Source organism: Cervus elaphus, chromosome 30 (genome assembly GCF_910594005.1).
Source record: "Cervus elaphus chromosome 30, mCerEla1.1, whole genome shotgun sequence".
NCBI classification, from domain to species: domain Eukaryota; kingdom Metazoa; phylum Chordata; class Mammalia; order Artiodactyla; family Cervidae; genus Cervus; species Cervus elaphus.
In genome coordinates this window covers 73,775,312-74,044,291 of record NC_057844.1, presented here as the reverse complement: position 1 = coordinate 74,044,291, position 268,980 = coordinate 73,775,312, and the positions used below count along the sequence as shown (strand labels likewise).

General features: G+C 42.2%; 1 protein-coding gene across 7 annotated transcripts; it reads right to left on the bottom strand.

Moving 5' to 3' along the window:
• Positions 1–49,061: 49,061 nt before the first annotated feature.
• Positions 49,062–213,915, bottom strand: MBNL2 (muscleblind like splicing regulator 2). Of its 7 annotated transcripts, XM_043891933.1 has the most exons (9): positions 213,686–213,915; positions 163,345–164,121; positions 104,331–104,495; positions 95,552–95,752; positions 92,560–92,823; positions 86,890–86,943; positions 86,091–86,244; positions 77,090–77,184; positions 49,062–51,872 (listed from the first exon to the last, which is right to left on the bottom strand). In XM_043891933.1, exons 2-9 carry the CDS (start codon positions 163,516–163,518, stop codon positions 51,858–51,860), a joined length of 1,122 nt encoding a protein of 373 aa, XP_043747868.1. In that variant the 5' UTR covers positions 163,519–164,121; positions 213,686–213,915; the 3' UTR covers positions 49,062–51,857. The 7 variants fall into 7 exon arrangements, with proteins under 7 accessions (XP_043747868.1, XP_043747866.1, XP_043747871.1 ...); XM_043891931.1 differs by lacking the exon at positions 77,090–77,184 and having other exon boundaries at positions 49,182–51,872; positions 213,686–213,914; XM_043891936.1 differs by lacking the exon at positions 86,890–86,943 and having other exon boundaries at positions 49,182–51,872; positions 213,686–213,913.
• Positions 213,916–268,980: the final 55,065 nt, after the last annotated feature.

Sequence of the window (268,980 nt, the reverse complement as noted above, 5' to 3'; positions counted from 1 at the left end):
TGCGAAAGCCCCGCCCCTGCGCCCACGTCGCCTAGGCGACCGGCCGCGCGCGCGCTCCCGGGAGGCTTAGATAAACAACCACCTGGGCCACCCGACAACAGCCCACCCCGTCGAACCCAGCGGGTAGGGGGCATACTGAGCATGCGCAGTTCTCCACCCAGCGATGGGAGGTTTCTACCTGAACAGGCCACGTTCAAGACTTTAGCGGAGACAGGCTAGTTGGAGGGGCCAGAGCAGGCTCCGAGATTTAACCTTAGGCGGGAGTGAGAAGAGAGACACCGGCAGGGCCCAAACGGCGACCCTGGCACGAGGGCCTGGCTGGACACCACCCGGTCCGTCAGCATTCCTGAGGGACTTGTTTTTATAAAGAGAAGGAGAAGGCTCTTTGTTTTAGGGAGGAGCAGGCACACCACGAAAGGAAGCTTTTATTTTACGCCTTAGGACACTCGGGGAGACGCGAGAGGCCCCTGGGAGCTTACTGCCCGAGGCAGTAGCCGGGGCCCACGCCCGGTGACGTCGCCGGGGGTCCCGCCCACCTTCCCCAGCCCCGCCCTTTTCTTGGCCTGAGAGAGAGTCGAGCTCTTCCCACGCCCTGTCCCCACGGGCGCTTGGAAAATCGGGAGAGCGGAGCCCTCAGCCACAGCCCCAAAGCCCGGGGACACCTCATAGCAACAGCCAGCCGGGACAAGCTAGGGATCCATCTCAGCCAACCAGCCCACCTCTGTGGACCCCGTGGTGCCACCCTCGGCCAATGGAGAGCCGCCTTATACCACGTTGCCATCCATCAGCCAGTGGGGGGAAAAGTCCAGTTGCAGGCTCCGCCCTCCCATCGCAAACTGCGTGGCCAGGATGGGCCTTTGCGCCTGAGCGTGCTCTGCCAGCCAATGGTAGGTGAGCTCACGCATGACGGAGACTTGCTCTGAGCCAATCAGAAATCGCGATTCTCTTGCCGGCCCAGACTGGTAATATGGAGACGGGCGAATTGGTGGGGCTTGGGTGGGGTCATTGATTGAGGTGGCGGTCGCAGCACCCTAGTCTGGCGAAGAAACGAGATGAACTGTAGGCGAGAGTGATGAATTTCGCTTTAATGTCGTCTCTGTGGCATTCTGCCTAAATGATGCACACAGAAATAGTGCTGAGGGATGTGGGCTAAATCGTGGGGTGAATCGAGATAACAGTATCTTGTATTTAGGATGAGAAAATTTCTGGTCGTTAGGGAGACACACTGCAGCAGTTGCATGGGATCTCCAGGCGTGCCTCCTAAAATGTTTTTAGCAACTCACTTTTGCAACTTACCCTTCTCTTAATTACACATTTTCTCCCATCCATAAAGTCAAATTTAGGAGAACTTACGTCACTGAATATTCCTGGATTGTATTTTGCAATAACTGCTTATTGGGTTTACCGTTCTTAAACTATGTCGTTCTCTAACCAGTCTACACCCATCCATTACTAGTACACGTTTCTTGGGAATTACAAATTTGTATATTTCTAGGGTTTGATCTGGGGCTTCCAGTGGTAAAGAATCCCCTAGCAATACAGGCGACACGACTCACACAGGAGACTGAGTTCAATCCCTGGGTCGGGAAGATCCCCTGGAGAAGGAAATGGCAACCACTCCAGTATTCTTGCTTGAAAAGTCCCATGGACAAAGGAGCCTGGTGAGCTATAGGCCATGGGATTGCAAAAGGAGACAGGCACAACTTAGCGACTAAACAACAACCACAGCATGGTTTGATCATTGCATGCTTCTTCACCCTTTCTGGTCCCCACAATGTCATCTTGTAGAGAGGGTTTTGGTCTGTGTTAATCAATAAAACAGATGTTCTTTTAAAATCTTTTTTTCATCAATTATTGAACTACTATAAAGATGTACTCAAACTTAGCAGTGTCCTAACAGCTGTATCGCTCTGTCATTTTAAAATGGATAGCCTACTTTTGCATTACCTTGGTATAGTATAACACCTCAAGTTTATGCTTACAAGAATTGCAGGGAAGTGTCCTGTCAAAATATGTAGTAATATATAAATGAGTCATTATTTCTTGATTACATATCAAAATATGAGAGTTACATTTGAGCCACCAGAATCAACAGTGAGGGTAGATTGCAAAAGAACTAATCAAGAAGAATCAAGAGGAAAGTTTTAAGAGAATTGAAACCAAAGAGGATCTGTTATCCCATCTTAAACTAGTAATATGACTAGGTGAATTAAAATTAAGAACTCACATGGGTTTGAAGTAAAGCTTCACATCTAAGCTTTTTTGGCAGGCATGTTTCAAGATGATTTAGTAGGTGCATACAGTGTACAACTAGCTTTTTAGACTTTTAATATATTGTGTAAAACTTACATGCTTTTTGTAGTTTGTTTGTAAGATCTATACTTCTTTCACAGAAAAGACATACTGTCCTTTTAATATCCAACTTGAGAATTGTGTTAATAAGTTCCTAGATATGTTGGGGTTTAAAATAGAGCCAAGAAACATCAAACTTTCTCTCTTTGTATAGTTCTTTACTTCCTGTGTAGTACCGTCTATTACAGTGGAACTGAAAAACCATTCATTTTGCAAGGAGTAAAAGTCCAGCAACTTTTTTTGTTGTTGTTGAGAAATTTTCATTGAGGGACTTGTTTGGTGGTCCTGTGGCTAAGACTCTGCACTCACAGTGCAAGAGGCCTGGCTTTAACCCTGGTGGTATGTGCTTCAGTCATGTCCAACTCTCTGCAACCCCATGGACAATGGCCCTGCCAGGCTCCTCTGTGCATGGGATTCTCCAGGCAAGAATACAGGAGTAGGTTGCCATTTCTTTCTCCATTAATCCTTGGTCAGGGAAGTAGATTTCCCATGCTGCCACTAGGAGTTCACATACCTCAGCTAAGAGTCCACATGTCACAGCTTAAAGATCCTGCATGTCGAAATAAAGATCCTTCCTGCTGCAACTAAGACCTGGTGCAGTGAAAATAAATGAATAAATAAGCACATAAATAAGTTTGCATTGGGATTGTGTTCCAGAATGTACCCTTAAGATACTGTTTTCATTTCTTAGGTCCCCAGGAGTTGAGAAGCTATGACCTGGAATGCATCTGTTAGAAGTTGTCACACACAAAAAAATAGTGAATGGAGTGCCCGTTTACTCCTCTTAGCCTTAGAGAGGGAGGAGAAGTTTTGGGGGACATTTCTTAGGTTATTTTCCCTGGTCTTTCATCAGTGTGGACTTTATTGATGAGGAGAAGCTGTAGAGAGACTGCGGCTGTTGGAGTAGTCGTACCTCATTTATATTTCTCACAATGACAGGCCTCAGTTTTCATTCTCAGTGTTGCCATAAAGATAGATTTTTAATCACGCAGACAAACATGTTAAGTAGGAGCATATTTTCTTACTTATTCTGTCTTGGTCATGACTTGATTTGAGGCTCAGTGTGAAATGCTGGTTGAAGAATTAGCTGCTGTATGTTGAAATGTGGAGAAAATTTTGAAGATTTGGGTGGGAATTGGGTGTGTATCTTCTGATCCCTTAATCGTGTTGATTGCTATGCTAGCATGAACTATCTATTCTGAGAGTGATTTTAGAAATAAAATATCTCCATTCATTTGTTCATGGAAAACAAAATAAAAATGAGATAAAATGAAATTGAATTTTCCCCGAGAGTGGTAAATCTGTATGCTAGTGAAAACTTAATAGTGTACACTGACATTTTAGGATCTCTTTAGCTTCAGAAGTGCACTGCTGGAAGAAAGAGAGAGAGAGAGAGAAACTTCATTTCTCCTCTCCTCACTGAATCTGAGAGTTATCTCACCTATGCCCATATACCCTCAACTGTCACACTTGTGTTACCATGGAAACCCAGCTCCTTTCTTTGCTTCTGTGAAAGATGTTGGAAAAGGTGGAATGAAGTGGGGAATACTCTGTGTTCTGGGACTTTCTGGCAATAGCAAGAAAGCGAATATGCAATGAATTTAATGTAAACAAGTGAGAGGGCATTTTTAAATGACCAGAGCTTCTTGGCTATAAGACCCTGATTTCTATTGTTTTCTATAAAAGCCAATGTATCTCTGACTAGCCATAAAGAGGAAGGACAAATCAAATACATCTAGAACCTATGAAATGCACCCGGCAGTTATAAAGAGAGCTGAAGACATTTCTTGGCCTTCCAGGCTCCCGTATAGGTTAGAATAAAAAATATTCATTAAGAGTGAAAAGGAAGGGGCAAAATAAATGTGTGTCTCTTTTGAAAATATGTCTCAGTACTTTAGCAAAGAACTAGAATGCAGAAATGCAGAAATTGAGTATGTAAACAAATCAGTGAAAAAAACCTTTTTGTTGAGAAATTTTTCAATAGGCAATTTTAAACAGAAAAAAAAAAAAAAACAAACAACCCTGAAGGAAAGGCTTAATGATTAAAATATAAGGGAAAGGAAAAAAAGAAAGAAAAACCTTAAAGAATCTTAAGAGCTTGAAGGTCCAGAGGAACATATGTGCCTGTGTGGTCAGTCATGTCTGACTCATTGCAGCCATGGGAACTGTAGTCCATCAGACCCTTCTGTCCATGGGATTATCCAGACAAGACTCCTGGGATGGATTGCCATTTCCTCCTCCAGGGGATCTTCCCAACCCAGGGATGAAACCCTTGTCTCATGAGTCTCCTGCATTGACAAGTGAATTCTTTACCACTGAGCCAGCAGGGAAGCCCTGAGGAACATAACTCTAGTGTAATTTATTGAGCATAGAAAACCAGGCACAATGTTGCTTGCATACCCTGCAGTTTTCCTTTACTTTTGAAAAAACAACAAAAAAAAAGGTGAGGGGGATGAATCAGGATTGATCATTGAAGGTAGCACCTTCCCCCCTGTATACAGTTACTAATAGTTCAGAAGTAAGCACTGCTGTTGGTCTGGGGAGAAGGATGCTGGACTGGGGGATTTCTGGGATTCTGACAAGACTAAGTCAACATTCCCCATTTTTGACATCACTTGTTTTCTGCTTTGCACATTGAAATGTGAGTATATGGCCACCATCTTTGGGCTGTGATGCTTTGGATGGCTAAGAAGAAAGATGGGAAGAGCCTAATCCTGATGACAACATCAAAATGTCAAACCTATACTGCAAATGCCCTCTTTTGGACCATAGCTAAGTAAACAGTTCTTTCATTTATGCTTTTTAGTTTGTTAGGTTTTCTGTATCTTGCAGTCAGATACGTCTCAACTGTAACACAAAGTGTTAGGGATTTGAGACAAAAATATGTTTAAAAAGATTAACAAATACTCATGAGCACTTTCTTTCTACTAATGTCCTGGATGGTATTTCAAAGACATTATAATATTTATTGAGCACTTATTATGCATATTATTCTAGGCTCTGAGGATATAACAATAGACAGCTGAAAGAGCTTGCATTCTAGAAGGAGGTATAGATACTATAAACAGAAGAGGCATGCATTAGGCAGCTGATTACACATTTAACTTATTACGTTAATGGTTATAATTAATACTAATAAGGAGGGGAAAATCTGGAATTACAATGGGTATAATAAATAATAAGATTAGAAAATACATAACTAAATAATTGAATAAAACTACAAAAACACTTTTTCAAGTACATGGTACTATTATGTATCATTTATACATGAATTGCCAGAGGTCAAGAGAAATGTAATAACCTGGAGGGGATTTAGTCAAGGAAAGCTGTCTGAGAAAATTAATATGAAGCCATATTTTGGAGGAAGTGACAACCTAAAGAACAAAAGAAGGAAGCAGGAATGAGGTGGAGGGAAATAAAGGGTAATACAGGATTACTTGATCCCTTACTTCTCTATAGCAACACCATTCTAGTGACAGCTCTCAAGGAAAAAAATCAGAAGTCTCCAAGCAAGATTATAACACATTCAAAAATACTATATAAAAAAAAAAGAATCCAGAAGAAAAAGTAGAAGAGTACAAAGGTACCTACCCCTTCATGGACCACAGCCTTGTTGTGACGAAGGAGCTTGCCTTCAATGAAGCTATGAGCCATGCTGGGCAGGGTCAGCCAACACAGATGGTTCACAGTGAAGAGTTCTGACAAAACATGGTCCACTGGAAAAGGGAATGGCAAACCACACCAGTATTCTTGCCACGAGAACCCCATAACAGTATGAAAAAGCAAAAAGATATATGACACCGGAAAATGAGCCCACAGATCAGAAGGTGTCCAATATGCTACTGGGGAAGAGCAGAGGGCAATTACAATAGCTCCAGAAAGAATGAATTGGCTGGGCCAATGTGGAAACGATGCTCAGTTGTGGATGTGTCTGGTGGTGAAAGTAAAGTCCAATGCTGTAAAGAACAGTATTTCATAGGAACCTAGAAGATTAGGTGCAGAATCAAGGTAAATTGGACATGGTCAAGCAGGAGCTGACAAGAGTGAACATCGACATCTTAGAAATCAGTGAATTATCAATAAAATGGACAGGAATGGGTGAATTAAGGCATTATTCAAAATAATGAATAATTTATAATGTGGGTGCCATGAAGAAATTGTCATAGGAGGTAATAATGGACTTGAGGACATCATGAAGAAGGGATTCACACTTTCACAGATAGAAGCAAGAAAAAATGAAGTGAAGCAAAAGATGAAGATGGAAGATAGGTTGGAAAACAATTTTTACTTAGAGTTATTTTTTCATAGTAGCTGTTATGTAAAAATGAATGGAAGTTGATTGAAAAAAATTTCAACAGACCAGTAATATATAAAGGTAAGTCTTTTTAGTAAATAATGTAATTTAAAATGTTTTCTGTACAGTACCTTTTTGCCATAGGGAGAAAAAAAACTTCAATAAAAAAGCTGTTCAGTTCAGTTCAGTTGCTCAGTCGTGTCTGACTCTTTTCGACCCCATGAACCGCAGCACACTAGGCCTCCCTGTCCATCATCAACTCCCGGAGTTCACCCAAACCCATATCCATTGAGTTGGTGATGCTATCCAAGCATCTCATCCTCTGTCGTACCCTTCTCCTCCTGCCCTCAATCTTTCCCAGAATCAGGGTCTTTTCAAATGAGTCAACTCTTCATATCAGGTGGCCAAAGTATTGGAGTTTCAGCTTCAGCATCAGTCCTTTCAATGAATATTCAGGACTGATTTCCTTTAGGATGGCCTGGTTGGATCTGTTAAGGAGTAATAAATTACAGCTTAGTGATCCATTTTGGAAATTAAAAAAAAAAAAAGAAGATTTGCCAAATTTAATAGTATAGCCACAGTAATAAATACCTGTATTAAAAATCAGAAATTTATCAGCTATTATTTGGTTTTTGGTCAAATACAGTTCTAGTAATTTTTCTCATATCTTCTATACAAATCTAAGAATATTTAAAAAATTAAGCTATAGTAGACATATGAGTATCTTGATGTTACTCATAATAATGTAACTAATATTTGTTGAGTTTTGCATTTTCAAAGGCCTGTCCCATAAATCCAAGATATATTTTGTTTTTAATAAAAATTTTAAAACTAATTAGGAGCAATTGTGCTCATATGTAAAATGAAGATGCTAAACCATGTAAAGTGAAGATGCTCTTTCCTCCTAGATCGCTAGAGTATTGTGGAGGGTGAAACACCATCCAGTGAAAAGACTATGGGAAAAGCCAGTCATGAGGATTTTTGCTTATTTTTCTGATTGTTTGGGACTAGAAGAGGGTAGTGGTGGTGTAGGCCTGGGGCAGTCAGCAGCCAGCCACCTTGTGGGAGAGTAAAATAGGAAAAGAACTGTTGTAAATCTGCCAGAGCTTCTCTGTCAGCATTGCCTTGGGGAAATCAGCGCCCGCCCTCACCTGTATTGTGACTCTAAGCTCTGGTCCAGAAGGACTCAAGAAGACGAGGCTGTGTAGAAGTCCTGTGCTTATTCTTTATTTATTTAATTTTGGCTGTACTGGATCTTCGTTGCTGCTCACGGGCTTTCTCTAGTTTCGGAGAGCGGGGGCTTCTCTCCAGTTGTGTGCGGGCTTCTCATTGCCGTGGCTTCTCTGGTTGTGGAGCATGGACCCTGGAGTGAACCGGCTTCAGTAGTTGTGGCACATAGACCTACTTGCTCCGTGGCTGTGTGATCTCCCCAGACCTGGGATGGAAGCCCTGTCCTCTGCAATGGCAGGCGGGTTCTTAACCTCTGGACCACCAGGGAAGTCCTGCCCCGTGCTTCTGAGGAGTCAAGAAACTCCTTAGGTCCTAACCAACTTAGGGCAATTGCCCACTAACACCTCCTTCTCTAACTCCCCTGGGCTGGTGAATTACAACCTAATGACTGCTTCTCCTGAGGTTGTTTCTCTCTGGGAAAGTAGAAGGTGAATTCTTGATCTAAGAAGCGATTGATTGGGGTCTGGGATTCTTCACCATGGAGCCCATTTACTCTCACCCCCTGAACAACATGGCGTGACTCAGACTGGAGTCTAGTGAACTGATCCTTGTTTACCTTTCTGTCCTGGTTTTAATCTGGCATCCCAGAAAACCCCTTCAGGCCAGTGGGTCATCCTAGGCCTGTTCTCGCACACATTTCCAGAGGAAAATGACTGCATGTGCAAAGAAGATATTTTGATAAGTATGGTTGTTTCAAAAGACAAAGAAAATAGTAGTCATAGTTTCCAGCAAAAGCATAAACATTAGAGTGGACCAAAAATTTAAAGTAAGCCTAAAAAACATAAGGGATAATGTTAGCTGTAGGAAAACAAAGAAACAGACAAAAAGGAACCAGTTTGGACATATTGCAAATAATATATGTAGTAGTTGAAATAAAGAACAAGAGAGATGGGATGAGATAGCAGAACAGATACAATTATATGAATGCACTGGAAGATCAGATTGAGGTCATCTCCACAAAGAAAGAAGGGAGTATGAAGAAATAGAAAAGGGGAAAGCCAACAGATAGTGAGGAGCAGATGTGGAAGTGGCAGCATGCAGATAATCCTCAAAAGAAAGAGAAGGAAAAATAAAGAGATGACTTCTTAGGTAAAGTGTTTAATTTTCAATAAATGAATGAATGGATGGATGAACAAATAAAAGACTTCAGCTAGAAGGATCCATAAAGTATCAAAGGAGAATGTTATAGAAAACCCATACCTACACAGGTTATAGGGAAATTTGAGATATCCAAGACAAAGAGAAAATTCTAAAAATTTACAGTATGAAAAATTAACATCAGATGTTTCAATAGCACAAGAAGCAAGAAGAACAATAGAAAAAGATTTTCAATATATTCAAGGGAAAGAATTTAGAAACTGAAGTTTATATTCAGCCAAGGTGCATTCAGGGCTTCCCTGGTGATTCAGTCCCTGGGTTGGGAAGATCCCCTGGAGAAGGGAATGGCTACCCACTCCAGTATTCTTGCCTGGAGAATTCCATGGCCCAATGAGCCTGGAGGGCTACAGTCCATGGAGTGACTAATACTTTCATTTCAAGGTGACATTCAGATATGAGAATAGGCTACAAATAATCTCAGGTGTAGAAGACCTCAGGAATATTGCAGCTCTGAGACCCACATTGGAAACAGTGTAAGAATACTTGAGGAAAAGGTGGTGATACTGCATGAAATGTTGAAGAAAAGATGATCAAATATTTTAGTAAAATCAGTTGTCTTTAAAAATACCTAAGATGAAAGAAATATCCAAGAGAAAATACATCCATAAATTTTCGGAATTAAAAGTCTAGATAATATCAGCATGATGAGCCTATACCAAGAAGTCTGAGAATGTGCCAGAGGTGTTCTTGTTTTATTAAGGGGGATATTATATATAAAGTAATAGCAAGTATTCACACACACAAAAAAAGAATAAAGTTGGAAGTATTAAAAATAAAAGACTTTTAAAAAATACTGAAAAAAAGGAGAAAAGGAAAGATATACCCATTTGAATGCAGAGTTCCAAAGAATAGCAAGGAGAGATAAGAAAGCCTTCCTCAGTGATCAGTGCAAAGAAATAGAGGAAAACAATAGAATGGGAAAGACTAGAGATCTCTTCAAGAAAATTAGAGATACCAAGGGAACATTTCATGCAAAGATGGGCTCAATAAAGGACAGAAATGGCGTGGACCTAACAGAAGGAGAAGATATTAAGAAGATGTGGCAAGAATACACAGAAGAACTATACAAAAAAGATCTTCATGACCCAGATAATCACAATGGTGTGATCACTCACCTAGAGCCAGACATCCTGGAATGTGAAGTCAAGTGGGCCTTAGGAAGCATCACTACAAACAAAGATAATGGAGGTGATGGAATTCCAGTTGAGCTATTTCAAATCCTGAAAGATGATGCTGTGAAAGCGCTGCACTCAATATGCCAGCAAATTTGGAAAACTCAGCAGTGGTCACAGGACTGGAAAAGGTCAGTTTTCATTCCAATCCCAAAGAAAGGCAATGCCAAAGAATGTTCAAACTACCGCACAATTGCACTCATCTCACATGCTAGTAAAGTAATGCTCAAAATTCTCCAAGCCAGGCTTCAACAATATGTGAACCATGAACTTCCAGATGTTCAAGCTGGTTTTAGAAAAGGCAGGGGAACCAGAGATCAAATTGCCAATATCCACTGGCTCATTGAAAAAGCAAGAGAGTTCCAGGAAAACATCTGTTTCTGCTTTATTGACTATGTAAAAGTCTTCGACTGTGTGGATCACCACAAACTGTGGAAAATTCTGAAAGAGATGGGAATATTGGACCACCGGAGAAATGCCTCTTGAGAAATATGTATACAGGTCAGGAAGCAACAGTTAGAACAGGACATGGAACAACAGACTGGTTCCAAATAGGAAAAGGAGTATGTCAGGCTGTATATTGTCACCCTGTTTATTTAACTTAATGCAGAGTACATCATGAGAAATGCTGGACTGGATGAAGCACAAGCTGGAATCAAGATTGCTGGGAGAGATTATCAATAACCTCAGATATGCAGATAACACCACCGTGATGGCAGATAGTGAAGAAAAACTAAAGTGCCTCTTGATGAAAGTGAAAGAGGAGAGTGAAAAAGTTGGCTTAAAGCTCAGCATTCAGAAAACTAAGACCATGGCATCTGGTCCCATCACTTCATGGCAAATAGATGGGGAAACAATGGAAACAGTGTCAGACTTTATTTTTTTGGACTCCAAAATCACTGCAGATGGTGACTGCAGCCATGAAATTAAAAGACACTTGCTCATTGGAAGGAAAGTTATGGCCAACCTAGACAGCATAGTAAAAAGCAGAGACATTACTTTGCCAACAAAGGTCCATCTAGTCAAGGCTATAGTTTTTGTAGTAGTCATTTATGGATGTGAGAGTTGGACTATAAAGACAACTGAGTGCTGAAGAACTGATGCTTTTGAACTGTGGTGTTGGGGAAAACTCTTGAGAGTCCCTTGTTCTGTAAGGAGATCCAACTAGTCCATCCTGAAGGAGATCAGTCCTGAATATTCATTGGAAGGACTAATGCTGAAACTGAAGCTCCAATACTTTGGCCACCTGATGTGAAGAGCTGACTCATTGGAAAAGACCCTGATGCTGGGAAAGATGGAAGGCAGGAGGAGAAGGGGACAACAGAGGATGAGATGGTAGGATGGTATCACCAACTCAATGGAGATGAATTTAGGTAAACTCCGGGAGTTGGTGATGGACAGGGAAGCCTGGCGTGCTGCAGTCCATGAGGTCACAAAGAATCAAACACTACTGAGCGACTGAAATGAACTGAACTGAACTAAAGATATTCAGAATACAATCTAAGGTATCAGTAATTATTAAAAAAACTAAACTCACCAGTTAAAAGGAAAAAAAAAAGATCCATTTTTATGCAGTTTACAAAAGATGCACCTAAAGGAGAAGAACATATAAAAATTGAAGGAAGAGACTTTCCTTAACCTCAAATTTAAGAGGAACAATACACAAGGCCCTAAAAACGGGCTTTAGAACTGATGTCTTCAGCACCCACACTCAAGCGCCAGGATGAAGTAGTTCCATAAGACAGTATTCATTCAACAGATCTCTATTTAGTGTGAACTAGAATACAGGCACTGTTTTAGATGCTAGAGATACAGCAGTGAATAAAGTTGATTCAGTGTCTTTCTCCCATGGAGTGCAATAGTCTGATGGGGGAAGACAATGAAGCAGATTAGTCAAAAAAAACAGGTAAAATTAATATTTATAGCATACTTTATTTAACCAAATCTGTTAAAAATATTATCATTTCAGTGTATAATCAAGATGTGTGTTTGCATGCTCAGCTGCTTCAGTTGTGTCTGACTCTGTGAGGCCCTATGAACTGCAGCCTGCCGGGCTCCTCTGTTCACGGGATTCTCCAAGCTAGAATACTGGAGTGGGTTGCCATGCCCTCCTCTATCCAGGGATTGAACCCGAATCTCTTATCTCCTGCATAGGCTGGTGGGTTCTTTACCACTAGCACTACCTACATGGCTCCTGTCCATTGTACATTGCTTTTTTTTTTCTTCTTTTTAAAAAAAATTTATTTCTTTTTAAATTGAAGGATGATTGCTTTACAGAATTTTGTTGTTTTCTGTCAAACCTCAACATGAATCAGCCACAGGTATACATATGGCCCCTCCCTCTTGAACCTCCCTCCCATCTCCCTCCCCATCCCACCCCTCTAGGTTGATACAGAGTCCCTGTTTGAGTTTCCTGAGACAGAATGCAAATTCCCGTTGGTATGTTGGTATCTATTTTACGTATGGTAATGGAAGTTTCCATGTTACTCTTTCCATACAGCTCACCCTCTCCTCCCCTCTCCCCCCATGTCCATAATTCTGTTCTCTATGTCTGTTTCTCCATTGTTGCCCTGCAAATAAATTCATCAGTACCATCTTTCTACATTCCATATATATGTGTTAGTATACGATATTTATCTTTCTCTTTCTGACTTACTTCACTCTGTATAATAGGCTCTAGGTTCGTCCACCTCATTAGAACTGACTCAAATAAGTTACTTCTTATGGCTAATATTCCATTGTGTATATGTACCACAGCTTCCTTATCCATTCATCTGTTGATGGACATCTAGGTTGCTTCCATGTTCTAACTATTGTAAATAGTGCTGCAATGAACATTGGGATACATGTGTCTTTTTCAATTTTGGTTTCCTCATGGTGTGTGCCTAGGACTGGGATTGCTGGGTCATATGGTGGTTTTATTCCTAGTTTTTTAAGGAATCTCCATACCGTCTTCCATAGTGGCTGGATCAGTTTACATTCTCACCAACAATGCAAGAGGGTTTCCTTTTCTCCACACCCTTTCCAGCATTTATTGTTTGTAGACTTTTTGATGATGGCTGTTCTGATTGGTGTGTGGTGATATCTCATTGTCGTTTCGATGTGCATTTCCCTAGTAATGAGTGATGTTAAGCATCTTTTCATATGTTTGTTAGCCATCTGTATGTCTTCTTTGGAGAAATGTCTGCTTAGGTCTTTTTCCCACTTTTTGATTGGGATTGATTGGGATTTGATTGTTTGTTTTCCCAGTATTGAGTTGTATGAGCTGCATGTATACTTTGGAAATTAATCCTTTGTTAGTTGTTTCATTTGCTGTTATTTTGTCCCATTCTGAGGGTTGTTCTTTCACCTTGTTTATAGTTTCCTTTGCTGTGCAAAAGCTTTTTAGCTTAATTAGTCCCACTTGTTTACTTTTGTAGAACATACTTTTAGATTACTGTTTTATTTTTTATAACTCATCATCACTACCTGACTGTTATTTTGATTATTTGCTGGTTGTTTGTTTACTCTGCTAGACTCTAAGCTCTTGTTCTCTCTCAGTCATCGTAATCCTGGGTACCTAGATCAGTGCCTAGGACAAAGCAAATGCTTCCCAGGTGGCGCTAGGAGTAAAGAACCTGCCTGTCAATGTAGAAGACATAAGAGATCCAAGTTCGATCCCTGCATTGGGAAGATCCACTGGAGAAGGGCATGGCAACCCACTCCAGTACTCTTGCCTGGAGAATCCCACGGACAGAGGACCCTGGTGGGCTATAGTCCATAGGGTCTCAAAGTGTCAGACTTGACTGAAGCGACTTAGCATGCATACACGCTTGAATAACTGAAAGGAATTCAGATAAACAAATTACAACTTTTAAAGTTATAACTTTATAAGTTATAAATTAAATTTAGATCAAAATAGAATTTTAAAAATTCCAAAAGTCAAGAGAGTAAAGAAAATATCTGTTACAGAAAAAAACAAATTCTTATGACTTATATGATGCTGTTTGGTCTTTTTAAGATTAGCATTGAATACCATCTACTGTGTGCAACGTGATATGCTGGGAATAAAAGGGGACTTCTTCTTTATCATATGTGTGTATCAGTTCAGTTCAGTTCAGTCGCTCAGTTGTGTCCAACTCTTTGCAACCCCATGGACCTCCCTGTCCATCACCAACTCCCAGAGTTTACCCAAACTCATGTCTATTGAGTCAGTGATGCCATCCAACCATCTCATCCTCTGTCGTCCCCTTCTCTTACTGCCTTCAGTCTTTCCAAGCATCAGGGTCTTTTCCAATGAGTTGGTTCTTTGCATCAGGTGGCCTAAGTATTGAAGTTTCAACTTCACCATCAGTCCTTCCAATGAATATTCAGGACTGATCTCCTTTAGGATGGACTGGTTGGATCTCCTTGCAGTCCAAGGAACTCTCAATAGTCTTCTCCAACACCACAGTTCAAAAGCATCAATTCTTCAGCGCTCAGCTTTCTTTATAGTCCAACTTTCACATCCATACATGACTACTGGAAAAATCATAGCCTTGACTAGATGGACCTTTGTTGGCAAAGTAATGTCTCTGCTTTTTACTATGCTGTCTAGGTTGGCCATAACTTTCCTTCCAAGGAGCAAGCATCTTTAAATTTCATGGCTGCAGTCACCACCACAGTGATTTTGGAGCCCAGAAAAATGAAGTCAGCCCCTGTTTCCACTGTTTCCCCATCTATTTGCCATGAAGTGATGGGACCAGATGCCGTGATCTTAGTTTTCTGAATGTTGAGTTTGAACCCAATTTTTCACTCTCCTCTCTCACTTTCATCAAGAAGCTCTTTAGTTCTTCTTCACTTTCTGCCATAAGGGTGGTGTCATCTGCGTATCTGAGGTTATTGATATTTCTCCTGGCACTCTTGATTCCATCTTGTGCTTCCTCCAGCCCAGCGTTTCTCATGATATACTCTGCATGTAAGTTAAATAAGCAGGGTGACAATATACAGCCTTGACATACTCCTTTCCCAATTTGGAACCAGTCTGTTGTTCCATGTCCAGTTCTAACTGTTGCATCCTGACTTGCACACAGGTTTCTCAAGAGGCAGGTCAGGTGTTTTGGTATTCCCATCTCTTTGAGAATTTTCCACAGTTTATTGTGATCCACACAAACAAAGGCTTTGGCCTTCAATAAAGCAGAAGTAGATGTTTTTGTATATAAACTAGCTATAAGGTTAAAGACTAGGCTTTGCTTTGAAAAAGTGGCTCCCAGAAGTGTAGGTATAGGATTATTTAGGATACATTTCCGTGTGTAGTCTATTTTATGACATCTTTTTTTTTTTTTTTTTTTGGTTTATGTTGAGTTTGTGAGTTTCGCAATTCTTGTCACACTTGTGACAAATGTGTGGTTAACCTGATGACTTTTGAGTTAGAACATAATTTCCCAAAATCACTTTTTCCATTTGAAGTTAAGGACAACTGCTAGTTTCTTGCTGGGGGTTACGGTATTCTATCTTTTTATACAGTAGGTGGAATATTTGTTTGTCAGAGGTTAGTCGGTTCATGTAGAAAAGGATGCTGGAGATAGAATTTACCACTCATGGCTCGTGACCCCCAGTGTAACCCTGAGCAGACTTGTGTCTTAGCATCCATAACATATTACTGCAGTGTTCCCTCTGCTGGGACTGGGACAGTGTTTTTGTTCATTTGAATGTCAGCACACCATGGCTCCCCAGGTGGCCAGTGGTAAAGAATCTGCCTGCCAATGCAGGAGATGCGGGTTTGACTCCTGGGTTGGGAAGATACCCTGGAGGAGGAAATGGCAACCAACTCCAGTAATCTTGCTTGCAAAAATCCCGTGAACAGAATAGACTGGCAGTTTATAGTCCATGGGATTGCAAAGAGTCAGATACGACTGAGTGACTGAACACACACACACACATTCAGTACATTGCATGACATTTGCAAATTGTAATGAACAACTGAACTCTAACTATGCTTCTGAAAATCCTGTATTTAACATACAGAGAGGATGAAAACAGAGGAAAGGAATGAAGATTTTCTCAATATCAAGGAGAGGGAAATACAAATATTTCTCTAAAGCTGGTTTTGTCCCACAAAGAAACTTCCAGCTCAAAAAGAGGAAGTCTACGACACGCAAGGTAGGCATCAGTCTATGAGTGTGAAGGTAGAAATGCCAGGAAAGATTTGAAAAATCACCTCTTATATCAGCTGATTGTGCCCGAAATTCTCCTCTTAGGGTTTTGGTCTTTTGATGTAAAGCCTTTTTTTTTTTTCCTGTCATAATGTAAGTGGCAGATATATAGTTAAATTGCAGTATCATCCTATAAACTTTAGGACTTTCAGCTATGCTTACTTGGCAGGAAAAGAAAACAAGGAGAATAAAATAGAAAGAAATAAGTTAAGTCAGTGCATAAATCATGGCATGTGTGCCCAGAATGATTGTAAGCAGTTCATGGGATTTCACAGTATTTTGCATCATATGTTATTTTTTGTAAATGAGAAGATTAATCTCTTCACGTGGTTTGACATGAACAATGCCAGCTTTAACAATGACTAGATTCTCAAATTTGATTCCAATACTGTCTTATTTTCAAGCGAGTATGAGAATTTTCTGTATAGGAGTTTGCATCCTTCACCTGATTCCATCAATTTTTCTGCTGCTTCTCACTCTGTTGTGTTCAACAGTGATTTGGGGCACCTTGGGGAAAGCGGATGAGAGTCACAGTGGAAGGTCCATCCAATTCTTCTCAGCAGCCAGTCAGTTCTCATGTCAAGGAGAGTTATTCATCCCACTCTTCAGGGCTGTTGCCTCAAAATTTAGCTTCGTTTTGCAGACCAGTATAGCCTCTTTTTATTATTATCCTAATTAATGCTTCTCACACAGCTCCTCAAAATATTAGCACTCAGTGAACCACATTCAAATGGCTGCACTAGTTGAAAAAGTAATCTTGTTTACTTAGTGAAAAGCCTACCTCTGTGCAATAGCACCGCCTGCAAAATAGATTCCAGTCTACTTTTGAGTGAGAAAGGCTCAGAAAGACACTTCAGAGGGTGTTAAGCCATTTCATTTTCCTTGGTGTACTGGGTAGGTGAACGAGGTTAAACCATCCTATGATGCAAGTTGCCCTGATTCCATCCTGTTGGAGACTGGTCTCTGCCATTTATAGTTTTTTTTTCTTTTTTTCTAATAAAGATTTTGGCTGTGTCTCGTGCAAACTCATGTTTCTGATGAAAAGGTTTATATATGTAAATTATTTGAGAAACATTAATCTGTGGACATTCTTAGGTCGTATGAACAACAATTAGCTCCAGGAATGAAACTGAATAAGTCAGTTCTGCACTACACCCTGACAAGCTAAAATGAGCAGTTTATGGTGTTGTCAGGTTCTGATGATGGAATGCGAAAGAAAGAAATCCACTTAAGATTATTGAGAAAGGAAACTGATCAATAGCGTACATTACTAAGATTTTTATACTGAAATTGCAAAATTTCAAAGAGCACAATGCCACCTGGATATTATGGCTGTAGACTGTTTTAAGCCTGGGGATTTTCTGTCTGGATACCCGAGACTGATGGGGTTGGGGTGGGGCTGAAGTTTAGTAAGATATTTAACCATGGTTTGGTGAATCACGTGTGTATGGGAGTCAGTCTTAAGTAGTGAGTACTCCTCAGTTACCTTGGCTTTCCAAAAGTGGAAATAGAGAATACTCAGGTCATTCAGGTCATCTTCCTATTTTGTTTTTCCACTTCACTCAGTTTCAGAAAAGGACTGAAGTACATTTCATATCTATACAGAAAACCTTAAATAAAAATGAACTATAGTGATAAATCTTCTAAATCCAGGAGTCAAATGAGATCTGTCCAAGAAACCTTAACATTATCTGTCCAAAAAAAGTATTTATAGAAGCTGTGTTTCACACTGGAATACGTCTCTATAAAAGCTTTCATCATGGCATTCACACTTTGTCTGCTTCCTGCGTGTGTGTACGTATCTGTGCGAGTGTGTGTTGGGAAGGAGGTGTGCACAGATCCTACTCAAATCTCACCAACTAAGAATCTAGGGGACAGAAGGGTAGGTGTGCGTGTGTCTATTGGAAATACTATATATGTTGAACAAAATTCTGTCATGCCTTCATGATGAAAATTAATGTAACAATATTAATTTTGCATTTTCTAAAGTAAAAGTCAGGACTCCCTTAGTGGTCCAGTGGTTAGGACTCTGAGCTTCCACTGCAGGGGGCCCATGTTTGATGCCTGGTAGGGGAATTAAGATCCTGCATGTCATCTGGCATGGCCAAAAAATAAAAAGCAAAAAATAAGAATTTGGTAATGAAATAAAGCCTAACCTCTTTTAAAAAAAATTAAGTAAAAATCATACTTTACATGGTGATCCTGAAAATTGCTTCTGAGGGTATTGAATAAGTAGATTACATACCCCAAATCCAGAACCTAGTCTAAATTCCTCCTCCCCAGGTGCTCCCCAAATGAGAATTAATCTCTCTTTCTAGATTTGCCAAACACTCCATGCTTTTCTTTTGATATATACTGCCAACTCTCTTGTATTGTATTTGCTTTATCTCCATCTGCCTTCTTAGCTAGTATGTGGACTCATGCATGTTTGGAGCAGGGGAGAGAAAGGCAGAGAAGCTATAATTTTTTTCTCCGTCTTTCTGATCCTTATATTGCTTTGGCTGGTCAATAGTATATATTTAATAAATGCTGATTGGATTGGATTAAATATGAAATATTCAGTTCAGTTCAGTCGCTCAGTCATGTCTGACTCTTTGCAACCCCGTGAATTGCAGCACGCCAGGCCTCCCTGTCCATCACCAACTCCCGGAGTTTACTCAAACTCATGTCCATCGAGTTGGTGATGCCATCCAGCCATCTCATCCTCTGTTGTCCCATTCTCCTCCTGCCCCCAATAATTAAAATATGATCAAGCTCCAAATTATTGAATTTTTATATTATTCTCTCTATGAAAAGATGGTGTTTTAAAATTTTGAACTTAAACCCTAACCAGATAAAATCATAACAGTCAAAATTTTTAAACAATGTAATTCTTCAAAAAGCAGTAACATAGGCTTAATTCACAAGACTCACAACTGAGCCATATCTTTTAGGTAATCATTTGCTAATTTTCTAACTAAATCTCTGTACTAAAACACATACAATCTCTGGATCTGATAAAATAGTGGAAATTACAGAAAAGCTCCCGTTTTCTGTCTCACTGTATGTAAATTCATTCTTAAAGGAATCACAGCAAATTCTGTTTCAATAAAAAGTAGCCAGTAATGTTACTGCAAGGTAGGGGGCAGGCTGCTCGCCAGTCAAAAGCCAATAAACAGGCCAGTTAGGTGGAAAGGAAAGTTTGCTTTACTTCAGATGCTGGTAACTGGGGGGTAGGATGGACATCTGTCCAAAGGCTGACTTCGCCCCTGACAAGCAGGGGGTGAGAGCTTTTATAGATAGAGGGAGGGGGCTACATGCAGAAACAGCACAGCCAGCTCTGACAATGATCTTCAGATTGGTCGTTGGTGGTCTGACTGGCATCATCTTGATTGTTTTAGATACAGTTAATCTTCAGTTCCAGGGTTGGTTTGTTGCCATTTCTTTGAGGCCAGGTCTCTGAATTGCGGCAGCTTATGTTGTACTGTCTGGTCATCACGTAGTTAACTTCTTCCACCTGATTTTAGTGTCTGTAAGACACCGCATGGGATATGGCTCAGAATATTGTCTATAGCCCTTGAGAAAGAACTAAAGGTCCTCGACTACTTGTAATGACTACATTATTATTATTTGGTCTCCTTTGACTGTTTTCCTTTGTTTCTACATGTTCTCATTTCTCTGTGTTAAACTTATTCTGTGACTCAAGTTTTCCACAGACAAAAGGCAGGCAGAGAACATGATGGGGGGGGGGGTGGAATGGGGCAAGGGCCATAGGGTCCTGTTCCATTTCAATAACACAATTCTAATTGGGTAAGAAGAAAAATAAACAACAATTATAAAACAAATCACCAAGGCAAATGTGTTTTCAAAGATAATCATCAAGTTTAAAAAATATTAGGACCATTTATAAAAACTTAAACAGCCTTTAATATAGTCTTGTCTGCGTTCCTTAAAATTTCAGGATCTTTTCTCGTTGCTTAGAAACCAAGGACGTCTGAATAGTAGGACTTGGACAAGCTGCCTAAGGAAATATTTATTATGATTTTAATCCCCGTATTCAAGACCCCCTCTTTCTTTCCAGCCCAAAGTCTGGTGTAAACAGGATAGGAGAGCTCAGAGGTGGTGGTGGGCACAGAAACTCTGTAGAGGCTCAGACTAGAAAAGCCAGATGGGGAGTGCCCTGGCAGTACAATGGTTAGGATTCTGGCTCTTTCACTGCCGAGGGCGCTGGTTCAATCCCTGGTTGGGGAACTAAGATCCCACAACCTTGAGGTGTATTAAAATAAAAAATTAATAGAATAGCCATATGACAGCAGACAGGATAGAGAATAATTAACATCAGCCTCCTCATTGTGAGTCCACAGTGAGTGCCTTGGTTTGGGCCCTTGGGATAACGCTCATGAACACACAATTACACAACCTGATCCTCTGTACAGAAGTTTTCAGAGGCACTGCTGAGTGTGCTAAAAAGGCATTACTACCTATGCAGAGCATCATGTTTCTGCATGCCCATAAGCCCAACTTATTTCTGAATGTATTTGGGAAAAATCGAAAACAAGTTTCCTTGGTATTAAAGAGAGACAGTAAAAATGCAGATGACCATTTTGTATCCATTAATATGCTCCTTTGGGAATATTCATTCAAGCCAGGTTCCCAAGGACCCATGTTTATAGCACAGGAGTTCTGTGCTCGAAGCTGGTGGGCACACCACGTCTAGCTTAGTGGCAGTCGGATTTGTTTTCTCCTGGGACTTTAGAATTAGAGTCCATAGCTGGGCACTTGAACTAAGAAGGGATGGAAAACTACACTGAGGAGGCCTTTTTTGGGCTCTATACACAAATAGCAGAGAATGCTAATCTTTGGTGAAAAGCCAAAGAATGAAGCAGATTTATAAAAAGAGAGAAAAAGTAGCTATGGCCCCCTAGGTTCCAGAGGTGACAGCTCATTCAGGTTCCTGCTTACAAGGGGACCAGTCACATTTCCTGCCATTGTCTTGTCAGATACTTCTCCCACTCCAAGCTTCTACTAAATTTTCCTTTCCTTTAAGTCAATATCATGAGTGCGTGCATGCATGCTCAGTCGTGTCTGACTCTTGGCGACCCCATGGACTGTAGCCTGCCAGGTTCCTCTGTTCATGGGATACTCCAGGCAAGAATACTGGAGTGAGTTGACATTTCCTCCTTCAGGGGATCTTCCCCACCCAGGGATCGAACCCGCGTCTCCTGCATTGGCAAGGGGTTTCTATTATTTATAACCCGAAGACTGCTGACAAAGACAAGATTATTCCATTAGGATATGTTCCCTTAAGCCTCAATTAGGTTGACATTGGAAATGAACAGCATTCTGCTGTCAATTTGTCAGCATTAATTACACGTTGTGGCCCAAGCACTCCTCAGAGCCTAATTGCATACAGCTTGTGACAACGACTCTTGGAGCTGCGACATGTTGGTTAGTTGGAAGGTCCGAGTATATTCCCTGGAGAAAATAGTGTGTTCCTTCTGTAATGGAAATAGTGTCTCTCGTGCATGTTATTTTTGCATTAATAATAAAACTCAGCACAAAGGCTCCAGGCAATAACCAGGTCATGCAAGTTGAAGCCTGGTTGCAGTTTATTTCCCAGACCCAGTCAGAGAGCTGGGTGCCAGCTCTCTACATGTGGATAAACCAGGAGGAGCTGAGTATTTCCTGCAACTATTCATACAGAGGAGGTGTTCTGCTTCGACTTACCATTTGTTTGTGTAGGTAATGTAACTTGTCCTTTGGAAAAACTAAAAAGTGATATGGAATTATCTAGTTCTGCTGTCACACAACACCTGGCTCACCCAGAACACAGTTGCGGCATCTCTTGTAGATACAGGGAATTCCTTATTTTCCAGCCATCAGTGAAGGGCATATACGGCTTCTGGATTGTAGCCTAGGTCACATTTGTCAACCTCCATCGTCTCTAAAATAGCTTCATATTTAGCTTTTAAATCAGTTTGGACATGCTACTCTTAGACCATACCATTCGTCATCTAAATATAAACCCTTTCGAGGGTAAGATAGTAGTGTTAGTCGCTCAGTCGTGTCCAACTCTTTGCGACCCCATGGAGTGTAGCCTGCCAGGCTTCTCTGTCCATGGAATTCTCCAGGCAAGAATACTGGAGTGGGTTGCCATTCCCTTCTTCTTTGGATCTTCCTGACCCAGGGATTGAACCCAGGTCTCCCACATTGCAGGAAGATTCTTTACCATCTTAGCCAATTGTAAAAAGGAGTGCTGTTAATAATAAAGCTAGACCACCAAACATAAACTGAGACTGTCATAGGCAAACTGGATGATATAATCACCCTACACTTGGCTTTTGTATTCACAGTTTCTGAGTGACTTAATTTAAACATAGTGATGATGGTAGCAATGATAATCACCTAGCTAACATTATTACATGTTAGTGTCATTACTGAATATATATATATATATATATATAGTTAATGTGGACTACTAATGGACCTTTCTATTCTCAATATTGGCATTTACTGTTAGAGGCAGTATTTACAGTAGATAAAAGCACATCTATAATTATATGCATTATCAGAGTCAAACATGCCTGGGCCAAAATATCTTTTCTCACCTTCTCAATATATGACCTTGGGAAGGCTGCTTAGGCTAACACAGTCTCTATATTCTCTATGCAAACAGTGAGTGAGTAATGTATATAAATCACATGGCACAAGGCCTAGTTTATAGTCAATAATATGAACTATTGTTACTATGTTGTAGTTAAGATAATATTGGAGAATAGAAGTCAAGGTCTCCATTTAAAGTGGAGAAGAGAAAGGTTTCCATAAAAGAAATTTAATACAGTGCATGTAGACTACAGAAGTGTTTACAAGGGAAGAATGGTGTTTGAGACAAGCCCGCAGTCCCTTCATCAGCACTGCGTTGTTCCCACTCAGCAGATCTCATTCATGGTCATTGTTGAGCCATCTATCATGGACCGGCCGCAATGCCATGATTCACAGATTTTTGGTAGGGTTGCAGATAAGTTTTCCCACACAGGGCTTCTGGCAGTGAAATCAAAGGCTTGGATCAATAAACCCTGAAACAGTGTTGAATTGCTCTTAATCATTTTATTGATGAGGCAGAACAGTTTGATGAGTAATAAACTAGTTTCGTGTGAACCCTCCCTGCTCCTCTTGTAAACTCTGTTTTCGCAGGAGCCCACTCCTATAATTTATTGATAAGAAATCTAGTGTGGAGTGTTGATGATCTGCATTTAGAGAATTTTAACAGTGATATTAATGAGGACAGACAACATGGATGTTGATGGTAATTCACCTAATATGCATCAGAAACAGAACTTGACAACTTGATTTTACCCTCATTGTCTCAATTAATTCTAGTTAAACAAATACGTGACTTAGACAAGGGTCAAAAGTATCATTGCTTGGTAAAGATTCTGAATTTCCTGGCGCCAAGAAATATTTTCCTCAGATCTTTTTCAGTTGAACCTAAAGCTTGGAATACAATTATTTTGGAAAAGGATCTAGATTTAGATTTTTGGCCAACTTCTAGTTCTTAAGGTAGTTCCTTAAGGTCCTCGGCTTTATCTCAGCTCTCTTCCTGACTGAGATGGAAGCTACGGGAAACACGTGAGTGATAAAACCCCAATCTGCCTTCATTCTCAGGACCTGAACTTCTATCAGGAGCTGATGGCCCTGTGGATAGCCTAAGCCTCATTTCCTACTTTCTATTCTGGGTTTCAATTCCTTTACTGTTTCTGCAGCCAATGATTTCCAATTCCATCTTCCCATTTTGACTTTGGTGTAATTATATCATATAATTTATCCAATATTTATAAGTTTTTGGAATAAGACCAAGGATCCATCAGCTTAGTTTCCAGATTTTGGTATAAAGAGGATCTGACATCTCCTGATTTTCAGATCTCCCAGCATGCCATGTCTAATGTGTAGCATCAGCAGAATTGGCAATGGAAACTAGAGCCAGGATCTAAAATCTCAGAGTCCATCACAATAGGCCAGGCTATTTGGGAAAACAAAGCAAAATGGTCTCCTACTATTAAATATCTACTATCTGGAATAAAAGGCACAGACCTTAAACTCTGATGCCAGTGAGACTGAAAATTTTAAACTTTGGAGAATAGTTGAGATTATTTGTTTTACCAGGAATAGCACAGTAGGGCAGGTAGGATTTGTGGGAAATTCAAGGTGGTGCCTGTGGAGTGTTCACTTTTGAGTAGGACTGTGGTGGTCACCCCCAAGAAGTCACAGCAACACCAGCGCCACCCTCCTGGGCCTGGAGCATGGTCAGGACGGAGATACAGGCTCCCCCTTGCCGAGTCAGGGTTCCTACCAGTGAGTCACACTCTTCTCAGTTTCTTAGGTTGTACAGAGTTTAAACAACTTTTCTACTTGGTTACCTTAATTATTGTACTTAGCACCTTAATTGTGTCTTCCCACAAAACGTAAACTGGTGTAAAAGCATTTTGTTTCCTTAAGCACACACGCTCTGCTTTGTGCAGGGTTTTCCCATCCCCCATTTCCTGCAGGTTCCATTGGCTGGTTCTCTGGGGCTGGGTGACAGCGCTGGGCAGTCCAACTAGGACTGTGCTCTGACGGGGACTGATGAGGCCCAGAGCAGTGGGATGTGCAGATTAACAATATTCTTTTCTTTTTTGGCGTTCAAAAAGCATCAGCTTGCATTGTGAATGAATACATATTGGAAGGTTACCAAAGGAACTGAGCAGAGCTTTGCCCACCACGTAAGTTCATAGGCTTCCTAGAGGAAGGCAGGCTGAAGACTGTTTCGGGATGCTGGGACTTGCATCTTAAGAGTCAGGCCTTTCCCTTTCCTGCTGCCTCTGATAAAACCGAGAGGAGGAACTAGGGCAAACCAAGGTGAGATTTTCACACACTTCCCCTGCCCTCTTCTGCCTTGTCCTCAGCACTACCTTGTCAAAAAAGGCAAGTTAGGAGACATCCCAAGTGTTGATTGGCAGATAAATGAATAAATAGAACACAGTGGAATATTACTGAACCATGAAAAGGAATAGAATTGTGATACACATTAAAAAATGGATGGACCTTTTTTTTTCAATACCAAAAAAAAAAAAAAGGATGAATCTTAAAACATTAAGCTAAATGAAATAAACCAGACACAAAAGGACAAACATGATATGGTTCCATTTACATGAAATAACCTAGAATAGGCAAATACATAGACATGGAAAGTAGGCTAGAGGTGACCAGAGTTTAGGGGAAGGAGAGAATAAAGAATTATTATTTAATGGATACAGAGGTTCTCTTTGGAGTATGAAAAAATTTTGGAGATGGGCGGTGGTGATGGTTGCACAATTTTGTGAAAGTAATTAATATCCCTGAACCATGCACATAAAAATGGTTAACACAGCAAATGTTATGTTATATGTATTTGAACATATATACACACAAAGGCAAGTTAAGGAGACTGTCATTTCTGGAAAGATGTAGTAGGTATATTTTTCTCTGTTTCTCCAAATATAGCTTATATGTGGTTATATAAGCTATAAGGACAGGATATATAAAACATAAACCTATGAAAGATAGAAAAAGGCAATTCACCAGGAGCCTTGAGGTCCAAGGACTGACACAAGTGTGAGTTCCACGGGTTTCCTTTTTGTCTCGTGTGTCCCAGACTGAGTGTGGGAGAAGTCAGCAGCCTGGGAACACCAACAGTTGCGGGCAAAAAAAAAAAAAAAAAAAAAATCCCTAAGAAAAGTCAGCTTGTCCTTGAAAATGCTAGTGCCAAATTTCATGTGGAAGGGGGTAGGGCTGGAGCTGACAAAAGGGCGACTCTGTCCCTGGGCCGAGAGAAGAGCCCCTGGTGTTATTGTGGCTACAAAACCTGATGAAAATTTGTCAAAGACAGAATCAACTCCCCTAAACTCCTCCCTCATTGAGACAATACGAAGCCTCTGCTTTAATCTGAATGTATTCAAAATGTTACCTCCTCACTCATTTCTAACTTTCCCAGAAAATTTTCAAAGACTCGTTTGTTATTATATGTAGTGAGGGACTCCTTGATTATGGTAGCTCAATGCAATGCCTGGAGAGACCTGGCAACCCAAGTATTATATCCAAAGTAAAAGGGGTTACTGCAGAGAATTTATACCCAGAACTGATAGTATGCCAGTACTTTTAGTTGCTCAATTGTGTCTGACTCTTTGCAACCCTATAAACTGTAGCCCACCAGGCTCCTCTCTCCATGGGATTCTCCAGGCATGAATACTGGAGTGGGTCGCCATTTCCATCTGCAAGGGATCTTCCTGACCCAGGGATCAAGCCCGTGTCTCCTGCATTGCAGGCAGATTCTTTACCACTGAGCCCTAGGGAAACCCTAGTATGCCTGTACTTTTATACAAAGCCTCAGGAATTCCTAAAATTCAAACTATCATCCTTGATGAAGATTTGCCAACTTTGGATCCTATGAGAAGAACAAAGTCAACACAAAAGAAGATTCCAGACTCCGTCTCTTTGCTTCTTAAATAGTAGGGCACAGAGTGAGCTCAAGCTGAGCCTCGTTTGTGTCCCCCCCATCTTTGTTGTCCTGGACGGACCTCTGAACTCTCCTCTGTGCTTTTCTCATCTGTAAAATGGGAATGGTAGTAACAGTAATGATTCTTCTAAAGAGTGAAAGTCAAGTTAGTTGCTTATAGCTCCCATTACAAAAAAACACTTGGAAAGCAGAATCCTCTTCATCTTTAGAATATTCCAGAAAAACCTGTTCTGCTGTCTGTAGACACTTTGGAAGGACTTCACTGACGAAAGCAGTGTCCAGTATGAGCACCAGCAGTAAGTACTCTCTGAGCTACAGAGTGCCCAGATGTGCTTATTCTCATCCCTGAAGGCTAGGGATCTACACTGCCTCGTCTCACATGCTATTTTTGACAGTTTACAAATGTAGCCACTCTCTCATCCCAGGCTGGAATATCCCAGTGGCAGAGCCTCTTCACTAAAGGCTCTGAACATCACATCATCCCTTATTCATATATCTCTCTGGGAGGATATGAGGATTATCTTGGCTTCCTCAAATCTAATTAAGCCATGAAACCACCTTATAGAGTGGACTATTTATCCTTATCTTGCAAGTTATGAAACCTTAGGGGTTAAGTGATTATGTTCAGCTTACCAATTTAACATGGGCAAGTATAAACAAAATTCAACACTCATTTCACATTTTATCCACCTGGTTCTACTCTCCTGGCACCAACGAAGAAGAATTTAGCACTCATATCCTTTTTTATACTTGCTTTTTTTTTTCCTTTTGCCCTCCAATCGTTATCTGAGGGACGTAATTACCTAAATCACAAGGTGGTAGAATTCAGAGTGGGCTCAGAGGTAAAGAATCCACCTGCCATGCAGGAGATGCAGGTTTGATCCCTGGGTCAGAAAGATCCCCTGGAGGAGGGAATGGCAACCCACTCCGGTATTTTTGCCTGGGAAATCGCAGGGGCAGAGGAGACTGGTGGGCTATAGTCCATATATATTGTGCATATAGTCCATGCAAAAGAGTCAGACATGACTTAGCAGCTAAACAACAGCAAGAAACGTGTAGGCTAAGAGATTATTTTTGGAGGGGTCTAGACATTCAATTAAGAAAGCCTCTAAATAAGGACAGATCACAGAATTTCCTTAATCTATACATGGTTTCAAGTAGGTGGTGGTTAGTTAAAATACACTTATAGGAGAACCTAAGTCAAAAGTTAATGAACTTTGTCATTAAATTTGTCATTTATTTCGCCTGCCGTGAAAGGAGAACCATACAACTTCATTCTTGGTTATCCTCTCTTGGTTATTTACATGAATTATTTATCTTATGTCTGGAAATTTAATACATGTCATAGAGCTGCAAATTACACAATCCATCTTGGGTTTTGTAGTTTGCCATCTAAATGGGTAATCAATCTCAGCTATTAGTTTTATTTATTGAACGCAGCTCAGGAAGTAGCAGCTTGACCCCATTTTACACTGTGTTAAAAACACAGATACGGTCAGTCCGAGGTGTTGGATGTGGTGAAGGTAAAAAGAAAACCAATTTAAGTGAAAGGTCAATTAATAAATGCTGTGCCAATCCTATATGTCAGGATTGTGGGAGGAGATTAATGTATTGCCCCTAACAAGGCAGAAATCAGAACATGCTGGCCAGTAGGTAAAAACACTGAATTAACATATGGCTTCAAGAGTCGTTCTGAATCAGTGAAACAAATTTTGGAAATTTTAAGAAATGAGCTCTTAGATGTACAAAACCAATCAGCTTCCTCTTATCTGATAATTAAAAAAAATAATAAAAATGTTGGTTTCTCTCCCAGGAGCTTTAAACAAAGTGCAATGGAGTTGTGCAGTTAGCTTAGTTAGTAAGTCCAGTGACTGCCCAGGAAAGGATAATGAAATCCTTTCTGAGTTGGTTTTTGTAGGACTGTCCTTCATTTGAAGGGGAAAATGCAGAATAACGGAAGGGAAAACTTGGACCCTGTGACGGTCATCTGAGCTCAGAGAGGAAGTGGAAGGAGGATGGGTCACAAAAATTAAAAAGAAACAATTCAGAAGTCTCTGGACACACTCAGGTATTCACATCTCTCCCCTCCCCGATATGATGACACGTTTTTCATTCAACTTTTTAAAACAGCCTGCAATTTTAAGCTTCCAAACTGCTACACAGTTAACTTTTATTAAACAGAACCTTTCTGTAGAATCCCATGAACTTGGGCAGTAGGTAGTATGGCAGACAGAAAGAATGATGTGATGTAGTTACCACGTTAGCTTTAGAGCTATTTTTTAAAAAATAATTTTATTTATTTGTTTATTTTTCTAACTTTTGGCGGCGCTGGGTCCTTGCTGCTGCATGCAGGCTTTCTCTAGTTGCGGAGCACAGCGCAGGCTTCCCATTGCAGTGGTTTCTCTTGCAGAGTGCGGGCTTCAGTAGCTGTGGTGTACGGGCTTAGTGACCTCGTGGCTTGTGAGACCATCTCAGATCAGGGATTGAACCTGTGTCTCCTGCATTGGCAGGCAGATTCTTTACCACTGAGCCACCAGGGAAGCTCCCTTTAAAGTTATTTTTATCTCACAAATGTCTTTTCTCAGGCAGCAAGGCCTTTGTATGCCCTGCTTCACTCTGCCAAGAACATTCTCTTTTCTTCTCCTCCCTGCACTCTTCCTATTAAACTCCTATTCAACCTTCAAACTTCAGTGTAAAATCCCTTTCTAGAGAAACTGTAGTTCTCCAGAGTAACTCAGATTCCTTTGTCTAATAAACGTATCACAAGGCCTTCTTTCACAGCAGTCATTTCATGGGATTATTTTATTGATATCTGTCTCCGCTAAGGGAAAGTAAGTTCCATGAGGCCATGGGTCATGCTTGCTATTTTTCATTGTTTTGCCACTAGTTTTTAGCACGGTGCTTAGGACATAGCAAGAACTTGATTAATGTTTTGAATAAATGATTGAAAAGCAAGAGCAAGTGTGCTTTTGGATTTGGTGAGAAGAGGAACCCAAAGCACAGCTTCTATGCCTTTCAAAACCATTATGGGTTTTGAAGTTCTTGCGGCCAATACAAAGCGGCAAGTTCTCCATAGCCCTCTAGCTCCAGGATGACTGCAAACTTCACAGTTAAAGTGTCTGGCTAATTTGGACGTAACGATGAAAGCTGTTTGGGTGGTTGATTCATTATTGTGTGAGAAATACCTAACTGGCTTTAAAATTAGCAATGACTATATATTTGCCATTTGTTTGGAAGAAGGGAAGACGAGAAATTGATATGGATCTACTGAACATCTCGGCTGCTCCTTGTCACAGCACTCCTGCTTTTCCCACTATTGTAGCATCTTCAGGTCTTCCATGACATATTTTATTCTCTAGTGAGACAGGAGAGATCAGCAAACCCACCATCTTATGGAGATTAGAAAATAGGACTTCCTTTTGTTCCATGACCCCAAAACCCCCCTTGTGGCCTTTAGTTCCGCTTTCCTCTGTCAGGGAAGGTATCACCTTTGGGTTTCCTCTTTAACACTGTAAAGGAAATTCAAGATTTAGTTCCTTTTCAGCTTGCTGCTTGGCTTTGTGACAAATCTCAGCTATTGTTTTAAAGATCAATATAAAGTTGAGTAGCAAAAATTGAGACCTGAGTGAGAAGCTCTTTGTGAAAGTTCATTTTCATCTCATCTTCAGTTAATTCAATACATGTTTGCTGCAAAGCTATGATACGGAAGACACTATGATATATGTTAGCTGATTAAGAAAGATTCACAGTCCAATGGGAGAAGCAAAACTGAGCTAGCTGCATAAGGCAGACAGCGATAAGTATTATAATAAAGAGTACAAGGTAAGTTCTATGGGAACACAGGAAAGGGAGAGATTAATTCCAATTTAGGGATTTGGGGAAGGCTTTGTGAAGAAATTTGCACCTTGAAGATGGATTTTTAATAATGAGACAATTTCAGTGAGCTTAAAGAGAGAAGAGAGGGTCTTTTAGGCAGAAGGAAAAAGGGGAACCTAGACAAGAAGGTAGGAGAGCACTGGAAATGTTTTAGAAATCTTTGATAAGACTATGGATCTGGAGTTCTCAATGTTTAGAAAGTAACATAAGAATTAAGATGATAAATGTAGATTGAATCTATAGAGTAGGCTTTAAATGTTATGCAAGCCAGTTAGAACTTTATGGATAGTGTCTGTTCAGGAAAGGTTACCTTTATCAGAGTTTCTATAAGTTTTAGTTTAGAATGATTTCAGAGAGCTGGAATTCTATTCTGATGAGACAGTGAGAGATAAGCCAGGGGTGGGGAGATCAGCCCAATTTTTTAGGTCTTACATTTGGTCTCTAGGGGTTTCTGACTCTAATCTAACTGAGATGGGTACATGGGCTTTGTTGGTTGGAAGGGGGTGTGTGTAAACAATACTCAGGTTGCTTCAAAATGTATTATCTACAAAAGAGGCTGGTTGCCTGGTGTCCTGGTTGAGAGTGACTTTGGATCCTCCAGCCTCAAGAGAGCCAATGGAGGAGGAACAATGCCTTTTTCCTCTGCCTTGCAGGTCTGCATGACCTTTTTTTCAGGACTCAAAGCATGACTCAGGGTCACCCATGGATTTTGAAGTTCATTTCAGCTTTGCAGATTTCCTCCAATGTTGTTGGCATTTCCTCCCATAGTCTTGTCAATAGGATATGTGACAGTCTTTGTTCCCTCCTGCCCCGAGTCCTTTATATATTTACTATTACTGTAAAGTTGAGAAAGGCTGACTCTTAGGCTGCAATTCAGTTGTCATCTCAGACCGGAAATGAGCACACAATATTTTGAAGATCTTTTTGGTGATTTCATGGTTCAACAATAATAAGGGAAATAAAAGAAAATCTTGATATAGTTCTTGTCTGGGATCATTTAAAAAATCTGACAGGACCAAAGTAGAGTTGGAAGATCACCTGGACCACTATTGTAGCATCCCAGAGGGAGTGATCAGGAAATGAACTCAGGTCATCATAGTAGAAATGAAGAGAGGATGGACATGAGATTTGTCAAAGGGGTAGAATATGCAGAGGTTATCATTGATTTGGCTTTAAGTGGTTCAGTGGGTAAAGAATTTGCCCACAATGCAGGAGACCCAGGAGACGAGGGTTTGATCCCTGGGTCGGGAAGATACTCTGAGAAGGAAATGGCAAACCACTCCAGTATTCTTGCCTGGGAAATCCCGTGGACAGAGGAGCCTGGCAGGCTATGATCCACGGAGTTGCAGAGTCAGACATGACTAAGCGACTAAACATTCCATGTATTGTTGATTGGATTGTAAGAGCGGAGAAAACGGGCAGATTTGCAATATTACCCAGGTTTCTGGCTTCAGTGCCTGAACAGAAAGAGGAAAGTGCCACTCAAAAGAATGAAGACTGTGACAACCTAGAGGGGCGGGATGGGGTGGGAGGGAGATTCAAGAGGGCGAGGACGTATGTATACCTATAACTGATTCATGTTGATGTATGGCAGAAACCAACGCAATATTGTAAAGCAATTATCCTTTGGTTAAAAGTAAATAAATTAAAATGTTAAAAAACAAAAAGAATGGGGAATGTGAAAGAAAACACAGAGGTTTATGAGGACAGTCATGAGCTCATTTGGATAGGCTGAGGTTGAAGTATCTGTGAAATTTTTAGGGGCATATACAAGCACTGGGAAGAAAGCACATGAGATTTGAGCTCAGAAGATATATCTGGCCTAGATGTGATGGTCATTAGTATATTACAGCTTATAACAAGGAACTGAATGGATTTACCAAAGGTCAGCATGTAGAATATGAAAATAAGAAAGCCAAGGGCAGAAGCTTCAAGACCATGGAACAATAGACTGTGGGCGCCCCCACTTAGGAATGTTTAAAATGTTCGAAGGGATACAAGAAGGAATAGAGCTCTCACCTCAAGAACTGGACATTTTGGGGGGGAGAAAGAGCATCCAGATTTGAAAAAAAGGAGCATGCAGACATTTTAAGCAATGAAAGACAATGTTGTTAAAATAAAAGTCAACAGATTAAACAACTGAGTAGATGCAGATGAAGATAAAATTAATGAATTGTTAAATATTCCTGATGAAACCACACAGAATGCAGAACAGAGAAATAGATAGGAAACATGGAAGATGAAATGAAGAGACATGGAAGATGAAATGAGAAGCTTTGATTTAAAGCTAGTAGAAATTCCAGAAGGAGGAATTTAAGAGCATGGTGGAAAAGCAATATTAAAAAGAATTTTTAAAGACATTTTAAAGTTCAAAAAGAACCCAAAGTTTGAAAAGACATGCAGAAGTTCAACTAAGACAAATGCAACAAACCTGCATCTAGAAGCATTATATTAAGAGGACAGGACATCAAAGGTAAAGAGGAAAATATATAAAGCTGCAAGAGGTAAGACAGATTATGCGTAAAGAAGCAATTCATATGGACAGTTGTAGGATCTTTGTTATCATAGAGAACAGAAGACAATGGGATATTTTCAAAATGTTTGGGGCAATTACACAGTATATTTACTTAAATGTCATTCAGGAAAAGGCAAATAGTTTTATGCATTTCTAAGGAAGATAACCACCTACCAGCTCTTCCAACAGAAACTTCTAAGGGATTCATTTTAACTGAAAAGACCTGAACACAGAAGGAAGAAGTAGGGAACACACACATGTAGAAAATTAATCTAGGTCTGAGTTGGCACTGCACACCAATGGGGAAAGTGTACTTGACTCAATAAACGGGGCTGGGGTCTTCCGTTCTCCTCAAGGGAAAAACATACGAAAATTGGGTCTCTGTATACAAAAATCAGTTCTCACCAGAGGAATTTGAAAGGCAAAATTATTATACAAGAAAATATGCAAAAATATCTTTATGGCCTCAGGGTAAGGACAAATGATTAAACCACTAAGAAAAGGCCTTAATAAATTTGGCTGTGTTAAAAATTTAAAAAACCTCCCGCTCAATAAGATAGGTATGTAGAACAATTTTCAGAAAATTAAAGTGGCGAGAAACTTACAGGAAAGAGACTTAACTGTACTAGCAGTACAAATCGGAGAAATGCAAGTTAAGTCACAAAGGATAGCAGACTGGCAGAAAAATGTAAATTGACATTACCAAAAGTTACAGAGGATTTGACACATAGAAATGGAGACAACTAATGTCCATTTGCAGTAGTAAATGAATATAGCCAGTATTCACTAAATCTGGGGGCTTCCCAGGTGGTGCTAGTGGTAAAGAACGTGCCTGCCATTGCAGGAGATGTAAGAGACTCGAGTTTGATCCCTGGATTGGGAAGAGCCCCTGGAGTAGGAAATGGCAACCCACTCCAGTATTCTTGCCTGGAGAATCCATGGACACAGGAACCTGCCAGGCTACAGTTCCATGAGGCCACAGACTTGACACGACTGAGTGTGCACATACACGCACTAAATCAGGACTTAAACTGTGGTGTATTTATACAGTGGAACATCATATAGCAGTGAAAATGAGTGAATGTAAGCTAAGTATGTGCATAGATAATTCTCACACATAAGGGTGAATGAGTAAAGCCAGATGCATAAGAATACATACTCTATGACACTATTTACACAAAGTTAAAAAACTCAAAAAATACTCCATATGGTTTAAGGATACATACATGATAAAATTGTGGAGATGCGTGGGAATAGTATAGTTCAAGTTCAGGAGGGAGACTTATGTGATGGAGCAGTGTTCATCTGTGTTGTCAATAAGGTTATTTATCAGGCTTCAAGGTAGGTATCGGGTTGGCCAAATAGTTTGTTTGGATTTTGCCTTAGCTTCTTGCAGAAAATCCGAATAAACTTTTTGGCCAACCCAATACCTGGCCACTGGTTGTTTTGCTCCGTGTGCCTTTTTATGGCCTAAATTTTGCATAATGCTTTTCTAAAATGAAAAAAGCAAATCAGAGGTGAGGAACTGGAGATGACAAGTGAAGGCTATTCTTTCCACTTTTTTTTTTTTTTAACTGGAAGGGAAGAACGTTTTCTTCTCTTTTTTTGGAATAATTTTAAAATTGTTTATTAAATTTTTGGTTGTGCTGGGTCTTTGTTGCTGTGTGGGCTTTTCTCTAGTTGCAGAGAGCAGGCGCTACTATAGTTGTGGTGTGCAGGCTTGTCATTGCGGTGGCTTCTCTTGTTGTGGAGCTCAGACTCTAGGCGTTCCGTAGTCACGGCCTGTGAGCTCGGTAGTTGCGGCTTCCAGGCTTCAGGGCCCAGGCTCAGTAGTTGTTGCACTTGGGCTTAGTTGCTCCTCAGCCCATGGAATCTTCCCGAATCAGGGATCAAATCTGTGTCTCCTGCATTAGCAGGCAGATTCTTTACGACTGAGCCACCAGGGAACCCCCCTGTTTCCTACTTATACCAAGTGATTTGGAGGCATTCAAAAATATATGTAGTTTTCTAGATAAACTGACATGGGGAACTGCAGAATTCTGAGCTCAAACTCAAAATATTCAACTCTGTGAAGTACTTTCTAGTATTTGGACAGCACCAGGTACATGGTCTGGATCCTACACAATTTGGAATTGTATTAACTTCAATCATTAAGAAGCAAAAAGCTCAAAATGATTTTTTCTTTATATTCTTCCTTATTCTCTAACTAATACAGCTTTTTGAGAAGAACCGATAGTATACATATAGGAAAATGCTCAAAACTGAACATACTGAATCCCTGAAAATATTTCTAAAGATCATTCTTCCAAAATAGCTGAAATTTGATATGAAGGCGTCTTAAAACTTGTGTTCCGAGTGTAGCTTGTTTGTGGTCAAATTTCTTTGCTTACTGTTAGAATTCCAGACACTAAACTAGGCATCTCTGTATGTTTTATTCATTTATTTATCATAAAATTTTCAAAAATGAAAGAACTCACCAACAGCATTCATATCTCTTTAGTGAGATGGGATAGATATTTTTAAATGTGTAAATGTTTGTAATGAAAAATTATATGCTTTCATGGTCTCCCCTTCAGAACTAAATCAGACATTTTCTGAGTAGGGTACAGCATGTTCTGTACCAAAGGAAAACCCCTGCTTGGAACAAAAGTGTTACTGAATAGCTCTGCCTGCCAGAGACCTTTATTTCACAGGAAATGTGAATATGGAAGTATTTTACCAGTAATTAGCTTTTAAAATAGCAGCGACTTCATTTTCTTCATTTATGCCTGGAAACTAGACATGGAATTTGTGGGGCTTTTTGTGGTTTGCATGAAATTGTTAGAAACATGCTGCATTCTAGCTGAGAAATATGAGGATTTACCAAACTTGGTCTTCACCTGAGACCGCACCTAAAGAACAGTCTTGAGGAGACAGTAAACCCCAAAGATGGATAACCAGTGTTTTCAGCAGGAACTGCCCCAGTCTGGACCACCAGCCCCATCCTCTTACACATTCATCCTTGTATCCAGGGGAACATCTAAAGGAATTAGTAATTACAATAGCGTTCACTGACTCCTCAAGCTTATTGTCCCCATTTAGAGATGGTAAAACTGAGGCACAGAGAGGTTAAGGGTCTTAACAAAGGTCACAGTTAATAAGTGGCCAGAGTCAAGCTTTAAACCCAGGCAATCTGATTTCAAAGCTACTCATTTAATCGTCATGCGACATCTCATACCATATTTGAAGACATTAAACTTTGACACTATTGGGATTAATTCATATCTCATACCAGGCAAATTCTGTCAGTTTCTATCATCATCCCTGGTAGCTATTATCACTGGTAAGTTGGGGCTTAGACCTTTATGCTCAGGCCTTTACCAACTACTAGGAATACCAAAACGTTTTCTAAAATGATGACGATACCAGTTTAAATTCTCAACACTGTATGAGAATCTGTCTTGTTCTATTTAAAATTTTTTCATGACGTGACAGGTGTGAAATGGTATCTTGTGTTTTTAGATTGCATTTCTCCAAATTATTGATGCAGTGGAAATTTTTTCACATGTATTTGGGCCATTTATATTTCTTCTGTGAAATGTCTGTTCATGTCTTTTGCTCATTTTTGTAGTGAGTTGTTGTCTTTGTTTCATATTGAATTATAGGAATCCTTTACTGCTATTAATATTACTGCTATTAATTTTTTGTCTATTATAATATGTATATTGGATAACTTACTTGTATCTTTCTTATTGATGCACTTGATAAATAAAAGTTCTTAATTTTAAAGAGTTAAATTTATTGATCTTTTTCCTCTATGATTTTGAGCTTTAAAATATTTAATATACCTAGTAAATATATTCTTATGCATCATCTTCTTAAAGATTTGTAGATTTTCCCTTTATATTAAGTCTTGAATTGGAATTAGTAACCTTTATGTATGGTGGGAGGTAGAGATCCAATTAAAAATTTTTTTCATCCATTGGATAACCAGATATTCAAGTACCATCTATTGCATAGTTTCCCTTCTCACACTGATTTTCCAAGTCCTCTGTCATTGTCATGAGTCAAAGCTTCTTATATGTGTGGACTGTTCCTGGCCTTTCTGTTTTGTTCCGTTGGTCTACCTTGTTTGACATTTCATCAGTTCCTGTCTTAGTTGCTGCAGTTTTATAACTAGTTCTGATGTGGATTCTAAAAGTCCTTTCCCTTATTTCCTTATTCTCCTTTGTGAATGTTCTGCCATTTTTAGCCCTTTGTTTTTCAGTATACATTTTAGAATCAGTTTGTCAGTTACCATAAACAATGTTAGTATTTTGATCGGATGGTTTTACAGTTGTAGATTACTATAGGAAGAAGTGACAACTTATTTGTGTACATGAAATATCCCTGTTTATTAAAGTCTTTCAAAAAAAGTTGAAAAATTTTCTCAAAAAGTCTTTATCCACCTTTTATAACTGGCATCTTGCTTAAAAATGTATTTTTGAATTGCTGTTCTGCCCAGTTATACAATTTTTATTTGTTGTGCAGCAGAGACCACTTTGGTTATCATTAAAGGTGTTTCCCTTTCTCCCTAGACACACATCTTCTTGGCCTCCCTTCTATGTAGGTGCAGCCATGTGACTGATCTCTGAAAGATGGAATGGGGGTAACCATGCTGTATCCCACATTGAGGTCTGGCCCATAAAAACTTCCTCTGTGGCCCCCTATCCCTTCCTTCTAAGGTGCTGGATGTGGATGCCAGAAAGCCTTGGGAAACCACATGTTGAATAGGGTGGTATCTCTATCAGCTGGGTCTCCAGGTGACTAGGTATCATGGAGCCCCTTCTCTCACCTGCTCCAATTAAATTAGCTTCACATGATGAGACACAGTTTTTATTTTTTTAAGCCACTGAGTTGTATCCCAGTTGTATTACAATGAATATGATTATCTTAATGAATGCATGGTAATTCTAATTCTAGCAAGTCGGTAAGCACATCTATTAATCTAAATATTTATCTGTTGATTCTTTAGTGTTTTCCACATAAAAATTGGGGCTTCCCTGGTGGCTCAGTGGTAAAAAAAAAATCCACCTGCCAATGCAGGAGACACAGGTTCAATCCCTGGGTAGGGAAGATCCTCTGGAGAAGAGAATGGCAACCCAGTCCAGCATTCTTGCCTGGAGAATTCCATGGACAGAGGAGCCTGGTGGGGTTCAGTCCATGGGGTCTCAAAGAGTCAGTCAGACATGACTTAGCAACTGAGAATGCACACACGCATGCTTGCTAAAATTAACATCATTTGTTAATTAAAATTATATAATGAATAATGAGCTTTGTTTCTTTCCTATTTTTTATAGGTTTTCTTCTTTTTTGTATTACAGTACTAAGACCTGTACAATTCTGAATCAAAGTAGCAAAGGTTTGCAAGCTGCCTTGCTACTGATACTCAAGGGTGTTCTTTTAATATTTTGCCATTAATTGCATGCCTGGCATAATTTTGTATGTATATCCTTTTTCAGGATATGGAAATTCCCTATTATTACTAATGTGTCAAGAGAGTTTTTAAAAATCATAAATGGAAGTTATTTTATTTAATGATATATTTACATCTTTGGGGAAATGTGTTTCTTCATTAACCTGATAATGTGCCAATGCATCTGTTTTGTGATTGATATTCACCATAATTTTAGCTGAGGCTCAAAATTAATAAATCCACTTTAAGAAGTAGACTCTCAATATTATCTATTTAGTTTCTATTTTGAGGAAAATTTCTCTTACATTTATTATTCTTTTCTTTATACTTTCTTGGGACTTACACTACTTTTTTTAAACTAACTTCTTATTGAAGATGTTAATTTATTAGTTTTGAGCCTTTCTTTCCTAATATAAATATTTAAGTTGTACATTTTCATTCATCATTTTATTTGCATCTTTAAAGTTTGTATATATTTCATTATTGTTCAGTTCAATATTTTAAATTTCCATTGTTCTTTCATTCAGAGCACTGTTTTAAAATTACTAAACAAGTAGAGTTTCCAGTTACTTTATATTAATTTCTAACAATTGCATTTTTTAAACCAGGAAAGTGTGATTGGATATGCATTATTTGTGATTTATTATTGAGGTTTGCATTAATGGCCTGGCACAGAGTGAATTTTAAAAAATGTTTCCTATGTGCAAGAAAGTAATGCATATTCATTTTTTTTGAGTTCTATGCTTATTAGGCCAAGCATGTTGATATGATCTTTAAATATTTCAATTGTCTCCTCATGTACTTGATTTTGCTTGGTCAGTCAATTACTAAGCAGATGTATAAATTTTCTATGATGAGGATCTCAGAGTTCTATTAATTTTTGCTTATATTCAATTTTTGTTTGATGTTTTGCATTTATGTTTTATGTGTATACCCATATAGAATTGATTTTCTTTATGATCTGATCATTTGACGTAGCCTTTTAGATTCTCTAGTATTGGCTCTTGGCTTCAAAATTTACTTTGTCTGGTATTAATGTGGTTATACCTGGTTTCTCTTGGTTAGTTTTTTCTAGTTTCTCCTCTTTCATACTCTGACTTTCCAACTTTCTGGGTACTTATATTTTAGAAATGCTTATTGTAAACATCACATACCTAGGGTTCTTTAAAAAAAAATCCAGCCTGGCAAAGATACAGCAGAGAGTTCAGTCTATTTATATTTATTGTCAATAATGATATTTGCATTTATTTTACTGTCTGGTTTTGTGATTTCTATTTATTTTCTTTTTTTTTCAGTTTCTTTTTATTTCCCTTTCCCCACCTTCTTTTGGATTGGTGATTTTTTTTTCTCCCCATCTGATAGTTGTACTCATTGTGGTTACCCTTAGTGGTTAACTTGGAACAGTGTCTTTCAAACTGTGAGTTGTGAAAATAATTTTGTGATTATTGACCACGACTTTAAAAAAAGTATATAGAACAGAATGGTAAATGGAGTAGTAAATATATAATTAGGGAAAATATTGTTTTCATGACCATGTTTTTACAGATATATGTGTATTTCAGGTATATCTGAAATATACATACATATATATATGTATATATATACACACATACATATATAGCTTGGAACATGGCTTGTTATTATTGTTGCCTCCGTTAGCCCCACTGGTCCGCTGGTTTTATTTTCAATCATTCTAACATAGCCAAATAGCAATACCCTGTAGAGCCATTTTGGAGGCTGAAGCAAAACGAAAAATGTGTACTTTTCAGAATTTGTTCTCATACATAAAATATATGCACTTTTCAAAGTATTTTCTTCTGTTGTGGACCAAGTGAAAAAAGCTAATGAAAGATCAACAGCTGAAACACCAGAATACATAGAAAGCCCCGCGTGGCCTAGTCTGACGTCAGGCTGGTGTCTAACCCAGAGGCCGATGGGAAAGGTCAGCTCGCTCTGCACAGAGTAGCAGGTCAAGCCAACAAGGACACGCAGCCTTGTTCACAATTTTGATATGTTGTTATTGTGGACTTTTCCCCCATTAGTTTTTATTTTTAAAATATTGCACTAACAATATTCTTTATATGGATTACCGGATATTTTTTATCAGTCACCCTAGGTGAGCAAGCAAACCGGAATCAGCCCTGCTGACCATGTAGGTCTTGGGGTCCCTGCTGCAGGCCCATACTTCCTGGGATGGGTCCAGTCTAGCTTTTGATCTCCCGTGCCACTTAGAGCTGGGCATGTGCCACCAGGCAAAGAATGGATTTGGTGCTTGCTCACATTAAAATATTCCCATTAAAAAAAAAATCTCTGAGCATTTTTTACTTTCTTGATATCTCCTCAGTGCATATGAAGAGAAGTTTTAAATATTTTATCCAGCTGTCTGTTTTTCCCCAGAGGCTCATTCATTGTATTTATTCTATTTATTGCCCCCAGAAATGGAAATCTGGGAGGTTCATTACCACAAGATGTAAAAAATATGACTTATCTGCTGAGTTCAGCCAGTGTCTGATGACTAGCCACTGCTTTACCCAATTCCACTGAGAGGCAACCAGTTCAGTTCAGTTCAGTCGCTCAGTCGTGTCTGACTCTTCGCGACCCCATGGACTGCAGCACGCCTGGCTTCCCTGTCCATCACCACCTCCCAGAGCTTGCTCAAACTCATGTACATCAAGTCAGTGATGCCATCCAACTATCTCATCCTCTGTCATCCCCTTCTCCTGCGTTCAATCTTTCCCAGCATCAGGGTCTTTTCCAATGAGTCAGTTCTTCACATCAGGTATTAGAGTTTCAGCTTCAGCATCAGTTCTTCCAATGAATATTCAGGACTGATTTCCTTTAGGATGGACTGGTTGGATCTCCTTGCAGTCCAAGGGACTCTCAAGAGTCTTCTCCAACACCACAGTTCAAAAGCATCAATTCTTCATCTCTCAGCAACCCCAATTAACCTTTCCAGGAGCAGGGCTGACAGATGGTCCTCCTGGAAAAATGATTCATACAGAGTAATTCCTTTTAAATGGCAAACTTTTCAAAATTTGATTTATGTTTTCAAAGATAGTTAATGCTTTTATGTTCTAGGAATAGTTCTAAGAGTTTGGGGTATGTTAACCCAATTCTTACAACTACCTTATGTGGTAAACACTATTATTAATCAGCTCTTTTTCACAGAGAAGGAAGATGGAACTAGAGGTTCACTCACCTGCCTGTGATCACACAGAGAGCGGTGAGTCAGGATTTGAACTGGGCTTCCCAGATGGCGCAGTGGTAAAGAATCCACCTGCCAATGCAGGAGATACAAGAGATGAGGTTTGATCCCTGCATCAGGAAGATCCCCTGGAGTAGGCAAGGTAACCCACTCCAGTATTCTTGCCTGGGAAACTCCATGGACAGAGGAGCCTGGCGGGCTACAGTCCACAGGGTCACAAAGAGGGGGATACTACTGAGCACACACATGCAATGCAATGTCAGCTTGGCTACTAGTGTTGCACTCTTAACTGCCATGCTGTAGGCCCTTCACACATCACAGGGCTTGATGCGGTTAGCCCAGACCAAGGAGCACAGGGCTCCCAGACTGACTCATTTTCCTAGCTCCTGCAGTGGTGCATGTGGGTAGAAAATATGAAAATGAGTCCCAGTGTCCACAGCTAGTCACCAACTCATGCACTAACTATGTCAATTGATTTCTGTAAAGATTTCTATCAGAGCAAAGCCACCAAATATGTGGCTTTTATTCAAAACATATTGATGACTCTTGGAGGAGTTGAGATCATCTCAACATTGATTATGTGTGTGTGTTTCTTAATTACTCCCTGCTGTCTTAATGGGCACCTTGGTCAATAGTGCAGATCAATTGTATTAATTCCTGAGTGTGACCCCCTTCAACTTGTAAATGTCATGATTGATGGAGAGGAATCGCTTTGGTTATCTTGAAATGACTCTGATGGGTGGTGCGGGTCACTTTCTGGAGTTTTATACTCTTGTGTTTTACAGCCAAATCTGGCTCCAGAATCGTATTTACTGAACGCGCACTGAATATGCTTTGTTTCAACCTAATATGAAGGTCTTTGGTTTCCATAAGAACCACTTTGATCTTTTTTTCTTTTTTCCCTGGCTTCTTTTCAAGGAAATACTGACAAAGAGCTCAGGAATACAAAAGAGCAAGAGTGAAAATTTAGTTAGATCAAGTGAAACATGACGTTCTATGGTGCCTTAAAAAATAAAAGCTATGTTTCCTCTGAAAGTGTGTGAAAATTTGCCATTTTGGGAATCCACAATAAAAAATACTTCACTGTTGACTTTTTTCTTCTTCTTTTTCTCAGATGATTAACTCAGTACTCTCTCAGGAGAGACACTTTCATGGGCAAATAATGGTCTTCATTTAAAAGGATCAAATTATGACGTTGAATATAGTTCTTGCTTAAAAGGAACCCCAATGCCTGAATAATGGCCTTAGCATTTGATAGAGGCGCCATTCTATCAGAGCCTGGATTTTCTGAGAAGCAGACCCGGAGGCAGGGATTCCTATCCACGTGGAAGGGAAGGAGGCACAAATGGACGAAGGGAGAGGTTGGGCTGTGACACGGTCTCAACGAGGCCTCAGCCCACACTCCTGGGGGCCTTGGGTCCGCTTGCAGTATTTGCCCTGAGTTGGGCAAAGCTGGGGGCCTTTACACTCCTGTGTCAATCCACTGGTCAAGGGCCCTGCTTGGGGAGGGGGCGAGACTTCAGACAAGGCAGTTCTCTTTAGTCAGTGCAATTCCAGAAGAAGGCTGACAGCTGCAGCCTGAAACTAGGGTCTTTGCCAGTGGCATCAAGTCAAGATGAGGTCACTGGGGTGGTGCCCTAGTCCAAGATGATTGGTGACTTTATAAGAAGATAATGTGAAGATAGACACCCAAGGGAAAGGCCCTGGGATGATGGGGACAGCAACTGGAGTTATATAACTGTGAGCCAAGGAACACCAAGCAGAGGCCACCACCAGAAGCTGGGGGCCTCCCCTCTGGCTCAGCGGTAAAGAATCCACCTGCAATGCAGGAGATGCTGATTCGATCCCTGGGTTGGAAAGATCCCATGGAGGAGGGCATGGCAACCCACTCCAGTATTCTTGCCTGGAGAATCCCATGGACAGAGGAGCCTGACGGGCTACAGTCCATAGGGTCGCAAAGAGTTGGACACGACTGAGCTCTCCTGTATGTTGCGCCGAAAGCTGGGAGAGGCAGGGATCGAATCTCTCCAGAGCCGCCAAGGGATCTCAGCCCTGCCAGCTCCGTGATTTCAGACTTCAGCCTGGAGAACTGGAGAGAATTCATCTCTGCTATTGTAAGTCACTTTCTGTGGAGGGCTTTCTTAAAGCAGACTTAGGAAAACTATAGCACTCTCTAGCCTTTCTCCATTGTTTACAGGTTGATTTTTCCTCTTTTGTTCCACAGAAAGCTTCTTGAGGGTAGAAACTGGCCTTCCTCCTGTTTGTGTTCCTTGAACAGCTTAGCAGGACTTAGTCAGGGCACAGTGAGCACTCACTGAACTGAAATAAGTGTAGGCTTCCCCAGAGACAGTGCGGCTCATTATTAGTTATTATAAAGCCCCTATAATTTGCCTGTCAGCTTTTGACATATTGTCATCGAGGACACAGAAGAGGTGCCTCTTAGTGGCCGAGAGGAGTTCGGATAAAATGAGGACATAAATGCTGATAGGGAAACCCAGGAGCTTACTTTAGTATTGTTCTAAGAATGGTTACTAACATTCACTGAGAATTTGCTCTGTGTCAGACTCTGTTCTCCATGGTCAGAGCACATCTTTTCATTGAATCGTCATAATGCCTGGTTGAGGGAGATCCTGTCAGACCCAGCTTACTGATGAAAAACATTAATGCTTAGAAGCTGTAAAAAGCAGAGTTGAGAGTCAAACTTGGACAGTGACGCCGTAAAGTTTGCTCTCAACCACTAGACTACTGGGAAATGCAGACACGGACCACTCCTTTCTGCAGAACTGGAAAATCTTCAACCTTGTGTTTACAGATGTGAAAGTGTTAGTCGCTCAGTCCTGTCTGACTCTGAGAAACCCATGGACTGTGCCCAAGCTCCTCCGTCCATGGGATTCTCCAGGAAAGAATACTGGAGTGGGTTTTCATTCCTTTCTCCAGAGGATCTTCTTGACCCAGGCATTGAACCCAGGTGTCCTGCCCTGCAAGCAGATTCTTTATTGTCTGAGCCACCAGGAAAGTGTTATGGATAATAATGTGTTTAGGTTGCTCCCCATAGAAATGTGTTGTGAGACTGGTGAGTATCTTTTTCTTCTGTGGTATGTTTGTTACCTCCATATATATAGCCCATCAATTTACTCAATGTATTTAGCTCAGTCGGTAAAGAATCCGCCTGCAATACAGGAGACCCTGGTTCGATTCCTGGGACAGGAAGATCTGCTGGAGAAGGGATAGGCTACCCACTCCAGTATTCTTGGGCTTCCCTTGTGGCTCAGCTGGTAAAGAATCTGCCAACAACATGGGAGACCTGGGTTGGATCCCTGGGTTGGGAAGATCCCCTGGAGAAGGGAAATGCTACCTACTCCAGTGTTCTGGCCTAGAGAATTCCATGGACCATATAGTCTATGGGGTCACAAAGAGTCTACACGACTGGCCAATTTTCACTACACCACCATTTAGAGAATATGACCCAGGTTCCTGACGGTGCCGTGCTACTTGGAGTATGCTTTTCTTCCTTCCTCTGTAAGCCACAGGTTTTATATTTAAGTGAGTTTCCACCTGTGTCTGCACTGCAGCGCTCCTTGGAGGGAGAGTCCAGCAATGAGGACACTTCGTTGCTGTTTTGTTTTTTCTTTCCTTTGAAAGAAAGTTGCTCCCAGTGGCTCAGATGCTCAAGAATCTGCCTGCAATGTAGGAGACCCAGGTTTGGATCCCTGGTTCGGGAAGATCCCCTGGAGAAAGGGAATAGATAGCCACTTCAGTATTCTTGCTTGGAGAATTCTACGGACAGAGTCCATGGAGTTGCACAGAGTCGGACATGACTGAGCGACTAACATTTTCACTTCTTTCTTTAGTAAAAGAAAAATTAGATTCCCCTAATTCAGATCGTTTACATTTTCCCATGAGGGTTGATAAGCAAACATCTCCCTTTGTTTGTTAATCCAAACTCCTGAAAAAAATCCATCAGAGTAAAGACATCAGAGAAAGGAGCGACTCTGTGGACACAGTTGGATTTTAGGGACATGTGATCCATACGTGGTTTTTATCCAGAGAGTCATGCTACATCTTTTTTGGGGACCACTTCATCAGGAATTAATGGGACATTAATGGGACATACCCTTCTTGGGAAAAATCGGGGAAAATTCAATGGCTTTCAATATTTTTATTTCAATTTCATATTGAAGTTAATTTAAAAAACTGAATAACACTGGAGAGATGGGGCAATGTCACATCCCTTTCAGTGGCTTCTGGTCCTAATAAAGAATTAAGTTCTGTCCTAAACTTAGAATAGCACTGTGCAGCTCAGAGTGACAGAATATTTCATAAATAGTATTCTCATGATAGGGAAGAAAACCTGTTTATAAATCCTATTAAAGGATTCTGATGATGGCTTCACCTTGAACTGGATGAAAGCTTTACTCAGTTCTTTTTTGAATTTTGGGCCTGAACATTTGCAACAAATAAAGCTCATGTCAACATGACTGTAGAGTTAGGGCAAGTCAGGGATTGAGAATTCTGCTGCTCTGTGTGATCTCAAAAGAGCCACTTAGTTTTTATGTCTTGATTTCTCATGTATGTTACAGATGTAATAGTTCCTTCTTAATGCTAAGGATTATGTCAAGTATATTTGAACACAACAAAGTTACTTTCTGATTATACCTGATTTCATGTGAATAACTACATGGTTTTCACCAAATTTGGAGGGGAGGTCTGAAATGGCTTTATTACAATATGTGCCAAGTAACACCTAAGACATAAGGGCTTCCCAGGTGGCACTAGTGGTAAAGAATCCGCGTGCAATGCAGAAGCCGCAAGAGACACGGGTTTGATCCCTGGTTTGGGAAGATCCCCTGGAGGAGGAAATGGCAACCCACTCCAGTATTCTTGCCTGGGAAATCCCTTGGACAGAGGAGCCTGGTGGGCTACAGTCCATGAGGTCACAAAGAGTCAGATATGACTGTCCGAGCACACATCATGGGCCAACTAGCGTACACGACACTTACACTGAGCACCTAAACGACCCCTCAGATGGCTGAGCCATCATTTTTTTTTTTTTTCCCAAAATTGCTGAAGCAGTGGGAGGAAGTGAGGTCACATGACTGTTGGTTATGCAATTGAAATCACCTGGACAGAGGTTTTCAACTAAGCTGTGGATCTAGTCATCCTGAGGGCAGACATGGAAAGGCAGTGTTGCCTAGAATCAGGTTACTTGTCACAGCAGAACCTCTATGGATCTTGATTAAGAATCTCTGCAGTCATTAGAACTTAGATTAGTAATTCTCAATGATCAGGGTGGGTCTCTATACATTTAATAGAAATCTATGTGGACTATTTTCCATAGCGCTTGACACATAAGCTAGTCCCTGGGGAATATTCTCAGTTCCACCCCCTTCCTTATCCTGCTAACCCATCTCCCACCAAAAGCATGGAGGGAAGTTATTACTTCATCCATCTAGTATGAATCATTCTGATTCACAATAACTCAGTCATTTCAACTGTGATAACCCAGTCCAACAGCAATGGTAATCTAATATTTCCAAGACTCTATTTGGGTGTGGGGGGGGCAGGGAGCGGAGAACTCATTCTTTATGCCAGAATTTCCTTCTCATGGATTTCAGAATGTTGAACTGTATCTTGGTTTGCTTGACTGCCCCCAAAAGCTTTAAAGTGTTGCAAAAGATCTGTGACTAATAATAAACAGAATATATTTATGAGTGTGAAAGTTTTTAGTTGGGGGCTGCCCCAAATTAAGATACCTTCCAGATAATTATAGAATTAGTTTATATTTTAACATTTTCTGTGCTGAAGATAGAAATTAGTTTCATCCTCTCAGGTTGAAATTTCTCTTTTGATTTTGATGTAGTACCAGAAAAAGTCAGCCTACTCGTGAAAATTATACTTCATCAACCAGGTGTGAACAATTTTGGGTACAGTTCGTCTTAGATTTTTCACTTAAAATAACTTGTTCTTGAAGCTTGGCACCTTGAACTTACTATTAACAGAGAATGTTTTCTTGTCAAGTGATTGATATGATAGCAGCTTTTTAAAGTTTTTTTTTGATGTGGACCATTTTTAAAGTCTTCATTGAATTTGCTACAATATTGCTTCTGTTTTATGTTTTGGTTTTTTGGCCATGAGGCATGTGAAATCTTACCTCCCTGACCGGGGATCGAACCTGCACCCCCTGCATTGGAAGGCGAAGTCTCAGCCACTGGACCAACGGGGAAGTCCCCATCTTTTAAGTCATTGCTCATCCAAACATAAAGCCAGTTTTTCAAACATCTGCAAAAGTATGCAAATATCTTCCCCCTTGGAATTCCTGATGACACTGTTTAAAAATACAAGTGCCTTTATTTGTAATATGCCTGGTCTGCTGAATGTTTGTGTTTTCTACTCATGAGGGGTCTCATAAGCACTCAGAAGGCCTGAAGCTTTAAATCTGCCCTGAAGAAAATCTTGTCTCCCCATTCCTGCCTTGGCTCATTGAGGGGTGACTTCTGCCAACCCCTGCATGACAAGGACCCTTCCCACCTTCCTGAAGAAATGCCATGGGCCTCAAAGGACAGAGAAAGGAGAAGGCTGAGAAGGTGCCCAGCACCTCTCGGGAGGCGTGGCTTTGCTGAACACCTGTCCACAGGTGTGCTGCTCAGCTCCAGCGCGCACCTTGGTCTACCTGGGGCCAGGATGGCCCCGAGGAACAGGACTCATCATTCGGCCTCTCTGCAGCCTGGGGTCTAAGACATGGCGCTCAACTGGGCTCTCACCTGAAGCCTGTCTCATGGATTAATGGGCACTTTCTTGTCTGTTAATTAACTGATGTTTTGTTCCCCGTTTGGTTACTGATGTTCACATCTCTTCATATTCAGGCAGAATTCTACAGTAGGGGGCAGAGTGGTGGGATTTATTTTTATTTCTAATTTCAAAGAATACTAGAACTAGTTCTCAAATGATCCTTGTAAATTGTGTTTCCTACTATTAAAAAGCCAGGAAAAAAAAAAAACCCAACAAAAAAAACCCCAAAACCAAATCAAAAGCCTGCTCTTCTTTGAAGTTACCAAACATTATCTGTGTGAATGTGAAAACCATTTTGTTTGGCTAATTATCAATCTGTCTCAACAATAAAAAAAATGGAGGAAGACCAGAAATCCTTTTAAATGCTTCTTTTATTTCATTGGTTGTATATTGGGTGAGTGAACTGAATATTACAACCAAAACATAGAATTGATACAAATTAGACTCCTGTTCACACTGTAAGGTAATGAATGAGGTTTAGGAGAGGTTTAGTAGGAATGTTACCAGTGATATGGCTCAAAGAATATTTAGGTGAAGTGCTGTTACATCCTGAAAACAAAGAGTGAAATGTGGTTCCCATACAAGTGACGAGTTCAGCTCTTAACTACAGTATTTGTTGAGTTGCTATCTTCATGTCTTGGTATTGGTGATTTTGTTTTTGTAATTAAACAAAGCATTTAAGATTTATTCATCATAGTCAGACTTCTGAATATAAACAAACTTTTGGCAAATAATATTTATACAGAAAAATAGTTTTAGATCCTCTCAAATCCCAGAATTATTCTATAAAATTACATTATAAATAAATAAAAAGCAAAATCTGTTGTACATATATTTGTACATCTATGCATTTGCCTTGCCTCCTCCTTATTGTAAATGGCATATTTATGACTCTTTGCATATTATAATCACAATTCTGGAAAAGTGGATATCATAGTAAAAATACAGTCTTCTATATTTGCTTAGGGATATAGGTGATATTTTTGATGTTCCATTGTTAAAGGGTTGGAAATTGTTGTGTGCTAATAATTTTAAAAATCAAAACCATGAAACAAAAGAAAAAAAAAGAAAGACAATGTAACAACAATTAGTCTACTACAAAAATATTTCGGTGATTCCCATAATTTATGTTTAGTAATGTATACTACGTTTTCAATGAGTTTAAGTGAATTACAAAGAAAAAAAGAAAAAAGAAAATAAGTTTGAATGTTTTAGGCAAGTTGTAGCATAACTACATTGTTATAGTTGAGAAAATTACAAATATCAATAATACATAAAGATGAAACTACCAAAGAAATACAAGTTAGATACAATACTTTTCCACAAATTAAAACAAATGCAACAATACAAGCACTATGTAAGATTACACTTAGAATGTGATTTTTTTTGATAGGGTTATCAAATCTACGATATAAGATAAATAGTCATTAGACTCTGATCAATATTAATTAAAATGGCAGATTTCTTTTTTTTCTCAAACAAAAATGATATGGTTGGTGCATCTAGTTTTCAGAACAGGCGGTGATGCCAAAATTTAAAATATTTTACATTCAATCTCAAAAGTCAAAATACTTCAATCACTAATATGTTCACAAAGAAAATGGATGTTTTAAACAGTTACACATAATAGTCATTTATAACAGCTGTTTTGTTTTTTAAACAATAATTTAAAAACTATGTAGGTACTGTATAGGCTATGTGCAACATATAAAATGTGAAATATGAAATATTTGGTACGATAGTGCTTAAAATAAACTTTAAAACAAACTTTCTGAACAAAAGTTAATTGTATCGCTATTACCTTGAAGATCAACCAAGTATTTAAAAAAGTAAACAACATTAAAATATGTTTCATCCATATATAGTATATATATGTATGTGTATATATAATATGTATGTACTTGTATTAAAGTTTTTTATACTTTTGAGACATAAAATATGCTTTAAGGTGAAAGAATTAAAAGAACTTATTTTTTTTTCCATGCTGTAGTCAGTTACAACCCTTTAATCCAACTTTTGAAATGCAAAACAGTAATGGAGTTTTTAAAAAGTGAAACTATCTACTTGCTGTTTACGTAGTAATTTAGATTAAAGTCACAGTCAAATTTTCAGTGACTAAACTCAAACTTACTTAAATTAGAATATTATACAGATCTCCCCACCTACAGCTTCCTTGTTTGTCTAGGTTTTTAGTTTAGAAGAGTTATTCGGTAACAGGCAACCGGATGGTGAGTTGGAAAGACTGATCCCTTCGGTTAGACTTGGCATGGGCCTCTCATGCTTGTCAAGCTGGATGAAGTCTGGCAAAATCTAGGCACTTCTACAAAGTCTCTCTTATAAAACAACTTTAAAAATATACTTGTAAAATAATACCTTCAAGACTTTGTTTGGTTAGGTATGAAACTCACACCGTACAAAGTTTCTTTTTCAATCTATTAATGTTATTCTAGAATCACATGATTCAATGCGGCGTCTCCAGGCAAACCAAATACCACACTTCGATGTGTCCCCAGTACTTGTGCTTGAATTTCCATTCAGATTTTAGACCTGCAGGACAGGTAACGGTTTTACTTCACTTCTCATCTTTGCTGCAGCATTCGTGTTGTCAAGAAGTGAAACACAGCTCTGATCCAGTGGTCAAAATGAAATGACAGTAATTGAGTAATTGAAGTTAGAATTGAACCTGCCCCTGGAATAGGTTTTTTTTTTTTTTTTTTTCTTTCTCTTTTTTTAAACTAATGCTAACTGCTTATTGCTAACTTTGAAATATTCTGAGTCGAAATGAATAAATTGGTTGGACTTTCTGCATCAGCTATAGTTATGGAGATAAGACAATATTCCTAGGACAGAAACTATGTTTAGAAACCCTTTAAAAGTAAACTTTATCCTTTATGTCCTTTAACATCACAGCTGGTCTCAGGTAGTTAACTATCTTAGGTTGGAATATACTAAGCATACCATATTTAATACTCATATATGATATAGCAGCACTAGCTTCTTAGAGTTGTGGTCTGTCCAGAAGAACTAAATCTTTATTTAGCATGCAGTTTGTGGCAATTCTATTGAGGAGGGAACAGGATAGTATGTACAGTAACAATGTTTAGTTATTCTCAATGCAGATTCTTGGCATTCCATTCCGTTTCTGCTGATTATTTCAGAATTATCTGTTAAAGAAAAAGACAAGTGTGATTTAGACCTCCTTCTTGAGAGAAGAGAGCTAGTTTCAGTCTTACTCTTTGAAAACAGACATTTAAAAATAGGAATTTTCTGCCATTTCTCATAATTCTGATGCAATTATAATTTTGCATAATCCCCACCCTTCATGCTGAAAATATTTAGACACTGATGCTATGCAGCCACTGTCAAGAAAGGCGATTCAAATGCACAGCATTTTCTGTAAAACTGTGACTGCGTACACGTTGGCATGCAGTGTGTTTAGATCTTAATTTCCTTTTTTAGTTTTGTCTTTGTATCTCCTAATTATATATTCAATTATCATTCAATTAATATTCGTTAATATGATCAGGAAGGCTAATCAATGAATTAGTTTGTACACAAAATGTTATCTGCAAAGATTAAGTATACATATTTAAAAATGTGTAATAAATTAAGTAACATTTATCTATTAACTTGCATTTATCACTCAAACATATATTCCCATTGAAAGTAATTTTGTTCCCAAGATATAATCACAACAAGTTTCAAGTTCAGGAGCTGTTTAAATGTCCCGTATTAAAGAAACAAGAGATAACATTCTAATAAAGCAATTACAACAGTCAATAATCCCTAGAGCACAGATTAAACTAAACTAAATGCAAACCATGGTTCTTGGAGTTTGATCTGAGTTCATTTCCAACTCTAAAACTCCGCAAAGGACAGGGAGCTTGTCCTGTGGGACCCACTCAACTAAGTGTCAAGCTTAAAAGCCAGGCTTCTGACACATTTTAACAAAAATATTTATTTTTTGTGCAATGCTTTGACCCAACTTTGTGCAATTAATAAACAAAAATTTATTAAAAAGCCAAGAGTCTCTGTTTATGAACTAACCAGTAAAAATTCTTCATGGTCAAGGTCAGTCACTGTTCCTACACACTGGGATCCAATTCCCAACAAAAGCCTCATTTCTACAATTTCTTACCCCATTATGTTGGAATTTATAACATGGATTTTTTTCACTTTAAGTGGGTATTTCTTCAGTTAATATAAAACAGTTTTAGTACATACACTTAAATAATTTCTCCCATGAAATAAGTAAGAGATTTATTTTATGAGAATATACTACTGCTGCTGAGAATATAAGATATGTATAAACTGATAAAAATAGAGGAAGAATTTGTGTATGTTAAATACTTATACTAAATGAAAACTCAAAACTTTGGATAAGACCATTTTTTTGTTTTTCAGAAAGTTCTAGGAATTTAAAATTAATTGAGAAAAAAATATCTCATGTACTCATATATGAATAAAAATAATGATATGATTTATATGTAAATATTATCATAGTATCTTTGAATAGTCGTTGCCTATAGCCAATATTCAAATTCTTCAGATGGTTATAACTTCATTTTTAGATTTAGATATTTGAGTATTAAATAGGAATTAGTCTATTTTATCCCTTAGCTTCCATCCTGTCTGTAAAGTTTCCAAATAAGAATGTGCCCCAGGACATGAGATCATGTCCTGTTTTTTTCTCTTTCATTTTACTTTAGCAAAGTCTCTCTAAAATATTTATGAAAAACAAATATTCAGTTTCTTACATTAAAATAGAATAATATATGCTTTAGAATGTATTCACATTCTTGCTTACTAACTGAAATGAAAATGCCATATAGAACGAAAATTCCTAACCACCTAGAAAGAAAAAGTATCTAACAGAGAGCCCAGGAATGGGCAAATCTATAATTATAGAAGGTAGTTACAATGATGCTTTGGACTTGAACTTGACGGATGTGTCAAGCCACCCAGGCCTAACTGAACTAGAAGTCAACCTTGAAACTGGGCTTACCCGGACTGCTTTCCCCCTCTGCCCCAGCCTACACACAATCCATTATGTGGATAAAGACACATAAATTAAATGTCTTTATCAGGCACTACTGACCTCTAAGTGGTGCCTCCTGGCATCTTCGCCAGAAAACTCTGACGATAGCCTGGTCTAAGTCTTGGGCTAGCTTGAGGACCAGATGTGTGGAATTAAAAAATGAATAATGCCCCTAGCAGTTGTGAGTTTCAAGAAGCTTAAGAGATTTGATCTTAGAAGGAAGGAAAGCTTTGGGTGTTTCATTTCTTTGGTGGTAGCCTTTTTCTAAAAAAAATACCATTGGATTATTAAATTTCTTTTCTGAGAAATAGAGCTTGGTACAGTCTGAGTGAAGTGTACTCTGGGGTGAAATACATTCAGGAATCCAGATGGGGACCAGTTACCAGCTGAGAGCCTCTTATGGACTCCTGAATGTTTGATTGCTGCTTGTGATATTAGAAGGCACAGACATTACAGGTCTCAGGACCCACAGGGAGGGGAAGACAGTCTCCACCAGAAGAGACCTCTGGTGGGAAGCAGAGGGCCAAGTGGGCGTGTGTCAAGTAGGAAGGGTGTGGAAGAGCTGTTTTGAGGGCAAGAGAGCTCTTCTATTTAGGTTTTCATACGGCTTTTCCTTAGACTGTACTTTAAATTCACACCAAAAAACCGTAATTTAAAAATAGGATGAATAGGGAATTTTGTGTGTTTTCTGCTGTCTCTCCTTGGAGAGTCTTCACACCAATTCTATACAAACATATAAACTATGTTCTATGCATGAAAACGTCAGCCTCCATTGTAATTTCAATAGCCAAGGGGACCAAAAGCTTCAGGAGGTGCCTGAATATTTCAATATATCTAGGCACAAGGCATATATTCCTGAAAGAGCAGGCTATTATATGTGGTCCTGGGAACATCAAATCCGATACTGACAAGCCCTAATCCTGAGCTGCTCCATTTAAAAAAAAGAAAGTTTAATTAAACCACAGTTCTCGAAAGTGACCTCCACAGATCGGCTCTCAGCGGCATCCTTCCTGCCCTGCACTCGTCAAACCCGAGGCTGACACCCAAAGTTCCCTCCTCAACCTCCAGACACCAAGGCTCAGGTTTTTTTTGGAAAAGGCAGTCGGAAACTCCCCTGGGGTCTACCAGCATTTGTGTAAGTCAGAGAAACAGCTACCATGCTGGGTCTCCTAAAAGTCCCCTCCCTGAAGCATCCTTATTGTCTTGGTTTTCATTTTAACAGATACTCCCCTGATTTTCCAGGAGGTCCTGAGAAATTTCTGTCAGAGTCTGAAGAGTTAGGTCACTATTTGGCAGACACGGGAAAGGCAGCATGAGCAGTGTTAGCTGGCTTGTCTGATGTACCAAGTACTTGCACAAACCCGCATGAGCTTAGAGATGTTAGCTCATCCTGCTCCCTGGCATGGGAGTCCCCTCCAGGGTATAGTGATAGTCTGCAGTGGGACCAGGAGAAGCAGTGATTCCAAGGAGCAGGTCTGCACCCCTGATGGTGCCAGGGGAGATGCTCAGAACCCCCGGGAGTTTGGGAACCGGGGAGAGGTGAGGCCATGGGGTGGGGCCTGGAGTGGATGGAGCCTGGAAGGCTGGGTGGGAGGCAGCAGTGACTAGTCTGCAGGAACCAGATGCGTAGAAGTTGCTGATGGACTTGAGAGCTGCTGGACGCCCCCAACCCCACCAGGTCTTCCTTGCCTGGGTGGTCAACCATATCCTACCCTAGGCCTCCTCTGGACAGATGCTACAAACATGTCTGCTTATGTAATTGGAGCCCCTACCCAATCAGAGTTCTACTGCTCCAGCTTCCAAGGAGCCCTGGCAAGCTACATGATAGGAAAAAGGAATCGAATCAGACGTTAAAAGCATCTGCCTACAATGCGGGAGACCTGGGTTCGATCCGTGGGTCAGGAAGATCCCTGGAGAAGGAAACGGCAACCCACTCCAGTACTTTTGCCTGGAGAATCCCATGGATGGAGGAGCCTGATAGGCTACAGTTCATGGAGTCACAAAGAATCAGACATGATGAACGACTTCACTTCACTTCATATTGAACCAATCTGATAGACTAGACCCTCAAGTAAGTATTATTTTCTATAACTGAATCATGGTGAAGAAGGGGATTACACTATTAAAATAAGATTTTAGCTAATTTTTCATGGTCAAAGTCTTGAACTGAAAGCATTATTTTCAGTTTTTTTTCCACTAAAAGGAGGACACACAAAAATGAGAATAGCTGATGTCCACAAAATTGGTGATTCTATTTTTTAAAACAAAGACACATGATCTCAAATCATGACTGCATTCATAAATCTTCAGTGGACCCCCTAGTTGTAACAAGACTGTCTGCAAAGCAAAACTATGAGTTGGCTGCAGCAAAAAGCATCTCCTCCAGGTGGTCAGATTTAAGAACAGAATGATTCAGCTTAATCCACATCCTTAAATTATTCCCATATGAGCCCAGTACACAATTAGTCTCAGTTCTACTTATTGAAGACAAAATATGAATGGACCCAAAGAACATAAGATGGGTTGTTTTCCCACCAAATGTGTTATGAGGAGCCATTTGATAATAACACTGCATCCCCAGTGAAGCGCCTACCATTGACTTGTAGTGTAATGGCTCCTCCGTCCATGGGATTCTCCAGGCAAGAACACTGGAGTGGGCTGCCCTTCCCTTCTCCAGGAGATTCTCCCAGCCCAGGGATTGAACCCGGGTCTCCTGCACTGCAGGTGGATTCTTTACCATCTGAGCCGTCTGGGATGGCCCAGTGTAATGGCAGTCAAGCTCACTGCAAAGAGGACTGAGTTGGACATTGCCTGAAGACTCAGCCTACGCGGGCCGGGCAGGAAGTGTGCATAAGTGGGTAGGTCAGCTGGGAAGTGTGGCAGATGGAAGGGCGCCTGCCTAGAAGGAATGGAGCGGCAGCTACTCAGCTCCAGCCAACTGTCACCTGCAGAAACCTGAACTCTAGATGGCCTGGCCTTTCCGTTTGCCAGAAGCAGCTAGAAATTCAGCCGCCGATCCACCCTGTGGAAACAACTCTGTGTGGGTTAGCTGTATCTTTGGGCTGAATTCAGCTATGAGCTACCAGTTTGTGTTTTACTTGAGCCTTCCTTACTTTCTTTTAATTAATTAAATTTTGGCCCCACTGGGTCTTCGTTGCTGCAATGTGGGCTTTCTTTAGTTTGGGTGAGTGGGGGCTACTTTCTAGTTGCGGTGCTTGGGTTTCTTATCGCAGCGGCTTCTCTTGTTGAGGAGCACAGGCTCTAGGGCAAGAGGGCTTAGTTGCCCTGAGGCATGTGGGATCCTCCCAGACCAGGGATCGAACCTGCGTCCCTTGCATCGGCAGGCAGATTCCCAACCACTGGACCACCAGGGAAGCCTGAGCCTTACTGTTTCAGAGGAGATATCTGCTAAGCCTGGATTGCTAGCTTCCTGGGCTGGACAGCAGCCAAGGCCGCAGGCATCATGCAGGGAGGCGGCAGTGGTGATGGTGGGCAGGATCGAGACTGCAGGTCTGACAGGGAGTTAATCTTGCAACTTTCAGACAGTTTTCTTTCACCCAAAGGAGCTGGGTAACTGACCAACTGGCACCCTCTACCTAAGAAGAAATGACTGCCTCTCCCTTGACTGATTCACCAGACATGAAGTACACATGTTGCTTTGTCTTTTCTCAGATGATGATGGATTCAGACTGAGTCACTCATGGGCCCCTAACTTTGGTGTGCACTTGAAAAAGAGCTGACCAGATTGAGAAATGCACTCAGTGGAAAGCAAAACAGTCTGTGCAGAGGCTGAAACACTGAATCTGAATGCAGGGCCAGCACGATCTCAACAGCTGAACTAACTAGCACTTATGCAAGAGGGTTCCAAGAAGACAAACCACCACATAATCTCAGTGCTTCAGAGGCATCAAGTATTAATACATTCTGAGTTTTCTACCTTGTGGTTGATCTCCAGGAAATGTACATATAAATAATTTTGGAAATGTACATATAAATAATTTTGGAAATTGTAGGCTTCCAGAAGACTTCTAGACGTGTTCACACTTCTTATGTAAATGGGTTCATGGCAGACGTTCAGAGATGTCAGATGAGTTATCCTTTAAAATGTTAGCTCAATATTAAGTTCAGTAAGAACTCTTACTGCTTGGCTTAAATGATGGGAATAAACATTTCAGTGAAAAGACCAACTGTTTCAAGGGACCCAAACCATGAAAAACAATTAGAAAAGAAGACTAATGAATGTTTTAATTAAACATTCAATACGGTCTTTGTAATGTTGAGTCTGGAGAGGCAGATAACACATACCTTATCAAATATTTGTGTGGCCTTGCTGAAATCTAAAGGAATCCTAATGAATCTGGATACCACTAGCATAAGAGCTCAAGTGGACACTCCCAACCAGGGGTGGTTGCATAAACTAGGTCCACGATCAAGTTTCACAAGGTCAGGGTGAGCGTCTCATTCCTCTTCAGATTCCTAGTGGGGCTGGCCACATAGCATGTACTTCTTAACTCTCGGTTGCATGGATGGCTGAATAAATATGAATTTACTGAGGACATAATGCCACAATGTTGGCGCTGACAGAAGACCAACAGACCCCTCACAAGTGAGAGGTAACAATGGATGTAGGAAAAGAACCCCTTGGACAATCTATACCTCTTACTCTTTCAGAGAAGCTAAGAATTTAAGAATATCCAAGAAAAAGAAACATCCATCCCCATCCACTCAACCCGTGTTCTCTCTAGATAAAAGGACAGATATTCCAGGCTGGGGGAAGAATCACTCAGAGGATGGAAACATGGCAGGTTAACAAAAATGCCACCCTGAGGAAAAATTCTAGACCTGGCAGAGTTCTTAGAAGTCTTTTCCCAGGCATGGCATTGTTTAGTGGCTAAGTTGTGTCTGACTCTTTTGCGACCCCGTGGGCTGTAGCCCACCAGGCTCCTCTGTTTATGCGATTTCCTGGCAAGAATACTGGAGTGGGTTGCCATGTCCTTCTCCAGGGCATCTTCCTGACCCAAGGACTGAACCCACATCTCCGGCATTAGCAGCCAGATTCTTTACCATTGAGCCACCAGGGAAGCCCTTTCCCATGGTTACAAGGCCCTATTTCCTCAGAAAGTAATTAAAGAAAGGGATGTTTCACTGTCTCCTTAAACAAAACTTATTATTAAGCTAAAGACAGAAAACTGAATGGAATTTCCTAAAAATCTTGCCAAGCTAAGGAAGCCTGCTTGTTATTCACCATCCCAGTATCTTTGCCTTTATTCACAGTTTTGCTGTTTGGTCACTCATGTTCCTCCTCGCTGCTCTCCACTGGCCTCCCCCTTCTTCCAGGCCCTGAACTGTTTAATATGCTCTCCATCTTCTCCCTAGCCCTCCACATGTCTTCTCCACAGCATCCTCTACTGCCTGAAATTTCCCTGGTTTTGTCTGAGAGGTGAAACTTTTGTATTTTGGTTGAAGCAAACCATATAAAAGCAGACAGACATCTGTACATTTCTGGCTGCCAAAGAACTCTGAATCTAATCGTAGAGTGAATTACGATGGATGGCCAAACTATGAATTACTGAAGTCAAAAGCAAATGCCTCTGGTCTCTCGGTGGACCTATGTCATCAGAGTAATTCTCATGATACATGTTCATGAATGAACACTTTCAAGAACGCCGACCTATTTCATGACTATCTGTAAACTTTAAGTGTATACAGTGTTCAAAGAGAATGAACGGTATATGAGAAGACACTTTGAAAACCTGTCAAGTTCATTATTTGAGGGGAATATTGTCCTGGGTTGGTGGATGGACAATGTTTTCTGCCATATTTGACTTATTTTCCAAATGGATTTTTATTTATACAGAAAAGGCACAGACTGGACTTGTGGGAGAAAACTCTCAAATATGACAACCAGTTTCACTCTTGAGACGAGCAACCTGAGGTTAGTTGGAAGGCCCACAATATTTTGCAGAACTTAAAGAACAGTTTAGTCAGGATTTTTGCTTTGTCCTCTGTCATTAATATAAAGTTTACACCCCAAACTCTAATTCCTCTCTTTTCAGAGACATATTGTTTTGTTGATGACTCATGACTGTCTAGTATTTTCTACTCTATGATATTTGAACAAAAAGTTTTTTCATTTATACTTTCTAAAAAATCATTTAAAATATTACTATTTGAGTTTCTCCATAAAAGGCAGTAACACTGGCCTTATGAAGACGACTGACCAGGGTCCACACTGACAACTGGTATTGTCCGGATACAGTACAAATATGGAAATTCTTGAATTGAGTAAGATTCTACTCCTTGCACAAGTCCATGCTGCCTGGAAAAACCCAGGCTCTTGTTGCCTGAAATACACGATCCCCTCCTCCACCCCAGAACCAGCTGAGGGAGTTCTGAGGACCACTTCTGCTTTCATGGGGAGATGGGAATCTACACCTCAGATCATCTGAAAAATCCATACGCCATGCAAAGGTGACTTTTTCTCCAGAGTGATATATAGGAGTAAGAAGGGGAAGGCACCTGAGAGGAGGCTTTTTACTCTGTGTGCGTCCCCTGATGCAACAGAAGTGCTGAAAAGAAGATCACATTCAAGAGTGTCCTGTGCTCGTTCATGAAGAGAGGGGCTGTGAGACCGTGTCTGCCAGAGAAGGTCAAAATAAAACAAAATGCTAGACTGGAAGGGCCACATGAACGTCAGGAAAAAAGTAGTCATCAAACCAAATATAGCACCCAAGTCAAATAAAGAGGGTGCTCTGAATGCTTCCGGGCCCAGCCAGGACCAGGTCCCAGCTTGTATCTTCCTCTTGGTCTCCTGGAAATCTTGGCTCCACGTGGTATATCCGATTCCTACTCCAGATGCCTTCCCCAGTGAACATTCCAATCACCCAACCGTTGAACCACAGATTACGGTTCTCCTATCCTCAGCTGGTGGAGAAGGTGAAGGACTTTACTATCACACACCGTCTGGAAGTTTTGGCTAAGCATATGCTTTTGGCATCTTTCCTGAATCCTAAAGACGTGGAAACATCCATAATATGGTATTTGGCCTCTTCCATGCTGTTAGCACAGTATTATCCTTGAGAAATGTCATGAGTGAAATAAAACTACTGTCAGCCAGCCTGGAGACTTAACCATCAAGTCCGTCACTGTCTCTACAGGAAAATTACTCGAGTTCCAAACCAGGTGGCAAAAGAAATTTTGAACAAACATTTTTAAAATTAGGGGCTGTCTGCCTATTAAGGAAGGCTAAATTCTTCTACTATATCAAGAAATAATATAGAGTAGTTATGTCACACTATATAAAAATATTCTAAAATATTATAGAAAAATATTGTAAGAGATAAATTTACTGTAAAATATTTATGATATAAAATATTTTTCTAAGAATATTATATTTAGAATATGTGCTTTGAGATGTGGAGCAAACAAGGCTATCTGAGACTAGTCAGGCTGCCCACATCTGAGGCTATTTCAGTGAAAGTGACCTCTGGACATGAAGGCAGAATCCAAGAAAACTTTTTTTATATCTTTAAAAACCAGTTTATGCAGCAACTGAAAAGGAATTTCAGAAGCATTCATTTAAACCTGTTCTTTTCAATATGGGGTTTTGCTCCCAGTAATACGCCAAAGAACCAGGCCAAGAAAAATCACAGAAACAAGATCCCATTGGATTCAACATCGAATCCCCAGTCCTGCTCAATGCCCTGCTTTTGTATCCACTACCATTATGTTGGACTTAGAATCCTGGGCACATTTTGGCCGAAGTATTCATCTTAACAGTGTAGCAGAATGTATAATTCAGCCTGCTAAGAACTGGCTTTTAAGACATGAAAGGCAGAAAAAGAAACCAAATGCTGGGATTCAGTTAAAAAGAAGGCTAAGATGAATGTTACGTCCAGGACACAAAATCTGTCTTTGTGTACTTAATCATCTTACACATTTCTTGAACTGGTAGGATGACACCGCCATCCAACAAAATTTCCAGAAAAATCAGTCTCGTTTTGCTTTCTTCCTTTTTAGTTCTTGGCCCGTGTGTTTGAGGATGTGTGTCAGAGAGAGAGAGAAAGATGAACAAAACCACCCAGTGAGTATAAAATAATGATGCAAAGGAAAAGTCAAAGAGGGCCCAGGAGTGGAAATTTAGGAGGCTTGTTTGTGCCATCAGCCAGCTCTGTGACCCTTCTGGGCCTGAGTTTCTCACTCTCCTTGTACCACATTGGCACCTCTGCAGTGTGGTGGGTAGTTAACCAGGTTGCCATCTGTCCTCTCTAATAACTCCTCAGATAGTGTCCCAAATATCCTCGTATAAAAGATGGCAAAATGGAAGCCAAAGAAAGAAAAGGTAGAAAGCAAGCAAGTTGCATTCTCTCTCATTTCTTTATTACTAACCATCTTCCCTCAAAGCTCAGTGGTTAGGCCCATCCTTTCAGCATCTCTACTTTTTGGGATGATTCTTATGATATGATAATTACTTTGATTGTCATTGCGTACATGTTGGTTTATTGCCTGTCTGCTTGACAGTGCTAAAAGCCATGAGAACGGAGACTTGTTTATTGCTATGTTCCCAGAGTCCTGAATTTCACACGACACATAGTGGGCTCTTTATAAACATCTGTTGAGGAAAAACATGAAGATGCATGGCATTGAGTTAACAGTGGGCTCCGTTAGAGCCTCAGAGTAGACCCAGTTTCTAACATGCACGGTTCACTGAGGAAGAACTGAGCGCATTTGCATGCAGTTACCTGTTTCATGGAAACAGAACTCTTACAGGAAAGTGCAGAACAAGAAGGAATTTTTAATATGAAAAGAGTATGGATTTAATAAAACAAAAACCTAAGTATAATTAGGTATCTCTCTTTCCAACCCTAATTCTTTCTTCTTTGGAGAAATGTCTATTCGGATCCTTTGCCCAATTTAAAATATTATGGTAAAACAGGCAGAGTGTAAAATGTGCCACTTTAACCATTTTTAAGAGTATAGTTCAGTGGCATTAAGTTCACTCACACTATTGTGCATCTCACCACCATCTATCTCCAGAATTTACCATCATTCCAAACCGAAACTCGGTACCCATCAAACACTAACACCCCATTCCCCTTTCTTGCCAATACTTAACCCGCTCTTCCTTCTTTCCCTCCCACCTTTCTTTTTATCCTCCCCATTTTGGGTTTCAAAAATGGAATCTGAATCATCATAAATTCCTTGGTTCACTTTGAAATTTAGCTCTATGACTTTACCTACAACTAAACTAACCTCTGGGCTTCCTTGGTGGCTCAGTGGTAAAGAATCTGCCTGCCAATGCAGGTTCGACCCCTAAGTCAGGAAGATTCCCTGGAGGAAATGACAACCCACCCCAGTATTCCTGCGTGGGAAATCCCATGAACAGAGGAGCCTGGTGGGCTATAGTCCACAGGGTTGGAAAGAGTTGGACATGACTTAGTGACTAAACAAGAAACAACAACAAATTAACCTCAAGTCACTCCTTTCATAGTTGCCCCTCCAGGCTGCCCAAAACATTCATTCTTAGGTAGTGATGTTTGTTTAATCTGAGATTTATGTGAAGGTAAGGCTTCGTGGAAACAGTGGAGAAAAGCAGTATCTCTTTTAAAATTATTGTTGTTTTAAAAAAAGAGAGAGAGAGAGAAAGTCTTAGATGAAAGGACTCCTCCTGGCTGACTCTTTACAGAAGTTTCTTGCCAGTTCACCACATGGAGAACAGTGAGTTGTCTTCATTCATCTGCTTTCTAAGCTGTGTTTACTAGACTGAAATGTGAATTTCCTTGTTGATCTCATCAGCTAACAATATTTTCAAACCATATCTTGAACTGAGATTTAAAAGGCTTGCTTCCACTGGAACTTTCTTCTTAAATGGTTAAAACTTTGTAAACCAGTAGTTAAACTAAGTACAGACAGTGCGTGCTCAGTTGTGTCCGGCTGTTGGCGACACCATGGACTGTAGCCCGCCAGGCTTGTCTGTCCACGGGATTTCCCAGGCAATCATACTGGAGTGGGTTGCCATTTCCTTGTCCAGAGGATCTTCCCAACTCAGGGATTGAACCCGCGTCTCCTGCATTGGCAGGTGGATTCTTTAGTTACCAGTTTTTAAGGGAACCATATAAAGAACTTCATCCCAGTTCTACATTGACCATAAGCTCCCATCTAATTCAAATATAGTGCAGACACAAGAGAACAGGATTTGGAGGCTGGTGAGCCTGAGTTCTCAAATTGTCCAGCCACTGCCAACCTGCTTGAATCTTAAGCAAATTATTATTTAAGGTTTTCTCCCCTCTGAGAAATGGATAAGACACTTCACAGAGTTCTACTGAATATTAAATGAAATAATGTATATAAAGTGTCTGATATGTAATAGTGGTTGTTGATACACCCTGGCTTCCTTCCGTTGGTCTATTTAAGATTCATAATCCGAAACAAAATTTGGTTTCAGCTTCTATTTAAATAGGCCTTCAAATAATAATTTTGTGCATTTAAACATTACATGGTCTGTATGACACTCCATACGTGTTGATAATAAACTTGATTTTCATGAGATTAGGGTTTTCTAAATGTCAAATACACATCCCTTATTGTGTATGTATATCTTGACTTGTCACTGACAACTGAATATAGGCTGAATTTCTTTATTGTTCATGAAAGTCTCGACTATCATTCATATTAATCATTTGTCAAACTAAAATCTATTATTATAAAAGCATCAATATCCAGTGCATACAATGATCAATGTCTACTGCAACAGAAAGTTACATCCCATGACAGGCACTCTTTAAACTCTCTAAATTTAAATCCAGTTCAAACCCAGTTTCTAGACCTGATATGTGTATTACCACGGGTAAGTGATTCCACATCTTTTATTCTTAGCACTCCTCATCTCTGTAATGGGAATCAAATGCTGTCCCTAACAGAAATTGCTGTGAGCCTCATATAATTAACAAGTGCTTGGTGGTAGTAAGCACATAATGCTCTGTTATCATTTGGTAATATTTCACCTATTTTAGTTTCTTAATAATAAATAATGCAGTCACTCAGTCATGTCTGACTCTTTGTGACCCCATGGACTATTATAGCCCACCAGGCTCCCCTGTCCATGAGGATTCTCCAGGCAAGAATACTGGAGTAGGTTGCCATTTTCTTCTCCAGGGGATCTTCCTGACCCAGGGATTGGACCCAGGGATTGAGCCCAGGTTTCCCGCATTGCAGGCAGACCCTTTACCCTCTGAGCCACCAGGTAGTTTCTTAGGCTAAGCCAAAAAACACGGATATGACTCTTTAGACAAGGTATGGCACTTAATAATATTTCTTAGATCACTGTGTTTAGAGCAGACCACTATTTATGGATACTTCTGCACACCCAGTCTTGTCTAATAAACATCATTCTTCAATTTTTAAACCTTCACCTGTTCTGATACAGGTCCACATACATGGCAGTAAAAATAAGAGAACTCAGGTTATGAGCTTATGTGAAATAAAAAAAGAAAGCAATTCTTTACACAGTTTTCCAAGGCAAAGGAGTACAATGGAGTATTCTTCTCATTCTTCACAAACTACTTAGATTACCCTATTTTAACTTCTTTCCTTGTTCAAGAACAACCTTAATATTACAGGGGTCAGAGAAGAGCAAAGAAAAGAAAAAGATGAACAATTGGAACTGACTCAAGCAATTCCTTTTCTCTTGAATCTTCATAACTAAAGTGGTTCTCTGGTCCTTTCCAATATTTTGGGATAACAATGACAAATACTGAAAAGGACGACTAATGGAAAAGTTATGAAATTATTACTGGAGACGACATTTGGAGAAAAAGAAGGAATCGAGTTTAATCTTTTTGATTCGTCCAAAACCTTTCTAAATTTTAAGGAGGAAGCAAATCTATTGATTGTTCAAAAAAAGGTCCAGGTGGCACATTCATGCTGGATTGTGGTTTGAGGGACAGAGAGAGGACCAAGTCTGGGCTTCTGAGCTTCTAATCCCTTATGTGACCTTGAATAAGTTGTCTAACCATTCCAGGTCCTTTTCCTCATTTTAAAATGGAAGGTTAGGAGCTTATGGAAGGTTGCATATCTGGTTTTGCCACTTAAGAGATGATCTTGAACGTGCTTCTCAGCTTCTCAAAACTGCAGTTTTTTTTGTTTTTTTTTTTTTTAATCTATACACTGGGTATAAGAATATTCCCTTGCAGGGCCATGTGGGGGTTTTAATGAGACTACTTCATACAAAAGCTTAGCACAGTGTCTGGCACTCGGTAGGCACTTACTACCTGGGTCAGCTCTGGGCTGTGTGCATGCTCCAGAGTACTCTGGGGCCCCTTTGTGCGTGCTCCGTCCCTCAGCTGCGTCCAATCCTTTGTGACCCCATGGACTGTAGCCTGCTAGGCCCCTCTGTCTGTGGAATTTTTCAGGCGCGAATACTGGAGTGAGTTGCCATTTCCTTCTCCAGGGATCTTCCTGACCCAGGTATCGAACCCTCATCTCCTGTGTCTACTGCACTGCAGGCAGATTCTTTTTACCCACTGAGCCATCAGGGAAACCCATTGGGGCCCCTTTAATGATCATTTAAAGCACTTTCTCAGGAAGACAGTGTGGCAAATGGGAAAAAATACTACCCTAAGCAGGACAGGGACAATCGAGTCCCAGTCATGCTTCTCTTATTATTTATGGGACTTGGATAAGCCACTTGCTGATCTGGGGACTTGCTCCGAATTACAGTGTAACTTGCATCATCATTCCCTTTTTCTATTACTGTAGAAGGATGGCCTGGTTGTGGTCAGGTTGCTCATAGGACTTAACGCCTTTCATTGCTTTGATATAGTTGATGTGGATCTTAGGTCAGACCTGCAATGCCTGAGGTGACAGTGACTTTGGGAAAACGGGTGACATTTTACAACGTTCAGCTTAATGATGCTGCTTCCAGAAATGTACTGCAGTAAACAGTGAAGAGCCTCTGTGCTTGATTACAGGAAGCTCATTGACACAAACTCTGAGCAAGGGAAGGGTGATGATAATATCATTTCACCACCTGGTGTTAAAACAGACCCAAAGTTCCAGCATATTATACATGATGTTGAGGCATGATGGAGTCTAAATGTTAGATGAGCTATAGTTTCTCATAAACCAATGGCAGAAAATACCAGTCAGCACATTTGTGCTGCTTTATAGCACAAATCAACCCTGGAGAAGGGAATGGCAACCCACTCCAGCATTCTTGCTTGCAGAACCCCATGGACAGAGGAGCCTGGCAGGCTACAGTCCATGTGGTCGCAAAGAGTTGGACACAACTGAGCGACCAACACTACTACACTAGCACAAATAAAAGTGAGCAAGTGTCAACAGGAACCACTCTTTATGTGAATCTTGGGGAGAGATGCCTTTTAGAAGGTTGATGTGGCAGGGACCAGAAAGTTGGTGAATCCACAGATACTCGGAAGCTGGAAAGAGCCACTGGGAGAAGAAAGGATCAAAATGCCTCCCTGAATGTTCCTGACTTTCTTAGTTACAGTCTGTCCTCCTCCATGGGCTTCCCAGGTGGCACAGTGGTAAAGAATTCACCTGCAATGTAGGAGACTTGGGTTTGATCCCTAGGTGGGGAAGATCCCCTGGAGGAGGGCATGGCAACCCACTCCAGTATTCTTGCCTGGAGAATCCCATGGAGAGAGGAGCCTGGTGGGCTCCAGTCCATGGGGTCACAAAGAGCAGGGCATGACTGGGCACTGAGCACGTGTACTCCTTCATATCCATGGACTCTGCACTCACAGATTCAACCAACCATGGATAGAAAATATTTGAAAAAAAAAAAAAAGAAATCATAAAGTTCCAAAAGGCAAAACTTGAATTTGTTGTGCAGTGGCATCTACTTACATAGCATTTACGTTGCATTAGGTAATGCAGAGATGATTTAAAGTCTAACAGAGGATGATAGGTTATATGCAAATGCACCATTTTATACAAGACTTGGGCACCTGTGGATTTTGGTATCATTTGGGGTACTGGAACCAACGCCCCACAAATACGAAGGGATGACTGTATTCATCCTTCCCCACACATGAGAAAAGGATCTTTCTCTCCATCCCAGTTCATCACTTCATCAATGGAGTAGCTTTCTCACCAGTTAACCTGCAGTCTACCCCAGCTCACACCTCCCCACTCACGTCCAGTAGATGGGGGTTTGCAAAGCCCCCCTTTAGCGTTTTGCTGCCCTGCTCTCAGCCTGCCATTCAATGCCCTCAGTGCCCTACCCCTCCTCATTGCTCCATGGGATTTGCCAGTCCTGCCCGTGTGTGCTACCTCTCCACCCCCTCACTCACTGCATGCAGGGCCTCCGCCACACCATCCCCTGCTTTAGACCTGACACAGTAAGAGCTGCTCTGTCTGCGTCTACTGTGGGGAAAGACTGAGACTGCTTCTGAAACTCCAGGCTTGGGGAAGAAGACAGGATGAGGGAAAGCGCTGACCTCAGAGAGACCAGTGCTCTCTAAGCACTGACCTTAGAGAGTCTTGAGGTCAAAGGGAGGCCCTTCTACTGTATAGAGTCACAGCAAAACTGAGCCTTGATGTCTTCCCACGTTAAAGAGGAAGAACAGAACCCATCTGGTAGGGCTAAATATGAAGACACACGTAAAGCACGAAGCTGGTACGTTTATAATGCTAGCCCTCCTTGCCCCTTAGCTCACCCCTAGCTCTACCCCTTACATTTCACTCTGGCAGGGACAGTTCATCTGCTCCTTATCTAATTCCTACACATCCTTCAAGACCCACCTCCCTACTTTAGGAGTAAAGTTCTGCCATGCAGTTTATTTTTTTTTTTTTATTCGAGGACTTGACACTTTCCCTTTATGACACTGTCTGATTGCTTCACATCTGACTAGGCAGTAAATTCCTAGGTACCATTAGCACTTCACCACACTGGTGTCTCTAGCGTGTTCAGCAGACTCAGACAGGTCTGACCTTGGGAAACACTGCCTCCAGCAATGTGGCCCAGAGGGAACGCTAGAAGGGTCTAAGAGGCCGCACCTAATGCCAGTTTGTCCCTGACTCGTGGAGGCGTGACATCCAGGAAGTGGAGGGACACTCAGGCTAGCTCTGTATCGGGAGACTGGAAGGATCTCTCCTCTCCATCCACCCACACAGCAAGGCTGACAACTTCCCCAGACATGCAGGTAGAAGTGTGGGCAGGCAGGCAGCAGTGGCAGAACTTGGGAAGAGAAATACCTATAAATCAAAAAACTGACTCTGTCCACAGCAACTTGTATTAAGGACGAGACCCCATTCATCTTTCAACCCTTGGCAATGGATCCAAATTCCTGCACTGCACCTCGCCTCTCTTCCCTTACACAGCTATAGCTGGGAGGAAACACACCTCTGGGATGAACTGTGTATTTATCTCAAAAGAGAAAACCTACAGTTAGAAAAATGAGCATACTTTTAGGACCGTCAACAAAAGCCGAAGTACTACTGAGAATATGACTTTTCAATCTGAAAAGATTGCCCCCCAAATTCCATCAAAATGCAAAAGAGGATGGGATTTGAGGTAGAATAAAAGTAGGATGATCCACCATGCAGTCAAGTTCCACATAAGAACCCTTGACATTTTTCTCTTCAGCTGCACGAAATTGGAACTGATATGATGTCTTTAGGTGCTATATACAAAAGAATCCTGCCCAAGTTTCTCACCATGAGGTGTAAATTATTCATGAAAAATGAAAATGTACTAGATCACAACACTTATATAACTTAGCCTTTCCTTGGAGAATCTGCAAATACATATATTAATTAAATCTCATGGTAGTTCTGCAAAGTGGCTGCAGAAAAAAAAAGGTCTTTTTTTTCCCCTTATTTTCTGATTTCTTAAACAAAATCTGCCTCTATATGGCTCTCATAGACCCAGCTCCCCCTAAGACATACGGAGCAGCCTTCCCACCCCTCCTTCCCTGCACCTCAAGCTTTTTTTTTTGTTTTTTTTGGACCAGACTAGCAAGTTTGGAGGGCTTTCCAGGTGGTGTTAGTGTAAAGAATCTGCCTGCCAATGCAGGAGATGTGGGTTCGATCCCTGGGTCAGGAAGTTCCCTGGAGAAGGGAATGGCAACCCACTCCAGAATTCTTGCCTGGAGAATCCCACGGAAAGAGGAGCCTGATGGGCTACAGACCATGGGGTCGCAAAGAGTCAGACACAACTGGGCGACTTAGCACGCACACACGGCAAGTCTGGATTCCAGTGCCCCAGGCACACTGCGGCACGGAATTCAGACTCTATCAAGCAGTTTTAACTAGTGGCGTTAAATGAACGCAAAATGCCGCCATTTTTATTGTTTTGCTCTTTGACTTGAAGAGATATACAGCAATCAGTCTCCCTCTCTCTCCTCCTCTCTCCCCCTACCCTGTTGTCTTCACACACACACACACACACACACACACACACACAATCACTCCCTCTCCCTGCAAATTATCTAATACGGCAATTCTTCTTCATTTGAGGCATCCCAATCCATTACTGAAACTGAGCCCTCCTCCATAGTTAGAACATCAGCAAAAAGTTAGAGAAGGTGCAACACACACCTTCAGCAGCATCGCGATGCTGAGACGGGTGTTTCGGCCCCAGCATTATTTCACAAGGGCTGGGTCTAGACAGTTGCTGTCCAGGCCTTTTGGGGGCACAACATACTTGGGGCCCAGGGGCTTTCTGTCATCTGGTTCTCGGGACCCAGCAAATGGCGAGAAAGGAGTGAATCACAGTTGGATCATCTGGACAGGGAGGCTGGTGACTCTGCTTTGTGGTTCAGGGGAGGGAGCTGATGGGGGTCTACTTCACCCACACTGGGGCCTTGCAGAACCCAGATTTTTCTTGTGAAAAAAAACACAGGCTCCAAATGGGTCAAGTGGGGAACAGTGGGGAATGTTTGATGCCTCCTACATTTGTCTGAATATAGTCCTAACAGATGGCTTTGAATAATAGATGTTTTATAAAACTTTCTGAAACGAGAGATTAACTAAAACATGACCTGACCTTTCTAGATTTCTTAGTTAGGATAGGGTGATTTATTATAACTCTGTATATCGATATTCAAGACTCTGTACTCAAATAGCTTAGAAGTTGTGTTCACATTTATATGTGAGAAGTAAGTAAACTCTGATGCTCTTAAACTTTTCTCATCTCTCTTTAGTACTTTGTAGCATGCCTGATAAAGCATAATATATGTATCTAGTTGCATGTAATTATTTTGTCTGGTAAGATATGGTTGAAATTGATTATTATATATACTAAACATTATCAGGCATGTTTGCACAATGGGGATTTTCTGACATACAAAATATCCTAACAAATGAAGGGATAGGAATGTATGTATCATTTTATTATTATTATTTTTAAATTGGAGTATAATTTCTTTACAATGTTCTGTTAGTTTCTGCTGTAGGAATGCATAATATGTTATTAACTAATTTTCAACAAACTCTTCCTAAGGCCAGCTTCCAGCTGAATGGCTTTAATCTTTGGAGGAGAATTCAGAAGATGCGATGAGACCTCAAGGTCCTAATTTTAAACACCAACCAGCACTTTTTGGAGATTTGATTAGTGTTATTAACATCTTGCCAGAAATATAATTTGATTTCACCAGCTTTAAAAGCAGTGCATGGGGTGCTCCATTAAAATATTCCTATTATCCAATATGTAAGAATTCATCTTCCTAGCATGGACCCATGACTAGAATGAATTAGATGAATCATTTCCCTACATGTCTGTACAACTCTAACTGTGGACACACAGACAAAACATATTCACTCCAGATCTGAAGGGACTCCTTCTTTTGAATAAGGCCTGGGAGGTCTCATGCAGGTTAGGGGTGGGGAACCACAGGTTAGGAGCCAGCACCCTAGAGGCATTTGACCAGGGAATCCACCCAACTGCTGTCCTTGAATTCAGGTCCTACAGAAAAGCCACATCCTGCAGGTAACCTTTCATGTCAGCCCCAATCTCTTTTTCTGCCGTGTGACATTTATTTGACCAGGTTTTGCCATAGCTTGAGATTGTTCTTCCATTTCTCTGTGGCTGACTCTTTGTGACCCCGTGGACTGTAGCCCACCAGGCTCCCCTGTCCATGGGATTCTCCAAGCAAGAATACTGGAGTGGGTTGCCATTTCCCTTTCCAGGGGATCTTCCCAACCCAAGGATCGAACCCACATCTCCTGCAAGTCTCCTGCATTGCAGGCAGATTCTTTACTACTGAGCCACTGGGTTTCCACGTAACAGGCAGAGGCAGGACAAAGTCGGCCCCTTGCTAGCTGCCACTGTCCCAGTTTAGGTCTTGTGGAAGCCTCTCCCTGGGCTCCACAGACTCTCCTGCCTCGAATCCATCTACTTGCTCTTCTTAGAGTTGCATCCTCTCACTTTTCTGCTTAAAAACTTTCAGTGGCCAAGTAAAGGCCGGGCCCTTGGCCTCGGAATCGGCATTTAAAGTCTTGCACACTCCACGTCAAACCTATGCTGTTACCGCTCCCAGACACCGCTGCTCTAACCAACTGGATTGTTAGTTTTTCTCCACGAAGCTTCACACTTCCCCATCTTTGCACATTTGTGCTGTCATTCCATCTACCTAATGATGACGCTTTAAGGGACATGCCGATCAAGTCCTTGTGGAATTCAGAGGGTAGGAAAAGAAATTCTAGCTGCAGGGGTTCAGGGAAAGACTCAGAATATAATTGGGCCTTCAAGGATGTCATTAGGTAAGCTGAATAATCTCCATATATAAATGAAGAAACTAAGATTTAAAATATATTTACTTGGAAATTATTTTCTCCCCTTTTGAAACAGAAAAATATTAATAATAAAGCAATGACAGGATGATGTTGTTGTCATTCAGCCACTCAGTCGGGTCTGACTCTTTGCAACCCCGTGGACTGCAGCATGCCAGGCTCCTCTGTCCTCCACTCTCTCCCAGGCTCCTCTGTCCTCCACTCTCTCCCAGAGTTTGCTCAAACTCACGTCCATTGAGTAGGTGATGCTATCTAACCATCTCATCCTCTGCCGCCCCCTTCTACTTTTGCCTTCAGTCTTTGGCAGCATCAGGGTCTTTTGTAATGACACAGTAGAATACCACAATAATTCCAGGGAGGGATATCAATCTCTACTCTCATTTTATTAATAAAATTTCTTATAATATGAAAAAAATGAGATAATCCATCTACTACACTATGGACCTCGCTTCTTTTACTGGACACTCTGAGATTAAATTGGCGTCAATATAGGCGTCTATAGATTTATACATTCTGACCTTCTGTTAGTGGACTGAAACTGAATGGCTTATATAGTACCTTCATTTTCATTTCTGATTTCCCTTGTCACCGTGCTACTTATGAGATGAGCGGCAGAGGCTGGGGTTAAAGACCAGGGCCGTGATTCACACAAAAGCAGCCCTGATCTGCTTCACCAGGACTAATGACTAATTCCTTTCCACTTCTCATCTTAGTTCTCATCTTACTTGCACAGAAATTATTCATAATTTTCAGTCTACTCACTGGGTATAATATTACATAGTCTATTAATAAATAGTTCTATATCATAATTAATATACATCAACTTGTATATAGTTTCTAAATGTGACCTGGCTATTACATAATTAGCTTGAAGCTCTGCTCAGATTCAGCCCGTCTCCCCAACTTGGAATTCACCTCGGTTTGAGCTGCATTAGCAGAACTCCTTCATTTTTCCCTAAAGCAACAGGGCTTGTTGTTATTGAGTTTCACTTTAGAGATAGTTTTATCTGTGGAATAAGTGACTTTCATTCATTTGTAATTATAGAGAGAGGCAGTATAGCAAGGTGGTTAAGAGCACATTCTAGCAAGACAATTTATTAGATGTTTAACTTTGACTAAGGTAGTTAACCTTGGTTTCAGGTCTACCATCTATAAAATGAGGACAACGATAATCATAACACTATAGTCAGACTGAGCAACTGAACTGAACTGATCTGATAGTAAGGCTGTGTGTATCCCATACATATGTATTCTTTCTCATATGATATAAAATATATGATATATTAAATGTATTATATGAGAAATCATTTAGAATAGTATCTTGGACATCTACATAATTTGTAAATAATATTATTATTAGGTATAACTTGTATATTAAGGCCCAAAGAACTTAACTGAAACAGGAGATAGCTATTGGTAAATTTGCTTATTGTACTTTTGTTCTTATATCTACTCCCAGAGCTAAATAACCAAAACAATATTCTTTATTTCCCCAAAGTATTTGGGTTTTGTTGTCATTTAATTTGAAACTCCAAGTCTAAGTTCAGTTAAAACTTTCACTGCTGGCATCCTGATTAAGCCCTGAGGGTAGAATTTATAAATGTGTTGGTTCATCTTGACTAGCCATGGGGTGACATATAAAGGAACTCTGGGCTGGAGGAGCCGTCATGGGGTGTTCTGGTCTCTCTTCTTCTATGAATGACTTGTATCTAATTACACATACCTATGAGAGTTGAACTATTTGAACTGACAGTTGGTCCAATGAACTAGAATACTGTGAAAACCCTACCACATGTTTACATTGCTCAGTTGTGTCTGAGTCTTTGCAACCCCCTGGACTGTAGCCCACCAGGGTTCTCTGTCCATGGGATTCTCCAGGCAAGAATACTGGAGTGGGTTGCCATTTCCTTTTCTAGGGGATCTTCCCAACCCAAGGACAGAACCTGGGTCTCCTGCATTGCAAGCAGATTCTTTACCATCTGAGCCACCAATGTAAGCCCACATTTTTTGTGTTAAGAACAGATGACTCAGTGAAGAAAAGGAAGAATCTTCCCTGACACAGAGATTCCCCTGGAGAATGGAATGGTTACCTCTATCATCTCATGCTTTGGGCCTAGCATGGCAGCTAAGGAACCACAGATGTGCCGAAGCTCAAGAGCTGGAAGGGACCTCAGCGGCCATCCAGTTCTCATCTTCCTTTCACAAGTGAGGAAACAAGGTTCATTTTGTTTAAATGACACATAATTCACATCCATATGATTCAATGTAAGGTTAAAGGGTGAAATCTTAATAAGATGAAAACTTGCCATTTCATAGTCATTAGAAATCTCTCTGAATTCTGAATTCCTAGGCACTAAAAGAATTTTCAAGTTCTTTTGTAGTGGCTCCGCTCCTTGAAACTTGTTGAAATACTTTAAGAGTATCATATCTGAGAATTTATGTTTACTACTAGTTCTTTTTCTGTTATGTTCTTATGAAAGAAGAACTTCATCGAGAGCCACTAAAGGATTTCTCTTCGTCATCACTGAAGTGAAGTCCAACAATGATTATACCTGATAAATTGCAAAGCACAGAATCTAGGATTCTTGAAGCTACTGTAAAGTACTCCTGTAATTTTAGTTTTTTGGACTTAATTGAAGTTAACTTATTAGTTCCTTTACCAGTCACACTGTGCTGAAAAGTGATATATTTTAGTTTTTGAACAGCTTACGCCTCCTCCCTACACAAATACATAAGCTTTATAGGCACGTGATCTCTCAGTACTTTTCTACCAAATGGGGCCAAAAAAATCACTAGGTTGCAAAAATATTTATGATACAGGATCAAGAATTTATCATAATAAAGGGACGTAACCTAAAACTCCAAAGTATTTCTTTATCTTGATTTCCTTTCCATTCCCAAGAAAGAGCTCTCTGTATGAAAAGCGCTTAACTTGCCATAAAAATATAATGTTAAATTCCACTGTAACCAAAACTATATTCCACTTGAAACTTGTTTTCTTATGAACGGATCTTACAGCAACACTTCTGTCAAAAATCACAAAAACATAGCTCAAGAAGGCTAGACTTAGACATAAAAGAAACATTTCCAGTTCCCCTACTAAGAAGGACCAAGTGAAAAGGGAGCTTTGAACCTAATAATGGAAGGACGCACACTGTCTCTCCCTTCTCCTAGCCTATCATTTGAAAAAAAATCCTCCAGCTAAGAAACTGATGTGATGTTCTTTGTTACATCTGTTTGGAAGCCGAGCTGGCTCTCCTGAGAGGGAAGCTGGCCTGTCGAGGCGGTGAGTGATGAGCTGAAGTGCTGTCACTAGCTGGCATTGCCTGAGTGCCCACCTGGCCTCTCTCCCCTCCCGCCCTTGTTCTTTTCTGCTCTATCACCGTTCAAAGGACACGGGGGGAGCTCACAGATTTTGCCTTCGTTTCTTCATTCAAGGGCACTCACACCTATCTTTCCAGTGATGAGACCTACAGCTCAGGCAACACTTTTTAACTTGAACAAGGAAGGAAGTGTGAATCAGCCCTTCCTGCCTGCAGAATAGAGTTTGGAATCTGCCATTTATACCCAGACATGATTTTTCCCAATTTCTTCCATTCCCCGGGACCTTCCCTCCCCTTCCTCCTATAATTCTTGTCGTCTTTTATCAGTACAGTCGATTTTGTTAAAAACAAAACAAAACAAAAAACCAAAACACTATACTAAGAACAAAATCAAAACAGCTCGTCTGTGAAGGGAGCGCATGCGCAATCAAGTGTGTGTGTGTGTGTGTGTGTGTGTGTGTGTTTTCCGGGCAAGCGAGAGTTGACGCTCATACTCCTCTCCTGGGACCCTGAGCGCACACGTTTGCAAGTTGGTTGGCTGGGGTTAGGGTTACAGTCAGCCCGTGACGACAGGGAACAGCCAACTGGCCCTCACTGAGAAATAGTCCATCCATGGTCTCATTGGCACATGCATTAGACCAAAAGAATTAAATGCCCCTTTATCGGTTATATCCAGCCTTTGTGAACTCGGTGGGTAGGTACTCTGCTTCCAGTACCATCTGGCTCTCACTTGGGAACCAAGTGAGTGTGAGGAGCACATAAGACCAAGGTGAAATGTTAACCAGAATCATTCAGACCTCAAATTTGACACTAAGGGAAAAAGGGAGGCTTTCCTGAGAGGAGAATGTTTCTTTTCCTCTACAACAAATAACAGGGTCTGAATGAACTGAATCCAAATACAGCCAGTTTTGAAGCACCCCCAGGCATGCTTTTCTCTCTCTTTTTTTTTTTTTTTCCTGCAACAATTCACAAACCACTGGATACATGATGCTGTACTAAAAGGAACGTAAGCCTGTCAGGTTAATTACACAATATTAGGTACGAAAACAAACAGTGCAACACAAAACATAGCTACATCATTATTTGCAGTAAATGTTAACTCTAAATAAGTGCAACCTGTCCATAAATGCTGGCTATAAACTAATCAAAAAAATAAAATTTGATGGATAAACATGAAAAAAAAATTCTCACCGAGAATTTTTTTTTTAAATATCAGCACTCATTTAGAGTTCGGGATTTGTGAAAGAAAGCTTTAAAAGGAGCAAACCTGATTGGCTGTGGCTGTTGCTGCGAAGGGGACACTTGTTGCAGGAGTTGTTGCTGCAGAGACAGTGGCTGACGTAGCGCTGTGCATCATGGGTACTTTCAGGAGGGGAACCATGGGAGCAATGAACAGGAGGGTGTAGCATTATGGTAATAGAAGTGGTATTTTGGCATGGTGAATATCAGAGCAGCAAGCCATCATGGGTTAAACCAGCAGATGGCATGCAATCACAATGCAAAGCAAGGAAGCATGGGAGAGAAATAAAAAAGGGAAAATAGCTTATTACAAGTACAATTAAAGGAAGTTTTAAAACATAATCAGTGATTCCCAGAAAGGCCAAAGCAGATTACTTTGGTTGATGTATTTACAAACATTTTTACTTCTAGCAATAGATCATTCCCAATTCACAGCCTATGGTGCCTATAATGAAGGGTGCTTCTAAAAATGCAAAACGTAACGTCAAAATGAAGTAAGAGTATATGATATTCATTTTTTAATCGTCATTCTAAAACATCGAAACCTCAATATGCAGGCCTAATTTGGCAAGTCAGAATTTTCTTGGAATGAATTGCAGTTAAATTGAAATTTGGGGGTCAATTTGGGGCCGCCTGTTTGAACTGGAATTACTGGGGATTGTGGTTTATTTGGGTCCATAAACAGTGAAGCAAAAATTATGGCCTTGATGTAAATTCTAACACAGTCACTGTGAAATAGACAGGCAAATTTTACCAATGTTTATTTTTCTTTACTGTAAATGGAACTAATCCATGTGTCCTTAAGACAGATTTTTGAACCAAGGCTTTGGGAAGTGTGGGGACAACTTATGTATGTATTATTAAAAGTTAACATCTACGGGAATAGTAAGGCACAAATACTCATTACAAATAAATCAACACAAAATCAAAAAGTATAGTAAAGCAAGGCAGTTGTGACATTTGTTTTCAAAATACATCCATTTATAATCTTTTAAAATAAGTACTTCTGGGAAACTCTGATAACTCTAACACACAGCAAAGAGGAGATAAAGGCACACCACATGAAACTTTAAAACATTGATGAAATTAGCCTGCCTCTCTGATAAAGTAAGCTTTTTCTCCCCCTTACGCTAAAACCGTATAAACTCTAAATAGAAACAAAATACAGATCATTAAAAAGCAGACTCATACTTGTGGTTTCATGTCTTGTAGTGGTTGCTCTAGTCACATTAAAACGGTCATTTTCTTAAGTCTATGAGTACATTTTAAAACCTACACGTTAACTCTAAAGCCAAATAAGCCTTCGGATCTACCAGGTCCTACAGCATCTCTACCATCTCTGAACTCAATCTCGGTCACGTGCAGGTATTGAACAAACTACAAAAGACAAATAAAAAAGGTTGGAACCTACCAATACTGGGAGCGGGAGTCATGCACAAAACTGACCCTGCGTGTCATGCAATGGTAGGTGGGGAAAAAGTGAATAAAGGGAAAGAAACAGGTTAGCGGTTTAGAGTTAACATTCAAAGTGAGATCGAAGCACAACCAGAAATAAGTAGGGTTAGTTAACACAGTCCTGCAGAGTCATTCACATTTTCAGTGCGGACACAGATATATCTGACTTATTTTAAGCCGACAGTCTTCACTGCTTTTCACACTATGGATTCATCTCCATCGACATGATTCTATATAAGAATGACATGTGATCATGCGGCGGTCTCCTTTCTCTAAGACCTCACGGTATCTTAACAGACATTCTCCAGTTCCTCCTCCGAGGCAGGAAGTGGGTATTTTACAGATGAAAAATCTGAGGCATAGTAACTACTCCAAGGTCATGCATCGTGGGAGTCAAGGGTAAGGCTAGAAATAGAAATCTATTCCTAAAATCCAGGTCAGGTTGGGTATTCACGAGATCACGCTGACCTTATTGCATCAAGAGTTTGCTTGTGTGATTGTAAAACGTTTTGTGTCAATGACAATATGAAAATAAAAACAGTAATTAAGATTCTGTACCCTCCAAATCAAAGGGTTGTGGGTCGGGTGAATTTTAGATTGCTGCTTGAAAACCCTTAATGTAAGAAGAGGATCCCCTGACAGGCTGACCAGGATATGTGTGACCTATTTTCTGTTATGAGATTCATTATGATAAAGGAGCAGTGGCTTCCAATAAAACTAAGCACTGCTTAGGCAGACGCAAGTTTTGCCTTCTGCAGAGGCAAAACTGCAGAACTGGGGCTGAGACAGGACTGGGGTTAGGGGGGTTGTTATGGTTGCTACTACGTGATCCCTGAGGGGTACCTTTGACGAAACTCCTAGGAAACCTCTAGGTGGGTAGAAAGGAGGGAGGAGGGGGTAGATTTCAATCCTTCCCTGGGAATAGCTGTCTTAACCTGTGGATGGTCTTATTAATACACTTGAATCAGAAAACTGACCATGAATATAATGCATGTTGTGGAATACCAATAAAAGAACGGTATTGAAAAGAATCATCTACTTCTGGTTCAGCTCCTTGAAAATCAAGGTAATGTAAGGATTTAGATAACTGAAGATTGGGTGTCAGGTGGCCAGAGAAGTAGTTTTTAATCAAAGTAGGTATACCCACCTAGGATTTTACAACTGCCTTCTGAGACACTAGATGAAGAGACTCTGAGATGTGTAGGTCTTTATTCTCTCTGCTGAACTGATCACACCTGAGGGAGACTTTTGGCCTGATCTGTATTTTGATCAGGCCAATATTAATAACTAGTCAGAAGAAGAGGCTATTTAACTGGGCTCCTCCTGGATTCCTCAGCAAACATGTGCTAATATATCCAAATGGAAACATACATACAAGCATCTCCAAATCCTGTTCATGACACCCTAGCTTTCTCCAGCCCTACCTTTCTAACCTTTTTCACAATCAAACTTCTGGAAAGTTACCTACACATCCACTTTCACTTCCTTGACCCCATCTATTCTTCAGTCCTCTCCAGTTTGACTTTCATTTTCACCTCTCCACTCAAACTGCTAAGTCATCAAAGAACTCCGTATTTCTGCAGTCAGTTGGAGCACTTCCATCTTCATCTAACCTCCTGAGTCACGGTAACATTTAGCACTTGGCTGCTCTGTAATAAACCACTCTTTTCTCTTTCTCTTGGATTTTCTGAAGACACAAACACACACACAAACACACACACATACAGACACACACTCTATATCTATACACTAGAGTTTTTAGGGCTCAGACTGATTCCTTTTCATCTACTCTACACTTTTCTTCTAGTATATCATTCATTCCATGGTATCATTCAATGTAGGATTTAAATATAATCTACAAGTTCAAGGTTTCCAAATGTATGTATCCCTCCCAGATTGTTCCTCTGAGTTCCAGGTCATTCCATCTAACTGCTTATCCAGCCTTTTTACTTGGGAGATCTCACAAGCATCTCAAATTTAATACACTCAAGCACTTCCCACAGCAACCGTTTCTGCACCTCCAGACGTGCTAGATGGGACATATCACCGTCCACGTAGCAGCTGTAGCCTAAACTGAAAGCTCTTTTGGATATCACTTTCCCTTGTGAAATTCCCTGGTCCAACTCACCAATCAGACAGAGCAATTCTGCTTCTAAAATGCACCTTCTGTTTGTCTGTTGATCCATCTCCACTGCCACTTCTCAGCCTGATCACCATGACATCTGGGCTCGGATATGCAGTAACATCCTAGCTGGTCCTCCTGCGTCCATTCTCACCCCCATTTAGTCCAGGCTCCATTCTGCTGGTGGAGCAAACCTTCCCCAGTAGAGGTCTGTTCACGTCTCTGCTGCACATGACTCACTGCCTTCTCATTGCTTTTAGGATAACGGTTCCCATGGTCTAGTCTTTGTCTGTCTGCTCAGCTCATCTTATACGCCTCTCCCCCCAGCACCAAGCTCCAGACAGATTAGCCTCTCATTTCTCTGAACCAAATTCATCACATGCTTGGCCTGCCTTTGGGCTTCTCCCAAGCCCTCTGCCTAAAATAATCTTTACCCCATTTTCAAGTCTTAAGGTATATGTTGCCTCTTCCAAAAACTGTTTACTTGTTCTTTTACCTATCTTCACATGCCACTGAAATCAGTTTCCATTTTAAACCTTATTCAACTCTTTACTTTTTCATTCATTATACTCATAAAATTTCTGATTATACATTTATATGGCTACTCATTGAAATCCACCTCTCCTCTTCCACTGTAAACTCTGGAGGGCAGGGTTTGTGTCTGTCTGCATCTATGGGGTACAAAGTAGGTAGTCAGTTAATTGAGTAAATGTTCTCATCTACCAGTGAGTGTGTTGGGAGCAACTTGTTCCTAAAATTCAGTTTGTGAATGATTTCAAAGTCAACTATGGCTGGATTCAAAGTTACTCCTTTAGAAATTTCACGTTATTCTTTCGCATTCCAACATGGATGGGCTTCCCTGGAACACACACAAATGTCACGGGGTTGCAAACCATCAACGGCAGCTCCTGCAGCCACACTGGGCTGGGCTGGGGAGGGGGCGGGGGTGGCAGCTATCTTTTGGTCTCAGTTCAGGATGTGGCTGAAACGCTCAACCAAATTAATGTGATGAGCATCTCTATGGGGCCAAAAGTGATGCAAACACTGTGAAAGTTGCTCAATCGTATCCGACTCTTTGTGACCCCATGGACTGTACAGTCCATGGAATTCTCCATGCCAGAATACTTGAGAGGGTAGCCGTTCCCTTCTCCAGGGGATCTTCCCAACCCAGGGATCAAACCCAGGTCTCCCACAATGCAGGTGGATCCTTTATCAGCTGAGCCACCAGGGAAGCCTGATATGAAACTTTGAAACACATAATTTTTGCAGTGTGTGGCTATCTTACTCAATGTCAGATTCTTCTCCTGATGTTCTTTCTAAGGCCCATCTCTGCCTTTTCACCCCACTGTCACCCTCCCCCCACCAACACAGCCTCTCCAGTACGTCACCCTAGAGATACAATGGACAATTTGTTATTCCTCAAAAGCACTCTTCCCAATCCATGCTCTTCCCCCTGCCTGGGATGCTCTTCCCCAACTGCTAGAATTTTCCTCTCAAAGTCCTAAGGAAATTTCTCCTCCTTCGAAAGTCTTTCTTTCCAAAGTGAGTCTTTCTTGCTCCACGTCGTTCGTCACCACCACCTACTGCAGATCTGATAGCCAAATATATTGTCTCTTTCTTCTTCACTCTCAAATCCCCTAAGGTGCTTTGCATGATATTTGACTTTTGGCTTGTTTTGAACTCCTCTGTATGCTCCTATTCCTTTGGAACCCAGAACAGACCATGTGTTCAAGAACAGCTTGCTGAATTAAATAGGATAAATACATTCTGCTGTGGTTATATACATAGCGCTTCCACTAAACACTGACCGATCTTTCATCAAGATGTGTGATAAGCTTATGTAAGAGGATGGTTTCTGATCATTAGGGAATATCTGCGCTAGCACCTCCCTGTTCTACTTACTCTGTATTTCCAACTTAACGAAATAAGTCAATGAGGGAGTCAGTGGGCCACCTCTGTTCCGACTGGTAGAAGCATTTCCCTAAGGCATTAATTCTATCAACAAAGACTTCTCAAACATCTTCTGCTTCAGTTGCACAAGTATTTCAAGTCTAGAATCTCTGAGTAGGATTATCGGGACACTTCCATGAATCATATATCCCACTTGGCAGCATACGCACAGCCTCAGTTTTCCCATCTGCAAAATGCAAATAATTAATGCCTGCCACTGGCAGAACTATCCTGAAGAGTCATGTGATAAGAACACTTACAGGAACTCAGAATAAACCTGTCAGAGAAATGCCAAGAATTATCATGCTGCTATTTTTGTAAGTGTGTGTGGTTTTTGTCACTTTCCTAACAGCAAAGAAAAAAGTATAACCACTAGATTAAAATAATTCCTATCAAAAAGGAAAAATCCCACCCACTGCAAATGTGCTAGGGCATCAACCAGGGTGATAATTATATTAGCATGGGTTTGGGGAAGAATCCCATACTTTGCATAATATTTTATATTAGTATCTCCCCAGCCTGAAGGCAGAGTTCCTAAAATTCAAAGTCGTATTGTATCAATGGGAGAATTTTAGCAGTATATTAAAAACTTCATTGCGAATGACCTTTCAATAAAGCCTAACTTCCAGGAGAACATAAACAGTTTTTGTTTCATCTTTATGATAATTGTTAATGTATTTATAGAAAAATCAGTTAGTTAAAAAGTAATGAGCCCTTCATTTCCCAAGTTTAAAAAAAAATTTTGAGCATCATCAAAAAAAAGTTTTGAGCATCATCATTTAATTTGCAGGATTTAAAACAACAATGATTAACAAAGACTGATTATCATCATTATCATCATGAATTAGGCTACAAACGTGGCCTATGAGAAAGAAAGCTGAAATAAAAACTAGAGGAAAATAAACACTAATTTTCTGTTATGGAATTAACTGGGGGACGGACTATGCTTGTGTGTGTGTGTGTGTGTGTGTGTGTGTGTTTGCACGTGCACTCAGTCGTATCTGACTCTTTGAGACCCCATGGACTATAAACCGCCAGGCTTCTCTGTCCATGAAATTTTCCAGGCTAGAATAATGGAGTGGGTTGCCATTTCCTCCTCCAGAGGATCTTCCCAACCCAGAGCTCGAACCCGAGTTTCCTGCCTCTCTTGCACCGGGAGGCGGATTCTTTACCACTGAGCCACCTGGGAAGCCCAGGACTATGCTAAAATCCTTTTAATAAAATTATTCTTTCATCATTTAAAAGGAACATGTGAAAACTTCACAGAAGTTGAAATACACTTCAGAGCATGAGATCCACATGTCTGTTCACTATATTTATATCATGTTACAGTTGTAAATACTTCTAAAGCACAGAATCAAGTGGGCTAGGACCCACTGTTCGGCTCCCAAAGCTCTCTCAATGGAGGGCTGCTGGACATGCTTGAACAGTTCTTAAAGAGTCCAGCAGAGGGCAGAAGGGCACAACCACACAGCCAGCGCAGCCTCTGTGCCCTCTCCGCAAGGGTCTCACCAACTCTAATCAGGCCACGGCAAAAAGGGGATGTTCTTTGTTCTTGCTTTGGCGGTCTTTACGTGGTTTCCAGGTGAAATATTTTTAAGTGAGAATTCTTCCAGTGATTTGACAAAAAGAGGAAGAGTTAAGTATGGGTTCGAGGCCTTCAGTCTTTTGCACGGCTTAGCTCCAGGGTTTCAGAGGCATTCCCAGAAAATGGTGGTGGTATCACTAACCAGTCTTCAGAAACAGACTTGCCTTTTTCTGTTTTCCCCCTCAGTATATTCTTCCACATTTTTTTTCTCCCTTAAAACATCTAGTGATGAGGTCTATAACATAAGACCCTTGGAGAAACCACACAGAACCTCAAGAAAAGTTTACCTTCTAGTAATTATTTTATAAACATGTTACATCAAGTGGATTACAAGTACTATCACTGCAGTGCTACAACTGTACTGAAATGTCACCAATTAAGGCTGTAATCAGACAAGAGTGAAGCCCTGATAATAACTGATTTAGAGACTCACTCTATAGGTCTGTGAGTCTATTTATGTTAAGAGAACCAAACTAAGAAAACTGTACGCTAAGAACTACTTTACTCACACCATTGATATTTTTACTACAATCTAAATATTCTTAAAAATAATTCATTTCAAAGTATAGATTTTATATGCAGAATAGGATAGAAATATTTATTCAACTCCCTCCTATGTTAATTCCAGATATGCTACAGTATTTGAGAAAATGGGTAAGAAACCTGAAAAGTCCACCCAAGTGGATTGGGATCAGTATGCTTCCTTATGATAAAATTGTTATTCATCTGTATTGACCTTTAAGTCACTATCATGGGATGAAAATTTTGACTTCAAATTAAGAATTCAATGGACAGTCTACTCACTAAAGCTTAAGTGACACCTGGTTCTTTTTAAAAAAAATTTTTTTTTGATCCTCTAGCAAAGTTTATTTTGCAAATATTATCCCTGCGTTTAGCTCAGATTAAAAGGTCAAAACCCCAGCCATTTATGGTGACTGTGTTTGTATATGTATATAGGTCTGTGGTCGGGGAGGTGGGTAAAAATATGGAGGAGGGTTGGCATGTATTGTATTTTTGCTTCTTCACTTTTATCTGATGTTTTACTCCAGACTCCAAAAGAGGACTCTGGCCTCCACATATGGAAGCTGGCTGGTGTCATGTCATGTAAGTCAAACTGGTCTCAGGGTAACTGGGTTCTAGGTCTTTTTCTTATTAGTCTTGCCACCTTGGGAAGTCACTTCACATTTAGGGGGCCTCAGCTTTCTCATCTGTAAAACAATCAATTGGATGCGGAGATCACTAAGAATCCTTTAACCTTCAAGAGTCTATGATTAATGGAATTCATTTCTTAGTAGAATGACAGTTAAAGCACCTTAGCACCTACTATTATCAGGCATTGGCTTAGAAACTGAGGATAAGAGGTCTCTCTATTTGTGAACTTGGTGGAAGTTGAGAAGGATGGCAAAAGAGATAGAATGGATGTAAAAATATGAGTAGAGGGTTGCTTTAATTTGAATAGCCTCATTTTGTTTTTTTGGTTTTTGATTTTTTAGTGCTCTGAATAGGAATAGAAAAAAAAAAGGTTAGTATTTACTGGAATTTCTATTTTTAGGTCATTCAGGGTTAATGACAAATTTCAATTGTCACACATAAGAGGTCTTCTTTACATAAACAGTTTTACACAGTTTGTGTAAATACGAGAAACCCAAAGCCCTACGTGCTATTTGCTTCTCATGGGTTCAGTCGGTCACTTAACTCTACAGAATATTTGGCTTTAGAATCCTAACCGTCTTTAGCTATCGTCCCAAGCAAGGTAAGTTATCTAGATAGCTAGGACAAGGACAAGTCTCAGGCTGTATTGATCGTACCTCTGAAAAAGCAAACTAGATGCCACCAAACAGCTTAAAGGAATGAGAGAGAAAGCACATGACCGAGGGCACACGGACACAGGACTCGGGCGGTCAGGGCACGTACCTGTGGGGATGAAGGCGGCGTGCGGCTGCAGCTGGGCGCTGCCGAGGGCCTGCTGGTAATGCAAGACGCTGGGGCTGAACACGCTGCTGGAGCCGCTGCTCTTCTCAAGCGCTTGTCTCTTTGGTAAAGGGTGGAGAGCACCGGGAGGGAAGGCCTGCGAGTGAAGGACCGGACAAGACATGTATGACTCGACGCAAACACACCTTCCGTGTCCACAGAGACCATCAACCGCCACACACGTTTAAAAAAGGACAGCTAAGGAGATGCCTCTGCCATGCACCTTAATGTAAACAGCGGCAATGTCGGATGAGTGAGAACTTGTTATTGAGAGCGAAAGCATGACTTCGGTAACCCCAAAACGGTAGCATCTTAACTAAGGAAAAGAAAAACTATCAAGCAACAACAGCGAAAAATGACTTCAGCTTTTAAAATGAGTTCAACTATTCTAAGGGGGGGAGGGGAAGGAAGCGTTTGTGTTATTAATATTAATACCTATTCTTTTCTTTAACTAAAAATGGCAATTTCTTGAATTTCAAGGTTAATTAGGATTATCGTGAGCATTTTTTTACGAGCCAAGTGATTTAAATTTGCTTCACTCTTTTGGAAAAGGTATTAAAATTTGTTAGGATTAATTTATTCCACATATTACATATGAAAATGAGATGGCTAAACACCTTATTGAATTTTTCTCATTAATTAAACATAATGATTCTTTGCAACCGATATTTTACAAGTAATACAAATCTCGATGGTTCTCTGAAAAGCTACATGCAAAGCGAAAGGTGAAAGGTCAAAGTACCAGGTCTACAGATGCTTCGAGAGGTCGCTTCATTGCTTTGGCAGTCGACTGAGTCTTTTAATAACAGGCAGCGAGCACATGATGGCAGTGGGCCAATGGGATTCAAGCGAATTAACATACAGGTAAACAGCAAGCAGAGGTGCATCATGGGAACGGCATTGCATTGTGGATAGGTGAGAAGGAAAAAAATATTCTGAATGCAATATACAACGTACAAAACACTAGGCATGCACAACAACAAAAATGTTCTCTAAAGAAATGAATATTACACCTTAAATTAGTATTGAAGCAAAAATGCATCTACTATACCTTAGTTAAAAGCATATAAGAGAGTAAAATATAGATGTTTGAAATTCAGGAAAGTTAATTAAAACAGCAGCTTGCATACACACCATAAGCATTTTTATATTGCTTCAGAAAAAAATGCAAAACTTTCAAGGGCCACAGGATTGAAGAACTTCTGATAAGTTAGTTTTCAAATATAAAATAATGAATGTACTATGTACAAGATCCAAGTTGAAAAAAAAATATGTCTTTAACTTTTATAAAAGTAAGTTGTAATGATGATCTAGCCTAACAAAATGAAGTGGCAAACTGAGACAAACAATTCAGGCAAAAAAATATTCAAACACAAGATTATTTAGGCAAAACAGTTTGGGTTTGGATCTTAATTTTTTGTCTGAATTATGCGGATAATTGTCTCAATTTTTCTCTTCACTCTGCTAGTGTGGATCTGGCAATATGCAATAAACTTCCAAACTTAACAAGTTTTGAATTTGAAGAGTAGGTTTCTCAAATTTCCATTTCATTCCACCGTATGGTTTCTAATGACTAACTTATCTTCCATTCTGTTTTCTACCACATTTGAAATTTTTTCAATTTATAGTAAACAACTTACCGGGATTACACTAAGAAAATACCCTTTGAAGGGTATTTGGTGTCCTCGGATATCAAGATAATTTTATCAAATAATTCTATTCGTACTTTTAACTATAATCAGTGACCAACCCACTTAATGAGAGGTGGAACTCTTGGCTAGAACAGGTACAATAGCTAAAAATAGCAAAAACAGCTAAAAAATAGCAATGAACTGCTTGGAGTATAAGTAAGATAATATCTTTATAACTTATAACCATCCTTTGGGCAGATAGTTTCATTTAAACAGCTGAAATAATAATAAATAGTGATTGATTTAGACCATGATGAGAAAATCTTCCTGCTCCTTGATAATTGTTGTAAGAAATCTAAAAATTTTATGATGGAATTCTATGAAAATAAAGTCAAAGGGATAGCTCCAATGCAAAAAAAAAAAAAAAAAGAAATGAAATACCCCTTTTCTATGTTTAGCACAATAGGTAAATCCCCAAGGTTTGTATAACAAATAAAAAATGTTTTATTCTAAAGCTCTGAGTTGCAACTATGGCATTTGGAAGAAAATGGGATAGTATTTAACCCTTAAAATGGGAACAATGAATGACATTTTCCCTGGCCAATAAAGAGCTGTTCTTCATCATTTGATGTTTCAGGATTAAAAGTATGAAAGTGACAGGAGATAAAGGGCTAAGGGTGAGTTGGGGGAAAAACTAGAAATAAAGTGGAAAGGACTGTAGGGAGAACACAGGTTTAGAATGGCCAGTGGAAAAGATGTTTTGGAAGGCAGTCTGGATAGAGGCCATCACAGAGAAAATCACCGTTCTACAGGCAGAACTGTGAACATTTGAAAAAACCAACAAGATTCAGAACAAGAAAGCTTTGAGTATTCTTTCCTCCAATGTCAGTTTGCCATGATGTAACTTTCATGACACCACTTGTATTTAAAATCTTTTATTCCAATATATTTTTACATTGCTAGATAATGAAATTTTTTTTTTTGCTTACATTAGCCTATATTAACTACATAAGGCTACATAGCCTGTTCTCATAGAGTGCGCTAACAACATGAACTGGATGAAACAAAGTGAAAGTGTCAATCATTCAGTTGTGTTGGGACTCTGCGGCCCCATGGGCCGAGGCCACCAGGTTCCTCTGTCCATGGGGTTCTCTGGGCAAGAATATTGGAGTGGGTTGCCGTTCCCTTCTCCAGGGGGTCTTCCCAATGCAGGGATCGAACCTGGGTCTCCCACAATGCAGGCAGATTCTTTACTGTCTGAGCCACAGGGAAGCCTATTAACTGGATGGTTAAACTCAAAATCATTTTGGCCTGGACTTTCTGGATTTCATTCTTGATTCACTTTTTCAATCCTTGGGAGGTGAAGAACACACCTACTCCTGGGTTGATCTTTTCTGATATGCTAATGGGAGAGTGATTATGTCTCCAAAGGCTGGTGCTTATGAACAAAATTTTGAACAAAAGATCATTTAACGAAGTCTCCAGGTAGAAAAAAGAGATATTAAGTATTTCTCCCTAGGATAATCACCTGAAAGGTTAATATTCTCTTTTTTCCAATCCTCATTTGATGAAATGTAATTTCCACAGAAATTATAATAAACTAGGAATTCAAAGAAGCTGAGAGCTCTGAAGTGAGCTGGACACTGACAGCATCTCTTTCTACCACTCGCTTGAGTTTATCTTTACTAGATCTTTCCTTGTCTTTTCAAGGAAACACGCAGCTCCTGGAGTGGACATATAAATATCTTGCACATCTCATGCTTTGAGGGACACGTGTGGAATGTATTTTAAAAACTGTATGGGTGAATAATCATGTTATAATGTGCCTTTGTAGTACACAGATGTTCTGTTTTAGAGGATAACATGTGACTGCAGCCATATGTTTACCTATATTGAAAGATCTTCAGGCTTAGAGCAGACCTTAGAGATCCCCAAGGCCAGTGCACCCTGGGAGCTTCCTTAGACACCTATGCAGAGAACCAGATTCTCTTTAATTGAGCCCCTACTATGGGCCAGTTACTGAATATCCATTCTAGCTGGCCTCACCAGCATTTCTGATCCTCTGTCCCCTCTCCAAGCCTTCTCTATAGCGTGTGTGCATGCAGCGAGGTGTTTGATTTTCCGGATCAAGGAGCAAGCCAACTTCAAGGCAAGGCAAGCAAACCCAGTGCCAGGCCTTCAAGGTAAAGACCAAACCTGAGGAGTCAAGAAACGTGGACGACAGTAACCAGAGCTGCCACTTCAATGCAGAAGAAAGGGATATGGACAAGTAGGATGGAATGCAAAGTTCCTGAACATGTTTTCCTGACTAGCTGATGGCAGCTGGTCTTGTTTCCTTTTACAAAATAAATATCTCCTGGTGCAGCCCCATTTTGGTGTGTGTGTGTGTGTGTGTGTGTGTGTGTGTGTGTGTATAGAAAGACTGTTGTCTTGAAGACCAGATACCCTTTGTGTTAAAATTACCAAAGAGAAGCTCTGACTTATTTTCACATTTGAAAAATTCTGGTGAGGATGATGCCCATGTTTTAAGAGGTATTGTACAAGTATAAGGCTCTAAAGGAAAGAGATGCCTCTTTTTCTGGACTCAAAGCTTTGAATTCATTTTCAGGGTCCAATTAATCAAAAGAAGCAGAAATTCCTGGACAACAATAAAAACTACACTACAGAAATTCTTGGAGCTCAGACATGGAACCCAGGTGAATGGAATACTAATTTCTGGCTGCAATCATCACTCCCATTCATTCTCTTAAAGAAATAAAATAATTGTTTTTCCTTCATAGTGCTGAGTAATCTTGTTACTAGAGTAAGAAGACTTTGACTTCATCCAACTGCAACTGGTTTCAAATGAGCCTCTGACTTTCAAAAGACACTGCAGATTCAGTAATTTTCACGTCATTGTCAGAAAGAACCTGATGCTTTTGTTCTGAATCTACATTCCTTTGGGTTGTCTTTGACGATGCTGCAAGACCACCTGAAATATCAGAACTCCAAATCTGGCACAGTGTAACAATCGAGGAAACTGTGGCAACTAAACATACTGACATCCACTCTAACAACCTTTGTGCATCTTGATGAGAAGGATGGGAAACTGCACCAAAGAAGGGCACACAGCGTCGTAATTTAAAGAAATCGGGCTGTGTGCATAAACGTAACGGCCATTTCTTCTCTCATCTCCACCAACCCAGGTCATCTACCACTGACTTATTCTAGGTACACTGCTCCTTCCATGATTCAAGAACGTACTGACTGTAGATGTTAGGACTGCTACTTCCAGGTAGTGTGTGTTGTGTTAGTTGCTCACTCTTATCTGACTCTTTGCAACCCCACAGACTGTAGCCCGCCAGGCTCCTCTGTCTATGGAATTCTCCAGGCAAGAATACTGGAATGGGTTACCACTCCCTTCTCCAGGGGATCTTCCCCACCCAGGGATCAACCCAGGCCTCCTGCATTGCAGGCAGATTCTTTACCCTCTGAGCCACCAGGGAAACCCACTTCGAGGTAACAGGCAGATAAATCAAGGCTCAGACAACTCAGATAAATTCAGGGCTCCGCGCTAAAGGTCACTATTAGTACCAAGGAATAAGGACTGATTTTTTCGTAGTTCCAGAAACAGGACCCCATGATGCATTTCTATCACATCATGGAGGACCGTTATCCCTGTCACTAACTGAAAGTCAAGCTCCCTGAGGGCAAGGAAAACTGCCTAATTTATTTACTCCATCCAGCAAGTGCCCGATGAACGCCCGGTCTCGTGGGTGATCCAGTGTCTATCATACATTAAAACACAGACGTCAAGCCAGAGAGCTCACACCACAACAGATGAATTCTAGAAGCCAGTGTGGTGGCGCTCAAAAGGCCCTTGCCTAGGCCACACCCAAACCAATAAAATAAGAAATCTGGGGGGAAGTGATTACCCTTGGAAACTTTCACGTGCCCTCAGGTAATCCCAGACTACAGAAGCCCGGCTAGTGCAGTCCACGGGGTTGGAAAGAGTCGGATATGACTTAGCTACCGAGCAACAACAACGTGTTCTAGGCAGGTGCTTCTCAAACGTTACTATGTATACAATCCACCTGGGGATGTTTGAAAATTCAAATCCTGATCCCAAAGGTCTGGGGCGGGGCCTGAGTCGAGCTGTGACAAGCTCCCAGGGGTGCTGGGGAGGCCTGTGTCTAAGAGACAGGACAGTGACTCAGGAACTTGGGGCTAGCTTCCAGGCCTTTTATTATTCTTATTTTTCAAAGCACCATCCATTCAGCTCCATCTTCATGTTTCATGACTTGATGTTGTGCATAAATTTTCTTTTAGGGAGAGAGTGAGTTTGCAGCATGGCCTTTGTAATAAGTAACAAGAAGTGGGGAGCAAAAAGATGGGGGCAGGGGCTCCCGGCCCGGGTCCATCCTCCGCCCGGTTCTCCTCTCTCCCCGGCTCCGGGCCGCCTCGCTGGTCCTTCCAGCCGGGTCCCGCCCGCGTCCGCGCTCAGAGAGGCGCGCTGGGTTTGGGGAAGGGGCCCTCGCACCCGCCCCCGGCTTCCCTGCGCCCGCCTGAGGGATTTACTTATTGTGCTGCGAAGGGAAGGAGGGAGGAACGGAACAGAACGAAAACGAAACGGGCGGGGCGGGGCACCACGACAGGACGGAGGCAGCGGAGCAGCGGGGGCGCCAGCCGGCCCCGCTCCCGGCGGCGAGGCGCGCGTGCGCGTGCCCGCGCGGAAGGCGCGGCTCCGGGCGCGCGGGCGCGCGGGCTTCGGGGAAGGTGCGCGGCGCGCGCGCCCCACTTACCATGACTGTGGCCGCGGCCGCGGCTGCCTGGGCGGCCACCGCGGCCTGGTTGGCTTGGTGCTGCGCAGCTTTGATTTTGGCCTGCAAGTGTGCAGGAGGGTGAAAATATTTGCATTTCTCCCTCATGCAACGCCCCTTTATGTAATCCATACAAACGGTTACGGTGTTGTCGTTTGTGTCGACCATGGTGCTGTCGGCGGGGTGTGCAAAGCGGCAGTCGGTCTCTCCCCGGGCACAGTTCCCTCGCTGGAACTCCCTGCAGACCTAGGGCACGGGGAGAGCACACGATGGGGTAACACAAAAAGACGAGGAGCAGATGCGTTCCCTTTCTTTGAATGCTGGCTTTTGTGCCATTTCCAACCAACATTCGATTATCCAGAACCCAAGTCACTGGAATCCCGGGCAAACTGTGATCACTCGAGTTTTGCTTCGCCCTGTTTTCTGGGGTGAGAATCTGTACTGACCAAGTAAGTCAAAATCTACACTTTAGCTAAGTTAACAGAGAAAAATCAACAAGGCACCCACTGTTCTTGGGTTTTATTTATTTATGTTTATTTTATAGAGAAGGGAAGGAAGGAAAGAAAATATATATATATACTAATTCGGAGATTACATATATATATACACATACATATTTACACACACACATATATATGTGTAAAATGTGGTCTTCTGTATATAACTACATCTCATTCTACCATGACAACTCTGGGAAGTTGCGGGGTTTTTTGCATGGAGGGATTATTTCACCAAAGATCATGCCTCAAGGTCATGGCTGCACAATTCCAAAAAGAATTAAGGAGATCTGACAAACTTGCTTCTCCTCCCTGAGGATGGGAAGTGAGAGCAGGGTGAATGTGAATACTCCCATTTTCCCCTAAATCTCTCCCGCTCTACAAAGATAAGGTGGGCTTCTAATCATAGATTACAAGAACTACGATACCCAAGACACCCAAACTTTCATTTAAGTCACAATATTATTTTTGACAATAAAGAAAAGATGAAAAGGAGAGAAATATGGGAAGAGATAAAGCGGCGGGGCGGGGCGGGGGCGGGGGGGAGTAAGTAGAATAGATTTTGAAGTGTTGATGTATTGTTTCTTTTTCTTATTCTTCAGTCCTTGATTATCCTGAAATCTCTAGTAACTAAAATGCTCCATCCTTTGAGGATTCCCATGGATCAAGAGTTAACTGTATGAAGAAAATTTTCCTTGGGATTTAAAGAGTATTCTTAATCTTGCCCTAAATATCAATAACATGAAATAACACAAGAAACATATAACAGTTATATTTATAAATATCTGTATCAGAGAAAAATTATTTGTGAAATGGTAACTTCTTTTCTTCTCAGGCTCTACATCTAGTGTTGATGTGCTTATGTGGTGGTTCTCATCTTGATCACTAGTGACTTATCGGAAGGGTCACTGACATGACACCGGAAGCCTTGTGAGAGTCAAAGGTACTTGGGAAATACAGTTTCACTGACCAGTGGCCAGGCAAGTTTGAAGGCCAAGCAGATAAATCACAAAATTATTAATTGTTTCCTTCTACTTTGGATATTATCCAACATTCCATCTTTAGCTCATAAAATGTACAAAGGAAAAATTACTAAGCTGTTCCCACAGATTGTGAGTAAGCATCCCCATGTAACTGGAATAACTCGAGGCCGAGACTGCATTGGGTGTCGAGCATTTATTTACCTAGGGGCTCTGTGTGCAGCCGACCTCATTCCTGCTTTGAAATGAATTGCAAGCTGTTTTGCTAAAGTCCTCGTGAATCATTTTTACATATGTCTTTGTCTGCCAATCCTGTTGGGAAGGACAACTTGTTCCCAGCTCGACTGATTTGTTTTCTAAACCACAGTCACGTACTGAACAGGAAAGCTTCACAGGTCCACCAGGTGGCGCCCTGAACACTTTTCCAGTCCTGGGAGAGGACTGTTCAATATTCACAGGGGTAGGCTGGATCAAAACAGTAGCACGGGAGTTTATAGTCTTTTCATTTGGGGATCCATATACTTCAGATGGAAGCTGATATTAGGCAACATTTTTTATCACTTTCAAGATTTATTGAGTAAATATTTAAACAAATGCACATTGAAAGAACATTCTCAAATGATCCCAAGATAAAGCACACTATATATCCTAATTTTACATATGTATCACCTAACTATAATGGGTGATTGAATTAAAGGAGCCCTTTGAAAAATCTATCGGATTCTTTATACTCCATATAAAATGCTCTATTAAATATCAGAGCATACAGTAGTTAAGATAAATGGATGCTCTGATTAAAAAGAAATTTAACCCAGTAAAGTTAAACCCAGGTGAGCTGGTTTGACTCCTGACTTAAGAATTACGTTTTATAAATATGTTTTCTTGACTTTTCTAGAAGACTTGAATATCAGTGAAAGAAAATAACTCAAATCAATAATTAGACTCTCCCAGGCTCTAGTTCCCCTTGCTTACCTACATACAACCGGCTGGAACATGCTGGAGCAGCCACAGTAGTTCTTAAAGTACTGAAATATGATCCTACCAGTTGGTCTGTAGTCATTTTCCTACTACCTCCCACCTCTGTCCTGAGTGTCCCCTTTGTCCTGGCTGCTGGCTTCCTAACCTGCTCATCCCCAGACCTCTCCAGGATCCAGCAACGGTTTATGCCTGACACAGCTGGAACCCTTGGGAGCCATTTCCATGACCTACATAGTGATTGATTCAGCCTTCCATTGGTTGTTGCATATTTTGCCTCTGAATATACATCCCACACAATCGATTTTTATTTGTATTGAACTTATTCTTTTCCCACAGACTAATTTCCTTTATACTCGGCCTTCAATTCAAACAGTAGAATTATGAAATGCGTGACTTTTAGGTGAATCTGTGTGTGTGGCTGTTTTGCAAGACTGAATTGGTACCTTACAAGCATTCACTTCCATAGAAGTACACTGCTACCCCCAAAGGCATCTCAAAACACAAATATAATTGAAGTACCTCCAGTTTGTCAGTCCTGAGAAGTTTCTGAGTTGCAGTTGAGCCCGGGACAGTGACGGGTGGACTTCCGGGAACAATAACAGGTGTGGTGGGTAGAATTTCCGTTGGGACTAACCCAACTCCAGGGGTTACAGGTGCTAAGTAAGGAGCAAAGCTAATCGCCGTATTTGTCCCTATTGCGGGACCTACAGGAAAAGTGGGCTGTTAAAGGAAGATAACACAGGACAAAGACGTCTTTAGAATAAAACTTTAAAAAATCACCAGCAACATCTACTCACTGCATATAAGACTCTTTGTGTTAGTTGCAAAAATCAGTGCTGAACTGTGAAAATTCATTAAGCCTCTCTGTTTCGTGCTTAATAAAAACGGAACCATATAGACCCTCTCTTTCCCAAACCATATAAACACAAAGGAGAATGTCATAGAAACCTAACTACAGGAACCGGGTTAAACTTTTATTCCCATGAAAGTGTTCTCAAGAAAAGAAAATGGTTATTCCATTCCAGTGGCTCATCATTCCACACTAGTGAGTGTTACAACATGAGGGCAGTAAAATTTACGGAATGCTAACTCATGATCTTTGATGTGTTCTACATGTCTCTCACAGGGAGAAGAAAAAACAAACACCATGAATATAGACTGATTTTCAGACTGATCAAGTTTGTACACTCTCAAGAACTGGGGATTATTTGGTATTTTATTTTGCTCAGACTTACCAGTATGCCTCCATATTCTATCACTAGCATGTAAAATCCCCAAATTCATAGCCAGTTTTCACATAGACCTGCTATTTCTTGCTCTAGCTCAACTATGTCTAGATCTGGTCTTCTTTTCCCAAGAGGATGCATGGAAAAGCTTGAACTTTTCTGTTGGCCATTAAAAGTTGCTTTGGTTTCCTAGGTCACAAAGTCAACTCGGCAGTGATAAAGGCATAGAGTACCCTATTAAAACCTCTTTATCACTGTCCTCTTTGTCCAGGGATAAGACGAAATATACTAGAGGGTGGATGGGATGATGGTTTTCAAAATCTTCACCTGAAAGTACGCCTTTCAGAAAGGAGATAACGCACGTTTAAGAGAATGACAAACTTGGCTTCACTTTAAAGGAGCTGATGTTAAAAATTCAAGATGCTAGATAAAGATTTTTCTCAGAATAAATTTTGCACTGATTTGGGACCGTATCGTTTTGTTGGTTTGTTTTTGTTATCAGATGACTTTTAACCTATTCATTTTTGGGACCAGTTTTCAGACATTTGCAATTACACGTTAACGCAGTTTTCTAATACTGAACAACGCCGTTGGCCATGTCATGCTCCTTCTCTATTTGTACATTGTGGGTAACATTCTTGTTGTCTATTTATAGCTCTGAGTTGTGGAACATATGGGGAAAATAATAATCTGTGCGTATTAAACAGGTTTTTTGTTGACAGCAGTAACAGAAAAATATCTCTTACAAATGATCATGTTAGAAAACAGTGAATTATTGATAGTTTGCGCGGGGAGCTCTTAGAGAGGCTGAAAGTCTTTACTGAAGTGGCTGGGGGTGGGGAGGGATGGAAGAGGTGATTCTAATGGCCTGTGAGAGCTGCTGCTAGCATTCCCGGGAGGGGCTCTTAGATCTTTATGGCTCCGACATAAAATTCACTTTGGGAGAAAGTTGCAACATGAGGTCTCAACATGGGAAATTGACGGCAGCTAGGGTTTTTTTCCTCCTTGACTTTCTACAAAATTTTATATGTGTATGTTTTCCATTTTCAACCCATTTGAGTCATAATTATAGAACGCTGTGGTTTTCAGTAACTGTAGCTTTTATAATTCAGTACCGTTGAAAAGAAGCCAAGTGATTTAAATGGTATAAGGACGAAATAATGTTAAGATTTAAGAGAATCAATTCTGAAAGGTCATAAATCACAAAAAAGACCAGTGATTCAAAGAACCAGCTAGATCAGAAATGCCTGGGGGGAATTTCATAGATAGAGATATCACAAATTCTGACTTAACAGATCTGGGTTGAGGGGGGGTCTTGAAATTTGCATTAAAAATTTTATTACATGATTTGATGTGCAGCCCAGTTTGAGGACCAGTGTCATAAATGAGTGAAAATAAATATTAAGAAAACCTAGTACTAGTTGTGTAATTAACTCAAAGACTAATGATCAAAATAAACATTAAGAAAAAAGCCCTCCCCCACATCTCCATTTTTGACTTTCTATTGAATAAAATTCCCAATATCCCTCCCTTGTAGATCATTTGAAGCCCAGATGAGCATGGTGACAGAAATTCATGTTGTATCTTGACTGTCCATGGGCTGTCAGAACCTCAAAACTCATTTCCCCAAACTTTTTTGGATATCAACAAATCTCTTGCAATTAGCTAAATTTTGCTTCCTCAAATATGTTACTTTTTCATCTAATTTAATGATCAAAAAGGAATGTTGCAGTTTGTTCTACTGATGCACAGCTGTAATAGAGTTCACGGAGAGTATTATTTAAAAGTAAAAACACAAATATGAGACAAAGGGAGACATTAATTCAAAATCCTGAGGTTGGCCAGTTATTCCTTTTTACCCTAGGCAGGAAAGTTTTACCCTGAGCTTTTCTGCAGAAGGGAAGTAAAACTACTTAGCTTAAAGAGTTGGGCTGAGCAAGATGTTATTTCTCTCTTACTTCCCATAGTTGGACTTCAAAAATAGCACCTATCATTAGTAGTGTAAAAATTAGGATTAATAAAGTCCCCCCCCCAAATTATCCATTGATTCTATAATAGGAATGTAATTAGTATAGCAATATAACAATAGAGGTATAAAATCTTATTAAGTGAAGGCACACATTGTCTCTATTTTGAATGTAGACTGGGAAAGTATATGTTTTCTTTCATGTGAGAGTTAAAAGTTCATAGACTTTATGAAGATAAGAGTCAATGAAATATTTTCTCATCAAGAGTGTTTTTCATTGAAGTTGAAAAGTAAAAAAAAAATAGTTATAGTGCTTTTCAGAGATGGGCACTATATTATTATTGTTGTTGTTATTATTAGTGACAGTAATACCTTACATCTGTTAAGGTTGGGCTGTTCTCAAAAGCGTCTGCACACACCGTGTCTGCTTTAATCTCCTCAACACCTGCGAGAAGCGAGCCTGGCAGGGAGAACTGCACAGTCTTACAGGTGAAAGCAATTTAGACCAGAGGCTGCATGGATTACCCAAGGTCAGTGCTGCCAAGGTGGAGTCGAGGCAAAGCGCCCCGGACTGCTGGCTCCCAGTCTGGGGCTGTTCTGACTCCTCTGCCCTTACTAGATTTTGTTGGTAATTTCATCAAACAGAAGAAGGGGAAAAAAAGAAAAAAAACAAACCACCACGAGCTGTCCTTAAGACATAAGCATACAGAGTGAGCCTTGGTGGGGAGCCATGTCCCACGGTCAGCCCAGGGCCTCCTGCAGACAGGAGGTTGGAGCTGCTCTGAACAGCCGCCTGCCTGGGAAAGTGGGTCTCAGATCTTAGATTCGAGCGAAAGTCTCGAGGTAGAGTGGAGGGTGATGTCTGGATTCGGGTCTGAGCTGGTAGCTAGTAAGGCAGCATCTTCAGGGGACTCTTGGGAGCCCACCCGCCAGGGCCGGGAGAGCTGGCCCTGTGGTTCCTGTAGGGGGGCTGTTGCCAGGTGGTCTGAGATCCATTTGGTCCTTGTCACCTCCCAGCACCAACTGCAGCGAGGCCAGAGGACAAGAGATGCAGGAAGTCTTCTAGAAGAAAATCACGTCCGAAATGCAGGTCTTGCCATCTTCCCTCTGGACTTCACCCCGAGAGCCTGTGTTTCTCTCCCTGGCTTCTCACTCTCCACTCTTCTTCACACACACACACACACACACACATACACACATGCACTTGGATATTTTGTAGTGGCTTGAAAGGATCAGGGCTGGGGAGGACTGACTAAGAGGCCTGACGTAGCTCATGGCTCTAAAATGTGGTCGATCGCCTTTTTAAAACAAGAACATGAGAGCTCATGCATTTAGAAAACTCTGACTTCAAAGGATAGGTATTTGGTACTTAAACGGAAAGGCCTAAAACATGGCATCTCTTAAGCTTCTCCCTTTACTCCCATAAGCATCTCTGGAGGGCAGGATGCTCAGTGTGAGATCTTGCCACTAAGGACTGGATTGCACTGGCTCTTAATCTCTATCCTACTAAAGGCCACCCACTTGCCACTTTATTGTGAGTGTACATGTGATGTTTGTGTGGGAGTCGAGGGGTGGGGCCGTACGGTTGGAAGGAAAGGAAAGGAAGAACTGCTGTCATACCCCATTAGGAACTGCTCGGAGAAGGAAAAACTGCCCGGAGAAAGGTGAATGAGACTTTGCAGACATAATGAATTTGAGACAGAAGAGTTATAAGAGGAAAGAACCGTTTGCATTGTCATTCATTCAATAAATATTCATTGCTGGTACAGACATGGTGCCAGAACACGGTGTCTCCATTTATTGAACTTAAACCCTAATGGGGAAGAACAAAGAAAGAAAATTTTATGGAGAAGCAGAAATGAAGAGGCCTCATTTCTGAGATGGACAGAAGATAGAGGCTAGAGATAGAGATTGGCGGTGGGTTGCAGCCGATAGAGTTGGAGTCCTTATGAATATGATGACGTTAAAATGTGAAGATCAGTAGGAAGCTTCCAGCAAAAGTAAGGGCCTTTAAGCAAACAGGAACTCCGTGTGTTCACAGAGCTGAAAGTGTGGTTTGGTCTCAGTGGACACAGCAAGAGTGGCCTCTGATGAGGTGAGCTGGGTAGGGACTTGACCGCAGATGACACTGTCCATAAAATCAAGGCTACACGTTTAGACTTTGTCTCCAGTGAAACGGGAAAGCATCAAAGGGTTTTAAGTAAGGGAGTGACGTTATACCATTTATGTGTTTAAAAGATTCCCCTGGTTGCTGTGCACACTGGAATAAAGCAAGAGTAGTGGCTCAGCGGCAAAGAATCCACCTGCAATGCAGGAGACATGGGTTCGATCCCTGGGTCGGGAAGATCCCCTGGAGAAGGAAATGGCAACCCACTCCAGTATTCTGGCCTGGGAAATTCCATGGACAGAGGAGCCAGGTGGGCTATAGTCCATGGGATCGCAAAGAGCTGGACACGACTGAGCGACTGAACAAACACCACAAGGAGGGTAAAGCCTACAAAGTACTTTGAAAGAAAGGTTGATGGCAGCTAAGATGAGGGTGCTGGCAGAAGGAGAAGTAGGTGGGCTTGAGGGCATATGATAGGACTTGCTGGTGAACCGGATGTGAGAGAACCTGTTTGGTTTCGGTTTGAAACTGCTAGCTACACTTACTGAGGTGAGAAGGTAGTAGAATGAAAAACTGGTCTTAAGCATGTCAAGTTCCTGTGAAAAATCTGAAGGGGAGTCCAGTAGGAGGTTGGGTAGCTAAACCTGGAGCTCAGAGGAGACGTCTGGATTGGGAACATGCTTTTGGTAGTTCTCAGCCTGGAGATGACCCACAGCCACAGGAATTGATGAGACCATGAAGGAGCAGGTAAGTGATAGAGGCGGCCAGCACTGGGAACATCAGTGATAGCAGCCTCAATATAGAATAGAGGAAAATGAAAGTCACTCAGTCGTATCCTACTCTTTACGACCCCAAGGGGATAGTCCATGGAATTCTCCAGGCCAGAATACTGGAGTGGGTAGCCTTTCCCTTCTCCAGGGGATCTTCCCAACCCAGGGAAAGAACCCAGGTCTCCCGCATTGCGGGCAGATTCTTTACCAGCTGAGCCACAAGAGAAGCCCAAGAATACTGGAGTGGGTAGCCTATCCCTTCTCCAGCGGATCTTCCTGACCCCGGAAATCAAACCGGGGTCTCCTGCGTTGCAGGCAGATTCTTTACCAACTTAGCTATCAGGGAAGCCCAAATAGAACAGAGGAAAAGAATGGGCAAAGGAGACAGTGAAGGAAGGCGTGATCAGAGAGGAAGGGGTGCGTCCCAGAGAGGAATGGGTGCTCTGCAAAGGAGATGGGTCACATGCTACTAAGGAGAGACTGATTGCCTGTTACCAAGAGGTTGAAAGAACAATGAAAGCGTCAGTGACTACCTGTTTAGCAATATGGAGGTCACTGGTGAGAGATTTTAGCAGATGAGAGATTTCAGGGCAGATGGAAGATAAAGGGTGTGAAAAAACCATCCAGAGCTCTTTGGAGAAGCTTACCCTAGAAGGAAACCTAAAAATAGAGTGGCACTTGTGACTCTGTTTAGCAATTTCTTTGTCTTGAGCAATTTCTGCATGTATTAGTTTCCCGAGCCTGGTCTAACAGATTCCCACCAACCTGGTGGCTTACACAACACGCAATTCTTACACAATTCTTTCAGAGTTCTGGAGGCCATAAGTCTGAAACCAGTTGTACTGGGACAAAATCAAGGTTCTGGCAAGACTCTGTTCCCTCTGGAGGCTCCAGGGAAGAGGAATCAGCCCCTTGACTCTTCCGGCTTCTGGTGGCTGCGGGCGTTCCTTGGTTTGTGGCTCCATCACTCCAGTCTTGGCCTCCATGAGCACATTGCTTTTCTCCTCTTCTGTGTGTGAGTTAACTCCCCCTCTGCCTCTCTTATAAGGATGCCTGTGATTGCATTTAATCCTGGAGAATGTCCCCATCTCAAGACGCCCAACTCAACCATCAGCAAAGACACTATTTCCTTGGAAGTTTCCAGGACCTATTCTACTGTCACTAATTCATTCCTGTGACTCTGAAATTACTTGTTTGTAGAGTCAATGACTTTTAAGCTTATTACATTTTTGCGTCCTAATTTTTCTTGTGATTTAAAAACCTCTCTTAAAATATTTAAACGCAATGCTTCTTTCTCAGAGAGTAATCGTGATTATTGTCCTCTAATTAATATATGAGACTGTATGGAAACATAACTTTCAAAGAAAATTCAATTAACAGTTTAGAACAGGGATGGAATTTCTTATTAACAGGCCATTATTGAGTACCAGGGTCAATCCTTACAGATTCTAAATAAATAAGAAGTGAATGATTAAAATGAGTGAGATATAATGCACTGTTACTGTGTTGACCTAGGTGGTTCTCAATTTATTCCCATAGACATTATTTAATATGTATAACTAAATTATTTTAGCATTTAGGTAATTTAATAAAATAATTTATATGTGTGTATCAACAAAGAAACCATAAAATATACTTGTGAGTGGTTTTAAATAGATCCACTTAAATGCCTATGTGTATGCTCAGTTGCTTAGTCGTGTCTGACTCTTTGCAACCCCCTGGGCTGTAGCCCGCCAGGTTCCTCTGTCCATGGGCTTTCTCCAGGCAAGAATATAGGAGTAGGTTCCCATTTTCTTCTCCACGGGATCTTCCCAACCCAGGGATGAAACCTGCATCTCCTGCATCAGCAGAGAGATTCTTTACTGCTGGGCCACCAGGGAAGCCCTAAGATGTTCTTATTCGGGATTTCCTCCAACCAGCCTTTCCTGACTCATCTGAAATCTAGTTCCCCAGGCCTGAACCTTGCTTTGCCTTTTCCGAGTCTGCCTACCCCTCCAGGACTGTAGCTTATTTATCTGAGGGTCCTTCACACCTGCACCTGCACTTTTCTCACTCTGGGCAGAGCTGGTTCCTGGCCACTTGCTGCCACTCACTACTCTTGGGTAGAAGCCTGGAGACAAGCAGGATTGCCAACCACCTACCCAGCTCCTCTCCCCTCTTCCTGGACCGCCCCCATCTTCCTGTCTCATCTCACAGACACACAATAAGAAAATACAACTCCCTGGTAGCTATCCTTTTTGCATTTAGCAGCTTTCAGTAACAATAGAATTTTCATACAATAAAGACTGATTTTTAAACAATCGTCTTTTGTGTATGTACTTTTTTTTAAAAAAAAAAAAAGAGCAAATTTCACTCACTTCACTGGCTTTGGTTTTTTTTTTTTTTTTAATATTAGCTTGTTTTTGACAAATAATTTACAAATGTGAACGAACTTCACTAAAGGCAAAAAAAATGCACTCCTTTCCCTCAGGGCCTCATTCCTAAAGCAATTTCCAGACTTTAAGGAAATACTTTCAAACACTGTGAAATCAGGGAGAAAATATTACACAATACATATTTATAGACTGAACTCCCTTGGCATTTAATCTTGCAGTCCTCACCACGGCTGCCACACCCTCTGCAGGCCTCTGAGACAGGAGGTGTGGGTGGCTGAGGCATCCTGGTTCAGGCTTCTCTCAGGCCCGGGGTGGAGGGGGAAGCAGACAGCAGAAAGCACCCTGGTCAAGATGTCTGAGGTCTAGGCCCAGCTCCACAACTGATTAACTGCAGGACATTGGGTAAATCCATTAACTTCTCTGGTTTCATTTTTCCCCTTCCTTCAAATGACACCATTGAAACGAAATAATCTGTTGCCTTGCTAAACATGTTTTAGGCATCAAAATCTCCTCTTTGCATAGATCATCGATTCATACTCTCAATGGAGAACTATTTTCCTTCTAAGATAGCTCAAATATGGAGGTGACTGGTGAGAAAGAGCTGGAGTGACACAGATTTTTCCGGGTATCGATTAGAAATTGCCTTTGCCTACGGTTTCCTCATGCATTTTTTTTCCCATTTGGATAATCTAAAAAACCCTCTTTTTAGCATCTATTTAGCTTCAAAGCTATTTGCTTTAATTGTAGCCAAAGAGACAAAGTAGACAGAGGCCGTTTTAGGTCAATGGTTGGTACATTGCCCGTACTGACGCTTGCATCAGCAAGCCCGTCCTCGTTAGCCTCAGTGTACTCACCACGGGATGGAGTGGGGTTCCTGGAAACATAAATTGCATCTGTTGGGCAAGCATGGCTGCTGCAGTTTTTTGCTGGATCAAATTGTTCCTCCCATTAATTTCTAGTTGAGTTTTTAAGTGTGTGGGAGGGTGAAGATACTTGCAGTTCTCTCTTGAACAACGGCCCTGGGGGAGAAAAAAAGAGTCTTAGTTTTAGCACGGTTAGAAGTAGATTTCAACTCGTTGTCAACCATTTCACAATCACTTAATCTATGCGAAGGTGTGTATCTATGTGTGTAAGAGCGCAGATATGTTGGAACACACATCAGAGTTGGAACACACAGAAGTGGATCGGGCATTAGCCGATCGTCAACCTTGCTCAAACCTGTTGAACAGAGAAGCTTCCCAAGATGTTACTGTTGTTTTGAATGGATGCTAACTCTCACAAAAGACCCTAAGGAAACGTGACTGGAGAGAGTCAAGTCAGGCCCTTCTAAGCAGTGTGGAGGGTGATCAGAGGAGCACATTTATTGTGACTTATCAAAAGGAAGCTTTGAACTTGCTAAATATGCGTGCTGGCATGATGACAATATGTGAATAATTATGGACCACATTTATGCTGTGGGGACAGTAATCAGCACATCTGATTACTTGAAATGTGTGCTCCAGGTTGGCTGAAGACATACCTGATTTGAGTGATGGAAGGAGTATTAGTCTAGGAGTGGACATTTCTTAACTGATGCACAGGTGAACTCAGATGATCACCTGCAACAGATCAGCTTGCTACATGAATGCTGCTGCCCATGTCCCTGCCCAGCTCCTGTGACAGTTACATAACATTTAATGTCATGTTTTAACGTAGCGAAGTGTGTACAATGAAAGTAACGTTGGGACGTTATAGTTGGCAAAGTGAAAAATAAAATTAATTAGGTGACAGGTGGGCCTAAAGCCGGTCTTTGAAGAGTGACTGCAAATGGTAATTAATGTTTATACTGAATTCCCACCTTTTCCAAACTACCGATCAAATCATGTTGATGCGTGAATGATGCAATTTCTGGAGAAAGAATCATGAACTGTGTTAACCAGTATGAGAATTGTCATTCCTTGAAGAATTAGTCTATTTGCAACCAAGAAAAGAGAATATGAGTTTGTTTACCAGATATAAAAGTAATTTTAAAAAGCGAGCTGGGTGGATCTGGAGAAACAAATTTGTTTATAGTCATCCTAATTCTAAACATCTGGAGTTCTCACTCTGCCTCCCGCTTGTTTTAGCTGTGCGTTTGGCAGCGCGGGTTCCTTCCCAAGTGTGAACCTCCCAGCGCTGCCGTGGAGAAGGGCAGACGAGATCCTGGTCTAGTCCTGGTGGTCTGAGCTCATCAGTCCGTGCTGTCCTGAGGCCCTAGTGTTCGCAGCATGAGAACCTGTGCCTCCCTCTGCAGAGAGGACACTGAGGCAGATCCTGGGACACCAGAAGGAATAGGTCACATTTCTGCTAAAGGAATTCTATACCCATGGGCAAGGTTGGCGTGTCTCCTTAGGCTCAAGTTCATATTGTGGATGCTTCAAGGGCTTCCTAATGTATGCAATAGACACACTTTTTTGTTTGTTTGTTTTGGCTGTGCTGGGTTGCAGCTCATAGGCTTAGTTACCCCCGAGGCACGGGGGAATCTTAGTTACCAGACTAGGGATTGAACCCATGTCCCGTGAATTGGAAGGTAGATTCTTATCTACTGGACCAACAGGGAAGTTTCCGAAATAGACAACTTGGGTCCAGTATTGGAAGGTTTAATGTAAAAATACAGGCAAACTGGACCCACAACTTAAAATAATCCAAATCAAAGCAGTCTTGGCATCTCTCCATCTACTTCTCTCCCCAGAATTTTAAGATGAAGATTTAATCATAACTCTGCTCTGCTCATTGTTTTGTGATGTCCTGGGGTCCCTCCAGCCCTGCCAATTTGCCTCAGGCATCTCTTATTTTACTTCTCTTTCTGTCCTCCCTTGACAATGGCCTTAGTCTCAGGGTTTGCTACAATCAAATCTCCAAGAACACATTCAGATTAGGCCAGCTCCGTCAACAGAGGTGTGTGACCAGCCTTTGGATTGGCTGCCTCGTGTCAGGTATCCAAATACATTCACACCATCTATGGTGGGAGGTGGTCATGGGATATAGGATGTAGCCACTGCCCATTAGTAGGGGTTGGGGAGAACTAGAGTGACGTTTCTTGTATAGAGGGTAAGTTGCCCCCAGACAACCTCAATTCAAACTCTCTTTAAACACAGTCAGTTCACTAGAGAGATGACACCCAGAAAGGTTCAGGTATACAAGATGTACGTATGGGTTTGCATGCACAAACATACAATGGGCTTCATGAGGGGATTTGGGAAAGCAGAGTTCCATAGAACAGAGTTAGAATTTGTGAAACATTCTGACGTCTACCAGTCTGGCTATTTTATTTTCCTAGTTCATATAATGGTCGATTTGATCACTAGTCTTCTAATGTAAGGGGCTTCCCCGATGGTTTAGCGGTAAAGAATCCACCTTCAATGCAGGAGACGTGTAGGAGATGTGGGTTTGATTTCTGGATTGGAAAGATCCCCTGGAGAAGGAAATGGCAACCCACTCCAGTATTCTTGCCTGGGAAATTCCACGGAGAGAGGAGCCTGGAGGGCTACAGTCCATGGGGTTGCAAAGAGCTGGCCATGATTTAGCGACTAAAACACCACATCACTTCTAATGTAATGCTTTGCAGTTGCAGGCAAAAATTTTGATTAGCCTGGAAAAGCACTATTTTCTTGTAAATGCTCTTATCTCTTGATACAACTGGGACGCTTAAGGAACTGTATAAACTATTTCCAGGGAATGGAACATGATTTACAACACTGAATTAGTAATTTATTGATGGAACCTTCTTTTCCATGATAATTAATACAATTTCCTACTGTTCTTACTTATACGCTTGGAGTGAGGAATATTACTGATTACCCACGTGCCAGACAGTTTATACAGGGTTATCTCATTTTCTCCTTATAATAGCGGTAATGATCGCTATGTTATAAAATAGCTAATGGGCTCAGAAAGATCAGGAAACTTTCCAAGGGTAGTATAATTAGTGGGTGGTAGGGCCGGATTCTAAATCGACATTTACCTGACTCAGTTACGTCACAAAGTCAACCTATCCAGGGAGGGTAAAAATCTAGCATTATCCTTTGCAGAATGAGAGGCTACTTAACACGATTTAAAATATAATAGCATATATAAGAAGATTTGGGAGTGGAAAAAGCTGATGTGCCTGGCTCTGTCCATTGGAAGGGGGCGAGAGGAGTGGTTAAGCCCCCAGGCTCTGAAGGCAGAAGCCTGGGCACATAAGTTGGCTCTGCTTTTTGCTACCTTTGCAACTTTGAGCAAGTTACTTGAACTTCTTCTGTATCATGTTTTCATCTGTACAATGAAAATAATTACCGTATTTTCCTCTAAGGGCTGTTGTAGGATTAGATGTGTTATTAATAGTACAGCTATAAGGTGCTGAGAAATGCTTGTCAGGTAGTAAGCACTGAGGAAGTGTTGTCAGTATTGCCAAAGAAAGAAAAAATACTTGTCTATCATTTTCTTTACAGTCCCTGGTGGCTCAGACGGTAAAGAATCTGCCTGCAATGCTAGAGACTTGGGTTTGATCCCTGGGTCGGGAAGATCCCCTGGAGAAGGGAATGGCAACCCACTCCAGTATTCTTGCCTGGAAAATTCCATGGACAGAGAAGCCTGGCAGGCTACAGTCCCTAGCATCGCAAAGAGTCAGACACAACTGAGTGACTAAAACTTTTTCACGTCTTTACATTAAGTGCGAAACTACTTTAGTTATATTTTGATTGGCTTTTTGGTTCTTCTATAGACTAACTTTTCATTTGAAAACATGATAAAGGTTACTTAATTATACTTATTTAAGTACCTTATATTTAAAATATCCATTCTATAGGATATTTCTGCAAGAACCCATATTTGAAGAGAGGGCCCTGAATAAGAGTTTGATCTAATATTAACATCAATATTTTGAAGGGTATCATAGCATGGATGTCTGAGGCATACAAATTCAAGATTAGGAAAACTCCAGGCAGCAAAATTTTAGTAAGGGATCCTACAGGACTCTGTAAGTCCTAAAGGAAAAGCTACTGTCAAAATATAACAAGCTATTTGACACAGTAAACAACTTGTAAGGAAGTTTTTGTTAAGGAGTAAGATTTGTCAGGATACGCATCATTGCACAAAAACTGCTGATTATCAAAGCAAGTTGTCATACCCGAGTGCGAGAGGGGGCAGTGAGCAGAAATGTAAAGCATCTTTGTATATCACCGTGAAACAAAACAAAACTGTCAAAAATAGTGTCTCTCAATGTTGGTCCAAGAAATGAAGATGAAAAATGTCTTGAAAAAGTCTCCCTGTGACTGCCAGGATTGTTTCTTGTTTTATTTTAACTCTTCCTCTCCTGGTTAAACACCGTTTGCAGAGAGATAAGAGAGGTAAGACCCAGTCCCTGCAGACGAGGATGGGTGCAGCTTCTGTGGGATGGAGTAGGAGAGTGCCATCCCGCATTCCTTGTGAAGAACCTTCTAGAACTGGAAAACAGGAGCCCTGGAGGAGTCCAGGCCTATGGCCCCACGTCAGGGTCTAATGTGGAGATGGTATCCCCAGAGGACTCCACTCGCTCCAGGTGGGACCCACCAACTATAGAAACCACAGGTGGTCTGGAATCACATTCACGTTTGTTCGTGGTATATTTCCAGGCTAGTGTCTCATTCCTTCCTTCATTCCACAAATATTTATTGCTCTGTGTCAGGCACTGAGCAAAGGGCTAGTTAATTCAAAGATGAGAAAAACATAGGATCTGCTGCCTCCCTTCCGGAAGCCTTGCAATCCAGTGGTGAAGACAGATACTAGCTAAACAGCGACACAGACAAATGTTTAATTACAAATTATGGACCAGGTTCTGGAGTAGGCTGAGAGAAGATGGAGGGAGAGCATCAGAATGAAGACAGTGGCAAGCGAGGGCTCTGAAGAAGTGATGTATTTAAACTGAGACCTGAAGGATGAGAAGGAGCTTGGCAAGGGAGTGAATGGGGGCTGGAGTGTGTGTGTGTGTGTGTGTGTGTGTGTGTGTGTGTGTGTGTGTGTGGAAGGGGAGGATACAAAATGAGAGAAAGAGGAAGAGGACGTGCTAGGGGGATGAACCATCTGGGACCTTCATGAAGTTTCTCAAGGCTGTATCACAGAACGGGGTGTGGGCTGCAGTGGAGAGGATGTTAAGAGAGAAAACAGGAAGAAGTCGACTAGAACCAGATAACAACGAACTCTGGGAGTCAAGTTAAGGGCTATGAACTTGATTGCCACTGAAATTTTGAAACAGGAGAAGAGCGAGATCAGATTTATGTTTTATGCTGTGTATAAAATCTTGGGCTTCCCTGGTGGTTCAGCAGTAAGGAATCTGCCTGCCAATCAAGGCAGGAGATGCAGGTTTGATCCCTGGGTCGGGAAGATCCCCTAGAGAAGGAAATGATTACCCATTTCAGTATTCTTGCCTGGTAAATCCCATGGACAGAGGAGCCTGGAGGGATATGGAGTCACAAAAGAGTCAGATACGACTTAGCAACTGAACAACAGCAACAATAAAATCTTATCCTGATTATTAGATTTCTATATCTAATATAATGGTTTACATTGTTTGGAATCCACTTATTTAAAAACAATAACAGAATTTGGACATAGTTTACATAGGATTTTTGTACACTTCATTCTACCTCCAAAAATACTCTCTACTCCAGGAAAATTTAGTTTAGGGAGAATGGCTAGAAGCAAGTAAGAATTTCAAGCTGAATTAAGTTTATTAAAATAAGCGACCATGAAAGATTCTAATACAGAATACCCATGTTGATTCTCAACAGGACGAGGAAAAATGTTAAATAACTATAACATGTACTTGGCAGAACAACAGATCTGAGCTCTCAGAATTACACGGTCATTATATGACACGACGTGGGAGAGAATAAATGCAGCTTTGGCTGAGAAAAGATTTCAGAATCAGGTTGGTGCGAGAAAGAAAAAGCATAATTGGAAAAGGAGGTTTTCTAATTGCTTATTTAAAAACAAGTTTCAGAATCTTTTCCTTGTATGCTCTTAATTGAAAAAGTCAGTTAAAATATGGAAGCAAAAAAGAAAACAGATTAATTAGGAGATTGTTACAGGGATTAACAGTAGGAGTTTTGCCCATAGGGATTGCTAACAGAAAACTATATCCCATTAGTTTTCCATGGGAAAAGCAATGGATTTTATATGATCTACAATTCACACTGACAATAGGCCCCTGCTGTATCACTCAGGATAATTTGAAATTGTTTCTTAGTGTAAGCCATGCTGCTGATCAGCAGACTCTAAAAGGGCCCCTTTGGGAGATAATGCCAGTTGAGGGCCAGGGTCACAGCCTGATCCACTGAATTTCACCTTTTCCAGTTGAGTTTTGGCTGCTCACTGCTTTCAGCACGTGATGGTGTTTTCAAGGGACCCGGCCAGGCTGTGGAAGAAAATCTGACGCTCAGATTGGGGGCTTCCCTGGTGGCTCAGGCAGTAAAGCGTCTGCCTGCAGTGCGGGAGACCCAGGTTCGATCCCTGGGTTGGGAAGAAGCCCTAGAGAAGCAAATGGCAACCCCCTCCAGTACTCTTGCCTGAAAAACTCCATGGATGGAGGAGCCTGGTAGGCTACAGTCCATGGGGTTACAAAGAGTCAGACACAACTGAGCCACTTCACTTCACGTCACTTCAAGATTGGGGGCAGACGGCGCGCGCTCCCAAAGTGGCCTGCGGGGACATTCGGAGTCCAGGGGCCTGCTTGGGATCCCGTGGAAGCCAGGGAAGAACCTCTCAGATTCCCTCACCTTCCACACGAGGGAAACCAATTTAGCGAAATCCTGAGGCGGCGGCAGATCCTCTTGTCCTGGAGCCACGTTCCTGAAGCCGGCTCTGTCTTGGGCTCGTTCCTGGAGAAGCAGTTTGCACCAGGGGTAAAGGGAGCAGTCCCTGGGCCTGAAGTTTTTGTGTGCTCAGTCACTCAGTTGTGTCCGACTCTTTGCGACCCCATGGTCTGTAGCCCGCCAGGCTCCTCTGTCCATGGGATTCTCCGGGCAAGAATACTGGAGTGGGTTGCCTTGCCCTCCTCCAGGGGATCTTCCCAACCCAGGGATTGAACCTGGATCTCCTGCAGTGGCGGGCAAATTCTTTACCACTAAGCCACCTGCAAAATATTGGACCTGGGCTATGTGAGCTCAAAATCCAGCTCTGCTGTTCTTTCCATGGGACCCGTGGTCTCCATTTACATCTGTAAAATGGGGATAACAATAGCTCCCACTTCCTAGACTTGGGTAAAGATTAACATTTAATGCATATACAGTGTCTGAACAGTTCCTGGCACATAGTAAGACCTGTGTTAAGTTTTTATTATCATCCTCCACCTCATTATTACTAACACCTTCTCTGCAGAGCAGATGAAATACCTGATATTAAAAAACAACCTTTCTGATACTAGTTCAGTCTCTCTATCATGGTGCTTCCCTCTGGCCTGTCTACCAAGCTATTTAACACTTTTATTATTCTTATTCTCACAATTAGTGCCAATTCTTCTTCTCTCTCTCTTTAGAAGAACCTCAGATCTGATTTTCTTTAATATCTTTCCTGCTGAAACTTGTCAGGGCTGATTAACATGGCATGACTAATCTAGTTTAAAGTGGCTATGCATCATAGTGGGAATATCCGCAGTTCTGGTTGTGGCTTCATCCCAAGATGGTTAAACTGAATTTTACATACAATATATAATAGTCTGTGCCTCAGTTTTCTCATCTGTCTAATGGGGGTGTGACCATGTTCCCACATCTGAACCCTTTCCGACCTTTGTGAGAGCCTGAGAGACAGCCACAGTTGCTCTGCAAAAAACCATAATTTGCTACATGTTGTCAACTCTGTATCTATTTCCCTGTGGAATGTTCCTAATCTGGTAAAAGGAGAAAGCCACATAAAGAACAGTTACAGTAAAAAGGGATACCAGAGACTTCTGTTGGCAACAGTCCCAATAAGTTCTGAGAATTGCGAGAAGTCTGTATGACAGATCAGGCATGAAATACATCAGCAGAAGTGGTAAACTGAGTCAAAATCAATTGGAGGACTGATTAAGTACCTACAGTGTACACAGCCTGGAAGTGGAAAATTCAATCCAAGAGACCACTGCTTAGGTCCCTGTGATGTAAGCTGCTTAGCTGTGCTCAGTCATGTCTGACTCTTTGTGACCCCCGTGGGCTGGAGCCCACCAGGCTCCTCTGTTCATGGGATTCCCAGGCAAGAATACTGGAGTGGGTTGCCATTTCCTTCTCCAGGGGATCTTTTTGACCTAGGGATTGAACCCACGTCTCCTGTATTGGCAAGCAGATTTTTTTACTGGTGAATCACCTGGGAAACCCAAGTTACTTAGCAGATATTTTCTCAGTGACTAAACTGGCTGGGTGTATCAGATGCTCACAGACTCAGTTTCCCTGGTTTCAAGATCTCTCAAAGTTTTTGAAAGTGAAAAAATACAAAGGCTTTGGTTCGAGAAGATTTCTATAGGTTCATCGTTTTTCTGGGTCTAAGTCAGGAGCAAAGGTTGAGTTTAACATTTGGCCTGAACCTTCTCTTCCTTCTCCAGCACATTTCCAGAAAGATATGGGCAAGACAAAGCATAGGGGAATAAAATGGTTATTTACTACGGGGCTTAATTCCTAACATTAACTACGAGACTGAAATTGCTCTGCTCTAAGGCAAGTGACAGATTACGCTTTCAGGCTTCTTCTGAATTTAAATAAACTAATTGAACTACATGAGCTCCTTGTATCATTAGCTCCAACTACATAATACAGCAAATAAAATACAAGCCACATAAGGTCATCAGAATCAGAGGAAATTATAGATTCAGGGAATGACTACAAGCAAATGATAACCAGAAGTCTCATCAAAATGAACAATTGCCCATCTCATCAATATTATGGGTGAATTTATAATAAGAACTTTCTGCTTATTAGGAATTTAGTCCAATTTATATTATAATTCATCTTTTATAGTCTATGTATGCTATACTCTTTTGGCAAATAGCATAAAATATTATACTGATTGAAAGTGAAAGTCACTCCATTGTGTCTGACTCTTTGCAACCCCACGGACTTAGTCCATGGAATTCTCCAGGCCAGAATACTGGAGTGGGTAACTTTTCTCTTCTCCAGGGGATCTTCCCAACCCAGGAATCGAACCCAGGTCTCTCACATTGCAGGCGGATTCTTTACCAGCTGAGCTATCAGGGAGGCCCTATTATTAAAGACAGATATAAAGGGGATCTTTACAAATTTTTCTAGGGTGTGTTCCTTTTTCTCTTTTGCTTCCAAGGGATGGAGAAAACGTAGGATGTTATAAAAGAAGACTGGAGAGGCAGTCGGATGCGCAAACTAAGGAAAATCAGGGATGCTGACGGGCAGTTAGCAATGCCTTAGATTTCACCCACCACCAATCGCTACACAACTGTGAGTTTGTGTGCTGTTTTCTTGAATGCTAAGTCACTTCAGTCATGTCCACCTTTTTGTGATCCTATGGACAGGAGCCCACCAGGCTCCTCTGTCCATGGGATTCTCCAGGCAAGAATACTGGAGCGGGTTGCCATTTCCTTCTCCAGGGGATCTTCCTTACCCAGGGATTGAACCTGCATCTCCTGCATTGGCTGGCGGATTCTTTACCACTGAGCCACCAGGGAAGCTGGTGACTTTAGGAGAGGATAAGGAAAAGCATGAATCAGGTTGTGTAGATGGATGGCACAGCTCACATGGGAACTGTGGTTTCGTTTGCATTTCTCCCCAGAAGACAGTATGAGAGGGCACAGCGTATCATTCCCCTGTCTCCCCCGGACTATGGAGCGGAGGCCGAGGGCTCTTCCCCAAGGCTGGTGCCTTCTCTTCCTTACAGGGAGCTGCAAATGCTTGGAGGTGGCCTTCTCTCGATCTGCATTTAGGGCAGCCAGTACTCCGGGAGCAGACCTGTGATTCCTTAGTCACGCCAAGGTGACTGCCCTGTTCCTTTAAGCACTGCTGTGTGGTTAAGACCAAATCTGTAGGGACTTCCTGTGGTCCAGGGGCTAAGACTCCACGCTCTGCATGCAGGGGGCTGGGTTCTATGCCTGGTCAGGGAACTAGATCCCATATGCCGCAACTAAGATCCAGCGCAGCCAAATAAATTAAGTAAATAAATAATTAAAAAAAAAAAGACCTAATTTGTGACCATTTAAAATAGATGAAACATAAAAATTCATTAAGTGGGGAGGAGAGGCAAAGAGGGTGAATTGTTTGTAGTTTTCCATTTCAAAGCATGCTTCAATCTTTTTCTAAAAATGAATCTGGCTGCCTGAGAAATTTAATTAATTAATCAATTAATTTATTAATGTTAAGCCTCAAGATAATTTTTTTATATATGCTTTAAAATGTACTGAGCGTGTCTCCTTCCCTTGATTCTCCAATAATGTGAAGAAGCCTTTTTCACTGTTTTTCTTCTAGATTTCTATCCTTTTCTCTGCCCTTGAGCCTGGGCAGTTTAAATTTTCATACTCTTGTGTCTTAGAATTGGAAAGAGCTGTTTGTCAGTTTGATGCTGGGGCCAAGCTCGGTCTTAACTGGAAAGGATTCTCTGTTTTGTTAACTTTAAACGTTAACTGAAAATGTGCCAGGTAAGAGAAATCAGTGAGATCAAAAACAGTCCCTCCATTTTCCCAGTTATGTAAGGAAACTAATTTCCAGGCATCAGATGCTTCATTCGAAAACTATTTTATTTAGCTAGAAGATCGATGTCTTCTGAGTCACAGAGGAACATTAGTCAGCGTGGATGGTGATGATGTATGAACATAATACAGAACTAGTCTAGTTACTGTTTGACTTCATAGCGTCTAGTCTTCTGACATCACATTCATCCATGCGTGCATGGCCACGGCTGTGGGAGAAACGGAAGCTCTGTGAAATTGTTAATATCACAACATTAGGATGTTTCCTGCGGGAGAGGACAGGCCTTCCTCATCTATGTCTTTTTTATTTTTGTGGACCATTTTTAAAGTCTTCATTGAATTTGTTACAATATTGCTTCTCTTTCATGTTTTGTTTTTTTGGCCACAGGCATATGGAGTCTTAAGCTCCCAAACCAGGGCTTGAACTGCACCCCCTGCATTGGAAGGCCAAGTCTTAACCACTGGCCTCCAGGGACCCTCCAGGGAAGTCCCCTGGTCTATGTGTTATACCTCTCAATACAGGGACCCCCACATGGTAGGCACTCGATGCATCTTATCAGATGACTTCTCTTGTCTTTCAGCCAGCAAATCTTATTCAGCCCCATCACCTGCCGAGCCCTGTAAATATTAAATGGGCAGTCGGAACACAGAGTGAGCAATGCCATGATGGGGGGCGGGGGGTGGGATTCAAGGTGCTGTAAACAGATTGTGGGAAACTCTGCCTACTTCAGGGGCCGGGATGACCCTAGAGGAATAGACAGATCATGTTTAGACTAAGATCTTTATCAAATTATCTAGTTGATATATGTGGAGGGAGGTGGGGGAGAGGAGTAAGGGTTGGCAATTTGGATAATTAAAACAAGCCAGACTAACTCACAGGGACTTCCCTGTAGCTCAGTTGGGAAAGAATCTGCCTGCAATGCAGGAGACCCAGGTTCGATCCCTGGGTGGGGAAGATCCCCTGGAGAAGGAAATGGCAACCCACTCCAGTAGTTTTGCCTGGAGAATCCCATGTACAGAGGAGCCTGGAAGGCTACAAGCATGGGGTCACAAGAGTTAGACATGACTTAGGGACTAAACCACCACCACCAGACTAACTCACAACTGCTCTGCGGAGGTCAAATTCCCAAAGGCTGATAAAGGCTTTCACATAGCACCCAAAGCAAAGAAAATGCTTAGGAAACACAGGCTATGATTTTTATTATTGTCAGTTGAAAAGTATGATCAGAAACGGGTCATTTTCCAAATAAGTGAAATCTAGCCAAAGATGCAAACTTCATTATACCCCTTCTGTTACTGCAGATTCTCTCTGTCTGACTGAAAACCATGTGGGGAATCTCCTGGAATTTGGACACAGGTAGACAATCAGCCTTAAAGGTTGGCATTTGGTGGATATACTTTTGTCTCTCTGCAAAAAGAGCCACGGTCCCAAGCCTGTTGAGTGTCAGGTGTTTTCCCCACTTCTCTGGTCATTCTAGTCCCTTCCTGCAGATCCTACCAGCTCCCCTCCTGAATCTCAGGAATCAAAGAGTTAAATCTGACACAGCAGGGTCACACAGCAGGGAGGGGGCCTCCCTGACCCAGCTCTGGGGCATTCTGATGGGTCACTGTCCTGGGAGGTGTTTATGTTAAAATACTTTGCATATCACGCCTGATCATAAATATATTTGTGACAAGCCAGAGTAATGGACTGTTGGTATCAAGCTGGGAAGGCTTCCAGGAGGAGGCAGGAGAAGGGAGGGTTAAGGTATGGATGGAGCATTGGGAAGGAGTGGGCAGGAAAGGGAGGACGATGGGGCAAGCGACCAGGAAAAGAGGGCCAATCAGCTGAAGAAGCACTGGAAGGAGAGGGAAGGGCAGAGTGTCCTTTTCAGGGTGCATTCATTTTTAGTAACACAGAGAAGCACATTCCTCTTCAGGCTGGTGTGGATTACCTGCTGCCTGGGGACTGACCTGCAAACTGAGCGGCCGCAGGAGGAAACCCAGGATGGGGGTGGAGGGTGGGCCTGGCCACTTGGGGGAGGGTCAGCTGAGACACATGACAGGGCGGAGGTGAGGGTCTCCTGAAGGCAGGAGCCGAGGGTCTCCATTCCCTCATTCATTCAGCAAACGCTGCGGCGCCTCTGCTCACGGCCAGAAACGGGGATGGAACCGCACACAGGGTACTGAGATGTGATCCTCCCCTCCATAAAAATAGCTAAGCCTTATATAATAGTACACGTATCATGTACCGGCAGTTTCTGAGTGCTTTTGGTAAATCACACTCGAACCTCCAATACAAGCGCTTAGCAGAGGGACTGTTAATAGGCTCACTTTATGGGAGAAAAGGGAGGCCCAGAGAGGTGGAAACCTCATCCCAGAGTCTTGCAAGGAGTCAGTGGCAGAGTGGGCACCTGACCCAGGCCACCCTGCAATCTGTGCTGTGGCCCCTCTGAAGAGCCGTTTTTAAGAAACTTGAAACCCGGCACAACATTCCTATTACACCTTAAAAAGCATTCTTCACACACAATGGCTTATTACAGCTTCACAACTTTCTCGTAATATATTATTCCAATTTAAAGGGAAGGAAAATGAGGCTCCCAGAGGTTTGAAGACATTTTCCAAGGCCATGTTGTTAAAGTCAACCAGGCTAAATTCTAGGCCCTCATTACTGAAACACGTGCCCTCTCCTGCCCCTTGCTGTCCGTGGGGGAAGCTATGGGGTAACAAGGAAAAGATTCATTCAGAACAGTGTGGGCACCTGGTATGATAAAGGACATTAGGGAGACGACATTGGATGGCTGTTACAGGTTGAATTGGGTCTTCCTGGACAGAGAGGTTGATGTCTTAAGCTTCAGTGCCTTGGAATGTGACCTTACTTGGAGACAGTCTTTACAGAAGTGATTAGATAAAGATGAGGTCATCGAGGTGGGCTTTAACCCAACATGACTGGTGTCCTTATAAAAAGGGGAAATTCAGACACAGGGACAGACACTGTAAACAGACACAGGGAAAAGATGGCCATCTCTAACCCAAGGAACTTCAGAGGCTGCCAGAAGCTGGAAGTGAGGTCTGCAACAGCTCCTTCCCTTGACCTTTAAAGGAAGCATGGCCCTGCTGACACCTCATTTTAGACTTCCAGCTTCCCGAACTGTGAGAGAATGAATTCCTATTATTCTAAGTCACCTGGCTTGTGGCGATTGTTGCCGCAGCCCTTGAAGCAAATACAGTCACCCATAAGAAATGCCAGATGATGGTTTTTTCCTGATGAGATTGGAGACTATACAAGGGAAAACACTGTGCTATCTTCTGACACAAGGATTTGGTCTGTGAACAGGCATTCTGATTTTTTTCATGAACTGTGGTAACCAGATCCCTTTGTCTGACCAAAAACAAAGTACAACAACTCCCAAATCCTGAACAAGTACAATGATTTTCTGCAAATGAAACTCGTCGGCTTAAATGCTGTCAGATTTTTCACATGGAAGATTTAAGAGGAGAGATTTATTTTAGTAAAAGACAAAATGTTTCACTGAAGAACTTATTAGTCATGCATAAAGGCCTACTGAGTCTCTGAAGATCCATTTTCAAAGAGAAATGTTGGGATCATTTTTATATCCTGATTACAGAGAAAGACTTGATAAAAATTGTCCTTGATATTAAAATTGCACGAAGGTGGCAGATGGAGGAGGGGAGGATTGCACAGTCAAGCAGGAGGGAAGTCAAAGAAAATGTGTAAAATTGGCCAGCATTTTGAAGTTGCTTTTGAAAAGGTTGATATGTGTTCCTGCGAAGCAGGGCCACCTCCACAGGCACTTTGACGCACCAGGCGATTTTGGAAGAGGACGGGGTGCAGGGACAAGGTCTGCCCAGCTCTGCCCCACTGGGGGACAGCTGCTGCCCACCTACAGACCCACCAAGAGTCAACAACCTGGACTTGTCCTCTCTGTCACCCACCCTCATTGAACAGTCTGCCCATTTTTCTCAGATGTCCTGCTGCTAAATATTTCCCCAGGATGTACCGAGGAGGGCAGACTGCGCCCTGGGGCTCACAGTCAGCATCTCTTTGGTCCAGGGGGCAGAACTAACCCCAGACTCTGGAGGCCCTCTGATCAGATCATCCAGCCAAACGCTGAAATATGACATTGCTCCCTCTCCTCCTTAAGACTGTGAGTGTTGTCCCTCAGCAAACCCCAGCGCTCCCTGTTTGTGGGTTCTTGAGCTGGTTGGACACTTTGCTGTTGTTCAGTCGCTCAGTTGTGTCCAGCACTTTGCCACCCCGTGGACTGCAGCACGCCAGGCTTCCTTCTGCTTCACTATCTCCAGAGTTTGCTCAAACTCACGTCCATTGAGTCAGTGATGCCATCCAACCATCTCATCCTCTGTCACCCCCTTCTCCTCCTGCCCTCAATCACTCCCGGCATCGGAGTCTTTTCTAATGAGTCAGCTCTCTGCATCAGGTGGCCAAAGCTTCAGCATCAGCTCTTCGAATGAATATTCAGGGATGATTTCCTTTAGGATTGACTGGATTGATCCCTTACTGTCCAATGGACTCTTAAGAATCTTCTCCAGCACCACATTCAAAAGCCTCAATTCTTCAGCACTCAGTCTTCTTAATGAATGGTCCAACTCTCACATTCATACACGACTATTGGTTAGACACTTAAGCTCGTCACAGTGCAGCAATTGCTGGTCAGGTTTATTTGTAAACTGAATCCATCCATTATTAGAGTCCAGTATTTTTTTTTTTTTTAAGACAACTATATATAGGGTAGCAGTACTTGGTAGCATTTATTGAGTACAAGTAAATACTGATATTATTGTTATTATTGACTACTTATTATTAAATTCATGCAAGTACTGTGCTAAGGGTTACACCAGCACTGTCTCAGGCAAACCTATCAGAAAGGGAGGTACTATTAATATCTCCATCTGATGCATGAGAGAACTGAGACCTGGTAAGGTTAACCGTCTTGTCCCAGGTCATAAAAGGAGCCAGAGGAAGAAACAGGATTTAAACAATATGATTCCTGAGCCACTGTGCTTAATCACTGTGCTTCTTTCACATGTTCACATGTTCGTCTACTTACACAAGTGACATCTACTGAATGTTCACAATGCACCAGGCATGGTGCTAAGTGCTTCACAGGAACATCCTGTTAGTGTTTATTATAAGCCGCTGGGGGCAAATCTTATTTTTAATTCCCATTTTTCAGATGTGGAAACCAAGGCTCAGAGAAGTTAAGTAACCTTTCCAAGGCCACACAGCGAGTAAGGGGAAGATCCAAAGTTTGAACCAATCCAAACCTGGCTCTGCCAAAACTCCCTATGCTCTGAGAAGATAAACGATTAATTCCTATGCTATGCGCGGTACTGTATTAGGCCCAAGTGGATACAAAAGATGAAAAATAAATTGCTTCTAACTTTAAGAAACTCTAGACACATGAAGAGAAGAAAGAGAAGAAACTGTAGTAATGAATAATATTTGATTGTAATAGTAGCTGAAAGGATCCATGTAGTGTTTCATAAATCATGCATTCTTACAAATCCAATTAAAGTGATTGAATACATTTAAAAAAATATAGTTGAATTTTTATACATTAATAATTGAGGGGAGCAACTCAAGTCGGCTGCTGCCAGCACATCTCCGGGTCTTAGGGCAGAAGGAGGCAGTGCTAACAGCCTCAGGGACCCCCATGTTTGGGGAACGCACAAGCCTGCAAAATCTGCAGGTGAGGCACCTGGATGTCCAGGAGATACATGGGTTATGCATACATCAATCTATGTACGCGTGGTGCTGAGTTACTTCAGCTGTGTCCCACTCTTTGCAACCCCTCTGTCTATGCGACTGTCTAGACAAGAACACTGGAGTCGTTGCCATGCCCTCTTCCATGGGATCTTTGTGACCCAGGAATCAAACTCGCATCTCTTAGGTCTCCTGCATTGGCAGGCGGGATTCTTTACCACTAGCGCCACAGAGGAAGCCCATATCAATCTATAGTTTCAGACTAATGTGTGTGTCACGTTCCTAGACAGAATTCACTACCATTTCCAGACATTCATTCACTCACTGTGTATTTCATGAGCATCTCCTCTGTTCTCGGGCTTCCCTTGTGGCTCAGCTGGCAAAGAATCCGCCTGCAGTGTGGGAGACCTGGGTTCAATCCCTGGGTTGGGAAGATCCCCTGGAGAAGGGAATGGCTGCCCACTCCAGTATTCTGGCCTGGAGAATTCCATGGACTGCATAGTCCATGGGGTCGCAAAGAGTTGGACAGGACTGAGCAACTTTTACTTTCCTCTGTTCTCAGCACTGGATAGAGAATAAGGAAAAAAAAAAACAGGCAAAAGTTCCTACCCTCATGGAGCTTACGTTTAATGGGGGGGAAGACAGGCACTAAAGAAGACAGAGGAGTAAAACATTGGGCAGGCCAAAAACTTAAAACGCAAAAGAACTTTTTGGCCAATACCATATACAGTGAGTGTGATGGGGTTAAGTGCCATGGAGAAAAATCAGTCTAAGGAAGACAGGAAGTGCGTGGCTGCGGAACTCGGCAGTTTTTATTAAGAGGGACGGAAGGAAGTCTCAGCAAGCAGAGGCCAGCTGAGGCCTGACAGAGGCAGGGGAAGAAGCCTGGCGGACTCTGGGAAGAGGAGACAGGAAGTGCAGCGGCCCACAGGCGGAAGTGCGCCAGAGTATTCTAGAACGGCAACCGAGGCAGTGTGGCTGGAGCAGAGAGCGCCGCCGGAAGAGCCGTCCCTGAGACGGGACAGGTGGGGAGGGCGAGGTGACCAGAGCCGGGGGACCAGGCGCCTCAGCGGGGCTTTGGCTCTTACTGACTGAGGTGCAGAATCAATGGAGGGTTAATGCACTGGACGATATTACCCAGAGGTTTTCCATGTTCTTCACAGATTTTTCAAATGTATTAGCAACTTTAATAAATTATGAGAAAGTGCATTATGTCAGACTTCCAATCGCTAAATACTGCTGATCTCATACAGAGCTCCATTTAGCACTGCCCTTGTGACCAGGGAGCAGGCCAGAGGCTGGGAGAAGGAGGAAGGCGAAAGTACCATAGGGCTGAGGGGGTGTGTGTGTTGGGTCGGGGGGTGGAGACCCTCTTTGCGGCATGCCAGCCCCTGAACCTTTCCGACTCTGTTCCTCGAAAGGAGATGGGTGGCAATCTCTGCACCCTCCCTCTCAGTCTTAAAATCCAGACAGCTGGGAGTGGATCAGGCGGTCTCCTGTCTCCTGGAGCTGTGCTGAGGGGATAAAACCATCCACCAGCAACTTCAGATGCACCTCAAAGAAGAACAGCAAAGGGAGAAGGGTCTTCAGGACAGAGCCTGGCAAAGTCCTGGTCAGACTTACACCTGACAATATAAAGGAATCCTTGTCTTATTTCCCCAGTTTCACCCTACTGGTCAATTGTTGTTGTCCAGACTCTCAGTCATGTCCGACCCTTTGCAACCCCATGGACTGCAACACGCCAGGTTTCCCTGCCCTTCACCATCTCCCGGTGTTTGTTCAAACTCGTATCCATTGAGTTTGATGATGCCATCCAACCATCTCATCCTCTGTCTCCCCCCTCTCCTCCTGCCCTCAATCCTTCCGAGCGTCAGGGTCTTTTCTAATGAGTCGGCTCTTTGCATCAGGTGGCCAAAGTATTGCAGCCACTGCTCAATCAGATTTAAAAAATTTTTACTTTGAGGAGTATCTCACAAAGAGGACGCTGGCCGAGATTCTCCTGCTTTGCTTTCTGTGAGGGCGCCGGACCTAATAACCTGTGGTGAGAGGGCAGGAGTGCACCTAGATGAATGGAAAAGAAGGAAAGCAGGGAAAATCGGCCTCAGAATAATCAAATTGACAGCTAAGTTTCTATTTTGGGGATTTAAAGTGAACACATTGGACCTTCCTTTACCCTAGCAAATGTCAGGATGCTAAGAGTCGTTGGAGCTTTAGAACTTCGAATGCACCACTGGGAGCCTGAGGTATGGGAGAATTTACTTCTTTTTGGCATATATACATGCAATTCCTTCTAAGAATTTTCTGAAACAAACTTTACTCTGAAATTACCTGTGCCTCTCTCTGGAGAGCATTGGTGCTCCCCTGGGGAGTGGGAGGAGTTTGGGCCGGGGGACATGGATGCATGTGTTACCAAACACTGCCTGTAGAACACGTGAACAGTGGCTTGTAAATATGGTATTACAGTCTCCAAGGTCATACAGTGCTGTTGTCAGCAATAAAATACAGATTGAAACATACAATAGTTCATTGAGTTCATAGTAACTTTTGTAAGGTGTGTTCTCCCTCATTAGATAATAGAAACATTTTGAGCCCAGAGGCTCAGATAAAATTTTTCAGTGTTAACAAAGGAATTTTAATTCTTCAAAAACGTAGAAGTAGTAAATGATAAGTAATAAATGAATGTAAATTGCAGGCTACTGACATTTTGGTTCTTAACTCAGTAGTGTTAAGAGTGAACAAGACCAATGCAAACAAGCCTCCGTGGGCCTTCTGAATCTCTAAGCCTTGTTACTACAGACTCATTTCTTGGAGGTATTTCCTGTTCTTTCTGGCCCAGGCCTTTTACAATGAGAATAACCTTAAAATCATTTAAACTTCAGTGTGAAATGATCTGCTCGAGTGAAAGAAAACTGCAGACAGAAACTAGTGAGAAAAACATAAATTAGGAAAAGAACCTAGAAAAGAGACTTAAAGTGTGGGAGGAGTGTTGCAAGGAGAAGAAAAACTTACTTATCATGAGAGGGTGTTGGACTTTATCAAATGCTTTTTTGCATCAGCTGAAGTAATGCATTTTTTCCCTCTTCATTCTATTAATGCGATTTACTACATTTGATTGCTTTTTTTTTTTTCCTTCTATGTTTGGAAGTGCTTCAACAAAGGCTGGACTGTTGGGTGACATACACCTATATTTTCTTCTGTGAATCAATTTTTCAGGTTATCGCCGGCAATGACTCATTTCTAGATTGTTTTCACATACCATAGGGTTTTGAAAATTTAAAACTTCTCAGGGTTTCAATTCAACACTAAGAACTAGTTTTTGATCATAGTTAGTTGTTTTCATTCGAATCGGTACCAGGTAGAAGCTCCTTTCCTTATTTTGAGGAAATAACAACAAGATCAAGACTAGCACAGAGAAGAATGATTTGTAATGAATAATGGGGCAGGCTATGCAAAATACGTAATATTGGTGCCTGGGAACTCACTGGAAGGGACTTCACCAAGGTGTGGGGGCCTAGAAGGTGCTACAGGTGGAGGATTGTTAGATTTTAATCCATCACTCGCTCCCTACCAGCATCTCAGCACGTGCTTAATTCTACCAGCTTTCCAGTAACCTCAGAAACCAACAAGGAGAGCTTCTGTGTGACCTTTAACAGCCACACCTGTTAAAAAAAATCATTTCTAAAAAAACAAAAGATATTTCAAGAAATCGATTAGCAGCTTTTTGCAAGCAAGACAATTTCAGTTGGCTATTTTTGCATTTCTGAAAACTTTTCCTTTCTTTTGAACTAAAAAACTAAAATCCCTTATAGAACATCTAGAAAGCAAAGCTTAAGTTAGTGAGTTGGCTTGTTCTTCTAAATTTAGTTGTAAACATTATTAAAAATTTGGGAAATGGTGGTGGGGGGGGATAACTATTAAGAGCACCATTCTATCACAATTGTTGCCATTTGAGGACTACTTTTTGATGTTTTCCATATTGTAATACAGTTATAAGCTTGGTGAACAAATAATTTCATCTCCTGATTGTTCTCACTGAGCCTGTCATCAGCATGCTTGTTCCTTTCTGCTGCTGGGGAGTCTTGTTTTCGGTGCCTGCATTATAATACCCTGAAAGGAGGTACGATTAAATTAACTATTTCTTTCATTTTGATTCCTTACAGTCTTGCACTTTCATAAGTAATGTTGTGACAAGCATTTTCACACAGTCATCCTCTTTGCCCGGTTTTTATTTCTTCAGGTTAAGTGAAATTATTGGATTAAAGAGTATGGATTTTTGCAAGGCTTAATGTATCTTGAATCAGCAGTATTTAAAAGTGTAATCATAACTGAGCACTCAGCATCATCTAGATCTTTTCCTCAAGAACTAATCACATTACACTGATTTTTATCAGACGACGAGCAGATGTTTTTTCTTGTTGCCTCAACTGCCAGGAAACTTGGAGCTTAAGTCCAAATCCAGTAATGAGTTCATCTCAGGTGACCTGTGATCGTTTCCTCTGAATCGATATTCTATTTTGTTGCCCCTTTTAAAAACAATGACGCTGAATTCTGAAAGATTCCTCCAGTTCCTTGTAGAAACAGGTTGGTTATAAAGCTCACTCACATATACACACAAATGTGTCTTTATTGTATCTGAACATAAAACTTTGTGTAATTAGCATCACAAAATACAAATTCTTGGGATCTGGAATCTGTGAGATGATCTAGTGTGATCCCCTCCTTTTACAGTAGAGACCCTGGGCTAGAGAGAGAACATAACTGGTCTGGGGTCACAGAGGTCACTGGTGCTGAAGCCAGAACTAATTGGAACCCAAGCCTTCTCCTGCTCAATGTGAACCCTTGAAAAAGCGCGAGGAGCCGCCTATTGGCCGTAGCTTACACCGTGACATTCCTGCCAGGGGCTCAGTCAAGAGCATCTCTCTCCATGACATTTTCCATTGCTCTCTCTTCCTTCTGCCACCAGTTCCCATGCCACCAGGCCCTATGAGGCACATGTATTTCATTCCGAGAGCCCAGATTCTGCCCGCTCCAGCCCATCGCACCCACTGTCGCCATGCTAGTTTGCTGAAAGTGAAAGTCGCTCAGTCATGTCTGACTCTTTGCCCATGGAATTCTCCAGGCCAGAATACTGGAGTGGGTAGCCTTTCCCTTCTCCAGGGGATCTTCCCAACCCAGGGATTGAACCCAGGTCTCCCCAGTTGCAGGCAGATTCTTTACCAGCTGAGCCACAGGGAAGCCCAAGAAGATTGGAGTGGGTAACCTTTCCCTTCTCCAGCAGATCTTCCCGACCCAGGAATCGAACTGGGGTCTCCTGCATCACAGGTGGATTCTTTACCAACTGAGCTACGAGGGAAGCCCAGTTTGCTAGGCGCTGCGTTAACAAAGTGCTGTTGGGGAAGCTCACACCACAGACATTGATTGTCTCAGTTCCAGAGGCCAGAAGTCCGAAGCCAAGGTATCAGCAGGGCCATGCTCCTCCAAAAGGTTCAAGGGGAGGATCTGTTTCAGGCCTCCCTCCTTGGTTTGTAGATGGCATCTTCTCCCTGTGTCTCTTGCACTGACTTCCCTGTAGGTACATTTCTGTGTCCAAATTTCCCCTTTCAATAAGAACACTAGTTGTATTGGATTAGAGCCCCACCCTAATGACCTAATGAAGAAGACGGTGACAAAGAATAAGATAGTTTGATGGTTTCACTGATTCAATGGACATGAATGTGGGCAAACTCTGGGAGACGGTAAGGGACAGGGAGGCCTGGCGTGCTGAAGTCCAAAGAATCAGACATGACTTGGCAACTGAACAACAATGACCTTGCTTTCGCCAGATCACAGCTATAACGACCCTCTCTCTAAACAAGGCCACATTCAGAGACAAGGGGGGGTTGGACATCAACACAGGACTTGGGCAGAGGTGGGAGGTGGGACGGGGTAGAGGCAGTAGAGCGAGGATGCAATTCAACCTGGAACATTCGCAAAGGTCATCTTTCTAAGTTTTCGTCTCTGTGCTCAAAATCCTTCATGGTCCTGATGTGCCAAATTAATTCTGAATTCCTCACTGTGGTGTTCCACCTCTCCTTGGACCCCATTTGGACATATCATTGTTATTTCATCTCCTGACATGGCCCATATTCCTCTACGAAGCAGTCCAACTAGCAGGACCCTCAGATTCCAAATACTCCACTCTCTCCTCCCTCTAAACTCGCTCCTGCAGTTATTTCTGCCTCAAAAGCCCTCTTCCCCCCACCTCCCGGGCCCATCTCAGGTGCCCTCTTCTCCACTGAGCCTACTTATTGTTGTTGTTCAGTCGCTAAGTCGTGTCCAACTCTACAGCCTCATGGACTGCAGCATACCAGGCTCCTCTGTCCTCCACTATCTCCCAGAGTTTGCTCAAATTCATGTCCACTGAGTCAGTGATGCTATCTAACCATCTCATCCGCTGCTGCCCCCTTCTCCTTTTGCCTTCAATCCTTCCCAGCGTCAGGATCTTTTCCAATGAGCCCCCCCTCAGACATGTCTTCTACTCCTGCAGGGATTCATTTCATGTATCTTTCTGGCAGTTAAGGATTAGGACCCTTGTTATTACAGTCACTTGTGTGTTCCCTCCTGCTAACCCGTATCTCTCTTAATGGCAGGACTTTATCTATCCTTGCATTCCTCCCAGTGTCTTTTCTTTCTCAACTTTCCCCAAAGTGGTTGCTGGTACACGTGGATGGTAAAAGAGATATGTACTATGCTACAGAGACCAATAGTAACATGTCAAGGTCATCAAAGACAGCTCTTCCGTAGCAGCGTGCAGACTAAAGCATGGTGCATGCTAATAGCGGGATAAGTAAGGGTCGGATGTAAAATCTAAGATTGCCAGTATGTGGGCATGGCCAGTGTTGAATGCGAGATTATTTTTACTAGGAAATTCCCATTCGTCCTCATCATTTTGCCCTCCCAAGAGAAAATTCCATGAAGTTCATTTCTAAAGAAAAGTAAATATCCAGATGGCCAGAGCAATGACCTTTCTCTAACAGAGGGGATGGATTTGTTATGTGGCCAAATGTTTGAAATTCTTCTACCAGCATGCATAATTGTAGAGGGATGTGTTAATTACCCTGCGTGACAGCTGCCGGGGCTTCCTAGACAACTCTGAGAGGAGTACTGGTGTGGAGTCATTGTCAGTGTCAGCGCCGCGGTGATCCAAAGGTAAGACCCGAGCAACAGTTTCTGAATGGACAGGTCCATGGGCTAGGTTCTCTGTGAAGTGCGGGCCTGCAGGCTGTTAGGGCCCACCAGGTCATGGCCCACCAGGCAACAAAAGCACCAGGCTAGCTCTTCGAATGACATCTGAATGAGTGGCACAGGCAAAAATCCCAGAGACGTGATCCCTATTATTATAATAGCTCTGTGGCTCAAAATGGGCCGTTGTCAAAGAGAAAGACGAATCCAGAAAGCAAAGATGAGACTGTTCTCTTCACCCCCCACAGCTGTGATTCAGCAGTACCCACATCATCGCCTGTTATTTAAGGGAACGGAGCGCACAGCTCTTGACTCAGCACTGTGGACATTTTTGAAGAGGAAGCAGAAAACGTGATCCTTGCCCTCAAGGAGTCACTGCCTTGGCACTGTGTGGAAAATAATTTAATTCCCCAAAGTCCTTTACAGATCCAAGATGTGGTGAGTCTGTGATCGAGAAAGAGAGCTGTTTTATCTTTAAACAGCAAAACTCCATGAATATTCTTTTGTCTAAAGGCAATTCATATGCCCTAATATAATTTGCCGTATTTCTTTTGAATCAAATTTTTTCAGTTTCTGCACCACAAATCTGCACAAAAGAGCTTTAGGATTTATTTTCCCCTTTCCTGCTGCCAGCTAAGTTTTTTTTTTTTTCTTTTACCTGGAGTCATGTGAAATATGGAATTACTTGAGTTCTCCTGAAATCCTATATAACGGCATGTCTGCTTCCAAAGTAACCACTTTGTTGTTCATTCATACGTTCCTGGAAAAACTATCTGATTTTGGTTTAGTCTAGGGAAAACACACTCAAATGTTTTTTTCCTTAAAACGTGTAGAAGAAAAATATACATCTTTTTTGAGCAACTGGAATCAATTTAAGGTTTTGGCACACTCCATGGAAAAATCAATGGAAGTTAAAAGTTGACAGGCAAAGCTCGCCTCTACAAGTGTCAGTAAACTTGTGTCCACTAAGAAAAATGAAAGAAGGATCTTTGACAACCAACTAGGATGGTAGGTTGAATAATCACCCAATATAGTTTTATAGAAGATAGTTCACACTAGATGCCGGAAGGTGAGACCATAGGATTTAGGCTTCCTTTCTATCCCTCAAAAGAGTTTTTCAATTTAACTAGGGAGATAAAAGGAGCATGCATAGCAAAATAAATGAGTAAGATGTTATGTTGAGAACAAGAATCAAGCATATGAAGGACTAGGCATGCTGGAGGACCTCATGAACGCTGAGGAGCTAACCAAGGCTGAGCCTCCCTACAAATTCCAGACATCCTGTTGAGAATCCATCCAAATATGTTTCCCACCTTGCCGAGAACTCAAAGTCCTTGATCCTTGTTCTTGTTGCTTGGCAACCGACATCAGACTCCACTGAGCCCCAGGAGACCAATGTCCAAAGGCTCTCTACTTCCCATGTATGTGTTTTTTTTTTTTTTCCTTTTCAATGTGGAAAATGAGCTACTAAGTAGGACATTTATTTTTCCCCCTTCCTTTCTGGTGCTGGGAATCCCTTCAGGTTTTTCTAGAAGCATTTGCTGTTTTGTTCCTTGTTCAGAGGGAACAAGTTAAATAAGGATCATCAAGGACGTGTTTCCAATTTATGTGCCAAGGCAGTCACACTGGTGGCCTAGGGCCAGCCTCTCAATAGTGTCAACAAATCATCACAGTGTAATATAATATGTGTCACTGAAGTTACAGAGCTGACAGGAAGAGACCATCATCAGTATGGTCTCCGATGGGAATCAAAGAGTCCACAAATATGGGCCTTCGGGAAATGGAAGAAGGGAGTGGTACTGGGAGAGAAAGTAGAGTGCATGGCAATGTCACGTACTAAGGAGAGGCCAGGTAAAATCAAAAGTTGAAAAGTGGGACTTCCTTGCTGGTCCAGTGGGCTAAGACTCCGAGTTCCCAATGCAGGGGGCCCGGGTTGAATCCCTGGTCAGGGAACTAGATTCCCACATTGCCACAACTAAGAGTTTGCATGCCACAAAGAAGCTTGAAGATCCTGTGTGCCACAACTCAGACCCGGCACAGTTAAAATGAATAAATAAATAAAAATATTTAATAAAAAAATTCTTTTTAAAAGAGTTGCAAAAGTGATCACTGAATATGGCAATTCTATAGTTATTGGTGATCAATAACCAACTTTGGTGGAGCTTTGGGAACACAAATCAGATTGCAATGCAGTGAACAAGGGTTGGGAAGTGGTGAGAAGTCAAGTTGGACGATTCTTTCATCTGAAACATCCTAGCAGATTAGTAGGTCAGAAATGCTGGGGGAAAGAGGAGATAAACGATGTTTAATGTCATGGAAAAATCTCTCTTTTCCCACCTTCTTCTGTATACAGTGACAAAAGGGACCACGTGCAGACTAGCAGTGGAAGCTGCCCACGTAGGGTACGGGCAATGCCCTCCACGCTCGGGGCAGAGAAAGTCCCACTGGAATCCTGTTTTGGTTTTGGTTTGTTTTCCCTTAACCAGTGTATGTATGTGTGTGAATGCATTTGTTCTATTCCTTTTCTGTCCCTTCTCCTCATTCTGGCTTGTTCGGTTCCTCTTAGAAAGGTTAATTACTTTGGAGTAACTTCCTGTCAAATGTCTTGAACTTTTCCTGAGACATCCACCATAAGAATCTGATAAAAATATATAGAAAGCCTGAAAATACATGATTTGGGATTTCTGAGGTACTGATTTAGGCTTCTAAGAGGTTATGATTCATGAGTCACTAACATATCTGACTCTTAGCAAAACCACGGACTGCAGCCCGCCAGGCTCCTCTGTCCATGGGATTCTCCAGACAAGAATACTGGAGTGGGGTGCCATCTCCTCCTCAGGGTGGTCTCCTGCACTGGCAGAATTCTTTACCGCTGAATTCTCGGGTTAACCTAAAATTATATCCACCAAATATCAACTGAGCCCTGGGGACTGATCAGTTTTCTGATTTGCTCACGTTGCCTCATACCTGGTTAAGCCTCCGAATTCACTCTTATTTCCAAGTAGTAGACTGTAATTAGTTAAGAAGGAGTTCTCCTATTATAGTAATTTTGTAATTATGCACAGGGACGGTAGAAACAAAATTTGGGAATAATAGTAATTCATCTAAAAACCCGAATTTAACCATTCAACTCAATTCAAGAATTTAAACAAAACTACTGAGAAGAAGTCAAGGAAGAAACCTAACTGGAATTTTACCTTTCAAAAATGTCTGTGAAGGTGATAATAATCAGTTACTTGCTTAAGGGTAGGCTCACAATTAAAGAAGGAAGAATATGGGCAGAAAGCCCAACAGACCACAGAACAGTGACTTTCAACCCCTCCTTTTTAAGCAGCAGATTTCCAATGAAGTCTTCTGTAGAAAACCAATATATAAATCAGACAGAAAAATCAAACAGAGCTTCTCTAAACTATCACAGCTGAAATCCCTCTCACTTTTCCTCTCCTTGGGGACTGTCCTGGAGGTAACAATAGAGGAGTTGTTATTTTAATTCTATATGGTAACATGTCATATTTGTAACCATTTAATAGTTTAAAAGGCACTGCCACTTTTATCACACCAGTTGATTTTTATGAAAATTCCATGAGCTGCGTAGACTAGACGCTGCCATTATCATTGCTATTTTGCAAATAATTTGCTTAAGGTCATCTAGCTTCTCAGTGGAGCTCTGGGATCCAAAACCATGTCTTCAGAGCTCTTCTACTTTGTTGGTTTGTTTTGGCTGTGCTGGGTCTTTGCTGTGGCTCATGGGCTTAGTTGTCCCACAGTATGTAGGATCCTAGTTCCTGGGCCAGGGATTGAACCGACATGTCCTGCATTGACAGGTGGATCCTTAACCAGTGGACCACCAGGGAAGTCCCAGAGGTCTACTCTGATACAAAATCCATCACTTGTCAGCTTATGACACTCCTGCTCCACGTCAGAGTATATTTGAGAATTTGGATAACATAAAGGACAATAGCAAATATTATTAAATTCAAAATTAAACAGCATGGTGCTTTCCTTGTGGTGCAGTGGTTAAGACTCCCTGCTTCCTCTGCAGGGGTCTCAGGTTCGATCCCTGGTCTGGGAAGTTCTGCATGCCACAAGGTGTGGCCAAAAGAAAAAAAAAAAAAAGTTTAAGATCAATCAAAGAGTGTTAAATGCAGAAATTGGAAGCCACAGAACAAGAAAAAAAACTTAAAAGTACACCTGTTTTTATATGTTTGTTAGTCGCTCAGTTGTGTCTGACTCTTTGGAAACTCATGTACTGTAGCCTGATAGCCTCCTCTGTCATGGGATTTTCCAATACTGGAGTAGGTTGCCTTTTCCTTCTCTAGGGGATCTTCCCAATCCAGGGATCGAACCTGGGTTTCCTACATTGCAAGCAGAATCTTTACCATCTGAGCCACCAGGGAAGCCCATATGTTATATACGTTTATATGTTTGGACCTATATAAAATGGTATGTACAGTTTTTTAATATAAATTTAAAATCACAGTTGGTACAGGCAATGAGCAAATAAACACCTCTCTACTTAGCATCCTAGGTCAACCGCTACATAGATTAGGCAAATAAAATATGTGACAAACCTTTCCTCTCTGAGTAACAGAGCAGCGTTTTCTAAATATGACTTTCCAACAGAACTAATCAGAGAACTTTTTCACTTAAAAAAAAATTATTATTTTATTTTGGCCTCACAGTGCAGCATGTGGGATCTTAGTTCCCCGAGTAGGGATCGAACTTGTGACCCCGGCAGTGGAAGCACAAAGTCTTAACCACTGGACTGCCTAAGAAGTCCCAGAGAACTTTTCAGAAATGCAAACTCCTGCCTCCTCAATTGAAAACATGGGTTTCCCAGGTGGCACTAGTTGTAAAGAACCAGCCTGCCAATGCGAGAAGTGCATTCAATCCCTGAGTCGAGAGGATCCCGGGAGGAGGGCATGGCAACCCATTCCAGTATTCTTGCTTGGAGAATCCCATGGACAGAGGAGCCTGACAGGCTACAGTCCATAGGGTTGCACAGAGTCTGAAGCGACAGCACGGCAGTTGAAAATGTAATAGTTGTCTGAATTGAAGCCATTCTTCAGATGTGGGGCTAGGTTTTTAAAACACAGATAAAGTCACACAGTGGATCCAGCTTCCTCAGCTGATTCCAGAGAGTGGGCTAGAAGTTTTGGGAGAGGGCTTTTCAGGTCACAACAGTATCATTTATTCAATTATAGCATTAAATTCTATCCCAGTGACCTGAAAGAATCGGTGCATATCCAATTATGTCTAATTTATACCCTGGGACGTGCTGGTTCTGGCTCGATGTAAAATCCTGGTAGAATCGCAATTTCACAAGCTTGACAGGACATCGAAATTGCTATGTCGTTTCCAAACCTCATTAAGTGGGAGCCTAGCCGTTCCTATAACGTTCCGAGGGAGTATACACTACTATTATTTTTCTACCTGTTTATGTAAGGCAAGTGTTCAGCAAATACTTTATCAGAAAACAAGAACCGGTTAGATGGAGCCACTGTACAAACAGGGCGCTTTGCCACCCAAAGCAGTGGTGCCTGAGAGAGTAAATACCTCATCGTCCTTTGCGGTTACGGGATCTAATGGCATTTAATATATTCTTAATAAATCTGACGTGATTCAAAATATCCTGGCAGCAGCCTGGGCAGGTTAGGGTGGGCTGGCTGGCTGTGGTGCCCTTGGACTGGAACTTTCTCTGCACGTCCTCCATGCTGAGTCCCTGACCACAGCACTCTTTTATTTTCCTTCCCCTGCCAACTGTCCCTTTTCCACCTCTTTTGGTGATGCCTAGGATCTCTTCTGGGCTTCCTTAGTGGTTCAGGCGGTAAAGAATCTGCCTGCGATGCTGGAGACTTGGGTTCGATCCCAGGTTCGGGAAGATCCTCTGGAGAAGGAAATGGCAACCCACTCCAGTATTCTTGCCTGGAGAATCCCATGCACAGGGGAGCCTGGCGGGCTACCGTCCATGGGGTTGGACACAACTGAGGGACTAACACTCACTCTCAGGGTCTCTCCTGGCCCCTCCTCTTCTCACTCGGCTTCCAGCTTGAGGAGCTGGCATCAGCCACGTGACTTCTGCCACCTAATTGGCTTCACCAGCTTCAGTCTCCAGATGCTCAAGACAATGCTAACCCAGCAGACTCCTGCCACCTCACCCGCAGCAAACCTGGTCACCCTGCGCCCTCTCGCATGTTCTTTTTCCCAACAATTCCCTGTTTCTGGGAGTCGTCTGGCCCTTTGCCCCCAAGCCCAGGCCTCCAGCTTGAAAGCACATTTGAGACAGTGCAATGAGTTGCAGGACTGTGATCCCAAAGGTCCTGGTTCAAATCCCTCCTCTGCCACTCAGGGGGCTGTTATCGCAAACCTCTGAACCCGTCTCCTCAGCCACAAGAGGGATGAAATAAGATCTCCTTCATAGAGCGATTGTGGAGCTGGCTGACATAACCTCCTGCATGTGCTAGGCACTCAGGGTGCTCACTCAGGGTCCCCTCTCCCCAGACCTCATTCCGAGTTTACTCTCAGCCTGCCAGCCTGTTCTGTGATGCCCTCCAGCTTCCTTTCCAGTCTATCCCTCAAGCCAACAGAGTCCCAGCCGTGAGAAATTAAGGACTCACGCCAGCCTCCTGGGGGCACCCCATCTTCGCTCTGGTGACATTTCTGCACCTGTTGTATTTGGACTAAAGTTCTAAGCATCAGACTCGGCTCTGCCACATACCGGCCACGGGAAAAACCAAACTCTCGAAGCTTTGGTTGCTACACCCACGAAATGGGCAAAAATCAACTGGGTTGGTAGTGAGGATTAAGTGAAATAGCGGTTTTAAAGAGCTCGGGACGGTGCTGGACATATAGAAATCCTCTGTACTCACAGGAAGCTCAGCTCGGTGCTCTGTGATGACCTAGGGGTTGGGATGGGGAGAGTGGGATGGGGAGGGTGGGAGGGAGGCTCAAGAGGGAGGGGATCTATGTCTACTTACACCTGATTCACTCTGTTCTACAGCAGAAACTGTACACAAGATTGGAAAGCAATTATTGTCCAATTTATAAAAATACAGTCTCTTTTCCACTTGAAATTAGTCTTACATGCTATCACCTGATCACACATCACAAACTTTAACTTTATCCTATTCTCTCATCTCCAGCTTAAGGAACTCCACAGCTGTCCCCACCTGATCTCAACCCACAACCAAAATGCTCTGTTTAACATTTAGAAAAAAGTATGCACTGCTCCTAAAATGTTGACGTTCATTCTTGCCATCATTACTTTGCCAACAGAGGTCCGTCTCGTCAAAGCTGTGGTTTTTCCAGTGGTCATGTATGGATGTGACAGTTGGACTATAAAGAAAGCTGAGCACTAAAGAATTGATGCTTTTGAACTGTGGTGTTGGAGAAGAGTCTTGAGAGTCCCTTGGATTGCAAGGAGATCCAACCAGTTCATCCTAAAGGAAATCAGTCCTGAATATTCATTGGAAGGACTCATGTTGAAGCTGAAGCTCGAATACTTTGGCCATCTGATGCCAAAGAACTGACTCATTTGAAAAGACCCTGATGCTGGGAAAGATTGAAGGCAGGAGGAGAAGGGGATGACAGAGGATGAGATGGCTGGATGGCATCACCGACTCAATGGACATGAGTTTGAGTAAATTCCGGGAGTTGGTGATGGACAGGGAGGCTTGGCATGCTGCAGTCCATGGGGTTGCAAAGAGTCGGACACGACTGAGCAACTGAACTGACCTGAACTAATGCACTGCTCTGTTGGGCATTCAGACTCTCTGAAGTACAGGACCCCTGGCCTTATCCAATTCATAGAGATTCTTTTCCTCCCATTTGACTGACAAGAATAAAGAGGTATGCCTGGAGGCAAGCTCTTTAAACAACCTTTAGGAGTTGTCCATGGCTACCCACTCCAGTATTCTGGCCTGGAGAATTCCAGGGACAGGGGGGCCTGGCAGGCTGCAGAGTTGGACACGACTGAGTGACTCACACACACACACACGACTTGGGTGAGAGGATGAAAGACGGGGGAATGGCCCAGAGAGGGGACTTTTGCTTAGGCTTTCCAGCTGAGAGGGGTGTCGGGAGGAAGGAGCCAGTGGAGATGGGTGTGGTACCTGGGAGAGACAGGTCGAGGCTGGGCTGAGGAACCACGGCAGAGATCTGGCAGCATCTCAAGGGCATGGCCTCTGAGAAAACACAGCACTGTAGTCACCTCCTGAAGAGTTGGGGAAGGTCCAACAGAAGAAATCGGAGAGGAGCGGGTGCAGCTTAGCACCCTTGAGTCCTTGAAGAGGCGGGAAGACCCCTCCCAGCCTCACTTCTAGGGACAAGTGACCTGGAGCAACACAGAGCTCATCACCGTTTGCTGTTGACGAACTCACACAGGCTGGGGGTGTTTTCTGCCAATGGAGTCCCCTTTCTAACCTGGTGAAGTTGTTGAATTGGCCAGTGATGCTGGGCCAACTTTTAGAGCTTCCTTCCCCGGGCTGGGGGAGAACTCGATGCCAAGTGAAGCGAGATCCAGTGCTTCCCACAAGTAACTTGATCCTCCCCCACTGGGCAGAGGGCTCAGACCCCAGGGTGACTTCAGCCCCCAGAGCATCTGAGCTGACATCACGCCCCTCAGCCTGCGCCCCTCCGGTACCTCCACAGACCACACTCGGCCCCATTCCAGGCCATCGCCTCTGCTTTTCCTCCTGAGGGCCTCCCTGGTGGATCAGAAGGTAAAGAATCTGCCTGCAAATGCAGGAGACAGGGTTCAATCCCTGGATCAGGGAGATCTCCTGGAGAAGGAAACGGCAACTCACTCCAGTATTCTTGCCTGAGAAATCCCATGGACAGAGGAGCCTGGCGGGCTACAGTCCAAGAGGTGGTGAAGAGTCTGACACATTTGAGTGACTAACACACTGTCCTCCTGAAATGCCTGAAATGCTCACACAGTGAGGTAATTAGAAACCATAGAAATACCTAGATCTACCCAGAAAATAGAGGTGTCTAGACCCAAATCCCACCTCCTGCACTTACTAGCTCCAGGATCCTGAATCATTAATATAAGATCTCTTTGGAGAAGGGCGTGGCAACCCACTCCAGTATCCTTGCCTGGAGAATCCCATGGACAGAGGAGCCTGGTGGGCTATGGTCCACAGGGTCACAAAGAGTCAGACAGGACTTAGCCACCAAACAACAACAACTCTTTGCTTCAGTTTTCTTATCTGTAAAATTAGAGTGTCTATGGAATGCAAGGAGATCCAACCAGTCCATCCTAAAGGAGATCAGTCCTGGGTGTTCACTGGAAGGACAGATGATGAAGCTGAAACTCCATGTTTCAGCTCATGTGAAGAGCTGACTCATTTGGAAAAGACCCTGATGCTGGCAGGGATTGGGGGCAGGAGGAGAAGGGGACGACAGAGGATGAGATGGCTGGATGGCATCACCGACTCAATGGGCATGAGTTTGAGTAAACTCCGGGAGTTGGTGATGGACACGGAGGCCTGGAGTGCTGCGATTCATGGGGTCGCAAAGAGTCAGACACGACTGAGCGACTGAACTGAACTGAACCTTAATGATATAACGTTAAGGTAGGATAAATGCAACAATGAATGCAAAATGCCTGCACTGTACACAGCATGTTGTAGGTGTCAATAAACTTTCACTCTATTCGCCCAATACATGTGAATGGTTTTATGTCTAGACAAACATCACATGTGCCTGGGGCCTGATTCCAGTCTCATCTCATTGAGGAATAGTCACTTAAACTTCCTTCCCAGTCATCATTCTGAAGTCCTTCTTAATTTAATGGCTGCACCACTAACTCAGGCACATCAACTGCCACTGGTACTCATCTGCCCAGACACTGATGTCTTGTTTAGTCAGCTAGACAGACTTTCCAGAAGGGGAGGGCCAGTGTCAGTGAAAATTCTGTCTCATCACTCCAACTTTCTACTGTATTGTTAAAAATGCTCAATATATCTGTGAGAGTTACAGAGCAAAGGAGAAAACCCCAGTGCAAGGATGAAGGTCAGTGGTGACCTGTCTTTTTAATAAATGATAATCCAGTAGGTGTTGAACATCCATATTTTGGAAGCATTTCAGTGGTGGTTAACATGGAGGGACAGTGGGGTCAAGTTACCGTAAGATGGAGAGAAAGGCAAGTTGGCCAGAGTTATGAAAGTGGCAGGTGGCGCTAGTGGTAAAGAACCCACCTGAAATGAAAGAGACATAAGAGACCTGGGTTCCACCCCTGGGTTGGGAAGATCCCCTGGAGAAGAAAATGGCAACCCACTCCAGTATTCTTGCCTGGAAAACCCCAAGGACAGAGGAGCCTGGTGGGCTACACTCCATAGGGTCACACAGAGTTGGACAGGACTGAAATGACTTAGCACACGAGAGGTCAGGCAAGAGGTCAAGGGAGCTGCGTGGAGCCATAACCCACTCAGGGTTAGACAGGAAATTAGCCAACTGACCTTGTTCCCAGCTCCCAGGCAGTCATAATCTCTTCTACTCACATTAAACAATTCAAAGAATGTCAACAAAGCAGACATTTCCCTTGAAACGCTGCCCCATGCTCACTTGAGAGCGAAACTCCACATTCCTCTTTGTTTTCTATCTGTATTATGCTCTCTACATGGTAGAGGCGACAGCTAGCTGGTGGCCAAAATCTATTTCCTCCTACTTCCACTGTAATAATCTGTGGTTGTGTGTGGTCTTCTAGCCAGGGCTGCACATCCAACCTCCTTTGCTGTAAGAGGTAGATGTCTGGCCAAGTTTTCACCAGTAGATGGTGAGTGGAAGCAATGGGTGTTACCTCCAAGTTGGGATCCTTGAGACAGTATGTAGGCTTCTTTCATATTTCCTCCCTTCCCTTAAGACTGGTTGAAACTTGGATGTTGTAGTGATCCATTCCTGCTTATGCAGATGCTAAGACTCTAAGGCTTGAAAATGGCAGAGCCATGACGTGGAAGGACTCCTAGCTCTGATGACTGTGGAACACTCATTACATTCTGTATGAGAGAGAAATGTTTCTTGTCCATTGGTCTATGCCATGTGGTTAAAAGCCACATGATTGTTGGGTCTCTTATTATAGCTTAACTGAAGCAACCCAGCTGTAGCATGTGTATATATATATATGTCTATAAAACACTATAACATATTGTGTATAGATATTACATATTATAACATGAATATCACATATAAATATAACATGTGATATAATACATAATATTATATATATAATAGGTGCCTTATATATGCACTTTTAGAAATATATCTCTTGGAATGCAGTTTAAGTACAACTAGATAATAGCATATAAAATATTGCAGTTATAGCCTTTTTTCCTACTAAATAATATGTTTTGGAGATTTTTCCAATTCAGATATGTATGTGTTTGATACTGATGACAGACAAAGTAATTTCACCTTATTTTTGAAATGTCAGATGTAGGAGAAAGAAATGGCAACCCACTCCAGTATTCTTGCCTGGAGAATCCTGTAAATGGAGGAGCCTAGTGGGCTGCTATCCATAGGGTCGCACAGAGTCAGACACGACTGAGGCGACTTAGCATGCATGCATGCACTGGAGAAGGAAATGGCAACCCACTCCAGTATTCTTGCCTGGAGAATCCCAGGGACGGAGGAGCCTGGTGGGCTGCCATCTATGGGGTCACACAGAGTCAGACACGACTGAAATGACTTAGCAGCAGCAGCAGCAGAGATCCATAGTCTGTTTAACCAGCTTCCTTCCTAGATTACCCTATTGGCTAGTTTTGTGGTTGTTTTTACTTTTCACTATTATTAATACTACTAACATGAATACTCTTAAACATGCTTCTCTGTTCACATACATAAATATTTCTCTAGTATAAATCTAGAAATGGGATTCTTGAGTTGAATGCTATGAACATTTAAGAATACAATTTATATTTCCAAGTTGTACTCTTAAAAGTCTAAGCTAATTTATACTTCCATAGCATATGAAATTTATACTTCCATATGAAATTCCATAATTCCATATAAATTTATACTTCCAAATGAAATTTATACTTCCATAGCATATGAGAGTGCATAATTCTCTATAACATTGTCAGTACTGGCAATCTTCAATTTTGCCCAGCTAATGGGGAAAAAATTGGGAGAAAGATTATTACAGAAAGAATAAAAAGATGTCTAGAACAAACAAAGATGAAAGTAGCTGGAATCTCGTATGATAAGCTATCAAGAAAACCCATCAGTGACCACACTTGGTGAAATTCTGAGCCACTTGTACTGTTCCCACCATCACAGTGGTTGTCAGTCCTAATCCCATAATTTTTAACATTTTATTGCTTTCCTGCTGTGTGTGTGCTAAGTCCCTTCAGTCATGTTGGGGATTCTTTGCGACCCCACGCACCATAGTCCACCAGGCTCCTCTGTCCATGGGATTTTCCAGGCAAGAATACTGGAGTGGGTTGTCATTTCCTCCTCCAGGGGATCCTCCTGACCTGGGAATCTTCCTGACCCAGGGATCCAGCCCGTGTCTGAACATCCCATTGCTTTCCTGCTGCCTTTGTCCCACACCAGTCGGGTTCACCACGACAAGTTACACACACACTTCACTCTGCTCTCATGCTATATGCTAGGTTACCACAATGACTGTAGGGAATTATGAGGATGAACTTCAGTGCATCTGTCTTTGCATTTTAATAACGTAAAGAAGTGCTGATGAGGACCTTAAGCTGCACGATCACAATAGCTGAAGCCCAGCTGCGAGCTGTTCTCCTCTAGGGCTTTTGCAGCACAAGCAGAAGGAATAAAACTTTATTTCTCTTCCCTCAAAACTTATTTTAAGGAAAATTGATTATTGCCACTATAATAGGCAGTGTGGTGCTGTGCTGCGCTTAGTCACTCAGTCATGTCCTACTGCTTGCGACCCCATGGACTGTAGCCCACCAGGCTCCTCTGCCCACGGGGCTTCTCCAGGCAAGAATACTGGAGTGGGTTGCCATGTCCTCCTCCAGGGGATCTTCCCAACCCAGGGGCTGAACCCAGGTCTCCCGCATTGTAGGCAGATTCTTCACTGACTGAAGCACCAGGGAAGCCCATAACAGGTATAATGCTAAATATTCACCCATATATGCTATTGTGCTCAGTCCTTTCAACAAGGCCTTCCTGGTGAATTATAGACAGAAAACTACCTCTGGGATATAAGCAGACTTGAGAGAATTAGAGAGTTAACTGTGTAGGAGGAAAGGCCAGATTGGCGTGACATGGAGGGAAGAAAAGCATGGGTTGACTTGCAAGCAAGTCCCAAATTGTCCCATTTTGGTGTGTGATTTTGCATAAAATACAGAATCGTGCTAAATCTGAGTTTCCTCGTGCTTTAAAAGAGGCATATTTATTGAGTAACTACCAAATGCCAGCCTCCATTCTAGGAGCTTAGGGTAAAGAAGAAGGCAAAAGGAGGTTCCTGCTCTCAAGGAGCTTACCTTCTGGAGGTGGGGGAGGGGAGAGAGACAGACACCAAGCAAAGAGAAATACTGATCTATTCATTTATTTAATGGTTACTAAGCTCATACTTTGGCAAAAGACTATTCTAGGACTTGCTTTAAGAATCTGCCTTCTAGCAAGGGTGGGATGATTTGAGAGAATAGCACTGAAACGTGCATATTACCATATGTGAAACAGATCGCCAGTCCAGGTTGGATGCATGAGACAAGTGCTCAGGGCTGGTGCACTGGGACGACCCTGATGGATGGGATGGGGAGGGAGGAGCGAGGGGGATCAGGATGGGGGACACGTGTACACCCATGGCTGATTCATGTCAATGTATGGCAAAAACCACTACAATATTGTAAAGTAATTAGCCTCCAATTAAAATAAATAAATTAATTGAAAAAAAGAATCTGCCTTCTAGATTTACATATAGTAAATTTAAGAATTACATATATCGAAAGTGGCTAGTACAGTCAACGATGTATAGCGTACGCTCAGCAAATGACAGCTATGATTGTTACTTTTTTCTTTCATGAGTCTGCCTTTTCCCTTTCAAGAAACATTCGGTTTATTTTTCTATCCATTTATTTACTTTGAGTGCCCGTATGTATTTATTGCTGCTCTTTCTCTAGTCTAGTATTTTGTCTTTACGTCTTGTTTTTTGGCAGTTATCTCTTCTTGGGAATGGCAAGCCCAGCCAGTTATAACTTCATTTGCACCAGACCTTTTGTAGTTGGGAGGCAAGGCATTGAAGGAGAATTCTCAGCCTGCAGCCTTCTCCGTGCAGCAGGGCCTTCGGGTAGTGGTTTTACTCTCTGTTGTTGCATTATGGCTTGATGGATGGTTCTCATAGGGTCTACTCTTTAAGCAGACAAGGATCCAATAGGGAGACATGGAAGATGGAGACATGAAACCAGGCAGATGGGGGCAGGAGTGAGGAAACATTGAGTTAGAGAAGGAAGATTCAGAGTTGGTGTGTTCTGCCTTCTCACCCACCACCACCAGCTCCATGCTCCTGGTCAGGTCTGATCTCTCCCAACCTCCAGTCTCAGTTGGCTAGCCCAGTGTGCTTCCAGAGCACACACCCTGGCACGTATTATGAGCATCTTTGCTGCTGGATCCTCCATGCCAAAGAGTAGACTTTCACAAATACATCTGATGAATGCATTAAGGCAGAGACAGAGAGTGTAGAAAAGTCAACAGGAAAAAAGTCAACAAGAGGTAAGGCACAGGTACAAAACGAATCTGCAGAAGAAGTGAAAAGCAACTTTGACCTTCAAATAGCAGCAGTCACTGAACAGTGCTAGATAGACAGGAAGGCCAGACAGAAGCTCCAAGAAAGCAGGTCTACAGAAAAAATGATCTCTCCCATCATATTAGATGAAATGGGACTCTTGACTTCGAGGTCCACTTACTTGTCTCTTCATCTAGTTTATGTTTATTTCAATAGACCTACTGTTTAAACGACAATGAGATAAGTTCAGACCACGTCTTATCTAAAAGCCTAATTTGGCTTCATGAAGTCAGGCTTGATGTTTGGGGCAAAAGACCTGGGGAAATCTTCTGTAGGTCTGGTCTTCCTCATTCTTCAGTATATATATATATATATATGGAAATATTCAAATAGACCATTTCAACTAATAATAGTATTTTTCCACTTTCCAGCACCTTTTGCAACCACCTCCAAATTTAAATGATAAAGAAAAACTGATGGCATCGTTTTTACTGTCTTATTAAACCACGCGTCTATTAATGATGATTCACTGAAGTGTCACGAATAGATACACTGAAAACTTCTCTAGCATATTAATGTATTTTTAAGCGTCATACCACACTTAGCTCCTGATATAATTTTGAGTTTCCTCTGGGGGAAAAAACACTTCTTTTGAATTCTTTTTATAAAAAGCACCTTGAAAAAAAGCTTTCAGATACTCAAAGACATGAATCTTGCTCTTCTCCCTTGTGTATATCTGATTTAAAGGTTAATAAGTAATTAGGAAGCACAGTCATCCAAAAATTGCCAATTAATATGCCATCATTTTCATTAAAAATGCTATTAATTATATTGTTGTAAAAATGTCCTGGACTGGCTAATAAAAAGTTACCTAAAGCAATTCTGAATCTTTCAGGGAGAAAGTGAAATTAATCCATATCAATCACTTTTTAAAATTATGATTTGGGCTTGAGAGATCAAACAAAGGAGGGAAAATGAGCATCTCAGTTATTTAGTATGGATAGAATCTGACAAGCTTCCATGGTTTATTTTGTACCGAGACATTATTGCTCAGAAAACCTAATAAGATATCTTGGCAGATGTTTAATGTGCAAGTTTGACAAATAACAGTTCTTGGGTTCTTATAATGTAAAGCAGCCCTTTATAAACGAGATCAAACTTTTAAACTATCCAGATATATTTTGTTGGTTTCCTAGGAGACTGGATGGATGGAAAGCTATGATTAAATAATTAAATCATGTTATGTATCAATATTTAAAATGTATTCTATACCTTAAACGGTGGCATTAGTCAGTTATTAAAAATCCACAGAGTTCCAACGATGAAGAGTTCATGATTAAACTTCTACCATCACACTAGAGACACTACTAGCTTTGACTTCATGTAACAGTTTTACAGATCCCTAAATTATTCTGTTCTCACCACTCCTGTCAACTCCTACCTGAATGCAACATCTATTTCTATTGTGTACATTATGGTTAAGTTGGGGAGTTGGCTCATGTTTGATAAAAATTAGAACAGAGCAGGTTGCAGTTCTATGCCATTTTGATACATAGCAAATTGTAATGGGAGTACTTATCATCAATGAGATGAACCAAGTGTGGTGTTAGGAACTATACAATCAATTCAGACACACAAACTATTGATTTTCCACTGCATCATAGATATTTACTGGTTGTTAGGCAACCAAATAATCTAACACTGACACTGGGGAAAATTTCTCTTGCTAAGCGTGGCCATTTTAATAATTAGTTCAGCATGGGACTCTCTCAGAGTAACTCGGGCATAGAAAGAACTTTTTAAAGGACACAGTACAAAATCCATGTGCTTCCCTGTGGCTCAGTGGTAAAGAATCCACCTGCCAATGCAGGAGACGCGAGTTCGATCCATGGGTTGGGAAGATCCCCTGCAAAAGGAAACGGCAACCCACTCAAGTGTTCTTGTCTGGGAAATCCCATGGACAGAGGAGCCTGGTGGGTTACAGTCCTTGTGGTTGCAAAGAGTTGTGTGGACATGGCAGAGTGATTAAATACGAACAACAATACAAATCCCAGGCTTGCATTACTTGAGAAGTTCTGGAGCTGGGAACTTTTATCCTACCAGGTGTGTTTATTAATTTTTTCCTCATATTGAACAAAGACCTTTTTTCCACAGACCTCACACATTGGTTCTACGCCTTACATCCTCACACATTGGTTCCACTCTTTACATCCTCACACATTGGTTCCACTCCTTACATACATAGAGCAAGTATACTTCCTCTTCAACATGCTAACTCTGCTATTTGAAGAAGGCTAGCATGTCTTTGCGGAGAAGGCAATGGCACCCCACTCCAGTACTCTTGCCTGGAAAATCCCACGGACGGAGGAGCCTGGTAGGCTGCAGTCCATGGGGTTGCTAAGAGTCGGACGCAACTGAGTGACTTCACTTTCACTTTTCACTTTCATGCATTGGAGAAGGAAATGGCAACCCACTCCAGTGTTCTTGCCTGGAGAATCCCAGGGACGGTGGAGCCTGATGGGCAGCCATCTATGGGGGTCGCACAGAGTTGGACACGACTGAAGAGACTTAGCAGCAGCAGCATGTCTTTGAATCTTTCTTCTGCACAGTTAATGTATCCAAATTCATTCCCTTATTCATCCCCATTATTTCTCATCCTGGCTGCTCTCACCTCTCAATAGCACCATAATGTGTTAAACTGGGACTAACTAGGATTGGCTGCAGTTGTTTTATAGTTTACAGTTATGACTAATGATTTACAGGCCATTGTGTTGCTGAACACAGCAATTAAAATTGGCACAAGAATAAGAGTATTCATCAAGGGTATGAAAAAGTGCCTGATTTTTTTTTTTTAATCCTGACTTGGAAAATGCTACCGCTGAGAAATCATGGCATTTGTACCTTATCAGAACCTTGCAACACTAATGGGAACTTTAAGACCTTCAGGGATGCTTAACAGATTCAAGCAGCAGCAGAACAAACAGTTTCAGAGTGTAGGATGAGCTCATTTAAAGTAATATTTTCTAAATTTGGCCATGCATATGAATCACTGGAGAGCTTCCAAAAATAGATTCTTGGGATCCATACCCAGACCTACTGAACAGGTGCCTCTGAAAGTTCCCAGGGGAAAAGCAGTTGGGAGCCACAGTGTGGGGTACACACATGAGGATCAGTCATCCCTTTGAGCTAATTCTGCCTAGCCTATAAAGAGCTCTTCCTTATTTCATATCCTGGCTGCTCTCCCCTCTCAATGGTACCATCATGTTTTAAACAGGGACTAACTAGGATTGGCTGTTGACACATTTTGGCCACCTGAAATGAAAGTGTTAGTCACTCAGTTGTGTCCGACCCTTTGCGACCCCACAGACTGTAGCATGCCAGGCTCCTCTGTCCATGGAAATCTTCAGAATACTGGAGTGGGTAGCCATTCTCCCCTCTAGGGGATCTTCCTGACCCAGGGATCAAACACAGGTCAATTCTTTTCCATCTGAGCCACCAGGGCAGCCTATTACTGCCAATGACTCTCTCTCTTTTTCAAAGAAGCCTCTTCCTCTAATAATCAGTACTAAATAGTTTGACACTTAATTGTTATTTCTACATGCCTTTTTGTCTCAGGTATTTTATAAAATCTCTCAGGGCAAGAACTCCCAAGGAATATGGCACAATATTAAACAGGGTCATGGATTGATTGATGAGGGGTTTTGGAGGTAACTGAAGCAGATAAAGAGTAGACAGACATTGTACGAGTCTAGGTGGGAAAGTTTAAGATTAGGGAGATTAAAGTCTTCTTCTTTTGAAAGAAGCTTCCTCCATACTGTGCTATGGCTGCTACCAGGTGCAAGTGATAGAGTTCACGGCCCATGCTGGGCTTCTCCACCTTCATCAAACTTGATCCTTGGAGATGTTAAATGGTAATCCACAAGATGACATTACAGAAATACGGCCAGGAGGTCTATCATTTCCTGTGTTTCCAGCCCATCTGAAACACCAGACATAAATGAGTTCTATCTCTCTTGGTACAACTATATGATCTGACAAAGTCCAAAGTGAGGACACTATAGGTCCCGATAAGGATTTCAGAATAAGAATGAAGGGGTTCCTTAGATAGCTACATAGGCTTTCAAAGTTTTATTTTTAAATGATTTTTAAATACATTTTTTGGCCATATGTCACAGTATGTGGCTTAGTTCCCTGACCTGGGATTGAACCCATGTCCCCTGTAATGGAACTGCAGAGTCTTAACCACTGGATCACCAAGAAAGTTCCTAGGCTTCTTTTTTAATATTAAAGACAGGTACGATTTCAAAATTTATTCAAATTAAAATCAAATTAAAGAAATGATGCTTACATGAGATAAGATATAATAAAAATAAAAGTGACAAGTTATACTTGGAAAGTATGAAAGAAAAAAGCAAGATTTGAACACAAAATAAATTTGACAACTGCATATTGATACAAGTAGAAACATAAAAAAGCCATGAGTCACAAAACACTAGGCACAAAATAACACAGTGTCAGTCCATGAAAAGCAAAAGTTCTTAGAAATATAAGGAATCACATGAGTCATATTAAAATTTCAAAACTGCATAACTCTCTGGTAGGTCCCAGGGACAAAAATAAGCAATTAAGGACACAAGGAATTATTTAATGTTTCTATAATTATCTATGACTTTATATAACTTTGCACCTAAGAACAGGAAATGCATCTTATAAAACACTGATCATGATCTGGACAATAAGATATTTCAGCACGTTTTTAAAGTAAAACTTGCACAACTCCATTATTTTAATAATAAAATATTATAAGAAATTCATATTGGAACTTTAAAGGAAAAAAAAAACCCAAACTACTTGGACATTTTGGAAATAGTCACATAAAAAATACTTGAGTTAATAAGCAAACTAGAAAATAACAAATGTGAGAACATCATTGACCAAAAACCTATAAGATTCAGCCAAAGCTATTTTATGTAGTAGATACACAGCTCTAAATGCTTTTTAAAGAAAAGAACTGAGAGACAAGAACAAAACATTCAACATGGGAATTCAGAGAAAAAAAATTAAGGAAAGCTAATGAGAAGGAAAGGTCTTCCCAGGTGGAGCTAGTGGTAAAGAACCTGCCTGCCAATGCAGGAGAATTAAGAGATGTGGGTTCGATCCCTGGGTTGGAAAGATCCCCTGGAGAAGGGCAAGGCAACCCACTCCAGTATTCTTGCCTGGAGAATCCCATAGACAGAGGAGCCTGGTAGGCTACAGTCCATAGGGTCACAAAGAGTCGGACACAACTGAACTGAGTTGGCATGCATGCGTGAGAAGGAAAACAATGAAGTAGAAAGAAAAAAAATAAAGCATATCTTTTGTAGAATTGATAGCTTAAACCAAGAGCATGATACAGATAAATTTCTGGAAAATCTGGCAAATTTAATTAAAGAAAAAACTAGAAGGAAAAAATATAACATTTATAAATAAACTTAAATTATTTAATAATAAAACATTAAGATTTATAACAGTAACATGAATTAATGATTAAGTTGAAAATGAGTAAAATTAATAATTATCTGAGAAAAATATAAAGTAATTAATGAGAAGAAAACCTATAAGTAAATAAAGATGAAAATGAGCCATTTATCAAAAACTTACATTTACTTCAATTAGAGATTTCAGAAATTTGAGAGACATAAGGCACTCTGAAAAAGGAAATTTGGATCTTGGGAACACTTTCTGCAATGTAGTTGAAGAACTGGGCTTAAACCCCACAGTCCTGAATATTCACTGGAAGGACTGATGCTGAAGCTGAAGCTCCAATACTTTGGCCATCAGTTCTTCCACTGATGCAAAGAACTGACTCATTGGAAAAGACCCTGATGCTGGGAAAGACTGAAGGCAGGAGGAGTAGGGGATGACAGAGGATGAGATGCTTGGATGGCATCACCGACTCTATGGACATGAGTTTAAATAAGCTCCAGGAGTTGGTGATGGACAGGGAGGCCTGGTGTGCTGCAGTCCATGGGGTCGCAAAGAGTACGACATGACTGAGCAACTGAACTGAACTGAAAGAAAAACCTAGGTTTTTAAAATTAGGATTGAAATGGGAAATAAAAACTAACGCTGAAAAAAAAAAAATGATCCAATAGAACTTTCTGTGTAAAACAGCTAAGGAAAAGTTCAAGAGATTCAAGCCAATCTCAAGACATGACCCTAAGAAAACCAAAAGTAATAGGAACTTCAATTATACAAGACACATTTAGAAGGGTTTTTGAGATAAGCAGTCTGATTCTGCAAAGCAGTGCATTTGCTCAGATAAGAAACCAACTTCTCCCTGGAGGTCTGGATCCCACCCAGCTTCCGAGTGGCCACACAGAGAGAAAACATTAAGAATGAAACGGCCAACAGGGCGAACAGGACCAGGAGAAATGCACTCTCAAGAGAAAAGGCTAACATCCCACTCCAAACCACCAGGCCCAGGAACCATAAAGGCAGGAACAAATGAAGCAAGGATGCATATTAATTGACCCTTTCAATAAGCTGTCCTGGGGCTTCCCTGGGTTTCCCTTGTAGCTCAGTCTGTAAAGAATCTGCCTGCAATGCAGGAGACCTGGGTTTGATTCCTGGGTCAGGAAGAGGCCTTAGAGAAAGAAATGGCAACCCACTCCAGCATTCTCCCTGGTGGCTCAGTGGTAAAGAATCTGCCTCCCAGTGTGGGAGACACAGGTTCGATCCCTGGCCTGGGAAGATCCCACATGCCTTGGAGCAACTTAGCTCGTGTGCCACTTCTACTGAACATGTGCCCTGCAACAAGAGAAGCCACTGCTAGGAGAAGCCCGCACACAACTAGAGAGAAGCCCCAGATAGCCACAACTAGAAAAAAGTCCATGCAACCATGAAGACCCGGCACAGCCCCCAATAAATAAACAATTGTTAAAGAATAAACTGTCAAGATGCAACTTTCCCAGTAGTACCTACCTCTAAAACACACTTTAAATCTATACACTCTTCTCCACTGCTCCCATCCACCCCGGGCGGCACTGGCGGCGATCTCTGGACAGTATTAAGATGCAAAACTTCGCTCTCGGGCTCCTAGCCCAGCCCCTTCCAGCAACTCCTCCTCCAGGCAGCGGGCCTTCCCGTGAGGCAAGACGTCCTCTTGCTCAAGTCTTAGCACCGAGCATCAAATCCAGTCCCACACAGTGGCTCTCCTACTCCTTGTCTCAGTCACCCTGGCCTCTGGTTTCCAGGAGCCGGCCAAGTGCTTTTCTCTCCAGGCTTTAGGACTACTCTTTTTCTCTGCGCTGGGGAAGCTCTTCTCACGGCTGCCTCCTTCTCACCTTTCAGGTCTCTGCTCAGAAAGCCCCTCCTGGGGAAAATATCCCAGGCCATCTTTTCTGTTTAAATTCTTCTTCCGACACAGGACTTCCCTGGTGGCTCAGATGGTAAAGCGTCTGCCTACAGTGTGGGAGACCTGGATTGGGAAGATCTCCTGGAGAAAGAAATGGCAAACCACTCCAGTGTTCTTGCCCGGAAAAATCCCATGGACGGAGGGAGGAACCTAGTAGGCTACAGTCCATGGGGTCGCAAAGAGTCGGACACAACTGAGCAACTTCACTTTCTTTCAGACACATTGCTTTCTATCCTCATTCCTTGTATTTCCTTTTTAGGACTTTACACAACTTGAAAATAGCTATTTTTTTTGGGGGGGGGTGTTTCTACTCCCATCTGGTCACTTGCTTAGACTGAAAACCCCACGGGGTCAAGACAGCTGTCTGCTTTTATGAAGTGCTGTATGCCAACGCCTGGCCCAATGGCTGCATTCTCTGGGCATTCAGCTTTTCATGAATGAATAACAGTCCTGATAAACTGTGAAGATGTGATGAGTTTGTTTACTTTCCACTGGCTACCGTTTCCTCCACTTGACTGTAAGTTCCACTGGAACAAGGTTCTTGTGTCTTTTTTTGGTACCAAACATAGTGTCTGGTGCTTAGGAGTGGCTCAGTGACTATTCGTAGAAGAAATAAATGAATAAAGATATTGAAGTTCTTTAGGACGTGAAATTTCCTTCGCCTCACCTCTCTATACCACTCAGAATGTCTGGGTCTACTGGAATCCTTCATTAAGAATTTGGCTATCCAAAATTTTCCAGTATCACTGTTTCCATTAACAACCCAGCGCCCAATGGGAATGGAAGAGAAGCAATGTGAATTAAATTACTCAAATGAAGCTGCTACTGATTAATTTTAGATCCTGAGCATCTGGGTCAGTGCTTAGTTTCATAGCAGGTGTGGAAATGATATCTTCAGTGTCATTATTAACGATTTCACTAAGGGCTGAGAGCGCTTGAAAATTCTTCCAAATGAGATTTGAGATGTGGACCAGATGGGCATTTTTAAGAAGCCTATATCAACTGTTTTCTACTTTTCAGCAAATAAGTTTTCATACTAAGACTGATTACTGATGGACCTTAGTGTCCATATCACGTTCAATCAAAAATGATAAGCAATGACTTTCAAAAGAATATGAAATGCTCCAGTACGATAATAGCAATCTAAATGAAATACATAAACATGCCTGAAGCAGATTGACTCTAGTCGTTTTGTTTTGCTTTAACCAGGTTAAAGCCCTGAGTCATTTTCTCTTCCTCTTTCTCCTGGCAGTATCTCATCTTCTTACAGGGCTTAATATTCATTATGGGTATATGACCTCAGTCTCAAGAAGACGGTCTCATCAGTCAAATCCCCGGGATGCTGGCTGGTCAGGCAGGATGGCTGGGCAAGGTTGATCACAAATTAACATGTCAGCATCCACTTACTCCCTGAATCCCAAGGGCGGGTGCTTAGGGAGAATCTGTCCTCTATCAGTTTTATCCTCGTTGGTCATAGCAGTGCCGCGAAAGAGTAATACATGCTAGACTGTAATCTTTGAGCCAGAGGAAATTGAACCAAACCAAGTGGAAAGAATACGCTATTTAGTATTAGCAGATAAGTTCATGGGGAAATTGTAAAACAGGTGAAGTTCATTATTGGTGAAGCTCCCCCGGAGTAACCCTGGTCTCCCCAGCCCCCTGGGGTGAGCCCCCCCCCCCCCCCGCTGTGGATTAGACCTTTATGCTGAATGCTAGCTGTTTTTGACTTCCTGGGGACTTGCTCTTGTACAATGAAGCAAATATGTCTTAGGTCTCAAAGTCTCTGGGTCAGGCTCTTTTCCTCCCCCAGAATGAAAATGAGCTTACTTGATAGATCAAGCTGGCTTCATTTGCTAACACAAAAGTTCCAGGAAGTTCCAGGGTCCTCTCAGGGAACGTGGACTCAATGGAAACTTTCTAATGACAAAGCCTTTCCTGTGTGTGACTCAAAGGAGTGAGTCTAATGGTGGGAATTTCAGACCAAATAATATAGATTTTTATGAATTTTGTTGGGCAGTAATATGTCATGAGAGGGAAACTGACATCGGGCTGCCCAGTTTTTTTTTTTTTTTTTTTTGCTGAGTAAGGCCATTAAGGTAAAAAGGAAAACAACACACATCTATTGACAATCGTTTTAGAAAAGAAAAGGATACTATGATAATCAGAAAAAAAAAAGAAGCAAACAATCAGAATAAAAAGCAACCTTTAAATTTAAAGAATTTATCTTCATGAAAAAAATGTATTTATACAGTTTCAGTATGTTAGATTAATAAATTCTAGAGATCTGCATTACAACATTGTACCTGTAGACAGCAATACCGCATTATGCATTTTAAAATGTGGTAATGGATTTCCCTGGCGGACCAGTGGTTAAGACACCATGCTTCTAATGCAGGGGTTGAAGGTTCAATCCCTAGTCAGGGAAGTAAAATCCCACAAGTCATATGGCACAGTCCCCCCCAAAATGTGTTAAGAGGGTAGATCTCCTGTCATAGTCTCATCACAATAAAAACAAAACAAAACAATACACAAATGTATTTCAATGTCCTGACTTTATAGCAGACTAGGGAAAATGTTGTCCAGTACCAGCATCATTCTACAGCCAGGCTTTGGGGAACTGATGACTTAGCTGCTCACAGGGGCCAAACAGGCCACTCCGGGAATTTAAATAGCTCTTAACGGACACTTGTGGGCACGTCTCCATGTGACCTGCCTATCAAGGCAGTCAAAACTATGCACAGGGTCCAGAAACACCTTTTGGGTTGTAAATCAAAGAACTTGTTTGTACAAAACCTTTAACCATGAAGGGTTTTCTGTCTGTAGATTAATGGGAAAAAATGAGCAATAGGTAGCCAAAAGAGTTAGCGGAATTTTGTGGGAAAAACAGTGGTATTTCAAAGTGTTTTTTTAAAAACACTTCAAAGTGTTTTTAAGTATTTTTAAGTGGTATTTTAAAGATTTAAGGATATATTTGTTGTTTAGCCACTAAATCATGTTCGACTCTTTTGTGACCCCATGGACTGTAGACCACCAGGCTCCTCTGTCCATGGGATTTCCCAGGCAAGAATACTGGAGTGGGTTGCCATGTCCTTCTCCAGGGAATCTTTCTGACCCAGGGATCAAAACTACGCCTCCTGCATTGGCAAGTGGGTTCTTTATCACTGAGCCACCAGGGAAGCCCAAAGATTACTTAATTCTTTTGTAAATATGAATGAGCACCCAGACGCTGCCAGGTACAATGATAGAGCAATGAAGACCCCAGTCTTACAGCATTACCTTCCAGCAGTGGAGACGGTTAAGAAAGAGATACATAGGCAGATGACATCCCTTAAGGACAAGTTCTGAGGTTGCTTTTGTGGAGGGATGTGTGCTATTTAAGCAAAGTCTAAACCAAAGTGAAGAACTGAGGCTTGTAGTTACCTGGGGGGAGAGCATTCCAGATAGAGGGAACAGCCAGTGGAAAGCGGGGTAAAGTGGGGCCAGGAATGCAGCTGGGGGCCAGACCACATGGGGCTTTAGGGAAAGCCCTTTGGGTTTCATCAATGAAATGGACAGCTACTGAAAAGTTTTAAGCAAGAGAGTGACATGACTGTTGAGTCACGAGAGTAAGGAATGGCAAAAGTGAAGGCTACGGATGACTATTATAACAATCCATTTGAAACATAATGGTAGTTTGGGCCAAGGCAGTCACCACAGAAGTGCTGAAAAGTGCTCAGATCTAGGATGTCTTTTGAAGGCAGAGAGACTAGGACTTGCCAATAGAACAGAGAGAAAGATTGGACATGGTGGTAATGGTAACAGAAGATTCCAGCCGAGTTTTAAGATGTTTACTTTGATCAACTGAATAAATGGTACCATCTACTGAGAACAGGTATCGTGGGAACAGTAGACTGAAGGGGGACTCAAGACTTATTAGTGGATATATTAAACTTGAGAAGTCACTTGAATATCCAGGTAGAGATGGCAGGTTGGCAATCGGATGAGTGAGCCTAGACAGAGGAGAAATCAAGGCTAGAGACAGAAATTTTAAAATTTCAGCATATAGGAAATGTTTAAAGCCTTTGGGTAGGATGAGGTCATTGAGGGAAGTCCAGTTTTGGGGTAGATGGGCAGAAAGCCCAAAATCCCCGAGGCAAGAATGTGTTAGGTAAGTCATCAGAAGATTAAGGTGCCCACCGTGGATGTGAGCAAACATCGAGAAGACACCTGAGGAGGAAGCCTGGAGAGACGCCAGCACTTCAAGGTCTGGAGGAGGAGGAGGGTGATTTAGGAAGAGAGACAGAGGAGTGGCCAGTGAGGTAAGGGGAAAACCAGAGAGTGAATCACCAAAGCGGTGTGAAAACAGTCTTTCAAGGATGATGAAGAGCAGTTTATAAATTCACTCCACCCTCAATTAGCTCTATCAATGGAAGAATCTGCATATGCTGTTCTACTCCCAGTGTTTAGAGGCGCCTGTCACAGGATCAATACTTGTTTATTTCAGAGGCTAAATGTGGCAGACTTTAGGCTGAATCTATCCGGTAGGTGTGTTCTATTTGAACTTCAGGGTTTAAAGATATTTTCATTGGTTGCCAAGATTTAGAAACTGGGAAACTTCACATCAAAACTTGTATCCCTGCTTCTTTTGTTTGTTTTTTTAAATCCCCAGGATTCTCAAAAGGCAGGCAACAGCTGTCTGTGGCTGGGTGGCTGCTGGCATCTTTAGAGGGGTGATGCGCTCTTCGGCTAATTTCCTGCTGTCTCCAGTGAGCCCTAGGTCTCCCCAACAGTGAGGGCTGAATCACTCATTCATATTACTTGCTGATTCCTACAGATCTTGACTTTGTACCTTTTGTTTAGTTAGAGGGAATGAATGAACAAATGAATGAATTAGTGAATATTCACTGATGAATCACCTGAAACCCAGGGAGGTGAAATGATGTAAGCTTGCATGCAGCAATGTTGTAATTCAGAACCAATACAGGTTCTCAGGCCAGGACTTTTACCTAAGCTCTTTGCTTCCTAGTTTGTCATTGTATTAAAACATCGGAAAATAAAAGCAGGAGCTTGCACGGAAGAAGGGTACTGACAAAATGCGATTTCCATCTTCAGAAAAACAGAATATGAAACAAATTATTTATTATCATAAATGTAGAGAAATGGTTTCCCAAGAACTGCCTGCCACACGGACTAACAGAAGTTACCATCACTGCCCAAGGCAAAGTGAGTAAATAAACAAATGTAATTATTAAGCAATATAATTAAGGTTACAATTGGTATTTTATTTCATTAGCTTTATTTTTAGAGAAGTAAGTTTTGCCATTTTTCTCTGTGAATTATTTTTATCTATTCTTTCACGCTTAAACACAGAACGTTATAATCACAGAATGACAGTTTATCATCAGGCCTCCTCTTACTCAATATCAAAAACTGGAGTTTTTTTTAAGCCTCCTCTTGCTGGCTCCGATGCTGGCTAGTGGCCATCCAGGGCAGTGAGTGGAGATGGACTCCGAAATCCAGTTTGGACTCATTGAATTAGACCGCGGTGCTTGATTTCTGATGTTTAGATGTTATTGTTATGGATTGCCCCATGTTGTCCCCCTCCACCCCTCGCCAAAAGATATATTGAAATCTTAAATCCCTGTCCCTCAGACTGTGACTCGATTTGAAAACAGAGTCACTGCAGAAGTAATTAGATAAGATGAGGTCATACTGGAGGAGGGGAGTGGCCCTACCTTAATATAACTCATGCCCTTGTAAGAAGGGGAAATTTGGACACAGACTCAGAGGGAAGATGATACAAAGAGAGACACACAGGAAGACAAACATCTGCAGGCAAGGGCAGAGATCAGAGTTACACAGTCATAAGGCAAGGGAGGCACACACTATAAGAAACCAGAAGAGGCAAGGAAGGCTGCTTTTGTAGGAGTTTCAGAAGGAACATGGTCCAACAAACACCTTGATCAAACTTCCAGCCCCTAGAACTAGGAGATGATGGATGCATTTCTGTGGTTTTAAGCCACCCAGTTGGTGGTATTTCATAATCACAACCCTAGGAAACTAACACAGAGGTGATCTTATCTGATTCATCACTGTAAACTGTGTTAGGTAGCAGCTGTGTCCCAGGAAAGTGGCATCATCCATAAAATAAATGCCGCAGGTGTGCAGGCCCTAAGTAAGACATTTAGGCAGATGCTGCAGAGCTTGAGAATCCTCATTCCCTTGCTCACTGAAGGCACCAAACCTCATTCCATCTTCTCTTAGACAGGAAGTAATGGTCCTCCTCTTGTCCTGGAAAGCTGAAAGTATATCCATCCTGAGCAGAGAACATCTTGCGCATTAGGAAGAATTTGTTGCTAATCTTGGCTCTAGGAAAATTTGGGAAACAATTAAAAAGTATCTTTAATGGTCCTCTGGTCTTCTTGTGCCCACTTTAATGTGTCAGACTTCTCTGTGAATGAGAGACTTCCTTAACTCACAGTCCACAGAAAGTTTTTAGAGGTAAACATGAAACCTTTGCGATCCTGAGATTGTGTGCCAATAGTCTCAGGGTATGACCACTTTTCTGGGTAAAGATTCCATAGTCTTGATTACTTATGAAAGATGCACACTTCCACTATCAGGACAAGGAGGGAAAAAAAGCCAACACTAAGGGTGCTTAGCATGATGGTGAGGATCAAACTAAGATTTTGCATCTGGGGAACAAGGCATGGGGATGGAGTGGGTGATGGCTCAGGGTGGGGACAGGATGAAGAATGTGGATTTAAATATCCTGAACTGCAGGAGACAATGAACCATTCATGTGAAGTGTTCAGTAGGAATTGGGAGTCTCAAAGTTGGCAAGGAAAGAGCACACACCCAGAATTGGGACTGATCAGCACAGAGGTGGGAACTAAATATTTGAGAGCAGGTCCCCTTTCAGAGGGTTTCCCTAGTAGCTCAGATGATAAAGAATCTGCCTGCAATGCAGGAGACCTGGGTTCGATCCCTGGGTGGGGAAGGTCCCCTGGAGGAAGGCATGGCGTCCCATACCAGTATCCTTGCCTGGAGAATTCCATGGACAGAAGAGCCTGGCGGACTACAGTCAATAGGGTTGCAAAGAGTCGGACACATCTGAGCAACTAACACTTTCATTTGCACCTCCCCTTTCAGAACTGATCACTGGACTTGACCTAGGAAGGACCAACACTGGGTCTTGGAGAGCATCTACCTTAGGGAGCAAGAGGAGGACGAGGTGGAATTAAAGGCAGAATAGACAGGCAGGTTAGAGTGGCGAAAGAACTAGGAGTATACCGTGGGGGAAAGAGCAGGAGAGAATTCCAAGGAGAGGCTGATCAGGCTCGCAAAATGAAATATTTAAAGAAAAGGGTGAACGCTCATGCAGAGAGCAGTGCTGGATCCGAAATGCACTGATGATCATCGATAAATCCCTTTTGAAAAGCTGTGAGGACTCTTTGTTGGTTTATGCATTCTTTGAGTGGTCATGATTGGATTTCTGCTGTGATGCCACGTTAGGTGCTGGGGCACAGAAATGAGACAGTCTTGCCTTTAGGAAGCTTACCACGTGTACTGGGATATGTACTCAGAGGGGTAAACTATGTATGGAGGTCTGAATGGTGTCGAGAGAGGACACAAACGGGAAGCGGTTGATTTACAGGGACAGTGGAAGTCATGGTCGGGAAACCGATCTCTCAAAAGAGAGAAGTCTAATCAGCGGATCCAAGAATTCTTAAAGTGCAAAGCTGTCCTGTACCTTCTCACATCATATATCTGAAACCATGTATTTCAGAATCACGGGGGCACACACACACTCCAACACCTTGAATCCAAACCATTTTTGTTACTGAGACCTCGTAAGTGATGATATAATATTTGTGTGCAGATGCAAAAACAAATACAACATGTGCCTTGCATTCTCTCGCAGTTTCTCACTTTTAAAATATATTTAATATTCAAGAACCTAAATAGGTTCATTCCTGGGGGCTTCTATTTTGGAATGCTTTTTTTACACTTCAATATGCTAGACTTGTTAAACATAAATATTACTAAGCTATGGAGCTTTAGAATTAATTACATCGATGATTATTCTTACAGAATAATAATTCTGTCCTTACAGTGGAATTAGGAAGAAGGAAGAGATGACACTAGTTCTGGAGTCACACCTGGAATCAGATCCCTGCTCCACCATTTATAAGGTATAGGAGAGCAACTTATATTTTTGAATCTGTATCCACATTTGTAATGGTTACCTGAGTAATATTTACCTTACAGAGTTGTTGGAAAGAATAGATAATTGCATGAAAAATGCCTGGCTGACAGGCTCTATAGGACTACAGTGATTTCCATTGATAATGAAATAATTACCTGAGATTATATTTCTAAATCAGGCCAAAATGAGGCATATAATTTAGAAAATACTCAAGCAATTTCTTCAAAGAATTAGCCTCTGTTAAGAGCCCAGTTGTAAAGGAAATCGTACTGAATCATAGAGGAAATCAGTCCTGAATAATCATTGGAAGGACTGATGCTGAAGCTGAAGCTCTAATACTGTGGCCACCTGATATGAAAAACTGACTCACTGGAAAAGACCCTGATGCTGGGAAAGATTAAAGGCAGGAGGAGAAGGGGACGACAGAGGATTAGATGGTTGGATGTCCATCCACCTACTCGATGGACATGAGTTTGAGCAAGCTCCGGGTGTTGGTGATGGACAGGGAGGCCTGGCATGCTGTAGTCTGTGCGGTTGCAAAGAGTTGGACACGACTGAGTAACTGAACTGAAGAGCCCAGTGGTAATTCAAAAATGTGAGGTTAAGGTTGAGGCCAGTGACATATTTTGATACCTTTGGGGGGATATTTTTAAAAAATTGTCCAAGATTGTCCCATATCTACCACTTCTAATTTTTTAATTTTTCATCCATAACTCTAGAGACTAAAATTTTACTTGTCATCAGCCAACTTATAGCCAACATCCCATAGAATGGGAGAGTAAAAACAAGTAGTTTTTGTATCACATGCAGTTTCAGAGAAAGTGAAATAACTGTCCTGTCAATTTTCCAGTGTTGTGTTGTACTTCCAGAGTCAGTCTGTGTCTTCAATCCTTGCACAGAGCCCGCTGAGTTTGAAATCTATTGGGATGTGAAGAAGAGAGCCACAGTGCATGGCTGCACAGGTTGTGCACTGCACAACTCCCGAGGGTGCCCATCTCACTATGATGAGAAATGGACCCTAACTGTATAGTGTGCCATATGCAACCACATGCAGCCGCCCTATCTGAGAGGCTAGAGAAGTTTCCTGATGAACGTACTCTACCATTAGTGAGCATTTACAGTGCATGAGGGGGCTTCCCTTGTGGCTCAGCTGGTAAAGAATCCACCGGCAATGTGGGAGACCTGGGTTCGATCCCTGGGTTGGCAAGATTCCCTGGAGAAGGGAAAGGATACCCGTTCCAGTACTCTGGTCTGGAGAATTCCATGGACTTTATAGTCCATGGGGTTGCAAAGAGTCAGACATGACTGAGAGACTTTCACTTCACTTTCACAGGGTATGAGATGCCGTTCTAGGCTCCAGGGATACAAGGGTCTTCTGGAATGTTCTGGCCTTCTGTAAAATATTTAAGCAGTTCCACTGTTCACAATAACACTGTAACTTTAAAAAATCATAAATGCTTGCATGTCCAATGGTTTCACATAAAACACAGTGTGGTAACAGTCGTGAATAAATTACAAATGTCACTGTGAGAACTCTGTACGTTTTACAAAATCTCTGTTATAATAGCATCTATATACGTACACCTCTCTTGACAAAGACCTCAGCAAATCTCTTTTCCAAACACCCACAAATTTGTTTCATATGTATTTATGGAAGTTTGGTCACATATACAAATTTAACTCACAACAAAACCAAAAAAGGAGTATCTAAGGCTCACAAATTAACTTGTACCTATATAAGCCAACACAGATTCTTTTTTTCCCTACTTTTATGAATAAAAGTACCCTACAGTGTTTACAGAAGATATCTTGCAATAAATAACAACAACAAAAATGATGTCTGCCTCAAACTTGATTTCTTTTAACCTCATGACTAATTTGCAACACTGAGGTATTATTACAATAGATTAAGAGTTTGGACACATTAAGAACTGGATGCTTTAAGAGTTGGCCACGTTTTGCTTGTAAAGCCAGGCATTAAACTCAAGGTCCATACTATGTGATACTTTATTAGGAAGGGAAAGACACTAATATCACTAGTCCTTAACCACATCCGGCTTGTGCTGGGCAACAGGTATATTTTAGGCCAGTTGGTCTTTGCAGTAGCCTTATGAAGTAGGAATTATCATAGCAATTTAAAATAGGATGACACTGAAGTCAAGGAGGTAAAATAACTTGTCTCAAATGATATAGTTAGCCCGTGTCCCTTCCAGGGTTTCTTCAAGTCCTGGCATGTTTTGACTTCAAAACTCTGCCCTTCTTTCTACCCTAGGCTGGTTCTACTGCTTCAGAGTTCCCTTTTTTAATACATGAAATAAAATTAAATTAGCTTCATTATGATCACCATCATCATCTGTCATTTTAGCCTGTATTTTTGAGTGTCTCTTTTATTTACCAGTTCCTGTTGTAAGGACTTGTACTCCTTACAGCCGCCTTTCAAGGTGAACAGGCCAGCGTGGTGCTGGGCACTGTAAATTCTTCAGCCAATGTCCCTGGTGAATTTTCTCATTTTACTGATGAGACAACAAAGCTAAGAAGTGATAAATGACCCACCGAAGGCTGGGAAGTGGTTGAGCAGGTAGACTCGGGTACGTCTTACTCCTGGACCTGTGGGTCTTTCCATATTGTTTACAGTTTGACAATGTCACAAATCTATAACACTGCACTCAAATTAAATAAACTAAAAATTTACAATTCTGAAAGGAAACTAATAACTTGAGGCAATATACAACTCTGCTTCCACACTTGGAAACGGTTTTACTAGACACTTCTGAAAATGATCTTCAAAGTTTCTTTCTGAATAGTATTCAACATTCTCACAGCTTGGTCTACATTTTTATCCTAACATAACTGTTCTCGATTTTTCTCATGGGTGGGAATTCTCAAACAATTGTGATCTTGGGGGATCTCCAGTAAGATATTGATGTATAAGAATCTGGGAGTTGTGCTGTTGATAGTCAAAAAAATACTGAGCCTTAATAGGTCGGGCATACTTCCCTAGCTAGTTAAAAGAATTAAAAGTTTTAAGAAATTACTAAAACCTCAGTTTAATAGTAAATATCCAACCAAAAAAGGGTTGGCTCAATAAAACAAAGGACTTGGGGATGACCTGGAAAATGAATTTCTCATTTCTGACCTGATTCCATATCTTAAAGTTCTTACATTCTAGTTTTTAATCTACACTGCTTTTTACAGAGAATGCTGTCATTTGTGGTAGTCACAGAAGTGAATACATACTTTACTTACTTTTTTGACTACAAGCAAAATACATACTAATATAAAAATGTGCTCATGCTGTTGCAGTCTATATGAATTGAGATTTATCGCCCATCTATTCAATTCTATATAGACAAAATGAGTTATAATTTTAAATTCTAAACTAATAAGCTTTGAGAGATAGAAAGGAAGAAAAGAGGGGTAGTTATTGAGGTAAACTGCATATCTAATTTTTTCAAATTTTAATTTTATTCTATTGAGCTATAAATTCTGCTTTTAGTATAGACAAATTTTCCCATTAAAATATGATTTGAAGTCTTATATTTCAATTTTTATCTGTAAGTCAAACAAGACATAGTTTCTTTTTTTACTTTAAGAAGAAATTTTCGCAAGAAACATACCCAGTCCCTTCAATATCCCAAATTAAGCTAAGGTCACTATTTCGTAAACTCATAGCACTATGATTTCCCAAATTATGTATCAAGAGCGTGGATCAACTTTTTTTTTTTTATTGTTTGGAAAGCTTATTTATATGAAGTTCTTCAGAGATGTAAAATTTAAGTTTTATTTTTTTTTAGCTATGTATCTTACCTATATCATTGAAAACAATATCACGATTATGTTAGAACTATCCTAGACAGTCAGGGATTGATAGGATCCATAATTTTAGGGAAAAAATCCACCTCAAAGAATTACGGGTTAAGTCATCCCCATTTTCTTCAATGAGATCTTTCACTATAATTCTCCCATTTCTTCAAGTCTAATCTCTACCCAACTTGGTATACAACTCAGGTGCCACAGACTCCAGAAATATTTCTCAGACAATCAGGTGGAAGCCAGCTGTCCCTTCTAGGAATCTGCTTTCTATCACAGAAGTCTGCTTTCTATCCTTCTCTTGGGGCACATGGCCCTTTCTATCTTGGGCTTCCCTAGTGGCTCAGATGTTAAAGAATCCGCCTACAATGTGGGAGACCTGAGTTTGATCCCTGGGTTGGGGAGATGCCCTGGAAGAGGGCATGGCAACCCACTCCAGTATTCTTGCCTGGAGAATCCCTTGGACAAAGGAGCCTGGCAGGCTACAGTCCACGGGGTCGCAAAGAGTTGGACACGACTGAGCGACCAAGCACATACCCTTTCTGTCTTGCATTATAGCCATTTGTTGTATTTTCCCCACCAGACAGAGGGCTCAAGGACACCAACCTGAAGCACATTCATTTCTTCTCTGATGAGCTATGTGTTAACCTACACATGGTAGGTTCTCAAGGAGTACTGAGTATGTATTTAATAATTCCTGTTAGCCATGGCAAATTTCCAAAGAGAGTGAAAAACCTCTTAAGAAGTATTTTAGGAAGCCCTTGGTCAAGAAAGAAAGCCACAAGAGTAGAAATTCTTCAAGAGGTGAATCAGAGTAACTGGCACATAAAAGTGACACATTCAATTTCTTCACCTTTATATAACCTCCAGAAGATCAAACGTTAATAAAATATTTATCTTCAGTTGTCACAAGCCAGACTTTGATTTAAAACTCTTGAGTACATGAATGTCATGCCAGACCAAAAATACACCATCATGTATTTTTAATTTAAACATGGACCTGTAAAAAATTTATATATGCCTGACATGAAAAAAATCTGAGTGCAAATCTCCCAATAATCACCACAAATAAGAAAAACAGGATTGAAAATCAATTGTTAGACTTTGGTAGAAGTACAATGAAAAGCGTTCCTTTTGACAGTCCAATGTGGCTACCTAAAACGTATTCTCTTACCTTTAGGGAATCAAAGCAGGCAATTACTCTTCCATTTTCAACCTGGCAGCTTTTGGGGGGGTGGGCGAATTTGCATTCCTCATCAGAGCGGGAGCAGGTTCCTCTCTGGAACTGTCTGCAGACCTCTAACGTCAGCCATTTTGTATCTCTGACAGGGGCAACATTCAAAGCCATGATGAGGAAATAACTGGGATCCTGTTCCTCCCTGTTAAATGACGAAATCAATCCAAGTTCCAATGATTCCAAAACTATTGTTGTGAAAAATTCCACATGTAAGTCTGAAGGTAAGTGATAAATTGCTTAATGAAGTCCAATCCAGGAAACAGAGTGCAGAGAGAATTTATCGGCAGGCAGTCACTCATCAATCAATATGCCCCACTCGAAGACTGCGGGCCGCAATAAAAGCGTGCTCACTGTCATCTCTGACTGCAAACGTCCGAGTCTCCTGATCGTTTCGCAGACAAAACTGTTTTTAATAAAGTGACCTCAATATCATGGCACTCCTTGGGAGAATATTTAGTCCTGACACTCACAGCTATTGATGATGCTGGAAAATAAGCCACTGAGATGTTCAGATCTTAGCAGGATTTCTTTTTCCTTCCACCGTTTAAAATTCTGAAATCAAGCAATTGGCAAAGTCAGACAGTTGAGGTATCTTCATCCACTCGTAAGGTCAGGGTAATGTATATTTGACAGAAAAACAAGATTTGAACAAAAAGCTCCCGGACTTGGTTTCCAGCAAAAGTGACTTCACACAGGCACTTTTAAATCTTGAAGCTGCAAAACATAAATAAGTGGTGAATCAACTATCCTATACTATAAAACATTTCTCAATTAAAAAATAAAATCAACTTACACCCCAACTCAGTGGACTCAACACTTCAACAAACTATTTAGCTCTTATCTCGAATTTGCAAAAGTGCAGTTTAGAGCTTTGAGCTTTGAATATAGCAAGAGAAGTTATGCATTAAAAGAGAGAGAGAGAAGAATACGAAACTGCAACCGTATTGCAGAAATGATCCAGGCAGCAGTCCAAAAGTTAGGGATGACTCAAACAGATGAGTGTGGCAGACACAATAATTAGACATTCTGAGACAATTCAATCTAATGTGCTTAATCGCCAAAACAGTGTATTAGAACCGTGGCTTCCAATTAATTTCACATTTAGGCCATTGATTTTATTGTTGAAAATGCTATAAACAATTATTTGGGATGTGTCTCTTCTATATAATAAGGATATTGTCATTCTGGGTGATGTGTGCACTCCTCACCCTATATGTCCTTTCTAGTTTACAGAGGTTTGAGCTTAGAGAGGGATAGGTAGACCACTCCTGATATTATTCTCAGATCTCTCATACTTTCCCTCTACTTTTAATACTTGGTTGATGTTGCTTTCTTCCCTGTTCGTGTTTTTCATTTCCGTTTCCCTAGTGCCTTAGATCAGGGCTATTAGGTCCTCAAAAAATATTTATCGAGCAATTTAGCTGACTAAGTGAATGAATGCAAGTTCATTTTACTTTAGTGCAGTTTAGTTTTTAGCAGAGTCACAACTTAAAAATGTTTGGTTCTGCAGAATGCTGGAGTTGAATCACAGACCTACAACAAAAATATGACTGGTCAATTCAGATTTCTAAAATCAACCCATTTAGTTTCTTTTAATATCTCTAAGGATTATGAAATTATAAAAACATTAAAAAATTTAATATTCAGTGCAGCATGAATGAAAGACTAAATAACAGAAGTTGGTCATTTTCATATATTGAATATGCCACAGGCTACCTTACTTATTCCCTTAGTCTTGATGTCCTTTTAAAAAATTTATAACTAAAAACTTAATGGAGGCTGGAAGTAGGTTATTTAAAATCATCATACACCAAATAAGTTCAGAGAGCAATAATCCTTGAGTGGTTCACAAGTGTTCCCTGAAAGAGTAGGTCTGACCGTCAATTAGGTTTAGTTAACTCCAGGTAAACCAAGCTGAACAAGGCTTACCTGCAATAGGGCTTTTTTCAGCCTTGAATGAGTCTCTGATGGGGGGAGGGCCTGCAATGGCATCTGCCAAGCTTATCTGATTGTGGATCATTTATTAATATTTAGTGGGACATCTCCTGGGACAGGGGGGGAATGCTTCTTCATCACAATCCTTCTCTTACTTGTCAGCAGAAGTGTTTGAATGAGATATAACTGTATGTGCATTGAAGGACATCGGCAACCTGGGAAGCTGTGACACATTCCTAACTTCCAATTGTGAAATATTTGAGGGGCCTGACAGGCTCCTGCTTGTCTGTTTGGCAGCACTGCGTTCCCAGAAGCTAACATTCAACCATCTTAACTTCAAGAGTTTAAGAAGATGAGTTTAATAACCAAGCTGACTCTAGGTCAGGTTTCACCGACCAGCCTGGACCTGCACTCTTAACTCAACCCCCACCTCTAACCCCCATGAGAACAAAGGACGAGTGAAGTGAGGGACAAGGAAACATTTCTGCCAGTGTGTTCAGTGGAGCTGAGGCACCAATAATGTTGGAGACACAGTGAGGGGCTGGATAGCTGGAGTTTATACTTGCAAAATATTTTACAGCATCCCTGAGTCCTAAGGACCTGGGTTTACTGGGGTCACAGAACAACAAAGATGCAGGAGATAGATTCTCTTCCTCAAAGCCATACAGTCTTGGCCAACCCTTCACATGTAGGAAAAGAAACAGGCAAATATGTATTCAAGTACCAATGAATAATTACTCAAGTATTCCTGAAAACCACACTGGAACAACGCTCTTAATCCAGTCCAGTGAATGGGGTACACTTTCGCTACTTTTAGGTAAGAAGACAGTTCCCTGCTCCCACCCCCAACCCTGGGAGAAGCAGAGTGCCATTTCTTCTACTGTGAAAATCCAATCAGAATTTAGACCATCAGACTCTATCAAGATGAACTTGCTTTTAAAAACAGAGGAGCCAAGTTTCTGATGGCCAGTCCAGTGTAAGTCAAAGATGTACCAGAAAGTGCGTCAGATTGCAAGTAAATATACTGCTATCCTAACTGTTGGTGAATCCACTCTTTCTCCCAGCTTGTTCTGTTTCAATCCTTAAAGTTCCACAACGACTATTATCAAAGATACCACCTCCCTCGGGGCATCACAACCTCCCTCTTCAGGAATGGGTACAGCTAGCAGCTCTGGGAAATGAGGAACTGAGAGCAGATTTAAATCAGGTCAGGGGAGCCCACCGAAGGAGATGGGCAATGATGGGCGAGGATGATACATGGTGGCCAAGGGGCAAGACTAAACTATACGAACACACAGAACAAATTACATCCCGAGTGTACCAGACTGGAGGCTCCAGCGAGGCAGGGTTACTTGTTAGGGCTTCGCTCTTCAATACAGAAGCCACTAGCTACAGATGGTTATGGAACACTTGAGATGTGGCTAGTGCCACTGAGGAACTAAATTTAAATTTTTTATTTCTTCCTAATGTAAGTTTAACTTAAAAACTGATCCTCAGTAATAGTTATTAGAAAACTTTTCAGTATGCTCGGACCAACTATGAATCTACTTTTCAGTTGTAAATTTCACAGAATCTAAATACAGATCAAGTATTAATCTTTCCAATAAAAATCCAGCATCCTAATTGAGATGTGCTCTAAGTATAAAATTGCCCATGGGATTTCTCAGGCAAGAATATTGGAGAGGGCTGCCATTTCTTCCTCCAGGGGATTTTCCCCACCCAGGGATTGAATCTGGAGCTCCTGCATTGCAGGCAGATTCTTTACCGCTGAGCCACCTGGAAACCTCAGGTATAAAATACACACCAATTTCAAGCACTTTTAGTATAAAAAAAAAGAACATGAAAAATCTCAATATTGTTTCATATTTACTACATGGTAAATTGATATTATTAACAAATTAGGTTAAATATTATTATTAAAATTAAACTCACTTGCTTCCTTTCAACTCCTCTCCAAAAAAATTCAGAATTACATATGTAGTTTGCATTATAGTTCTACTCATGTTGTAAGGGTTTTTTCATTTCTTCTATTAGCCAGAGAACTTTCTGGAATGGTGAAAATACCCTGCCCTAAGAGCCAGCTTCTAGTCCTTATATTGCCAAGGCTCCTTCATCTGACCTTGGGTAAGTCAATTTTCTCTGTGATCCAGTTTTTTCCGATGTAAAATGTTGGTAGTTCCTACTTAACTTCACATGGTTGCTGTCATGAAGGACTGATTACAAAAGAAACATAGAGACACTTTGTGAACAGTAAAGTGCTGACCCAGCGCAAGGTGATGAAAGGAGAAGCTGCTCTATCAATATTTATTGAAGAAATCCACTCCCCCAAGCTTCCTCTCTGCAGTGGTTCTCTTATCAATGACCTGGGTCCTGCCTGGGGTGGATCTGCTCCAGGTGTAGCTTCTGAGAGCAAGGCGGTGCCGTGGAGATCACAGAACTGCCTGCAGGGGGCGCTCGCCCGGGGCCGCGTACCCAGAGCGTCCCTCGTTTCTCAGGTGGCCTTCAGTCTGCAGCAGAAGGGAACCCCCAGAGATGGTTCCCCCAAGCACAGATCCCACGGTGTCACTACAAAGGCCTGGGCCTGCTGTCTTCCTCCAGCTGCTGCTAACCCAGAACTGAAGGAGACACTTTTAGGGCCCAGCAGTCACCCTGGGTGTGACGAGGGCCCCCCACCCCACCCCCGGGGTCGCAGTGACGGGGAAGCTAGGTGGCCTGAGGGCTTGGTGAGAACACAGCTTCGGACTGAGCTCCCAGCGCCCCGGGTGAGGGGAAAGGGCGGGGGGCGGCTGGCATCTTCCAGTTCATCTGCCCAGAGGGGCCCCTGTTAAAATGTGTCTGTGGAGAAGCTGCGCATGTGTGCTGGGTCACTTCAGTTCTGTCTCTTTGTGACCCCATGGACTGTATAGCCCGCCTGGCTCCTCTGTCCATGGGATTCTCCAGGCAAGAACATGGAGTGGGTTGCCATGCCCTTCTCCAGGGGATCTTCCTGACCCAGGGATCAGACCCAGGGCTCCTGCATTACCATCTGAGACAACAGACTACTATTTTCAAATCCCCAGAGTTCAGTTCCGTGCCTGATATATAGAGCACACTCAACAATCGTTGTCAGATAAACTCCTGGTCCTCCTCCTGTTCATTTGCACTTTAATATGGACCAAAGTTGGGCTCCCCGGGTGCCCAGTAAGTAAACTCCAGTAAGGAGTCTGCCCTCAATGCAGGAGACCTGGGTCTGATCCCTGGGTCTGGAAGACTGCTTGGAGAAGGGCATAGCAACCCACTCCAGTATTCTTGCCTGGAGAATTCCATGGACTGAGGAGCCTGGAGGGCTACAGTCCACGGGGTCACAAAGAATCAGACACGACTGAGTGAGTAACACATGGACCAAATTCTAACCTAAAGGAATAAGGCTCTGAATAGAGAGTGCCAGTATTATCCTGTAGGAAAATTCCACCAAGTGCCACGGGCTTACCCTGCTGCTGCCAAGTAAGTTGAGGGTGAAGGTGAGAAGATGCCCCAGGGATAAATTATTTGAGCTTCAAAACCCTGAATCCTTAGCCCAAAGGTTTTCAAAGTGTAGTACATGGGCCAGCAGTCCCAGCAGCCTCTGGGAACTTGCTAGAAATGTAGATCCTTGGGTCTCAGCCCAGAGGCCCTGAATCAGAAGTCCTGGGTGTGGGGCCCACCAATCTGTGTTTTAAGCAGCCTTCCAGGACTAACTCTGAAGCGCTCTCAAGTTGGAGAACCACCGGGGCAAGCATTTCTTGCCATCCTCCTGGGTGCCTGGCATCCTCTGGGTTCTGAGGGAACCCAGATGTCTGCTCTGAGTTAATGGCCAGGTCCTGGGGTCACTGATTCCCACACAAACAATTTCAGGAGGGCTGGCTGAGGGCTTCTCCCAGTGGCTGTGTTTCTGATCAGTCAAAACAAAATAAAACTAGATGACACAGCAAACACTTGGGAGATCTGCCCCAGATACGATGTGATTCTATGAGAATTTGAAAAATAGACTATCTCATAGCTTGCGGGTTTTGTTCAGGATGAAGCAGGCCTTTGGTGGGGATAAACAGAGCGTTGTTTCCAGGACCCTTGTCTGAGAGAGGGCCGTCTTAGGGCGCTGGCGGTCCTTGGTGACCAACAGCTGGGTCCCAAGTCCCATAAGGCCAGAACTCTTTACAGAGGGGCCAGCTTCTCTAGACAGCACCAGACATGATGAACATGGACCATCACTGCTGGACCCATCTTCAAAGAAAAGGCAAGACTGAAGTTCAAAAATACCACAAGAAGGTTCTGTAGTATTTCCTGAAATGCCAGTGGACTTGCTGTTCAATGGCACCGAAGAATCCCAAGCTCTTTTTAGGGTCTTCACTTACACGACACTTCATTTTTCAAAACATATTGAAAACTCTTGTAGGTGTTAGATTTTTCAGAAAGCTGTGACTTTTGACTGTAGGCAAGAATTCGCTGCTCACGTTGGCTTGTTATAGCTGCTCTGTGATGTCATGATGTCACCGGGAGAGTTTAGGTCCTTTCCTCCCCGACCCTGGCGAACTCCCCCCAGGCCACATCCCTCAGACAAGCCCAGGCTGAGGACCCCAGGTGTCCTCGCCTCACCAACACTTTATAGCCAGTTTGTACGTTTCTGAAGGGAAACACATTCATCATGTCCGATCTTGAGCCTTAGATTGATCAAAACGTAAGACCGCCTCAAGGAAAATAGTTGTGTGGCATACAACCCCTCCAGCCGGCTCTTGGTCATCTAAGGTATTTCAGCTGTCTGCCAGACAACGGCCTCCTAGGGAGCTGATTAAAGGATCCTTGCAAAACAAACCGATTTCTGAGTCAGACAGTCAAGGACTCATTATCCATTAAGTAATTTATGGGATGCCTTTAATTTCATTTTGCATAAATCTAATTACAATAAAGAAACCATGTCTCCCAGAGTTTCCTAAATTTTAATGTGGAGAAAATCTTGAGGATTTCCTATTTTTAATCTTTAAATTCTTAAAATACATCATTTAAAAGAATGATTTTTTTTTTTCCTTCCTGTGAGTGGCTTGAAATCTGAACATCCCCACCTCTATTTCTGGAGCTTAATTTAAAATAGCTCTCCACGTGTGCACTCCCTTGGTCCTTGACTCAGCGCATCCTGAGTGGGAGATGAAGACGCCCGGGCTGGAGAGGGACCCAGGGCAGCGCCATCTGAAGCAATGGGCTAAGAGCCACTTGACCTCCAGGAGTGGTGTAATCCCACCCTAATCACAGGCCCTGAGAAGAGGTCCCTCCCCACGGGAACCACAGACGACCAATAAAAATACAGAAACCATTGCGGTCCCAACTGCCCAAGCCATATAGAACCTCGCTGACTTTTCCAAGAAAAAGAGTGAAGCCAGCAGCCAAAGTGATTGTCCTTAAAAAGATTGTTGTTTCTAGACACCTTTAAGATTTTTAAAAAATATATTGGAAATGTAAATGAAACGTGCTTTGAAACTCTGGCACGGATTATGGGTAAGAACCAGTCAATCCTAAAGGGAAGCAACCCTGACTGTTCCCTGGAGGGACTGATGCTGAAGCTGAAGCTCTAATATTTTGGCCACCTGATGTGAAGAGCTGACTCACTGGAAAAGACTCTGATGCTGGGAAAGATTGAAGGCAGGAAGAGAAGGGGACGACAGAGAATGAGATGGTTTTATAGCATCACTGACTCAGTGGACATAAGGCTGAGCAAACTCCAGGAGACAGTGAAGGACAGGGCAGCCTGGCCTGCTGCAATCCATGAAGTCACAGTCGGGGACGACTTAGTGACTGAACACACACGTGGGTAAGAATGAAATTTTCAACCCTGGATTCCAGTCAGTTGCTCCTCTGCTTCCCTGAATAGCTGTGAAATGTCACCTAAGCTCTCTGAGCTTTGGTTTCCTTGTTTGGAATCATGAGGATTGAAAACACTGGACTGGCCAAAAAGTTCATTTGGGTTTTTCCATTAACATCAAATGAACTCTTTGGCCAACCAATACGTAAACCATAAATGGATGTACTGTAACCAAAATATAATTAGCAGTATATATGTGGCTTCCCAGGTGGCTCAACAGTAAACCATAAATGGATGTACTGCAACCAAAGTATAATTACTAGTATATTTTAACGACTCTCTGTTTGGTGTCTAACGCTTATCAGCGCTAGATAAGATATATCAACTTACCTTACATCTGTGTTCCTACATACACACAAACACACACACTGGTGGAAAGGACTCCTATTCACTGTTATACATTTTTGCAAAGCAAATGAACTGTAGCTTAAAGAATGTAGAGCCTCTTTCCATGACGGTGGTGCAAAGTACGAAGTCCTTCAGAGAATGTTAGACAACCCTTTGATGGATGGTCTTCAAAAACTAACCCCAAACACTCGTTCATTCTAAGCAGGGCTACCAGTGATGTCTTCATTTCACATGATACTTGTTCTTTTGAACATACTTTCAAATCCACTTCTATGGGGGAAATTAAACACTGGGGCACCCAAGGTCATGCAGTAAGTCAGATAAGCCAACGTTTCATGATAACAGAAATAAAAGGAGAAATTCCCCACTAAAAAGTTTCCTCTTGGACCTGGTATCTTACAGTACAAGTGAAAACTTCATAAAATCCAGAGTTCCTTTTCCTGCACAAACATTTCCAGCCCATTTTCACTGTCATTTCCAGGAATGGGCAGAGAAAAAAATCCCCTCTTCAGTTAGAAAATGAGAGACTTCTAAATATACTCCTGAAACTACAGCTAGATAGAACAGATTCAACACATATTTGTATTCAAATTATGGTGTTTTTTTTTTTTTTTTTGCTGTGCCTGTGTGTTCTATCTGAACATTTATAATTCAGTTAGGAGCTACTCTTATTAGAATAAAAGCAATTGTATTAGATACCAGTTAAGACTGACAGCATTTACCGGTTTCCTGGAAGTCCAGGACCCCGTGGGTGCAGTCAGTTTAATTACCCAGCCATCTAGGCCTGAAAGCCACGGAATCCTTTGTCAGAACTTCCATTTCCTGCCTTTGGTGGCCTGGACTGCTTTTCACTTGACCCTTTTCCTTTTCGCTCTCTTTCTGTAATTACCAGCCGAAAGCCTCATTCATCTGCCTGTACATGTACAATGCCTTTTGAACAAAATTTTCGTAACATAACTTTTGTTACCAACAGATGAAAATCATACACAATCTAACCAACATACACACATTTAAGAAAAATCAATATATTGTCATAACTGAAATACAACTAAATATCAAAAAAAGTAGAGAAGATTTCTTGAGAGTCCCCTGGACTGCAAGAAGATCCAACCAGTCAATCCTAAAGGAAATCAACTCTGAACATTCATTGGAAAGACTGTTGCTGAAGCTGAAGCTCCAGTACTTTGGCCACCTGATTGGAGGAGCTGACTCACTGGAAAAGACTCTGATGCTGGGAAAGATTGAAGGCAAAAGGAGAAGAGGGCCACGGAGGATGAGATGGTTAGATAGCATCACTGACTCAATGGACACGAATTTGAGCAGACTCCAAGAGACAGTGGAGGACAGAGGAGCTTGGCGTGCTGCAGTCCACGGAATCTCAAAGAGTCGGACACGACTTAGCGACTGAACAGCAACAAAGCTATTTGTAAAATAAATGTGTGTTTTAGAATGTCCAAGCTTAGACACAAGTATATTAGAAAACAGAATGAAGTGGTGGATATCCACGACTTATCTTGTGTGATGGGCACACAAATGCAAACTGACGTAGGTGTGACAGGTGATGTGGCTTTTCAGAATGCCAAACAATTCCTGTCAAAGTTCCTAACAAGTTCAAGAACAATCTTGCCTCAATTTACATAGTTGCATTCTCGAAAAATTCAGTTCTATCGACTGTCCAAAAAATAAAAAATTAGAAAAAAACACTCGTGCAAATATGTGAAACAGAGTTAAGATCTTGACCCAGATTGCCCAGAATAGCATTTTTACTTATGTGAATGTCTAGCTGTACACTCAGCACTCACTAGATACAGACTAGCTTTTCAATCCCACAGAGTCATATCCATTGCAAGATGTCAAAATCCATTACTTCCACACATTACATTCCAGAGATGTTGCCTGGTCATTAGGACGATGAGGGAATAATGCTCCTTTAAATTTCCAAGGTTCTCTATAGGGGGCAGTGCTATCTCCACTGATGATAGTGCTGAGTAGGTCTGACTAAGTAGACTCCATTATAAAATATCAGGATCATTAGTAATGTAGATATTGGGGAGCGCTTGAGATCTAGACAAATCCCCAGCTGGAGGATCACTTAGGATGCATTAGAATTAGAAGAGCTCACAGGTGGTGAAGTTGGTTGGTGATTCGAGCAAGGGTCCAGGAGAAAAGGAACAATTCAGGCCCAAAGTTATACCAGTGGGAGAGACTCTGCCTGCCAATACCGGAGACACAGGAAAATCACTGGGTCTGGAAGATCCCCTGCAGGAGGGAATGGCTGAAGTATTGTCTGGAGAATTCCATGGACAGAGGAGCCTGCGGGATTGGGAGTGAGCAATGCAGGGAAGGGAACTGTCAAAGAGGACTTCAAAATGCGGGTCCCAGGACTTCAAAAGGCCCTGCCCAGGAGGAAGGATGTCAGGGAGAGGAGGCAGGTTGGAAACCGAGGCATAGAGGTCGTGGTCATGTGTATATAGCTGGAATTACTATTCATAGAAATGATAGCTAACACCACAGAATGGCTAAAATGAGAGAGAAAACAGAAATACTTATAACGATATTTACATCTGTGTGTATAATCTAGGAGGGGCTTCCCAGGTGGCGCTAGTGGTAAAGAACCCATCTGCCAATGCAGGAAATGTAAGAGACACAGGTTCAATCTCTGGGTCAGGAAGATCCCCTGGAGAAGAAAATGGCAACCCACTCCAGTATTCTTGCCTGGAGATCCCCACAGACAGAGAAGCCTGGCGGGTTACAGTCCATGAGGTCTCAAAGAGTCGGACATGACTGAACCGACTTAGCACACGCATATATGTAGGAGAGAAAAAGGAAAGATTTGGACAGGGTCAAAGACACTTTGTTCAGTTATTTAAAGATGACAGAAAGAAGAGGAGCAGGTGAAACCAGAAGAAAAGAGTAACAAAAAGACAAAGGGTTTTCTGAATAGTGTTACATCCAGGTGCCGGGAGAGACATGCAGTTTCAGGGTGGACTGAGCAGTTAAAAATATTAAGCGCCATGAGATCAAGGGTATGTGGACAACTGTCGGTGGTGGATGTCACCGCTGACTCTGCAGGTAGCAGTTTAGCACGGGAGGAGGGGGTGCTGGGGAATGAGGTGCTCAGTGTCTGGGGCTCCCCAGAGTACCTGGGGCTGCAAGAACATCATGGAGCAGCCAGAAGAGCTCTGGACTCTGGTGCACAGGGGGCAGATGGCCCTTGATCACCTGTGGGCTCCTGGGGAAGCGACCTTTGTGAATCTGAGATCTGCTCACAGCATCGTAAGGCCCTCCTCTGTGGAGCCCCAGCAGAGAGGCAAGAACCTGCTTCTCCATCACTCTCCCCCGTTTCCTTACTCTTCTGAGTGGAAAGAGAAGAAACACAACGGGAGCATGGGAAAATGGCAGGATGGGGGTGTGGGCCAGAAGAGGCACCCAAAGGAGGAGGAGAAACTTGGGCACTGGCCAGGGTGGAGTGGGGGGCTCTGAGACTGGGGCAAAGGGAAGCAGGGAGCAAGGGCAGCAGGCTGGTCTCCAGCTGGAGGGCAGGCAGATGGAGTGCGGTAGTTCTTGCTGTGGCCCCTATATCTCAGTCTGTGAAGAGATGTGGTACAAGCTGAGACAGGCTGAGGTGGGGCTTGAGATGTCCCCCAAGGGCAGAGAGATAAAGCCCAGGAAGCACCACTTCAGTGCAACAGCGTGAACTTGTTCTGAAACACATGATTTCTCCACCTGCCCTCGGCAACCTGAAAGCAGGAGCAGAGACGGGATGCTGCCAAGTTCCTGATGTGATACTGCATCAGTCCTACCCCCTCACTCCAGCTCACCCTGCTTTATTCCCTTCCAAAGTCCTGTTTCTTGTCTGACACTCAACATATTTACTTACCTATCTGCTCAAGCTCTCCCCCAAGCACAATGTGAGGTCTCTGAGGGCAGGGTCTGTCTGTATCCCTGCCATCTAGGGCAACATCAAAACTTCAAGACAGGGCAAGTACACAATAAATATTTGCTGAATAAGTGAAAGGCTGAATAGACAAATAAGTAAGAACATACTACGCAGCTCACAGTTTGTACCGCCTGTATGGCTTGCTTTGTTCCATCTTCATGATGTGACTTGAAACATCCCTCAGCCACTGTTGTTCTTGCTGTTAGCTCTCTGGGACTCTGATTTCTTAGCTTTAAAAACGAGAGGGCGCAACAATTTCTCAGGCCACTTCTGCCCTTAACGTTCTGTGATTGCACAGTGATTGGCAAGGCTGATTTAAGGAGAAATGTATTTTTAGGAACTCTTCTGGAAATCTTATCAGCCCGGCTGGGTTTGGCCTAGATTTGTTAGCTGGCCGTTTGAGCCCAGGGATCTAACAGGAGCAATGGCGTGTGTGTGTGTTGGTGGAGGGGTAGGGAGGGGTGGGGAGGGGAGAATAGAGGGGAAGGGGGGGTCTTTGGGGAGCTCATTGTGTTCCTGCACCAGAGTTCAGATTCAAGGGGGCTCTGTGCAGGCTCTGTACTCAGCACCCAGGAAGGAGCAGGTGTTAAACACTGCAGCCCCAGGCTGCAGAAAGCACACAGATCTAGGTCTCGGGATCCCAGAGGTTTAGGTCTTCTTCTTCATGTCTTCTCTTCCACAAGAACAGCACGTAGAGTGCTACCATGCACTGGGAACTCAGCAACACTCCCAGGCCTGCCTTCAAGGTGTGTTGGTGGGAGCTGCTCTGCTCTCAGACCTCAAGGAGGGGTCTGGAACTTTCTGAATGGGAGCACTACTGGTTCCTGAAGGCTCTCAGCAAAAAAAAAAAAAAGATTGCTACAAGTGGAAGTGAATTTATTTCTTGGTAAGACTGGGCTCCAAGAGACCCTGGTATTTCCAGCAGGTGAAGGTCCAGTTTTTTGAGCCACATGGCGCTTCCCAGGTAGTGCTTGTGGAAAAGAACTTGCCTAAAAGTGAAGGAGACACTTAAGGGACACAGGTTCATTCCCTGGGTTTGGAAGATCCCCTGGAGGAGGGCACAGCAACCCACTCCAGTACTCTTGCCTGGAGAATGGCATGGACAGAGGAGCCTAGCAGGCTATAATGCATGGAGTTGCCAAGAGTTGGACACGACTGATGCAACTTAGCATGCATGCAGGGACCATCAACACAGGATACCCTGGGGGTAAACACTCTGAAGGCAAACTAGAGACAGCAGATTTTCCTCTGCCCTGGTCCCCTTAAGTAATGGCCATTGCTAGGTGCCCATTCTTCGTGATATTTGCAAGCCGGTGTTGAATATATCCCAGGGAGGTTCTGCTGGGAAGATCCTCCCAGCCCACCAACTTCTTTTCACTTCCAATCACATCCCACTAACTTCGGGGAATACAATCACAGAACCAGACACAGGGGTTATCTGGATTGGATGTTCCTAGGGTTCAGAAGGCCCCAGAAGGATGCAGAATGCTACTCATCTTTTTTTTGAGCCCTGTGGGAAAGATACCAGCAGGGTCAGGCATGCAGGTGATGGTATCTCATCACTATTTAACCCCCCAAAACTTTTCCCTGCAGAGCACCATTTGATTTCAGCTGAACAACCAAACCCAGGAATTCAGGATCAGGGAGAGATCAATCTATTCAAATAAGATTTTAATTTTGTTGTCATTTCACTCACCCCAGAAGTTTAAAAAAAAAAAAATCAATTTCCTGCCACACTTTTCAAAGTCGCCATTGATAAGGCATGACTCAAGTCCCAAGTACAAAGCAGGTGACAAAAGACGGTGGGAGTCAACAGCTCCTCTTATCTTTCAGGAAATTGAGCTAACTGCTAGAATCGAAATGGACAACAAATACTTACTGCGCTTACAACCTGGGGTACTGAGTAATACAAAAAAATGGGCCAATCTGGCAACCAAAGGGATATTCTATAAAAACGTCCAGCACGCTGAGGCATTGTCGGGGGTGACAACTGCTAATTGCTGGAGGGAGGTGGCATCGCTCACGACTTGTTAAAGCCATCCTTCCTCCTTCTGCTGCGCTCCGCCCAGACAGGGCACTCCTTGGAGGCTAATCACCACTGTGGCTCTGCTTCCCCGCTGCCGCCAGTTGTCATCATTTCTAAGCAACGTCACCCTGTTCTGCGTCACCATGGCAACAGCGGGCCACCACTCGGAGGAGTGCCACGGGGAAACGGGGAGAGGAAAAAACGGGTCACGTGCCGAACCGCTCCCAGTCACGGGCCACTTCTGGGGTGGCAAGGGTGCTTCTTCCCATTTTATGGAAGGGGAGACTGAGGCGCAGACAAAGGCCCTCCTGCCTTCCTGGGAATGGAGGAGCAAACCGCCAAACCTCAGGACCACACCTTGCAAGGCTCTATGCTCCCTTGCCAACGTGGCGGTCGCTCAGTCATTCGACAAACGAGCAAGCAAACACCAGGCAGGGTGGGTGCTTTGGTATTTTGTAGGTGAACCAAGAACTCCTTAGGCATCTGTTTCAATGTATGAACACTAATCATTGCTCTCTTAACTACATATTTTGCACATTATTTTCCAGACATACAGGTTTTATTTAAATGTAAGTAGTTTTGCTTTGGGAGAAGGCAATGGCACCCCACTCCAGTACTCTTGCCTGGAAAATCCCATGGAGGGAGGAGCCACGACTGAACGACTTCACTTTCACTTTTCACTTTCATGCATTGGAGAAGGAAATGGCAACCCACGCCAGTGTCCTTGCCTGGAGAATCCCAGGGATGGAGGAGCCTGGTGGGCTGCCGTCTGTGGGGTCGCACAGAGTCGGACACGACTGAAGTGACTTAGCAGCAACAGCAGTTTTGCGTTCCCAGCTCTACCCAAGCTGTGGACTTCCCTCAGTTCCTCAGTTCTTCTCTGCCCTTGCATTTCTTTCCAAAACAGATCCATTTCCCTTTAGGTGTTTTTTTAAGAGGTGTACTGCTGAGTCGGAAAATTAATAACCTGGTATAACCTGTGATACCACCCTCACGACAAGCTCTCAAGTTACCTGTTCATTATTTTTCAAAATGATTTTATCACCTGCGTTCCCATGTGCATGCTTCAATTGCTCTTCTGACGCTGGTTATTCCTGAAACCAGCCTGACCTCCTTCTCAAAGAGAACCAATGGCTTTGAATCAAACCAAATGTGACAAGATAAAATAAGAGAGAGAGAAAAAAAAAAAAGGTGGAGTCTGAATAATACCTTCTCTGATACGCAGATCATCCCATGACTACCCACTTAACAGTCTTTGCCTATTCCAGTACCCAAAATCATTTTTTTGGTTATTAACACTATGTATAAAAAAGCAACTTGACCACGAAGTAAAGCTTTTACAATTAAAATATTATTTTCCTAATGCAGTCTCTTTCTAACAGAGATGAAATTGGAAATAATTTTTATGATGACAATAAAACTTTATGTGTAGACGTAAATGGGGTTTTGCTTATTGCAATGGGTCTTCCTGGCAGCAATCAGAATGTCTTTCTCAGGACTGAACATCAGTGTGCATCTAAGGGAGACACGGATGGTTTACCCAAATCCACGATGCTGAGTCAAAGACATTGCAGCTTACACAACCACGTGCCCTTGAGCCAGTCTTTAAAATGCAGACTTCCTTTGCCCCATTCCTTTGTTGCCAAGACTCTACTGATCAGCTGTCCATGAAAGCATTTGGAAGACTAAATGCAGGACACCAGTGTCAGGATTTCATTCCCAGGGTCCTTCCTGAGCGATGGTGGGAAGATGACCACTGATGCCAGAAACTTCGGTGAAGGCCAGTGGCAGTCCTGCAGCACTGGCCAGAGATGAGCCTGTCTGCACCACTTTTCCCAGGAAGAATGACTCAGCAGCACAAACATTTATTAAGCCTGGCTCCGGGCTCTTCCCTGGGCCCGGTGCTATAACTCCTCGTCAGTTCTAACAGCTATTCCCAGGTCTCATCTAGCTTCTCAAATGGTAGTTCCGATATGTCCAAAGAAAGCTGATAAAAAAGATCCCTGGCCCCAGGCCAGCAGTTTGAAGGGTTCCCTCTCGCTCGTCTTGCTGCTACTGCTGCTGCTAAGTCGCTCCAGTTCTGTCCGACTCTTTGCAACCTCATGGACGGCATGTAGCCCATCAGGCTCCTCAGTCCATGGGATTCTCCAGGCAAGAATACTGGAGTGGGTTGCCATGCCCTGCTGCAGGGGATCTTCCTGACCCAGGAATTGAACCTGCATCTCCTGAGGCTCCTGCATTGGCAGGTGGCTTCTTTACGGCTAGCACCACCTGGGAAGCCCTCTTACTTAAGTGGATGCTTTAGGTTACCCAAAGGTGACCTTCAGAAAGAGAAGCACTCTGCTTACCATGCGTCAGAAAGAAGATGGAGTGATTGAATGCACAAGTCCCTGGGTAGAGTATGGACCAACTATGAATAATTAGCTCAGCTCTCCTCATTACCCACCCAAAACACAGCTAGTTCATCAGGTTCCAGGCAGTTTCTAGAAGGAAAGGGCAACCAGCATCTCTTTTTCCAAAGTGGAAAAGTATAAAAAGAGTCTCTGAAATGTACTTGCCTGCCCTTTGGGAGTAGCCTAATTGCCTAATTGTTAGAAAATGGGTAGGGCTGGGAGTCAGAAGAGCTTTTGCACAGTGACATGTGAGCCAGGAGATTTGGGGGTGAGTTTACTCAGTCATAAAAAAACCACCAAGCAGTGCTTTCCAAACTGGGGTGTGAGCAGCTACGAGGCCAAAGGTAAACATGTAGCATAGTTTATGGAAACATCGATTTTACTTTAAAAATTTGGGGGTAAAAGGGGTGAGTCATTTAAAGTTACTTTTAAATATTAGAACATACATATACAGGCTTCCCTGGTGGCTCAGATGGTAAAGAATCTGCCTGCAAGAGACTCAGGTTCAATCCCTGGGTTGGGAAGATCCCCTGGAGAAGGGAATGGCTATCAACTCCAGTATTCTTGCCTGGAAAATCCAACAGACAGAGGAGCCTGGTGGGCTACAGGCAATGGGGTTGCAAAGGGTTGACATGACTGAGCAATTAACACATACACACAGAGAAGACAAGATTTCGAAGACTTCAAATAAATAAGGAGACTTGTTCTGTCAGTCCTTCTAAGCCTCAGGAGACCAACTCCTCTCTCCTCTGCTATCATGATGCCTCAATGGAAAAACTTGAGAAATACTGAAGGACAGGGTCTCCTGGGCTGATGCTTCTACTTTTAACATCTAGGGACTGTGTTTCTTGCCTAGTAGTGAGAGCAATCTTTAGGGACCTGTGATCCAGTGGGGTTTGGTTTGTTAACTGCAGCAGGAACACAAAGTTCATTGCAGCTAAAGATTTCATCTGAATCACTAACACTCCTCAAATAAAATAATGCTTCTTCAGGCCATTCACCTGCCTAAAATGATCATGGGGGTGTACTCTGGACTTAGTGATACCTTTGGGGCTGGGCAATCTAATGTACCAATGAATATACTACATCAGAGCTGGTCAAAAGCACTTGGACTGTTCATGTCACTGAAAAGTGGTATCCATTGCATTTCCATTGCAATTTGCTCACTTGGACAAGAGACAATCTTGCTTTAAGAAATCCATCAAATTAACTATTTTTCTTAGGAATTTACGTTATGACTAAGGATAATATGGTAATGAAAAAGCAGATTTGGAATTGCAGATCATTTTATATCCCCACACGTATAAGAATTAAACATGATAGAATGGGGGACTAGGTTTAAGGTCAAAAGAAGTCAAAATGCAAGTTTAAATAAAATGTTTAGACTGAAAAAGTATTTTCAAAATAGAGGCATATGTTTTTCAGAGGCTATTATAGAGATAAGTTAGAGTAAGTTAATAATGTTAGTTTTTATCTTAAACTTTTATAACCAAAATTTTCATCAGCTACTTATTCCTGATATTTGCTAAATGCCTTCCTTTCCGATCATAATGTAACAAAATCCTCCATCATGCTTCAAAAATTGGAATTTTCTTTTCAGATTTCTAGGTGTGAATTGTGATTTATTTTTCAAAGGGAAATCATAAATGTTAACAAATTTAGAAATGATTCAGTGTTACAACATTTTAATCTAGATATCTAAATGCTTCTTTCTCAGCAACATTTATCAACCAAAATTCTATATGCTTGAAAAAATTGTATTGGAAAACCCCTAAGAAAAAAATCTAGCACATTTTCTAGAATGTAAACTTCTTAAAAAAAAACACTATCTGATAATTTCTGTAATAAGTATAAAAAGAAGTACAATGTAATTGCAAAAAAGAAAATTTTTGTGCATCATTATTCCTTAAAGGGAGGGTTAGCTTAAGGATTTTTTCTAATGAGAGTGAAAACTAGTAAACTTGGAATACATTTAATTTCCTTGGTAACAAAGGAACAAGATCCACAAGTGATGGTAGCTTTTACTCAGCTGTCAGAGGTGTTTCTATCTCAAAAACATGAAGTTTTAACTCATAAGGAATCTTTAGAATATAACATGAACTTATTGTTTCCACTTGATATCATTTAATCAAGTCATGAACTTTTGAGGGTACACTACTATGAACAGAACTATATATCCCTAATAAGTCTAAGCTGAGACTCCCTATGGTTGGGATGAGTAGTTTTCATTTCTTTTCTTTAATTACAAGATTCAATAAATATCTGTTGAGTAGATAAATGAATAGATGGATAAATGGGACAAAACAAAAAAACATGATTCTCTTTATTTTAAATGTATATATCAGTTATATTTTCTATAAAGCAGGAAACTTCTGTGTACTCTAAATGTACTAGCCTGAACTGTGTTTTTAATACATCAAAACTAATATTTATGAGATGTGTAAGGGTCTGAACTTTCAGTTAGCAAGATGAAATATCTACTGCTGGTCGCATTATTAGTTGAAAATTCTCTGGGGAAGCCTGCATTCATAGCAGGATATAAAATAAAGAGAAACATCTGTCACTAACTATTTGCTTTTAAGAAGTTTCAGAAGATCAGTTGTTCAAAATTTTCAAACAGTCAGGAAACAGTGCAGCCGATACCCTAATATGTAACAGGAATATATGGCATAACTATTGGAAAAGAAGAGAAAATGTCATCATTATCTTCAGATGATATGATTATATACCTAGAAAATCCAAGAGAATTAAATTTAATTCTCACTAGGAAAAAGTGAGTTCTGTTGAGCTGCCAGAAATGAGATAACGAAATAGAGTTAAATGGAACCAATAGTCTTCTTGTTCTCCAGCACAGCAATAATCACGTAGAATACATAAAAGAAAAATATATCATTTATAATAGCTACATAAAACAAATGGGAATAATGCTAACTGAAAATGTTTTAGACAGATATAAAAATTAACAAACTATCTGGAGATATAAAGTAATAAGTGAATAAAATGGAGAGAGATTTCTAGATTAGTGTTCTTATCATTTAAGAATATTAGATCTTACAAAATTATAGATTCAACATAATTTTAATAAAATATTAAAAGAATTTTTTGTTGCTGGAAGAGGTTATTATGATTATGGGAAAGAACTTAAAAATGATTTTGAAATTTATCTGAAGAAGAAATAGATGACAGAAGAGAAATTTCTGAAAAAGAATCACAGTATATGGAATTGGCACTAGTAGATAGATACATATGCTATTAATCTAAAACAATCAGAACAGTTTGTTACTAATGAAGGAATAGATAGCTAAATCAATGAAATTGACTAAAAGTATCTTAAGAGAGACCCCAGTTCACCAAGAACTCAAGATTCAAGCTAAGTACTGCACATGGGAAAAGATGCCTTATTCGTATTGAAAAAGGTTTAGAAAAATTGAAGAGAAAAAATTAATTTGTAAACTTGTACCATCCCTCAAAATAAATTTTATGTTGATTTGATTAAAAAGGGTAATCCACAAAATGGCAAAAGAAAATATAGGTGAATCATTCAGCAATAACAGGCAGGCATATCTTTTGAAGAATTAAAAAAACAACGTATACAAAGAAAACAAAACAGAACAACACAAAGCTCGATCTTTTATGGTTTCAATTGGTGATGACGTGAAGCTTCTGGTTCAGTGTCAACTTGAGCACAAGTAGTTATTTAATGTCCCTCGCAAAATCCTTAGTAAAATAACTAAAGGTTGATTTAAGAAATGGGGAAAGAGAAAACTTTCAGCAGGGTTAGAAACAAGGAAAGTGTATCAGCCACATGTTTTGAAGTCTGTGCTACCACTAGTTATACTGAAAACACCCAGCTTTTGCCCAGGAGTTATATTAAACCAAAAAACAACAGGTCAATGATCTGATTTCCTTGAGCCATAGAAACAGCAACAGCAGTGAGGCCTGGCCAGGTTGGATACTTCGCATACAGGCTGAGTATTCGGCAAAGCTGGGTAGACAGAAGTAACCCCCATAACAAGAAACCGAGCAGAGAGGACATATCCCTCCCCGGCACCCTCTGACCAAGCCTGAGCGGACTTCACTCAAGATGAATAAATGAATTAGAAAAAAAACAAGCAAAAAAACTAGACTTGTAAGGAAGATCCAACATGAGACCAATGGAAAGATTTTTCACACTAAAAAGAAGACCGAGATGGAATGCTCAAGGTTTATCATAAAAAAGTGAGAAATATTAAGATACCACCTTGCTTTGTGTTTTCAGTAAAGCTGAGTAAAATTCATGCTTTCTTCATGGACATATGAACTAAAAAAGGAAAGATGGGAAGAAAAGACAACAGACTGAACTTAAGAGGGACTGAGAGCTATCCAGAAATAAAAATAGTAGTTGGTTGACGTAAGAAAGGAATCTGAGTAAACCAACATTTCAATAGCAGATTAAAAAAAACCCAAAAAACCTAATTTTATGTACTGAAGAGTTCTGTCAGTGTACAAAATGGGTCAATGAATGAGGTGGAGGATACACCAGACGTATTCATACAACATGCTGAAAGAGGAAAACGAAAATGATCAGAAAGCTAGTGACAGCTATGGAGGTTGGAAAACAAAGATCCAACCTAAGAACTACTAATGCCTTAGAGAGAGAGAGGAAGAAACGAAATAGGAGCGATACTTAAAAGGTACAGGTAACAAAGCCTTGGGAGGTTCAGAAAGGAACTGAGAAAGAAGATCCAAAGAGAATTTGGTGCTTGAGGCAAAGCAACAAAAAGCCTGTGAACATCCTAGCAATTACGGAGATAAAGGGAGATTTCTAAAATTATTAGCCTTTCTGCCCCCCCCCCCCCCCCCCCCCCCCCCCCGCCAAAAGAGTTAGCTACAAATGAACTCATTGGCTTCTGACTTCTCTTGGGCAGTACAAAACACTAATAAAAGTCAATAGAAACATCTCTACTGAATTTTCAGTGAAAAATGTATTACTCCAAATAAATACACTCAATCATATCCTAGTTCCTGCCAGAAAGTGAAAAATATTCTCAAATATATACTGGATCAAAAACTACAGCAGTTCCCATGAATACCACTAGAGCTAGATTCTGAAGGAAGAAAATCAGGCATTGGGATTAAATATTTATGTATTAGGATGTTAATCACTGCATGATTTATGAGAACAAACAATTAGTTTGCTTAAACAACGCAAATGTTAAGTGAGAGGAAATGCTAAATAAATGATGGTATCGTCATATCATCAGACATTAAGCAGCTCTTAATAACCATGTTTTCTAACCATGTAGAATATCAGATCCAAACACTTCTCGTGTGATATAAATGTTTTATATTTTTTCTTTAGGAAGCAAATGTTCTATTACCAGAAAACAAAACAAAAAATATTTCAAGACAAAAATTCTAAAAATGCCCCCTGGGCTTTTATGCTTGCAAACATCTCACTTCCTGAACAATAGGTCAAATGTTATGAAAATCTAGGGACAATCATGTATAAATGCAGGTACACTTCCCAGCCCGAACAGCCTCAAATGCTAGAAAGTAGCAAGATCGGGAAATTACATTCTTTTGCTAAGTCTGGACATACTTTCATGATTGTGAACTTTGCTCAGTTAGATGAGATAATAAGCGTATCATATATCGTAGTCTGTTGTCCAAGTTGATCAGCAGAAATTATAATAATCAGTGTTACTGAAAAATAAGTCACAAGGTAAAATACAGTTTAGTATTTCAACAACTTGATGTTAATTTGAATAATTCAAACTCACAGTGAGTGGGTGGTGGTAGAGGGGCTGGCCAACTTTAAAGAAAAGAGACTAAAGGAAAGAATGAACAGAGTGACAATGGCTTGCAAATTGCAGCTTTCCAATAATAGTAAAATTTGCATAGCACTTTTCATAGAACTTGGGAATAAAAATGTTACATTATAAAACTGCTGGTTATTACTTCTAATAATAAGACATAACTAATGGAAAATTAACCACTAAGGCACCAAATGAGACAGTTTAAGCACGACATTTAGGCTATGGCTCCACTGTCTTATTACCTCCTTTGATTCGATAGTATTTTAGATAAAAAGAGAGGGGTTTCTAAGGAAAAAAAGGTATCTGAATTTTACTTTTCTTAATAGCAGCAGTGAACGTAGAGATTGTTTTTGTGTTTCAAATGGCTAAAGATATTGGGCTACGGTTTGGTCTCTTTGGGGACTTGGAGCATGCATTTTTAGAAGGACTAGCTAAGGTTTGGAATGAAACATGAGTCTGCGGTATCAGGGACCCATAATCACTGTCTCACGCTTTAATCAACTAAGCTATTCAACCATGTACACGAGCGTCAAACATGACTATGAAATGTTATGGGGAGTAAATTGTTATGCAAAGAATAAATAATTACTCGTTAAATCCAGGAGTAATAAATATGGGAAGAAATATTTGCCAAGAAACATTGTTTCCAGTGCAACATTAAAAGTAAAACAAGACTGTCTGATGATAGAATATTTTAGGTTGAGAAAGTGTGATGAAGGATTTGCGATATATGTTTTGATTGAAACTAAATGTGTTCTAGGTATGGGTCCACCTAGGTTTGGGGGTAAAAGTTACAAGCAGAGCAATCGGTCAGCAGATCCAAAATATTAAACTGCTTATAAACTATTTAAAACAAAAATAATGCCACTAAATCAAAACATGATTAAAATACAGGGGGGCATTGTTAATTGCTTTTTAAAGCTATCTGACTTTATGAATGAACTGAAGGAAACATCTAGAGTTCTAAACATTTTTCATATAAGCAACACCGCTGCCTCAAAATCCACGATACTTTATATTTGAACTCACAGATGCAAATCCCAAAATGTATCATTAACTTTAACTGATTAACGAGAAACAGATACAAGAGAAATGATGCCTTCCTTAAGAGCTCTGAGAATAACCATAGTCACGTTCTTCTAGAATGAAAAGCTAGAGGTTTTCTGTCCTAGACCTTAGAATTCCTGGACCCTCTTTCAAAAGACAATCCAATCAAAAGACAATCTGGAATTTTAAAAATCAGGGCAGCAAACTATTTTAAAGGAAAAACAAATAGCGTGTTCTCTGAGGGCTTCTGTATTAACATATAGCCAGGATTCAGGTTCCTGTTCCTTCTAATATTGGTGAACATAAAAAACAGAATAAAGCAGACGGCAGTCTTTAATGAATCATCTTTTTAAAAAAGACATGGTGGGCAATCTTAAAGCTCTCTTCATGTCTTAGTGAAAAGCCTCAATATAATTATTCTCATTAATATCATCAGCTGTCATTTACATAGAATTTTATCTAGTGAATAAAGTGCTTCCAGCATGCACTATCTCATTAAATTTCAGACGTGGACAATAGGTACTCAAAGGGTTGGTTGGGAGACTCTCAGCCTGCACAAAAAGAAAGATTTCCAATTACGAGTTTCATTATTTAGGCTACTCAACACTGTCTTCCCCAGATTATCAAATATCAGTCTCATTGTGACCCCATAAGTATTCGGATTCACGACTGCCCCCGTGCTATTTACAGAACAGCAATAAGTATATTAAGAAAATCTACTGGCTTTGCGATAAAGCTGACTGTAACCAGCTCATAAAGCTGGTATCTGTGTCCTTCAGCAGGAAGGAAAAAATCCCGTCTGGGGGAGAGCCTGTCCTGTGGTGTGGTTCAGTACAATAGCTCTCTTTTTCTTTACAGGGTCAAAAATTCAGCAAAAGAAATTAATAAAAAGCCTTCTCAGATTAAAAAAAAAAAAACAAAAAAACCTCTCTCTACCGCCAACCCTACTACCCCCTCCCACCAGAAGATAGAGACAGAGAATTTTAGAAACAGGAGTTTATTCAGAGTGCTTAACTCAAAGCAGACTTCCCCTGGATTAGAAGTGCAATTTACATACTGTATAAAATGTCAGGATGATATTCTGGTTCCTTATACACACTGCTGATTTTATTGTATACTTTACAGTCTTTTCCTCCTATAAAAATTTCCCCTTTCGAGGTTTAGATCATTTTCTAACATAAAGAGTAGGCATTCACATTTTTCTTTTTGAAATAATGAGGCAAAGTGGTTCGCCATAAACATTTGAAGTTCAACAGGCATTGGCCCATGAATATATATGTATATATATGAATATGTGTATGTATAGGCAGATAAAGAGAAATAATAGTAACCAACATTGATTGAGGGCTCTCAAAATGCTAAAGCTCTAAAATTCTTATTAGTCAATGCCTGAAATATCACTGCCAAAGTCCTGTTTGAAAGTTGGGATAAGTGGTTATGTTTAAACTTTGAACTCCAAACAGAAATTTCAGCCAGTTTTAGAGGCTGGTTGCAATTTAAGTTCCATATTGAACTAACAGTCTAAATGCTCTAAACCTCAGGTTTTGTTTTAATCTGTAAAATGAGGCAGTATTATACATCTCTCTCAGGGCACATTAAATTAGAAAAAAAAATTAATGTTTTGAAAGTAATTGTCAAAGTGCCTAGAACATAGCAAGAGCTTTAAAAGAGTTAGTTCCCTTCTTCTGCTCTATTCATTATCTGTTATTTAACCTAGAAATCAAAGAAAATTGTGCTGCTCTGTGGATCTGGCCCTGAATTCCCAATTTGTTTTAGTGGAGGGACATAAGCACTTGTTCACTTTCTTTCAAAAACAGAGAGAGAAATGACTACAAATTAAACTATAACAAAACATCAGAATCCCATCTCACAGGGCTTATTCCTATTAACAGCCCCCACGCCCACCACCTTGGCTCACCTAATATCACTTTCAGGAGCAAGGCGAGAAAAGGAGAGTTGTAAAATCATTTTGTTTCCTCAAGCTTAGAAAACACAAAAGTGCATTTTATATAGCTACCTTTAGTCAAGGCAACTGAATTTTTCCCTTAGGGTTTGATTGAGTTAGGACGGTTCCATGGATACCACCCTTGTAGAAAGAACTTTCAAGTGCTGGATTTTGGAGACACCCAGAAATTTAGTGTTACCTGCGGCATGCAAGTTACGATCTTCTTGCGGTCTAATCCGGAGAGGACGGTTGTGAGGATTCCAACTTTGCAACACCTTGGAAGGGCCTATGCCAGACTAGCAAATGGAGGTCACTCAGGTCTCCTCTCCCCACCTTCCTCATCCATGGCAGGCATGACCAATAGATACCAGTGCTTTTCCCCTGTGAGCCTACACTTGGCACTCGAAAATTTCTCAAAACAAGTTTCCAGGCAGGCAGCCACCACCGGCCGATCAGAGTTCCCTTGTGAGCTGAAGCCACCCCCAGACTAGGGTAAAGGTTACCTTTGAACTACTTGTGAAAAACAAGGGCAGAGGGTGCGTGCTTGCTGAATAAATGAACCGTCTTCATGTAATTCTAATAGGAATATTTACCCTACTTGCGAGCACAAACTTCTCAGGCATTTCATTACCATTCATTTATTCATTTAGATGTAAATACCCGGAATACTACTTATAAATCACTCTTATCTCTTCATTAATAAGCACTTCTTAAGAGTCATTATGAGATAAAATAGTCTTGGCCGGTTCACACTGCTGTTATGTCGTTATAATTAAGAAAAGTGTACATCTTTATGAGTAGTCTCTAATTCGGGCTCTTCAGTCATTAGATTGAAATGAATTTTTATTATGTTTCAATTTCATTTTCTATAGTAGTGGATAAATGGAAGGCTACCTGGGGTGCCTGTCACCCAGATAAGCTCTGTTTTTACAGGCAGTGGGAAGATGTACCGAGAGCTGATTTCTTCAAAACAAGCACTGCAAAACAAATGTCTGATTCTTTGGCCAGTGTGCATCAGTGGCAAAACAAACAGGCCATTATATCTGTGGCAAAGAATGAGATTGCAAAGTCAGTGAGGAGCAAGGCACATTATCAGCTGGTCTACATGGTAAAACAAAGGCACAAAAGCGCTGTTAATACACGAAAAAGCCAAAGTTTCACGGTTCTCAGTGAACTTCAATGGCTGGTGGGATCAACCTGAATTTAAGTTGACTTGTCTCTGTTTAGTTTCCATATTTTCCTTACCAGACGGCATGTTTCCCTTTCTGATCAGGATCTACTCAGCAGTATTACTGGGTTCTGGCCTCTTTTTCTCTCTGTCTCTCTCAATTTGTTGCTCTTAAAATGATAGCCTGTGTTTATTCAGGATTAAAAAAGAAAAAAATCAGCCTGCTTGAAGCACGAGTAAACTTAAATTTGCTGCATCTATTTTCACGAGCGCGGTTTTTCTTGGGGCGTGTGGTAATATTTGAAAGAAAGCAAACGCAACTGAAGAATCGCATTGGAATTTTACCAGCATTTCTAGGACCTAACCCTGTAACGCTAAGGCCTTTAAACTATGAGGAATTTTGAAACCAGCATTATCCAATGTCATGTGAGATGAACTGTGTTTTTTTTTATTTTGTCATTTTGGGCCAGCCGGGAGGGCAGGAGAGAGTCTACACCGCGATGGAGCAGAATGGTGCAGTTTCTTTTCTTGCATTTTTGGCGGTGTGTGGAGAACAAGTAGGAAACTGTAGAGAAGCTTCACTTTGACTCTTTCCCCTGCTGCTTCTGACGAATGATAACAAAATAAGATCTAGGCTGCAGGACAAAAATTTCCCTAAATATTTAGCCCTATCCATGCTGAATAAAACAGCCTCATTTCGGGGCATCCATATAATACTATTTGCTGGCAAAATAACTGTTTAATTCATGTGTTTTTCCCCTTGGAAGGTAGGAGGAAAGAGGCAAAATGAAACAAAAACCTCACTGCCTATTAGTTTTAGTTTCTAGATGAGCCTTGATAAGCCTCAGAAGCCACTAATTAGAAGGAGCTCATAATGAGGAGATGGTGACAGCCTTCTCCCCCTTCTTTACTGGCTGTCATTGGATGCTTCCTACAAGGCCCCCATTCAAACGTCTCTTCTTGGGAAGTCCTTCCCGGCCCTGTTCCCCCAACCCCACTGCCCCAGAAAGCCACTCTTCCTGCCCACTGTTCCCCCTGCTAGCTTGAGTCCTCTTGTCCTTGATGTTGACCTTTATGATGTTGAGTCTGGTTAGAACATAAGCCAACTGAGCCCAGGTGCCAGGCTAACACCTCTTTCTAGCCCAGCACCCAGAACAGCATCTGGGTGCTCACCTGGGGTCTGCTGATTGATGGACGGACCAAAGAAATAAAGGACCCGAGGGGTAGAGAGCAATTGCTAAGGAAATTTAAGGGCCTTAATTTTCCGTTCTCCACAGTGAACTGGAAATCCATCTGCCTAAGGTGCAGTGAAACCTGATGTATTCAAGGAGCACTGGCCTGTGATCCACTTTCTCTCTCACATCCACTGTCCGCACCTGCTTCCTGGCCACGGCTGCAGACAGTCACGTGGGGGAAGATGGAGGAGAGGCTGCCTGAGCTTGTGCTAAAGCTATGGGGGTTGAGGCGGAGGCCAATGGCGACCCCTCCAGAGGAGCGCATCCTCTCAGCCAGGGGGAGGGGGACTGGCCGGGCGCTGGGCATGGAGCCCTCCTTAAGTCTTCTGTCATTTCTCATTCCACCAGCACCACTTTCAGAGGATGACTGCGTTATACATGCCACTTACAGTAGCATCTCACGGACTCAAGCTTGACTGTACTCAAAGTGTCAATCAAATAACACAAAGGTGAAAAAAAAAAAACAAGTCCTGCTCATTCCATGCCTCTTTAACAACCCTTAGGTGCCCCACTCCACCCCTACTTCAGGGTCTCCAGGGACCAGGGAAATTCCTATTTCCTATTGTTTACTGGAATGACTGATCCTCTTCTGGACACCAAAGCCCTTGAGTACTGGGAATGCCATATATACATCTATGTTCCCCATGGGGCCCAGGACAAGCACCAGACAGGACCAAGCTGTATCCTGCGAAATCAAAAGCTCATGGTCAGGACTGTAGTTCAGATGGATGACAGCAGGCTGCAAGGCTGCTAATGCTACTATTGTCTAACAGAGGGGCCTGAACTGATCAAGGGACCTCATCCCAGTTGGCCTGATCCACCCCAGGGAGCCAACAGCGGCCTTGTGGAGTGGAGGTGGCCCTGCAAGGCACAGGCTGTGTCTCAGACAGCTGATGGACCCCGAAGAATGAATGAGCTTTACCCATGTGCCTGCTCCCTAGGTTCTCTTATCTACAAACACCCAAGAGCATCACGAGAAGCATGGGAAATACCGTCTAGGCTTCCAATGATATGTTTTGTAATCGAAAGTCCTACCCATTTTTCACTGTGGCCAGCCCTGGGTTGAGAAAGACACCTTCTCCGGGTTGTGGGAACACACGTCTTTCCTCGCAGCTTCAGGAGGCGTCGGAAGTGTCCTGAATCAGGCAATTTCCTTTCTGTGGAGCCCCATGTGTGCACACAATGAGAGCTCATTTCCTCCTATTGGCTTTTGTTTGAACCATTTCCTTTGATATGGGACGTCTTCCGCTCTCCTTCGAAGTTATCTAAATCCAGGCATCCTTCTCAACCCGGGGCCCCTCCAATTGGAGTCAGGCCCAGTTGGTCTAACTCTGATGGCTTTTCCCTCCACAGATTAAGCAGTAAGTGCCTGGGGCCCTTAATCCAAACAGAGTTACAGTCAGATTCTCCATTGTGCGCTCGTGTGTGTGTGTGTGTGTGTGTGTGTGTGTGTGTGTTCAAGATGTGTATGCATGTGTGTGTCTTAACACCTCAGTGCGACTGCTGGCTATCAATCATCTTTGTTTTGCTTGCTTTCTGAAGCATCTGCGGACAGGCACACAGTTGGCTTTTAATCAGTATGTTCTAAGTAGAGAGAATGAGCCTCTTGAAAATGATTCACAATGAACTGGAAGATTTGTAGATATCCTGAGCTGAAACTGAGACTTTCTATCCCAGAGTATCATAAATTTCTCTCTGCATTCCACCCCCACTTTTAAAATTTCTTTTTCACTTTTCTGTTATTGCTCCCTGTGTATAGATCAAATGGACTCAGCTCCACACTTCTCTCCTCCTGTCTGTGTGTGACCCAGATCTCATGACCTGGAGCACCAGCAAGCACCTAACTTGTGAAAATACTTCTGCTGTTGATGTCTTCTCAGTGGGAAAAAAACTGGACATGTGACACTGAGCCTTCTAACACAGGCAACTGGGTCACTACATCCAGGAAGGAAGGAGTGTGTGGTTGCAGGAAACACCTTGGAGAAATCTCTGCTTATTTATTCTCCAAGCAACAAAGGACCATCCTTTCCTCAGGGACCAGAGGACCAAAATGGACTGGCAGCTGTTGGGTGTATATCTGGGTCTCAGAGGAAATTCATTTGCTCATTCATTCATTCCAAAAGTGTAAGATCAGGAGTTTGGTCATGTGGGCCAGTTACCTTCTGTCTGAATGACCTAACAGCAGCCTGAGTGGGGACAGAATCACCTTTATCTTTGCCGAAACATCTCAAGGCACAGGCGATCAGGGAGCTGGGCTAAGAGCTTCACAGTATGAAAGTTCTCGAAAGTGGCCCAGTCCTCCCATTTTCAAAGCAAAAACATTCCTTTAGTCCACGGTAACATGCTCCAATGTCTTATCATCCCTACCAAATATAAGTCTTCCCCAAAAGTCTGGTATAGTATTATTTTGTAGAATATAAAGCCTTCTTGCATTTTGCTGAGAAAACAGTGAACTCCTGGTGAGTGACAGCAAGACTTGGAGAAACTGCAGAAAAAATCATGGTGAAGCCCTACTCTTTCCGGAATTGTATAGAGCGTCTGTAGCATTCACTGGAGATTAGTCCCCTCTAGCTTTATGTTCACCCAGAGAAATCTACCCAAATATTCTGTACTGAGTGTTTATTCTGTGCAGTAGAGAATAAACCCAGTTCTCTATGTGTGTAATCTATAACTCTATCCATCATCCCGAGAAGTGGAAATGACTACCCTCATTTCAAAGACGAGAAAACAGAATCAAACACATTTTTTAATATGCCTGAAATTGTGCATTTAGTCTGTGGTCTAGCCAGAATATGAACGCAGGGCTTGACTTCTCTCTTAAACCTTTGGGCCAGGAGGTCTCTCTCTCATTTGTGTACAAATCACTCTGTGGTCTTGCAACAAATGCTGATTCCTGGGTCCCAACCCAGACGTCTCAAGTTGGAATCTCAGAGGCTGAGGCCTAGGACTCTGTTATCTGTTCTTTTAACAAGCTTCCCAAGAGTCTGTGCAGCCGGTGAAACCAGGGTTTGCAGTAACCAGTAAGGGATTTTGAGATGCGCTCGGAAAGAACAACCTCTTTCTTCTCCTATGGACAGAGCTGGGTGGGGCAGTCCATGTGGTCACAGAAATATGACCTTGTCCCAGCGGCTACAAGAGCTCATTCTGGCCTGGACTGTGGGCATGTTTATCTTTGACTTAGTTTTCAAGTGGCCCTCAAGGGCGAATAAATAGGCCAATCCATTTTGTGAGACATGCTGTACATTCCGTGCAGCTGAATGTAATCAGAAGGCTCTGTCCTACAGCAATTAAGCAACTGAGACTTATTTTAAAAGTTAGGGCGCTCCAGATAACTCCCTGGTTGATGCATCTCACCCTTGATATCTCTCTGTTGCCTTCATCAGCAGTACCTCTTCTCTGATGTTTAAATGAAAAAAAAAAAAAAAGAGCTCTGGCTGAAGGGGTCGAGCTTTAGCTGGCCCCTCTTCAGTACTAAAAGACAATTTCATACAAATGTACACAATCTCTGGTGGCGGGGGGCGGGGGATGAATTCTCTCTGCGTCTGTGATAGAAACTTCTGGGTGTATTTGGGTGGATGATAGACTATGCATTTTTGTAAGTACGACTCACGGTTAATAATCATCTCTAGAAAGGGCTGTCTCAGTTAAAAAATATTTCACTGAATCATGTCCCACAAACATTTATTGAACACCTACTTCTTACCAGACATGGGTTTCAACTGCATGGAGGTTGCTCAAATAAGGAGGCTTTAAAAATACTCCACATGTGAACATCTCTACTGACAGACTGTGATCTTGAAAAAGAGTGCTAGGCCCATGAATTATCTATTTGCTGAACCCAGTGAGATAAAGGGAACAGCTAAGAAGAACGACTAAATAACAAAGGAACAACAAATAACATCGGCGGGGCACTTTAGAAAGCAGTGGCCGTCACTGTATTTTAGTTAAGCTTTCAATGATGCAAGGCTCATCTTTAATTAATAATTGGGGATCGATGCAGTGTGCTGGCATCACCCCATGATGGTTGCTTTGAATAAAGAAAGATTCATTTCAAGGCAAAGGTCTCTCAGAGTCTCCCTGGAAAAGCATTTAAACCTCAGCTTATACCTACCTTCCTTCAAACATATCTGATGATTTTCCCCTTTCCTGTTACAGCAGGATCAGACCTGTTTCTACACATTTTCAAACACTATTACTCCCTGGTGGTCTCAGCCTGTCTATCCACTGCAGCCTCCTCTGGCTTCAAGGCACACCAGGTGCCATCTGCCTGCCCAGCCCCCTTTCCCGCGAACAGACACCCTCTTATCTTAACCCTGTTTCCCCTCTGCTTACTTCATCTCTCCTTTGGCTGCTCTAAATCCCCCACACCCACTCCCTGGATGTTTTAACTTTCCGCTCTTCTGGTTCCTTGCTGATCAGCTGCCCGGTCACCACGCTCCAAAAATGCCTCTTGTGGCATCTGCCTCAGTACTCATCTTTCCTGAACTTTGTTTAGGATCTGGCATTATCTTCCATTCTCATCTGGTCTCAGGATGATGAACAGTGATACACATTCATACTGTTATCATTGTGTTGAGTCAGTCATTCAGTCATGTCTGACTTTGTGACCCCATGGACTGGAGACTGCCAGCCTCCTCTGTCCATGGGATTCTTCAGGCAAGAATGCTGAAGTGGGTAGCTATCCCATTTTCCAGGGGATCTTCCCAACCCAGGGATCAAACCAGGGTCTCCTGCACTGCAGGCAGATTCTTTACTGTCTGAGCCACCAAGGAAGCCTTGCTATCACTGTTATCACTGATCAGTGTTATTTTTGGGCAGAGTGAACATCCCAATCTCTTCTCACAGACCTAAAGGCAGCTGGAGATGTCCACACAGAGGCCCACACACCTGTCCCAAGGAGCACCTGTCCTCTGAAATGCTCTTCACGTTGGATTTCTTTGCCTGTGGGAGTGTGTCTAGAAAATCCCCTCAACTGTAAGCATTCCCCAAGCCTGTGCTATCACCCACGCTCGAGATCACACTTGCTTCCTTATGGGATCTCAACTCCTTTTATGAGCCCAGCTACGGCTCCTCTGTGGATGAGTCCCAAATGACACGGAGCTCTGCACTCCATGACCTACGCTTCCACGAGGACACTGCAGCTTCACTTCAATCTTCCGATGATCCAGAACCATCTCCTTCCCTCCCCACTCCTTCTGCGGGGTTCTCACTGGCATCACGAAGGTTCCTGCGACCTCAGTTCATGGAGTCCTTGCTTCTCCCTCGGCTTCCGTGAGTCCTTTCCACCATCTTAGGATGCTGCCCCCGTACCCGGACATCACCTCCCACCAAGTCTCACCGCCACATTCCAGCTCATGCCTCCATGACGCTTGGGTGCCCGCAGTGCTGGCTCTAAGCTGTGCTCACGGAATGACCCCCTCAAGCAGGGTCTCACCCCATCACTCACCTGCTCACAAACAGTTCACACTCTGAATAAAGTTCAGAATCCATAGCGTGGCCTTCAGGGTCCTTCAAACATTTCAGCTGTGCTCCCATGAGTACTTCCTGGACTCTGCCCCCTGCTCCGTGGACACCGGCCTGGGCGCTCCTCGAGTGCATGCACCCGCGTCTGGCCCTTCCTTCATATGCCCAGCAGAGGCTGTCTCCTCCAGGAAGCCTTCCCTGACTCACGTAGGCAACAGCTAATCCCCTGGAAAGGCACCTTATACCTCCCATGTGGCACGGATTACCTTCACCGTGAAGATTTACTTATATATCTTATCTGTTATTCTACAGCATAAATACCATGAGAAAAAAGGAAATGAGGAACACCAAAGACCTTGACCTTACACACAGCATTCTTTTTCTCTGCAAATTTTTCTGTCACCAAGAAAATTTCACTCAATAGAATACATGTGCCCTGGCCAAACAGGTGAAGACTAAATTAACAGCGATCCGCTCTCTCCCCTGACACTGGGGCTTTCACACTCTGCGGGGTACTTCCGGTTACCTTGTTTCGCCAGGTCGTCACAAAAGCCCTGAGATGTGGCATGGTGATCTTGATTTATGCCAACCAGGAGATCAAAGTTCCAAGAGATCTGGTAACTCCTGTTCATCCTAACTAAGTAAGGGAACCCAGGATTCCAACTTATGTTAACAATCCACAAGCTCTGGATCCTGGCTACCCTCAGCCACCCTTATTTATCTTTTGAGACCTGCAATCCCTTGAAAGGGCAAAAGGCACTGTCATCTGTAGTCCCCAGCATGTCCCTTTCTTCCACTAATCTTGACTAACAAATAAGATTTTTCAAAAAGTCCTTGAAGCAAAACTTTCATGTGTTTGTAAAAAAAGCAAAAACAGGGAGAGAAAAGTGTACATAACAATGTGCACCATGACAAAGTGGCCTTATGATTACAATTTCCATCATGATTATCATCGTTATTATTCACTGATGATTTCAAGTTTGCATTTGAAGCATTAACTTCCACTGGCCAAGGAGTAAGACATTATATGGCTTCACGGTTCTTGTTATTGGTGGAGACAGAGCCTCATCTTGGAAGTTCAGAAGTTTAGGAGAGAAAGAGGTAAGGTGGGGAGTGTGTGTTAGTTGCTCAGTCATGTCCAACTCTTTGCGACCCTACGGACTGTAGCCCGCCAGGCTCCTCTGTCCATGGGATTCTCCAGGCAAGAATACTGGAGTGGGTTGCCATTCCCTTCTCCAGGGGATCTTCCCGACCCAGGGATCAAACCCGGATCTCCTGCATTGCAGGCAGATTCTTTACCATCTGAGCCACCAGGGAAGCCCAAGGTGGGGAGATGTTGAGTGGAAATAAAAGGAAATAGGGGGACCTTCCGACTAGTTCTCCCTTTAGAACAGTGCCAGACAACCAGCTACATTTAAAACTTTCTTCCTAAAGGCAGGAAAGACCAAAAGGCCTCACCCCTTATCCTAAGTGTCCAGCTTGCTGGATTTTCATCAGCTGAGCACACTGGATAATGCACACCCAGATTGGGCAATAACTCCTAGCAGGACCCTGGATACACCTTTGGCTTCTCTTTCCGTCATATCTTGCTTTCCCACAAAGGGTGAGCCTTCTCCCTCGCTAGTCATGTCTAACTAGCTGGCTACAGCTGAAGTCAACCTTTCAACTGTTCTGGCCAGGAGAGCATGTGTTTTTTGAGAAACCTTTTTCTGGGAACTTCCCTATCGATGCAGTGGCTAAGACTCCACTCTCCCAGTGCAGGGGGACCAGGTCCATTTCCTGGTCAGGGAACTAGATCCCACATGCCGCAACTAAAAAGGTCCCACGTGCTGCAATGAAGATTAAAGAACCCACGTGTTGTAATTAAGACCTGGTTCAGCCAAATAAATAAATACTTTAAAAAGGGGAGAGAGAGAGAGAGAGAGAGAGACCTTTTCTGGCAGCAATTGCCATTTCAAAGTAGAAAAAAAAAAAAGTGTGTGAGGGAGTAATTTTGTGTGTAGGAGAAAAGTGTTTCTAATTTTCAATCCTGAAAATGTGAGGGGAAGAAGGAAGATGTGAAGGAGGGAAATAAGTCAGTAGATGAAGCCTCTCTGCTTTCCCCATTAGAGGCTGGATGCCTTCCAGCGACGTGCCATTTTGAGAAAGGAAGCACACAGCATCGCCCGTCCCTACCTGCTGGAGCAGGTCGGCTCCCCCTTCCCAAGCCTTCGGATTCATGGCTAGGTCTCCGATCATTATTTCCTAGCACAATGTTCACTGGAAGCCTGATACTGTATTGCACATATGGTTTTGATTTTTTTTTTTTCTGGTTTTGAACCAGAGAACAAGATGGAGAGTGTCACAAACCTAACTCCAGGATTTGCTGGTTCTGCCAAACTGTGTAAGGGGAGACTAACTCCAGGCTGATGCCCGTCCTGTGCTGGAAGCTTCGGGGGGCCTGGGAGGACCCACTGATCATGGACTGCTGACCTGATACGGCACGCGGGCCATGTCAGAGCTTCTTGGTGACTTTCTGCGCTAGAGGAAAGGATCAGAACTTCAAATAAAAATCCACAGCCGCAGAACAATTAACTCAAGACCCAACATGTATCTGGCTAAGGGGACGGATATTAACTCGCGGATCCCCGATGTTTGAATCGCAACCTTCCCCAGCCTCCCATCTTGAGCGGTTGGCCCATCGGTGTTGCCAAAAACCACCCCTCCCCTCAGTGAATTTCTCTGATCAATTATTTAGTGTGGTCTGGGTTATACAACATCAGCTTCACCCTGAGGGGGAGCAAATTTCATGCTCCCTCGTGGTCAGCTGGAAAATTTGCAGTTTCAATTAAAAAGGCAAATTTTCAGTGCAGCAAAGACGGTTGGCTGAGTTTAAAGGACATTAGTGAAACTAGTAGTTAAAAAAAAAAAAAAAAAAGCAGTGTTGTGATGGAGTAGGAACCCAGGGACCTCCAGGTTAAATATCAACCTGGGAATTTTCCTAAGAAAAACTGGCGGGCTTATCTCCCCTCAAGTTTTAAAGTCTTAGAACAGGCCCTCTCTGGGCTTTCTCTAGATGAAGCCTGGTCAGCTCATTGGGAAAATGGTTTACCAACCTCCCTCCTTCTCTTTATTTGCTCAGGGCGGCCCTGAGTAGGCCTGGGCAGAATGGAGGGAGTAAATCCTTCCCGCTTTCTCCTGCTCGAGGAAGGAGGGCGGGTTAGTGCAGCCTGCTGTCGACGGGAGCTGGGATTAATTAGTTCCTTCGGTGACCTTGGCATCTACCGAAGGCTGAGTGTGTGTCTAAGCCGCTAAGGACCGTGCTGAGAGCTGCAGAGAAACTTGGGAGGGCTCGGAGCTACTGCTAAAATGATCACCTTTCTGTTGTGCCAAAGACAAACACAGCAAAACAGAATCCCAAGCCAGGTACTTTACCTCTGAAAAGTGCCTCAGTGTGGTGTTCAAACTGTGTATCTATCATTCTATCATCTATCCATCAATCTAGACCTATCTATCTATATACATACACTAATCTATATCTATAGCTATTTGTATATACATTTATCTATATTTTTATCTACCTATCTCTTCTGTGTATATAATTATTAATCTATATAACCATCGATCTACATTACCCTAAATCTATATCTATCTGTATCTGTATCTTTATTAATCAATATCTAGATCAATGTGTGTGTGTGTGCGCGCACTTAGTCGCTCAGTCGTGTCCAACTCTTTGCGACCCCATGCACTGTAGCCCACCAGACTCCTTTGTTCATGGGATTCTCCAGGCAAAACAACTGGAGTGGGTTGTCATTTCCTCTTCCAGGAGATCTTCCCGACCCAGTGATCAAACCTCAGTCTCCAGCACTGCAGGTGAATTCTTTACCATCTGAGCCACCAGGGAAGCCCCATCTAGATTAACAGATGTGATGTATTATATAGATAATATGAGTGTGTTATCTATATATTAATCTAAATCTATCATCTATCTCTTATCTATATTTATCAATCATTCTATGGGTAGTTTTGCAGGTCAATGCCCAGGAACTCGCCTGCTATTTCAGGAGGTGCCTAAAGCCCCCCATCGGAACGGAAATCAATTTTCAGTCATTCCACGCCATCGGGGAAGCTGACTGTCCCTCCCCCATCCTGCCGCTATCCATCAGTTTTTCCCCACTGCACTCAGGCCTGAACAGAGCTGAGGGACATGGAGAACCTCACCCCTTCCTCCCCTACAGCTGGTTCAAGGTTCAAGTACAGCAGCGATAAGGCTCACCAATACGACAGAGCTGCCAGAAACACTGCGGGTCTTAGGCTGCATAAAGAAAAGTATCACTTCCTGAAAATAAGCAGCGGCGCTAACCGCTCCTATCGGAGGAAGCTTACTTGTCTCTAACTACATGAAGGGGCTCACCCGCTGACGGGGTATTTGACTCTCGGGGGGCATCCCAAAGGCCTGAACACGTGCTGAGCAGTGGAGGGCTTGGGGAGTCACCTCACATCTCAGCACAGGGAAGGATTTTATACTGAAAGGTTGTGGTCTGCACGCATCATGGGGTCGTGATCGTCGAGACAGGACGAGCCGCAGTTAGAAACTGCTGGGTAGCACCGCGGTGGAAGGTAGACAGGAACCCCACCAGCTCCTTCCAACAGGGCACCCCACTGCTTTTCATCTGACGTTCGTGGGTTCTGTCAGCTGTGTGGCCCTCAGAATCGAGGAAGGTGTGCAAAGCTGCTCCACCGACTCTCACCCGTCTCCCTTCGGCTCCCCCTTCTGACACCTGAACACCCAGGGGAACAAAGACGCGGTGGAAGGAGCAGGTCCCAGAAAGCAAAGAGTTAAAAAAGGGCAAAGCTCTGCGTGGGTCCCACAGCCCCAGAGGCCGCCAGTCCCTTTGATCCTGCCTCTTAATTGCAGCTTAGTTGCAACAGGGGACTTTGAAGAAAAGAAACAAGGAAACTCTGGAGATAGGGTTTGTTTTGTTTCCTGAGGGGATGGTCTTTGTGGTGGCTGCCAGGAAGCTGATACTGCAGGGTTCAAATGATGGGCTTCCTGAGGCGGTAAATAAATCATCCTTTCCCCCAGGTGAGAGCCAGGTGTGACCAGAACCCTAGAGACGTGGGGCCTCCGTATGCCATTTAGTAGGGATGCCAGGTACAACCCTGGCAGAGAGAAGAGGCCACGGGTCAGCTTAGGAGCCTGCAGAGCAAGACAGGAGAGCCTGTTACATGAGGATGGTCAGGGGATGCAGCCAGAGAGGAGGACCACGCATCCTTTTGGAGAACGGGTGACCTGCGTGAATGGAACAGCCCTGCCTGGAAACGGAGACACTGATGGAAAGGCAAAGGGTCTTCCAGGTCCTCAGAGCATCACTGATTCAAGGGACATGAACTTGGGTGAACTCCGGGAGATGGTGAGGAACGTTCATGGGGTCACAAAGAGTCGGACGTGACTTGGCGACTCAACAACAGCAAAGTCCAGGTGGTAAAACCACAACAGCACAAATCACCTCACTTTTGTACAGACCTCACCACTGCACATTATCCACTGACAGCGTCTGGAGGACACCTCGGCCAAGGTCTTTCCTTAAGCTTCTTCCTCTGCACGTGCACACACAGACACGGCGGAAACTCGGGGTGAGGAAGAGGAGTTCACTGTGAAGTTCACTCTTCACAGCGTGTCACGGAGACGATGCTCCAGCGTCCTGGGTGATTTCCCAGGTCCTCTGTGAGGACTTGATTCATGGCTAACGCTAAACTCATGCTGGAGCAGCCTGCCAGGACTTGCCTGTTTGCGTGTTACTTAGCCGTTTAGTGAATTCTGCTAATGGTTCATGCAAACGGGAGCGAAGTTTTTCTAAAGCAAATCCGTTTTTTGTTGCTACCCCCAGAGGAAGTGCTGTTGGAAAAGGTCTGGGTGTTTGGAGATGTGCCAACTGGACTCTCGGCCTTGCTCTGTCGCTTGTTCATGTGTGACCTTGGCAAAGAACACAGCCTCCTGGGACTTCGTTCTCTTCATAAAAAGGTTTAACTGACTTGATGCACATAAAGCTCTCAGCAGAGGGCTTGGCATATAGTAGGCACTCAATAAACTCAATAAAAACTTGGTGCCTTTTGGCCCTCAAAGGTTATTGGGTAAATTAAAAATGCATAAAAGTACTGGCCATCTGTGTGTGGACTAAATGGGCAGTTGGGCAGGGCAGACTTCCTCTAAATCAGGTTAGCAGGACTCCTGGCCCAGGAAAGAGGAGGCCCCGGGCTGAACAAACAGAAAAATGAAGCCCTCAAGGGCAGGAAAGAAAGACGGACATGAAACAAGACCTCAGACTGTCCACGGTCAGGCCTGGATGTTCACTGAAGCCACCATCTAAGACAGCTGCCATCTCACTTAATGTCTTTACTCATTGCACACAACTTCAGAACCAGCATTTTTTAAATGTTAACTGCACATAACACTTCCTCTATACTCTTCCTGTTCTTTGGAGGGAGAACCAGCATTATCTTAAGGGAAATGCTGAGTTGGTCAGGGGTCCCCAGACTGATCCACTGAGGCCGTCGGGCCTGCAGGCTCTGGCTCTGACCACCATCAAGAGGAAAAAGTCTATGGCTGATTTTGAACATGGATATTTGGTAGGAAAAAAAAAATATCTCTGGAGCAGAAGTGTAAACAGACACACCAGCCTCCCTGGAGGCGGTGAGTAAGTCTCCTAGGAAACTGGTGAGAGTCTGTGTCCACAAAGAAGAGACAGCCATTGCGGGCACGGGGTCCATCCACAGACATCGGCTGCTGTGACCACAAAGATGCTGGAAACGCCGAAGGGCCACCTTCACAGCCTGGACCATAGCAGCGTCGTGGCCAGCCTCGTGGGACAGGCTCAACCTTAGCTCCAGTCTGAGCCCGGGCAGCCTGGAAAGGCCTCCTGTGTGGAGGAAGCAAGTCCCGGCCCTCAGCCCTGCAGAGGCTCCACAAAAACCATCTCAGACTCAGAAATCCACCACCATCGATGTTCATGCCAGCAAAGTGCTGTAGAGCCTTCCGGACGAGCCATGAGGGTCATCTTCCTCACCTGGGAGTTTGTTAGGCATGCAGCATCTCAAACCCCACTCTGGATCAACTGGATCAGACTCTATACCGTTTCACTTAGATCCCCAGGGAAGTGGTGTGCACTTGACGGTCTGAGGAGGGCTGCTCTGGCTTTCTCATGGTAGGCACGTGGGTCCCTTCTCATTTCTTTAAAGGCAGTCCTTACGGCTGATTCAACTGAGACCTTGGAGCCAGGAATGAATGGACCCTGGGTCTTCAACAACAGGGAGCCTAGTGTCCAGCGGTATCTCCAATCACTCTGGAATGACTGTCCTAACCAATTAGACCCTCAAAATGTATATTTTGAGATACAGATGCATGCATGTTGATAATTGTCAGTTTTAAATGATTTCTTTTGATTATTAGTGAAGACTCACTCTAAACATTTAAGTGTATGTGCGTGTGTGTGCGTGTGTGTGTGTGTTGTTTTTGTTGCTCAGTTGTTAACTCGTGTATGACTCTTTGCAACCCCATGGACTGCAGCACGCTAGGCTTCCCTGTCCTTCACTCTCTCCCTGAGTTTGCTCAAATTCATGTCCATTGAGTCGCTGATGCTATCTAACCATCTCATCCCAATGTGAAGAGCTGAGTCATTGGAAAAGACCCTGATGCTGGGAAAGATTGAAGGCAAGGACGAGAAGAGGGTGGCAGAGGATGATATATATAAGATATACATGATATATATGTGATATGATATATATGAGATATGAGATATATACGTGTGTGTGTATATATATGTATGTATGTGTGTATGTATATACACACATACATAGGAGGAGATTCTCTTTACCCGTCTGGTGTTCTATTGCTCTCACCATGGCAGTGAGCTGATGTTTGCCTCCAGGAGGGCCACGGCCTGAGCACTCACGTCAGAGAGGGAAGCCACGGCAGGACAATATGCCCGGAGCCGTGGAGGCTGTGCTTACCAGGTATGTGCTTAACCGTCTCAGTTACTCATTTCTGATAGACAGTGTTGCTCCTTTGTGGGTACTTGTTTTCATGGTTCTTTGCTACCTCTTGCTCTCTTCTGGGCCCTGGCAGTCTCCCCAAGGCTCATCCTTGGTCATCGGCCTGCCTCCACTGATGCTCCCTTCTTCTTGGACGTGGTGAGCACTCCTGGCCTCCACGATGGCTTCCACGGGTGTGTCTTAGTTTACATTTGCAGCCTGGTGCCTAAGCTTTTCTCCATTTGACGTTGTCAGATGTCTATGGATGACCCACTTGGGTGACCCATCATTAGCTAAAACACCATGATCAGGACTCAAAACTCATCCTCTCTCCCTCTCCTGACCCCATTCCCACTGACCGGCCCCCTTTCCCACCTATCTCTACTTTCTGTTGGGATCCACGGATATTTCTCCTGCCAGAAACTGCAACGTCGTTTTGGCTCTTCTAAGTTCTCACCAGTCTCTGCTATCCTTCAAGACACCTTTTAGATTTGCCCTTTCTCCTCCATTCTCCCACTGCTGTTTTAATCCAACTCCTTTCCCACATGACGTCTGAAATATTGCAGAAGTTTTCTGGCCGGTGGCATCACTTGTTACAAACTTTCTAACCTCTGATCTGATCTCACAAGCTCAATCCTTATAAAGCATTAGATGTGATGTTAACAAAAATGAAACTCCTACACCTGGCTCTTTGAAAAGTGAAAGTGAAAATGTTAGTCACTCAGTTGCGCCCAACTCTTTTGTGACCCCATGGACTGCAGCCCACCAGGCTCCTATGTCCATGGAATTCTCCAGGCAAGACTACTGGAAGTGGGTTGCCATTCCCTTTCCAGGTCTCCTGCATTGCAGGTAAACTCTTTACTGTCTGAGTCACCACAGGGCTCTTTAGTTCTTCCATATTCTGATTTTCTCTGACTCCATCTAAACTAATTTCTGGGTGGGAGGAATTGTAAGATTGGGATTGACATATACATACTGTTGATACTACGTACAAAGCAGACAGCTAATGAGAACCTACAGCATAGCACAGGGAACTCTATCAATGCTCTGCATTGACCCCAGTGGAAAGGAAATCTAAAAAAGAGTGCATATGTGCATACAGACAGCGGATTCACTTTGCTGCACAGCAGAAATACAACACTGTAAAGCAGCTACACTCCAATAAAAATCAGTCAAAAAATAAACTTATTTCCCCTACTCCCCAATATTTAATCCCTGTTCTTCAAAGTTCAGTTCTACACTGGCCCTCACATCAAGCTGTTCCTCCTTGAGATAATCTTCCTTTCTCTAATTCTGACTACTGCCCTCCCCAAACTTTTTGGATCTCATCCCGCTGGTGGTGCTAGTGGTAAAGAACCCACCTGCCCGTGCAGGAGACATAGAGATGTGGGTTCGATCCCCCCTGGGTTGGGAAGATCCCCTGCAGGAAGGCATGGCAACCCATTCCAGTATTCTTGCCTGCAGAATTCCATGGACAGAGGAGCCTGGCGGGCTGCAGTCCATGGGGTCACAAAGAGTCGGACATGACTGAAATGACTTAGCACCCAAGCATGCCACCCCATCAGAAAAATACTTCTTTCTGTGCAGGAACAACCATTATAAGGTTATCTACTTATTTTAAAATGTTATACTTGCATAATAATACTAATATGTTTCATACATTATGAAACATACATGGAAATTGACATTTTAAAAGGATGAGCTAAATAATATATAAGATGTTAAGTTCAACTGTTTCCTTTCCTCACCGAGGGAATGATCTGACCCTAAGCTTGGGGTGTAGACATCCCATTTTAGAAACACTGATCTAGACAAAGCATATTCAGAGCCAGAGGACATATCTCTTCTCCTTGAAGTCTCATCTACTTCTCCAGCCCAAAAGCAGTTCTACCTTCCTGAACTCCCAGAAAATTTTAAATTATAAGTAGTAAATCACTGATAATAATATACACTTCACCAATACTTTTTAGTTGATTAATTGGAGCTTGCATCTGAGATGCCAGAAATTTATAGATTTTTGAAAACAATTCCATATCTTAATTAAAAACATACTATCTTCCCCAAAATTGCTTGGGTTGGGCTCTAGTCCACATCACAACATCCACTGCAAGAAAACTCCAAGTCAGACTGCAGTGTAATTTCATTTAAAGACTATTTTATCTCATTAAATATCATTTGCACAGATCCCCATAGTTTTGAGGATCAACTTTTCCATTTTTTGGTTAGTGAGATTTTTAACACATGGCTTAACCTCAATCAATTAACTGAAAACGCAAGTTCGGTTTTGAATTTATAAGATGGGGACAAAAGGCCATTAAAAGATATATGATAAGCATAAAAGCAGAAATGATATATGACGTAAGATACTGCTAGTGTTATCATACCCATTTATTTAGGTATCATAATGTAAACTATGTAAAGTATACCTGAGATTTCTAAAATAATAAACCTCCTCCTTTCACCTTGAGCTTTCATTTCTTTCTGCAGATTATTTTTATCTTCTCAGTCTTAACTGCTCAGATGAATAAACATAGTGCTGTCTCTCTATAGGACTCGGAGGTATGATCAGGTCTGAGTTTAAATCTTGGCTCCACCAAATGCTAGCTGTGGGATCACCGGCGTGTTACAGAACCTTTCGGAACTTCTACTGGTCAGCGTTAACTTTGCAGTTTGTGCGTGCGTGCCAAATCACTTCAGCTGTGTCTGACTCTGCGACCCCGTGGACTGTAGCCCGCCAGGCTCCTCTGCCCACAGGGGTTCTCCAGGCAAGAATACTGGGTGGATTGCCATTTTCTCCTCCAGGGGATCTTCCCGGCCCAGGGACCAAATACACAACTCTTACATCTCCTGCCTTGGCAGGTGGGTTCCTACCAGCGCCACCAGTTAGGGAAGCCCTAACTTGGTGGGGATAACATTAATTCATGGATGTCCTTTAAGGTTCAAAATACACAAGATACGTGTGTAAAACAGCTTATAACACTTGCCACTAAAATATTAATTTCTGCCCCCACCCCTTTAACAGGCTTAAGAGAACTCAATGAGATGCTCTCACAGGAAAATGGAGTACTTTGAATTTTGCTTTCATGGCTGACTTTGGTTCTTCTCTGACCTGTAAGCCACTGACAATGATTTTGTGAATTTTATGTTCTAGAACACCTTCCTGCCAGTCACAGCCAGGCTCACGCTGCGACTTTGTGGCTGGGTTGGGGCATGCAGCCAGGGTACGGTTTTGTTCCCTAATGCCTTCTGAGCAGCCAGAGCTGGGAAAGCGAAGCCAACCATCCGCCCCTCCTGTTCTGTGGCCGCACCTGGCTCCCTACTGTACTAGTTATAAATGCCCTTGTCCATGAAAGCATCTGAGGACACGAGAGAGAGACGTGCACACATGTTCCAGGGGCACTTGTAAGTTTTTCCTGTTCTTCAAAATTCAAATCAATTAAGCACTGAAAAAAAAAATCAGTGAATAAAAGTTTTAAAAATCCGGTTTATAACTCATCTCCGCCAGGAGCTTTACCTAGCATGTCCCCACAGGAGTGCTCTAATTTTAGGCTCCCAGTTTCTAAACCTAGATTTGAACTGTCAATTGAGATAAAGTCTGTGAAAGACCTTCGTAGAAGGTACGGACAGGTACATAGGCTAGCCATTCTTCTGAAAGCATCTGTGTGCTGATCTGTGTGGCTCGGTGCTAAAGAATCCAGTGCAGGAGAGGCAGGAGATGCGGGTTTGATCCCTGGGTCGGGAAGATTCCCCTAGAGAAGAAAATGGCAACCCACTTCAATCCTCTTGCCTGGGAAATCCCATGGACAGAGGAGCCTGGTGGGCTACAGTCTATGGGGTTGCAAGGAGTCGGACATGACTGAGCGACTGAGAACTATTTTTATCTTGTCTGTAAATGTCTTGTTTCCCAGTGAGAACGGGCTGCACGCTGCTCAGGCCCGGGAACCTGTACTCTCTTTGGTGTCTCCTGATTCTTCCTGCTGTCCTCTGAGGTGGCTGAGTTGGTAAAGAATCCACCTGCAATGCAGGAGACCCTGGTTCGATTCCTGGGGTCGGGAAGATCCGCTGGAGAAGGGACAGGCTACCCACTTCAGGATTCTTAGACCTTTCTTGTGGCTCAGCTGGTAAAGAATCCACTGCAATGCGGGAGACCTGGGTTCGATCCCTGGGCTAGGAAGATCCCCTGGAGAAGGGAAAGGCTACCCACTTCAGTATTCTGGTATGGAGAATTCCATGGGGTCGCAAAGAGTCGGGCATGACTGAGCAACTTTCACTTTCACTTGCGCTGCCCCAAAGTTTTTCTGCGGCATCCAGCTTGCCTCGATGCTCCTAGACCTTAGAACCTGCCTATGTTCCTGCCAGGACCCATTGCTAAAAAGAATTCTTGAGGCTCACTTACACTGTCTTCTCTGAGCTCTTCCCAAACTGGGTTCCTTCCCTCGCAGCTTTTCAGTGCCCAGAGAATTTACATTAATTTTGATGTTAGGGTGAAAAACAAAACCAAACCAAAATTTTGTGTTTAAAAAAAGAAATTGATTTTTTTTTTTTAAAGTACCTGTGCTTTTAAAAAAGGACAGGGTGGGGGGGTGTGGAATTTTAACTCTCCAGGATCAGGAATCAGGTTTCCTGGCTGGTATGGGGACTGTGAGATCTCAGCCACCCTGAGGCTCAGGAGTGTGGGAGAGGGGCTAGGATTTCCTCTGGCTGATTGACGGTTGAGGCTTTCAGATGATGAGCCCATGTTCCCCAGTCGTTTCGGGGCTGACTCTCAGCTTGCTGAGACTTGGGCGATCGCTCTCAGTGGCCTACTATTTTGGATTTGGATGGCAGCATTCTTGTATGCCTGTTCCTCATCTCACATCATTATGTATTATTTAAACAATATTATGCTGAGAAATACAGCAGAAGTGAAGAAATTACAGATAGATATTTAAAACTCAAAATTCCTTCTCTTAATCCTCCCCCAAACACCAAAACTGTCTCAAAACCTACAATTAACGTCTAATGGTTAACAATGTGAAATTAACATTACCCAATAAAGTTATTATTAAAGTCTTTGAAACTTACAATTTTGCATCGCTTCTTTCTGTCCTGTATTTTGCACATACTCAGAGGCAGGTATTAGGTAATTGACTTGTTCTAACCAAACAGCAAAAGCCAGAAGAGCCAAGAGGTGTTTAATAAACACTTGTTGACTGATTGATGGAACACATCGACCCAGGATCTTGGAGACAATGCATTCTTTGTCTGTGCGCTAAGGTAACATCGGTGGGTCCATTTTTATTATCAAGCATTTCTGCCATATTGAAGGGAGCAAGCCAGCCAAAAAGTTAACCATCAGCAATGTGGCTTCTGCTCACAGAGGACACCCTCTGTTTCTTTCGCACCTGTGTTCACTCTCAGCAACAGAGCCAGGCCCAGCTTCCGCTCAACAATGCTGAGCTATAGAGGCACACGCCTGACGCAGACCAGCCATGACGCCACCCTGGGCTCCTCACCATGAATATCATCACAGCTACAAGTAACCTTTGCACATATTAAAAAAAAAAATCCAACAAAAAACAAACATAACAACTATGTTTAACACTATTGGAGAAAAAAAAACCAGTATTGCAACTAATTTACAAAGCCCCACCAAGTCTTCCTGCCTCCTTCTTCTGCAAGAAAGCAGAGCATGGACTACCAAGTTTCCTATTCCACACATGCACATCTGTGCCCACCTGGTTCATTTCAGAAAGGATGGCCAGGCACGTGACATCTTTACGTCTCTTCACAGCCACTTCTCTTTCTTTGCTGGGCCTTCAGGTTGGGGCTCAGGCAGGTTTTACAAGAGGTCAGTGTCCGGGCCCCTCTGCTGCTCTGCCCTCCAGCTTCTGCCCTGGACATCCAGCTTTCTGGGGACTCGGCTACAGGCTGACATTGGTTGGTGCCTCCCCCCTCCCACCTTTCCACAACACCCCTCACCCACCCAGCCCCGCCCACCTGCTCCCCAGAGAAGGCGGCTTTCTCTGCCTGATACGGCGACCGCAATGGCTTGTGACCCACCGGCTCTTCTGCGCTGTACCTGGAGCTGCTCAAGACCCCAAACTCCGTTTTCATAACCAACATGCCCTGCAGGTGTCCCACCTCCTCAGCAATCAGCATCCTTTACCACTTCCCACGGGAGCCACCTCCTTCTATGTTGAGGACATGTTTTGTCATTTTGGAAAATGTAAACAAACCAGTATGCCTTTCCTTTTTTTTTTTTTAGTCTAGTTGACATACAATACCCATCTTTTCTTGTTATCGGCAGGAAGAAAGGAAGAGAACACACGCAAGCATGAGCCTCATCGGTCCCCCATAAGGAATTCTCTTTAACCCAGTACCTAAAACCTCTCCTCCCAGTTCTTGCCTGGAATCGTGAGTACCTGATCTCCAGTCTCTATGGCACGCCCCGAGCGGGACTGGCTGGTAGCCATGTGATATTGATTTGTTTTTACCATAGCAACAGCAAATTAAAACAACTAGCAGGCAGAAAGCAGGCTGTTAACCAGGGACGCTACACAACCAGTAGATTTCACAAGCGTATTTTTCTCCTCTCCTCTCATTTTCTCTTACTCCACTTGCACACATTTCCTACCCAAGTCAAAGCAAAAAGAGCACTAAATGCTTTGGGTACTACAAGGCCTGTGTCTGAAAGGATCTGGTCTGCACAGCTTCTAGTAATATTGCACAAGATCAAAGGAGAACACGCACACAAGCGCTGCTCTGATTTTCTTGGAAATTATGTCGTGGTCTGAGGATGAATATCCCTAGAAAATTTTACGTGAACGCGAAGTACAGTGAAGGGCTCTGTATCCATGACTCTGTATCTTAACACTGTAAGGCATTTTCCACAGTTTCATTCATAGGGTAGTTTTATCCCTTTTAACTAGCTCACTGTGTCAAGAGACAAACAACTTTTTTTTTTTGGGTGCAAGGTCAAGGTCTCTCAAAATGCTAGAAGTATAAAGGGAAGTGTAGCAAGTATTAATCAATTCTATCAAGGGAGAGAAAAAAACTGAGATGGGTGCTTGTTAGAGGCTATACAACCCAAACAGTCCTAAAGAGCGTGCAAACTAGGGCTGGGAACTCCCCAGAACTCCAGGCTGTTCTAATGGAAATTCTTTCCCCGAAAGGCTCCCTATTAGAAACGAACCGTCCCCGGATTGCTGTAACCAAGGCTGCCACTTGTGACATGAGGCGAAGCGCCTGCCGTACCGGACCGCCCTTCCCTGGGTCCATCGACCCTAGGGCATGGTGATCTTTCTAGCAGAGGAGCTGATCCCACCATCACTGCCAGCCGTGAATTTGGTGGCATAGCCCGGGTCCTAAAGAGAGGCCCTGGGGAAAGCTGGCAACGGGGCCCCTGGGTGGTGATGTCCGCCCAGGTGCCAAGAGACAGGCTGAGCTGAGGGGACCGAGGCCTGAAGCTGAGCCGGTCCACTCCCCGCCACAGCCGGAGCCCTGCCGACAAACGACCCGCCCGACGTGAGCAGGCAGGTAGGAGGAGATGCCCTATTTCTGCTGGAGAATCGGTTCAGGATTTCAGAAAGGACGGGAAAATGAAGACATAACTCAAGACCTGCCAAAGAAGAGTCCGAACGTTCCTAGCCAGGACATAAAGAAATATTCCTCTCCACGAGCTTGAATAAAAGAGCACACAGCAGAAAATAGTTGGGAGATGACGTCAGAAGTTCTGGGCGAGTGTCCTGCACTTCTCCTTGAAAGTAAAAACAGTGGGTCTAGAAGAATCTACGTGGCATTGCCCTTATTTAAATGAGGACTTCCACTGCTCCTTACAAAACAGACAAGCTGGCTGAAGAAACTTCATCTTATTTAGAGGCTCTAAGAACCTCTTTATTATTATTATTATTATTACTACTTTATTATCCTCACAATGCACATATTATTCAGTCAACAAATATCTTTCCACTTAACCTTTGTCTTTTTCAAAGGCCAGCGGTGTTTCTTGAAGAACATTCACCATGGTAGTGGTTAGCCAAGTCAAATTTTTTTTTTTTCTTCGCTTCAGTGCTTGCTAACTATTCTAAAAATGTTACACATTTATTGTAAACATATGCTTCCGAGGCCTAACAAAAAAGCACAGTTTCCTCATGCCTGGCAGAAATTTAAAACGGAAAAGGGCAGAAAGAATTCTTTAACAAATATATCCTTTCCTTCTCTTGGGCCAAGTGTGTTAAAAATAAATCTTCTCCATCATTTCTCACTGCTGCTTCTCGGCAAGAAAGTTGATATGGTTCGGCACAGTGAAAACACAGCTTTAAAAAGCTAGCCTGCCCTCATTAAATTATTCTGCTGGCTGTGTGTTCTCATTAAAAATGCATAAAGATCAGATAATTGCAGTAAGCATTATTAACCCAGCTTTACTTTTGAATATAATGGTTCCACTTTTAAGCTGGAAACAAAGGCTCAGACATGCCAGAAAAAGAAATGTAAACATTGAACTACAGTATCGAAAACTTGTCAGAAAGCTACCTCTAGCTGGCTTGTTAAAAATGTGCTTTTGAAACTCAATTAAAAGCCATGGCATTGGAGAGCTAGGTAGGTCCCTAGTATCCCATAAGTCGATGTATTTTTTCTTTAAAAAACATTTCATCGATAATTCTTTACCAGGAAGTATTCTCGCCCCCCCCCAACCCCCTTAATCACGAGCCTGGTTTCAAATCGTAGGATCAACGTAAACTTTATTTATTCGGGAGCTAACTATGGCAGTCTGAAAAAATTTTTTTCTAGAACCAGAAAATAAGAATGCCCCCAAGAATTCAAATGGTTTCTGTTGAGTAATCAATGGTCCTATTCTTTGAAATAAAAACTCATTTTATGCTTCACCCCAAACAGGCGGCAGAGATTCACGCTTGGCCATTTCTTTTTTTTTTTTTTTTAATCAAAACGTTACGTAAAACTCCAGGGTCCCCCCCTGCAAGTATTTCGTTTGAATTAGTGGAACCCGGTTTCCCTGGCTTCCTGAAGCAACACACACGGAATGCAGCATACTGCAGCAAACTCTTCAAACATTCAGGGGGGGAAAAAAAGGAGAGGCGGGGGGACGATTTCCCTACCTTGTTTAGCTCTGTCTCTCCTTCTCTGTTACAGTAACCCCAGGAACATCTGGTAGAATCAAGCGGCCGCGGTTTCTTCGCTGCATCCTGAGGAAGAAATTTCCATGTAAATAGTTCTCATTCCCTGCTTATTGTACTCTGGGAGCCGTCTGCCGTATCTGGAAAATTTTGCCTTCAGATGATGAAGCAAAGACAGTCTAAACTCTGTTGCTCTAAGCTGCAGCCCTTCCTTCCGACAAATCCCTCCCCGCCGCGCGCAGCCAATCGCCAGCCAGCTCGTCAGCGCTGCTCGTCTGAACCGGGCGCTCATAGGACGACGGACACAGCAACACGGCACTTGCGGTGTGTGAAAACAGTGCATCCATACTGATGAAAGAGGAATTTCCCTCTCGGAGGAAAGCAGTCAGAGCCCCAAGGCAAAGTGGCACATCATTGGCAGAGCAGAGAGAGGGGGCACCTCCCCGAGAACACCCTTTAAGCCTAGCCAGCCCAGAGCCCGCGGTAGCACTGCCAATACTTCGGAAAACACAAAACTCGGGCAGATTCAGGAGACCTCCAGGTTGTGCATGAAACTGAAGTCGTTATCCCATTGGACAAAGCATCTATCTATCTATCTATCTATTTTTTTAAAGGCAAACAATTCCGTGTCTGCCGTGGAAATGAATACACCTTGCAAAACATTTGCATCTGATTTTCACTAGTGAGGAGGAACGTGTTAACCCAAGTGCATAGTCAAAATTCAAAACAGGCTTGTGTCCCGCACACAGTTTTCCTGTATAACATCTGTTAGGGCAGTGCTTAATTACTGGAGCCCATATACCTTTTCTCTAAGTTTTCAGACTCCTGGGGGCCTTCAATTGAGGAATTCTGAACAATAGAATTGATATCTCTGCTTCACCCTTGGCAGGCCCCCCTGAGAGGATTAGGTGTGCCGTCACCTGACTCTAAGTTTCCTCACGTACCACTTGATAAATACCGTGCATTGGTCCATATTGTCATTAATGAAGCAGCCATTAACCAGAGGCTGTTTGCTATTGGACACACTTGTCCCGTGATCCTAGGGTCACCATCAGGTGCGACCCCACAAAGGATAATGTGGAGGTGCTGAAGTTCCCTGAGATAAAGCAAGAAAGGAACAGAAAGGTTGGTAAAGGTTATTTATTTTCCCCAGTCAATGTTACTGTTTTGATATACACACACACATATATATATATGTATGGTGTTTAGAAAACACGAAAAGTATACATTTTCCTTCCACTAAACACAACATTTTGAATTTTTTGGAAAATCTGTGTTATGATTACAAAGCTAGTCCAAGGCAGGAACAAAGCCCCATTTGTCTGAAAGGTTGAATCCTTGGTACTATTGTTTATAAGTGATTGTTCGCTGCATCTGTGATGAAGTGACAGTTGGAGTGGAATGTAATGGTTTCTTTCGATTTTACCAATTTCATTTAAAAATCACAATATTTCCTAATGGCTTGTAGGTTGTTTCTTTTAATAGAATACCATACTTTATTCCCCTCGAATCTTATATTTATCGTTTCATCCCAGTGTAAATCCATCATATACATAACTTGCAGGCTATCATCTACTATAATTTTTCTGAAAATTTAAATGATCTCTGTGGCTGAACGGCTAAACCACGGCTTTTAAATATCCTTAGTATCATGCTTCATGTAAATGGAATATCTCAGGTTTATGGATATCCACTTCCTGACCCCCCTCTGATTATGCCTGTAAAACCACCTTTCCCTTGATTCCAATCCTGAAATTTTAGTCTTCTTTGACTCATTTTCTATTTGCATGCAGTGAAACTAAATCTGGATGATTTTTTCCTTCTAGCTAGTTCACAACTCTGACCTATTACCCAGCTAATACAAATGCTAATAAGCTGGCTTCTGAGATTAAAGCCTACCCATGTTCACACTCCCCAGTTGCCAGACAGGTTTTCCAAAGTCATGTAGTGTCATGTTCCTTTCCTAGTCAAGTCTTCTCTCTATAAAATCCAAACGACTGACTTTCAAGGTCCTCCATAATCTGGGCCCTCCTTTCTACCCACATTTTTCTGAGCTGTTTTTCTGGGTACTTTCTGGTGGAGTCATGCCTGAGTCTCCATGGCTTCTAGAACCATCTACAGACCTGACTCCCCAGAGCTTCACTCAACAAAATCTCCCCCAACCTTTAGATCTCTGCTTGAATCCTCTTTCCTTTCTGATGGCTTCCTTGCTCACATTGTCTTCTCTGATGCTCTCCTGTAAAAGCAGGCTGCGCTGTTTGCTGTACCAGACCATCTACCCCTTAGTGAAGATCTGACGTTCCCATCTCAGAAGGCTTGGCTTGATAGTGTATTAATTAAGTTACTGTATGTAAAGTGTCTATACCATGGCTGACATATGATAAACACTAACCGATGGTTCTTTTTATCTTAATTTCTATATTGTTCATTGCATGTAGCAAGATGCCATGCACAAACTTGATGAATTCATAATTTGTATCTCAAGAATTGATATGTCCATCCAACTGTACCAGCCAAGAATCTGGCAGTCATTCTTGACCCTCCTCTCCCCAGGCATTATGTGAAATCTATCATCAAAGCTTGTCGAATTTCAATCAGTCAGTTCTGTTGCTCAGTCGTGTCCGATTCTTTGCGATCCCATGGACTGCAGCACTCCAGGCTTCCCTGTCCATCATCAACTCCCGGAGCTTGCTCAAACTCGTGTCCACTGAGTTGGTGATGCCATCCAACTATCTTATCCTCTGTCGTCCCCTTCTCCTCCTGCCTTCAATCTTTCCCAGCATCAGGGTCTTTTCCAATGAGTCAGTTCTTCACATCAGGTGGCCAAAATATTGGAGCTCCAGCCTAATGGTCAAGTTTAGCATATTTAGATATTTTGAAATGTGTCACTGTGCTCCATCTCCACCTGTGCAACTTTGTCCCAATTCTCAGTGTTCTTCATCATGACTACTGAAATAGCCTCTTAGCAGGTGTTCTGCATATATTCTTAATCCCTTCAATCCCTTTTCTGCACATCAGCTAGAATAATAATTTAAAAATTGAATTCTGATTACTCCATATTCCTTTGATTAAAAGCCTTTACTGCAGGCTGAACCGTGTCCCCACCCCCAAAATTCATATATTGAAGCCCTAAGCCCCAGTGTGATGGCATTTGCTGATGAGGCCTTTGGGTGGTAATTTGGTCATGGGGCTTCCTTGGTGGCTCAGATGGTAAAGAATTTGCCTGCAATGCAGGAGACCCAGGCTCAATCCCTGGGTCTGGAAGATCCCCTGAAGAAGGGAATGGCAAACCACTCTAGTATTCTTGCCTGGAGAATTCCATGGACAGAGGAGCATGGCTGGCTGTAGTCCATGGGATCTCAAAGAGTTGGACACAACTGAGCAACTAACACTTTCTTTCACTTATGAAAGGTGGGGTCATGAGGGTGGGGCCTACATGATGGGATTAGTGTCCTCATAAGAAAAGACATCAAGGAGAGAGATCTTTCTGCTTTCTCTCTCTCTCAGCCAACTGAGGATACAACAAAAAGGCTGTCAGAAAGAGAGCTCTCACCAGAACCCAACCATGCTGGCATGCTGACTTCAGACTTCCAGCCTTTGGTACTGTGAGAAAATTAATTTATGTTGTTTAAGCTACCAGCCTGCATGGTATTTGGTTACGGCCGCTTGGACTGACTAATCTAACCTTTGAACCCTTTTGAGTTGCTCTTAGGAAGAGGTGACAGTTCTCAAAATGGCCCACAAGGTCTTGAGCTATCCAGCTCTTGCCTACCTCTCCAGCCTAACCAGAGGCCATTTCTTCAGGGAACCCTTCCCCAACCCCCAAGATGAGCTCAGGTCCACCTGTTGTTTTCTCTCGCTCTAGAGCAGTGCTTCTCAAATTTAATACGCATGTAAATTCCCCCCAGGGATCTTGTTAACATGCACATTCTAGTTCAGTAGTTTTTAGGTAGATGCTAAGCATTGCTAACAAGCTCCCAGGTGATGCTGCTGCGGCTGCTGGTCCATGGACTATTCTTTGAGTAGCAAGACTTTATAGGTCTTGTTCACCTTATAGCACTTTTTACAGGACATGGTGATCCATTTCTTTGGTTAATTGCTTAAGATCTGTCTTCTCAACCAGCTTGTCAGTGTCAGAGTCATCACTGCCTCTCCAGCATCTAAGCTAGAATGTGCCTGGCACAGAAGAGGAGAGTCTCAATAAGAAATGTGTGTGGAATGAATGAACTGATCAATACAATGTACTGCAGATCCAAGCTGGACTTCTGGGTTTTTTTTCCTTTTTCTCCTCCTCCTCTGCTTTGTGCCTGATTTAAATCCCCATCACTTTTTGTCTATTCTTCACCTCTCTGCCTCCAGTCTAGCCCCTCACTTCTCACTTTATTCACAACACCACAACAAAACTCATCTTTTAAAAACACAAATTGAATCATGACATTACTGCACAGTCAGTCAACGACTCCCTATTACCTGCAGATTAAATGACTAAGACTTGAGTAGATTCTCTCAACACTCCTCCAGAACTCACTTCCCTCCTATTCACATCTAGTAAATGTTAGTTTTATTCCATAGACTGTGTTACGCCCCCTTTCCCTTTTTATGGCCTTGCCCCACGTCATGAAGGATCTTAATACCCAGACCAGGGATCAAACCTGCATGTCCTGCAGTGAAAGTGTGGACTCTTAAGCGCTGGACCACCAGGGAAGTCCCTTCCCTCTCTAATTTAGAGCCTGGATTTCTTCTGCATGAAACATCTTTTATTCCTTTTACTTTTATCAAATGTATTTCCATCCAGAAACATTTAATGTACTCATCACCTCTCCCAGGAAGCCTTTCCTGACCCCTGTAACGTCCCTGACAATTTGATATTTTATTCTTCATAGCAATTATCACATCAATTAGCAATTAAATATGTCTTACTTGTTTATGTACCTCACTAGTCTCTATGAGAGATGTGACCATGTCTTTCTTACTCATTAGTTTATCCCAATACCTAGAATATGTAGTGATATAATAGACATTTATTAATAGTTATTAAGTGGTTGAGGGCTTCCCAGGTGGCATTAGTGGTAAAGGACACCCCTGCCAATGCAGGAGACATAAGAGACGTGGGTTCAATCCCTGGGTCAGGAAGATCCCCTGGAGGAGGGCATGGCAACCCACTCCAGTATTCTTGCCTGGAGAATCCCATGGACAGAGGAGCCTGAAGGCTGTTTAATGGTTAAACGGATAAACTTAAAAGTGCTCATTTGCTAAGTCATGTCCAACGCTCTGTGACTCCCTGGACTGTAGCCCTCCAGTCTCCTCTGTCCATGGAATTTTCCAGGCAAGAATACTGGAGTGGGTTGCCATTTCCTCCTCCAGGGGATTTTCCTGACCCAGGGATCGAACCTGCATCTGCTGACTCTCCTGCACTGGTGTATTCTTTAGCACTGAGCCACCTGGCGTGCCCAAACTTGAAAATAGCACTAGTAATAAAGTGGCAAAGGCAAATTCAGGGTTCAGGCAAAAAAAAAAAAATGATAATGATAGAGGCAATGGATTTGATCTATATATTAAAAAATATTTCTCTAAACAAGGAAAAGTTGAAATATTATAAAAGCAAAAAACCATGTAGTTATGATCATCTTCTTTGTTGATACATCAGAGTTAGCAAGCTTACAGGCAAGAGGAAAATTAATCTTTGATGATGTGCAAAATGGAGGTGATTTCCATAGAAACAAAGCCTTCCTTCGAGTGGAAATGGATAGGTGTCCTAGAACAGGTGCAAGTGTTGAGTTTCCGGAAGAGATGGCTAGAAAGGAGAAGTTTGTTTACAGCAAGAGAGAAATGAGACAGGACAACAACTTGCAGATGGGCCAGGTCCATGACAATTCAACCTCAGGGCACATTCCTCTCTCAGTGTAATATTTCTACTCTATACTTCCCTACTTAGTCCTTTAGTAGATACGGCTTTTATTTTCCTCTGGTAGGCTACCCACTCCAGTATCCACAGGCTTCTCTGGTGGCTCAGAGGGTTAAGTTCTCCTGCAATGCAGGAGACCTGGGTTCGATCCCTGGGTTGGGAAGATCCACTGGAGGAGGGCATGGGAACCTACTCCAGTATTCTTGCCTGGAGAATTCCATGGACAGAGCAGCCCAGCGGGCTACAGTCCATGGGGTCACAAAGAGTTGGACACAATAGAGTGACTAAGCACAGTTTTATGTATAAATGCTATTGGAAGTCGTTTGAGGACACACCATGCATTTAAGTCCTGTTGTATGTCTCTACCGCCTAGCATGGAGTAATGCTGAATTAATTTTGGTTGATGGATTTTTATTTATGAATCTGGAGAAAAAGTTGCATAATTAGAAGAAATGGATAGTTGTTTTTTTTTTTTAAACATGCAGGTTGTTGAAAATGCAGCAAGAAATAGAAACTTTGTTTTATAATTGTTAGAAAAAAATTATAGTGTTTTCAATTAAATTTATTACAAAAAGTTCAACTGGTTCCTACATTTTCTCTGTAGGTCCAGGGGCAGTAGACTCTGGGAAAAATTAAAACTAACACTTCTGGGTTAAAAAAACATGAATTGCCTAAAGCATGTAAATGAAATACTGTCTGAGAAATCCTTTGCATAGAACATTGCACATAAATGCTTCGTATATGTTAACTACAACTCTTATGACTACTGCTATTATTATCATCATCTTTAGTTTCTAGAATTCTAGCAAGATTTCATTGAGGAGTCCACGTGGTTGTGGACTAGAGATTTCCAACCTTTCTTGGTTTGTGGCAGTATTTTTTTCACTGTGCTGCTAGGCCAAAGAAACATCTAATTATTCTATTTATTAACTAGGTTCTAACAACTTAGTGTTTAGGTTTTCACAAATTTTTAACTGATTGAAAAGTTACTATAAAAAGTTTGAAAGAAAAAACAATATTTTTATTTCATTCTTGAATAACCCTAATTAGTTATTAATGAAATGTGAGTGCCTATTGGGCACTACCTACATTTCTCAAAGCTTGCAATAAGATTGAAAAGCACTGCTCTGGTTTCCTGCTCCATATTGACTTTTGTGTGGCACTTGCTTTTCTTCTTAGCAAGTGCTAAAAGTCTAACTTTGCAAAGATATATGATATCATTGAAAGGAATGAAGTGTGATTCTATTATTGGAATTGAATTACCTTGAATTAATAGTTTGCATAGTATCTGACAAATGTTAAATATTTCTATGTTTCCCCTGGAAATATGAAATATCCCATGGAAGGGCCCTGTGTTCACTGCAATCTCCCAGGGTGACTCGTGGTTCAATTTGGGAACCATGGCACTAAAGCAAGAGTTGAGATAGGTTGGCCAACATCACCTGTCCCCATGGGTTTTTTTTTTTTTCCTTCTGGTATGGCAGCTTTATCAGGCTTCTTGTCCTGAGGTTCAAGGACATTTATAGTTGCAGAGACAAGGTCAGGACATGTCCATTCCTGAAACTGAGGGCTTTAAAAACAAACTTCTAAGGAGTGGGTGAACCTTATGGTCCTCAGAATTTCAGCTGCTTGTGGGTCAAAGAGAGAAGAGCATGTTGGATCAAAGAGGAAGCTGATGCTCCCAGCTGTTCACGGGGAGAACTTGATAGTGACCAGTTGCCTTTCAAAATTATGAATTCTGAAAACAAATGCAAAGAGGAAGGAACAATGAGTCTTTTTCCTATAATCTCTCTTCATTAAGACCACACACGTCTTTTGCAGCTCATCCCCATGGTTCTTCCAGGCCAGCTGTGAGATCACCATGCTTCCCTTCCACTTCCTGTTGTGTCCACCATAACTTGACCCTTCACTTATAAGAAAGGGTGAGTATCCTTAGACCTTGTCTCTACCTTCTTGTAGCCAAGTGGCGTGCCTGTCAGAGAGAAGAATCCTCCAGACCTGAAATTCCAGAGGGGGCTGGCAGGCTCCCTTGTTGGGTTACCTGAAAGAATCTCCCGTCCATTACTTCTGCTCATCTTCTGAGTGAAGAATCAAGCTGGACTGGGGTTTAATAAGAACTGGATGGAAGGACATCTACTTACTTGGTTCTCCTTCCCTTTCTTTTCCATAGCACCTGCCACTTCACCGTCATATATAATCGACTTGATATTTATTGTTTATTGTCCATTTCCTCTGCTAGGATGTAAGTACCCATGGGCAGGGAGCTTTTCCAGTTTTGTTCATTAGTATAGTCCAAGTGCCTATCATAGTACTTGACGTGGGGCTGATGATAAATATCCATTAGATAAATGAATAAAACATGAGAGGCCTGAAATGCGAGTAGGAAATTGTGCATGAGACACAACCAGCAAGGTTGGAGTGGCACTTCCTGGGGGCCTTCCAAGGGTCATTAGTGCAAACCAGGGTTGACTCAAGACCAGTGACTGACGGTGAAACCTTGTGCTACCCAACAACGTCATGTCCGGCTCTTTGTGACCCCATGGACTGCAGCCCGCCAGGCTCCTCTGTCCATGGGATTTCTCAGGTAAGAATACTGGAGTGGGTTGCCATTTCCTCCTCCAGGAGATCTTCTTGACACAGGAATCGAACCTGCATCTCCTGCATTGGCAGTCGGATTCTTTATCAACTGAGTCACCAGGGAATCCCCAACATCTTTTGTCAGATGCCGGATCTTCCTACTCTATGGAGGTCCTCAACTTTGCTAGCAATGTGTGACCAACTTGAGACCAACATGTCCCCAGGGCTAACTTACTGCTCATTCTTTGAGACCACATTACCTGGACATCCCCGTGGCTGCAGGACATCTTGGATAGACCATGCGTTCACAGCTGTCCCTCCTGTTCAAACCTTGGAGACCGTTTGCCCAGGTTTTCTGGCCAGCAGAGGGTCCTTGGTGGTTCTATAGAGACCTGTGTGCAGAAATATCCTTCCAAATCGTAACTGTATCTAAATTCTATGTTTCAATGAGAACACCAAGTTCTGGAAAATGAGTTATTCATCTCTTCCCTCCATCAAATACCACTCATGACAAGTGCTTCTCAGGAGTTCCCATAGTCTTGGGGGTTTCGGAGAGGGTCCGTGCTGCATGAGAAGTCACTTAATCGTGTTTGACTCTGAGCCACCCTACAGACTGCAGCCCGCCAGGCTCCTCAGTTCATGGGATTCCCCAGGCAAGAATACTGGAGTGGGTTGCCATGCCCTCCACCAGAGGATCTTCCTGACCCCGGGATCGAACCCACATTTCTTATGTCTACCTGCGTTGGCAGGTAAATTTTTTACCACTAGCGCCACCTGGGAAGCCCTCCAAAGGGGTGGAGACAATTTATTAAACATTTACATAGTAATTACTATGTGTTGTGTACAGCACTATGAAATACATGCCATTACTATCCCAGCCTTATTTTACAGAGGAGAAAAGTCACTGGCGCAGTGAAGGAACCTTTCTGGGGCCACACGGCTACACACTGGTGGAGCCCATCTATCCCAAGCAGGCTGGCCTCAGAGTCCATTTTCTTTGCTCCTAGTGCATGCTGGCTGTAAGTGTGACAGAGAAAAAAAAAAATCATACAGTAAATGAGAAGGTGTCAAGTGTTTAAAAAAGAAAAGAAGGAAAAGTAGGACACGGTACGGGGGACCAGGCAACCTTACAATGAGTAGGCAGGACAGGCCTCCTTGACACAGTGCCCTTTGAGCTGGCATTTGCGGAGGTGAGGGAGTGTGTCATGGGCTGCTGGAGGAGCCTGTTCCAAGCCGAAGATGCAAACTCCAGAGAGAGCTCTGGAAGACCTTCCCGTGGGAGGGACTTCTGTGTTCAAGTGCTCTGGCCTCCACTTTGTCAGTGAATCCCACCCCTTCTTTCTTCATGGTTTTTCTCAGCTCTGTCCTGTTCTCTCTCTTGCTGTTTCTGTTGTTGAGTCGCTCAGTCGTGTCCAACTCTTTGCCACCCTGTGGACTGTAGCCCGCCAGGCTCCTCTGTCCATGGGATTTTTCAGGCAAGAATACTGGAGTGGGTTGCCTCCTCCATGGGATCTTCCCGACCCAGGGATTGAACCCGTGTCTCCTGTGTCTCCTTCATTGGCAGGCATATTCTTTACCACTGTACCCCCTGTTCTCTCCTTACTAATGGCATAATCCATTATTCAATTCAGTCCATTCCACTGGCTTCTGTTTCTCTGACTTCCAACCCAGGACTCCCCTCGCTGCCTTCCCTCCATCAACCATCAGAAGGGGAACAGATTTTTCTTTTGGCTTCTAAATGTTTCCCTGTTTGCCTTTTCACTAAATTTAGGCTGATTCATCAAATCATCATCTCATGCATATAATCCACTGAGATCTCACTGTATATTCTCAATCATTAAAATTTCAAACTTATATAAAGTGTTCTGAATTTTCTTCAAAGGCCATGTGACATGTTTTGTAATAAAAATTTTATCTTTGTTCAAAAAAATAATTTGTCCAAAGAGAAAGCATCTGGCTTTGTTTTATCTGCTACAGGAAAGGGATCATGCCATGGATAGATTTTTTTTTTTTCTTTTACCAGAGATGTGCAATTATTTAGCCTTCCTTCTGAATCAGAGAGAAAAACAGGTTCACCTTAGCAACAGGATTCTGATGCCAATGTCATCACCTCGCATCATTCTGGTCTCATGTCACTGTGTTCTTTCTCTAAAATCTTAAACCTTTAAATCCCAACGCTTTATAGATCTCTGCATTGAAAAGCCTTGATGAGAAAGGAAGAAATCACCATAGTTAAATATTCACTGAGTCATAATCCTGAACTCTCTTAAGCCGGTCTCTTTTCTACAGCCAAACAAAATGAGAACAGTTCCTTTTCGACTCACTCCATTTTTTGCCACTACTTTGCCTGCCTCTTTGTATCTCTCCACCTGAGCTGAAGCCCACGCGCTCCCTCTCTGTGCCCCCAGCCCATCGGATGGCCAGCCTATCCAACAAGCCTGATCACTTACAAATGTAATTATTTTATTTTGCAAAGCAGCCCAGTCCCTGAGGCGATTATCGTGAGATTACAATCGTGGAGCCCAGGGCTGAAAGATATCTTACTATGCATCTAGATTCTAGCCCCTTATTTGAAGGCGAGGAAACAGAAACACAATGCTTGACTTTTATTAAAGCAGAAGAAATTTTAACCCTCTAGAAGTTTGTACTTCCTCAAAATTTCCGTGAGGATTATTACAGGGGGTCATAGTATACACTGGGTATAGTATAGTCTATCAATGGACATCGGTTTGGGTGGACTCCAGGAGTTGGTGATGGACAGGGAGGCCTGGCGTGTTGCGGTTCATGGGGTCGCAAAGAGTCGGACATGACTGAGCGACTGAACTGAACTGAACTGAATACTATAGACTACTTGGACCCGAATTCCCTGCATCCCTCCCCAGGCCCTTCCCCATGATCTTCTCAATACACAAAAATTCCAGACACCTAACTGGCTGAATTACAAGAATAAGAAATCCTTCTTGTACCAGAATCTGGTCTGAAATTCCTCCACTTAGAAGTTTAAATACTGACTGTGGTCTCAAAATAAATAACTTTTCAAAATTCACAGATGTGTGGGATTGTTTAAGTTATGTTTATTTGTAGTAATACACATTTGTATATATCGACAGCAGAAATTTGCTATCAATGAATAGAAAACTATCCACATATGACACTTTGGCTAACCTAGGCTCTCAGCTTTCAAAACCACAAGCTCTGCTACAAACACAAAGACTTCCTTCATAAGCTCTCATCACACGTTAGCTGTCGTGTTCCAAAAGTAATTTCAAAAGTTCTCCATTTGCTGGATCCCTGACTAAGAAGCACAGATGATATTTTTAATCTATTTTAATCTTAAAGTTATTTTTAACATAATTAAGCACTTATAACTTTGCTTTATATATACTTGGAGTTACATAACATTGCTGAGCTAATAATTTGCACCACACTTTTAAAAAGTGTATTCTCAAGATTTCATGTTTAAGTATAATGAAGAAATTGCCTTTTGGTTGGAAATCAACATTTCCCTTTGAAAGGATTTCTTAATATTGAAAACAGCAAAACAAAAAATTTCCAACCTTCTAGAAATGTAAGCTTCACCAAATGGGCAATTAGAATGTGTTTTTCATACTGAATCAACTAATAAGTACTCGTTGCCCTAATTAAACTAACTGACACCCCAATATGAATCTTATCATTGTTCTCAGAGGAGGAAAAATGGGCTAATTTATCTTTATGTCTTCAATAGTGGAAAGATTATTATTAAGCACTCATATACTCTCTTTTGAAAAGTGCTTTACCATAACATTACTTTATACTTGTACTCAATCTGGGAGGCCACTTTCTTTACATTCATTTTACAAGTAGAGAAACTGAGGCACCGGAGGATGAAGGCTTCACTCTGAGTCTCTAAAGAACATAAGTGGGTGGTGAACCCAGATTTTGTGTAGAATGTAGGCCCTTCAGTGGCACAAATACTCTAGACATAGTCTAATCCTAGAACTTGAGGAAAGATTCAGACTCAGTTTTAGCAGAGAGGTGGCAAGTGAAATTTTGGTGAGTTCTCTTGTTCATGAAGAGGAAAATAAAGAGGAAAAGGCTTGTTTTAGAAACATGGAAATACAGAGAACTCCCTGAATGTTCTAAAGAAAACACAGAGGTTTAATTTTAAAATGCATAATTAAATTACTTGAATCATTTCTTTATGGTATTCTGAATTCATATCTTATATGTTTTTAGCTGCTTGGGTGGCCTGTTTGATTTTACTGCCCCCTGACTTTAAGAACTGCTTAGTGGACGAACCAGATGCAGCTTGACAGATCAAACAAGTGTTTTGTAAGCACACATTTTCAGTTAGTTTACTTAGTCCCTGAGGTAAATGTCCAGGACCACTGTATATGACTAGAGAGGTTATGCGTGGCAAATTTTCAGGGTGTTATTTCCAGGGCGTTATTCAGGTGACTGCATTCTGCAGTCACCATTCATAAAATACATGCTCCACTGGAGTTAGGCAGTACACAACCTGCTCAACTGTACATGTCTGTCCAGTTAACATCTTTAGATTAAGATTGGAGTGGTAGATGCCAATGGGGCTGGTCACAGATTTGCCACTTTTAGATAATCTTTGTGTTTCTCCTCTGACTTTTTCCTACTCTTCTGTAAATGCTTTCAGTATTTTTTCATTTCTCAAGCCCCTGACCCATATACATCTACAACTGAGACTTCTCTCCCCTGCTCATAATAGCTTAAGGACTAGTAACTAGGGTTTCTGTATCCCAGGAGACTGATAAAATAAATCCATGAATCAGCTTTTACTTCTAGAGTTCTAGGAACAATCTAGTTCTGTTGTACAATCTGGGCCAGGCTGCAGCTTCCTCAAAAGGTTCAAGTTCCAGCCTTACAAAGCAATCAGTGGTGTGGAGCTTGTCTCACTACTTCACTCCCTAAGTCACAGAAAACAACCCCAAGCATTGAGTTCTACGTTTATTCGTTGGTGCCATCAGAGCCCAAAACTTTCCCCAATTTTTTTCCTGCTAAGTACTGGTCTTGCATGATGATCTGGGGAAACTTAAAAAATGATTTTTAGATTTGTTTAAATTTTTAGATTTGTTTGAGAAACACTGCATGCTGTGTCCTCCACTTGGAGACTCATACAGTGTGTTAGCAGGCTCTGAGAAGTCCTGCAAGAAATAAATTTGTTTAATATTGTTTATGTTTGAGCTTATTTATTTTTCATAGCTCCTATCGATGTCAAGAATGCACTTTGGGAAACATTAGTCTACAGAATTACAAGCTCTACAAACAGTGCTTCTCTATATGATTTAAAACTTTCTCGCCCTTACTAGTTAGCTCATTTTTAGCATCCATGATAGTGTGCACAGCACAGCCTTGACCATTTACAGGTTCTCCCAAGCACCTCACAGGTTTTCACTGTAGAATGAGTTGAGCGTCACAACCCTACATACAACAAAGAGAAGGAGGAACCTGGGGGTCCTAGGGACACAGAGCTGAATAGAGAGAAAGCAACCACAGACAGGTGACCAAGGTTCCTGCAGGGAAGGCAGCCCTGTTACCTGGCCCTGTTTTATTAAATCCATCTTGGGTGGTTAGTTGCTCAGTCGTGTCCGATTCTTTGAGACCCTTTGGACTGTAGCCTGCTAGGCTCCTCTGTCCATGGGATTTTTTAGGCAAGAATACTGGAGTGGGTTGCCATTGCCTCCTCCAGGGGATCTTCCCAATCCAGGGATCAAACCTGTGTCTCCTGTGACTCCCATATTGCAGGCGGATTCTTGACCCACCGAGCCATCCAGGGCGCCCAAATCCATCTTACATTTGGGGAAATCGAGGCTTAGAGAAATGAAATGCTTGCTTCAGCTGACTCTATTCGTTCAGTGAACAGCTTTAATCTGAACCCACATGGCTGACTTCATATCCCTGCTCTTGAACTTCATTACATTTAGCATAATCTTCCACTGTCGCTAATATCGCCACTTCGGAAAAGGCATCATGATACAGTGGGTGCAGGCTCCAGCCAGCCCTCAAGTTCAGCTCCCTGCTGCCCACTGATTAGCTTGTGACTTTGCCTGGGGTCCCCTCTGCCTCCGATTCCTCATCTCTTCAACAGGGAATAGTAATCCGCACAGGTCGGTTGACAGGATGAAGGGAGCTGGTGTTCAGAAAATACTTTGAAAGCTTCTCATTACTATTCGAGTAAATGATAGTTGCTACCAGTTGTTTTTATTATTATTCTTCATAGCTTAATTCTCACGTTTTACAGGTTTCACAGCCAAGGCTATGTCAGGAACTGTCAGGAACTACTGGGATCAAATGTAAAATTGAGTCCCTCTCTCTTTCCTCTCTCCTAAAGCTGAAGGGGGACGAAGGGATCTTCATATGTGAAAAGTCACATACTTGGCAAGTAGACTATATGATACCCACCCACTGTGTGGTGAAGAGTGAGAGCACCGAGTGTGGAACTAGAAAATAGAAAACATCCAAGTGGCTTCTGCTCTGAGGCTCAGAGTCGTATGACTCACAATTCAGACATGAGGGTGAGTTTTGCTGGGTCAAACGCTTTCTTGCTGACTCATGTCTGTGGATGTGGCTGAGTGAGACAAGGGGATGCTGAGGGCTTAAGCGCCTCTCTAACTACTCATTGGCTTTTGTATCGATTGATCTAATAGCTTTGATCTATAATCTCGAAAATAACTCATGTTTTGTTTTTTTTTTTCATAATGGTGGGAATACTTTCCTGAGGGGACTGAGCACTTTATATGACTTAAAAACAAAGGAAAATACCTGTGAACTATTTCCAATATTCCAAATATTTCTCCTTTTGTGTCGTCTTTTGTCTTAACGAGGTTGATTACGTTCAGGATTAAAATTTAACATCGGCAGGGCATTTAGTACATCAGTATATTTTGATGACACCCTACTGCAGCAGAGAGATGAATTTCATATTCTATTCGGGTCAGCTATGTAAATCAGCCAGATTAATGAGCTTTATTAAATCATCTTAGTAAAAGCTCCACTGTCTTAACTGTTTACCTAAATCTGCGTCCAACAAAAAACAGCTGTCACCTTCTGACAAATCTTATTCTGAGTGAGAGTTTTCTTCTTACAAGGGGGAAATTGATATAAATTGTAATCCATCCTAAATGTCCTGTGTTGAATCTTTTAAGAGGATGCTCTGTTATAAAATGCAAGACTCATAGATTCCAACTTACTGTTAAGGAAGAACACTGAAGAAGGGGAGAGTTCAAGGGGCACACTGTGCTTCTGACATTTCACTTTATATGCCTAGCATTACTTTACAGAAATCATTGAACGGCTGTACATACAATTGTGTGGACTTGGGGTCTCAACATCTAACAAGTGTGGGGGACAGGTGGAAGTGGGTTGAGCTGCAAACCCCTTCCTACTCTTTTAGAAAAAAATTATTTCCTAAATAAATTGATACATAATTTTAAAACTGCTAAATAATTTTTTAAATGTTGAACGTTCTTAAGAAAATATAGCTTTCTTTTCTACATTCAAATAGTTAACGCAAATAAAAGCTTTCGTAATAAATAAACTCTATGTGTTCAAAGAAACAACGCTAAGAATTCCTCTTGTTAGCAGTGTGAGTTGCCTCTATATACTTAGATTAACAAAATTGTCTTCTTTCAAAAAAATTTTTTTTTTGGCCATGTCCCTTGACTTGTGGGACTTCAGTTCCCCTACCAGAGATTGAACCTGTGCCCTTGGCAGTGAAAGTGTGGAGTCCTGCCCACCGGACTGCCAGGGAATTCTCCAAATTGTCTTCTTTTTTTTTTGTATAGCCTTTTTTTTTAAGATTTTTTTTTTCCCCTTGGATGTGGACCATTTTTAAAGTCTTTACTGAATTTGCTACAATATTATTCTTTTTTTTAATATTTTGGTTTTATAGCCACAAAGCATGTGGGAGCTTAGCTCCCCAACCACGAGTTTAACTAGCACCCCCTGCATTGGAAGGCGAAGTCTTAACCACTGGACCACCAGGGAAGTTCCTGAATGTATTTTAAAAAATATTCTAAGTGGATGTTTTATTATTCCAGATAAGTCTTTTTCTAAGACATTTACTAACTGGTCAAGGCGTTAAATCCAAGCATGGATCTTAAAACTCTCTCTGGTTAAGCTCTGGAACCTTGTAACACCCTGCAGCCCCCACCCTACATGTGGAAAACTAGGATTTACTGAATTGAGAAGATGAGCTCGTGTTTCAAGCTGTAGGAGATGATGACACAGTGACATGGCATTTCCCTTAGAAAGGGGACACTCATCCCTGCTCTGACTGTCGGGGGTAAATCAGATTCTCAGGCTGAGACTTGGGAGACAGACCCTACGTAGGCAGAAGAGGGAAATGACCTTTGCCAGTTAAAAATGAACATGCGTCACATTTGGTGATGACAAGTTTTACAGTTCTTTCAGGGCTTCTTTCCCTGGTTCATTTATTCATTATCATTCATTCAATTAAACCATGTTTACTTAGGGATTTCCCTGGTGGTCCATTGGTTAAGATCCCATGCTCGCATTGCAAGGGGCCCGGGTTCAATCCCTGGTCAGGGAACTAGATCCCACATGCCACAACTAAGGGCCCAATGCAGCCACAGAGATCCCTTGTGCTGCAACTAAGACCTGGCAGAGTCAAATAAATAAAAAACAAAAACAAAAAAACTATGTTTATGTAACACTAACTTTGGGCCAGGTAACCTGCCTGCCAATGCAGAAGACATGAGAGACACAGGTTTGATCCGTGGTCGGGCAGATCCATCAGAGAAGGAAATCGCAACCCACTCCAGTATTCTTGCCTGGAGAATCCCATGGACAGAGGAGCCTGGCAGGCTACAGTCCCTAAAGCCGCAGAGAGTCAGACATGACTGAAGTGACTTAGCACACAGGCATGTGTCAGCTAGGGCTCTAGGCATTGGCAATCCATAAAAGACGAAAACAGTCACAAATACAGGCCTTCATGGGCTGGGGAGAGCATCAGCATTTTCTAAGTAAGTAAATTACATAATGTGTTAAAAGATTATAACTGCTGGGTAGAATAGTAAAACAGAGAAAAGAGATAATAAATGCAGATTCATGTGGTGGTTTATTGTATTAATTGGTTGTCAGGTGAGGCCACCCCAAGAAGGTTGTATCAGATCAGACATTAAGGAATCAAGCCATAGCGATACCTAAGACATCAGCTTTTGAGGTGGAGCGAAAACAAGCACAAAGAGCTTGAAGTAGGGGGTCTTATCTGGAGCACACTGGGGTGGTGATGAAAGAGGTCGAGAAGGGGTTGGACCAGTTAAAACGTGGGGTTGAGGGTGACAGCCAGAGGTGCCCTGGACAGGCGCTCTGGATATAGACTCATATGATGGTCTAAAGACTTTGGCTTGCATGATGAAATTATTGAACTCTTTTGCACTTAACAATGTATATGTGAATTAATAAGGACCTCTACCTTAGCAACGTAAAACATCAAGTTTTTGTTTCTACATCCATACACTTAGCAGTGTTAAAACGGGTACTGGCTAAATACTGCTGACTACCCATCCTGTCATGTTCAGAAGAGCCTGGTGGACTATGGTCCATGGAGTCGCAAAGTTGTGGTCCATGGGAACACAACTTAGGGACAGAACAACAACAGCCCACCCCACTCCCTACCCAAGTCTTCTGCAAAGCAATAGGTCTTGACCTTTTTATTAAACGTGGTCTATGTTACAAATAAGTGCTAGTCCCTGATTCTCCATGAAAAAAGACAAGAAAAACAGCTGATGAAAGAACTAAGGAATAAAGACAAACACAGAAGAAGAGAAGCCAAAGGGAGTCAACACCAAACGATTCCTTTGGCAATGAATGAATGAATGAAATCTGATGGCTGTGACAGACCACACATCCAGCCCCAGGCCAAAGCCACCTGTGATGCCCACTTCTCAGCTGAGTGTAAGATATAAGACTGCTCATATTTTGGTAAAGATTCATCTTTATAATCAAGAGCATTTCTTTTCTTTTCCTTTCTGTAGTCAGCAATCGAACTTTACAACTTCTTTGCTGCATGTCATATAAAAACTTCAGTGAGTACTCCTTCTATCTCAAAACCTAGGATAATAGTATTCACATCTTTTATTCATTTAGTATTTCTTTTTTAACAGTAGGTGTGGAGGAACAGAAAGCTCTGAGATAAGGCAGCTTTTCAAATAATGACAATCACGGCAATAATATATTAGGTAAAATTTGAATGATTACAAATGTGCTGGGGTTGTTTTAAGGGTTCTGCATGTATTATCTCATTTAATTTCTATAACCCTGTGAGGAAGCTACTTTACATGCATTCTATAACTGGAGAGGCAGTAAGTGGCAATCTGGAACTGAAATCTCCCTCATTTTGATTCCAGAACCTATGGTCATCACCCCGATGCTCCACTGACAGTGTTTTTTTTTCCTAAGTTGACTTTTTGTTATGGAAAAATTCAAACATGAAGAGAAGTAGAAGGGATAGTGTAAAGAGCTCCTATGCACGCATCACCCAGTTTTGATAATTATCAAATAAGGCTAGTCTTGTTTCATCTATTTTCTCCCCAATACTGATTGAAAGTGAAAGTGAAAGTGAAGTCGCTCAGTCCTATCCAACTCTTTGCGACCCCGTGGACTGTAGCCCACCAGGCTCCTCTGTCCATGGGATTTTCCAGGCAAGAATACTGGAGTGGGTTGCCATTTCCTTCTCCAGTACTGATTAATTTTGAATCAAATCCAAGACATCCAGATCATTTCATCTATAAACATCTCAGTATATACTTCTAAAACAGAACTTTAAAAAATAACCACAATACCATTATCTCATCTTAAAAGTATTAATAATAATTCACTAAAAATGACAAATATCCAGTCTCAAGCTGTAGTTTAACTACAAAGGCCATAATCTTTTAGGTAGGACATGATTTGGTACAGATGAAGTAGATCTACCAATTCCTAATTGTATCATTTGTATTCCAGCATTGACCCTTAAATTATGTTTGATCAAATGAGACTATTTTACATGCAAGTTGCTGAGGCCATGTATTTCTCCAAATGGCATAGTAGAAAGCAATAGGATTTAGGAAATCTAGGTTTCAAGTTTTGGCTCCTATGTTTAAGTTTATTGCTTGTATTCTTGCACCTTAGTTTTCTATACATAAAACAAGGAACTTGAACAATCAGTGGTTTATAATTCAGAATTCCCAAATTCTAGAACTTTCTGAAGGTTATTTTATACACACACACACACACATATCCCAAAGGGGTTTTGTTTGGTAAATAAGATTCCCTTAGTGGACTGTCTTTCTAAACTTGAAAAGTGGAATCATTGGTGTTAAAAAGGAACAAGAGGTAAATGATTTCCAGTAGCCTCTTCCTCTAACATTCAATGTATTTATCTATCTACCCATTCACCACTCCATTTATCTATCCGTCAATACACATGCCTGCCTACCTATATATCTAGGAAGACATATGTCTAAAAGTAGTTTTTTTACTAATATGTGAAATGAAGCTATTATTTTTCACAGAATCCAAAACACAGTCAAGCAAGTGAACTATAACATTATAAGTATGGTTACTTTGTTATGTAATATGGAGAAAAAAGGGAAATAATTGCAACCTCAGATGAGAATCAGACAGGAGGGCTTATGTGTTTCTAAAGAGAAGATGGTCTTTGAAGTTTCACTTTTCTTCTTATGGGCAGATGACTCTGACCCTCACTGTCCCCTGCCCCCCACCCAGCCTTGTTTTACCAAGAAGAAAGTGATAGATCATTAAAATCTCATCACTTAAGGGCTTCAAGGAAGAAGTGGCTTTCAAAGAACTTTTTTTTTTCTTCTTCCTAGGCTATTAGCTTAATGAGCAAGAGAGAGGAAATAATCTCAGAAAGAAGAGTCTGAAGTCAAAAGTAAGGAGAGAGCGTAGGATGGATGAAGAATAATGAAGCTCCATAAACAAATTTAGAGTTTAAAGGAAAAAAGGAAGGATATACAGTACTGCAGGACCTTGGGCAGAAGTTGGGTAGACAAGGTTCTCAAAAGAACCATTTAGCACCCGCTTCTTAATGCATGTGGAACTTGTCTCCAGAACAGAGGGTAGAGCAAAGTGCTTGCTTAGTGTGCAGTGATTCAATATGTCTACTTAAAAGTGTTTTAGTTGCTCGGTTGTGGCCGACTCTTTGGGACCCCATGGACTGTAGCCCACCAGGCTCCCCCGTCCAAGGAATTCTCCAGTCAAGAATACTGGAGTGGGTTGCCATTAGTTTAAAATCCTCCACAGCTGTTTCATTCATCTTTAAGTGTTATCTGTAGGTGCTAGGATATTAAATAAGACACTCAAATATAAGTCATATTTGAGGGATTAAGTAACTTGCACATTTTCAAGAGATGTGATCAAAATTTATTTAAAACTGTTTACAGTCAAAATCATAAAAAGTGTAATCCAAGAGGATTTTTTTTTGGCTGTCCAATGTCTATTAACGTTCTACATAGAGAGATAACGTGTAAAATGCAAATATTATGAGTAGAAATTCTTAACAACTGTGGTGCATCGACTTGGCTCAGCCAGATTTGTGTTTCTCCGGATTCCTTTCTTTGTACGGTTCTGGGTTAGCGCTGGTCACAAGAGACATTTGCTGGGAGGAGAGGAAGGGCAGTCGCAGCCATATTTGCGGCACTCGGAAGGTCAGAGCCAGGTTCCAGAGTCTGCAGCCCACGTGGGTGCACATCACCCTTGACCCCATAGCGGGTGGGGTCACAGCATCCCGCCTCACCCCACCTCCAACTCTCGCGAGATCTTCTCTTCCGGCTTTTTCGAGGCTCAGAGCCAGGTGCGCGTGCCATCTCTGCGCTGAGAGCCCAACTTCTCCCCACCTCGGCGGCATCGGGGACCCAGCTTTCTTCCTCAGTTGCCGGTCTGGCTGACCCGAAGGCTCCATCTTTTCGTCCTGAGATGGGTGCACAGCCAACAAGAGACTGCACCACCGGCTCTCACACGTGCACACAGGCCCCATGCGTAGCAGTTCTGCTTCTTGGTCAACTCTTGACTGATACACTAACTCCATGAGGTAGGAAAACCATTCAGAGACTGAAATTCATTTGGTGCTTACTGGAAAAAATATCCTCCAGAATGCATATCAGTCAGTTCAGTTCAGTCGGCTCAGTTGTGTCCCACTCTCTGCGACCCCCTGGACTGTAGCACGCCAGGCCTCCCTGTTCATCACTAACTCCGGGAGTTTACCCAAACCCATGTCCATCCAGTCGGTGATGCCATCCAACCATCTCATCCTTTGTCATCCCCTCTCCTCCTGCCCTCAGTGTTTCTGAGCATCAGGGTCTTTTCAAATGAGTCAGCTCTTCACATCAGGTGGCCAAAGTATTGGAGGTTCAGCTTCAGCATCAGTCCTTCCAATGAATATTCAGGACTGATCTCCTTTAGGATGGACTGGTTGGATCTCCTTGCAGTCCAAGGGACTCTCAAGAGTCTTCTTCAACACCACAGTTCAAAAGCATCAATTCTTCAGTGCTCAGCTTCCTTTATAGTCCAACTCTCACATCTGTACATGACTACTGGAAAAACCATAGCCTTGACTAGACGGACCTTTGTTGGCCAAGTAATGCCTCTGCTTTTTAATATGCTGTCTAGGTTGGTCATAACTTTCCTTCCAATGAGCAAGCATCTTTTAATTTCATGGCTGCAGTCACCATCTGCAGTGATTTTGGAGCCCCAAAAAATAATGTCTGCACTGTTTCCAGAATGCATATAAAGTCTCCTCAACTGGCCAACGATATGAATATTGCTTGTAAAATTGTAACTGGTATTTCTTGATTCATCAAGATATCTGTTAATTAATATTCTGTGCATTAAGACTAAAAGGTCAAAACTGAAATAATTCTAATTAATTGATATAATTTATTATAATTATAATAAATTTTAATTAAATTATAATTTATAACATATATTTTACATTTATAACTAATTATAATCATTGCTTATAATTCTAATAATTCTAGATTGCCAGCCTTCTGATTAAAGCAAACTTTCCTTTTTACCAAAAAAACCCTAAATAATGGATAATTATAATAATTATTATGTAATAATAATTATTTGCTAAAATAACCAAATTAATAATTCTAGGTTAAATTATATACTTCAGTCAGACATTAAATACTTCTAATAAAAATTGAACATTTATTAAATGTTGAATGGAATAATTATTTGGCCAGTACAGAACTCTTGTGCATGCTCAAGTTTCATACGACTCTTTGGGACCCCATGGACTGTAATCCTCCAGGCTCTTCTGTCCATGGAATTTTCCAGGCAAGAATACTGGAGTGGGTTGCTGTTTCCTACTACAGGGGAGCTTCCTGACCCAGGGATCTAATCAGGGTTTCTTTCGTCTCTTGCATTGGCAGGCAGATTCTTTATCAGGGTGCCACCTGGAAGCCCATAGTACAAAACTTATAGGAAGATAAATTTATCACTCTATGAAGTCCAACAATATAGATTTTTCAGCTTCATTGTATATTTTTGCTTTATCAACTATAAGTAAACTCTCAAAATTAAAGAAACAAAATCAAGGAGAAATGTCCAAAACCACCCATTAAGAGTTTAGCAGACAGTTTCATAAATTTCATTGCTTCAGCAATCTCCAATTTAAAAAATTTTTCTAATTTAAAAAATGTTTTGGCAGTGATGTGTGGCTTGTGGAGTCTTAGTTCCCTAACTAGGAATGGAACCCATACTCTCAGCAGTGAACGTGTGGGCAATCTCCACTTTTGGATGACATCCCCCCAATGCCATTCAGAACTCCAAACCCATGTCCAATGTCTGCTAGATGTATTCCATGGAGTAGTCCATTGAAATTTCTCCCCCAAACTCAATTTTTCAACATTTCCTTACCCTGAGCAAATATACTCTTTCTCTGGACTTCCTAATTTCTGTTAACAGCAGAAATGGACATTTGTCATGATTTGTAGCCTCTAAGTATCTTTTAAAAACACTTCTAGGCTTCCCTGGTGGTCCAGTGGTTGAGAATCTTCCTTGCAATGCTGGGGACACTGGTTCAATTCCTGGTCCGGGAGGATCCCACATGCCGAGAACCAACCAAACCTGTGTGCTACAACTATGGAGCCCACACACCACAACTGCTGAAGCCCAAGCACCCTAGAACCCGTGCTCTGCCGCAAGAGAAGCCACTGCAGTAAGAAGCCTGCACACCCCAACACAGAGTAGCCCCCACTTGCCACAACTAGAGAAAGCCCGCTTGCATCAATGAAGACCCACCACAGCCAAAAGATAAAATAAATAAATATGTTAAAAACAAACCAACCAAAGAAAAACCCCACTTCCTATCTATATCTGGGGAATTTCCCATGTGGTTAGTCCCATCCCAGGAAACTCCCTTGCACCCCCCTCCCTTGCAGCTCTGGTGAAGGTTTCTGACATACTCCACCCCCATCAGTTGTAGCCAGGCAAGTCTTGCACTTAAAGGAGACGGGGGACAGAGTAGGTACCAGGTGGAATTCACTTTCTGGCAAGAGTGGTGGTTGGATGATTTGGGCTTCCCAGGACAGCAAGCGTAGAGTTTCTGGTTTCTGTTGCCCAGTTCTGAGGTGAGAATTGTGATGTCTGCTCCCCATAGCAACAGTAGGGACTTGGTGGTATGATTTGTGTTCTGTTCCTGTTAAATAGTCTCCAAGCCTGATTCTTTGTATATTCCAAAGACTTTATGAGCCAGGTAGGCAGGATTAAACACTTAATCCAATTAGACCAGATTCTCTTACTTGTGATTAAGAACCGTGGCTGATGTAGACACATAAAAGGAACACATCAGAATCTTTTTCATTTCTAAGCAGTTGCAAGATTGGAGTCCTTTTGCATCTATCTGCAAAATGCCTTTAGAGTTTGTCTTCTTCTTTCTCTCCCAATGTCACTACCCAGAGAGGCTCTGAAAAGAGCTTAATAGGGTGTCTCCCATAAATCAGAACAGTCTAAGCTTTTTTTATGTTTTAATTCATTGAAGCTTCATGTTTACTGTGTGATATGATATATGCACCATTTCTGCCTCCATGAAGCAGACAGAGACAGGTCTCCGAGAGACTAACTTGCTAGAATGTTGTAGAATGGGGGCTGGGAGCCAGGTTTATCTCATTCTAAATTCCATGCTGTAGTAAAAACTCGCACATGAATGTCTCAGTCCTTCTTTCACACTTGACTAGAATGGGTTTATCCGGATCATCTCAGCCCAGCTGCACCCCTATGCAGTGTCTTCAATGACTCCTTGGTGCCTTTGGATAAAGTTCACACATATGACTGTCATCTAAGATCCTAAGTCTGACTATGATCATCTCTTCTTCATCTTTATCTCATGCTGCCCATGTAAGGCCCTCATGTACAGAAAGAGGAGACTTTCTGCTTTTCACAAGCCACATCTTGTCTTTCCCCACCTCTTATAACTGCTTTTCCAGGTCTCTAGATCTAGAATGTGCTATGTGTGCTCATGTGTGTCCTACTCTTTGGGACCCCATGGACTGTAGCCCGCCAGGCTCCTCTGTCCATGGAATTTTCCAGGCAAGAATACTGGAGTGGGTTGCCATTTCCTCCTCCAGGGGATCGTCCCAACCCAGGGATCAAACCTGCGTCTCCTACATTGGCAGGCTGATTCTTTACTGCTGAGCCATTAGGGAAGCCCAATATCTAGAATGCCTCCTCCAATTTTCGCTTCTCTAAGAGTGACCGTGTGTTGAGATGTGCTTTTTGTGTCTGCTTTTTGTGACCTATATTAATCCTATCAATCTTCACATTAACTCTAGGAAACAAGCCTTATTACTCATTTCCAGTTAAGAAAATGGTGGGTGAGAAGAGTGAAGAGATTTGCAAAAGGTCATCAGAGTTGTAAATGGCAAGGTTAGAGTCTGAACCCAGGTGTGTCTGGTAGGAAGCAGGAGCTTTTAACGAAGGTGCCATCAGCTTTCAGTCCTACCTGAATGAGGATCAGAGGTTCCTCAGGTAGGAGCCTTCCTTGGTCTTCCCATCAGGAGTCATCTCTCATCTCTATATGCAGAGCACTTGTCTGATGAATCTTGGATAGCAGCTATATCAAAACATTCTACTTTCAACAATGGCCATCCTTACCCGTGCTTATTCATTCAGTCAACATGAGGTAGGAGATGGATGGGCTGTAGGCTAGACATTTACAACTGGCCTCCTGTTCACACCTCCTGGGGTGAGAAAAAGATGGGCTTCAGGCCAGATACTCACTCCTAGGCTTGTGTTTACATTTCCAGAAGCAAGAGACAAATGGGCTCCAGGCTACATATTTATGACCATCATTCTGTCTACATCTTGAGATCTGCACTTCAATATAAGAAACAACAACAGGAATAGGGTAGATAACTAGACATTGGGTACTTTATGGTAGGATCAGTGAGGGGCTAAACCCTGCAAAAGATCAAGAGGTCATACATTTCCCATCGTAGGGGCATGAGCAAAAGGCTTCATGGGGTCAAAAAGGCAGTGGGGAAGGTGGGGGGGGCAGACCATAGTAAGTCTTGCTATTTTCCTCTCATATGCCTTTTCGATGAAATTTGTCTTGACTGAGGGTTATATGCACACCCAGGGGTGGGTCGTGAGACAAACTGGCCAGGGAGGTCAAAGCAAGATAATTGGCCAAGAAGAAGACAAAGACCGTGAAGCCTCCCCCTTATAGAGGATTCGAGCTTCCCAAGGCTGCAACTCTAGCACCTCTCTCGCTGAGTTTGTTCTGTGCGTCTTTCTACATGTACTTTGCTCTCCTAATACTTTACTTTCTTCTAGAGCTTCTATCTTCTTGTCTGATTCCTCCTTATAAGGCAGGCAAAGACTAGGAACTTACAGTCTAGTCACTGGCCCCTGTGGTTAAGGTTCCTGGATTCCATCAAAGTGACCAGTGTTCAATTGCCAGTCAGGGGACTAAGGTCTTGCTTCCAGCCGTTGCTTGCTACAAGCTGCTACCCACTGGTTCATTCGTCCAAAATCAAACACATATCTCTTAAGTACCTATTTGGGGCTAGGCTACATCTTCATGCTAGGATACAGCATAATAAGCAAACTCCTTGCCCCTGTGGAGCTTATATACTAGTCGGGAGATATCACACTGAAGAGTGTATATGTTATATATGAACTGTCACCCTGCTTACTTCACTTCTATTCAGAGTATATCATGTGAAATGCTGGGCTGAATAAAGCACAAGCTGGAATCAAGATTGCTGGGAGAAATATAAATCATCTCAGATATGCAGATGACACCACCCTTATGGCAGAAAGTGAAGAGGAACTCAAAAGCCTCTTGATGAAAGTGAAAGAGGAGAGTGAAAAAACTGGCTGAAAAATCAACATTCAGAAAACTAAGATCATGGCATCCGGTCCCATCACTTCATAACAAATAGATGGGGAAGCAATGGAAACAATGACAGACTTTATTTTCTTGGGCTCCAAAATCACTGCAGATGGTAACTGCAGCCTTGAAATTAAAAGCTATGCCTTAAAAAGAGCATAACTTTAAGAAAAGCAATGACCAACCTAGACAGTCTATTAAAAAGCAGAGACATTACTTTGCTGACAGAGGTCCATCTAGTCAAAGCTATGGTTTTCCTAGTAGTCAGATATGGATGTGAGAGTTGGACTATAAAGAAAGCTGAGTGCCAAAGAATTGATGCTTTTGAACTGTGGTGTTGGAGAAGACTCTTGAGAGTCCTTTGGACTGCAAGGAGATCAAGCGAGTCAGTCCTAAAGGAGATCAGTCCTGAATATTCATTGGCAGGACTGATTTTGAAGCTGAACCTCCAATGCTTTGGCCACTTGATTCCAAGAGCTGACTCATTTGAAAAGACCCTGATGCTGGGAAAGGTTGAAAGCAGAAGGAGAAGGGGATGACAGAGGACGAGACGGTTGGATGGTATCACTGACTTGATGGACATGAGTTTGAGCAAGCTCCAGGAGATGGTGAAGGACAGGGCAGCTTGGCATACTGCATTCCATGGGGTCGCAAAGAGTCAGACATGACTGAGCAACTGAACAATAACAATATTATATGTAAGGAGGTGATTGTTGCTATAGAGAAAAATAAGATTGATAGGAATTGTCAAGCATAGAAGGCTGCTCTTTTCAATAAGATGGGAAAGGAAGGGTTTTCTGACCACGAGCTGCTTGAAGAAGTGAAGTGAAAGTTGCTAAGTCATGTCCAACTCTTTGCGGGCCCATGGACTATAGCCTGCCAGTCTCCTCTGGTCATGGAATTCTCCAGGCAAGAATCCTGGAGTGGGTTACAATTTCCTTCTCCAGGTGCTGCTTGAGTAGAGACATTAAGAAGTAAGGAAGCCAGCTACTGGAGGTCTGGAGGACAAGTATTCTAGGAAGGGATACCAGCATGGACAAAGCCTGAAAGGAAGAAGGCCTGGTACATTGTCTCAGGAACAGCAGGGAGACTGATAGGACAAACTTGCATGCACAAAGAGGACAGTGGAAGTGGACAGATGGGAGAGGTAGCAAGGGCAAATCGTGTTGGACCTTCTGCAAGCAATTTGTAGGGTCTTTTGCTTTTACTCTGAGTCCTATGGGAAGCACTGGAGGGTTTTGAGTGGAAGAGTGACTCTTGCATTGAGGGTAGACAATGGAGGCCAGTGGTAGGAGTAGAGAGGCCGGCTAGGAAGCCTTCGATGGTTGCAGTAGGCAAAGACTGGAGAAGGAAATGGCAACCCACTCCAGTGTTCTTGCCTGGAGAATCCCAGGAATGGGGGAGCCTGATGGGCTGCCGTCTATGGGGTCGCAGAGTCGGACACGACTGAAGTGACTCAGCAGCAGCAGCAGCAGGCAAAGACAGCAGTGGATCAGGATGCACGATCTGTGTATGTTTTGAAGGATCTATGTATGTTTGAGGGTCTTTCTGAAGGACTGTTCTGGAATGTGATAGAAAAATAGAAGCCCATGATGGCTCCAGGGATTTGGGCCCCAGTACCTAAAAGGATGGAGTTGCCATTTACTAAGGAAGAGAAGACCATAGGAGAAGCAGGTGTGCAAAGGGAATTGAAGGCGTTGGTTAGAGACGGGCTCAATAGGAGGTACTCGTTAGACATTAGAGAGAAGGCAGCTGAACATGGGTTTGAAGTTCAGTGGACAGGACTGGACAGGAAATCCAATCTTGGGAGTCTTGTTTGTACTAAAATCTTCCTGACAGCAGGATCTCTGTTTAAAATTTGTGTTCAGGATTGAAGTAGGGGTTCAAATCATAACTACAGTGGAAAAAAAACAGATAAAGAAGAAGAATTAAGGATAAAAAATCAGGCAGTGAAAGTGAAAGTCGCTGTTGTGTCTGACTCTTTGTGACCCCATAGACTATATACTCCATGGAATTCTCCAGGCCAGAATACTGAAGTGAGTAGCCTTTCCCTTCTCCAGGGGATCTTCCCAACCCAGGAATTGAACCCAGGTCTACCGCATTGCAGGTTCCCCACCTCCCCGAAAAATAAAAAAATCAGGTAAAAGACCCATTAATATTTTTCTCTAGAGGAGCATTACATTACTAAAATCAAAATTAGGGGAATTATGAATACTTCAAATAAAGTAGTAGTCTGTTTGTAGATCAAAGAACACAAACATATCATTTATGTGATTTTTATCAAGAGAGTTGAGTATGAGAACGCAGAGAAAATGAGCACAACGGGCTGGAAAAAACTGACTAAACACACACATATAAATGCCCGAACAAATGAAAAACTATTTCTAGGGCAAATGAAAAGAAAACCAATTGTAGCAACAAACTTTCAAGCGATTAGCAATACTATTTCAGGAAAATGAATAAACATAAAGCTGAGCTTGACACACTAATGGAATAAATGTAGAAACTCAATAACTTGGGCTTCCCTGATGGCTCAGCTGGTAAAGAATCCGCCTGCAATGCAGGAGACCTGGATTCGATCCCTGGGTTGGGAAGATCCACTGGAGAAGGGAAAGGCTACCCACTCCAGTATTCTAGCCTGGAGAATTCCATGGACTCTATAGTCCGTGGAGTTGCAAAGAGTAGGATATTTCACTTCTTTCACTCAATAACTTAGGAATACCAGAAATCATCGTCATAACCAGGGATGGGAAATAGATAATTTCATTTATTATAAGATGACTCTATTGCAGAGATTATGAATTCATTCATCAGTTTGTTCTGATTTAGTAAAAGTGTAGGGCATAAGGCAGAATGATTGTGCACGCAAGGAACAGTCATTTTTAAAATAAAAGTAGGCTTGTGATATCAAGACAACTTATCTACATGAGAAATAAAGTATATATTTGTTACTAAAATAGAAAAAAAACCTCTCGCTGAGCTTACAGAAAGGGGAGTTAATATGGGAGGTACCTGACCTCCGCCGTTAAGTAGCAGGCTGGATAATCAATGTCTTTTGAGGTTCTGTGACTCTGCTTTTTAATTTGCAGTATCACTGAAAGCAATTTCCTGGCATTCCACAATCTAGCTCCAGGGGCAAAGTAATTGGTGACCCTTGGTCTACGTAAACACTCTGAATAACAAAGATCACAAAAGGGACGTTAGAGAGACATTCAATTTAAATTGCATGTTTCTAGGCTGCTGATTCTCAAAGACGGAGCTTCAGAACCATATGGGGCAAAGAATATCTTGGAAATGGGAAAGGTTCAGAAGAAAGTATGTAGGGAGGATTATGGTAATTAGAATTGTGGGATTTAGCTGACTCTTCAGCCTTTGCCTCCCCCTCACCCTTACTCTTCAGTAGTCTGGAGTTGGTCCTCTTTGGACTGAATCGCTTGGACTCCCAGGAGGAGGCGTTTTCCTGTCTTGTTTGAGTTGCATTTCTGGAAGTGACTCCTACTTTCGTAGCACCAGCTGCTGCCCTGGGCCCCTCCTCCATGGCCCCAGGAACACTTTCCCTGGCCTTTCCCCTTCAGCCCTGAAGGTGATAGCGGCTTACACTGTTGATAAGCCCTGGGAGGCTCAACTTCTCTTATAGATTGCTTTTACCCTGCCTTTCTTTACCTTTGTGGACAGTCCCTTCTTTACAATCTTTCTCAACCATTTAAATTAGATTCTGCTCCCTCGAATGACACAGGAGTGTTCAGTAATTTCTAAGTGGCAACAAAATAATTGAAGGGTAGGGACTACATAGTTTTACAATCCCTAACACACCCTCTATGACACTTCAAATGCAGTGCAATCTTAATATATCTATTCAAAAGTTGTTGATGAATTATAGGCCCTGTGCAGAGCTGTTTGCGTCCTCTGGCAATTGGATCCACCTCCCTCTTAAGAAGGTCGTTTCTCAGTCTTTGTGTTCAGAGAGAATGCTGGAGGAACAGAGCTTCAACCTTGCAAGGCACAAAAAGGTGGTTTATATTTGTTATTGTTTAATGGGACTGGTAGAGAATACAGTGAGGGAAAGATTAAGGTCAAAATTGTTTGAAAACTGATGTTCTCTAGTCTGCAACAAATGAAACCACTTGTACATATTTGTCTTGCTGGGACTATGGAAGTCCTTGGAGATGATCCTCCACTTACCTTTGACTGATGCTGTCGAGTGTAATGAATGTATAAAGTAACATTTGCTGTACCATTAGAAAGAAAAACAACACAGCGCAGATATAAGCCTCTCGCAAGTAAAATGGGTCGTTACCAAGCTACATGTCGACTGGCAAGATTGAAAATGTCCAGGATTACCAAGAATTGACCATTAGTGAAAATGTACCAAAAAGCTTTTAAAGTCACTTATCTTATCTAATTATCTGATACCAGGTATAATTATGCTATTATATATAATTTTAGTACCATGGCCCATATGGTGTTAATTCACTCTACGTGCCATACTGAATTTCTAGTTTAAAATTATCAAATTCAGTAAGATGTATAAATGAGTTCTCTAATGCAGCTATTTTAAGAACCTTCTGAGAGGGCTATTTATTCATTCATTTATTTATTTGACTTTTTTTTTTTCCCGAGCACCAATTGTGTGTTATGTAAGGTGCTAGGTTGCAGCAGAACAGTGACAAATACTCTGTCCCTGAGGCACAGACAGTCCAAAGGAGAGCAGGGTTGGGAAGAGACAAATGATTCCTAATAGGGAGCCATGCATAGTGGAGGGGGTGAGCTGGCATCTCTGGGGTGGGCTGGGGGATAGCTGAAATCATAGAGAAAATCACGTCTGAGTTCTCTAGCTGCCCTGTGGCATGTAGGATCCTCTTGGACCAGGGATTGAACCTGTGTCTCCTGCTTTGGCAAGTGGACTTTCCACCCCTGAGCTACTGGGGAAGCCCAGGAAAACAATTTTAAAGGATAAAATAAGTACAAATTATTGTTAGTGCTACAGAGGAAATAAGGTGTGTGTTGAGAAGTGTGGGCCAGGGGAATGGACTTTGCGTGGGACGTTCAGAGACGACCTCTCTAAGGAGGTGTTTTGGAAGGAAAGACCTGGAGGCTAAGAAAGAAGCACTCACACACAGACCTGGGTGAATGTTGCAGGCAGAAGAATATTTCAGAAAGATATTCAGGTACTATTATGCCCTGAGGTGGGCGAACAACTAGACCTACTCCAGAAACGAAAAGACCAGCGAGACTGGAGCATATCAAGAGAGGAGAGTGATCCAAGATGGTGCTGGAGGAGTTAATAGGAGCCAGATCCCAGGAGACCAGGACGGCCAGGGTGAAAGTGTTGGTGGTTCATGGGAGATGCTCTAGGAAGGTGTTTAAAGGCCCTGAGCGGTGAGGATGACCTGACGTAGCCCTGGCTGCTAGGTAGGGACTGGGTTGCAGATAGATAAGATTGAAAGCAGGAAGACCAAGCATGTGGTGGTTGTCCAGGAAGGAAGTCATGGTGGCTGGGACTGAGGAGACATGACAAGAAGTAGGTACATTTTGGAGGCAGCTCTGCTCTGCCTTCCAACAACATTGTTGTGGAATGAGGTGGCCAGCATTTAATCACTGATGTCTCCTAGCTTTCTGACCTGGACAACCAGGTCTGTGAGGAAGCCATTTACTGAAATGTGGAAACACCGGGTGGAGTGGAACAGGAAATAAGACATTTACACTTTAGAAATTGTGATTTGGTGGATTTACTAAGCTTTTCAGGGAGTGTGTGAGATGTGGGGAATGTTGGGGAGACTTCCATAAGTCTAAAAGATTTTACATTCTGAGGTTAAGAAGGTTCTAATAACACACTGGGAAAAAGAACTACAATAGGGATGGAGGCAGCTGAGAGACAAGGAGAGCCAGGCAAAGTGATGGAAGGTGGTACAATGCAGAGAGGGATTTGGGACACTGAGAAGGTATGATGATAGCTCACGAAATGGAGAAACCTGGAGAAACCAGGTGAGCCTGCTAGAATGGCCAGCAAGGAGGTAGAGAGACCCAAAGAGCAGGGAGTGGGCAAGTGCCAGGGCTGGCAAGGAGCCCCCGACACAACCTTCTGAACGGTACCTGCAGATTTAGCAATCATCTCACCAGGGACACTGGCGAAAGTAGCTGAAGAAGGATGGGTGGAGGCAAAAATGAACAGTTAGCGAGGAAATGACAGAGTCGAGTTGAATCCTTCAAGCAGTCTCGTTTGAAAGCAAGGTTGGCTTGGAGTGCTAAAACATGGAGCAAATTGCAGCGTGAGTGCACACGCTGAAAGGAATGAGTCAGTGGTCAGGGCGCACATGAAAAGAAGGAGGATTGATTGACAGAGAAAGGCCGAGAAGACAAAGAACTTCTTAATATAGCAACATCCCTCATAGGTAGCACCTACCCAGTAATTTCTAGTCACTTTACCTTGATTTTCACATTTAATCCCCACAAGAACCCAAGAGGTAGAAACTATAATTATCTACATTTTACTGATAAAATAGTTGAAATTCAAATATTTTGCCCAGGGTTTCTGAAGCTAAAAATCAGTAACACCAAGATGCAGGCTTTGTTCAGCCACAGGAGCTGCCTCTTAAAACCCTGAGCTGTACATTCTTCCCATTCTGTCAGCTCTAAGCCCAGTGGAAACCGACAAGTCCATGTGTTTCCATTAGTTCCACATCCATCAAACATACCTTTCAGGGTTCAACCTTTTCACTCTTCCACATATTGCCCACCACCATCCTAGGCATCCTCGGGGTGTGAACCAAAGCTGGCAGAACCAAATTCAGTTGTTTGGGTAACTCTTTCTCCAGGGCCGACTTGTCTAGGGAAGCAAGTATCAATGTTAGGAGAACTCATTCATTCTCTCGACAATGGTGCTGCTGCTACTTTTTCACCTAATGGGCTTCCCTTCCCTTTCAACCTCTTCCTGATGATCTACATCCGGTTCAGCTCTCCACACCAGGTCTCTGCCTGCAATCTTCTCTCAAAGCAGGTCCTTGCCTCTATGTGACCGTCCAGCTGAAAAGCATGCCAGGGTTCTTCAGGCTTAGAGGAAAAATAGGCAGCAGAGTCATCACATCAAAATATCCACCAAGTCCCTCTCAAATAAGCTGTCTGGGGATCAAGGCTCAGAACTGGTCTAGGGCTTATTTTTTATCTGCTGGCTTCATCCTTGGTTTGTTTCAAGCTTCATGTGGAACTGCTAATTGATACTGGGCATCTGCACCCCCTTTGACTTTACCTCCTTTTAATCTCAATGTCTTCCTTTATTACCATCCCAGAGGACCTACTTGTTTCAGCGTGAAGTCTAATACTGTCCTCTAGTACAGTTTTCCAAAGCGTGACTCACAGGTTCTTGGGGCTGCCGTGTGCGTGTGTTCAGTTGCTCAGTTGTGTCTGAATCTTTGTGACCCCCTGGACTGTAGCCCACCAGGCTCCTCTGTCCATGGAATTTGCCAGGCAAGAATACTGGATGGGTTGCCATGCCCTCCCTCCTCCAGGGGATCTTCCCGACTCAGAGACTGAACCCACAGCTCCTGCGCCCTCTGCATTGGCAGGTGGATTCTTAACCACCGGTCACCCTGGGAAGCCCCCAAATAGCAGTGCGTGCTTTCTGCCAAGTCTCTCCAGTCGTATCTGACTCTTTGTAACCCCGTGTCCTGTCCATGGGATTCTTCAGGCAAGAATAATGGAGAGGGTTGCCATTTCCTCCTTCAGGGGCTCTTCCCCACCCAGGGATTGAACCTGTGTCTCTTACATCTGCATTGGCAGGTTCTTTATCACTAGTGTTACCTGGGGCTGCCATAAATCAACCCAATCAACATCTCTGCACGTGGAGTAATTCTAACCTCTGGGTAATTCCACCCTCTGGTGTGTAAAGACTTTCTGGCCCCTTCTCAGGATCCTGGGTTTCCTGATAGGCAAGCCATGGATAGCAAACAGGCCAGTTCATCTGCCCAGGTACCCATGAGCCTGTCCAGATTCAACTATCCTGGGGTACCCTTGTCTTCGCAGATGGGTTCGGTTCCACCTGCTTTCCAACTGATCTAACCTTCGGAGTATTAATTATTTTCCTGGGCTCTGGTAATAGCCCAGCTTTCAATTCCAAGTTACTTAGCCTCCTTTCTGCCTCTGTTTGCACTTCACATCTGCCCCAAGGACCAGGTCTGATCTTATTTTCTCTCGTGACTGTTCGGGTCCGTGGCAGGGTCACACCCATATCAGAAGCAAAAATTACACTGGAAAGATACCGATGGCATCAGATCAAAGCTAAATAATAGCTGGCGCATTGTTGGGAAAGCACGGACAATGAGGATTTTTTTTTTTTTCCCTGAATAAATGTCCTTTAATATCAGGTCTGCCTCAATTACTGAAGATGTTAATTTCTCACATTGCTTTCTTTCATTGGAGGATTTGAATGTTAAGCTTGAAAGGGCCAACCAAGCTGCCATAGTAACAAGGCTAACCAGGGGCCAGATGATTTCTTTCTTAAAGACTGCCAGTCTTACATGTCTACAGCAGGGAATAAAAATTAGGAAATGCATTGGAGTATAAACACCTAAATTATGACATATAAACACCTAAATTATGAATGTTCTATATATAGGAATGTACTGTGCCAAGTCCCACAGCGTGGGTGGAACGTTTTCTTCTTCTCCTTTGAGAGGCCCCGGTAGACCACGGGGCCTTCTCATCTGCGCCAGGTGCCAGGTGCCCGGCACAGCTGCGGAGGGGGTCCCCTGCCCCGGAGACTCTTCTCATCGGCAGGGGAGTGTCTTTCCCAACTGTTCTGAAAGTGGGGATGTGTACTCACAGCTCCCATTCATGAGTAAAATTTCCCCCAAGAACGGTGAATAGATTAAAATCATGCTGGTCCACACAATTCCTTCTAATCCAACACATGGCAAAATTATTTCTCTTACATTTTGCCCACACAGTGATTAAACAGTCATTGGTGGGACTTGCTTGGCTGCCTGGTGGTTAAGATTCTGCCTTCCAATGCAGAGGGCACAGGTTCAAAACTGGGTTGTGAAACTACAGATCCTTGCTTGGGAACTACAACTTCAGTCCCATGTGCTGCAAGGTACAGCCAAAATTTTTTAAATGGTAATAAAATAAGCAACATTAACGGCTTCCCTTGTGGCTCAACTGGTAAAGAATATACCTACAATGCGGCCCCTGGGTTGGGAAGATCTCCTGGAGAATGGAAAGGCTACCCACTCCAGTATTCTGGCCTGGAGAATTCCATGCACTGTATAGACCATGGGGTCGCAAAGAGTTGGACACCACAAAGGGACTTTCACTTTCTTTCAAGCAACGTTAAAACATTGGCTGAACTGACACAGATAACATGTTTTTCTGTGTGCTTTGAATTTATAAATTTCAATAAGTATAAACTTACATGTGAACTTCTGGAACAAATCCTTATACAAATTGAAAATTTCTCCTACAGGGGGTTCAGGTGACAACGCTTCTATCAGAGATAGTCATTACATTGTCTCATACACAGTAGCATGACTTGATTGTAGGCATTTTGATTCTCAAGTAAACAAACACATTTTCAATTTCATTTGACTTATTTTCGATGAAAGTTTCCATCTTTCATTCATTAAAACTTTCAGTGTTAATATTCAGAATCAAAGCAACAGAAGATATTTTAATCAACAGATAAGTTAGTAAAAGATGAAACCAGTCTGCAAATTTTGAATAAGTAACCAGTTTGCAAAGGAATGATAGAAGCCGACGTATTCTCTGGACATCGTAAATTCAGATTCAGGCTTCAGACTCTGTCAGATGGGTGTCTGAAGACAGACAATCAGTGTGGATGATAAGTACTCAGCGTGGGGGTGGTCACCCCCTGTAGGAGTTAGCCCTTCATAACTCACAACATTCTGTCGTATGCACCATCTCCTCGGACATGCAAAAGGCCGGGATTTCCTTTGCAGTGATAAGAATATCAGGCCCAGAGAAGGCAAATGACTTGCCCAAGTCCTTAGAGGTACATGGACAAACTCAAAGTTCTTCTGCCTCTAAGCCCATCATTCTACTATTTTGCATTTTTGTTTTAGGGTAAATATCTGACACAGAATACACATGACTTTTCAAGACTTATCATGAGCAGTTACGGGAAACAGCTTTACCTCTCTATTTTCATTATCTTCACGTAAAAAACAAATTACATTCTATCTTCTTTCTCCTGTTATTATAGAGAACAAGCGAAATGATAGATGTCAAGCAGTGAAAAAACTTCGAGGTGTTAATCACTCAGTTGTGTTCAACTCTTTGTAACCCCATGGACTAGCCTGCCGATCTCCTCTGTCCATGGAGTTCTCTATGCAAGAATACTGGAGTGGGTAGCCAGTCCCTTCTCCAGGGGATCTTCCTGACCCAGGGATTGAACCTGGGTCTCCTGCATTGCAGCAGCTTTACCTCTGAGTCACTAGGGTAATCCCCCAAAACTGTGAAGCACTGTCCAAAAGAGAGCGAGGCTAACTCCACTAGTCTTCATAAAATGGTTTTATTTCACTACTGATGATTGTTTCTTTTCTTTTTTTTTAAATTAATTTACACAAGACAAGGGAACTGGAAAATTTATTCAGAACAGTGTCAGCATTAGCGAGGCCACGGGTCGGTTTCAGGAAGGGCTGATCCTTAGCTCCTGTCACCTACTGTGGCCAGTTGGATTTGCTCTCTGTCCTGCTAACAGAGCACATGGACACCAAGTGAGGGATCTGCTGCGGCAGGTGGCCAGAGCCCCAGGCCGTCCTACAGACTGCTGACATGTGCGGTTTGAGCTCCTTTGCCCAAACACAGACTAAGTGGTAAAATACATATCAGTGTGGGCTACCTGGTATTTTCCTCTGTCATCTTTGTAATCAGGCGTGACTGAAGAAGCACGAGGTAGCAGGTGGTCCACGCAGCGTCACCAGCTTGCACATGCTGTGCTGTGCTTTCCAAGGTAAACATCAATATCCATTTGCTGAAAACTGGCTGAAAGTCCTTACCTGTCCCTTTAAGTCGTGATCATCTTAATTTCATTTGTGTGGACTGAGGGTTGTGTAGATCTGCTGTTAGATGACCCAGGGAGACTCAAATAAATGTATAGCATGCTTGTGTGCATCTATGCATGTGTATACATGCACACATACATGCATATAGGCACACAGATACATAGACACACACTTGCCCTATACATGTATATACATATAAATATATGTGATGTATATACATATAAACAAATGTGCATGCATATGTATATAGGGGTGTCCTAGGTCCTTCAGATGATAACGAGTCTGCCTGCAATGCGGGAGACCTGGGTTGGGAAGATCCCTGGGAGAAGGGAATGGCAACCCACACCAGTATTCTTGCCTGGAGAATTCCAAGGACAGAGGAGCCTAGTGGGCTACAGTCCATGGGGCCACAAGGAGTCAGACACAACTGAGTGACTAACACACACACATGTATATACATTTATGCTGATACATGTATGAACAACAACAACAAAAGATATATATGTTCATGTGTTTACACACCCATATGTATGTATGTGTCCTTCCCCACAGAAATAAAGAACTATTTTGGTTCTTCTCCTACCAAAATACTTAATTTCACCTTAACAAAGCCAGAATGCACTGATCCACGTTGAACTAACTTCTTTCCTTTTTCTCTGAAATCGGCATTTCCGGATTTCCACCGTATACTGAGTATCTATACAATGAAGATGGAAGACTCAATCCCCTCCTACAACAGTGAGTGACCCAGGCAACTGAACTGACTCCCTGCTGGAATTCAGTGGGTGGGGTTCTCACGGGGTGAGTACAAGCATGTGGAGCTCACTGCCTACCTTGGGGTGACAGGTTTTGACTTCCTAGGTCAAGGGTCGCAGCACCTGTTTAAAGGATACAGTTTAATAGCAGGTGGAGTTAGGAGAGTCCCGGAGGGAGAGATGAACTTGTGTGGGTGTGGAAGCCCAGGATGGCATGGTTCTGTCAGGAATTGAGAGTGAAGAAGTCAGTGAGGCCTGGTTTGGGGAAGTAGATTGTGGCTGGGACAGTGCGAGATGACCAGAAGAGATTGACAGAAATGAGGGAATGGGGTGTCATGATGAGGAGATTAGAATTTGAGCTCAAGGAAGCCCTGGTCCATGGCCCAAAGGAAATCAGCGTGGGTTTTGTGAAAAATAAGGCTTTAATGGTGTGTATTATTTTTGTCTTGCTCTTCTTTTTCTTTTGGCTTGATTTTCACATGTATCCTTGTGCTGGGGAAATTATACGCGCATCAGTTGCATACAAATGCTTGGTTCCTCAGTCAGTTGATTCAGAAAGCCATAAGAAAAAGTGGATCCGGTCGAGGAGAAAGCATCGTAGATTTCAGTATGTGTGTGGCAGATGTGGATTCTGTGATCTAAACAGAAATACAGGAGGAGAGGCACGTGTGTGTCCCCCAGTAAATCTCACCACTCTGAGATGATGGATATGATTATGGCCCCAAGAGCGGTGAGAATTCCTGATATTTGTGTGTGACGATAGTAATTTTGAGGCATCCTTATGTCCACTGTCAGGTTTGTATTTGGGGAAGCAGCCTGTGAGGAGTCTTGCACATGAATTTCTAGCTCCACCATACAGGGAAGGGAGCCAGGATCTGGTGAGGTGATGGAATTACCCTGTCTCTTTGATGATGGCTGCGGCGGAGCCATTTGTCAGCCCAAGTGCCTCCTAAGGATCCTCTCACCTTTTGTAGTTTCATTTTAAGGACAATTACTCTGTGGGTTGAATTTAGGGAAAATATTCCCCCTGCAACCTAAAGCAGCCTTGTTCTGAGCATGAATCTGTCAGTGGTGGTGATGAAAAACGAAATTGTTCCCCAGCAGATTTTTATAGTAAATCAAGGGCTACATCAATTCTCCATGGGCGAGGGGCTAATATCTTAGTCCTCATGAGCATTTAAGGAAAGATATTATGTCGGTTTCCTTTTTTTTAAACTGCATTCTGCATGATGTGAAGGTTCCCAATGCCAGAAGGAAACAGATAGGCTTGACTTTCTAATTACATTAGGGAGCCTTATGCATGGCTCTGGGCTCTAGTTCCTTCTGTTTACTGCCACACCAGAAATAGGAGTGTGCTTCTCCTATTTTTGAAACTTTTAGCTTCTCAATTTCATTTTTGCCCCTCTGGCGCAGACAAAAGTCTTTGAGTTACTTGCTACTTAGACAAAAATCCTGAAAGAATGTAAACCGAATGTAAACAGTAACTAAATCTCAGGGGTGGATTTAAGATGGCATTTATCTTATGTATCTTCATTTATAGTTACCTTCATTTCTTGGCAATGAGAATATATATTTTTATAAACAGAAAAGCAGTAAGGCTGAATCCCATTTGGAAACATAAAAATGGCAAACCTCCTAAACCAAAAAGCACATGGCTTGTACATCTCCACATCACTTACACTTTCTAAGCAGTCACCTGTTCGTAAAAAGTAGGATCTTAAAGAATCTCATTCCCAGTAAAACAAAATAATCTGGGCAAGGAATCAATTGGTAAAGACTTATTCTTCTCACTGAAGGTGTAAGTAAAACAATGGACTTCAATGGGTCCCCTACAAAATGAAGTCACTGAGTGATCGCTGGGAGCCCATGGGATTCAATTTCAGTACATCTTATCTTAAGCCAGAAATGCTTTCTGAGCAGTGGTGGTGACAGGTGTGGGCTGCTACCCCTTCCCACATATGATCTAAATACCAATGCTTGTGTCATGATGTACAATGATCATTTTTTAAAATGTTTATTTACTTATTTGGCTGCTCTGAGTCTTAGCTATGGCATCTTTAGCTATGGCATGGGAGCTCTTAGTTGTGGCATGTGGGTTCTGGTTCCCTGATCAGGAATTGAACCCTGTCCATCCTGCATTGGGAGCACAGAGTCTTAAATGCTATTATCAGGGCAAACTGGTAAACTGAAAACAGGAATAATCTCTTTCTATAATAAAAGCCTAATTTGCTGTGACCTCCAGAAGAATTTGGAAGTACCCACGGTCGGAGAGGGAAGCGTCTGTTGTTAGACTGGTGAAGGCCTGGTGCAGTTTTCCGGTTAGTAAGGGGAACATACGTTGCATATGGGGAGATAGTCACACTGTCCTGTTTCATTCATTGACAAACAAATTTTGATAATATATATATTAGTTCAGTTCAGTTGCTCAGTCCTGTCTGACTCTTTGTGACCCCATGGACTGCAGCACACCAGGCCTCCCTGTCCATCACCAACTTGCAGAGTTTATTCAAACTCATGTCCATTGAGTCGGTGACGCCATCCAACCATCTCATCCTCTGTCATCCTCTTCTCCTCCTGCCCTCAGTCTTTCCCAGTATCAGGGTCTTTTCAAATGAGTCAGCTTTTCACATCAGGTGGCCAAAGTGTTGGAGTTTCAGCTTCAACATCAGTCCTTCCAATGAATATTCAGGACTGATTTCCTTTAGGATGGACTGATTGGATCTCCTTGCAGTCCAAGGGACTCTCAAGAGTCTTCTCCAACACCACAGTTCAAAAGCATCAATTCTTTGGTGCTCAGCTTTCTTTATAGTCCAACTCTCACATCCATACATGACTACTGGAAAAACCATGCATTGTTGTATTAATGGCTAGTGATAGCTAAATTATACTAAAATAATAAAGTCTACTATAATTATGGTCCTTGAGGAATGGTAAGCTATGTGTTCCACAGTACACAAATGAGCAGTTCTCCATGTGGAGCATAGGGTAGCATATAAGGAGATGGAGGGACCCACAATAACTTTGAGGTCTGAGAATGAGATTATTGCATGCATGCTAAGTCACTCAGTCATGTCTGACTCTTTGCGTTCCCCATGGGCTGTAGCCCATCAGGTTCCTCTGTCCATGGGATTCTCTAGGCAAGAATGCTGGTATGGGTTGCCATGCCCTCCTCCTTCTTCTGAGAAGATTAGGTGTTACCAATAATCAGGACTGGGAATGCAAAAGAATTTTACATTTCTTAGGGAAATTATAAATTCACTTTTTGACATGTTGACTTTAAGTACCTCCTGGTAGGTGTAAGTTACCAGTTAGTTATTGCACATGGGAGTCTAGAGCTCAGGAAAGTTCTGGGATAATGATAAATTGTCCATGTCTTATGGATCTGAAAACCTTGTCTAATCTAACAGGTGTTGATCTCAGAGTGCTGTTTCCAGCCTAGGACTCGAGGTACTGAGGTCAGACAATGAAGAGATGAAAGCTGAATTATCAAGAGAGGGCATCCAGTTGGAGGTCAGTCCAGTTCACTAATCCAAAGGGGTTGAGTGGAGAGGAAAAACCGAGGCGTGGGGCAAAGGTGGTGAAATAAGGAGAAGCAGTGACCTTGCAGGTGGGAGCTAGACTTTAGAAGGAGACCCCGAGTCACTGAAAAAAGCCATCGTCTTTTGTATGGAGCGTCTGGAGTTCTGGCCTTGAGTATGGGATAAGATTGTATTAGTTTCCTACCCCTGCTGTAGCAAATTACCCCAAAGTTAGTGGCTTAAAACAACACAAATTTATTATCTTACAATTCTGGAGATTGGAAGTCCAAAATTGGCTTTGCACACTAAAATCAAGGCATTGGCAGATCTCCGTTCCTTCTGGAGCCTCCAGGGGAAAAATCTTTCTCCTTGCTTTTCCTAGCTTCTAGAAGTTGCCCATATTCTTGGCTCATGGCCCATTCCATCTTTAAAGTATGTTACCCCATCCTCAGCTTTCATGATTAAAAAGCATGAAAACTTTGCAGGAACACAAAAATAATTGAGATAATATACTTGCAATGTGAAAATAGTCCAAAAGGAAATATGTCAAATGAATATTGTTTCATTAGAAATATGGGAATACAAATCACACTTTGGCCCTTTTCTCTAATTCTCAAGCATTCTGTAATGTAAAAAATAAAATAATTTAAAACTGCTTTTAAAAAGTGACATAGTAAAGAATTTTTCAGGGTCTGGAAGAGATGAAAGAAGGGACTTCCCTGGTGCTCCCGTGGTTAAGAATCTGCCTTGCTATGCAGGGGCCACGGGTTTGATCCTTGGTCGGGGAACTAAGATCCCATATGCCCCTGAGCAGCTAAGCCCATGAGCCACTGTTGAGCCTGAAAGCCACAACGGCAGAGAGAGTCCTCGTACTGCAAAGAAAGATCCCTCATGGCAACATGCAACAACAATTCTGAGTGCTGAAACTAAGTCCCGAGGCAGCCAAATTTTTAAAAAAAAAAGTGAAGAAGAAATAATAAAATTGGGGAGTCAGATGACCACTGGTGGTGGGTGAAGGAGGAGCAGTTTCGGGGTGAGGTGGGGAGGTAGGCCAGACAGTGAGGGATTATGTTGGAGACCATCAGAGCAGATCCTTAGTTCGGAAGGGAAAAATGAAAGCAAAACTTTCTGGAAGCCAGGGACCAGTAAAGCAATCGAGGTGGTTGTAGCTGTTGTCATCGTTTTTAAGAGAAGAGAGGGGATTCTCAATTCTGAACAAAGCATCAGGCAGAGCCGAGTGACAAGAGCTAGGCTGTTTTGAATGTTCTCTTCAGATTTTCCTTGATGACACCATGGGTCTTGCAGGAAAGAGAAGCAGTGCCTTGTAGTGTTACAACCATGAGAATATGCTATGACTGTGAGACTAGTCTTCTCTCTCCCTAACTGTGGGAAAGGTATTTCCATTTGATGAGCCTCAGTTTCCTCATTTTTCACAAGCATGGTTTGGATTAGATGGTCTCTAATGATCATTTAAGCTGTAATACTTTATATTCATCTCCGAAATCTCTAGCTCCATTTAAAAAGCCTTCACTTCTCTCTCTCATGAGAATGATTAGACAGAGCACAATGGTAAAGAAAAGAGACTGAGGGTTTGGCTTCATATCCAGTTGTCTGATTCCTATGGAGGCCAAACAATTAGTTCTCTCACCTAGAAGCACTTCTATGTGAGCAATTCAACAATTGAAAAAAAAAAATGGTAATGCCAGAAGAAGTAGGACAATAAACTCCCAACATAAGGCACCATTCACCTTGGTGAGGATAAGAAATTACCATTAAGATTCCAATATTTTTTCCTTTCACACCGTTAAAAAATACCATTAGGAGGAAAATTAAAGAAGTAAAGGAAGGTATGCACTGAAGGATGCATATTTACCTTCCAGTTAGATCAGGCTGAGATGCTTTCTGAGAGGTACCCAACTGCGGGCGTGAAATTGTCAAAGGCCAGGTGTTTACTGCTATGTACTTAGGAGAAATACAAACGAGTATCTGGGCAGAGAGGGAATCCCATTGGGCATTTGGCAGAGACTGATGGCAGATTGAGGAGGGCTCAGAAAAAGGCAGAGGGAGAGACCAGCGGGGTGATGAGGACACATTTGAAAAAATGCATCTCCCAAATAGAAAAATGTTAGTCTCAGGCAATAAACAATGGGAAGGAATTTTACGAGTGCACTGGAAACAGAAGGAATCTTCTTCACTTCTGTGTAACTAAGAATAGAGGTAACTGGAGTTTGAGAACATAGTTGCTGAATTTTGAGTATTACTCTGAGAGATATTAGTAGAATTTGCTGCAATTTCTATTAAATATAATAATGGAAGGAATCATTGGGACTAACAGAGATACACAGAGAGACTGCTGGTACTGAACTATCAAAGCAGAAGAGAAAACCCAACTAGAGACACATCCTTCAGCCACATGTGGTTAAGCTTTCTTCAGTTTCTTGTCAAAAAGAGAGTAGAATTAAGAGACCTACTCTGTAACATTCAATTTTGATAGATCTGCATTCATGCTTGACTCCACTGTAATTGTATGTACTTCCATTTTGCAGTAGAAAAAAATCAGCCGTTTATACTGATGCTGTAAACTTCTTGAACTTGAACAAATTATTCTTAATTATTCTCCAAATATGGAGAACACTACACCACTACACGTGGTGGAACTTGCAGGGGATCTTTGTACTTCTTGTTTTGTTTTTGGCTGTCAGCATGTGTGCAGGAGATGCAGGTTTGATCCCTGGATCAGGAAGATCACCTGGAGAAGGAAATGGCAACCCACTCCAGTATTCTTGCCTGGAAAATTCCATGGACAGAGGAGCCTGGCAGGCTGAAGTCCATGGGGTCACAAAGAGTCCGACACAGATGAGCAAACATGCACACACCCTTGCCAGCATGCATTCCTTTTCACGAGATCAACCCAGTTTCCTTGCCAACATGAAATATACAGTGGAAGGAAGGAATTCTCCAGGGTGAATTCAACATGCTCTTGGAATTCTGATTATCTGATTAAGCTGGATTAACTGAGCGATGCCTCTCCTCCTCTTGCTCCATTGTGTTCCATCGTTCTCATTAGTCGTCTTCCACCTATGAGCAAAATGGCCTGCATGTCACAAGGAAGACTCTAATCTGATAGTGGGAGCAGGGAGAGGAAAGAGAAGGAGCTCAGATAACATTTAATACATGCGTAACATCACAAAGAAGGAAATCTGAGGAACAGTTGCAATTCTTGTTTCCACATCTCGCCTTTGGGTAGTAGCTGAGTTTTCACGACTTCCTTCTTCCCTCTACTTCAGTTTCTGCTTGACTGGAGTCCCCTGCCATGCATATGCTTCTGAGTCCTAGATGGACCTCTCTGTTTAGGTTGCATGAGTCATCCAATGGACATGGTATTATAAGACAGAATAGTTCCCTTCATATCTCTTCTTGCCATCTTTGAGTGGCAGTGCCCTATTGTCATTTGAGAGTGAGGATCAAACAAGCCAACCTGAATGCTAATCCTTCTTTGCTTGCTTGTCCAGTGGTATGATGAAAAACCAGGTTACAAGGAAGTTGCTACTCCTTTGCAACCATGTTGTGTCCCCTGATGGAAATAGAACTCCCTTGGACACTAAAATCTCTCAGACTAGCACATCTGAGTTACAGGGGCAGGAAACAAAACTTTCCTGAGTATCTCATTGGATCCAGCCATGAGTGAGGTCACCTTCGTGGGGGCTGTGTACTCTGTTTACTGAGGACATGGCAAAGTCTATACTTGTTCAAAAGCAACAATTTCTTTAGTAGCAAAATTACCTAGGGCTTCCCTGGTGGTGCTGTGGTTAAGGATCTGTCTTGCGTTGTAAGGAACCTCAGTAGGATCTCTGGTCTGGGAAGATCCTACATGCCATGGGGCAGCTAAGCCCACGCACCACAACTATTGAACCCATGCTCTAGAGCTCGGGAGCCACAATTACTGAGCCCACATGCCTCAAGTCTGTGCTCCCCAACTAGAGAAGTCACTGCAATGAGAAGCCTGTGAACTGCAACTAGAGGGGAGCCCCTGTTTGCTGCGGGTAGAGAAAGCCCATGTGTAGCAATGAAGACCCGGCACAGTCAATAAATAAATCTTAAAAATAAGTACCTAAAACTTTCTTGGTGAAAACAACCTGGATTTCAGCAGGACTGTAAATTCTATCTATTCTCTTGTTTTATCCATTATGCTTCCCTATCTTTGAGTTTGATTCTCTCAGATTTGAAGAAAACAGCATCTCATGTAAAATACCTCACTTGTTGTTTACATCGCCTACTCAATAAACATTTTCAGAGGTGTGTCCCTACACTTAAAGTAGATATCCTCATCCTGGAAACTGTGAATATATTACTGTACCTTGTATGATAAATAGGATTTTATATATACAATTAAGTTAAGAATCTTGTGATAGGAGCTGTTTCCTGGATTATCTGGCTGGGCTCAAGGCACCCACTAGGATCCTTATAAGTGGGAGGCCAGAGGGTGAGAATCATAGGAGAAATGACAATAGGAGCTGAGGTCAGAGAGAGAAAGAGAATGAGGTGGGAAGAGAGAAATAGACGCAGAAATAGGAACAGAGCAGAGACACAGAGATGTGAAGATGCTCCTTTGCTGGCTTTCAAGATTGAGGAAGGAGCCACAAACCAAGGAATGCAGAATGCAGGTAGTGTCTTGAAGCTGGGAAGACAAAAGAACAGTTTCTCCCTAAGAGTTGACGACTTGGTTTGAGCCAACACCTTGATTTGTCCAAGCAAAGCCCATGTTGGACCTCTGACCTTCATTTTGTATTTCTGACCTCTAGAACTGTAAAATAATAGACCTATATTGTTTTAAGCTACTAGCAGATTGGATAACTTGTTATAGCAATGATAGGAAACTGACATACCTCTGACAACATCATTTATAGCTACCAACTCAGATAATTCTTCTATCCTCCAGAACTATCTAGCTAGCTAACTTAAAAATCTTCGCTTAGCTGTCTCAAACACAACTCAAGCTCAAAAACTCAGGATCTTCTCACCAAAACTTGATTCTCCTCCAGTTTCCTTATTATCTTTGATTGCTACCATCAATGACTCAACCGTCCAAGGAGAGTTTTTGATGCCTTTCCCTCATCACCCCAACCAAATATGATGGCATCTTGTTGATTTTACCACCTAAATGTCTCTCTGTTTCAACTCCATCTCTCTGTCTCCACCGTCACACTTTAATCTGACTACCATTATCTTTCTTTGCACCATTCTTAACTGGGGTGCTCTCACCCACATCTTATGCATTCTCTGCACTTCATCCAAACTCATCTTTTATGGAGATCTGATCACAATTATTCTATGCTACAAAGAATTCAATGCTTTCCCACTAGCCTTGAAAAAGACAAAAGTTCTCGTGCTAAATAAAATGCGGTGTGTTACACGGCCCCAGCATCTTTCTCCAGCTGTACCTTCAATCACTGTTTCCCTGGCTCTGTCTTCTCTAGGAACTTTAGACTTCTTTTTTTCTCTCTCTGAAACACCACGTTCCTTTCTAACTTATGGCTGTCATGCATACTGTTTGCCTGGACAAGTAGAAACTGGATTCTCTGGTCTAGGCAGCAGTCTCAGAAGATGGGGTTGGGCAGAAGGGTGAGCAAAAGGCCCAGAGATTCAGGGCATAGTTCAAGGGAACCTGGTAACCATATGTCTGAAGGAGCCAGCAGATCTGGAAACAAGGAGAAGACATTCCGTTGAAGGGTCAGTCCAGAGAGGAACCTGGGAACTGGCCTGGAAGCGGAGTTGGCAGGTGCCGAGAGGAGTTTTCCGAGCCCGTTGGCCTGTCAGACAGAAAAGGCAGAAGCTCTGGAGGGATGAGGAGATAAGGAGTGATCAGAGGGACACAGAGAGCAGGAGAAACTGTGGTAGGTAAGACAGAAAGAGAAGTCAGCTGACATCGTCAAACAAGGACATTGAATTCATGGGGTTGAACGACAAAGAGGCCAGTAAGAAACGGAGGGGAATAATTGAGTGACTGGTGAGAAATGCATACGGTGAGGATGATCGCCACTAAAGAAGCTGGCCTGTGAAGAAAATGAAATGGAGCAGAAAGTTGAAGAGAACGTGTCAAGGGAGGTTTATGGTATTCTTTGTTTTAAGATGGGAGGGGCTGGTGTACGCCTAAATGTCTATGAATTACTCATTGCTTTTACTTATTGTGTAAGTGATTCATTCGATCTTAAATTTTATATACAATTTATATATATATATTCAAAGCAATACATGTACAAAGTTTTAAAAAGTCAAATGGCTCAAAGGCAAATAAAAATAACTATACCTCCCCTGTCTCAACCTTCCATCTCCAAGACTTACTTCCTAGAAATAGGCTTAATGCTTTTAGCTGTTTATGTTGATATTTGCCATTGTGTCTCTGATTAATGTTCATTTTGGACCTTCCTATTGACTCCCTACCATGAAAGATGAGGTGGAATGACTCTTAGAGAAAATCTAGGTACCCATATCATATTTCCTTTCCCCTATTTCCTCAAAATGGTTATATAACAATTTTTATTATATAAAAAATAATATTTATTTTTATTTAAATAAATGTTCAGGGTTTACTGTATAATTATTACTCATGTGGAGCTACAAAGTGCACTATTGCTTTTTCTATCTTGCACAGTTTCTTTTTCATTAAATTTCTCTGTGTTATCATTAATTCTTCCCCAGCCTCTCCAAGAGAATTCTGTATTCCTGTTAGTATACTCAAACACGTAAATAAACCAGGTCCATTTTCATAGCTGTTGATGTTATTGAGGCCTCTCTTACTGTCGACATCTATTCTTTGGCTTCACTCCACCCTAGCTGCTCTCTCTTTATGCCTAAGGGCTGTCATCCCGGCATTTTCTTTGCCAAAATCCCATGGATTAACTCACACAGGCTCTTTCTCTGTCAGAGTCCTTGTTTCCTAGATCCTATGTCTTTGGCTTTCTTGGTTTCCTCTATCATTCTGGTAGCACAAATTCTCCAGTATCTTCCTAAGAGCCAATGCATAGGAGGTAAATTTTTGAGAATTTCACATGTCTGGAAATGGAAGTAATCTATGTTCATACTTAATAATTCATCTTGGAGAATTCTAGGTGCAAAATCATTTTCCACCAGAATTTGAAGACACTGTTCATTTTCTTCTAGTTCTCACTATTGTAAATGGGGATGTCTGATGCCATTCCAATTCTTGATCCTTAACAGGTGACACATTTTATCTTTATGGAAGTTTTTGAAATTATCTTCTTAACCTTAGTAAACTGAAGTTGAGTGATAATATGTCTTGTTCATGTTTCTAGTCATTGTATTCTTTCAGGATTTGTTTTACAAGCACTAGTGTTTACTTGTAGAAAAATATTTGTTTCTTGATAACTTTCTTCTCTTCTTTCTGTCTCCTGTTTCTGAAACATTGAACTGATGAATGGACCCCCTATTTTCCTATTTTTTCTCTTCTGTTTGCCTTTTCTTTTTCACATTTTGGTGCTACTTTATCTTAAACTGTATCCTCCAAGCTTCTGTAGAGTTACTGATTTGTATTTTAGAATATAGTGTTTTAGAAATAATGATTTCTAAATTTGAAAAGTTTCTAGTTATTCTTCCATTTTGATGGTAGCCTGTTTTTTTTTTTTTTCTCATGGCTGCAATAGCTTCTCTAATTTCTCTGGTAAGGATGCTATATGTTTTTATTCTTTTACTCCCTGCTTCATAGCCATCTCCCAAAGTTTGTTTCTCCTTTATTGTTTGTTTTGTATCTGCCTCTCAAGTTAGTCAGTTTTCTCTGGCGATTTGACTCTTGTTTATTTTCATTATTTATTAATTGCTCTTGTTCTGTTACTCAGGCGTATCTGACTCTTTGCGACCCCATGGACTGCAGCACACCAGGCTTCCCTGTGCCTCACCATCTCCTGGAGCTTGCCCAAACTCATGTCCCAGCATCAGTCCTTCCAGTGAATATTCAGAATTTATTTCCTTTAGAATTGACTGGTTTGATCTCCTCGTAGTCCAAGGGACTCTCAAGAGTCTTCTCCAACACCACAGTTCAAAAGCATCAATTTTTCAATGCTCTCCAAAAGTCCTCTCCAAAAGAATTGTGTATTCCTGTTAGTATAATCTACTATACCAGTTAGTATAATCAATTAATTAAATGCTGATTATTATTTATAGGCTCATATTCATATTCAGGGCTTCCCTGGTGGCTCAGATGGTAAAGAGTCTGCCTGCAGTGTGGGAGACCCAGGTTTGATCCCTGGGTCAGGAAGATCCCAGGAAGATTCATATTCAGGCATAAAAACTTAAATACCTCAAAAAGCTGGAGGGATAACTACTTCTGTAGTGGTAACGTAGTTCATTACAGAATAATCCCCTACAAGATACAACTGAAAACATACAGCAATATATAAAAAATATTCTAATGAGAGGTAACACAAGGCTACTAAGTCATCTAGGACTTGAGGGACCAAGATCTGTGAGAGAAGGGGAATATTTTGAGGTGGGTCTTGCATTCTTTGGGACATTTCCCCTCAGAGCATTTGCAAATTCTTATGCAGCACAAGCTGAACTTCTTAAAGATGCTGTTTACTCTCTTGCCAGTGCATTCCTGATGGCCTCGGTGACTGTTGTATCCTCTGGGTCCTCTTGAAGAGACTAATCCCCAGAGGGACTTAGGGCCTCTTGTAGTCTGTCTACTCCAGCAGGCCTATCTTTATTCATGTTTAAGCCTTCCTCCACCACCTGCCAACCTCTGCCACCCTCTTCTCCTTTTGCCTTCAATCTTTCCCAGAATCAGGGTCTTTTCCAATGAGTCCCGCTGAGGATGAGATGGTGGGATAGCATCACTGATTCATGGACTGGATATTCTCAATCTTTTCTCTCAACTCACAGATCCCTGGCAACCAGACTGGGGTCTTTAGAAAGGAGACTATAACATTTGATGATCATATTATGGACATCACTGGACGTGAACCTGGGCAAACTCTGGGAGATAACCAAGTCTGGCAGGTTGCAATCCATAGGGTCGCAAAGAGTTGGACACGACTTAGCAACTGAATAATATCAACAACTATCTGCCAGAGAAATCCAGGCATTTCAGTTTTTCTCAGTGCAGGGCAAGCATGTACAGGCTTTGTCTAATAGTGAGTCTGCTTCAAGCCCCAGAATCCTAGACAGAGTATTTAATTCCATTTTCTGAGAAAGAGCCCCCAGATCAGTGTATTCTCACCTACCCAGCTGTATATTCTGGCCCCCTTGATCAATCGCTCTCAAATCTAATCCCAGGGGTGCCCCGCTAGTTCCTCCTAGTCCGTGCCAGCTAAATCTTCCAGCTTCTGTAGTGACTAATCTCTTTCCTCCCTTATCAGCCCCAGTACATTCCCAGCAAGGTTACACTGGGATTTAGCATCTAGTCATTCTTTGATGGCCACAGGTGTTTTGTCAACAGAAAAATGTTATAGTCTTCTTTTTAACGACCCAAGTCTGGTTGCCAGTGATCTGTGGGTTGAGGAGAGAAAGGACTGAGAATATCATGATCAGTTTATGGACTTGCACTGAATCCTCTTGTTTTCAAGGTGAGTGAGTCATCACCTCTTTCCCCTGGTTGCTGTGTTTCTGAGCCCGGAGAGTCTCTGCTTCAAAAGATTTTCCAAAAAGCAATCCTTCTAATACTGAGCAAGGGAAGGGTGATTAATCGGTTGCAAAGTGGGTGGTGAGATTTAGGAGTCTGCTTCTTATATAACCAATCCTGTTTTCAACCATACCTTTATAAACTGCCTTTTGAAGTATGGTACCTCACACCTCCAGTCTCAAGTTTGTGCTGGGGTTCATGGCGTAAATCAACTTGCTTCTCTTGCTATTTCTCTATGTACATAGACACAGCTTTCAGCTGTTTTTCCTTTGCCAAGTCAACAGCCATTCATTCATACACCCTCTTTCCAGCTTCAAAATTTGGTTGATGTTTTATCATCACCCACTGTAGATTTCTGTCCTGTTTCTCTTTTTTTTTTTTTCTATTTTAACCTGGCTTTATTATTATTATTTTTTTTTATTCGTTGGAGGCTAATTACTTCACAACATTTCAGTGGGTTTTGTCATACATTGATATGAATCAGCCATAGAGTTACACGTATTCCCCATCCCGATCCCCCCTCCCACCTCCCTCTCCACCCGATTCCTCTGGGTCTTCCCAGTGCACCAGGCCCGAGCACTTGTCTCATGCATCCCACCTGGGCTGATGATCTGTTTCACCATAGATAATATACATGCTGTTCTTTCGAAACATCCCACCCTCACCTTCTCCCACAGAGTTCAAAAGTCTGTTCTGTACTTCTGTGTCTCTTTTTCTGTTTTGCATATAGGGTTATCATTACCATCTTTCTAAATTCCATATATATGTGTTAGTATACTGTATTGGTCTTTATCTTTCTGGCTTACTTCACTCTGTATAATGGGCTCCAGTTTCATCCATCTCATTAGACCTGATTCAAATGAATTCTTTTTAATGGCTGAGTAATATTCCATGGTGTATATGTACCACAGCTTCCTTATCTATTCGTCTGCTGATGGGCATCTAGGTTGCTTCCATGTCCTGGCTATTATAAACAGTGCTGCGATGAACATTGGGGTGCACGTGTCTCTTTCAGATCTGGTTTCCTCAGTGTGTATGCCCAGAAGTGGGATTGCTGGGTCATATGGCAGTTCTATTTCCAGTTTTTTAAGAAATCTCCACACTGTTCTCCATAGTGGCTGTACTAGTTTGCATTCCCACCAACAGTGTAAGAGGGTTCCCTTTTCTCCACACCCTCTCCAGCATTTATTGCTTGTAGACTTTTGGATAGCAGCCATCCCTGACCTTCATGTAATGGTACCTCATTGTGGTTTTGATTTGCATTTCTCTAATAATGAGTGATGTTGAGCATCTTTTCATGTGTTTGTTAGCCATCTGTATGTCTTCTTTGGAGAAATGTCTGTTTAGTTCTTTGGCCCATTTTTTGATTGGGTCATTTATTTTTCTGGAATTGAGCTTCAGGAGTTGCTTGTATATTTTTGAGATTAATCCTTTGTCTGTTTCTTCATTTGCTATTATTTTCTCCCATTCTGAAGGCTGTCTTTTCACCTTGCTTATAGTTTCCTTTGTTGTGCAAAAGCTTTTAAGTTTCATTAGGTCCCATTTGTTTAGTTTTGCTTTTATTTCCAATATTCTGGGAGGTGGGTCATAGAGGATCTTGCTGTGATTTATGTCGCAGAGTGTTTTGCCTATGTTCTCCTCTAGGAGTTTTATAGTTTCTGGTCTTACATTTAGATCTTTAATCCATTTTGAGTTTACACACAGAAATCCCTTGCATTCCTATACACTAACAATGAAAAAACAGAAAGAGAAATTAAGGAAACAATACCATTCACCATTGCAACAAAAAGAATAAAATACTTAGGAGTATATCTACCTAAAGAAACAAAAGACCTATACATAGAAAACTATAAAACACTGATGAAAGAAATCAAAGAGGACACAAACAGATGGAGAAACATACCGTGTTCATGGATTGGAAGAATCAATATTGTCAAAATGGCTATTCCACCCAAAGCAATCTATAGATTCAATGCAATCCCTATCAAGCTACCAACGGTATTTTTCACAGAACTAGACCAAAGAATTTCACAATTTGTATGGAAATACAAAAAACCTCGAATAGCCAAAGTAATCTTGAGAAAGAAGAATGGAACTGGAGGAATCAACCTGCCTGACTTCAGACTCTACTACAAAGCCACAGTCATCAAGACAGTATGGTACTGGCACAAAGACAGAAATTTAGATCAATGGAACAGAATAGAAAGCCCAGAGATAAATCCATGAACCTATGGACAACTTATCTCTGACAAAGGAGGCAAGGATATACAATGGAAAAAAGACAACCTCTTTAACAAGTGGTGCTGGGAAAACTGGTCAACCACTTGTAAAAGAATGAAACTAGAACACTTTCTAACACCATACACAAAAATAAACTCAAAATGTCCTGTTTCTCTTTGTCCTAGTGGATCTGCACCATTTGTGTTCCTTTATTCTTATGGATTCAGGGATGGAAGTGGAGGTAAAGAAAATAGGAAACCTACTTTCTTTACCTAGAAGTTCTGAGATCAGAGGATGTGTAAATTCTGATGGGACTTATCAGTTGAGAATTCGGGAGGGGAGAGGGATAATCAATTATCTGAGGGCCTTCGGAGGAAGGGGAAGATGGCATCTGGAGACGAAAGGATACATTTAAATCTGAGAGAGACCAACTCTTCCATGTGGTCAGAAGAAAATCTGAAAGAACCGGGTGCAGACAGGGATAGCTCTGTGGTTGTAGATTGAGATTTGAGGCTGTTTCCCTTGAATGCCCTCTGGTTTGTTTCCTCTTGGAAACCTACCATCTCTCATGTCCCTTGCCCACCTGCCAGTATCATTCCGGAGCAGTTTAGATTAGTCACCTCTCCACTCTGTCTAAGAGAAATCTCCCTTTCCTATGTATTATATACATAATGTGTGTGTATGCTCAGTCGCTTCAGTCAAGTCTGATTCTTTGTGACGCTGTGGACTGTAGCTGACCAGGCTCCTCTGTTGATGGAATTCTCTAGGCAAGAATACTGGCGTGGGTTGCCATTTCTTTCTCCCAACCTAGGGATTGAAACTGGGTCTCCTGTGTCTCCTGCATTGGCAGGCAGATTCTTTACCCACTGAGCCACTTGGGAAGCCCCTTTATATATAATGCTATCTTGCTTCAGTCGTGTCTGACTCTGTGCAACCCCATGGACAGCAGCCCACCAGGCTCCTCTGTCCATGGGATTCTCCAGGCAAGAATACTGGAGTGGGTTGCCATTTCCTTCTCCATTATATATAATAGGGAAAAGCAAAAAAAAAAAAAAAAAAAAAAAAAAATTTTAAGGCACAACATGGAAAGCCCCATGTGTCCAAAAACATGTAGCATTTGGCCCTGGCCTTGAAAGAGCTTAAAACTGGTGAGAGGAGCTTTCCTGGTGGTCCTGTGGATAAGACTTTGCTTTCCAATGCAGGGGATGAAGGTTCGATCCCTGGTTGGGGAACTAAGATCCACATGACTTGTGGCCAAAAAAACCAAAACA

Bases quoted from the DNA above. Each gene is read 5' to 3' on its own strand.
- MBNL2 (XM_043891931.1), bottom strand. From the start codon at position 163,518: ATGGCTTTGAATGTTGCCCCTGTCAGAGATACAAAATGGCTGACGTTA. The intron at 104,496-163,344 runs GTAAGAGAATAC...TTTCTCCCCCAG, and splicing joins CCTGCTTTGATTCCCTAAAG to GGCCGTTGTTCAAGAGAGAA. The intron at 86,245-86,889 runs GTACTTTGACCT...CTTCACTCGCAG, and splicing joins TCGAAGCATCTGTAGACCTG to GCCTTCCCTCCCGGTGCTCT.